Consider the following 277,749-nt stretch of genomic DNA (forward strand, 5'->3'; position numbering starts at 1 on the left):
TGAAGCCGGGACTGGCATGGGGCTGAAGCCGAGAGCCCCAGTGTTTCCCCCTCCCTGCCCTACGAAGTTGTGAGCTGTGCAGGACTGGACCCCTGAGCCCCGGCGTTCCCTGCAGGCAGAAGCCCTGAGTCCATGGCCAGAGTTGGGGGCCATAAGGGTGTTGCCCCCCCAAACTGCAGTGCCTTACCCAGAGCAGAGCAGTCCCCTCACTGTCCCCACACTGCCTCCTCTCCCTCATCCCCCCTCAGGCCATGCCCTCTGGTCAGGTTGTAGGTGGGAAGCCAGAGCCAGGCAGTGCGGGGCAGGTGGAGCCATGGAGTGGGCAGCTGTGGCATTCCCCCGTCTGCTGCTGGTGTCTGGGGTTGTGGCTGCTCCTCAGCTCCCAGCCCTCTTTGACTGCTCACACCCAGGTGGAGGGACCCCGCTCTGGGGCCAGCAGAGCCCTCAGGGAGCAACCTCCACAGCGGGAGCCCTCCTGGCACAGAGTCCCTAGCTTTGTTTTCCCTGCACCCTGAGCTCCCCCACCCCCCGCCTGTGCATTCCCTAGCTACACCCTCACTGCACCCTGAACTAGCCCCCTGCCTGCACACAGCCCCAGCTAGCCCCCACCCCCACACAACCCCCTAGCCACCCCTTGCCTGCACCCTTAGCTACCCCCCCGTCCACACACAGCCCCAGCTACCCCCTCGCTGCACCCTGAACTAGCCCCCCGCCTGCACACACAGCCCCTAGCTGCCCCCTCCCTGCACACTGAGCTACCCCCCACGCCCACACAGCCCCAGCTACCCACTCCCTGCACCACAAGCTACCCTGCCTCTTGCACACAGCCCCAGCTACCCACTCCCTGCACCTTTAGCTACCACCCTGCCCGCACACAGCCCCTAGCCACCCCCTGCCTGCACCCTTAGCTACCACCCTGCCCACACACAGCCCCTAGCACTCTCCTCCCTGAACCCTAAGCTACACCCCTCACTACACATAGTCCCTAGCAACACGCTGCCTGCACCCGGAGCGGTTTTCAAACTTTTTGAGCTGAGTCCCCCATTTGAGTTATATTTTTTTGATAGCACCCCTCCCCTCCCCCACCCCGGGAACCCAGACAGGCAGGTGAGGTGAGTCAGGAGGGTGGAAGTGGCACTCCCTCCTTGGATCCTGCTGTGTGGAGCTAGCCCTTGCCCTCCCAAAAATAGAAGTGAAATTGCCTATGCCCCCCTCTCCTGCTGGGCCCTGGAGTTTTTATAGCATGTCGAAAGGGGTCTCAGCAAGAAAAAGGTTGAAAACCTCTTGTCTATACCTCAGTATTCCCATATTTATAGTGGTATACTAATGCTTGCCAATGTTTTTAAAGAATTTGGAGAGCTACATCTGAAAAGTGCAGTATAACTGCTCAGTATTCATAATGTTACATTAAGGCAGAGGAAAAAATATAAAGATAGTTAAACTAGTTCTTAATGGAATAAACAGCGGGAATGCTGGGACCTAGACATCGTTATGATTCTTGATTTGTTAAAACGAAGCCTACCTAAAGTCAGCGTTCTTTATTCGTAATGTTTAGAAGTCAATGAAAATAATGAATGAAAAAAAATGAATTCGACTTCCGTCGAATCGTGGAAGTCAACGAATGGCTACGCAAGTGGTGTCGGAGAGAAGGCTTTGGATTCTTTGACCATGGGATGGTGTTCCATGAAGGAGGAGTGCTGGGCAGAGACGGGCTCCATCTTACGAAGAGAGGGAAGAGCATCTTTGCCAGCAGGCTGGCTAACCTAGTGAGGAGGGCTTTAAACTAGGTTCACCGGGGGAAGGAGACCAAAGCCCTGAGGTAAGTGGGAAAGCGGGATACCGGGAGGAAGCACAGGCAGGAATGTCTGTGAGGGGAGGGCTCCTGCCTCATACTGAGAATGAGGGGCGATCAGCAGGTTATCTCAAGTGCTTATATACGAATACACAAAGCCTTGGAAACAAGCAGGGAGAACTGGAGGTCCTGGTGATGTCAAGGAATTATGACGTGATTGGAATAACAGAGACTTGGTGGGATAACTCACATGACTGGAGTACTGTCATGGATGGTTATAAACTGTTCAGGAAGGACAGGCAGGGCAGAAAAGGTGGGGGAGTAGCACTGTATGTAAGGGAGCAGTATGACTGCTCAGAGCTCCGGTACGAAACTGCAGAAAAACCTGAGTGTCTCTGGATTAAGTTTAGAAGTGTGAGCAACAGGAGTGATGTAGTGGTGGGAGTCTGCTATAGACCACCGGACCAGGGGGATGAGGTGGATGAGGCTTTCTTCCGGCAGCTCGCGGAAGCTACTAGATCGCATGCCCTGGTTCTCATGGGTGACTTTAATTTTCCTGATATCTGCTGGGAGAGCAATACAGCGGTGCATAGACAATCCAGGAAGTATTTGGAAAGTGTAGGGGACAATTTCCTGGTGCAAGTGCTCGAGGAGCCAACTAGGGGGGGAGCTTTTCTTGACCTGCTGCTCACAAACCGGGAAGAATTAGTAGGGGAAGCAAAAGTGGATGGGAATCTGGGAGGCAGTGACCATGAGTTGGTTGAGTTCAGGATCCTGACACAGGGAAGAAAGGTAAGCAGCAGGATATGGACCCTGGACTTCAGGAAAGCAGACTTCGACTCCCTCAGGGAACGGATGAGTAGGATCCCCTGGGGGACTAACATGAAGGGGAAAGGAGTCCAGGAGAGCTGGCTGTATTTCAAGGAATCCCTGTTGAGGTTACAGGGACAAACCATCCCGATGTGTCGAAAGAATAGTAAATATGGCAGGTGACCAGCTTGGCTTAACGGTGAAATCCTAGCGGATCTTAAGCATAAAAAAGAAGCTTACAAGAAGTGGAAGGTTGGACATATGACCAGGGAAGAATATAAAAATATTGCTCGGGCATGTAGGAATGAAATTAGGAGGGCCAAATCGCACCTGGAGCTGCAGCTAGCGAGAGATGTTAAGAGTAACAAGAAGGGTTTCTTCAGGTATGTTGGCAACAAGAAGAAAGCCAAGGAAAGTGGGGGCCCCTTAATGAATGAGGGAGGCAACCTAGTGACAGAGGATGTGGAAAAAGCTAATGTACTCAATGCTTTTTTTGCCTCTGTCTTCACGAACAAGGTCAGCTCCCAGACTGCTGCGCTGGGCATCACAACATGGGGAATAGATGGCCAGCCCTCTGTGGAGAAAGAGGTGGTTAGGGACTATTTAGAAAAGCTGGACGTGCACAAGTCCATGGGGCCGGACGAGTTGCATCCGAGAGTGCTAAAGGAACTGGCGGCTGTGATTGCAGAGCCATTGGCCATTATCTTTGAAAACTCGTGGCGAACGGGGAAAGTCCCAGATGACTGGAAAAAGGCTAATGTAGTGCCAATCTTTAAAAAAGGGAAGAAGGAGGATCCTGGGAACTACAGGCCAGTCAGCCTCACTTCAGTCCCCGGAAAAATCATGGAGCAGGTCCTCAAAGAATCAATCCTGAAGCACTTACATGAGAGGAAAGTGATCAGGAACAGTCAGCATGGATTCACCAAGGGAAGGTCATGCCTGACTAATCTAATCGCCTTCTATGATGAGATTACTGGTTCTGTGGATGAAGGGAAAGCAGTGGATGTATTGTATCTTGACTTTAGCAAAGCTTTTGACACGGTCTCCCACAGTATTCTTGTCAGCAAGTTAAAGAAGTATGGGCTGGATGAATGCACTATATGGTGGGTAGAAAGTTGGCTAGATTGTCGGGCTCAACGGGTAGTGATCAATGGCTCCATGTCTAGTTGGCAGCCGGTATCAAGTGGAGTGCCCCAGGGGTCGGTCCTTGGGCCGGTTTTGTTCAATATCTTCATAAATGATCTGGAGGATGGTGTGGATTGCACCCTCAGCAAATTTGCGGATGATACTAAACTGGGAGGAGTGGTAGATATGCTGGAGGGCAGGGATAGGATACAGAGGGACCTAGACAAATTGGAGGATTGGGCCAAAAGAAATCTGATGAGGTTCAATAAGGATAAGTGCAGGGTCCTGCACTTAGGACGGAAGAACCCAATGCACAGCTACAGACTAGGGACTGAATGGCTAGGCAGCAGTTCTGCGGAAAAGGACCTAAGGGTGACAGTGGACGAGAAGCTGGATATGAGTCAGCAGTGTGCCCTTGTTGCCAAGAAGGCCAATGGCATTTTGGGATGTATAAGTAGGGGCATAGCGAGCAGATCGAGGGACGTGATCGTCCCCCTCTATTCGACATTGGTGAGGCCTCATCTGGAGTACTGTATCCAGTTTTGGGCCCCACACTACAAGAAGGATGTGGATAAATTGGAAAGAGTCCAGCGAAGGGCAACAAAAATGATTAGGGGTCTGGAACACATGACTTATGAGGAGAGGCTGAGGGAACTGGGATTGTTTAGTCTGCGGAAGAGAAGAATGAGGGGGGATTTGATAGCTGCTTTCAACTACCTGAGAGGTGGTTCCAGAGAGGATGGTTCTAGACTATTCTCAGTGGTGGAAGAGGACAGGACAAGGAGTAATGGTCTCAAGTTGCAGTGGGGGAGGTTTAGGTTGGATATTAGGAAAAACTTTTTCACTAGGAGGGTGGTGAAACACTGGAATGCGTTGCCTAGGGAGGTGGTGGAATCTCCTTCCTTAGAAGTTTTTAAGGTCAGGCTTGACAAAGCCCTGGCTGGGATGATTTAATTGGGGATAGGTCCTGCTTTTGAGCAGGGGGTTGGACTAGATGACCTCCTGAGGTCCCTTCCAACCCTGATATTCTATGATTCTATGAAGGTTCCCAATGCTTTCGTTTTGTGAGTTAACAAACAGTTTATTATGGGAAACATAAACTGAACACTCTTTTTGGTCGTACCAGTTTAGGTTTCTGTTAGTAAATTGCTCTTATCTTTGAAATTAAAATGAGAGAAAATTTTAATTAAATTTAAATTAAATTTAAAATAAATAAAATTAAATTTAAAATAAATTTTAATTTAGCGGCCCAGTCTTTCTAATGCTAAATGCCACACATCCTGATGAATTGAGTCGGAGCTCAAAAACCTGAGCACACGTACCTATGCTTTCACTTTCTGATACAAAGTGCTTGCAGTAGAGAACGGGAACAGGTTGACACAAACCAACAAAAACCAGGAACTTCAAGATTATGGCAGGAATTTTAACCTCAGCTCCACCTGCTGTGCAGCAAATAGTGAATGCCAAATGCCATATTGGTAATCAACCCTAAGAGGTAGCAAGTCCTGTTACGGTGAGAATTTTAGTTTCAATGGTGAATTGCCTGGCTTGTTGATTTTTTTGGCTTCTGTTGTCAGTTCAGTATTTCATGAAGTTTTTGGTCGTAACTTTCTAGTGACTGAATGGTGAGAGTATCACCTGTCATGAGAAAGTGAAAATACTTACAGTATAAATAGACGTATCACATAGGACCCTTTGTAAACTAACTTCTGGGTTAAAGACATGCACATTTAGAGCTAAGTACTGCATTGGAAGATTACATATCCCTTCAATGGATGTGTCGAGACAGTTAGAAAGACCAACACCATTTAATTTGTTCAGAAGATAAATGCCTCCAGATGGGTAACTCCCATGAGCTATTTAATAAAATGCTGCTTTCAGGACAAATCCTCCAAGGTGCTGATCCCTCTTGAAATATTGTGCACCTTCAGGTCATCTGGAATCAAATATTCGGATTCTAGGTGTAGTTTATGGCTATGTTCAGAAAGGAATGAGTTGAAACACATGCTACATGGCACTATAGACTCTGCCTTATAGAGTGATCACTCCCATTTGTGAGAGACTGGCACACAGGTGCTATCATACTGTGTCAGAACTGTGGTCCAGTTAGTCTAATCTACTGCTTACATAAGTTTTTTATGACCACCCCATTTTCATTGTGGTGTCCACAATGTTGCCCAAGTCTTTTCTCTTTAATGTTTACAGTCAATTTAAAACTCAGAAATCTGTATGCCTAGTTCAGATTATTCCTTTCCCATATGCATTACCTTGCATTTGTAAACATCAAGGGTCATCGCTCATCATGCTGCCGTTCACCAAGCTTTGTTTGAGCTCTCTGGAATTCCTCATTGTCTGCTCAAGACAATTGTTGGGGTTCTCAACCTTTTTCTTGCTGAGGACCCCCTCAACCTGCTATAAAAACTCCAGGGCTGAGGACGCCTGGTTGAGAACCGCTGTGCTATGTCACTGTTTACCCGCTTTTAATCACCACCAACCCCTAGTATGGCCGATCCAGTCGATACTACCATGTTGAAAATTAACAATTTATTTCTATTCTTTGTTTGGTCTCTTACTGCAAATTTCTAATCCATGACAGCACTTTAGCCTTGTGTGAGAGACATTATCAAAGGCTTTCTGAAAGCTCAAATAAATATTTACTTGTTTTTCCTTTATCTGCTACTTTGTTGACCGACGTAAATATAGCTATTAGATAGAAAAGGGTTGGTTTGCCTTTCAAGAAACTGTACCGTGTGTTGCCTATCATATCCTATTCAGCCAAGTTTTTAAGGTTCTGGCCAATTAACTGTACCAAAGTAAAATACACATACCAGTCTGTAATTCCCAGGAACCCTTCTAGCACTTTTCCCTCCAGATCTCTGGAACCATAGCTGATTTTAATGTGAGCTTGAATATTTTTTAATCAGTTCAGTCTCTTTATTCTTAAATTCCTTTCGAACACTTGGATGGACTTCATCCAGGCCTGGCAACTTGCCATTGTTTAATTTGTCAATTAATTCCAGCTCCTGCTTTTTCTCATCCCTGAATCTTTATCCATTCTATGTTTTTTAGTTGATGAAAAAGAGTAGGTATTTTCCCCCCATCATCTGTGCTGAAGACTATTACGAAGAAAGCTTCTTTGCAACAACCTTATCTCCTTTAACTGATCCCTCCGGAGGGCTGATGAACACACTGATTCTTTGGCATGTACTCCATTTACAACCTCTGTAAACAATGTGTTGGTATTTATTTTTATATCTTTGGCTAATTGCTCTTTCAATTCCCCATTTGCCAACCTAATTTCCAACTTAGATTTTGTAAGCCATAATTTCTGTTCTTTTCATTGACTTGTGTGCTTGTATTAATACCTGTTCCAGGAAACAATTGTTGAAGATGTCAAGAAATTGCTTCTCTCATATTATAGTTGACTGCTTTATATGCGGGTAGTTGAAGTTACCTACTATCAGTGCTATAGGCTCCTGTTCAGCAAGGTACGTAACCATGTAAATGGTCACACGGGGATAGAGCCTCAGTTGTATAATTTGTCATCGCAGCATTGTTGACTTCAAGGGGACCACCTGTGGAACTACTTAATTTACTTCAAAAGGACTACGCCTATGCTTAAAATTAACCATGTGCTTTAGTACCTTGTGGAACTGGAGTCTTTTAAGTTGCTTCTTTGATCATGCTTATCACTGTGTAATTGTTACCCCTTTCCTAAAATTTTGGCTTAGATATTTTAACATACCTGGTATTTCTTGTGTGCTATGGCACGTGCCTCATCTTCATCTAATACAACTGTGTCACAGACTGCCTTAGTCTATTTTATTTATTTATCAAAAAATACTGTGGCCTTTGCTCTTCATCTGCCAAAATTAAATAAGTTGTCAAAGGGAAACTATTTCACATTATGACAGGTTTCAGAGTAGCAGCCGTGTTAGTCTGTATTCGCAAAAAGAAAAGGAGTACTTGTTGCACCTTATAGTGACTAACAAATTTATTTGAGCATAAGGTTTCGTGAGCTACAGCTCACTTCGTTGGATGCATTCAGTGGAAAATACAGATTTATATACCTCCCCACTGTATTTTCCACTGAATGCATCCGATGAAGTGAGCTGTAGCTCACGAAAGCTTATGCTCAAATAAACTGGTTAGTCTCTAAGGTGCCACAAGTCCTCCTTTTCTTATTTCACATTAGTTCAGCAATGTTGTACTGTCAGGCATCTCTTCAAACAGAAGCCAGATGTTCTTTAAAGTTCAAAGTCCATAATTTATCATAATTAAAACATATCTGGGTTATGATGTGATCATCAGTCATAACTGCAAAACACATTTCCCAGCTGCTTTTCTACTCATCTGCTTACAGAATATGCTGCAAAAATAAATACGCATTTTACAACATGGTGAGATTTGCTATTGCACTGTTAGTGCAACAGGAAAGTTGTTAGGCAGATTCACTATGTTTGTGCAGAACTCTATGGCTTGGTGTGAAATAGGCTAAGCCCTGGTCTACGCTGGTGCGGGGAGGGGGGGGTGGAAATCGATCTAAGTTACACAACTTCAGCTATGTGAATAATGTAGCTGAAGTCGACGCACTTAGATCGACTTACCGTGGCGTCTTCACTGCGGTGAGTCGACTGCTGCCGCTCCCCTGTTGACTCTGCCTGTGCCTGTCGTGGCGCTGGAGTACGGGAGTCGAAGGGAGAGAGCTCAGGGGTCGATTTATCGCGTCTAGACTAGACGATCCCCACTGGATCGATCGCTGCCCGCCAATCTGGTGGGCAGTGAAGACATACCCTAAGTTTACTCAGCCCTTTTGTTCCCATAGGTATCCATGGAAAAGACACTCCAGCCAAATAATATTAGCAATTGACTATTTATATACAGCATTTAACCAAAGGCAGATTCAGAAGCAAGTGTCACAAGAAGACAGCCATTAGTAGTGCAGCTATGGAAACTTGTGAATTGAAATCACTTGGGGTTGCATACAAGTGCTGGCGAATCTGCCTGTATGGCATCAGAAGCTTTAGGAGACTGTAATCTGCAGAACATTAAAAAAGACTCCAGCATTATGTAGTGCTACTAACAATTTTATACCTATTTCCCTAGATTCAGATTACTTTTCATACATAGTTAGGAAGGAGTAAAAAGCCTGAGCATTTGCTCACCTTTATTGCTATTGTAATAAATAGAAACCATGGCGTTTATATGTAAAACCTCTAAGAACTGAATAGGCATAATAAAGTTTTATTGATCGGAAAATTAATACTTTGTCAACAATTAAAATGAATGTTTCATAGGAACAGAGTGAAAATAAGACCAAAAATAATTTCACATTTTTTCATTTCGTTCTTACTTGATAAGCAATAAATACACTGCTATAGTCCATTAATCTTATTTACATTGTACAATAGTTTGAATGTTGCCTGATTTCTAGCATAACCCTTTTAGGACATGAAATGGTAACATAGGAGGATGTGCTTTAGCATGTGTTCAGCCAAATACTCTAGCAGATCATTACCTTGAAAAATAATGAATGACAAAACAATTAGTAAATTAACATTTTAAAAAATGGAATCAACTGAGCAGCCAGCAGTGAGCATCACCTAACTTCTTTGTGGCATTTTATTAACTGACAGCAGTAGCATAAAAATAGACACTCTCTCTCTCATTTGAAGTAATATCCATAAACATATAAAACTAACATCTTAGTATTACAGATACCAAATACAAAATTAGATCCTAAACAAGACAGGTATTCCCCCAACCCTCTTTGAGACTTCAAATCCTCACCGAATAACATACTAACAGCAAACTACAGTTACTAAGAAATGCTGGCCTGGTAAAAAGAACTCTTAAAAAAGACCCCATAACTGTCTATATTCCTTCAGAGCACAGATAGTAACTACACCAGTGTTTGCTCCAAACACAGTACAAAGTATATATAAAAAAGACCCTGTGTGAAATCAGCGTAAGGATTTAATTCAAATTTATTCTGATAAAGGAGAATTTAGACCATGTTCTTGATTGCCTGTGTATGTGAGAGGGGTGTTGTAAGAAGAGGGTGTAGGGAACTTATTCTCTAATACAACAGCCATAGGCAAGAAGGTCTACCTCATGTTTAGGGACAAAATGTAGCTCTAACGCCATTTGGCACACCGTGGCCACATAGGATTTTTTCTTACCTCCCCTTGCTGGGGCTGCATCCTGTTTCTTTTCTAAGAGTGTACATGGCACTACCTTGGGCCTGTCACCGTGAGCTGTTAGGATGGCTCTTGTACCAGAAGCTGTGGACCTCATTCTAACCCCCTACCTTCCCAATCCACAGCTCCTTAATGGAGCTATGAGCAGCCAATACTCCCTTCCACTAGGAGGTAAAAACCCCAGTAAAATCAATAGAGTTGCATCATCTAATGGGAACATTAGGCCTCTAGAATTTAACTCACCAGCCAATAGAATTCAATCTAAATTCAATCACCAGCCAATAGAAGGTTTAAACATATACATAAAGTTGCAAACAGCTGTGATGAAGATAAAAACTATTCACATTCTTATGAAATCTCAAGCTGATAAGCCCTACGATGGCTGGCTAATCAGCTGTCTATTGAAGTCTGTTAGAAGACTAATGACATATCACCCTTAAAGGCCAAAACTGAATTATTCATATTCAACAATAAGCTTTTAAAACTGAGGTGTTCTGAGAAAGTATGTTTTAATCCTCTGGTGTTGGCTTTAATAAATCAGAAATACATTTGCATGGCAATATTCTACCATGCACAGTACTAGATTTTTCATCCATTTCTGTTTATTTCACTTTATTCAGCTTTAAAAAAAGACTTTTGAATAAGACTTTTTTATCATGTGCCCCCTTTTGATTTTTCTTCCTTTGTATTGAAAATACACGATTTCTTTAAAGCATAAAACATTTAAAAATACACAGAAAATGCTGTCTTTACAGACATATTTTTCTTAAGACCTTAACAGATTCAAGCCTTATACAATCAGTCACCACAAAATAATACTGAATTTCCCAAACAAGGCACTTCAGAAAGGCTCCAAAAGATTTTCATAAGATAGACTTGGTAAGTTTTCCAAAAACCACTGGAAAATGCCCCAAACCATCTTTTCTTATTACTCTAGGCTAGGCCAAAGAAGCTGGCTCTGAGATCATATTTATTGGCATGCCATCCAATCTTGCATGCCTTTCTCAGACAAAACTCCCACTGTATCAATGGGGTTCGTTTTGCCTGATTCATAAACTAAGGAGTCAGGTATCAGGCATGTGGCAAGGAAAATATTTTTCTTTACACGTATGCAATCTTGCTCCAAGTCAGCAATCCTGCCCGACTTCTACAAACAGCTTAAGCACTAGTTTAAGTTCCATCAAAGTCAAAGATAAAGATGGGCTTATCAACTTTTCCAGATCAGGACCTCACTGGTCCTGCTCCCATTAAAGTCAATAAGAAACTTCCATTTGCTTCATTTGTAGCAGGATCAGGCTGTCTGTCCACTAAAATAATTACAAACATCTTGTAAAATGTAACATTGAAGAATAGAAGCAGTGGGGGTTTCATGCCTCAGATTTCGGGCATTAGCATCTGGGTGCCTTTACAATATGCCTGGTTTAAAATAGTGGCAAAAAATGAGCTAGATACATATCAACATCTCAGACTTGATTATCTTCAACAATCTGTCTTTCCTGACAGAGTTCAATCTTAACCACTTATTTAGGTTGCGTACTGGATGAATTTAGCAAATATATTATGATTAAGACAGTATTTACAAGATGAGTTCTCGCAGGCAAATGATATGGTTTTCAATACAATACAGTCTTTACACAAACTTTCAAGAGAATAAGAAATCCTTCATTGATTCCCTGCATACAAAATAATTGCCAACTTGGTCTACACAGTAGAAACGGAAGAGGCAAAGTCTCATTCTTTATATATGTACTTATATCTATATATGAACATATATGTGTGCATACCATATACACCCACACATATGTGCATATGTATATACGCATGAGAAATACATTGTCTTAAGTTTGCATCATTCAGGAAAAACATGTCCCAAGTGAGGTAAAAATCTTCTGGCCACAAAGTCATTAACTCAAACTTCAAGTTCATGAGCTATGAGGACTAGAATGTGGGCAATACAGCATTTCTGCAGTCAACCATACAGCTTTTCAGATTTTAAAACAATATTCTCCATGTCATGGTAGCTTTTCCCATTTAAATGTTCACTCGTGAAATCGTGATTGAAGCTGTAGCCCTGAACATCACTGATGGATGATACCGTGTAGGAAGCTGTGCGCATAGCATCTGAGTGGCTGAAGCTGTGCTCAAATTGGATTTTGTACTGATTCCAGTGCCTTCTCAAAACAGCTTGGACCTATTCCGTGAAAGGAAGAGGGAAAAAATGTGTATAAATTACATGGACAGATGCTTATGTGCGGGCCTTAAAATTAGAATACAGCATCAAAATCATGAGCTATTATGAAAGAAATACAAATGGAATTAGGCTGTATTTTTGGTAAATCTAGACTAACATCATTATATTTAACATTTTAATACGTTCAAAGCTCGTGAAAGATTTTGGATTTATAGCTCCAGAGACTGGGCTATTCTATACCGTGGGCCCCAGAAGTACAAGTTTTCACACACTGCCTCAGCCCTAATGTGGTTATCCAAAGGTTATCTCTAGTCATGATTAATGTGGTCAGATCCTCAGCAACATCAGCTGATATAACTCCATTGAAGTCCGATTTACACCAGCTGAGGATCTGGCCCAACAAGTCTTCTCTTATTTGTGATCAAGCCTTCATAAAACTAATGGCAAGGTAGTTTCAGCACATGTTCTTACCCTGGTTAAAAATAAATTGTATAGAATAGCCGAAGACCACAGCGGCCTCAGTTTGTTTACATGCTTCATTGCAAGGATGTTATGTATTTCACTGGTTTCCTCTAATACAATATGGCAAAACACCTGGGCAACAGGAAGACTGGATTTACTGAAGTGCTGGGTTAATGAAATTCACATGTAATTAGTTTTTGAGGAAGGAGGCCAAGTTAGGAGTGATCAGAATGCTGGTACAGCTGCTTGTAAGAAAATCAAATTTATGGAAAAATCTTAATTTATGTTTTTGCTCAGATTTAAGCATCAGGGATTATGTATTAGTCCTACCACTTAACTATATTATAGACCAAAGTGAACATTCCTGTAACTGCCCTAAAGTCAGTGTCGTTACAGGAGAGATTGAATTGTGGCCCTATGGACCTGCATTCCTTCTCATCTACATCCTAGCTTCCTTTTTGCACAAGCAAAATACCAGGCGCCTACGTGCTAAATTGTGTCAGAGTTATTTGCAGCTGTTAACAATAGGTGCTAAAAGGGATACCACGTGTTCAAGATCTCGTCCTATCTGATTAGCATTTAATGTAATGTAATAGCTTAACTATTCATTTCCTTCTGGCCAAAATTTTCAGACTAATAATTATGGGTTCCTAATTTGTGATGAGCCTGATTTTCATAAAATATTGAGACGCAGTTGTCTTGACACTAACGTGTGTCTCAAGTTAGCACTCAAATCACCAGCCACATGGGAAAATCTTGCCCTTCATTTTTATGTTGTCAGATTTATTGATGTACATCCACTTGGAATATAAACTAACATTTGCAGATGGAACAGTGTCTGTTAACAAATTACTATTATGGGGCAACATCTTCCATTCAGCTTTCCTTATGTCTTGAGGTTTTTGTTTGTTTAGTTTACATTTTTCTAACAAAATGGCTTATTTTGTCTAATTTCTCTCCAGCTTTAATTATGATAAATAGGAATAGAACAGCATAGACACAACATTTAGACTTCTGTAGTCTGCTATCAAAACCTCAGTTAAAAAGAGTTTCATATTCCCCAGTATGCTGACAAATAAAATATACTTTGGGGAGAGGAGAATTATTTAAAGAGTTAAGAAGGAAGCTAGTATTTTTCTTCTCCCATCTGGGACACCATCTACTACCGTTGTAATCCATTTTAGTCACCTTGCTCTTGCTACACAAAAGATCATATATTCTTCTCAGTCTGTGTATGCAGTTCCAGTTCACGTCAAAGGGAATTCTGCACATGGCTTAAGGCTGGTGTGTGACCTTAATTTTTTAAAGTGGTTAACCCACTTCAATCATGTGGAGCCACGAGGCAGAAGAATGTTCTAAAACATCTCCCCTTCTGAGAGGGAAGCTTTAGAATGCATTTTATAATCTATTCAAAACTTAGCTGCTCAGAGCCATCACTCTGACCATGACACCCCACACTTTGAATATTTCTACTGGCTTCCTGTTTTCCACCAGGTATTATATTTACTTATAAATAAGAGAGAAAACCACAATGCTGGGTTGATTTGAAGCAACTTACTCACCTCCCTGAACTGTGCAGAATGCAGATGCAGACTAAGATGATGGGAAAGAGAAATTGTTATTATTCCCATTTACTAATAGGCACAGAGAAATTGAGTGACTTGCTCAAAGTCACCCAGGAATTCTATGGCAGAGCTAGGAATTGATTCAGAATGGATCATCTTAGTTCTGGACCAGTGTCATAATCACAAGACCATCAGTACCCTCATCCGCTTTTCCTTCCTTCCTGTTTGTCACACTTATTGAATCATCTCTTCAATTAGATTGTAAAATTTTGGGGGCAGGAACTAAGGTTGTAACGTCTTTGACACTATTGCAATATAAATCAATAATAATTTTTAAGAACAAAGCAGTCAAAGTAGTGTGATATATTGTCTGCAATTGTTGCTTATATTTGGTGCTTCAATATGGCTCTCTCACTTTCTCTTTTATCTTCTCCTCCCTCCCCACACCTCCAGGCTCCAACATATTCTCTGGTATTTCTTCCTACACTAAGCCAAGCCTTTTAAACCTCTCATGCAATAGCCCCTCTGTTACCATTGAATCAACATGCCACTACCAGTCTATTCTTGTAATTCACTGCAGTTTACCTATCCCTTATTTCTGGCTTTCCTGCAGTCTCATCTGACACGTCTAACCCAACACCTAGGAACTGCACAGCAAATTGCTAATCAATGCAGCAGCAAAGCTCTGCCCCGGATTACACTCCTTTAACAAAAGATACATCCAGAGTGGTCGAAGAACTTTATCATCCTTTTCTCAGCTTTGACCAATTCTAAATAGTTTTAGCAGACTGCGGGCTCACTCTCTTACATGAAAATAACACAGACAAAAAACATCCTAAAATAAGCTCATATTGCAAAGTATATATAGTCATGGCCATAGTTCCTGGTCACTAAGCCATGTGCCCTGTCTGGCTGTATGGTTCTTGCTTTTCTTCCTAGTTTAAAGATGTCCCTCTGTGCTGGCACTTCGGGCAGTGCTCCTGCCAGTCTCCTGTTCAACTGAATATGCCCTAACCAAACTATTGGTTTAATCCAAAGTTCACTGAAATCGATAGGGATTTTTCTACTGCCTTCAACGACGTCTGTATCAAGCCCACTGAAGCTTGGGCTGCTCCAAACACCCACTGTGATTGCAGACCATGCTACGCTCTACGTTAGAGCTTGTATCTGAGTGCCTGGTATAGCGGTTTCCTGCTGGTAAAGTTTCCTGCTCTTGTCCATAGCAGTTGGGAAACCCCAGCATATGGATAAAGAAAAGAGATTACTTTCCAACAATTCTTATACCTCAATCTTTGCTGTAAAGACTTTTCCATTGCCCAAAGGAATGGAAAACCCACCTGCCATTAATAATAAAGAAATTTGCAGCAGATGCAGATTCCTTATTCACTGTTATCCCATATAGCAACACAAACTGCACATGCATGTTGCCACTTCCCTAGGATGCCTAGTATTCTGTAAATTATAATGAGGTTTTGCTATGGCAAGTGATGTTAAAGGGACATATCATAGATAAGTCATATCAAGTTCAAAACTGCTATAACAGAGGCCCTTAAGGACAGAAGATTATGAGTTATGCCTGCTGAATGTCATGTCTGCAGCAGAATCTAGTAAGAGACCGAGAGAACACTTGTTGAGTACAGATTTTTGTATGATTTTTAACTTTATTGTCATTCCCCCCTTGAGCCATTATACCTTACTATACTATCATTTTTATAACAAGATATAATGAAATTATAGCCAGCTGAAAAAAAATTGAATAGTGCCACTGGAAGAGCTAAAGACGATAGGAGACAATGTTTAAAACACAAGATTCTGCGCAATGGCATGTAAATGGACAAAGATCAGCTAAGATTAAAGATTGTGGGCCAGATGTCAAGATGATTTATGGCCCTTTTATGTAATTCAGGTGATGCTAAATTGCTGTAATCTGTCCACAGATGCCCAGCAGAAAATTCCCTTGTTGGAGGGGAACTCCCTGCTAGTATGTCTGCTTGTAGAGGGCACAGCAGCGCTAAGCTTTGCTACACTGATCCTCCAGCATTGTAAGGCCCATTAAGGACCCTAAATTAGTGGTGTAACTGACAGCTACCCAACTCCCTGACACTGAACAAACCTCTGGCTCCGGAGAGAATATGGCCGAAGTATAGATTGTAAATTCATAATATTGGAACCCTAACAGAATAAATAATTGATTACTAATGCTAATAGAGCAAGTTTTAAATTTAAAACCACAGGTAGATTTGATTTTGTTCTGCAGTGGAATGGAAACGTTGTTAAGAGGTGCACATAAATTAAAAATAATTATAGCTGATCAAAGGACAGCAATTCCATTTTGCATCCATTTTGTTCGTTTCGCAGTAGAACAAAACTAAAACCATTCAAATGTTTGCACAAAAATTGAATTCTGTCAAATTATCCGTTTTCAGATCAAAACCTGAGCTTTTCAGTTGCGGAGGGCAGGGGAGGGGCAGTGATTAGGGCACAGTGATGTGGGCGGTGATCCAATCAGATTCAGAATCATCTGTGATGAAAAACTCTGCTCTGGAACAGGCAGAGGAGCAGGGACTTGAACTATGGTCTACCACATCCCAGGGCAGTGCATTAATGACAAGATTACCAACTATGAGCATGTCTTTCACTCCCCAACGGGGATTGCCTCAAAACTGTTTTCCGCAAAACTGATTTCCTCAAAATGTTTCAGATTCTGCAAAACAGCATATTTTGGCACAACGTAATTTGGTCAGAAATGTTCTGACCAGCTCCAAAAATAATGGAGAGAGAAACTTATCCAAACCATAGGAAAGTTGCAGTTCAGTTTTGGTTAGTTCAGATTTTGGGTGTGCACTTGAGTCAATTCTTCTCTATTAGTCAAATGATTTATCTGTTTCTCATACATTCTTAAATGCCTAATAAAAATATTAGGGCAGTCGATTAATCACAGTTAACTCATATGATTAACTAAAAAAAAATTAATCATGATTAAAAAAATTAATCGCAATTAATCACAGTTTAATCGCACTGTTAAACAATAGAATACCAGTTAAAATATATTAAATATTTTGGATGTTTTTCTACATTTTCATATATATTGTATTCAGTTGTAACTGAAATCAAAGTGTATATTATTTTTTATTACCAATATTTGCACTATAAAAATGATAAACAAAATAAATCATATTTTTCAATTCACCTCATACAAGTACTGAAGTGAAATCTCTTTGTCGTGAAAGTGCAACTAACAAATGTCGATTTTTTGATGTTACATAACTACACTCAAAAACAAAACAAAGTAAAATTTCAGCGCCTGCAAGTCCACTCAGTCCTACTTCTTGTTCAAGTTTGTTTACATTTACAGGACATAATGCTGCCCTCTTCTTATTTACAATGTCACCAGAAAGTGAGAATTGGCGTTTGCATGGCACTTTTGTAACCAGCATTGCAAGGTATTTACGTGCCAGATATGCTAAACATTTGTGTGCCTCTTCATGCTTTGGCCACCAGACCAGAGGACATGCTACCATGCTGATGACGATCGTTAAAAAAATAATGGGTTAATTAAATTTGTGACTGAACTTTTTAGGGGAGAATTGTATGTCCCCTGCTCTGTTTTACCCGCATTCTGCCATATATTTCATGTTATAGCAGTCTTGGATGATGACCCAGCACATTTTGTTCATTTTAAGAACACTTTCACAGCAGATTTGAGAAAACGCAAAGAAGGTACCAATGTGAGATTTCTAAAGATAGCTACAGCACTTGACCCAAGGTTTAAGAATCTGAAGTGCATTCCAAAATCTGAGAGGGATGAGGTGTGGAGCATGCTTTCAGAAGTCTTAAAAGAGCAACACTCTGATGCGGAAACTACAGAACCTGAACCGCCAAAAAACCTTCTGCTGGTGGCATCTCACTCAAGATAATGAAAATGAACATGTGTTGGTCTGCACTTCTTTGGATCGTTATCGAGCAGAACCCGTCATCAGCATGGATGTATGTCCACTGGAATGGTGGTTGAAACATGAAGGGACATATGAATCTTTAGTGCATCCAGCATGTAAATATCTTGCGACACTGGCTACAATAGTGCCACGAGAACACCTGTCCTCACTTTCAGGTGACATTGTAAACAAGAAGTGGGCAGCATTATCTCCTTCAGATGTAAACAAATTTCTTTGTCTGAGCAATTATCTGAACAAGAAATAGGACTGAGTGGACTTGTAGGCTCTAAAATTTTACATTGTTTTATTTTTTAATGCAATTTTTTGTACATAATTCTACATTTGTAAGTTCAACTTTCATGATAAAGAGATTACACTAGAGTATTTGTACACCCGACCCTTGCTAGAATGCAGGGTTCGGGATCCATGTGCAGTACCATGTTAATGCGGGGACCGCATTATAGCAGGGGCCACGTTACCATGGATCCCAATTTAAATATTTAAATTTGGGATCCAACGCTGCGACCGTGCTATATGTGAATCCACGCTCTAGCAAGGGTCCGCTGTATTAGGTGAATTGAAAACTACTATTTCTTTTGTTTTTTTACAGTGCAAATACTTGTAATCCAAAATAAATATAAAGTGAGAACTGTATACTTTGTGTTCTGTGTTGTAATTGAAATCAATCTATTTGAAAATATAGAAAACATCCAAAAATATTTAAATAAATGGTACTCTAATATTGTTTAACAGTGCGATTAATTGTGATTGATTTTTCTAATCTCTTGACAGCCCAAAAAATACCTAAAGGCTCAATCCTACAAACTCTTACTTCCACACGTCTGCTTACTCACATATACTGTAATTGAATTATGTGTGGGAATAAGCAGTTGTGTAGAAATAGGTGCCTGCTGGATCAGTAACTGTCTCCCTAATAGAACTATGGGAAAAGTACCAAATTGCTTTATTTTGCTAGTGAAAACAAAACTGGTGGCAAAGTTCCATTAACTTCTGTGATGCAGGGTCAGGGCCTTAGCCCACTGAAGATTTAGGGCATAGTCCTTTGACTTCAGAAGGAGCAAGTATGTGCCCTCAGTAGCACAGTTGCCAACTTTCATGCAGTAAATAGGTACCTCAACTTTCACAATAAGCCAAAAATCAAGCTAATCCCATTTCAAAACAAGACCCAAACAAGCCAATCCCTAAGAACCCACCACTCTATGTGACTAGATCCCCCGAAGTGTGCAGTCTGGGACAATGGTGGGCCTGCTGTGCACCCCTGACTCTCTCCCCCCCACACTTGCCCCTTGCCTCTGCTTGCCAGGAGCCGATCAAAAGAAAGAAGCAACAACCTACAACAAGCAACAAGCTACAAGCCAAACAAGCTACAAGCCAAAAACTAGCCAGAAGCAACTCACAAGCCAATTAAGCCAAAAACAAGCCCAATTTCTGTGGGTTTTTTGAGGGTTTGGCATGTCTGCTCAGTAGTCACCTGAAGGGCAGGATTGGACTCCCAGAAGAATGGAGGTCCAACTGAAGCAAGGAAAACTTTTTGATGGCCCAAATATAGAAAGTTTACAAAGCCTTGGCCTTGAATGTTTTTTCCACTTGTGCTGAAAAGGCTGTTTGCAAAAAATAAGCCCAAAGTTCTGCCCCCAAAATGAAAAATCTGAAACACCACCAAAAGAGATGATCTTTTACCTCCATTTCATACAGTAAAGTTAGTGTTCATGAAAGGTACCATTTCACAGTTCTACGGATGCAGACCTCAACCTAATTACAGAGCAGTAATTTCCTAGAAAGCAACAATTTTTCCAGTTCTGTCCCACAAGTGTGCCTCATTCCTGACCTTGAAGGACCAATTCAAGGCCTTGCTGGGGGTAAGGCTGACACAATGATGACAGTTTGGTAGTTTCTTGGATGAGAATACATGTCCACTAGGAATTTATGATTTTATTTGTCAGTACTGAAATTTTTTCCCACATAGCAGTGCTGTTATTGTTATATGGATACTAACCTGAAAAGTGCTGAGTGCCGTTAATTACTTCTGAAATCAAGAGAATTTTAGGCTGCTCAACACCTAATAGGTTTAAACCCTTACGAATTTCATGAAATATTTTAGAGGCAACACTCAAGCCTAAATTCAGGTCTTGCTAGGTAAGTTATTCGCAAATACTTTATCCCTAACATTTTTACTTATTTTAAAATGTAGAAGTGTAAATTTAAATTTCTATTTACAATTTTACATTTGTCATTGGGATCACAAATGGGGGTGGTGGATTTAAAAAAACAACAACAAAACAATTTCTTTTAACTCTAAACCAAAATTAAGGAAGTTAAATAAATTGAAATCAGTTACTGTACCTACCTCTCCATTAAAAAAGCAGAAAATTGTAGCCACCAACAGACCCTGCAAAATAAAAAGTTTTCTCTTGATTTTTTCAATACATACAGATTTATTGAAATACAAGAACACACACACACTAACACACCCCTAATAAAACGCAGATCTAGAGAGCAAAGAGGAAAAATGCATTTCAAATCTAAACTCAGTGAATTATTACTAATAATACAGATGGTCTATTGGACCAGCACACTAGCATGACATTTCATTCCTCCTAAAGGATTAATCTAAATGAAATGAGAAATATAAGGCTATTAATAAGCAGAAGTTTTTTTATAAAGATCTAAAAATGGTTTAGAAATTAATGAATTTCCCTTTGTCATTCATTTATTTGCAGTCATATTGCAAGTACTGTCTAGCTCAAGGGAACAAGTGCAACTTAAAGCTTCTTGCCTGATAATGCATAAGGATATGCATCACGTAGTCATATACTTCTTCAGCAATACGGCCTTCTGGTCGCCATGGAAACAGCACAAATTCAATGCCAAGAAGTGGCACTAGAATGAGTGTAGCTCTCACAGCTTTCATGTATAGACTGGATTCTGCCTGGTGTGTGACTTTGAGCTTGGTTATGAGAACTCGAACAATATTCAACAGGAAAAAAAGATTCACCTGTAAGAAAGGAAATTGCTTTTGTAATAGTCTGATAGAATAGACTACAATTATTTTGTACTGAATACTGAAAGCAACGGAAACATTTACATGTTAGAAAACTCAGACTATATGTTATGTCATTAGACATGTATTCATTATAACAAAATGGAGCATCTGAAACTTCTTCTGTCTGGATTGGATCTACACTTTGCACTTGGAGATTAATTCTTCTCATGACAACTTTCTCCTTGTGATTCTATATACATAATCACATATGCAATATATGCATAATTATTTAAAGCTTGTACCTGTATAACAAAACAGGAACTCACCCCCAAAGAGGCATGCAGTTTAGCAGTCTGATCCTACATTCCTTGCATATTCAAAATTCCCATTAACATCGGTGGGAGTTTTTGGTGCCAGGATCAGGATGTTAATCTGAATGGATGAAATCGTGGCCCTACTGAAGTGAATGGAAATTTTACTATTGACTTCAAAGGGGCCAGTATTTCACCCAAAGTTATTGGACCAATCTTGGATGCTGGATTATGAAGAGAGTAGACTATATCACGGTATGTAAAATAATAGCTACAGCAGCTTCCATGCAAGGTTTTCAAACCACTTCCTAGATATTAATAAATAAATCCTTACAACATGCTCATGCAACAGAAAAGAATTGTAATCCCTATTTTACTAATTGGGAATTTAGACACAGAGGGATTGATTTAATGTAAGGTCTTGATCCTGGGTCAGCTGAAGGTGATTGATTTAATCAGTTTCTAAAGGCTGTCTACATAGTGCGCTAGTGTACACCAGTGGGATGTAAATTCTAGTGCATAGTGGCATGTCATACACTCACTGGCCCACCTGGACCCTGTTGGCATGCCCTAGAAGTTCCCTAGTGTACAAGGTGCTTGTGCACACTAGAATTTATATCTCAGGTGGTACACACTAATTTATTTAGTATTTGCATATTCTCTGAGCCAAGCAATAGCTCAGAGCCCACCACTGAATTTGGTTGGTGGGCACACCTCAATAATGTGTGTCATTGTTAGATTTGCACCACAGCTGCATCTTGGATTGTCTCAAAGATCCCAGCAGTGCTGGGTGGCTGCACAGAAGCCTTGCCCAGTCTGGAATTGGTTAAGAAGGGCCCACTGATGACATGGCAGGTTGAAGCCAGGCAGGTGAGCAGAAGGTTCTCTGAAGAGGAACTTATTCGTGGTTGATATTAAGCACTTGTATTCCCACCACACAGACTCTGCTGTCACATTCTGGCATGGCAGCCTCGACCACAGTGGATGTTGTGATGGAAGACGTGGACAAAAAGGCAAGGGCAAATGTGGGTTGGCATGTACCTTCTCAAGCAGCTTGTCTACTGCAATCTCCCTCCTGATGTAAGGGAGCAATGTGGCTCAGAACTGGAAGCCATAGAAGATGAGTCAGTAAGAGAGTTCCTGCAATTATGCACATTGTTGAACTGAGTTGCACATCAACAAGTTTGGTGTGTGCCTCCTGAATCCATACTGGCACACAGTATTCTGCTCTTCAGTACGAGATGGCAAGGGCTGAGGTTCTTAGGGTTGGAGCATCCACTCCCCATGAAGAACCTGCCAGTTTGCTGAGAAGGTTTTTGCCTGTCTTGACCTTCACTGCTATCTTGCTCAGCCGGCTTTTATATGTTTGGTTGAGGGTCACGCCTAAGTAAACTGGGTATGCTTCATGCTTCAGCCTCTGGCCATTCATTGTGATGTTTAATTCCCTCTTAGTGTTGGCATGGTGGAGGTGGAATGTTCTAGAGACTGTCTTGCTGGTGCTAGGCTGAAGGCGCCATGTCTTGCAGTAGTTGGCCAGCTTTGCAGCTTCGTCGCTCAGGGTATTCTCCAACTTATAGAAAGTGGGAGCCTGTAGTCCACAGCAGATATTGTCTGCATAGATGACTGGGTTGGTGGCAGGTCACTGATGTATATATTGAACAAGGTGGGGGCTAGAACAGACCCTTGGGGTACCCTGCTCATCTGTTTTTATCAAAGCACTTGTTTTCTCACCAACATGCACCCTGAACCATCTGTCTTAGATGTAGCTGTTTGATGGCATCAGTAACCCATGGTTGGAGGACTCTTCATATTTTAACAAGTAGACCTGTGTGCCATGTATGCTGCGGTGAGGTCAAGGAAAATAGCACCTGTTTTCAGGTTTCTTTGAAAACCATTTTCAATTAATGTGGTTAGTATGTGTGCTTCGACCTTGTTGAAAGTCTGCTTGCTCGACATTAAAAATATTCTCAACCTCTGGTGTTATTCACTGTAAAATGAGGCACTCTAGAACCTTGAGACACACAGAAAGCAGTGATATCGGGTGGTAGCTTGATGCCTGGTTTGGGTCTTTACCAAGTTTTAGGAGGCAGATGACTTTTGAAATGCACCAGTTTTTCAGCAGTCTTCCTTCATTGTGACCTTTTTGAAGACTTGAGCCAGCCAAGAATGGGGGCATAGGCCAAGATGTTTCAGGAACTCTGGAAGGATGTTGTCTTAGCTGGCAGTGGTGTCAGACTTGATGTTATATAGCACTCTGTCCAGCCGTGGAACTATGAAAGGTTCAGGGCAAGCTCTGGATTTGTGTTGCCTTGGAAGATCCTCCACGCACTCTGGACTTGACTCTTAATTTCTTTTTCCAGAGGTGTCTTTCCCACGCAAAGCAGGTGATTGGTTATTGGTTAGTACTCAGAGAAATCAGCATGGTGTCAGTGGTTGCTGGGCTACTCTAACGTGACAAAGTAAACTCCAGCATTTCTGGCTGGACCATGTAAAGTCCAGGTTCTTGGTCTTTTCCTCCCCTCTGGCTCAGTGAGCACAGTTCAAAGTTTTGATTAAGTGTTTGGCCACGTCTGGGTCACCGGTTGACTCATACGGCTTGAGTAGAGCAGTGCACTCCTACACAGTTCAGCCCACATCCAGCATCATGCCGAGTCTTGCACAATTTTCCACACAGCCAGCACAGACCATCAGTGATCCATATTGATTTTCAGCTACCAACTGTCATGAGCACAAAGAAGAAGTAATGGAACATGTGCAGAGCAATCTGCACAGTAATGCACCATGTAGACCAGAGGTGGGCAAACTTTTTGGGCTGAGGGCCACATCTGGGTGGGGAAATTGTATGCAGGCCCGGGGCAGGGGGCTGGAGGGAGTGTGGGATGTGGGAGGGGGTGCGGTGTGCTGGAACGGGCTCAGAGGGAACTGGGGCAGAGGAGGGATGCGGGGTGTATGAGGGTGTATGAGGGGGCTCAGGGAAGGGGGTTGGGGTGCAGGAGGGGTGCGGACTGTGGGAGGGAGCTCAGGGTGTAGGAGGAGTGTGGGGTTTGCAGGGGGCTCAGGGCAGGGAGTTGGGGTGCACAGGGGTGCAGGGTGTGGCAGGGGCTCAGGGCAGGGGGTTGGGGTGCATGGGGTGCAGGGTGCAGCAGGGGGCTCAGAGCAGGGGGTTGGGGTGCATGCTGGTGCTGGCTACAGCAGGGGCCTCAGGGCAGGGGTTGGGGTGCAGGAGGAGTGCGGGGTGTGGCAGGGGGCTCAGGGCAGGGAGTTGGGGTACAGGAGGGGTGCGAGGTGCAGAGGTTGGGGAGCAGGGTGCAGGAGGGGTTCGGGCTCTGGCCCAGTGCCATTTACCTAAAGCAGTTCCGGGGTGGCAGTGGTGAGCACCGGGGCAAGGGCAGGCTCCCTGCCTGCCTGCCCTGGCCCCACGCCACGCCACTCCGGGAAGTGGCCGGAACCATATCCCTGCGCGGCCCCTGGGGGAGTTGTGGGGGCACAGGGCTCCGCATGCTGCCCTTGCCATGCCTTTGGGTACCTCTCCCAAAGCTCCCATTGGCCGCTGTTCCCCGTTCCTGGCCAATGGGAGCTGCGGGGGGCAGTGCCTGGAGGCAAGGGCAATGCACAGAGCCATCTGCTCCCTCCCCCGCAGGGCCCCAGGGACGTGGTGCTGGCCACTTCTGAGAGCGGTGCGGGGCCTGCGTTACCACGGGGGGCAATCTCATGGGCCGGATCCAAAGCCCTGAGGGGCTGGATCTGGCCCGCGGGCCATAGTTTGCCCACCCCTGATGTAGACAAACCCAGAATGAATTGCTCAAAGTTACATAGGAAGTCAGAGGCAGAGTTGGAAATAGAAACCCATAGCTCCTAATGCACAGTCCTGTGCCATAGCTACCAAATCATCCTGCCCCTCTAGATTTGTAGCAGAGTAAAGCCTGTGTAGGTGGATCTTCTACTTGTGTCTAAGTGTGGTTATCTAGAAAGGTGCCAACTTATTTCCAGATAAGGTCATATACTCTTTTTGCTTTACCCAAGTGAGTAGTGCTGTTAACCTCTACGGGACTGCTGACATGGGTAAAGTGAGCAGGATTTGACCTTCACTGTAGACAAGAGGTAAGAGTATAACGTAGACAACAAATTTTTCTATGGCAGCGGAAAAGACAAGTGAAATAAAAAGCTTTTTGAACATTTGTGAAAATAGAAAAATCACTGATGCAGCCGTTAGCCTGTCATTCTGAATGTGTACACTTTATGAGGCATTCATTGCTCTCAGAAATCAATCACAAAATACACAGCGATAGAAAAAAAGCTATAAAATTATTACTCACTTTTTTAGCATACAGATACATACAATTTTAAAATTTACATTTTCAATTTTCCCAGTGGTCAGCAGCCTTTTATTGTAGCAAAGTCAAAGGGGCAGGCTTTTGAGTCAATGGATTTTGTATTACAGTTTAACTAAAATTGCATCCCTGCTGTCTAGAGCTGATCAAAAGTCTTCGATCAAAACTTTTTTCAACATAAAATGTGTGGAAATTTTCAAGAAAAAAAAATCCATTTTCATCAAAAATGTTTCGGTTTTCACTGAGTACCCGCCCCCACAAAAAATGATTCCCCCCCCTCCAGTTTTCATCAATCAAAAAAGCCAAAAACTGGGAAAAAATTCTGTTGTCAGTTTTGATTTTTCAATGAGAATCCAAAACATTTGAAAGAGAAATTTGGACAAATGATTTTTTTAAATTTTAGTCAAAACTTTTTACAAGAAAAAAAAGTATTTCTTGACCATTTCTAAGTAGATCCATTGGATATGCTGTTATAACTTAAAGGCATAGACAAAGTGGCAAATACTCAGATTATTCAGTAGTATTGTAAATTAAATGACATTTCTATTAGCTACAATGGTGTGATGGTACTCTCCATGTTATTTTACCATATAGCACAAAGTGATAAGAGAATATTTCGGGAGTTTGGACCAGATTTTCAAAGGCATTTAGGTGCCTACCTCCCACTGATCTCCCATTGACCTTTGAGGATTTGGGCCTTTGTTTCATTGTTAAGGAGTGATCCCAAAAAGTAATGAGCAACCATACATTTTGCTGAGGTCAATGAGAATTTGGGGTCCTCTTTACCTCTCCCAGTAAAACCTTTTGTTGCTAATATTTCTATATGTTTCAAAAGTGAATGAACAAACAACTTGTGGTCTCGTTCACAAGCATGTCCCCTAAATCTAATAAAAAACAATGAGTGTGCAAACAAACCATTAGAAGATGCAAGTGTAACAAATATATAACTGTTAATTATTGTTGTTTATTTATTTGTGGCAGTATCACAGACATGCAAGATGAGATAGTTCCTTCCCTGAAGAGCTCACAGTATAAGCACAGCCAGGTAGACAAATAATCAAGGTCAGAGAAGAGGATAACATGGACAACATTGCATTGAATTTTCATGTATTATTGTATAATGGCAGCAGTTGTCTAATCTCAGACATGTTGTAAGGGGCAGAGATAATGACTCTCCTTCCTGGCTATGGGATAAGTCCCTTTAAAGACAGCAATACCTCTGGCTGAGGGCACTTGCCTCCAAACAGTAGCCTTATTGGCCAAACCATTGATTAACTTCCCTTGTATAAAGCTGTTTAGGGACAAAAGGAGCTTTCCAAACTTAGTTCTCTAAAGAAGCAGCATCAAGTTAATCACCACCCAGACTCATGGGGGAGGTCTGTATGGCAATCCCATCTCTCCGAACAAGAATGAGAGACTGACTGGTGCAGATAGCCATTACCAGTATAGGATCCCGTATTTAAGAACTTGGTCTAGATACAGTCTTTAACAGCGTGGGGAGATGAGGAAGATCTCCCAGCAGGTGTACCATGCAAGGAATAGGGGAAGGAGCCAGTACAAGGAAATGCTCTTCTTTCTACAACAAGCAGGACTTCCTCCTCTAGGATATAGATCTTTTTTGTCTCACTATAATAAAGTTGTGACCTGGTTAGCAACCTCAAACAACCCAGGCGTCAATGTGGTAGTGTTCTGTATACAACAGCATTACTGTTACGTAAATTATGAACTCATAATAAACAGCCGCTCATGGTTTCAGCAACATGGTATTAGGTGGATGTGCCATGTTATTTATATTCCACTTATGAGCTATTTAAATCAATTTAATAGGAAATTGCTTTACATAGGAAACTTCTGCATGAGTTTCTGCTGGAAACTAGCAACTACCTTTTAGCTTTGTTTAGGCAATCAAGGTCTTCTGATTCTTTCCCAAGAGATTTATTTAGGTTTCAGGCAGCCTACCATCCTCGTCTAACTTCCTATTGTACGTTCCAACAATATGTCCTTCCTTCATTGCTAATTTTAAGCTCTCTCACTTAGATCTATTACATTAATACACAGTGGTTCTCTGAACTTGTAGTTCACATACCTCTGAAGCTTTGGCAATTTGACTGAATTAGTACAAAATATTTTTAACACAGATCTTCAGCTTGAAGGTTAATTAAACACTAGACTAACAAAAGTTAAAGGTGAGTAGCTCATAACAGAACTATTTCATTCATAAAATCTTATTAGTGCTTGTACTTCATTTTTTAAAATAGAGCATGCCACTTTCCCACCATAAACACATTCACACAATTTGCAAGGCTAACTAGTGCAGATATTAAAATAAATGAATCAGATAAATGGGTTTAGTTTTGTGGCAAAGTAGAGTGCAGACCTGAGAAAAGGAGCAGCAGAAATATTCAGTAATCTCTTTTGCCAGTAATAGAGACTTTTTCCAAAATGCTAACGCAGAGAGATTTTGATGGCCTGATTTCTCACAAAATTAGCAAAGGCAGGCCCTGATTCAGGAAGTTACTTTAGCACATGCAAAACTTTAAGCACAGATAGTCCCATTGACAGCAATGGGACTACTCACATGTGTATGATCACTATATGTATTATGGTAATGACTACAAGACTCAACTGAGTTTGGAGTCCCATTGTGTGAGGTACAGTGCAAACTCATAGGAAAAAACAGTCCCTGCCTCACAGAGCTTACACAAGTCAAGTCAGACAAAGGTTGGGAGGGGCAAATAGATGTACACAGAAGGGAAATGACTTGCCCGAGGTCACACAGCAAGTCTGTGGCAAAGGTAGAAACATAAGGTTGGTTGGTTTGATGAGGTTCAGTCCAGTGCCTCATCCATTGGACCATACTGCCTCTCATGTTAAAGTTACATACCTCACTGATTTCAGAGTAGCAGCCGTGTTAGTCTGTATTCGCAAAAAGAAAAGGAGTACTTGTGGCACCTTAGAGACTAACAAATTAATTTGAGCATAAGCTTTCGTGAGCTACAGCTCACTTCATCGGATGCCTTGTCTTGTTAGCTATCTTGCCAAATTGTGGTCTTCAGCCTTATTTAAAGAACTGTCAAGGAAAAAATACACTAAACTATTGTAACATATTCTTATAAATGGTAGAAATAATTTTAAAATCTGTTCTTTTCAGTGGCAAAAATAAAAACTTTGGCATAGAAAAATTCATTTGTTAATATAGCTGAAGTCAAAACTGCTTTTACTTAAATTAAAAACCCCTGCTATTCTTTTTTTCCACTCTGATCAATGATTCTCGTCAGTTGGAGAAATGGACATCGGCCTCCATTTTCCCATTCTCCTGCTATTCCTTTATTCATGACTCTTTAGGCAAACATTTGCAACTCACTGGGCAACTAGAGACAACTCCAGTCAAGATACAAATTATAGCTGCTCCTTTCTTGGGCGTAGATTTGATCAATTACACAATAGCATGGCTTCTAAAAGCATTGTTGTTAACTTCATGGAGGGTGGGACTTTCAAAGCAGCCTAAGGGAGTTAGGAACCAATTCCCATTGGCTCCTGCTCTGAAAGTTCCAGCTGTGGTCTTTAAGATGTTGCTCCTACAAGGAGAAAAAACACTTTCCTATAGTTATCTTGTTAGCTTAATATTGTTGCTTACAGTTGTACTAAAGCAGGTCATGCTTAGTTAAGTGTGGACATTGGATTGGCAGTCAAACTGCTTCAGCCATGAGGGTTCTGCTTACACAGCCAAAGCAAATGCATTTACTCTTCCATCTTTATCCCTGACTTGTCTTTTTTTAATCAATGTATAACATCTAACTATTATCAGGATGGGAAATTACAGTAACCCTTTCAAAAAGGATCTCTTTTGTTTCGCACATGTCATGGGAAAGATTTACAACCCTGTTCAGTCTTCACCATCTCTACATCCATATTTTTTCCTGCCTCAGTGCCCAGAAAATTTATACTGAGAATAAGATCCACATTTTCAACCTACTTTTCATTAAACATTCATGCAGGAATATTAAAGTTGTACATATATTTAAATAAACAAACAACCAAATAAATAAATAAAAGCAGTTGGACATAGAGATTTACAAGCCTCAAACACATTTTGCGCCTGATATTGCTGTCATTGAAATCAAAGAGCATTTTTATTGTTGACTTTGATGGGAACAACACTGGGCAGTTTGGGCCTGACCCAGAGTCCACTGAAATCAATGGGATTCTTGCCATTGCTTTCAATAGGCTTCGGATCAGGTACTTTGTGCCCGTTTATCTTTGATATTGATTGGTTTGGGGGAGGAGGGGAGGGAGGAAGATATGAAATTTGGCAAATAAGGCCAGACCCTGTAAGGTGCTCTAGTTTTCATGAAATTCAGAGCTCAAAGGTATAAACTAAGGCAGATACAAATGACTTCTCAGCTTTAGAACTGACAGCATAGTTACGTACATGACATCTCCTTGACGAGACAGTTTTGGATTAAAGAAATAGTAGTATATTAGTATAAAATAGAGTGACATGCATTCTCTGGCTGCAATCTTGGCCCTACTGAAGTCAACGGCAAAATTCCTACTGATGTCAATTGAGCTGGGATTTCACTCTCTATATATGCTGGGGAGAGGAAAGGTTAGATGGATTTAGAACTGGTTTTCAGAGGAAATACTAAAGCCCTAGTACTTTCCAGCCACAACATCTACCTGGTATGGAAGACCTGATTGTCAGGGTAGAGGGAGGCAGGATACAGGGAATCTCTGCAGGGGTCCATGACCCACTGGTCATGGATCACAGTTCCAGAGGAACACATTGTGCTGCATTATGGAGAGGGTTTGGAATGGGACAAAGGCAAGTGATTCTCAACTACATTAATTCACTAGCTAATCAACCTGTAAAGAGGGCATGAGTACCCACAGCATCTATGTACCCCATGGACCTCCTCAGCAAACATTTCTCAACAGCTAAGATAATAGGCTGACCAGTGGGTTCAGTATTCTGTCCTAGGAGGGTGTGTGAGGGGGAGAAGAAATCCTATTTTCTTATTTTAGTTGGCAGAAAACTGAGATTAAAGGTAGACAGACCAGGTAACAATATCTAGAGGGCTTGATATAATTTCCATTGACTTTAGTGGTTATTGAATCAGGTCCAAGTTTGGATCCAGCCCCTGGTTAAAGTGGGACCAATGTTTCCATTCTAAGGGATAATTTTCAGTTGCTTATAATATTTTCAATCTTTTTTCCTTCCTGGCTGAAATCTGTCAGATTCGTTCTCAGTCTAGGAGAGAATGTTTTCTGGAATGTTGGAGTCAAAAAGGTTCAGTCATTTTCATGGAGAAAGTGACAAATTGCATTTTTCCCAGTATAATTTCTTTTGCAGCAGTCATTGAGAGCTGGGCTCATAATGCTGGATATTGAGTTTATGTCCTGTAGTAATTTCATGAAAGTAATTGTGATGTCATGCATTTGTGACACTCAAGAGGGAATTTAGAGTGGTTATAATATGAGAACAAATGGCTTCAAAGCAGGCATCAAAAGAAGGAGCGAGACAGTGAGGGTCTAGAACCTCCCTCTACTTTGTATAAATATCGTTGATGATGATCAAAAAAGAATAAATAAATAAAAACAGATGCATGAAAAGTAAATGGATTTAGAGGGTGGGATTTTCAGACATGCTCAGTGCCAGTCTAGTGAAATCAGTGGCAAAACTCCCCTAGACTTCAGTGGGAGCTAGGGTGACCAGACAGCAAGTGTGAAAAATCAGGACAGAGGGTGGGGGAATAATTCGAGCCTATATAAGAAAAAGCCCCAAATATCGGGACTATCCCTATAAAATCGGGACATCAGGTCACCCTAGTGGGAGCAGACTTACAAAAAGCACTCAGTATTGGCCTATTTAAATACGCCAGCTTTTTGTTTGTCTTCTCTGTATGAAAGTGTCTAAGTTACAAAATTTGAAAGGAAGTTGAACAAAGCCCCTTGCCAAACCAGCTAACAACAAAGCGAATAAACTGATCGTGATAAGTATTAAAGGTTCAGTCGCTGACACACTTCATGAACATTATGAGATATCACCAACTGGCTGGAGATAATCAGTGGCCCACACATTCTGTCTTCTGTACAAAGATGACATGCAAATCGAAACAATTTCAGCCTCAGGGGCAACTTTGAACTATTTACCAAAACATTGTTCAATTTATTAATTGTTAACAAAACTGCCTTGGGCAAATTGGAAAATGATATGAAAAATTAAAGTTGGTGTGTTTTCACATGCTAATTTTGCTGAGGTCAGCCAGTCCAGGTTTTCTGATTATCTTATACTAAAGGGAATTATTTTAATGTGTAGAGTCATTGACATGTTCAGGCTAATTTATAAAATGTTACTATCATTGGATAACAGTTTAGCAGAGTTTTATATGCATTTTTTATAGTTATTAATTGCCAAGATAGCTGTGCTTGTGTCTGTATATATAAAATAGAAATTTTTTCTTTAATCAGCCAGATATTTTCCCTTGAGTCATATTTTCCTTTGATTAGTGATATCACAAAGCCAAAATTCCATGGATTAAATTCAGCTCTGGTGTAGGTGGGTACAACATCTATTTACTTCAGTGGAGATGCAATTACTTACGCCACAGGTTAATTTGTGTTTGTGATTTAACAAACATTGAATTGTACACTCTAGTAGATAGACTTTACGCAGGCAAGTGAGGGTGGGAGGTAGAAGATAGAACAGAATCATATTCCCTCCTGCTGCAGTAGCCTCCAGAGGCAGAACACACACCCTTACACATCTTATGGAAAGGGGCTGGGTGATGGATTCACATACTCACAGGATTATTAGTCAGGGCCTGCCTCACCTGTTCTTTCCTCTGCTCCTGTTGCGGGGGTGGAGGCGAAGCCCCTTATCTATAGCTGGTTGGGAATTTTCTGGTGAAAAGTCTGTCAAACCTGAAATGCTTCATGGGAACATCATGGGTTCAACAAGGTTTTGTTGAATGACAGGCAGGGATCCATCAGAAACTTGCCTGGTTTCCTCGAAGGTTGCTGGGGGGTGAGGTTTCCAGGGTCCCCAGTCCCACTGTACAGACTGCACTGAGGCCAAGGATCCCAGGGCATCTAAGGTCAATGGCTTCAGGGCAGCCCCACTATACCGACTGACCCAGGGCTGGAGATCCAGGCTTCTAGTGTCTGAGACTTCAGGGTAGAGCAGCCATGTCAGGGCTCACAGGCTCCCTGCCATGGAACTGAGAGCCTGGTGACCCTGGAAGTCCTACCCCTAGTGAGGACATGGCTCCCACAGCAGGCAGCCTGGAAGCTCCAGATGGAGCCAGGGCTCTCATGGCTGCTAGGCTTCCTGCTTCACAGGTGTCCAGGCAGCCAGCCACTCAGTTTCCTTTGATAACAATTCAATTTTTTAAAACCATTGTTTGTGAAATTTCCTGTTAGTGGGAAATTTCAAAAATTCAAAACAAAGTTCTGAAATGGAACAAAAACCTATTTTGAAATATCAGAATTTCTACTAGAACAGAAATTCCAAGTTTCAACCAGTTGTACTCTTACCTAACTCTCTGCACTCCCCCTCCCTCTCTCTCTCTCACCATCCCCCATGGAACCACTTTCAGGTCGTTACGCAATACTTAATTTGGCCACAGGATTTTGACCTAATTGAAAATCTCATTTTATTTTTGTTTAGTGCCAATACTTTCTGGTCTTGGACATTTGGGGAAAATTTTCAGAAATGGTGATTTAGGAGTTGTTTTCAAAAGACACTGAAGTACCTAAGAGACTGAATCTCATTTTAAGTCAGTGGGACTTAGGCCTGGTTTTCAAAGGTATTTATGCACATAAATATGCAGATAGGCCCCAACTTGGATTTCATTGGGAGTTAGGTGCTTGCATAGTTAAAGTGCTTCTGAAAATTCATCTATCTGCATCTTTAGGCTCCAATTGCCCTTGGAAATCTGGCCGTTAAGTGCCTAAATCATTTTTGAAAATGGGACTGAGGCATTTTTGAAAATTTTGCCTTTTGACACTGTATCTTTGCCAGAGATACTATATATGGGAGAACTTCTGATGTGCCTCTGAGGCCTGGTCTACATGGGAAAGTTGCATTGGTTTAATTTAAATTGATTTTTAAACTGATATAGTTAAACTAATGCAATTTCTCCCCCCTCTCCCATGGACACTCTTATTTTGGTTTAAAAGTGCCTTATATTTTGTAAAAAGAAAAGGAGTACTTGTGGCACCTTAGAGACTAACAAATTTATTTGAGCATCTCACAAAAGCTTATGCTCAAATAAATTTGTTAGTCTCTAAGGTGCCCCAAGTACTCCTTTTCTTTTTGCGGATACAGACTAACACAGCTGCTACTCTGAAACCTTATATTTAGTGTAACTTAAACTTGTTCCCTGTCAATTTAGGCTAAATCAAGGAAAGATACTCTTATCCTGAAATAAGTATGTCCACACAGGGCTTTGTACCAATTTAACTATATCCGTTTCTGTCATAGGTTACACCAGAGAAACTCTCTCAGGTAGACAAGACCTAACTGTAATTAATTGTGATCCATGTTGATCAAACTAAGAATGGCAACCACAGTAAATAGACAAGAACTCTGTTTAGATTCAGAAGAGAGGTAACTTATCCATTATGTCAGCACGAGTACTATCAACAACCAGTATAGTAAAATATTTTCATTACCAGAAGCATAGAAAAAAGAAGAAAGGGAGATTTATTTCCAACTGTGAAGTCATTTTCTGGCAAACCTTAGCAAAACTTTGCCCAAGTTCATCATTGGCATAAATGCAACTGCACTGACTACAATGGAATTGAATCTGCTTACATGATGGTTGCCATCTTGGCTTACACACTGGTGATTGAACTAAGGGCCTCCAGAACTAAAAGCATGAGCTGAAAGCATGCAGCAGCTTGAAAACTCTGTAGCTGAGGGCTGTAACATACTCTATCCTCTGTTGATTGGACACAGAAGGGGACCCGTAACATACATTCACTGGTGTTTTGCACTTAAACCATTAGTGAATCTGTCCTCTTGTCTTCACAGTCACACCCTTTTTGTGGTGGGAGATATTGATCCTACCCATTCTGTAAAAAGACTAGGAACAATCAGGAAATTGACAAGAAAAAACAAATGATCATATGAAAAACGCCTACCACTAAAGCAGCACAAATAGGACCATGGATAATGTACAGCAGATGAGTTTCAGAACTGATCCAGCAGCTGTGGAGAAAATGGGAAGAATAAACATTTGGGCTTTTTATTAATTATCATCTCTCCTTGAAAGAAAATGGTACATTTTTAGAAACAAAAACTGAGATTTTACTTACTTGTCATTGAAATACAGACTTCTCGCTATAGCGTGTATGCAGGCAGGGATCAACGGGAATCCTGAGAACAGCAAATTTATAAATCAGCCTAATTCAAGGATTAATTCTGACTTCATCAAAAAAAGAATTGTTAAAGTGGCAGTGAGTAAATTTTAAACATAATGAATGAATACACATAATAAACCTGATTTCATCCTGCATGCCTCACTCAGGCACACAGATATAACTGATTTCAGGTACTTTTCGATTTGAATGAGACTTTTCCAGAGTAAGGCCTGATGTAGCAAGCATCTGTGTTGAAAAATCTAATCCTGAGTAACAGTGCAGCAAGTAAGGCTCCAATCCAGCAAAACATTTAAGCAAGTGAGTCGACCCATTGACTTTGTAAAATGAAGCACATGCTTAAAGCTCTGCTGGATGAGGGCCTCGAGTAGGAAGACAGATTGAAAATTTTAAATCAGATCAGGTAAGTTAATGTAACAACATTTTTAATCTCCTGTTTTCATTCTCACACTTGAAAATTAATGCTCATTTTTAGGCATGTTTCCGTATATCAGTGCAATTCTGTGTAGATGGCTAGACAAGCCCCCCTCTAATTCACCGGTGTTTTGCAGTATGAATAGCCATGCAATTTTACTGGTTATGTTTTGCTTGTTTTTTATGTGTTTTGTTGGTTTCTAGTACATGGAAAATAACTAGGAAGCAACTATTTGCATCAGCTGTGGGAATCTTATATTTTTTCACTTTGACCATGCTACGTACAAAACTATATAGCACTATACAGCAAAACATCATTTGATTTGCTCCAATGTATGTCCTGTCATACAGAAATGTAGTCCAATATATTGTGTTATTACGAAATTTGAATCTGTCTATATAAATAAATCTTAGGTCAAATTGTAAACAAAAAGGCATTTTAAAAAAGTACAACTCCAACTGTACTGACATTTTCCAGACTGCAAGCTGTATTAATTCTTAACAGGATATGAATAAAAGTTCACAGTCTCAACAGGGTTAATTAAAATGACTCTAGAATAATTTTTAGTGATCTATAGTACTTGAGTTGATAAAAATAAAACTACCAGAAAAGAGATTTAAAATACTTTATTGAATCCCTAATTACCTACATTTTGAACAGTGATTTTTGGTGCCCAATCTGAGACAACGTAAAAGGGCCTGATTTTCAGAAACTTCTGAACACCTATGCTCTCAAAATCAAGCCTCTTGAATGCGTCTCAAGATGAGCAACCAAAAGCTGAAGCACACAAAATCACTAGTCACTTCAGAAAATTTTGGCCTGAAAGCTTTGTGCAAATACAGCCAGAAGCCTGAGTCCTGCCTTTTGTGAAAGTGCTATCCCACACTGCCTTAATTTGTCATGTTCAGTTTGTGGTCTTTGGTGTTTTTTTTTACGTGAGCTCTTTACCTACAGTAGTTCTCTATTTGCTTTGTGAACAATACAGGTCAAGCGGAACCTCTGGAAAAATAAATGCTTGGCCTTCCCCAATTCAGTTTTGACCCTCCTCCACCCTAGGCCTGGTGAGACATCTCAGGAAACAAACATTCATTCCTGTATAAACATCTTCAAGATGAGAAACAATGAATAATTACTTCTTATTGTCTCTTCATAGTAAGAGGCGCTTTTCTGTATGCAAAGGAGGAGTCACTTCCTGACTTCTCCAGTACATAATCTGCCTTTTAGCAAAGACAGAAGTATGTGCAGAAAGCTTTGCTAAAACAGTAAGGACATATTTAATTTCAGAGAAACAAACTTGATCTGGTATACATTGTTGAAGTACATGCGTACATAGTATTAGTTTTATAGATTTAAATTAAAAATGATGGTCTCCCCAACCCCCCACCCCCACCCCCCAAAAAAAGAAAGAAATCTTGAGGCAGCAGTTGTTTGTTTTTTTCTTTTAAAGAGAACAACCTATGGAATTACATACCCCAGCCGAGAAGATAATACCACATCAGGTGTTGTTTCTCTGCAAAGACAGCCACCACAATGAGAGTATGCAGGTAAATGCCTTCACAGAGCATCCAGAAGTAATTGCAACCCATTAAATACAGGTAAATGAACTGATATACTTTGCAACTAACCTGTGGAAAAAACAAAGAATACAGCTTGAATAGTTAGTTTGTAATGGTTCCAAGAGATTTAATGGCAAGAGGGAAGCATTACTTATTGCATCACTCTGCTTTGCTGCAAAGTTTGCTTTGATATGTGTTATTCATAACGCAGTACTCAAAAGGTGACATCCGGATGACTCCACAAAAGAGACTGTAGTTTTATTAGCTGGCTTGATTTTTGGGATGAATGCTGAAGGCTTCCAACACCACGGAGAACATAATGGACCGAGGGAAATCTTTTAAAATGATAACGTTTTCCCCTCAGAGGTTCCTCATGTTGCCAACACTGATGTAAATTAATCAATGCAGGTAAATAAAGATTCCTCAAATCTTTGTGAAAAGTATCTGATGGTAAGTAATATCTTTGAGAAGAAGATCCTTTGATTAGGCCACATTATCCTCTCAGTTACCTCTCAGTATCCTCCAGTGGAAACAGTGCATGCACTCTCCTCAGTGAAAGAAGGAGATTCACCTCCGTAATAGCTTTTTAGACTTTTTGCCCCAGTCCTCTCTACAAAACTTAATCCTAAACTTTAGAACTAAACAAAGACAGTCTAATAGGGTCTAATTTTCCTCTCACACAGTTTTGCACTGGTCTACTTCTACTATGCTACACCAATGTGAATGCTATCAAAATCAGGCCCATACACATTTATCCTACTGTAACATTACACAGGCAAGTTCCCCCACACCAGTCTGAATCTGAATCATTCCACTGAAGATGTTGGAGTTGTACCAGTAGTGTGTGTCAGGAAAGCCAGTCACTATCGATGCATTTATTTTTATTTAGTTCTGGAGCATAATCTTAAATTCTTTTGAAATAGTCCAGGCAAAATTCTAAATGGCTTAGAAACCACTACCTCTCCTGTCCACTGGAGAAAACTCATCTAAGCTTGGATTCATGGGATTGCTCAGAATAATCATTCCCTTGATAAGCTAAGCAGACAGCAGCACATGACAGAGCTATTTTAATGTATAGCTAGCCTTAGAGTAAATACCAGAAATATTATATCTAAGACCACCCAGAAGAAAAAAGATATCTACTGTATGCTAACCAGTAAATTTTCTAGTTGTTACTGCTAAGGAGTGAAATGTAAGGTTAAACCATCAGGCACCTGACTGTATCTAAATTGAAGTATTTTTGAGTATTGAAAATGACCAGCACTTTTTATGTAAGTGTTCAGAAATGAACAAGGGCTATACAATCTACCCCTCACTACGTAAGCCTCGCTAGCTGCCCTGCACTCCCATGAGACAGTGAAGTGTCATTATCCAACTTTAAAGGGGGAGGAGGGGTGGGGGTGGAACAAAAGCCACAAAGAAAGCAAATAACAGAGGCAGGTTTAGAACTCAAGACTTCTTGACTGCCAACCCCAGGACAAATTCATCCCTGGTATAACTTCGTTTAAATCATTCTTCCAGATCATACTACTTTCCTGACATTGTTTTAGTATTGTGCAAGAATACAAGAGATCTAGCTGCATGACACACAATACCAAACTGAAATCAGAAATGTAGTCCAATACTATCTATTTAATAAAGATCCATGTGATTTTGAACTCCCTTGCCTTCACAAACCTTAGCTGGCCAAACTGACCAGACATCTGTTGCATTATTTAAAGAATGAATAAATTCTTACTGCAATTCAAAAATGTTAGCTTTGATAGACATGATGTCATGAACTAATGATATCTAATTTATTAATATTTTCCATCACTAAATGTCTTTCCACACAAATCAACAGTGCAGCCAAATCCACTTTCACTTACTGGATTAGTTGCAACTAACTGCTGGTTGTTGGCAACTGCCGCCAGCCAAATTATTGTAACGATGGAGTTGCAAACAAAAGAGAAAAACAGATTTTTATGTAGGGTGATCCTTTGGCAACTCAAGCTCCTAGAAAAGAGAGACAAGAGCAAATTAATACATATGAGTTCTCAGCCTCATATTAACTATTCTGCCAACTCATTTTAAAATAATAAATTTAATTTTGTGAAAGGTAAAGATTTTCTTTATCCTTGATTTTATTTTTATTTGGCTGTATAATGCAAACCATGTGCAACACGTTTTATTATGCTTATAAGAAAAGCACTTGCTTTGGAGCAATTAGCTAAAAAAGGTCTGGAAAAACATGTTTACTTACTATTGCAAGGTGATATTTTATTCCATGCCAAATTATTTTTTTAAAAGCGTACGCCCCACCAATTATTTTCATACACAGGAAAATAGCATTTACTAAACTATTGGTCCATCTAATCCAGTATCCTTGTTCAGAATCACACAGCAAGTCCATGTTGTGGCACAGACAGGAACAGAACCGAGGTCTCCTGACCGTCAGGCTCCCTCTCTCTAAGAGCCAGGGGCCTGTGTGAGTGTGAAAAGGGAGAGAATCACCACAATAAGAATCGCCACCTCTTGCACCCTCAGTGCAGGAGCTGAGCATAATGGGAGTCCAAGTACCACGGGAGCACAAAGACTCTATACGGGGTGAGCACCACTCCTAGCACTAGCCTCTGCAAAAGAGGTAGAGGAAGGGTTGCGGCCTTCGGGAAAAGTGTCACTGGAAGTCCAGGAAGCACTACAGTGGTCTAAAACTATGCCTACACTTACAGTGGCTTGTAGGGTACAGGTGCTACACCTGTAGCTACATGCGGCAGTGAAAGGTTCTAGCAGCAGGGAAAGGCTCTGGCAATGGGGTGGAATTGTGGCTACTGGAAATGTTGCAGTACAGCCCTACCCACCTACCTTCCTTTTTTGGGGGGGAGGACGGTAGCGTTAATTGACAGAGAGAAATTCTAATGGAAAAGGGAGAATCTATCACGTACAATTCCAATTACTGTTTACTGTTGTGGAGGCCAGACATCAATCAATTCACGTTAGTGAGTGCCACGTCTGAACGCATCAGGAAAGGGAGGAAAAACCGCAGCTGTCTAGTCTTTACAAACAGCACACCGAGAAAAACTAAAATCTGGACAAATATTGCTCAATATTTGAGCCAGGAAGATGATACAGATTAATATAATGTTTTCATAGCAATGTATTTACAGTATCTTTGCAAGAGTTGAGGTGCAGTGACTGGCAATCTGTTGAAGACATGCGAGACATAGGAAGAAAGGAAAAAGTTAAGTAGACAGTCACCAGTACGGTTAGATAGGTGTATTCTATGCCTGTTCAAGTCATACTGTAAAGATCTGCATTATAAAATTATGGTTATGCATTGTTCACAGTTTTTGCTCAGGCACCAGAAGGGAGTATGAAGCTTCCCACAGGTAAACAGAGCTGACCGTAGAGGAACCCGTGCCAGTAAAGGTTAAGTCTAATGTGTGGTGACACAATATTGACGCTGCAAGCCCAGCGAGCATGTGTATAAATAGCAGTGTAGACAGTGAGGCACAACTTAGGTGAGTAGAATGCCCTACGTGACTGAACCCGAGAGTATATACCCTACACGTCTCTCTATAGTGCCTCCATGTTCTATGCAGATATTTTTAGCAGTGTAGTGTCTTGATGCCAGAGCCTTTCACTACTGTAGTGAAAGGCTTTGGCAATAGGAAAAGGCTCTAGGAGGATAGAGGCGGCGGAGAATGGCTCTGGCATCTCCCTGCTGGAGCCTTTCACTACTGCATGTTGCTACACACCACAGTGGACATAGCCTGCCTTTCACTGTGGTGTGTAGCTGCATGCTATTGCAAGTGTAGACAAGGCCTAAATCATTAAGGACCAGATTGTGGAGCCCTTGTTCAAGCTGAGTACCACCTTACTCCACATGCAGTCTCAATGAAGTCAATGGGACCACACTTAAGGAGCAAGCAGCTAATTCACATGAGGAAGGATGTTAGAATCTGGTCCCAACAATTGGCAAAGGTTAATCTTCTGGAAAAAAAATTGATAGAAAAAGCACAAATCACACAATGCAGCTATGAATATGAATTAAGTTGTAAATTATATTCTATTAGGTCTTCTCTGGATATAATTTTGTTTTTGTCTTTGCGGTTTAATTTCTGAAGAACATGCAGGTTTGACTATGGATGTATATCGAAATTACTCCAGACTAGAACTAATAGTTATATGCAAAAATGAGTCATGAACAACTCTGGGACTCTGTGTCTGCTTATTGTCAAGACCTCAATGCACAGACAAGGAAAAACACATAAAACTTATGAGGATATCTGTCAGGGTCATCCAACAGCTGTTCCTGTTGAATATTCAGCACTCCCACCCCGCGCCCTCCCCCACCCATGCATGAAAGCAACATAGGACAAGAAAGCAAGACTGATGGTATTTTAAAAAGGAAGAAAACACTCTTTCAGCAATAAATAGCATTCCTTCCTAATCCTCTCCCCCTCCGCACCCCTTCTCCACACTGTTTTTGTTACTGATATAATGGTCTTTAATAATTCCTCCTCATAATTATGATCTAAGTGTCATTTAAGGGTCTACCATCAGGTTTACCTTCATGAAATAAAATTTGGTTTACATTTATCTATGGCACTCCATGAAACACATTTCTCTGATGTCTGTGGATAAGAACTACAGGGTAACATTTTCAAAAGTCCTTAAATGATGTAGGACCAGATTTTTAAAGGTATTTATGCCCCTAGAGAAGCAGACAAGTGTCTCTTGCAATTATTAAAAGCATTTAAATGAGTTGGGCCTTTGACTTTCAATGGCAATTAAGTGCCTAACTTTCTTAGGAGCTTTTTTAAAAATTCCAGTAGGAATCTGCCTTTTTAAGGTGCTAAAATACCCTTGTAAATCTGGCCCTTTGAAAGCCTAGGTTCCATTGATTTTCAATGGGATTTATGCTCCTAAATGCCTACAGCACTTTTCAAAATGGGATTTAAGCATTTTTGAAAGTTTTACCCAATAAGATATATACAAGATCAGGCAGTATCTCTGAAAATAGTCTTCCTGCCTTGTAACACAAGAACAAGGGGAAGTTCAGCGGAACTGAAAAGTGGCAACTTCAAAACTGACTTTTTTTTCTTTACACAATCATAATATGGCCCTGGAACTCACTGCCAAAAAATTAGCAAGAATCAAAAAGAGGTTGGGCATTTATATAGATAACAAGACTCTCCAGAGTTATAAGAGCTAATGCTGACATTTTTTGGGAAGGGATATAAAACCATCTGCTTTAGGATTTAAACCAATCTCTACCAGGGTTTGGCATGAGACCTTCATGAGGGACAGATTATCCAATGTCTGTCTACTATGAGGTTTCCTGCACCTTTCTTCTGAGGCATCTAGCGCTGGCCACTGTTGGAGATAGCACACTAGACAAGTCAGACCACAGGTCTGATCCAGTACAACAATGTCTCTGTTTCTAATTGATTTTCCCCCTTTCTTCCTCCAAACCCTTTCCCTCCCTCTCTGTGCCTGTTGTACTTGAAAACTGTCACTTGCCCCATCCTTTCTCCGCCCTCTCTTTATTTTAAATCTTTCTTAAGAGCTGGTTTAGCAGGTAGTTTATATGATACACAAGTAAGATGTGTGTGTGGTACTTCAATGTGGGGACACCCCCCCCCTGATTTTCTTTCACAGATCCCTTTCCAAAACGGCACCAGCTTTGTGCAGTTAGTTCACACAACACACAAGTCCAGTGTTTGTATGCTATCAGCTTAGAGCCATGGGAGAACCAGAAAGTTGAACCAGTACAAGAAGTTCTACTGGGCAGTCACAAATAGAACTTGAACCCCCCAAAGGGTCTGATTCTGTATTGAGAATCCAAAATATTTCAGTGGATTCTAAAGTCAATGAAGTGAGTTATCCAACAAAATTGTAGCTATGACAAAACTTTTCATACAGAAAATACAAAATCCGCATATCCATTGTTTCCCATCTGATATTAGCTGGCCTTCAGTTTATTCAAGTATTTTTAGTGCTGCTTGGAAAACACTTTTCTCTATGGAAAATAAAACATTTTGGTTTTTGACTGAATGAAAGCTTTTGCAGAAAGTCTACTTTCTCCAAAAGTTTTGATTTTTCAGCTGAAAATCAAAAAGTTTTAGGGTTTTGACAAAAAAGTTTAAATTTTCCGTGGAGAAAAGTATTTTCCAACCAGCATTAAAAATACTTTAATGAACTGCAGTCCAGCAGATATCATATGGGAAACAATGTTTTCACTAAAAGCATAAATACATTAGAAACACAAAATTCCAAATATGCTCCCACACAACAATAAAAAAGCACCATCTGTTAAAGCCATGAATTACCTTAACAAATATCAGCCAATACATAACACATCCTAGAATTAGGCTAGATCCTCAAACAGTTTTGTACTACTAAAAATACTATACAAGATCTGTGCATGTATCCCATCAGAACATCTTGTAGAGGCCTTTCCTCAGCTCCCTTTAAATTTTGTAATTTCCTTTTGTATCCCAGCATAACCACAGACTAGAAATTGTGGTTTGTGGGTCTGGATTTTTTCCATGTCATTCTCTAAGGATATCGGGTCTTTCTTCCAGAGAAACCATTGCCTTAGAGAATTAGACAAACATAACATTCTTACAATTTACTTCAAAAGTAGCAATGCTAACCACCTGGCTTTGCTGTAAACACTGATAGGGTTGTCACAAGCTGAGATGAAATTGACATGGATTTCTATTCCAAACAGTGAAAATCAAGCTTTAATATGACTGTCGTTTCAAATCACCTTGAAATTTGTTCAAAAATTCAATGCCCAAACATTTTTTTCACAGCATTTGATTTTCAATCTGTTAGAACGCTTTAGGAGTTTTAGACCAGCAGTAAAACCCTCTCTGTGCCAAGTGAGTGTTTGCACTCACAGGTTCTTCATCAGTCTATTTTATGCAACAGTGAGCAATTAACAAAAAAGTCTCCATAATATACATAGTTCTTACTGAAGAATTACAAGCCACACTCACGTACACACAAATTTACAATTTTCATGAGAAGCAGAATAACCTGAACATTGTGGTTTAAGGTTAAGATTTCCAGAAGTGTCTAGTGGTTTTGGGTGCCCAGCTTGAAACACCACATAAGGGCCTACATTTTCAGAAAATACTGAGCACCTATCTTCTGAAAATCATAACCCTTTATGGTGTCTCATTTGGGCTCTCAGATGTTGATGCACCAAAAATTGCTAGTGAGTTTTGAAAATCTTAGTCTAAATCTTGAAAAGCATGCACCTAAATTGGAGGTTCACTGTGTTCAGTTGGATATACCTAAAAGATGGTTTTGCATATAATTGCCAGTTGCATACTGCCCTTATTGGCCTAACCCAGACCAAACAAAGTGAATAGAAGTCTTTGGGTGAGATTTTGATTAGCCCCTCTGTTTCCAATGAACTATTAGGCTATTCAGGGATAAGATAAGATATATCAAAAACTGAAAGGATAAGAGAGAAAGAGAGATTATAACTTTCAATCAGCCTGCTGAAGGTTCATATTTATCATGAAAATAACAATTAATAGGTGTAGTGTTTACTATCCTAATTAGCCCTGTTGTCTTTGATGAGATTACTCACAGTGGGAAGTCTTGCAAGGTCTAGGAACAAATTTTGAAAGAGAAAGTGATTAAGGACACAGAGGTAAACAGTAATTGGGATAAAATACAACATGGTTTTACAAAAGGTAGGTTGTGCCAGACCAACCTTATCTCCTTCATGGAGAAGATAACTGATTTCTTAGACCAAGGAAATGCAGTAGATCTAATCTACCTGAATTTCAGTAAGGCATTTGATACAGTTCTCCATGGGAAATTATTAATTACATTGGAGAAGATGGGGATTAATATGAGAATTGAAAGGTGGATAAGCAACTGATTAAAGGGAAAACCACAACATGTCATACTGAAAGGTGAACTGTCAGGGTGGAGGAAGGTTACTAGTAGAGTTCCTCAAGGATCAATCTTGGGACCAATCTTATTTAGTATTTTTATTAATGACCTTGGCACAAAAAGTAGGAATGTGTTGATAAAATTTGTGGATGAGGAGGACCAGAATATATGGAGGAGGACCAGAATATCATACAAGAAGGTCTGATGACCTTGAAAACTGGAGTATTTGAAGTAGAATGAAATTTAATAGTGCAAGGTCGTGTACTTAGGGACTAACAACAAGAATTTTTGCTGTAAGATGTGGACTTATCAGTTGGAAGCCACAGAGGAGGAGAAAGAAATGGTGTATTGGTTGATCACAGGATGACTATGAACCACCAATGTGAAAAAGGCTAAAGCAATCCTAGAAGGTATCTGGAGAGGTATTTCCAGTAGAGACAGGGAAGTGTTAATACCATTATACAAGGCAGTGGTGAGACCGCATCTGAAATCCAGTGTACAATTCTTGTTTCCCATGTTTAAGAAAGATGAATTCAAACTGGAACAGGTGCAGAGAAGAGCTACTTGGATGATCAGAGGAATAGAAAACCTACCTTTTGAGAGGAGCCTCAAACAGCTTGGCTTGTTTAACCTAACCAAAAGAAGGCTGAGAAGAGATATGATTGTCTCTATAAATACGTCAGAGGGATAAACACCAACGAGGGAGAGGAGTTATTTAAGTGAAGCACCACCATGGACACAAGAACAAATAGATATAAACTGTCCATCAATAAGTTTAGGCTTGAAATTAGACAGTTTTCTAACCATCAGAGCATTGAAGTTCTGGAACAGCTTTCCAATAAGAGTAATGGGGACAAAAAACCTAACTAATTTCAAGAATGAGATTGATAAATTTATGGAGGGGATGGTATGATGCAACTGCCAACAATGGCATGTAGCCAATCTGCAATGGCTAGTAGCAAATATCTCCAATAGCCAGTGATGGGACATTTGTTGGGGAGGGCTCCAAGTTACTACAGAGAATTCTTTCCCAGGTGTCTGGCTTCTGCATCTCGCCATATTTGGGTCTGAGAAGGAATTTTCTCCTAGGTCAGAATATCAGAGACCCTGGGATTTTTTCGCCTTCCTTTGCAGCATGAGGCATTGGTCACTTTCAGGTTTAAACTAGGGTTGTCAATTAATCACAGTTAATGCCTGTGATTAACTGAAAACAAAATTAACACATTAATTTTTTAATATGTTAATTGCATACCTCTGGGCAGGGAGGGAGGAATCTGACAGTGTCTGGTCAGGCGCAGTAACCCAAGCCATTACCAGCGGGTGGGAAGAGAACAGAAGAAGAAAGAGGAAGTGGCTCCCATTCCAGCTCCAGCAGAGAGGTAGGGATCCTGACCCCACCGTGCCCCAAAGCCCCCAGTTGGCCCCTCGCTCTGGAGACTAACCCCTGTCCCCGTGTGCCATGCCTCTTGTTCCAGGGATCAACACATTGCCCCCCACACCATTCCCCAATGCCTTTGGTCAGCTGGCATCCCATAGAGAACAGGGGCCTGGTGAGCTCAGCCTCCCTGCACTAGTATCTCCTCCCTGCCCCATGTAGAGTCCCTAAGGTAAAATCCACCCTCCCTTGCAAACAAGGTCTCGCTCAGCTGAAGGGAGCCCATCTAGATCAGTAAAAGGAGATTAACAGGAGTTTATTTGCTCTGTTTAACAGAGCGATTAAAACTGAGATTCATCATGATTATTTTTTTATTGCTTGGGAGCCCTAGTTTAAACGGTTACTAAGCCCTAGCAAATGGTGGATTCTCTGTAACTTGAAGTCTTTACATTTCAGGACTTGAATAGCTCGGCAAGAGGTTATGGGTCTATTACAGGAATGGGTGGGAGCGGTTCTGTGGCCTACAATGTGCAGGAGGTCAGACTAGATGATCATGATGGTCCCTTCTGGGCTTAAAGTCTTCTAGTCTAACTGTCTGGAGGACTGAACTCTCAGTCTATATCAGAGAGGACCATCAGAGGTCTCACAAGGTTATCATCGCAAACTCTCTCTTATTAAGAAGCATCAAGAAAGAACAAAAAATTCCATTATCAGCCAAGATGGGTGAAATCCTAGCTCTTTTGAAGTCAAAGGAAGTTTTGATATTGACTTCAATGGAGCCTTGCTTAAACCTCATGTAGTTAATATACAGCCTTTGTCATGTTATGCATAACATTTCATATATGACGTATTTAAGCTTCCTGCTCTTCATCCTAGTTTTTATATTTTAAAAAACATATGCTATTTGCCATTAGTTCCCTGATGCTCGGTGACCACATGGCATTCTATAGCAAGCAAAGGAATCAGAGAAAAGTCTGGAGGAAGTGGGAGGAGAAGCATCAGTTTTCTTCATAAAACCATTCTCTTGACAAATAGAAACTCTGGGCTCTCCATACACTCACTATACCTCATAGCGAACAATTAATCTTTGTCATTCATCTTTTTACTTTGTTTCTTATTTCAGTTAATCAAGTGAATATGCTTTACAAATCCATGTCTTATAATAGTGATAATCAGTCTTTAAAAGTTTGGATTCTTCCAGACTTGGAAGTCAGCAGAGTTCACTCAAACAATAAGAAAAAATTATTGTCGAATGAAGACTCTTCTCTAAGTAGCCACTCTCCAGTTCCATGACCTCTGTGGCTTTCTAACAGTCCTGGTAGCTCCCTCTCTTATTTTCTTTTTCAGTGTTATCTTTGTGATTGGGAAAAGAGCCATTCAAAGCTTTTTAAAACCTACTAAGAATGTTTAAAACATTATGAGGAGAGAATCCTATCTCACCCTCTCCAGCCACAGGCCTAAGACACAGTGGAGCTGATACAATTTCATCATTCAAGATCTGAGGAAGTTGCATAGGGAGTCAATATCCCATGTGCCAGAAACCTTAGTTCTGCAGGTGCTTCTTGCATGACCTAAGCAGCTAAGTTTGAAGGCTAGAATAGAAGAGGAAGGATATAGGGGTAGATGGTGTAACAGTCCACAAATCCACTGGCCATTGTTCCTCCTGGAGGCAGCCACACCATCGTGGGTGCTATTGCAGCCTCAAACTAGCAGTAGAGACTCAAAAGCAACTTTGTTGCCTCTCTTTGTTTTGGGATGGAGGAGGAGACAAACCTGGCTGCTTGGGCTTGGTGTGGAGGACAGGGATTTATCCCAAAGTATCTTTATTATTTTGAGTATCTTGCTGTTCGGTACTCACCTTCCTTTAGCTGTCGGTCTAGGAATGTCCTCTGGTCCCTCTGAACAAGCCCATTAAATGCTTTAAGATGGAGCAGTCCCATAGTGTAATAGCTGTCAACTAGTGTTTATTAGTTCATTACACTAAAGGGTCAGTTCAGCAGTACCAGAGGAGAATTTCCCAGGCTCACACCTGAAAAAACCATTGGCCAGCCAGACACCATCTGAAACTTCAGGCCAATCAGGAATAGTCAGTGATGCTTCCTTACTGTAGCTCAGGATTGTAACAAAAGCTGGGATGGGTGACAGAGTACCTGACAGTAAACAAAAAATTCACCTGGCCAATTATTACTGATATATGGGTATCCATAATTTGGTGTATACATTCCTATAATCGATACCAAAAAAAAAGAATAGGTGAGAATGCAGAGAATGGAATATAAAGCCAGAGACAGGACAGTTACTCTAGATCATTCAAAAGAATGTCATCCTTAATTATTTTCTTAATTGTTCACCTTAATCAGGCATTAGTTCCAGAAGACAATAATAAACATGATTTATTTCTTCTCCCTGCTCATACCCTTTACCTTCTTAGGTTTCTGGGAAATAGGAGAATTTTCCTTCCTATTATGATATACCTTTGAATGCTAAGACATTCAATGATCCAAACCCATATATTCAATTTGGATCCTCCACTCAACCCTTATTAACATTTTAGGTACCAGGTATTTCAAATTGCCTGATTACCCAGGATTATTGTAGCCAAGGGAGGCTGGTGAAAGATGCAGAAACATTTTTAAATATACTTACTTAAAATAAAAGAATATGCCAAGAGAAATCAAAAGTGATGCAATTGAAAGACCATGCCCGATGATGGCCAGATAATACAAATTCAGGGCTGTCTGCAATAAAGTAACAAAATAAAAAACACATTATGAGCAAAACAAAAATACACTTGATAAAAGCACACCCCAGCAGACCTTTGTTACACATAGAACAACTGTAATAGATTAAGAAAATGAAAAATATTATAGATCAATAGTGAGTCAGCTCTAGAGGTCCTGTGATTAACTCTAAGAGGATCCTAAGCCATTGAAGATTCTTTCTCCATATGGCACGTAACATTAGTAGCAGTCATGTTTAATACCCATTGTATATCAGTTAATGCATCATTTTTTAATAGACACTCCTAAGTTTTTTCTGTGCATTTACGTAGTCCTAGCTATTTACGTTACTCTGCTAGGAACATTCATGGCTAAAGGTTGATTCATCCAATAATGCTGCTCCTCTGCAAAGCAGAAAATAATGGTTTGGAGTTGCATTTATGTAATCCTTTCACGTGGAACACTTGTAGGAGTGGGTTTTTCTAAGCATTTCTAAGCATTTGAAAGACATTTCCTTCCAAACAGGGCCTACATTTGCCATGTTAGAACTTCAGCTTTCAATCAGCATCCCAGGAAGAGCATGAAATAAATTAATGATAACTCAAAAATAGCTGCGATTAAACTTCTGTCTTAAATCTATCTTCAGCAAGCTAAATTAAAGAACTTTGAAAAATTAGGCAGTAAAGAAAACAAACACTTATAAAGAGCAGTTTAAGGAATAGTTGGCAACATATGATGTATCCTCATTAATAATCTGAAGTAAGCAGCACATTAAACACTACCGCCACTTTGAATTTACCTAATGTTTTCCAGGCAAGATTATCAATGTACAAACATCCAGTTATTGAATTTAGCCTCAGAAAAACACCTATGATGCAGTAAGTCTTCTTACCCCCATTTTGCGTAAATGGAAATGCAGGCATAGAGGGAAAAATCCTCTCCACCTGCATACAACCCAAATAACTGGGTTCTGTGTGAGGAATTGAGATGAGAAATCAACTCCCCCAACCAAGACTAGGGCATCGGACTATAGTACAGATTCTTGACTTCCACAGACTTAATTAAAACCTTTGGCCTAGAATATCCACATTGGGACAGTTGTGTAGGATGTTAAAGCTACAGGACCTATGTAAATAGATTCTGTGTGGTCTACTAACATCCCCATTGAACAAGACAAGGATGCATAGTCCTACATGATGACATTTCTTTATTTTTACTCTTTTTTAAAATAATGTAGGAAATTCAATTCAAAACAACATTAAAAGTATGTTATGGCTGCAAAATGAAGCACTCTGAAATTGGAAGTGTCAAAACTAAAGTTATCCATGCAACTTTAACTCTGGTGACAGCACTAAATTATATGATGGCATGCTGGTCTAAAAATGGTTAAGTCCGAATCCAGCCCTTTGAGTCTGCTTAGCCTGCTTTCCTCTCTTGTTGCCTCTCTTGTTGCTGTCCCCCCTTCTAAACACATTGTAAGAACACATATGGGAATTAAGTGGCTATGAAAAAACTAGTATATTAATGACTGACAATTTTGCTGCTATTTGAGGTTTCATCAAGACTGTTACAAACTTTTCAAATGAGCTTCCTATCCATGGTAACGTGCACTCCTTTCCTACCTTTACTTTTTCATGTGTACGGAGATTACACTGGGTGTAGTTTGTCCACGTTCTGTTGCTTTCGGGATGTCTAAACCAGTTTCCATTTTGATCACAAATCTTTGTCACTTTTTCTTTAGCCAGCCAAAATGGGGAAGAAAAAGCAAGCAAAAAAATAGTCAATACTCAATGTCTGTTTCTCCATCTCTAGTATTTCTTAGCCTATAAAAACTAGCAAAGTACAGACAGATTTATTAGTGTGAACAGAGAGCTTTCTTACATTAATATGAATTCTGAGAACCTCATAGCCATTGTATTTGCTTGGCAAGGGCAAGCAAATAAAAATATCCTCCCATCCTTCAATCTAGTTACTCTAAAACTATATCACACAAACTATTAGAGAACTAGATGGCATGATAAGAAGATGTAAAGGTCTTATCTGACAGTCAGGGATCCAAATTAAAATCTGACATTTCAGTCTAATAAATTAGAATTGGAGAGGAAAGAAAATGTCATGAGAGATATTGCTTATAATGTTGACAGTCACTGAAGGAATTGCTTTATCTGTGAACGCTTTACTGCCAACACCTAGCCAAATACTCCCAGGCATGAAATGGCACTGGGAGATCCCAAACGCAGCAGAATCACTCAGGTTGATGTCATTCTCATGACCACAGAGGGCATGTTTCAATTAAGAAAATAGGTCAAGGTTGACCATGGGGGAAAAGTAGTTAACTGTGACCAGCTGAATTGAGGTAAAAGGTATTAACATGTGTCTACACTAGGGAAACATTCTGGGTTAACTAACACATGTTAACAAACCTTGCGCTACCCTCAACTTATTTTTCTAACCTATACAGGCTCACAGGAGCAATTATCAGTGTGGTGGTGCAGTGGGGAGTGTCCTGCCAGTGGGTCTGTGTGGTCAGTGGACCTGGGCAAGGAGCGGGTGCATACAACCAGTAGGTGTGCAATAACATGGAACCTTTTGTAGTAGCAGCTGCCGAGGAGCTGAGCCACTGATCTGTGCTTGGTGGTTAGAGCAAGAAGAAGATTAAATCACCCCCACATACCATTTAGCCTAACAAACCTGGCATACAGGTCCATACACATTTACCTGATGGGTTAAAGTCCTGAAAGTAGTCAGGACAGCGTTGTACTGATACGGTTCCTGCTGCAACATCATTCCAACACAACCAACCATCCCATGTTCTATTACAGTAAGGACCTGCACAAATATAGAGAAATCAGATGATAAAGTCTGGATTCTGCATTCACAAAAGCCTTACAATAATTAGATGTAAAATCTGAAAGAAAGCATATAAACCAAATAATTTCTCTAACAGTTATCAGTTAATAAGATCTCTTATGTGTAGTTTTTAATTCTTCAACACAGAACATAAATATTTCAATCAAAAGCAACCTTCTTTTCTTGAATAAAAAGCTTTAAACAATGATTTGGAATGAGCTTTTAAAGGATGAAGTAAAATCTTAGCCAAAATATTTTAATTAAAACTCCATCTGATCCGATGATAAGAAGAGTACCTTTATTTGTATGTGCATTTCTTTCATTAAGATGTATTTAAAATGTGTCATCATTCACCATAATTGTGACTACAAAGGCCTAATCTGCACTTTATACTCAATGCCAGAGCTACGCAGTGTATTACATAGTCACAGTCCTGAGACACAAGTGACTGAACTAACCAGTTAAAATCAAAATAGTCTATGTTAGGATAAAGAACAAACTTGTAAAGACCATTTCCTTGCTCTTATTTACACAGCAGAGCTATACAATATGCCCATAGCCATGTGGAAGGCACAGATCTGTAAGAGTTATGTTTATTTTTAAACTGCATAAACATTTGTCTTGACCATAGATGATAATTTAATCAGGAGAAAAAAAATCAGTGTAAAATCTCTCTTCTCTCACCTTCTAAGATTCCAATATTTTTAAAAAAAGATTTAAAAAGGGAAAGTGAATAATTTCCTCTTCAATATTTTCATGAGTTTCTGTAAGCTTTTTGTGTCAAAAGTGGGTTACTATTTAAAAGGCAAAGAATATTTCTAGGACCCAGAAGTTAGAGGAAAGCAAGGATGGTCCAATATGTGAACATTTCCAGTTAAGTATTTACATCACCTATTTAACATGCAGATGCTTTCAGTTTTCATAGGCACATGAAACATCTGGTCCAGAGGGATGGAAGTACCTATAATAGCTATAGGTGGATAAACTTTCTTCATTTTTGTCTGGGTTGGAATTGAATATTTTAGTTATCCATATTTATAAATAAAGCATTAGGTCTGTAGGCAGTAGTGTTTTGGGGTAGCTAACATACTACAGGACCTTTCTCTACCAATTAAATATTCTTCCTCACTGCTAAGAAAAATCACATGCTTGTCTTCCTGAAAGTTACAGAAATGCAAGTCGTATTCTAGATAAAAGAAGTTACTAATAAGACAAGGAAGGAGGAGAACTTTAAAGTTCCTTAGTGAAACAATTCAAATCTACTGTCTTCTTCCTCTACGTACTGCTTCTTCGATTATAAGTTCTCTGGGGTAGGGGCCATCCATCCACCTTTCTTTCTTTCTTGTTCTGTGTTTGGATATCATCGAGCACAACAGGGCTCTAGTCCATTAGTCCTAGGCACTATGGTAACTCAAATAATAAATAATAAGAAAAACCATTTACCTTCTTTACTATGAATAGGATCTTGCGTAATTTTCTGATAGCATTCATACTGTGCTGTCATAATTTTATTCCTAGTCACACTCAGCTGAGTGGAGTCTTCTGTCACATTCTGATTCTTCTCATTTGGTATCGCAATGGCAAAAAACTAGGAAAAAAATTAGATTTAAAATATATATATTTTGGAATGTTATCATTGTTTTCACAGCACTTTTTTCTGTAACTGCTACAGTGGAACTTTTGGTTTTCAGGTTCGCATGCTGACATATAAGTAGCTTGCAATTATTATTATTCTTAGCACAATTTCACCAAAAAGTAGCCATTAGAGCTCTTTACAGACAAGCTGATTTTCCTCCTGTTCATTTGGTGAGTGTTCTTACTGTTAAATCAAAATAAAATGCCCCTGCCTGAGGGCAGAAGTGATGATCTGACATGATAAGACTTCAGTTGATAATGGAAGAGAATAAAATGTATTGACAAAATCAGAAGAAGATAAAGGGTTTTTTACAAAGCCCATTGTAGTAAATTGAAGGGTGAATACTGATTTTGAAGGAATTTGGATCAAGCCCCAAAGGATTTTCTATGAAACAAGACTTACTAATTGAAGTTATTGGGGCTTTTGATTTGTTTTAGGGCTGTTTGGTTTCCTCTATAATTTCATAAAGCATAAAACAAACCACACCACAACAGTGAGGTCAAAGGAAATGGGTGATTAATGTGTTACTTAGTCATATGGAGGACACATTATTCTGAGCTTATGAAAATAAGGAGAGTCAGACTGAAGACTGACAATGAAAAGTTTTTCACTGACCATTGCGTACTTATTGGCCTTAGAAATCTATCAGTCTGTCTGTCTATCATGAGTTCCATCTGCTCTAGTTGAACTCAATGGAAGTTTTCCCATTGACATGAATGGGTATAAGGCGACAAGGTCAGAACCCATCACTGCTGTAAAACCCATTGCTAGCAGAGAACACAACTGTGATCAATGGCAGGAAAGGATTTCAAACTTCTGTATGTCCCCTAGTTACTACACAGGCATTAAAAGCAGGATATACTGTTAAAGGGAATTGTCCTTTACTGGAGATTTACATTAGAGCAAGACAAGAATTTCTATTCTGTATTTCCATATTTGCCAGAGAAGTCAAGATCTGTGTCACACCTCTGAAAACTGAAAGTGGAATTACATGCTAAAAAAATGTTAAAACTCACCATGGTAACTGACAAGAGGAGCAGCAAATGAATGATCCAATTTGTCTCCATCATTAAGTCTGAATTTTTTTGTTATGCTACAGTTCAACAAGATCAAGCTGCAATGGAAAAGTTGTAAGCAAAATAGAAATAATTCATATAATTCAAAATCTACTGAAAACTGACAAAAACGGCTGCCATTTTTCTTTATAATTCACTACAATCAATATATCTAGAGCCCAGTTGTGACCCCATTTCCATGGCTACAACTCCTATCACTCAGGTGGTGCAAAGGGGCTGTAATCCACAGCAGATCAGCAGCAGACAATTCCCATGACATGGGGGAACTCCGTGCTAGTGTATCTGTGTTGCTATTTGGCCCCGCACCTCTGCCTCCACCTCCTCCCAACATAAGGGCTGTGTTGGGCTGGGGAAGAGGGCATGGCAGAGCTATGCTACACCAATCCTCCGCTGGGGAGATCTATTAAGGACCCTCCATCAATGGTGGAAATTAGATAAGCCTGATAGAGGTATCAGGACCAGAGCTGGTTCTCAAATTCAGGGAGCTGGAACTGGTGCTGGTTCCCCGAAGACTCTCTGTGGCTAAAAAGAGCTCTGGTGCAGGACAGAATCTGCCCCATTACACTATAGGTCATTAAACATGTAGTAAATTCTGGCTACACACCAGGGTTGAAGCCCATGTGTTAAGTAAAACCGCAGTTTAGTTTATATGAGCATTTAACTGGCATGTTTAGAAAGGAAATTCCACTCCTTCCTTCCTTTTACTTCTGTGACACTGATGGAAAAACTGATCCATAAGCAGCAACTTTAGGCTAATGCTATAGCTTCCCAGGGATGAGGGGAGTCAATGGAGGGATTAACAGTGAGCTGTAAAATAGCTTTCGTATCTGCCGATAGTTGGACATTCCTAAATATGGAAATATCAGATCTTTGTGGAACTCTTGTAACATCTCTCCCATAAACGTAACAATGTCTTTCCATTACCCAGCAAGAGAATAAATGAATAAATAATTAAATAAATGAAATTCTGTGTTTTGTTCCCTGTCAGTAGATGTATACAGTGTGGGAACAGGATACCACTTTACATGTAACAAATGCATTGCAAATGTATTTCTGAACACTTTAAAAAATAAGTTCAGCTATTCCAATGGCACCTTTCCACATTACAATGCAGATTGTTATATGAATGAATCTTTGGACATTGAGGTACAAATTCGTAAACACCCCCCAAAAGGCACAAAATCTCTTTCAAGCCACGTACATAGACATAATTGATCCTCCTGTGGGAAACCCTGTGGAAAGGGGTTTACCAGAGGAAATTTCTGAGAGGTTCCCCTTGCAATGATTTGCTCCTCATTGTTCCATTGTGGAGTTGGATTTGCTCCCCACAAATCAGACCACAGGGCTCAAACCCCCTTCCCCTCAGACTCTGTAGATATAGGGGATAAGTGGAAAGACAGGACCAACCACACAAAGACCTATACCTCCCAATAGGGTCCACAGCCCACACCTTTCCTGGTGCTCTAGTACGTGCTCTAATAACCTCTCTTAAGGAGGGAGCCCTACCAAGAAGATGATCCAGCAGAAAGATAATTCAGTCTGGGCCATATTACAGTATTTTAGGGAATAACATGCCCCCTCCCCCCCCCCCGACTCCAGATGTCTGTGTAGATCTCTGGACTTATGGAGCATCCTCAACAGAGTTCCCCTGAAGTGGGTGCTGCCTAGAGATGTCTAAGACCTTCCACCTCTTCTACATGGAAGGCATGATCCATGCACTGAGGGGACCTTCCAAATGTTGATCTGGGGGATATGATCAGGCCTGACTTTTCTAAATTAACATGTTTTACTATATTAGCATTCATTACCATTAATAGTAATAGTAATCCACAGTTCTGTAGGACTGAGCTTTAGGTTGTGGATGATACTACCAGAGCTACTCTATCATTACTTAAGCCACAAAAATCATATTCAAGATATTGCAGGTTTAACTGATGCTGAAGGAGGAGCACTGTTGTGAGCCAATTACTTACATGCAAAGATGTGTCCAGATTCCAACCACATTTTCGTTTGGGTCATACTCACTCTTGTCTCAGATATTTTCTTATCCTGTAGTCATATCCTACAAGAGATTGATTGGTGACAATAAGCAAACAATTGAGCGTACCTTGACCAACGGGGGTCATTTCACACAAAATCCATCAAACACAAAACATAAACTTATATACATAATGATGATGGTAAGCAAGAAGTCTGCCTGTCTTTTATATTTTGTACAATGCCTAGTACAGTGGGGGCCTTGACCACTTGGTACTATTGTAATACAAATAATTGCTAAAGATTCTTACTTTGTGGGATGTAGAGTTTGTTTAATTCTCAGGTTTTAACAAAGTCTGAAGGGGCCCATTTAGGCCTGGTATAAGGTTAAAGACACTTACAGTTGTGCCTGTTTATACCAGGCATGAATTTGGCCCAATATCTTTCTCTCTATCTTCTACTGTTAGTAGGTAACCCTCCTGAGGTCTCTTCCAACCCTAATCGTCTATGATTCTATGATTCTATTTAGAAATATGGTCACCCTTGTTAGTGTACTTGGAGTAGGAGGGCTCCCTAGCCAGAAGCTTTACCAGATTCTTCAAATATTAACCTGATCCTGAATAAGTAATAAGTAATGTAAGATGTAGTATGTTATCATTTTGTTGTAACTTTGCCTTAATAAAAAGTTCAAACATATTCTTGAAAGTGGGTCCTTGCAGAGACCATTATCTGATATACAGACTTGGAAGAAGTATTGTTGAGTTAGTTCCTAACCAGTCTGTTTGTAAAAGGAACATTTATCAGTACATGTGTATTGAGCAAAGCACGATATGATCCCAATGGTAATGGAGACTTTTGATTGTTAGACTTCAAGAGCCCATTGCCTCTCAGGTTACCCACATACAATCTTTGTGACCAGGGCACAGAGCTGAGAGAAAGCAGACAGCTTTGGGCTGTGAGGGAGGAAAGACTTTTCTGCACGACGATGTTCCAGGTATACAGCATATATTCTACTTTGTATTTGAGGGTAGTGCTAATCTAGAGAAAACACTATATTTGTATAGGCCAGTTTATTTTCAGTATCTCACATTATGATTTTTTTCTTTATTTATGCACAGCTACAAGTCAAATATTACGCTGGTGGGAATTTGAACCAGAAATCAACATTTGAAAAACATATGGACTATTGCCATAAATTGCAATAAATGTTCTTCACAATGAATTATTTGACCAGTTGTAGTTAAAAGAACCTAAACTGGAGCTGGAAAAATAAGCTGTTGTTTTGGACTGTCACATTCAGATAAAAAGAAAGGTCTCTGGACTCATAGAGAAGACAGATCAAGTAGTAATTAATTACCTGGGCACAAGCTCATAACACCGAAGGCTGTTGTCTTTTCCTCTCCAAACGATGACATATTAGTGGTAGGAAGCCCCATTTTGTTCTCAAGAACAGTGAGCCAAATGGGGTGCCAGGCACTGTTATATATTATAGGGCATGCAAGTCTAATTTAGGATTTTGTTTGCCTATTTACTGATGATATGCATGAATCTGAAATTTCAATAATTTTCTCTATAACAGTCCCTAAATAGTTTTCCAAAACATATTCTTGCTGACTGATAGATTTAGCATGTAGAGTCAAATAATGCAATCAGATATACCTGTGTACCTCCATTCACTTCAGAGAGGTTGTACAGTGTACATAAAGACAGAATTTGGCTGTTTTGATTCAGGGTGCAAGACTATTTACATTTAACAATATTGGCCACACACTAGCCCAGTTACTTAAATGAGGCACACCTTTTGTGGGTAATGGCTTTGTAAGCATCTCATATCAACTCTTCCAGGGGCATGCTCAAACTCTGAGTTCCTAATTCCTCTTAGTAGACAAGAGATGAGCTCATGTCTGCAATGCTGTGAGTGCTTCCTACACAGTGTCCCCAAAGTTGTTAATGTACATTCAAATTTATACCTAAGAAAAGAAAGTATCCTCTTAGAGATGACTGTAATTGCAAAATGTGTAGGTGAGGTTCATGTAGTATACATTTGGATTTCAGTAGAGCATTTCCTACATCATCTTATGAATTCATTAGTTCAAAATTTATTCTATTTGATTTGGATAAGAACTGCCATGTAGACTAAAAACTGGCTGTAGGACGAACAGCAGTTCATAGAATTAGAGTTGAGGTGGTTTTTGAGATATAGCTGATATAAATGTTGAACCCTATTTTAACAACCCTACCCTAGTTTAGTTATCTGAAAACCACAAATGGAATTCACAGATGATTCTAAGTTGGAAGGTGTTGAGAGCAAAAGTAAGGAAACAAACTACAAGAGTATCTGTGGAAAGAAGATTTAACTTGAGAAAGATTCAGGATAATACATTTAGGGGAATATAATCAGATACAAAAAGATATTTAATGGCAGAGAAATACAGAAAGCATTAACGCTGAAAGAAATCTAAGAATAACAGTGTAAAAAAATATTCCCACAGTGGAAGTCTTACTCTACAGTAAAACTGCAAGCAGTTAAAGATGTTCATAGAGGCAGTTATTTTGCAATGCAAATGTGGCTGTTTTGTGGGGGGGGAGGGAGAGAAGGTGTTTTGTTTTGGTTTTTAAATAGTGTCCTCTATCACTATCAGATCTAGGATAACAACATTCCAGTGATACTTACAAACTTTAAGAGATTTGAATGAGAATCGTTTTAAAATAAATTTAAAACAGTTTATTTCTAGATTCCCAGGCCGGAAGGGACCGTTGAGATAATCTAATCTAAAACTGGGTATAAATCTTCCCCAAAATAATTTCTGGAGCATATCTTTTACAAAAAACATGCAATCTTGACTTTAAAATGTTCAGTAATGGAGAATCCACCCCAACCTTTGTTACGTTGTTCCAATGATTAATTACACTCACTGTTAAAACATTTATGCCTTATTTCCGGTCTAAATATATCTAGCTTCAATTTTCAGCCATTGGATCACGTTATAACTTTCTCTGCTAGGCTGAAGAGTCCATTATTAAAAATTTGTTCCCCATGCAGATACTTATAGACTGTGCTGAAGTCACCCCTTAAACTTCTCTTTGTTAAGTTAAATAAAAGGCTCCCCAGCTGGACTTCATGTATGAAGTACGGCAGTCAGGCAACTGCCCGGATTCCCCACTTCCCTTCATCAAGATGGAATACTGAAATGCATCGTGTGAGACAAAGTCCAACCAGGGAGTCTGCAGATAAGAGGAGAATGGGGCATGAGATACCCAAACTACTTCTCCCATCTGTCTACTGGCTGTAACTGGCAACTCTGTAATGAGAGAAGATGAGTATTATTACACGGGTTCAGATTAACATGAGCTTTTAAAAAGTCCATCAAAAATGCAACTTGATAGAAACATGGTGGAAGCCCATTCACTGAGTCCCCAGCTCTTCCCTCACACCTCTATGTGCTGGTGACGGATTCAACAAGACAACCAATGGGTCATCAGTTTACACATTAGATATTGAAGGTAAGTGTGATTTAAGGTATTAATTGATACAAAGTAACAGTTCTTTCTGTCTTAAGTATTCTCTAAAATAAAGTCACTAGAACTAGCATAGGAAATTTCAACAGTAAATCAGTTCTTCAAATATCACACTTATATTTTACTTTTATTGCCTATTGTACAGAATACGGGATAACTTAACCATATGAACTGCATGTTTCTTCTGTTTACTACATTCCTCTTAGCCAAATTATTTCTATTTTTTCTATTATTTCCATTGCCTTTGTAGCATTTGTCATTGCCAGCAGTGACATCTACTGCAGAAGGCAGAGTTCCACAACTGTAGAATGAAGTGAGCCAAAAGAGTCACTCATAAAGCTTTAACAGATGTTTTTTCCCCCTTCCACTCCTGCTTTCTCCACAAAGCCATCCTGCCTGCACCAACAGCTGTTTCTGCTTTTACTCTTTTCCCTTCCTCTCAAGAGTAAATGCCCTCCTGACTGAACTCCAGAAAGGTACCATTTTAACACCAGAGCAAAGGGAGAATACAGCCAGAAATATCAGGGCTTGAACTTGTATCCTCTGCATAGCTAGCACAAAAGAGGAAACAGGCCTGGCACATCTCTCTCTCTCTCTCTCTCTCTCTCTCTCTCTCTCTCTCAGATTTTACAGAATGAATGATTTAAGCTTCATTTAGCGTTGGAGCCATCAGGAAAATCTGCAACACTGGATTTACAGCTGTATATGCAAACGTCTGTTTGAGAAATTGAAGTGGATGTTTTATACAACACTCTGTCATACAGAGGGAATACTTCCTGATTTTGATTGGTTGGAATTACCCTGAATAATCACTGTTCTCACAATATTTTGTTATCTCTCTTTCTGTTTAGAATCAGGGAGTGAGGAGGCATAGGACTCAAAACATTTTCAAATCTCAGGCAAGCTTTTAGTTTGGCTTTTAGGCAAAGGACCAAGCTGGAAATGATCCGAACTTTTTTCATGCATCCCTAATTCAGATGGCCTGCAAGGATCTTTTGACAGTTTGAGGAAGTCTCAGATCAAAATCATGTTCCAAATGGAACAGCACATAGGGCTCAATCCTGGCAGGTGCTAATTACCCTCATTTACTGTTGATTTCTGGAGCACTCTGCACCTTAGAGGAGGAGGTCCATAATAACTCCTAATTAAAAAGCTTGATTAGCAATGATACTAAATAAATTTCAGATTCATTGACAAAGTTGAAGGAGGACTGCAAAGTGTACAGGGCAGCTGCAGTTCAATTTGGAAATACTTTTAATCTGATAAATGACTTTTCAGTCTTTGCGGGATTGAAACCCCCTTTACAGAGTTTGAACGAGGGACATCAAGATCCATTGTCAATAACACTACCCTGACCACAGTTAGCAGTTTGTCAAACTGGGTTTTAGCCAGCCCTCTAACAATTAGAGGGAAACCCCATTATAGCTACCTGATTATTAACATGTTACATCTGAGCAGCATATTTTCAGGTCACTAGAATTCCCTTTTCAACACTGCTTTGAATTAAGTCACAGGTAACAGGACTCTGAGAGTCCCAAGACAAGTGAGGCAGCAATTCAGAAGTGTTTTGCCGGCATCATCGCACAGACATCCTTGCCAAACCCCTAGAACTGTTCTTACGGCACGTGTGCAGTGGCAATGAAGTGTTAACTTCCCATGAGCCTCCAAGGCTTCCTTGCAGCATGCTCCTTCTCTGCATAAAACAGGACATGTTACTTGGTGAGCTATATTGCATCTTTTTATAGTTCTTGGGTGAATTGATACTTTGCCTGAATAAGTCGGATTCTCGCGGTGTTATATTTCAGATAGTTCATGTAATAAACACAAAAACTAACCATAGCCTGACTTATTGTACTGGGTCAAATTAATCACTCGTGCACCTCAATTGTGATTTCAATGGGATTGTTGCATTCAGCGCACTCACTGTAGTTACCTTTTCCATTCTGCTACGTAACTATTATCTCCCAAGCCTGTACAAAGCAGAAAAGGAGGAATTAAACCAACTGGCACATATTCTTTTTTCAAATAATGCTCTTAAAGTCATTGGGTATAATTAGGGCTGGTTCTGAGTACATGTTTGTGGTGAGAAGTGGGATCACAGAGCTATTCCCAGCACACTGCAAAGGAGGCAGCCATATTTTGGTTGCAAAATGCTGTGGACCACAAGGGGAGAAGGCCAGAGGGCACCCTCGAAGAGTAGGATTTGGGTTCGGTGTGGGAGCCTTACACAGTACACCAGTTGGTAAATACAGAGCAGCACTGGGGAAAGCAGATGCAATACCTGCAGAATAGGTGCAGAATGCATTGCAGGGAATGACACTGATCCTACCTACCCTGGAAGTGGTGTTATCCCCGCTCCTGATTTCTGCAGGCATAATGCTTTCAGGGGTCTTCACACTGCTTAATTCCTTTTCCCTCTGACCATTGCTCAAATAATGCTCTTAAAGTCATTGGGTATAATTATGGCTGGTTCTGAGTACGTGCTAGTGGTGAGAAGTGGGATCACAGCGCTATTCCCTATTCATTGAGCCTTAGTCCAGACCTTTGTGAATTATTTTTGCCTGAAATAAAACCTCCTTGGAGCCCAGCACTGTAGCTGTTCTGCATGCAGACCCTTCAGCCAGGGTTCTACCCAGGAGGTGGCTTCAGCATGAAGGCCTGGAGCTCTTTGGGCATGGGGGTGAGAAAATAAATTAGTAAGTGGAGCGCAAATGGGGGGAAAGAGGAAGGGAGAGTATGACATTATAGTAGCTTCATTTTATTGTTGCTGGAAATTGTACATCAGCTTCTTCATGTACTAGCTGGAAATATAGACATTATGGTAAAGAGCTTTCTTGTACTTTCCCGTCTTTCCCTGAGTCATTCTTTAAGATAGATATGCTTGAAGGTCTCAGATGTGTTTCAAGTGAACTACAGCAGGCTAGTTCATGACATCACACATTGTTTATACTCTCTTTATGAGTGTGCAAATATTTTTTACCACTTAAAAGTAAAGTTGTTTGCCAGAGATCTTGTACAGATTACAGAACAGCCTGTGGATAAGATTACAACACACTGAATTACTCCTGTGCACTTTTCCCCATTAGTAGATTTTGGCTACCACCCCATTAAATTTAGTTTCCCATGTCCAACGGATACTATAAGCAGTAACCAGTAATGTTTGTGGCCGTTGGCAATAATACTTAAGATCTTAAAAGTGCGATCACAATATGTTGGCAGCACTAAATTTTCTGGAAAGTTCAAAGCCATTTTTTTCTCTTGGTAACAGCGTCCTTTGCATTCAGTTCTAAATGTTTGATGAGATTGTAAATTGTCCTTGGGAGAGCCAGTAGGACTGACACTTTAGGATGGGGATTAAGAGGAAGAAACCTGCACAAGTTTCTGCTTGTGGAACTTTCTCAACAGTTGCTGCATTAGGGGCAGGGTTATTCCTCTCACGCAGAATAGCCAACCGTGCCTACTCACAAAGGTTGCAGATCCTTCAGGATCAATGAGAGGCCAGGGCTATTCCTGTTCTCATGGTTATGGCTCACTGCATCCGATCTGAAGGGCTAAAGGTGGTTCTCCAATGTATGTATGGGAGGCAGAGGGAAGGAGGAATTGTGGAAGTATTATACAGTGTGAGGCAACTGGTGGTGGCAGTAAGGAGTTGGGGGGAGGGGGGAGATGATGCTTTCTCCCTGCCCTGACCCATCTGTGCCTCTCCTAGCCTACCCTCTGCCCTTCCTGTCCACTATGACACCAATACCTGTAGTGAGCCTTCCATAGACTTCGGAGAGAAGAGGGGGTCAGAGGTGTGGAACACTGCCTGTGAAATGGGGGCGGGGATCACTGTGCCAAGGATCTCCTGCGCACTGGGATCATGAAGGTATGTTTCTGCAAGAATACCTACTGGTGCTAGATAAATAAAAACCATAATAATCATAATCATACCTTTTTTCCCAGAAAGAGCATGTAAGTCATTCAGAGCAGAGACAAAATTATAGAATCACTTCACAACATTTTGTAGATTACAACATTTCCTGTCAACAGTGCTAGCTATTTTGCCTTCTAGAGGGAAGAAGCAATCACAGTCACATGGCATTATACCATCAAGCTCTCATTTCTAGCTCAAACAAAGTAACACAAGCTGGCAGCATTCATAAAACCACCTTCCCTGGGAGAACTGGAAACCGATTTTTGCCTATTTTGTACAAAAAAGGTTGATATCAATCTAGGTCTTATTTACACTTTAAAACAACTGCACCTTTTACTGCTCTTGTCTATAGATTAAAATTAATATAAAAATATTTCCCTTTTTGAAGTAGTTGTTAAATAAAGCCACTGGTGGGTTTGGCAATGCACACCTTTGTAAAGAGATTAATACTGCTGTAATTTGTTGCCATGCTAGATTCCTTGGTCTATTCACGAGGATATTATTGTGAGAGGTGAGATTTTAAGTTACTGTTAGTAACGCCTCTGGGTTACTTATCAAGTGCCATTTGTTTCTCGATTTGCTGAGGAACTTGTTCAACCCAGTGCTCACTCCTTAAAAGATGTTTCTATACTATATTTCAGAGAGCAACTCTCATTATTTATTTACTGCAGCTAACAAATCTGCTGGTTCAAACATTAAAAATGCATTTTCCTGTGCAAAAGAAATTGCACAGGCATAAACTCCTGACCGCTTTGTATGGTGCATAATTAAGAACTGCTACTTTAGGACATCACATTCCCTCTAAAAAAAGATGGCAAAGCTATTTAGTGATGCTAACATTTGCAGAGAGCTATTATCAACCTAACTGTGTTTTTTCCTGTTTTACGAACATGTTCTCAATGGACATTTAAAATAACTTTCTTTCCTGAAAAGTTTTTGTGCCAAGAGCTTTTTTTTTTTTTTTTTCTGGTTCTACCTACCATGTAAAACAAAGGTTTGTTAAAAAAAGAAATGCATGGTCACGCTTGACATATTTTAAGCAGCGTTAAAGAAAATCTCCCAAATAATCTGGTCTTTAAAGTTAACTTATTTTCACGAGCATTCAGAATAACAAAAGTAGCAGCTCTCCAAGTATTCACCATTTTGTCATCAGCCCCTCTTGTCAAAAGGGGCCTGTCCATTACAAAAATGGTCTGTTCCTAGCGAGAGACCAACTTTAAGAAAGCTTTAAAAAATGGAACTTGTGGTTATTTTTTTACTGAGGCATAATTTAAAAAAAGATTAAGTTACATTGTTAACAGCAAAACAAATAGTATCTTGCATTTCTACAGAATATCCCTTAGGAGATCTTAAAGGTCTTGACAAACACTAATCTGTGAAGCTTCAAAACATCCATGTGGGTAGGTTAGTTATGGATGGGTGAGCTGTTGCAATGAGAGGCTAAGTCATTTTTCTGAAAACAGAACAAGGATGTGGTACAGCCAGGAAAAGAAGAACCCAGGACTTTTGATTGTTTTAATGACAAGTCGTCTTCATTATTCACAATCCATTCAGGGCTTATCAGAAACGTACAATTTAATAGTATTATTTATGAGTATTGCAGGAGCACCTCGAGGTCCCAATTATAGACCAGGCTGTTCTGTGCTAGGAACTGTACAAACAGAACAAAAATGTTGTAAGCAAGTTGGGACAGGGACTGTGTAAATATAATATCTAACGATGTGGAATTCTTTGTCTTTCCTGTTTGAAAAAAAAATACGTTGTGAAACACCCTCCGCAAAATATGTACTGTCCAGCAGTTGGGGAAATGGAGGTCTTTGAAACAATTATGAACAATCTAGTTAGATGCCGTGATGCTGACTATGATTTAGCAGGCAATGTAGACCAGGACAAACCATGTTCAGCATCATGTCCACTAACCATGATTAAAGACTGGGACAGCTAGGTTTAATCATGCTTCTCTGACACGTTGCTGAACATAATTTACGTTGGTCTACACTGAGTGCTAAGTTGAGGTTAGCATCCTGGTGTCTAACTCAGTTGTTCACAGTCATGTTCAAACATGACTAGGTTCCAACCCAAACATAGAATAAATACTCTGCAATCAGAAACAGTGAATGGAAACTCACTACCTTTTTTAAAAAAATAACTACAGATGAAACAACTCCAGGCTGCTGCATACTTTCAAGTCTCTCTCTCTCCTTCTCTAGTGCAGTGGAGACACACACCTTTAATAAAAGTCTTTGAAAGAGAATATGACTTCTCTAATGGCTTCCAAAGAGAATCCTTTTTATTTAATCCTGCTCAGTACGAGAGGAACCGCAGGTTCAGACATTTGGTTTTATTTTATATTAACCCTAATTCTTAGGGCTCAGATACTCCTTTCTCTGCATGATTGTGCATAGGTGGGGGAGCTACCAGTGCCCTGTGCACTCCCTGGGAGCCCCAGGAACCATATACTGGGGACAGTCTCATCCAGAAATGTTCCTGGAGGTTCCCATTCCAGTGCTGCCCTTCTGCACCCCATGCCAGCATGTGCCATGCCTTTGAAAGCCATTTAGCTACAAAAGGCTGCAGTGGTCACTGTCAAATCTGATGCAAAGATGATGGATTAAGATAATAAAAACATTTAAACACTTAATAATGGAACCCTATCCTTTTACAGCAGCAGTCCTCACTGTGGTCAGTGGACTTGTGATCACAAGGTGCTGGCTCTCCTTGTTTCCAGCTGCTAAATTGCATTCAAAGAAGCAAAAAATATATTCAATAACTTTCTCAGTATTACTGTTCCTTGCTGGTTGGTAGGGGAATGGTTGCATGTGTTTATAAATGGGAAGGGATTGGCCATGACAATCTCCCTCTTAGGTGTAGTCCATTGCCATGAAAAACTTGGAGAACTCCTGTTTCACAGTTTTCTCATAAGATCTATTTTAATGCCTCATTACCACTCTTCTATCCTTATTAACCAACCACCTATTCAAGGGAATAAATCATCATTTAAATGAGAGCAAGACATCCATGAATGTTCACACCTTGCTGATATTGAGAAAACAGGCCAAAACCCAAAATTCAGAGGGATGCCAATTTTTCTTGGACATATTCCTGGAGGTTTCATCACATGACATAATCTTTAATTAAAGATTAATCTTTAATTCCTGGAGAGTCCAGGACAATCCTGGAGGGCTGACAACCCTACAGGGATGATTACTAATGTGACCACAAACCAGCCCCATTAGAGATTGGAGCAGAAACTACTGGGGCTCATAGTGTGTTATTGGATTTACTAGGTCCCCCTGCCTGTGACCAGCTTCTGTTGTTATTTCCCAGATGCATATTCAGAATACCGAATTGCAGTGGAACGCTTCAATTCTCTGGAAATCTCCTATCTCATTTTGTTCCTTCAAAAACAATATCCCATGTGCACTGTGCTCCAGGCTGCACTGCGGCCCTCCAGGTCACTTGGATTGCTGCCATAACATGGACAGGTTCAGAGGGCTGTGTAAATCATGTGGGGTGGGAGCACAGAGGAGTCCCAAGTCAAGAGGGGCCAAAGATGGCTTAAAGCCATCTTTCTCCCCCTCCTCCAAGCTGCAAATTCCATGCTGTGCCTCCTAGAGGGGTCACACAGAATCTCACCCAAGGACTTTAACTTTCCAACTTAATGCAACAAAAAAGAAAAATATTCTCCACCCCTCTGCTCATTTGTATATAAAATGCATAGGCTAGCATATCCAAAAAATAAAATTAATGAAGAACATGTTTCCCTTCACACTAAATCATTATTATGCTGAATTAAAACAACAGTTGGTATAAACTCATGGGTGCATGAAATAGACCACGTAGCACTTTCTATACACCCTTTCTGAAATGTTTGAAGTTTATTTTTTCCAGAGGCTTCATCCCAGGCTGCACAGAGAAAATTGTGCTTCTCTTTGTGTGCCTTCGCTGTTGTTTTTTATTTGAATGACTATTTGATGCTGTTTACTAAATAATGATTGAAAAAAGATCCAAGCGTTTCTCTGAGAAAATGTTGAGAGCATGAAGTCATTTTCTCTACTGGCCTAGTTTAAAAAGTTATCGGTTTTGTGTCATTGACATATGCTAATTTTACATGAACAATACGACTCGGGTACAAGACTTTTTCTCAGGGTCAGAGGCAAGGCAGTGGAACTGGGAGTCTTTGTTAACCAAAATGCATCAGTTCTTTCAGGACTTACTGCCTTTCAGACTTCTTTTCCAAGACTCTTAATGAGACTCTTTTTCCATTTGGCTTTTACTAGGAAGCTCAAAAGATTTAAATCAGAGTTTCTCCTAAATCAACATCACACTTTAGAAACGTGAACACTTAATAATAAAATGGTCACAAAAAAAGAATCTATCTTGGCTAACAATGAGCTGACCTCTTTGGATAAGGGAACAAACCCAAACAGCTTCATGTTTCAAAAAGTTTTAAGTAATGTCCCAGGCCTGGAAACACCAATGCCTAGGTCCTCAAAGGTATTTAGACACCTAATTTCCTCAGAAATCAAAGGCCTTTGGGCTTAACTCTCATATACACAAAGGCCAGTTTGGCAGTGTAAAAGGGCCTTAAAATTTGATTTAAGTTGTATTTATTATATGTACATTCATTTGAAGGTCTCTTTGCACTCTCAGACTGGTGTAGAGCAGTCTTAACGTACAGTGGCTGTGTTTGTCTTGTGGGGGGCAAAACTCAGTTCCAAAGCTCTTCTGGTGCACATGATGTCATGCTGTGTGGAGGCTGCCATTTTGAACCCTCAGCAGCACTGAGGAGGAGGGACTGGCTGATGCCCAGCAGGCTGGATCTGGCTGTCAGGGGGCCCCTCGCTACTTCGGGGGCCCCTGCGATTGCATGGGTTCCAGGTGCCTAATGCTGCCACTGAATGTAAATGAGAATCAGTCCTCTAATTAATGTTCTTAGTTTTACTCATTGACTTGATTGGCACTAGTCAAGAGAATAAAGATAAGCACATATGCAAATGTCTGCAGCATCAGTTTGTCTGTCGGTTTTAATTACACAGGTTTCTTCATTTCCTGCTTCCAAGTAAGAGTAGAGGCATAAGAATCAAAATACCCCCAGAGAAGCTATCCTTGAAACACTAGTATTTATGGAGTGACTGGAAATGGACTTCCAGAAATGATGGCAGTGATATCTGTTCTCATAAGAGATTTCTAACCTGATTTACTATTTCAAAGAAGTTCAAGTGAGTTCAGAGAAGCTTAAATAGGAGCAATTTTGATGCTTATTTGAACTGAACCACCAACTACTTCTGAGGTTTTCCCAGTTCTTTCTAAATAACCAAAATTAATCTAAATATTTCCTTTATAAATCTAAATAGTCACATCTCAGAAACATTATTTAGTAAAGCTGAAAAGGGATGATCCATTACATTTCACCCCTTTTGTATTAAGCTCAATTTAGTTAAAAATTCCTAAGTGTCAAAGCTACAAATCACAGCTACCTCAGCAGCCAAAATCAGCCATTGGAATCCAACCATTTCTGAAGCTAACTTGTTTCACTAAGAATGCATCACTTATAGCTGCCAGAATGGTGAGAAATCTTAGTTTGCTTGTTTCCTTCCTAGTGGAACATTCTACTTAGCAATCATCTATATGAACCAAAATAAATAAATAAAATAAAAATGCAGAGGAACTGCACAAAAAGACTTATAATGAAATTCTGGTTTAGAAGTATCCTCTCATTTCATGGTTGCTTGAATCTCGTCCTTTCATTCTGAGGTTCCCTCACCTATAGTACTCAGGAGACAATGCTCTGGCATCATATGAGCTATGCTGGGCAACATATTCATTTCTACTTATGGGCAACTTAGTCCATAACTGTCTCTTGCGAAGTTTCTTACACCTTTGAGTCATCTGGTACTGGTCACTGCTGGAAACAGAATATTGGACAAGATGGATCCTATGTCTGGTCCAATATGGAATTCCTATGACTCTATCTCATATGTTCGTGTATTTTAATGCAGATTACATTACAGTTCACATCATTAGGATGGAGCTGTATGGTCATTCTGAAAAGTGCTATTTGCAAAGATTGTAATCCCTGGGAACGGTGCTAAAAAGTGAGTGAACACAAAAGCTCTTGGGTGGATATCTGTCAAAATCTCCCATGCAGTCTGCAGGAAATAAACGTATTTACTGATGCAGGACCACATTGTGTTAGAGTTTCCATGGTTAACATTACAGGGCTGCCATCACAATCAAATTTCAATGTTATTTCGTAAGACATGGGATGTTGCATGTTTCAGACTTTTCCATTGCATTCTACCCATTTCATTTTGCCATGTAGAAACATATCAGTTCATGTTATCATATAAAATCCTCTGCTCTCTGCAGAGCACAGGAGATTTTACAGACAGCGCCAGCTGCCATCTGTAGGAAGCAGTCTGAGTGTTTCCATGAATTAATTAAAGATCATATGCTTAGGGTGTGGCCGTGGGAAAGCCTGGTGTATTTTACACTCAGCCCCTGAAGCCCAATTAGCACGCCTTTAAGTAGAAACAGACTTTTCCATATCCCTCTCCACTGCTCCACCCTGTTTTACCTGAATGTGAATCAACTTTAGCAATGCTTCAGATACATACAAAAATTCCACAGCCTCAATAATCTATGCTCTCATTTGGATAACGGGTACTTTAAATGGAAATATGATATATTAAACTACATGTGGCACAGTAAAACATTAAAAGCATTATATTAACTACAGTAAAAATCAGTGGTAGGCATGGTGATCCAAACACAGATTCCATTTATTTCTGACATAATACATGCATAAATACAATTTTTATTTTTGTGTGTAATACATATATTCCCTTCAAACTTAAAAATACCATCTAGGGTAGAGACAAGTACACTGGAAATTTTTAGGCTTGATGGTTAAAATTTGTTAAAGTTATAAGCCACTAAAAGGAGTTATAATGGGACGTGTTAAGCAATCTTAATATAGGTATTTTTACATATATATAGATACACACACACACACCCCTCCAGTATGTGTCTCCTAGATGGGCAATACTGCAGGATTATAATGGTGTGTTCCTTTGTTCTACTGCCTACAAAGCAAGTGATGTTAGTAGAATGTAATGGTAAATTTGGAAATGTGTAACAGCTACACAAGTGATGTTGGAATATAATCAGGGTAGCAATCCTTCAGAGTTAGCTCTGGGCCACTATCAATGAGCCAGGATCTCAGTAGATCTATAGTGCTTCTATTTGGCTAGGACGGATATTCTACATTTTCCATGATCTGGGACTTTCAGATCAGAAGCTCCACAAAATGTAGTGTGAGTGACCCCCTGACTTGGAGAAGCCCTAGAGTGTTCAGGTTTAAATAGAGTATCTGACCGAGAGTGCAGAACTGCTGTGGGCCTGACAGTCACCCTACAATGGGATACTCACTACCTGAAGGTTAGACCCCATGGGCTGAGGGGCAGAGTACAGATCCAAATAAATCTAAACAGTCAAATGGATTCCATTTGAGTTTGCTTCAGAGAAATAATTGAAAGATTCAAGATCCTTAAGAACCAGTTGACTGATCCCTTGGAACAACCTGTCTGAAGGTGTCTTTGCAGGATTCAATGACAGAGCATGAAACATTAGAAAATCCACTTCTTTGACCTGGTTCATAATGCATTAAAACAGTGAGACAAAACACCCAGAACAAACAAAGTCCCCTTCCTGCAGATTACAAGAAAAGAGACAGAGACAAGTGGAGGTTTGTGTACATTTTATCAGTTTGGGAGGCACTCCTAAAATGACTATGAGAGCCATACAGGAACCTACATGGACAGAAACTTTTGACATGGAGAAATTACATTTCCCTTCCCCATATTTACTGGTCTAATTTTGGTAACGAGCAAACAATGGGCAAGATTTTCAAATGTGATTTTGGTGTGACTCAGTTTTTGGACACCAACATGAGACACAGTACAAGGGTCTGGTTTGCAGAAGGTGCTGAGCTCCTATCCTTTGAAAATCAGGGCACTTTAAGGTGGGCCATTTTGGGCACCCAAAAACTGATGTACCAATATACTAGCCACTTGGCCCAGATTCTTCCCATTTTCCCTCTGCACATTAGACTTTACATGTCTATCTCTAAAACCTAAACCATAAAATACAACCATGTTAAAGCTCTATTTTGTTTTGAGGGTCTGGATCTGTGCCCTTCAACAGCCGATCTGCTGAAAGCTGTATTCGTGTATCCTGTTATCCAATGGAGCGTGTGAAACTTAAAATTCATTTTGCTGACAACTTTGTTCACAGCTGCTATCTTGGCAGGGATTTTTTCCTTCCTTCTTTCTTTTTTTTAAAATGAGACAATATTCCAAGTGGCGGGAGAAACTTTACAACAATTCTTTCATCATCATTGGCTTTGACATTACTAGAGCCAACAGAAACAACATCACCCAATTTTTATTCCATGGGAGTGAAACCTTTAAAAATCTCTCCCAAATGTATTTCTACCAGGGACATTATGCCAAACTTCCTTTGGTGAAGTGCAGATTTGCTTGCATTGGCTTCTTTGCACTGTTCATAGAACAGAATATTTAGCGAAGCACAGCAAGTGATGAATCTGATGTTTCTGAACTAATCAGCATATAAGTAGGGAGATGATATTGTTTTCCACAGAGACTGCAACAGTAGCTGTCTCAAAGATTCCTTCAGGTCTTTGTTTTTTCACTGGAACTACCAAGTTCTTTATCAGCAAAGCACATAACTGGGACAGTATCACACTGGGTCTGATTCACTATTCACACTGATGTGAAACTGGAAAGTAAGTGAATTACACCAGTGTAAAATTGGTTTAAATGCCACTTGCCCCACTAACCTCATGAAGGTACACTAAAATGGTTTACTCTTATGATTTCCTTTTGCATATTAATTCAGTGCTACAGATATTTGGGAAAAAATAGATTTTCCTCTCTAGCTATTGTTTTCTTTTTGCTGTGTCAACAGATTTTTGGTGCAGTTCTTACGGAACATGAACTTTTAGTGATGGTATAAATAATTCACAAAAGAAATTGTATATTAGGCCTGTGGCAGTAGGCAATTTGCAGAACATATTAAAAATATTCCACAGCAATCAGCCTTAAAATACTACACTAGCAGTTTTTAAAAGTAGAGACAAATTCTGCTTCTAGCCTCATCACTGTCCATCTGGAGTAAATCTATTGACATCAATGACTCTGAAGTCCCAAGGATGTAACTGTGAACAAAATTTGACTTATTGTGTTTTTGTAGAATACAATAGTGCTTTTTCATTAGAAAATTGTAGTATATTCTGAAGACGAAGTGTGTATTAATAGACACCACAATTATATTAGAATAATATAATTATTTATAAGGGCTGGCTACCAATACAATTATTAAATCACTTTGAAAATGTAATATAGTCATTTCATGAATTACTTTTTACACAGAAATAAATCTGAATGGTTATTGCTCCAGGTGTCAGATGTGTTAGACTGCTGCAGCCTGCATGTGCATTTCCTGGCTAGACTACCTGTTGCTACACTGGATAACATATTTATTTTGTCATTTCAACATGAGTATTCATATTACTGTTCAGGATATTATTATATAAAAAGTAATAAGCTGTCACATGCTATAGGTGCTCCGCTGTCATGATGAGCATAACCTAGAGAGAAAATAACATCAGTTATTTAAGAACTAATTTGATTACTTACAATGCATTTTCAATAATGAATTTCTTGAATGATCCTGTCTCCTAAGTGATTCCTCCAAGCTCAGGAAATTCTATCCTCTGCTGCTCATTCAGCACATCACAAACTGTTGCATAGTGCTTGCTCCATACCGTTGAACAGTTACTGCATGTCACCCCAGAGGTGGCTTCATTTTAAATATGGTTGAAGGGATTCCTCAATACCATACCATTTTGTAGACTAGGTTGCAAAGTACTTTGTGGTCCCCCTACCTGAAAGCTGTAATGTGTATTAGAGATAGGCTTAAATTCTGATCTGGATCCTATTTTTGAACTCTCCAGTACCTGGATGTGTCTGTTTTGTCCCATTAGAGAGACAGGGACTATGTACAAAATTTGAATTCAGAAACAAGATCAGATTTTGATAAACACCTCCTACTACAACCAGAACTCAGATAGGTTTGTTTCCAGCCTTACGATTTGGGGCCATCTGTATTGTCAGTGTACTGTAAGTCATTAGTGGTCATCCTTATAAGTTCCAGAACAACTACTTTTGGAGTCTATGGGACAGAAAGACCTACAACTTAGGTTACAAACAAACTTTCCACTGAAGCTGAACCAACCATTAGCTAGCGATTTGAACTCCACACCTTGTCTTGGCTTTTCACCTGTGAGGGTTACTGTGACAAAGATGCCCACTGGTGGTTCACTACTTGGTGTCAGCAACTTTTGTCATGCCTGACATACTCACTACACCTAACATGCACTTGTATAATCTGTATCTAAAAAAGGTGTCATGTAATATATCATACACAAACGGGTAACACGCTGGTCCCAAAAATCATTGCGTGGTGTATGTACAGGTTGCATACAAAGAATTATAAATATGAGATAGAGTTATGCTCTTAAAATGTGTTTGGCAAACAACACATAAACCCAGTCTACCCTAAACAAAAGGAATGGGTATTTGCTTGTCTGACCAGCCCGATCATCAGGCAGAGACAATAAAGTTAAATTTACATAAAAGGTAAACAAAGCCATCAACCCACCAAGTGGGGGAGATTGCCTCTTAACTATGATAACGGTAGGTGACAGGGCGAAGACTGCAAAAATCAACATGGTGGCTAAACAGCAAGCTGAGCCCCTAGGAAGGCTCCCTGTGGATAAGCAGCAAGCTGAGCCCCCAGGAGGGCTTCCTGCCTCCTGAAGCAAGGTCACTGAACTTTAGAAGATATAAGGAGGCCAGAAAGCCATTTTGGCATCCTTGAGGAGCTAACAGGGTCTTGAAATCACAGAACACTGGATCCTTCATCCATGGGAGCTGAAGTCTCTTGGAACTGAATATAGGTAAAAAACCTGCTTAGGCAAAAATTGTAACTTGCTGAAATTAAGTTTTAGTCTTAGAATCATATTTTTATTTTTGTTTGTAACCTTTTCTATCTATATTTTTTATACCTGGTATACCTAAACCTACAGCTTTTTGTTTTGTAAATTCATTTTACTTTTACTCTAAACCAATTAAGTGCTTTGATTAAAATAGAGTGATTGTTAACCCCCATTAAGATAATAAATTGCTGGTACTATCTCTTTACGGGAGCAATGAATTTAACTTCTGAAAGTGTTCAGCCTGAGTGCGGGACACCATAGGGCAGATGGTTTGGGGGAAAATTCATGAATGGGAGTGTGTTACATTCTCCCTACAAAAAGTAGTTGGGCAGTAGTAGCCAGGGTGTGACCTGAATGTATGTATGCAGCCTGTTACTGTCAGGGCTGTGAGCCACAGCAGCATAGCATTAAGGCACCAGAGTTTCAGGGTGGGCAATGACATTCCCTTTCTGGTCTGGCTTGAACCCCAAAGCATCACTGTCACGAATCACAATGAAAAGTGGCCCTAAAACATCTGTTGAAAATCATGCTACCAAGCTGATGGGAAATTCAAACTGATCCAAATGTAGAAGCCAAAAGAGCTACTGCAACTATGAAGTACGACAGTATGCAGAATGAGATTAAAGTGTCCCAAGACTGAGTGTTGGTGAAAATGAGTTCAATCCTAAATAAACACTTCAAAATGTTTTTTCTCTCTCTGTCACAGGTGAACAGGCTTGGTGCTCTTGAACAGCTCTGAATGAAGTTCAGACAGGACCTCCTGTAGAGTGACAACCCCTCCTGGCACACTTTCCCTAGGGCAAGTCTCCTTGACTTCAGTGTTTCCTGGGACTGACCTTGGAGCTTTCAGAATCCCTATTCCATGCCGTGCACTCCCCACAATGAGTCCACCTGAATGGGATACCTGGGGAAGCCTTACACACACCCCTAGAGGGGAAATGTACCCCAACGTCCGCAGTCAGCAGTGACTCCCAGCCAGTATTGTAAAACATAGGGTTTATTAGTCAAATTTTCCCCATATACAGGGAATTAGAGGAAGGAACACCTTCCATTAAGTCCCAAGAAAATGCATCAGTCCCCATGCCCTGGGAGTCAAAGGCCCTGGGACAAAGCAAAGAAGCTTCTAGAAATGAACTAATGTACTGTGGGCATCCCCAGAGATACCAAGGCTCAAAGAACATATCCTAAGAAAAACTCCATTCCCTATGGATTAGGGTCTGCTAAGTGAGACACCTGACCTCAATATTTTTCCATCTGGGATCTTTCTTGAGGAAAGAGGTACTCTTCAGCCCTTGCATATTGGTCTATGGCACAGCAATATATTGGTCACATCCTGCTACTCTACACAGCCAAATTTGCTTTCTTTGTCAACAACAAAGGGGTACGGGGCAAGACAAGACATAATTCACCAAAGCTCCTGCTCAGAACAAGCCCTGATGTTCAAGTGCTTTTCCAAACAATTTAAGGTATCTTTCTAGAAGCCCATGCATGGTTCTGAAGGCATACACATTGTTTTCAGTGACCTTTTATGACCAGCTATAAATACCTCTCTCTCTGAAAGATTATTCCTAGTTACCTGCTGGTACCCATTCTGAAGATTAACCCTAAATCCAGGAAAACTACATGAAAAACTTATATGTTATCTTGCAAATGTCCTAGAAGTACAGAATCTTTTATCACAGCCACCAAATTTATCACATATTCATATATCTGGTAAAGTTCACAAAATAGCACATACAGATCTATCAATAACTATTTGGTGCACAATAGTGGAAGAAAACTGCAAAAAACTACACAGCTAATTTTAAAAGAGTAACCAATACACATATGATTTAACAGTCGGTAATAATTACACTGACTTTTTTCCAGTCTATCCCCCAAAATTGTCTTTTTCTCCTCTCCCCCCACTTCTGCTTATCGAATGTCTGTATTACAAAAATATATATAAAGCAGACACAGATATAAAGGATCAGTAAAGCACAGACAGACTTAACTGAACATACATTCTAACATGGGTAACAGAAAGAAAACTAAATAAATCTGGCTTTGAAAGCTAAACAGAACATAATTATAGTCCAAAAAGACACTTTTAAGAACTTGCAAAGGCACTTATCGCTGTCCAAGAAAGCAGCCCAGATGCTAAAGAAATAAAAAAGGCTGTGGTCTGGCCAAAGTGTGTGTATAGAAAATTCTAAACTATATATTGAAAGCATAGAAGAAAAGCCATCATGTAACTCATGGAGCCAGCATACTCCCCTCTTCTTTACTCGGTGGCCAACATTTTTGAAAGTAGGTGCCCAAAGTCAATCACGTAAAGCCATCATTTAGGCATCTGAAAAGTAGGCTGAGGTTACCCGGCTTTAGGCCTCTTTGCGCAGTAGCATCGTGCAAAGCGCCATCGCTGCAACCTAGGATCTGTGCCTACTGCCTCAATGGCTCCTCTGACTAATCAAGCAGAAAGAGAAAGACAAAAGATGACAAAGCACACATAAGTTTGGTTTGTATTAGGGAAACTTGTTGTATTATATGTGATATGTGTGCAGGACAATAGAAGATGTAAGTGGGGAAGCATACGGAGATACTTTGAGTTGCCAGGAGAACCTTCAAGGCACAGCCCAATTCCATCAAATCCAACCGTTGAGTAATATCAGCCAGGATTAGATGATCTATGTATGACCCCTAGATTGAGCCCATGCTGGGCTATATCAGGAATTCCACTGGAATTTCATGCTATGCTAATTGGCCTCTGTGTGATTGTTTGCTAACCTCGAACCTACATTAGGCCACTTGGGAGAGACCTACTGAAATAATTTGAAGTGCTGTTGTGCAGTGAAGCAAAGATCAAATTTAGCAAGATAAAAGTGGGTGTAGGTACTGGGCCAATTCACCTGGTGATGGTCACAAAAAGAGAGCCAAGGAAGTCTGTTTCCTAGAATAATTTCTCTCATAGTTGGGCCTTGGAGGTCAATGATATAATGAAACTGAGGATTTGCATTAGTCCTCTCCAGCCAGTAACTATCTGCATGCATTACTAGTTTGTGCTGTGAATAAAGCTACACTTTGATTGTTCTCTTATTTGCGGCATCAGCAGCATCTACTGAGTTACATTATTTTGTATTCTTTATGTTTCTTTATTTCATTATTTCTGACACAGGTCAGAGAGAAACAGAAGACTCCTTGAGCCTAAGCAGGAGTTTCTTTATGTAAATGAGTTTCCTTATACACTCCTTTTATTATTTGAATTTTTCTTCCGGTATTTTAATTTATTTCTGACTGATGCCAGACAAATGAGATGTGTTGTACTTTCCCTCCTTAATAATATGTAGATATAAATATGTACAATTCAGCAATTAGATAGCTTTAATTCAGGGACTGTCAGCAGTAAATCTTTACCTGACTACTGTAAAGTATCAATCAACACTAAGTGCAACAACACTCTTAAGAAGGTACTGATACCAAACAAAATTAACCTATTAAAAACAAATATACTTCTTTCACATACCCTTCATGCAAAAGCCTGAATAAATTGAGGGGTTTTACACGATGTCCGGAAAATCAATAGGCTCAGCCTATGTCAGACCAAGGAGGGACGTGAATTCCAGAGCCAAGGGCCCCTGTTCTAAAGAAAGTACATTGCCACTGACCCCCAAATGTTCAAATCAATTGACCACAATTATTACTATAATGCATGTGGATTTTTAGATTTCTGGGACCCAAACTAGAAAGGACCTTAAAAGCAGTATCAGTGTTTTGAATTGTACCTAGAAGTAATTTAGAAGTCAGTTTTGTCAGCCAGTTTAATCACTGCATCCCTAGTGTATAGGGCTTCCTATAATCAGCCCTGCTAAACAAGTAGGGCTTCTCATTCTGCATCAACTGTAGCTTCCAGTTGGTATTCTAGGGTGGTCCCCCATTTGGTATAACACCTGTATAGTGACTGCAACATGCTGGAGTCCAGCAAACTGATCCAGCTACAATGATCTGCTATCAACCATGTTGCAAAATTCTTGTGATTTTGTCCTGATTCCCACAATATCTGTGGATTTATTAAAAGTCCCAGCTCTTGGAAACATACAATTGCATTAGAATCTCAGTTTTCATTTAAATAAATATGTCCAGTCCTTATGGCTACAGTGAAAAGTTTGATAATGGGATCCAAATGCCCTCTAAAGGTACAAACACAGAAGAAAATAAAGAGAACTCCAAATGTATTACTTTTTAAATATCTAATTGGTTTAAAACCAATCTCAAGTTATTTTTGAGTGATTTTTGAATGTTTTGGGCTGGGAATATTGGGTCAACTAGAATTAGAGCCATAATCTAAATAGATGCATTATCTCTAATTCACATAACAGCTGGATGTCTGTGTTACTCCAGGGAAGATACACAGATTATTCACTTGGAGATATGGACAACCAGTGACCATCCAATTCCAAATCCCTGCAGACTGCATTTTAAATCCTTCCTTTAGACTTTGAAGTATTCACTGAACCAATTTGTTCGCTTTAAAAAATACCCTTTATAGCTTTTCTGGTTAGGGTGAAGTGTTCTCAATGTCCCAGTGCACTGAGGGTTTGTTAAATCTTTGCAGCCAGAATAAAACAATAGCACTGAGAGAGGGGTGTTAACTTCAGAGCCTAATTATAGCTCTTTAAATGCCATTTCCAGCTTCACTGCCCAAACAATACACCAGAGATATCCACCAAAGGTGATAGTTCAATGGAAAAGGACCTACCTGGCATATACTGATAATTCTTTCATTTGAAAGCATTTTATTATAATAATAAACCTCCACTACGACACACGAGCATTTGAAAGCATTTAAAAACTAACTGTAAATCACATTTTGATTTTGAATGAAAGCTCTTGCAAAATAAAGAGTCACAGGTGGCAGCTGGGTTGATCCAAAGAAAGCAAGGCCCTGGTCTGTAAACACTTACACTTGAGTAACTTTATCTATGTGTCTTGTCAATGGGCTACTCACATGTATAAGTGTTTGTGTAATGCCGACAGACCCCGATTGTCAGCGGGCGTGATAGAACCTGGGACCTCTGGAGCTAAATGCATGAGCCTGCACTGCATGAGTTAAAAGCCATATGACTATTAGCTAAGGCTGTAGAGCAGACTCATTAATCTCTCTCTCTAAGTGGTCTTGGGGTCACTAAATGGGATAGAACACCATACCCAGAAGGTGTGTGGGTTACATTTGCAGGATCAGAGACTAAGTACCTGAATTTACAAACCCTTCCTGCAATGAGTGGTTCCATGAAACCATTTCAGTGAAGCACTAAGAAAGCCACGCTGGAGATGTTTGTTGAAATGAAATTTTTGATTAAGTAGAAAAAAATATTTCCACCAAATGTTTTGGTTTTACTAAAGGAAGACGAAGATCATGAAGTACACAGAGGAGAATTGGAATAATATGGAAGTGAAACAGAGACAAAAGGAACAAAAGAAGACCTCTCAGTAGATGGTTGAGTCAAAGAAAGGACCACATAAATTGGAACAGGGAACAGAGAAGGGACAGGGAAGCATGTGCAGATTTTCAGAGAAGCATCAAGGAGTGCCAGAAAAACATTATGAAAATCCTGAGCTTGAGCCCAGTAAAATGGCTGAAACAACATCTCTGGAGGGTTGTCAGAGCTCAGAAGACAGCTGGGAGAGCACTGGAAACTTAAGTCATGTAGTTTTCCAGCAACTGTAAGCTATTAAAACAATTGTTAGATCTGCATTTAATTTGTCCCATTTATAATCTTTTATGATCATACACAAAAGCCATTGTCGAATGCAAAAAGAATATAGATTTATTTTTGCAAGAAATAACAATTACTGCAGCTATGTAGTGTGTAAATGACCAATCAATCCAAATTGCCATCAACTACAGAAAAAAGGAAGAGGAGAGCATGGCATCCTTTTTCAACATACATTAGTTTTTTTGCCTGAAGTATCATCTTCCCTTGAGCTTCTTGCTTGCCTGTAGGATTGCAATTGACACTGCTTGGCTTTGGCAGACTGTCCTAAAAATAGCAGCTCTGAAAGTATAATCTTATAAATACAGCCCTCCCACACTCGTCTCACCCCCCACAAAAGCTTACAAAAGATATGCCTCCGTAGACACAAAATTGCACCTGCTATCAAACACCCCCCCCCCCAAAAAAAAACCCAGAAGGGAACACCAATATACTTAGTTGAACTAAGCAGAAAATCAGGGTGGAATTCCAGATTGGTGCCTACAGATTTCTGAGTGCAAAATGAAAGTCCTCTAAAATAAAATGTTCTGCATTAGATAAGAATTTAAAGTGAATGGGCCAAAGATAGACCCAATATAAAAGAATGCATTTGCATTGCTACACTAGGTCTGGCTCTGGCCCCAGGTCTCGTCTATGTACCTCTGGTGACTGTTCAAGCTGGATTTTTTGCCAGAGGTAAGGGATATCCTCAGAGTCCAGACCAACATTCCCTCTAACACTGCCTCTGATAACCAAGACTGTGAATTCTACTACAGAACAGCTGTGGAATGGCTGCTGAGTTTGCCTATGCAGTCTGCATTTCTTCTGTTTAATACGTTACTTTGCAAATACATTATCACTTCTCATAATTAAGGTAATCACAAAGTAACCTATATCAAACCAAAATATAGTTCTACTACATAAAACAGGATGTTGTATTTCTCTTTATTTTACTATACATTTACAGTAGTAAGAACAGGGAGGCATTGTGCCTTTCAAAACCTTACAGTGCTGAACCTACCTTGCTGAGTGCATTAAAAATAGAAAAATATGGAATATATTATAATGACGGTATGATCCTGATTCTCTTCTCACTTACACTGGTGTAAAACAGAAGCAAGTTTACTGAAGTCAATGGTGTCAATGTCAGACTGGTGTAAATGAGCAGAGACTCATGAATTGATTTCTACATTAAACCATGATATACCCCCAAATATTCCCCATGTACTACTTTTGTCCCTTCCCATAAGAAAGATGTTGCTAAGTCTGAAAAGGCCTGTCTGGTCAGAGATGGCCATGATTCACTTGATGATGAGAGGCTTCAAAAATGGGGATGATTTAACTGCAGAAAGGAGTGGGCAAATCTAGAAGGGTCTTGACTGAGGTTTTATATAAAATCTGAGAATGCCTTCCTGACTGTGCTAACCCCAAAGCAGGGATTCAATAAAATTAATGGCTGGTAAATTTAAACATTACTTTACATAGCATATCATATAGTCAGTCTCTGAGATTCACTACCACAGAAGGCCACCCAGACAAGTACTGGAGCTGCTTTTAAAAGGTCTGGATAATTTTATTGGCATTAGTCACCTTGGTAGCGACTCATGTTAAGATAAAGGTAATCAAATATCAGGCTTCAGGACACAAAGTAAATACCTGAAAGTGTCAGGTAGGAATTCTTCCCTCTCTTGTAAAGAACTGCATGAGTAGCTAAGCACATTTATGGGATTTATATTTTAAACACCTTCTGAGGAAGTATCATGTACAGGCCAGAGACAGAAGAATAACACTAGACTTGACCGATCAATGATCTGACACAGGATGGCAAATGCTGTGACACAGGGTAGAATCCTTTTAGATAACTAAAGGCATGAATTGCATTATGTATAATATTCACATTATATTCTGATGCCTGAAAACATCATGTCTCTGCTACCAAATCAGAAACATCTGTTTGCATGGATGAGATTAATTAGTTTCATGTAGCAATTTGTTCTGGATCCAAGCTACCAAAAAACAAAACAAAAACAAAAAAAACCTCCACAATTCCACACAATTGGGGGAGGGAAGAGGATGGGGTGCCAGCCTCTAGATGCATCAAAAAGTTTGCTTTGCTTTATTGGAAACTTGGGAAGTTTGGCCATTTTACAGATACACTATGTTAATATGGCATGACTGTTAGAATATATATATACACACAACTGCATGGTCCTATAATGGTACAAGCCATTGACAGGAGATTTCAGATGCTTAAAAAAAAAAAAGACAACAATATGAAGAATGTATATTCATTCCGTAAGGAATCGTTTTTCAAAGATAAAAATCGAATACATCAGATAATAAAAATTTAAACAGTAAACATTTATTTTGTCATTTCCCAATTCAGTTCTCATTTTTAGAATGTTTACATCAGTATTTTTCTTATTTTTGCACTTTACTTCTTGCTGCACAGTGCAAACAAAGGATGTTGCACTTACCTCTGCATGGTAAAAACCCATGGAGCAATGCAAGGGATCCGCAACCTGTATTCAGAGAACATGGGCTGCACAGCCACTATACAACATCTACCTGGTAGCCAGAATGAGGCCTACATCCCCAATCCTGTACTGTGATATCCACACTGGTGGATTACTGAACTCATGCAGATCACAATGAAGGATCAGAGCCTAAGAGGGAAACACATGATTAAGCCAATGTCTTTTCAGACATGGCGATACCCTACTTGTTTTTCAGCTGGAGGTCATGAAATTAAAATTGCAGGAGTGCAAGGAGTTGAAATTTATGTCCAACTCAGTGCGTAGGAGTACAGTTTGCTTGTGCCACATGCTTAGCCTCTGCTCACATTGCACGGGAGTGCAGAAACATTGTGCTTCTTGCTGCCCATGATGTCAGAATTTACAGGATTAAGACCCTTTTCTAAAATGGAGTTAATACTTAGGTTATGTCTACACTACATCATTTACAGTGCTGTAGCGCTTCTGGTGAAGATGCTCTAAGCCGATGGGAGAGAGCTCTCCCGTCAGCTTAATACAGTGGTGGGCAACCTGTGGCTCACAATCAGTTTACCCTGACGGACCGCATGTGGCCCGCAGGTTGCCCACCACTGGCTTAACTCCTGCCTCTGCAAGAGGTGGTAGGTATGTCAGCGGGAGAAGTTCTCCTGCTGACATAGCACTGTCCACACTAGCGCTTATGTCAGTATAACTTACATTGTTCAAGGGGGTGGATTATTTACACCCCTGAGCAATGTAAATTATCCAACGTAATTTGTAAGGTAGACATAGCCTTACTGTAGTATAGGAATTGGGTAGTAGCCCTTTAAATTGTTTGGGAGATCCTCTATTGGGCCTTCCTGTCTTCCATTGCTATGGTCATCAGAACCTTGCCAAAGCAGCAGTGTAAATAGAGAGCTAGGCCTTGAATATTGGTCCACAGTTAATAAATGCTATTATTTGGATTCCAACTATGGATGTGAAGGTTCTCCATATTATTAATGTGTAAAGACCAGGGACTCAACTGACAATGTGGATATTCTGGGAACTCACTGGAATATAGAGTGACTGCAGAGGCCTAAGGAAAGTAAAACTAAAACTGCAAACTGCACAGTGCTCATATGGGAGAAAAATATCTCATTAAGAAGTTACCAAGATAGTTCATGGAAACCTGGAATTATCATGTCACAGACTGGTCCACTGTCTCATCGGGTAGAAGTAGCACCCACTCAGTTTTTGAGCACCACCAGTTCAGCCAAAGGTTCTTCATCAGTGATGGCTGTTAAATGTATTGAGTCTACAATACAGCCTATCAATGACTAGTGATAGTACCAGCGAGTCTCATGTCCTTGTTTCTACTACAAGCAACCCTAACACTACAGAGCAAGAAGATGGTGTCCGATGCTGTAGTCATTAGAAAACCTCCCCAAGTAGCAGTGTACATAGGTAGGTAGGCAGGCCTTGTATATTTGTATGTACTTGATAAACAGTTATTTGGAATCCAACTATGAATTTATGGGTTCTCCATATTATTGTTGTGTACAGAGAAAGGACACAACACTTACCTCATGATAATGTTTGTGAAGCTAAGCTAATTGATATTTGTAAAGCATTTTAGAGGGAAGGTGCTATAAAAGGACTACTAATATTATGTACAAAATCTGGAAAGATGTACATATATTCTACTAAGGACATCAGAATACATTTTCAGTTCACAGTATGAATGTTACGCTCATAAATCTCATTATTTTATAAAGGAATTTGCAAACACTACCTCTGCACACAACTTCAGATATTAGCTTTTGCACAGTTGAAATGCTATAGAGGAATTATATTGTCCCTTGAAGAAGAGTGTGACTAAATTATGCTAAAATATGAAAAAAAAATTATTTGGAAGTATAGGTAGATTAGCTAATTTTTTTCTCTCTCTCCACACACATGGGTTTCCCCTCTAAAAATAATAATAATTAATCATAAATAATGATAATAATAAAAGTTAGGTTTGCTCATTCATTTGCCATCACAATTTTTTTTTATCCTGAAAACCTAAGAATAACATTTTACTAATGAGAGAGATTAAGTTACTCATTAAAAGCATGTGTATCTACAGTAGCACAATTAAGAGCTATATAGAAGCACTATGTAAAGGAATGGAAGGTGGGTGATGCGTAGAGGACCAGAGTGTGATCTAATTTACCCTGGTGTAAAACCAAAGTAATATGGTTCAAGTGAATGGATTTACAATGGTTTTACACTAGTGTGAATTGACAGTCAGGCCCTGCATGCTTAATCTTTATCCCACTGAAGTTAATGGCAAAGATCCTATTGACTTAGAGCAAGGTTCTATTTGAGCAAGATCATGCCCTTCGACCTCTCTTCTTTAGGTACTTATTAATGAACACTGACAAGATTGTGCTGGAAACCACATTTATTGTATTTATCACCACCATCTGTCTAGATTTTCATATCGCACTCATCATTATTTGATCAGCTTTTTTAAAATTCTCATTAATATACTGTACTTCTAGGATAATAATTTTTAACATAATAGATTGTTGAATGGATTTGAGTGAGGCATTCAGTAGCAACCAGAATTTGAAAGAGTAACATGGCACAGATTCATTATTATTATTTATCATTTGTATTACTGCAGCACCAAGTAAGAGCCTCACTCATGGACCAGAATACCATTGTGTCAGGCACTGTACAAACACAGAACAAAAAGAAGGCTCCGACCCCAAAGAACTTATAGTCCATTATAAATCAATCAGAAATTAACCAGAGAAAAAGAATAAATTCAATTAAGTCCCCTACCCTCTACTTGTATAAAATCAGGATTTATTCTTTCAAATTAGAGCCAGAAAACTATTCTTATGTTTCAGATAGGATGGTAAACATTCATTAACGATTTATTGTTGTTAACGGCGGCCCTGATCCTGCAATGAACTCTGTGCATGTGGCACTCAGAGCTCCCACAGAGCCCTGTTGAATTCAACACACTGTTCATTTTCTTAATGACATTGTTATGTCTACTGGAGGGGAGAAAAGATGGTCAATCACTTTACAAAACTAATGTGCATGAGGGGGAAAAGGCAGTGCATTTTCACATTTGTTCCGTTGAAAGAACAAGAGGCAGGAGCTAAGGAATATGAAAATGTAGAGTTTGTTCAAAATGTCTGATATGGAAAGAGGTCAGGAGAAAACTGAAATGTTTCATAGATTCTGCTGAGTTTGGATAAATATCTGTGTTTTTCAGAAGCTGTTCCAAGAAATTAGGGAATCTCACAAGAACAGGCTTTTTAGAGATTTTTCAGACACCTCCAGGTTATAAGTATGCCAGAAATAATGCAAGAGCTCCCTTTTTCCATGGTATTTTGGTACTTTGATTTCCAGTCCCTGTCTGAGAGTAGGAAGTGCAGAGGCATGTAAGCATTTAAAAAGGAAGATGAGTAAGTGAACTTTTTCCAGTTCTCAGCAAAGATTCTGTTTGAATTTTGGGTGAAGGAGAGAGCGGGTTCTGATTTTGTTCCAAACAGTTCACCCAATTCTACTTCAAATCCATTAATTAATGCTTTCTTAAAGGAAAACTTGGCAGGAGCAGCAGAGTTGCATTAGGCTTGTTACCAAATGGTTTTCTAACAACAGAGTCAAGCTCATTCTTTGTCACTGATTGGATCCTAAAACAAGGTGCAGGCAAAAACAAAACAAAACAAAAAGATTAATCTAGTTTTCAGGGTGAACAATAACAAAAGAATAGCTTCTTTGCCCAGCATTCCTTCCTTCTGCTTGGGAAAACAACACAATAACTTACCAAAACATTGACAAAGGGGCCCCTTTACCAAATGACGAACATAATAGGCTTGACTAATACACGTTTTGTTTTGAAGAAGACAGTTCCAATTTTTCATTTGTTGTCCCTCAGTACTGAACATGTAACAGAAGGTTCTATTCTTGAAGTTCATCGCAGAACCAATTTCTTCTTGAGAGTTACAGAGAAGTGGGAATTCAGCTCCTAAAGAGCCACTAGGGATATGAGGAGCTGTGGAAAGATGGTGACCCAGGTCCCATAGTCTGGAGGGAAACACAGACACAGATCCTCAGCAGGTGTAAATTGGATGCTCCATTGAAGTCATGCCAATTTACACCACCAAAGGATCTGGCCCACAGAATCAAGTAGAACATAAAGGATATGAGAATAGGTGAAAACGTGAGTTCTATAGTTTCTAGCCGAAAACACCAAGAGAAAATAAGGTCTAGGTACCAGCAGATACATTATAGTTGTACTGTTTTCCCTTCCCTGTCTGTGCATCTGACAACTGGGCAGGAAAGGCAGTCGAATCTCTTCAGCCAACACACAGCAGTTGCTTGATAACTCCATGACCTTCCTGTTAAGACGAAGGGGCCGCAAACACACATTAGAATCCCTATGACCTGTGACACCTTCAACACTGGAAGTTGTTGACCAACAGTCCAGTGTCAGGAAACAACTGTCTGCCTGTGACAAGCTGAATTTATCCCACCCTATGCCTATTTGTGCTCATTTATTAGGACACTGCTATCTACAGGGCTGTGCTTTAAATCAAATGCCCCCTGTTTTGTAAGTTAGCTGTGCTAGTAAACATACTAATCATTTTCGGATTATATATAGAGTCCTACTTCTCTTCCTGTTGATAATATGAAATTAGCCTCCAAAATTAGAACTGGATTGAAGAATGGCAGTTTCAGAAATCCTTTCAAACTTTCTTTGAAGTCTTAAAATTTAAAGTCTAATTCTCTGTGGATGTAAATTTTGCACATCTAAGTTGAACCCATCGAGCTCTACCAGTTTATGCCAGCGGATAAATTGTCCTGTTAGCAATATTTGAGCCATGAACAGAATAAGTTACATAAGCAAATTCTGTGAGCTCTTTTAGCTAGTTGCTTTCTAAGGAAACCTAGTTAATTTAAAACAATACACCCCCATGTTGCTGTAGGAAGCCCCGTGTTAGATCATATTTTGTTCCTAATTTTTCCAAATGCTCTTTTAGTCACTGAAAGGCCTTGGGCAAAACTGCTTTCTACAAAATACTCCTTGAGTTGTTTTTAAAGTTCAGAAAATAATTGCCTGCCTAGATGCATTTAAAGATTGGCATGGATATTCTAGAAGGAACACATAACAAGCATGCAATGACAGAAATGTTGTCGACGGCTATAAATTAGATGCTTTATTTTTAAAATTAAGCAACTTTCACACTCCTTTCTTCACCATGCTGTATTTCTGTATTCTTTACTAAATAGATACTAAGTAACTTCATGCTTAGTAAATAAAAACTAAATTACCCACATGACTCATCACTTGAAATGGACACACCACTGGCAAATGGACACGCTTTGTATTCCATACATGTATATTCTTCAATATTGGCTTTCTTTCTTCCTCATGTCACCACTAGCTCCTTTTTCCATCATCAAATTCCTCTGAATTGTTGATGATTTTGCAAACTTACTTCTGCATGTGTAGTGCTTACTCATGCAAGGAGTTGCACTGAAGAACATGGGATGACTTGTTTGAGTAAACTCTACTTTCATCTGGAGGGGTTGTGCAAGATCAGGCTCAAAGGTTGAATGCAGTGGATTTGGGAGATTTGGAGTGGGTGGGGGAAACATTGGCAGCACTGCCAGTTCCAACAAGAGGCCCATGGCAAACCTGACCATAGTTAACAATTTGGAAAAGGTTTCAATGTATGAAGTCAACTCAGAACTCTTCCACGGGCACTTGCCACTAGTTTAGATTTTAATTGTCTTACTGTATAAGACCCATCAAGAACGGAATCTGCATATCTGGATATTGTGTGTTGAATAAATTTAAAATCACTGGATTTTTCCCTTGTTCTTTCATGTGGAGGAATAGCAGCAGTGGGTTGAGCAAGTCATCCAGTAGGATAAGTAAATGTTAGATAAGCTTCTCCTCACTGCTCTGTTGACCTCACTTCTGACATGCAACACTCTTAATTTTCCAGTCCTTGCCATCTATTACACAAAGACTACCAAGAATTTCATATTAAGTTGTCTTTGTTATATAGATAAATTGCCCTCTAGGGACAAGAATGAGACCACCACATTTATTTTCACATATTACTTAAGAAGATAAAGCATTTGTGCATGCTGGGAAACACTTTCAGTTGTCACCAAGTTGCAAATTCTCACCTACATGGTAATTCCTGAAATTCACCCCATAGCGGAAGAGCCTGGGAATTCCCACACCAAGAACTACCAGAGGCCGCCTCACTTCCACAGCGTTGCCTGACTCCTTCATTTCCCATTAGCCCATAGTTAAACAGTTCTTGCAGGAGTCATGCTGCCCCAACCAGGACTGTCCTTGGATCTCTCTCAAGGAGAAGGAAGCTGCCCAATGCACTGAGCCCACATTTCAGATGGTAGAAGCAGCGTATGATTTCTACAGGCTGTGTAGTATTGGTGAGCTGATAGCCCCACTTCTCACCCACTGCCTTTCCATCCAGATCCTGACCTGATCCAGACCTGATCCTGCACCCCTTGACATCAGTGGAAAAACTCCCATAGACTTCAGTGATGTAGGATCTAGACTGTGTGGAGCTGACATCCTGTGGAGTCCCCAAGGGAAAAGGGAGAAGGATGCTACAAAGGTGGCAGTCCCTCTTTCTGTGTTCTCACACCAGCCTGGATCCATTAGGCTGACCAGACAGCAAGTGTGAAAAATTGGGACAGGGGGTGGGGGGGTAATAGGAGCCTATTAAGAAAAAGACCCAAAAATTGGGACTGTCCCTATAAAATCGGGACATCTGGTGACCCTAGGATCCATGGGTGTACAGATGATACCCTCCAGCCATGAAAGGAGAGGGGAGTTTAAGAGCCACTTTATTAAAACCTTAAGTTTCAATGACAATCTTCACTACAAATACTCATCTTTAACCTCTAAATACCCATCAGCTTGAATCTGGACCAGGCCACATAGCCAAAGTTGGTAGACAGTGAAAGCTACCAAATTTTTGTCAAGTTCATTACAAAGGTATTAAGACTTTAGCCTAAGTAGGAAAGAAAGAAGTTGATTACTAAAATCAGAGGTAGAGGAGCATGAAATCTGAATGATAAAATGTTACTCCTTCAAATTCCAAGTTTTTGACATTTTGTTACAAATTCAGAAAGGACCCATTTCTGCATACATTTTTCAAAGTTGTATGCATTTTTATTAGCAAACGTGGGCCCAAGTGCACTGGAAAATGGCTGAACTCCAGAAGGCCAAAGATACCTTCCACACTAAAACATTAAAGGGGACTAAACCTGAGAGAGAGACAGAAAAACTATTTTCTTGTGAAATTTCAAGAAATAGTTATTTTTGTACACATATGTTCAGAACTCCAAAGTCAACAGCCTGAGCTATTCTTGCTTATTTTCATTTTACTAATTACACTAGAACTAATTTACAGTTTGTAAGTTTTCCTACCCATCCCTTTATTACCTTAGCACATATTTACAGCTACCAGTGATGATACAAGTAAAAATATTGAACAGAATTTTTCTCCAGAATCTTTTAATACAATGTATTTTACCATTCAGTTAGAACTTGCCATAGAAGAACATTTATAGTAATAGTCTTACAGCATTATAATAGGCCACTGGCAATTGAAGGAAACAGGAAATGTAGTTGGTTTATAGTAAGATTGCACAAGAAAACAACACTGTCTTGGCTATCCTGTAGTAGCTCATAGTCCTATAGGAGAACAACCAATCAGCAGACTTTTATTGCAGCTAGAGGGCAGGAAAGGACCCCATGTAGTTTTGGGCTGCACACGCAGACATGTCACAAGACAGAGGTAACACCAGTTGCCCTTTGCATAAGACTGGTTCAACCACCCAATGAATACTGTGCTCAATTTTGCGACCTTTATTACCAAAAAATATTGACAAATGGAAAGGACCATCTAAACTGGTGTGGGCTAGGTGGGATGGGAAAAGATAAATATGCCTAACTTAGTTACAAGATGATTAAAGGTAGATATTATTACATCTCTCAAATATTTGTTAACACCAAAAGGAGTGAGAGGAATTATTTTGCATTTAAAGGCAGTATATGACTAGAAAGAATAGGGCCAAAAGGAAAACTCTAGACTAAATCTCAAGAAAAATGTAATGACAACTAAATGTATTACACACCCAAGAGATATCATGGAAACCTCATCACTTGGCATGTTTAAGACTAGCCTGATTGTACTAATAAATGTAAAATAGGGAGGAATTGTTCACTAGCATCGATATGAAATGTATCAGCTAACAGGTCTCTTCCATCTCTACATTATATGGTTCTATTATCTCCAGGAAGACAAAGATACCGAATAAACACTAAGTTCTTTTTGCTTCAGCCTTAACATATTAGAATCTATATGTAATTCAATAAAAAAGTCTCTGTAACAGACAGCTAAAATCTTGTAATAGCCTAGATAGAAGTTCACACACCTTCTCTCTGTTTGGACATACCTTGAGTCAACAGGAACACAGGATCCCCTGGTGTTCTAATTAACCATCTGCTAAACTCCAGAACTCATTCCAATTGTTTTGTTACTGGATTAAAATATTGTACAACGTACATGAGAAATATAACAAAACTACTGTGAGCTCATGCCATATACAACTGCATCATTTTATTCATGTGTGCATGTAAACAAGTGGCAGCAGCTTATGAAGGGTTGTGGAGTACTAGGTTCACCTTGGACAGATGGTCCTAAATATATGAGCAGAGCAGAGGGATCCTTCAAGGATTTAAACCTATGGTGGCCAGAGACCTTCCATTCAATTATTTTGTCCAGAAGGAACTTTCTACTCTTCTATGAAGACCGTATTTTGAGCGTACGGTCCATACGCGCCCCCATCACTGCAGTAGTCATTATTTCCCTCATTTGCTTTAATCTTCCCCATTTTCAATACTTTTATCAGATTTGGTGCTGCCGATCTCATGATTTTATTGTCTCATGATGGTCTCACATATTCAATGTTTTTATTAAAGCCCCAACTTCTATAGACACCTACTTGTGAGACTCTGAGCTTTCATATACACATACACACACAGAATGTTTATAGCCCATATAGTTGGGGAGAAAAGTTGAACAGATGAACCCTAAAGGCTCAAATCTAGGTTAAGTTTAAGAAAAAAATATTTTAAAAATTCATGATTTTTAGGATAATCTCATGATTTTGGGGCCCTGACTGAGGATTTTTGAAAAACACATGGGTTAGGGAGGGGAGGTGATGGTGGCTATCAATATGGCATTCTGTCCTGAGGAGGTAAGGTTATGAAAGAGGACTCACACTCTAGCAGCTGCCTATCACACTGCATCATCTTCCTGGGATGATAATTTTTCTCCCAGTAGGCTGAGAACATTAATCGGAAATGGGGCCTAAAATCTTTTCTGAATCTAGAACCTCTGGGTGCTGACTCCACAGGACCAGTATAAATTCAGTTGTATTGCTGGTACTCTTTCAAAATGTTCCAGTACCCCCCACACACTGGAGCACCTGCCAACCATGGAGACTACAGTCATTTTGCTCTCCATCGGACTGATCCTGAAGTACTGCCAAGTCCTTCACTGTGTTGTAATGTGACTCCTGGAAAAGCTTAGCATGCCAGCAGATTGGTGTTATCTCCATATCGCTAAATAAAATGTGCCCAGCTGAACTCTATAGGCCAAATTCTGCCCTTGAATGTGCACAAATAGCTCTCATTGAGCTCTTCTTGTGTATATTTATAGTGTCTGGGAAATAATTTAAGAAAAATAGAGGGTCAGGCAGCTGGCCCGGTGGCTAGTTCTACGAAGTGAGAGATTCAGGATGGCTCCCTGATCTAGCTAGAATCTAGCATTCAGCATCTGGGGGAGGGAAAGAACTCTCATAACATGCAGCCGTGGCCTCTCTAGCCAATACAGGAATGACACGGATGAGGTTTGAAGACAGCCCTAGACACTTTTCGGCCAGAAATTAAGTTGCTGCAATGGGAGAAAATAACTGACAGAGTCCTAAGGGAATCCTTGGACCCCGAAAGGCAATAAGACAGCATGAATAAATAAAAGGAGAGGCTGCTCCCAGGGCTTACTTGTTTGGCTTTCCAACCCCAACAGTTTTCTTCCTATTTCTATAGGCAGTTTTATTTCTTTAAAAAAAAATAGAATAGGGATGATCTAAGTCAGTTCTGCAGCATTTCTATTTTTTGCACTGACATCTAATTTTAATGTCAATATTAATCAGGCTGTTATGACTTAGTAGACTGGGTAACATGCTCATTATGATAAAAGAAACAGAACCTTTCAGATCTTCATTAGTAGTAATTGATGGATGAGCATGAGTTCTGCAACAACTGGGGAGAATCAGAGCACTCAAACTACATTAAGCATATGTTTTTTCTGATTGACATCAATAGGCCTTAAGCATTGGTGAGCTGTAGCTGGTTTACACCAGTTCACTAGAACCGGTTGTTAAATTTAGAAGCCCTTTTAGAACCGGTTGTTCCGCGAGGGACAACTGGTTCTAAAAGGGCTTCTAAATTTAACTGGCCAAAAGTGGCGCCTTAGGCACCGACTCCATGGGCGCTCCAGCACTCGAGCATCCAAGGGGAAAATTTGGTGGGTGCAGAGCACCCACCGGCAGCTCCCCGCCCCGCCCCTGGCCCCAGCTCACCTCCGCTCTGCCTCCTCCCCTGAACGCACTGCCCCAGTCTGCTTCTCCCCCGCCCCGGCTTCCCGCAAATCAGCTGTTCACACAGGAAGCTGGGGCGGGCTGAGAAGCAGGCGGTGGCTCCCCGCTCATGCCCAGGGAGGTGGAGGTGAGCTGAGGCGGGGAGGTCGCAAGGAGGGCCGCCCACGCCGCAGCAGGTAACCCGGCGGGGGGGGGCACGCAGGGGAACCGCTCCCCACCCCAGCTCACCTCCGCCACCCTCGGCCTGAGTGCGAAGCCGCCGCCTGCTTCTCAGCCCTCCCAGGCTTCCCACCGAACAGCTGATTCACGGGAAGCTGGGGGAGGGGGCAGAGAAGCAGAGCGGGGCAGCGCATTCAGCGGAGGAGGCGGGGTGGAGGTGAGGTGATCTGGGGCTGGGTGCGGGGTGGGGAGCTGCTGGTGGGTGCTCTCCAGCCCTAGAGCACCCAGGGAGTCAGTGCCTAAGGCACCACTTTTGATGTGATCAGTGGGGGAGCGGCCGCTCCCCATGCTCCCCACCTAGCCATGCTCCCCCAACCCTACGAGCCAGAGGGAGCTTCTTGGGAGCTGCCCCAGATAAGCACCGCCGGGACTCCCCACCTCGCCCCCCGGCAGGTCCCTCTGGCTCTTAGGGGTGGGGTGGAGTGGGCACCCAGTACGGTGGCCCACGAGACCCTCCTGCCTAGTTCTGGGGGCAGTTAGGGGACATGGGAGGCGGGTGAATGGGACAGAGGTTCTGGGGGGGTCATCAAAGAATGCGGGGGGTTGGATGGGGCAGGAGCCCCGGGGGGCGGGGGTGGGCAACGACCCTCTGGTGGGGTGAGGAGGGAACCCGTTGTTAAGATTTTGGCAGCTCATCACTGGCCTTAAGCATGTGCTTAAATGCAGTGCTGAACTAGGTCAGTAAAGAGTAATATGGTGCAATAAGGACCACATTTCACAGGAAAGAGAGAAATAGGAAATAGCCAAGTGGAACATACCAAAATAACATTGAAAGAGGAACCTTAGCTTTGATATCTCCTGAAATGATTTGTATTAAGCATTCAACCTTTAATAACACACTAACAGCTTCCCCATGAGTTAAAAAATCTCGTTTACCAAACGTGTCCAGTTTAGGGTTGCCAGGCATCCAGTTTTCGACTGGAACACCCGGTTTTTTACATTGCTGACTGGGCTGTTAAAAGTCCAGTTGGCAGCACAGTGGGGCTAAGGCAGGCTCCCTACCTACACAGCTACCGGAAGCGACTGGCGTGTCCCTGCGGCCCCGAGGTGCAGGTGCGATCAGGGAAGCTTCATGCGCTGCCCCCACTCCAGGCACCATCTCCGCAGCTTCCATTGGTCAGGAACTGCAGTCAATGGGAGCTGTGGGGGTGGTGCCTGCGGGCATGAGGACAATGCACAGAGCCTTCCTGGCCGCCCATGTACCTGGCGGCCACTTCATAGTAAGTGCCACCAAGACCCCATATCCCCTCTCGCACCCAAACTCCCTTCCAAAGCCCAACGCCCTGCCCCAGCCCTGAGCCCCCTCCTGCACCCCAAACCCCTCATCCCCGGCCCCACCCCAGAGCCCACACCCCCAGCTGAAGCAGTCCCGCACCGCAATCCCCTGCCCCAGCTCGTTGAAAGTGAGCGAGGGTAGGGGACAGAGAACGATGGAGCGAGCGGGGATGGAGCGAGTGGGGTGGGCGGGGCCTCAGAGAAGGGGCCAGGAAGGGGTGTCTGGTTTTGTGCAATTAGAAAGTTGGCAACCCTAGTCCAGTTACAATGGATAAGTCTGTTCTTCTCAAGAACGGCTTTTCAAGAAGGATGCAATGACTGGGAATTTCTCCTTTTCATCGTACAGTTATTTGCAGAAAGTGTTTCCAATCCCCAACAGCTAGATTTGTGTTAAGAGCAGATACTTATCTTTTATTTAAAGGAAGGATACAGCAGAGGTTAGTTTCATATATATGAGCCAATATAGGATAAGCTTTTGGCAGTGTTGTCAAGCTGTCCTGTAATTGCCTGGCAAAATGACTCACTGGACATCATCACAGGAAAGGAAATGGAACAGAATAAAAACGGAACAGGATGGGGGCTTAAAGAGGAAAAAGAGTAGGGAGAGAAAGGAAACAGGACTGTTTAACAAGGTTACAAATTCTGTACCAGTGTAAGATGAATGATATTTAACAGCCTGTGATGGTTCTGGGGGTACCCAGGATTGTGAGTCTTCTTGTCAACCCCTACTTCGAGTGAGAGGGGCCGTGCGATGGTGGCTAACACCACCAGCCCATTAAAAGAAAAGGAGGACTTGTGGCACCTTAGAGACTAACAAATTTATTTGAGCATAAGCTTTCCTGAGCTACAGCTCACTTCATTGGATACATTCAGTAGCCACTCAAGCACTCTCTTTCAGGCTAAGCCAGCCTGGTCTTTACCCTGCAGGGGAACAATAGACGCACCCCAGTTCCTGAATCTCTTTGAAGTATCACTCTGTGATATCCAGCCCCTGACGCTGGTTACGCACAGAAAGTCCAGCTCCCCTGCCCCCAAAGGTGCAGGATACCCCAGTTTACTAGTTTTACTTTAAACCACCACTTCTGTATAACACACAGCACTCACAATAGAAAAAGAAACAGAGTATTTCAGAAAAGGTGGCAATTCTGCTGGAAATGGTTACAATGCAAACTATCATCATAAAACACTCCCCTGGGCCTTAACTTATTAACCGTTACCTTTCCTATTTAAAAAAGTAGGTTTTCCCTCCAAAGTTCAGTCTGTTCCACAGCTGGCTGGCTTCGCAGAAATCAGGATACATTTTTCACAAGAACATCCCTTCTCCTCAGGATGTCTCCTCACTAAAAGGATATAGAGTGCCTGTACTGTCTTTATTCAAAGGTAGGGTGATTCCCTGGCAGTTGTAATGTTCCTTGTTTGCAGTTATGTCTGATAGTTTTCCATTGAAAGTCTTGGGATGAAGGAAGGCTAGGCAAATGTGCATTGCATTATACCACCAGCAAAGCTGGGTGGAGCGACAATTCCTTCCTGCTGGGATGGAGCATCGCCAAGACATATTAGCCCCTGGTCATTAACTTATTTTCATAAAGCATATTTTCAGGATAGTTATATTATTCCTTAAATATTACCCATACAGAAATCTCACAATGATTATGAATCTTGACGAGTTATGAACTCTCTGTAGATGCCTTACATGCTACTCTTTATGGATCAATACCCTGCCAGGCATGTGTTTGGTGTAGTGAATTTGTCAGGTCTGAGTTAAGAATTGTTCACAAAGAACAGCGGACTCTTTGCCAGGGGGCCCGTGTATGACAGCAACTTTGCAGTGAAGCTACAGACTTGTATTGGCAATTGTTCTTAGAACTTTTCAACTCCCAGCATAGTCTTGAGATTCATCAGTCTTTCCATTTATTTATATCATGTGTGCTCTGGTCTCACTTATAGGTAGACCAGGGCATCACAGAATTTGCTGAGCAGGTTTCCAGAGAAGGCTAGTAAGGTATTCCATTCAGTGTGTACCCCCTATACAGTCATATGGGCATAACTTCTCCATCTAAATTCATGGACTATAAACAACAATATCTGTAGCCTCCTCCATAAAGGAAACAAACAGCCACGAAGTGAAACTTCATCATTTAAATGAGGGGGGAATTGAAATGGTCTGGAAAATATACCTATACAGTATAGGAGAAGTAGACATAAAGGAATTATTTCTGGCAATGCACTGATTGAGAACAACTGTACTTCTGTCCATTGCAATATGAATCTATACATCCAACTTAAAACCCACCAGAACATAATGACCAGTCAGACACAGCCCTCAAACTATCTCAGCAGCACACTGACATGACTCTTTTGCTTGCAAAAGTATGGAGTTGACTTCTTGTTCTAATGATTTGGTAGAATGTGTAAAAGTTCCTCTACTCAAAATATTTTTACAATGAAAGAGCCATATCTATACAAGCTATTATGATACTTTGGGCAAGAATGAAATAGAAAACAACATATGGATTGTCTCAGTAAACACATGTTTATGATAACCTACTGCAAAGCATCTTCCTGGGCTCAGAGTAACTGCAAATGTGTCACTTGTGTGACCAACCTTCCCACTGACTAAAATGAGAATTTGGGTTTGCAAGGAAGACTTCTGGAACTTACTGTAAAATGAGTCCAAATAGTATATTCTCACAGAAGCTATTAGTAATATTAGAAACTAAGCTGGTTCCAATACCTTCCCTGACTCAAAACTGAGCTTTGGGGTTGAAATTTCTCATCCTGTACCAGATGCAGATCTACAGTTGTACTTTATCATGATTTCAAAATTCTGAAGGGATACCGAACACTGGTAAAATGGTATATAGCAAAACAAAATATCCTAAGATGCAAAATGGCATGCTTGAGAAATCATCTTGGAAAATGCCTGAGAAAGGGAACATTTTTCAATTGTACATTCTGCCCCCAAATCTCAGATTTATACTAGTTTCTAAAATATTTCTCACTTTTAGACCCCACAGTGACACCTGCTGGATTCAATTAACTGAAGGGTGGATGTCCCCATTATACAGAAGGCTGCACGATCATCCCTGAAAAGATATGTTTGTATAGTAAAATAAGGTTGTACAACAATTTCCTTTTCTGTGTATAGCAGGTATCCACTGAAATACACAATCCCATTCATGGCGAAGCAGGGTAAGGGGCTCACTCTGTTAAGATAGTCATTGAAATACATCAAAAGAGAATTATTGGATGTAAGATGTTGGAAACAAATTACATTTTTGCTGTCATCAGAAACAGACGGGAATAAATATTTTTTAAAATCTCAAAACAAATGAATATTGATACAAATCTAACTGCAAAGGAGATCCCAGCACAATATTTTAATTGGTATTAGGTTCTCCCCTCCACCCACCAAAGTATATTGATTAACCAATAGCTTAATGCACTCAAATCAGTTACTACCTACAATGTTTTTCTTAATGCACTCAAATCAGTTACTACAATGTTTTTCTATAACAGCCATCATCATTATACACACAAAAGAGACAAATAAGAATATAACGAGTTCCATTTTATGTAATTCCGTACTACTACAGTTCCTGCAGTTTTCAAATATGGAATTAGCATTAAAGAGCTCTTGATAATGTTGAAAGAAGGGTTTTAATTACTATGGTACCAATTAGACTATTAAGAGTAAATATAATTTACTAAACACTAAAGAGATCATTGCTTTAAAAATAAAAATGTCTATAGAATATTCTTTAGAAAAAAAGTTTAATCATCACTGTGTTTAATTCATAGTACTTGGTATTCCAGTTTGAGCCTGGCTAATACAAGCTATATTCTGCAGTCCTTACTCAGACAAAATTCTCCCTGAACTCAGGGGGAATTTGCTTGAGTAAGACCTGCAGGATCTAACCATGTATCAATTGACATCTTCTAACATTCCATTAGTTGTTTATTTGTCAGGTATGGTTTAACGATGTTCCAAGCAATCTGAACTTCTTGGAACAGATCCTCAGATGGTGTAAAATGGGACATTTCCTTTGAATTGAACAGAGATATGCTGATTTATACCATCTGAGGTACAGTAAACACATTACTTAGTTTAATTCAAGCCATTTTTCAAAAAAACTTAGTTCACTTTAGAAATAATGAATTTCAATTGTATCTTATCCTGGAAAAGCTGCTCTAAATAAATCACTCTAATCCTACTGGACAATACATACTGTAACAATGATTAAAAGTGTTTGCACAGAGGTAGGGCAGAAAAAAGAATAGCTTTGCTGGGAAAATGTAAACACCATAAACAAGCCAGAGGAACCAAAGGCAGATATGCATGAGAAATAGCTGAGAAAACAAGACTTTGATTGAAAATGCAAAAGTTAACTCTTCCAAGTCTGCCTCTGTTTCAAGAATAGAACAAAGAAAATGCTGCAAAAGCAAAGATACTCGATGAAAACTAATTTAATTCATGTTTATAATTCTGGAGCGTTTAGAGTTCTCTAAACAGAAATTAGATAAGGAATGGTCTAATTTCTGCTTCTCTCTGTGTAATGTATATATATTATACTGAAGATATCTCACTAAAAATAAGATACTGTAGAGTATTTTAATTGATGCTACGAAAATAAGTACAATTTAAAGAGAATGGGGTTTGACCATTAATGGGACAAATTCTCCATGTTTTATCTGGTTCACAAAAACCAAGAATGGCACTGAACTGTATTCAATTCCAAATATTGATCCTTGTGCCTTGTATTTTTTTTTTTCTGAAGAACACAGGAATTGAATGGACAAACCGGATTAGATCCAATTTGCATGACATCTTTTAAAAACAGAATTTCTCTGATTACGTCAGAAATCATTAATCAAATCATGAATGAAAAACAGCATGGTGCAGACAACAACAGAAACCTATCAGGGTTTTCTCATCTGAAAGCTATTTTCTTGACAAAAAAAATCAAGTGTACTCTGGTTGTAGAATTATTCACTTGTTCCTAAGCACAATGCTATGCTACAATAAATTCCAAAATTCTGGCACGTTATACATTAAAGGTTTAAACATTTCCCCTCCTAACTGAGAAACTAAGCCTAGAGAAGGTGTTTTCAATAAGCATACCTCTTAATCAAGTACACTTTTTGATCTAAAGTTGATGCAACACCAATGACAAGTTATTGTACATGCTTTTACAGCAGAGGTGAATCTGGGCTGTGAGTTTATTCCAGTATTCTGTATACATTCATAAATGACAGCTAAACAGTATGCATAGAAGGAATTTTACTACTAAAACCAAGAAAACAATAAACAAATGCACAGAAGAGAACAACTTCTTAAAGAAAGCTTAAATCAAGTAGCCTACAGAAATGTAGAAACTAACTTTTCATTGAAATTGCTCATCTTTAATATTTACTATAACATTTACTTAGAAATATATTTTTAATATCACTGCATATATTTTAATATTGGAAACAGACTGGGTTCAGTATTTTCTTAGAGGAAGTTACTGAAGTATTCAAATAAGTTTTCCTTTGTGATTTATGAAATCCTTGTGGGCCCAGTCCTACAGACGCCTCACACATGAGTAGTTCTACGGCAGTCAATGGAACTACTTGCATTTGCAAGAACTAAACTGAGTAAGTATTGGCAGGACAGGCCGGTTTTATTCTTTATTTCCTGCTATCTGGATTCAGACACCTTTACTCATGTCGAGTAGTAACTTACTCCATGAGCAGTCCTATTGAAATCAATGGAACCCTTCAGAGAATAAGGTAATGCTCACCAGGCAGAATCTGACCCCCACTGAATTTTGATTAAATAAGTTTACTCAGTACTTTCAGACTTAAAATGAATAATTAATATAATTTTTTTTTGAAATTACTAAAAAATGTCTATCAGCAGCCTGTCAATAAAAAAACAAAAAGGTGTAAGGGGAGACATCCTGAAATCTGTGATGCAGTTAATTCCTCAGCACAAAACTAAACCTAACTATAACATGCACACCTTAGGTGAAATGCTGGTCAGTGGAAAAAGACTCATGGACTTCAGTGGGGCTAGGACTTTACCTGTTGTACCAAATCAGAAAAAAAAGTTGTTTCGTTGGGACAAATCTTGCATTTTTGAAAATTGAGCAGAACTCCCACTGAAGTCAATTGCCTGCTGAGGCTCAGAGTGTATTTGCGTTGAATCACAGAGCACGATATCACTGAGCTTGAATAAGCCTGGGAGAATCTGAATGTTGAGTACCACAGAATTTGGTCCTGCCCCTGGTTTGTAGTCAGGTATACTTAATACCTTTCTTTTGTACATCAAATCATTTGAGCCAAACTGCTCAGCATCACTGGCTGGTTATCGCGTATAAAATATGCTAATCATTTTTGATTAGGGCCTTGCTCCTGCAAACCATTTACACACACGCTTAATGTTGCACGTTTGAGTAGTCCAATTGAAATCTCTGGTACTACTCACTTGAGCAAAGTTAAGCTTGTGAAAGATTGGAGCCTAAACCATTTAGCGGAAACAGTTGTTGTATCCAATTATTTCTAGTATTCAGTTAATTAAAACAACATTAGCACTGATTTCTGTATTTTTTTATTGTTTGATTTTATCAACTCTAAATGCCTTTTGCCCCACACCTATTGCGAGTTTAGGACTGATCCTGGGATCACTGACAGTTTGACCTCAGTGGAAACAGAATCATACAATTAAATACAGTAACTGGCTAAAACATGGTGCCTACAATAGATAGTATTACCATGTCTGAACTACTACATTAATCACACATGCAAAATATATGTGAAGTAATACACAACATACAGCTGAACACATCCTCCCTCATGCTGCCGATTTCTGTGTGTTCTTTGAAGCAGTGGTTTTCAACAGGGGTCTGCAGACTACGTCTAAGGGGTCTGCGAAAGACAAACTATATAAGCAGACAATAGATTTCCAAAGAGCTCTGTACCTCCAGTCAAAGTTTTCTAGGCGTCCACAAATAAAAAAAGGTTGAAAACCACAGCTTTAAAGAAAAGATGCAGCCAATAAAGCCGACTATCAGTCATGCTGATCTAGATTAGTGTAACTCCTTTGATTTCAATGGAATTACTCTAGATTTAGAGGCAGTGTAGCTGAGAGCATAACTGAGCCATTTATAAAGCATCATACTTAATTGTTAAAGCCCCCACAGTTGCAAATGAGTGACTAGGTTCCATGATATATGAAGATTACTCTCATTTGCAGCAGATTGAGCCTGGCCCCAGGTATTAAATGTGAATTTATTAAGGTAAGATAGTAACAACACAGACGCTTCTATGATTTACCCTCAAAATGTGAGTAGGGGCTAACTGAATTATTGCAGGACAATGTCTCATTTGTCTCTCATATGTACACGGTCACTGCTATTATTTCTCAACATAGATTTCCAGTACTAGCATACATTTTTACGGGGGTTTTGAGTCTAATGATCCATGATACCAGCGCCCCCCCCCCCCAGTCATACTTATACACACATGCAGCAATTGACTTACAAAGGTAACTGATCATAGGAATGTGGCTTCATGGATACAGACAGGAAATACTACTTCTAAATTAGAAAGTTTAATCCTCTCTAGGGCAAACAAGATAGATACCGAACTTTAGTGTCAGCTTAACCCTTTATACAAAAATGCACCCACTCCAATCATACATTTCCAGTTTTCCACATTGCAATGGTTTAATAAGTGGGGGAAAGGAGGAAACATTTTTTTAAACTGATCAACACCGAAGAAAAAACCAATCCCCTCCCCCCTCCCCCCCCACAAATAACACCCCAACCCTCCCTCTGCCACACAGGGAAAAGAAACCTTGAAAAAAAGAAGGGTGAAAAATACCCTCACCAAAAACTGACAAACACAAAGTTATTTTTTCCTTAAAAATGACAAAACCCTTTTAAATTCTGTTATAAAGCAGCAAGGAGTCATTCTGGTCTAACTCAGATGTAATCTCTTTCTCCTGTACAATAACAATGAAAATCCAGTAAAGAAAACTGCTCTGCTTTTATCACTTAATTCTTCCTCTCTTGCAAGAACCCCAGTTGTCCTGAATTAGTTTTAAGGACTATTTCCCAACCAGTAAAGCCCTAATCCTCTCCAGATGCAAATTCTGAAACCTGATCAGCTAATATTAGGGTTTGTGAAAAAATCCTTTAAGTGCTGACTTGGGTGTCTTGTTTGTATCATTCTTTTTACTAATCCAACTTTTGATAAATTTGTTAAATATTTTAACAATAATATCAGTTATAAAATCAGCTCAGCATTTGTTCAATAAAAAACATAAACAAAGACTTTTTTTCTTATAGCTCTACCTCTGCAGATTACCAATATGCTCAGGTTAAAAAACAAGCAGTTCCTCCTTATAATATTAATATCCATTTTGATAAGTACATTCAGATGCCACAGGGATGTCACTCTTATTTAATACAGTAAATCTGTTTTAATCTGTACTCACCAAACACAGTTCCTTTGAAAAAAAAATTCAAATAAATTCTTGGATCTCAATTTGATTTTTGCCTTTCAATTTATGAAACAGTGTGATTCTCCCCCTCCCCCCAGCAAGGTGGAGAATGATAAAATCATTTGATAAAATCACCTACAATCTGATCCTGCAAGCTGGGTATAAATCCAGTTTATCAGAGCCTGATGATCCGAATGTAAGAGGTTACTTCTGGTCTTCTGTGGAGAGAGGGGTTGCTCTGAGGAGAATTGGAAGGGTTGTCAGATTGTAAGTGATCAGCAGCAGAAGGGAAACATCAGAGCTTCCTGTTACATCACTCTGACCCCGCCTGCATTTAGTATTAAATTTCTTTCTTTCTCAAATAGCACACCCCCAGAAAGCAATGCTCCTCTAATATTCCCAGACAAGAACTGGAGACAGCCTGAACACTGACATGTTTCATGTGGTATCCAAATGTATTGTTCCTAGTGAAAGCTAGTTTACTTTCACCTTCACTGAGATCTGTTGAAACTTGCCATCCAGATAAACTAGTGCCTTGAAGTGAATCTGAAAATATTCATTCTGTTCCAAAAAGGGGGCTTAATTGCTTGTTTTTTCACATATCCACTCAGTGGAGCATGCCCAGTTTAAAACAAGATAAATAAACCAACCTAAATCTTTACTTATAAACAAAGAATGTAAGACAATAGCTGCATTATTCCTTACTACCTCAGTGACCTGACCGTCTCTGACGGAATCCTTTCTACAGATGACAGCACTGTATGTTGCTCTAGGCATTTGACTGTTAAGTGCTGAGAAGACATACCCAGAAATAGTTTAATATTTGAAGAATAAAATTATGTTAAAGATCAGAATCAAATCTCCACATGCAGACAAATATTAAATTAAAACTACCAGGCTGTTACTGTCTCACCCCCCCCCCTTTTTTTTTCAGTTGCAAAAAATAAAAAATAAAATAAAATAAAACTGAGATTGCATGAGTGCAAGAGAAAATATCAAGGTAAATTAAAATAAAATTTGCCATGTGAATCATTGCTGGACAGAATTCAGACCTACATTTTCCAAAGTGGCTAGTGATCTCAGAAATGTTAATTTTTGGTTGCCCCGCTTAAGAATTCTTGAGAACATGAGTTTAGAACTTGGGTCAAAGGTTAATGTAAATCTTTCCACTAACTTCAATAGATTTTGGAACAGGCATGTGACTTTCTGAGATGCTGATGACTTGTCCTCAAAATATCAAGCCTATTTAAGGTGTACTAAACTGCCACCCAAAACTGTAGGCTTCCCAAATCAATAGATATTTTGAAAACGTAAATGACATTGCTGTAATCCAAAACAAATGGGAGCTAAAGAAGTCTTAGACTCCAATCCTGCTAACTGTCACACACAAGTAGTGCCATTGAATTGAATGAAACCACACACCTGTGTAAAGATACTCATGAGATAAGTATTTGCAGGATTGGGACGGTCATGGGACGGTCATCTGACTCATTTGTGTCTATATGCTGCAGAGGTCTTAATGTGAGAATTGTTCGAGAATAAAGTACGATCAATGTATGTCTTTTTAAACAAAAACACACTCAGACTAAGAATTGATATATGCTAAATTATTGGCCAATGCAAGCAAAAATAAACAAGACGCTGGGTCTGATTCTGAACTCACACCTATGTAAATCAAGAGTAACTCCACTCAGGATAATGGCCTTACCCTAGTGTAAAACTGGCTTATAGTTTTAAAAGGAAGTGGTATCATGGAAATATGGAAGTGTCTAGACCCTGTTCTCTAGCAGCACTGTTGGGCTATAAAGAGCTAGAAAATAAGGAGAAGCAATCTGAACCTGAACATTGATGTGAAATTAGTTCTTGGTCATGATAAATATCTATGCAAAACACACCGGAAAATAATAATTAGTACTGTAGTTATGTAGATTGATCTTTTCATTCTTTCTTTTTGGGAAGCAATACTGCACACTAACCCAAGCAAGCAGAATTGTCCATGGACACAGAGTAGTAGACAAGTGAGTATTTTATTACCTGAACACCTCTAAAATTCACAATTTCTCTTTGGCAAATAATGTTCTTTCCTACCATTTTTTTAAATGAAATGCTCCAGCAATGTTTAGCTTACTGTAAATGTGGTAGGACCATCAAAATCTGTCAAGGGTCTCAGCCTTATGATTACACCCAAGACGTGATGATCCAGATTAACTTGATAGAAAGGAAAAATCTTGGATCATCAGGTCTGAGGTTTAAACATAAATCTGAGCAGCCAAAAGAGTTTTGTGACCCTACCGTTATATAGTAAGTGAAACAGAAAAGGTTTGTGCACCAAAGATTTGCTAATCCAGAGCTCTTCTGCCAAAACATATGGAGTAATAACACTATGTGAATCAACCAAGCATAAGAAACAAGATACAAGCAAGCTTTTATAGCATGTTAACAGCTATGAACTATACTGGAGAAAATCTTTTTAAACCGGAGCAGGGGAAACATTACTCTCTAGTAATGCAGTGTAAAGCTGCCATCTAGCGTTCAACATTCACCCATACATCATTTAAACATCAGTTTTCATTTCATAGTTTGAATGACTAAAACATAGCTGATGGAAGGGGCTGCACAGACCACTTCCGATAATATAAGAAATTATTCAACTTGTTAGGCCAAACACAATGTGAACATGAATGAGGTTTGAAAAAAGTTCAGGTAACTTTCTTCCCCACCCATTTTTAGGCATTTTCTGGTTCTAGTCATGAGCAGAAATACTAAGACCAAACACATGCTGTTCACATGTTATTTTCTTCCTGATTAAAACTATGAGCTACCTCTAGACCAATGAGAGACTATTTTTGATAGATTTCCAGATTTGTTTTGCAGACAAAATGCTCTGCTGTATGTTCAGAAAAGGTTATGGATGCAACATGGGTACTTTCGCAAAGAAACCTCCAAACTCTTTGAAGTTCACTGATCTCTAACGTACCCAGTTTTATAGAAACAAAACATGAGAATTTTCATTAATTATTTCCTGAGATCTATCTACATTTAATTTTATTTTTAAATTAACCCAATTTTAAAATGATAACACCTTAAGGAAATAGCTGTGAGGAACAAAATTGACTTGCAAGTTAATATGCAGGCTTCAGAGTAACAGCCGTGTTAGTAAAAAGAAAAGGAGTACTTGTGGCACCTTAGAGACTAACCAATTTATTTGAGCATAAGCTTTCGTGAGCTACAGCTCACTTCATCCGATGAAGTGAGCTGTAGCTCACGAAAGCTTATGCTCAAATAAATTGGTTAGTCTCTAAGTTAATATGCAGGAACACATTGAATCTGGAAGGGCAGACATCTTATTAAAATTTAAAGAAATGTACTGGTTCTTAAAGCAGGTGTGATGGAAGTGGAAAAAGGAATGGGTGGAACAGAGGGAAAAAGCTGGAGAGAGAAGAGAACTAAGAGAAAAATAAGTAGAATGGAGGAAAGAGAATACAGATTAGAAGAGTAGTAAACGTGATGGGGTGAGTATATTAAGAGATTAAGAAGTGAAAAGAAAATGAAAGTTCTGAACACAGTCTAAGTTTCCTTCAAAATAATCTGAATGGATTCTGGCTAAAGAAAGGAATCGATGAACTATATTCAATGCCAGGAATATGGTTATTGGTGTCACTAAGATATAGCATTCAGTTCTCTGATTTTTGTAACCTTGGCCTAGATCCCTTTATTCCTTCCATCCAACCAACTCTGTTATCCAATAAAGATTCATCCTTCACTTTTAATTGTCTTTGTTGAGCAAGTGTAACCTGTTGGTGTGCTCTGAAACAGCTCTGAATGAAGTCAGGCATGATTCTAGTGCAGTGTGTTTTCCCTCAGAGCACATTCTCACCAGGGCAAGAAGCCTGTTCCTGGGTCTGACCCTGGAGCATTCAGCACACCTGTCCACACTGTGAGCATCCTGCAGCGAGTCCCCCTGGATGGGACACCTGGGGAAGCCTTACACCCCCCAAAGGGCCATGCACCCCAATTCTGCAGTCAGAGGTGACTCTCAGCCAGCATTGGAAAACAGAAGAGTTTATTAGTTGATGGGAACACAGCACAGAACAGATCTTGTTAGTACAGAAAGCAGGAAGATTCAGAAAATTCCATCTTGGGGGAAACCCTGGGCTATCCCCTGAGTTCCAAACCAGGAGACTGACCAGCTTCCAGCAGCCAGCCTCAGTCACGAGCTGCTGCCCCGTCTCTTTACTTTATCTCTTTCCTGGGTAAACAGGTCACCTGACCTGCATGTCTCACTTTGTTTTCCATTTCTTCCAACTGGCTCTGTATCCTTGGCTATCAGTTACCAGGATACAGATACAGGATACCATTCTCTCTGTGCCCAGGCAGACAGTTGGCAGTCACACTTGCCCCTAGGGGTCTCTGCAATGATCACACACCCTTGTCCCACCACTTAGATACTTGAATAACACATAAGGGAAACTGAGGCACACACAGTATTCAGACAAAACAGTAAGAACATACCCACTTCATCACAGTTGATTACTCTGAGTTTAGTTGCTCTGAGGGTATCACAGTGAGCAGAGGAAGAGGCGCTGTGTGAATGAGAGAAAGGAAAATGAAAGGAAGCTCTGCTGTGGATTATATCAGGGGACAGACTGATCAGGCTGTAGTGGCTTTCCCTCAGAAGGATAAATAGCCAATAAGGGATTACTTTGTGGGAACATGAGTCTTTTCCTATGTTAAATGGGATGTGAAGAAAGATTTTTTAAAGATGAAATACTAGTTCTTACTGCTTAACGAAACAGGATAGGTGGAGGGGAACTGTAGTTACACTTCCCAGATGACTGGTGCATGCCCAAATCCTGCACATTCAAAGACAGATGGTTCATATTCTTCTCGGGTGAAATCCTGGTCCTATTGCAATTAAGGGGAGTTTTGCCATTGACTTCTATGAGGCCAGGATTTCACCCCAGCTGTGCAATACCTGTCTGTCTGATAATGCTCAACTCCTTTTTCAGGATGGAAACGCTGGATACTGCTGAGTCACTTAACATTATTGATCCTACTCTTCAATTCATTGCTCTTCTTTCCAATGGAGAATACTTAAGAGTCAAATTCTCCAGGCTGCTGTAATTTATGCCAACCATGGGAATCACCCTGGACTGTGGAAGAACACCACATTGAGCCTCATACCATCTCTGTACCCTCTCCTCCTGTGGTGCACAGTGTGGTCTTCACACACAGCCCTTATTTTGCTTACCTACTGCAATGTTCTCATAGATATGGTTTGTAAAGCAGCAAAGGATCCTCTTCAGGATGAAAGAAGCACAATAAATGTAATCTTATCATTAATACAATTCTAATAACAATGGGCCGGTCTCTGTAAACAGTGTGGCATGCACTGTTGATCTGCACATGGGGGGTTGGGGGAGCGTTGATATGGGAGCAAAAATCAGGCTGGAGAGAAGCAGGTGGACATCACCCCCCACCAACACTGCAGAGCTCCGGACATAAATGAAAGATAGCCCCAGGTTACAGTAGACTTTGACATTCCAAATGACCACCTTTCCCTCCCCTTCATCCTGTAGAGGGAATGTCCCTTTAAGCAGGGTTCTGTGGACAGACAGCAGCTGAGGAAACCTAATGTCAGGATTCCTTGGGGCAGAGAAGGGAGGAGAATGAAGTAATCTTGTTTCAAGCAGAGAGGCAGAGGCTTTATGGGTTCAACGCTTCAGAAAACAGGACCAGTTTTGTATATTTAAAATATTTCATCTTTTTAAAAAAGCTTGTTGCTATTTTTACCATAGACCAATCCTGCAAGTACTTACCGCTGCACGTAGTGTTTTCTATGACGTGGTGCATCACACAGGAAGTGGTGTTGGCTTTAACTCCCCATAGTGAGCACAACACTCCAATCCCCTGGGGGAATCAGTGGCAAGCCAAGGCCCAAGGGAAGAGGGGGTGTCAACAATACTTCATACCCACTCACTCCTTCCTTGGGCTGCCCTCTGTTAACTGCCCATCCTCTTACCTACAGGCTGATCCATGGTGATCCCTTCAGTGAGGCTACTCACAGTAATAAGCACCGTACAATCCAGGAGTGGATCCTTTATCTGGATTACTTTCCCAAGTGAATAGCCACTCTCCTTATTTGGGCAGAAGGGAAAAATAGATTTAAAATGTAAACAATTCCTGCATTGCCTTGTTAGTGGTGTGAACTAATCAAATCGATGTTCTGCCAAATTGAGCCATTTAATTATGAAGCTTTTAAGAGAATATTTCGCATTATAAGAAAACACCAACATAAATTTTTCCATTTATTACTATGCTACAAAATCCAGATTACCATACAGAAACAAATGCACGGATAAAAAGAGAACAATGTTTCATGAAACTCATGGTTATTACAGTAAAAGACAACAGGACTAATAACATTGCAAACAATATTTAGCAGATTTGCACTTTTATAAAAACCATACAGTAAAGACAGGGCTTTGCATAAAGTGAAAGTCCGATTTCAGCTTTCACTTTAGTAGCAATGTTTTGGATTGAAGAAGAAGCATACACAATTAATCCACTTGCAATAGGTTTTCTTAGTACATGAAGTAATAAGTGAAACCAATATTTGTCTGATTTACATACTACTGAAGGTCCCATTACTTTAAGCTCCTTTACAGTCTCAACATTGCAAATGGTGACACCCTGGGATTGCAATGGCAGCCATGGAGCAGACTTGATGAAAAAGAAAAGATTTTCCCTAAGAATGGATAATGCAAATCCATTTTAGAATTGTTGCTAGTTTGAGAACCGTACTCTTACTACTAAAGAATAGGGGCCTGATGCTCATTTACACTAGGGCCCCTTTATACTGTTCTGGCAGTGTAATGGTGCCTTAAAGGGAGTATAAATGATATTGCCAGAGTGCTATAATGGCCCATAGTGTAAGCGAGAACCAGGCCAATGGGAGTTTAGTCTGAGTAACCGTGCAAGATCAGGCCTTCTAACTGCACTTATCATTACTAACTTGCCCAGTTGTCTAATAAAGTTATCTGCTCCAATACAATGCACTTAATAATCTGCACAATTTATGTCTAAGCTTCCTTATATAATACTGAATATGTTTCTCATTCTAGGTTTGATTTAACATATTTTCATCTGATTTTCCGAGTATACGTTAAAATAAAAATTAACATTTTTACTGAATCTTTCATCCAAAGATCCTAACATGCTTCACTGGGACTGAGGAGTACAGTCATAATGTGACAGGTTTCAGAGTAACAGCCGTGTTAGTCTGGGGCAAGTTATGCTGTCAGTTACCCCAGTGTAGACTTTGAACTGCAGTAAGTGAGATCAGAATCAGACCCATTAGTACCATAAAACAAATTACACGTGGGGAGAAACGACACTATTGATCTTCACTAGTTATTGGAGTTATTCTGGATTTACACTGGTGAAGAAGAGCTCAATTTGGTCCAGTCAAGCAGTTATCACATTATGATTCTTTGCTCCTCATAGAGGTTTATATAAGATACAAGAATAAGGCATCATATTTTTCAGTGAATATTTCAGTCCTAGAAGTATTTTTCAAAGCAGGCTTAGTAGCACAAAATGTAGCGGAGGACAAATAATACAAAAAGTATAGGCTTCTGAAATCACTCAGACAACTCATACTAGACAGAAGGATGGTTCAGTGGCTGAGATACTATCCTTGTACATAGCAGATATAGGTTCAGTTCCTTTTTCTGCAACAATTTTCTGTGTGACTTGAACCAGTCAGTCACATAGAGTCAAGTATTTTGGTGCCTAAAAATGCAGATAGGTAGCTACTGGGATTTTTCAAAGTATCTATCTACATTTTTAGGCACCAAAATACCTTCAAAAATCTGGCCTTTAGTTTCTCTCTCTGTTTCAATTCCCTGTCTGTAAATCAGTGATAAGAGCAATTTCCTATGGCTCAAAGTATAGTGAGGAAAGATAGATACATTTAAGAGTGTGATGGGCTCACATATCATGGAAGTAGGGCCATATCAATTAAGATAAGTATTCTGAAAACCAGCTCATTTTTATATATGCCAAGCCTTTATTGCCATGTGGCACAAAGACATTGTATTCAAAGCAAAACATATGGAAATGATAAATACTCTTTTTAAAAAACAAAACAAACAAACAAAAAAAAACAGCCCAAACCTATCCAGCATCTATTATATTTTCAGAGGGACAGGACATGTCATGAGATCTTTAAAGTGACCAACTTGCTTACAATTTTTTGTTTTGTCTTTAAATAGACAAAGATAGACTTGCTTTACTGGGAACTATTATCTTGCCAGCTATGTCTCCATTGCCACAACAAGGTGAGACTTGATGACTTCAACTGTAGAGCTCTGTGTCCCTGATATACTTTGGGCTTTGTGAAGATCCACAGTGACATTTCTCCACCTGTTTATGACTTGAATATTCTCTTTGTGGTCTTAGTGGGATTAACTCTGATCTTACACCCCATTTACAGCAGTCTGGCTCCACAGACTCCAGCAGAGTTAAGACCTGGTTTACAGAATATATAATAAATGAGATCAGAATCTCCCAGTGTCTCTTTTTAGCAATAGCCCTTTATCTGTATTCAGGAATTAATTATTCATGCTCCTATATAAAAAACATTATACTTCCTTTCGAGAAGAAAGTTTCCAGAGGAAGACAAACAAGACAATAAAACAGAGTAGGTGAAGCCTGCCTGATCTCTGAATCATTGTGGCTCAGATATACACCCACAGTCTGTTTTGTCCTGCTTCAGCTCCATTAGCGAGTGTACATTGCCAAACTGCATTTTTAACTACGTTTATCCGAAAAAAAATTAAATGCTGATCGCTTAGCGCACATGAATGAGGAATACAAAACAAAATAGATAAGCCGCCCAATAATGCATAATCAAATGATCGGTACAGTAAGAAGTTTAAAAATGCTGTTGTTAATGCTTTCGTTCACAGATAAAAGATAATGGAGTAGTTCACATTTCTCTTTTAAAAAAGCGGAAGTTATATCCTTTCAATGATGATTTCATCTTCCGTCAGCTTCAACAGCTGTTTCTTTCTTTTTCGCTTGATTTTCATTAAGCCTCTTCGTCCTTGTTTTTTACTGAAATCTAATGGCAAACAAAAATTAATTTTACACACTGTACCAAATAAGACATCCATAGCATATGAAAATAAAGAAGGACCAGATTCTGCTTTCTGTTACACCTGTGTACTTCCATACTAGAGTTACTACAGATTTACACTGGTGTAGCTTAAAGCAGAATGTGTGCGATCAGCTGGGATCATGGGCCTGATTCAGCTCTTACATACACTGGTGTAACTCCATTGACTCTAAAAAGGAGTTAACTCTGATTTACAGCACTGTAAGTGGCCCTGATCCAAAGCCCACTATAGTCAATGGCAAGAGTCCCATTGCCTGTAATGAGAGCTGGATCAGTGACAGCAGAATTCGGCCTAATATTTCTTAATGACTCCAATTTTTTGGAAAAAAATATCTGCAATATTCTGCTGTAAGGTAGATGTTCTATGGAACAAATTCTGCTCTGAGAGCCACACATGAAACTTCTAATGAAGTCAATGGGTGAAATTCATCCCTGTACAGAGATTAACACGAGGCCCTGTGCCACATAAGTCTCACATTGATGCCCTATTTGGAGGGCTTCAGCGGTGCATAGGGTTTGCGCTCACTTGCTGTATAGGGCTGACTTTCACATGTATATCTGAATGCACAATTTGGCCCTTTGTGCACAGGCAGTAAAGTGGATGTCTTGTCCCGAAATCACATTGATTGGAGCATCCCCATTTTATTTGTTCCAGTGAAAATTGCTTTACCACCATTATTATTATGCTGATTGTGAACATCGGGAGCCATGTTACAATACGGGGGCAAGTATGCTCTCCTATTTACTTCAGTGTTCAGGAAGGGAAGACAAAGACAGAATAAACTTGTGTAAGAGTCTTGAGATTTCACATCAGCACTTCTTTCCCACAGTGACAAATGAGCAAACCCAAAAGCGAGTTCATTTTACAAAACTGATCCCTTGCTACCTGGTGCAGTTGGGGCTTGTTGGCACAGCATAGTATTAAATATGTCTGGATTTTATAACAGCTAGGCATTTAGAACCAGATTTTCAAAGGTATTTAGGTTCTTAAAGATGAGGATAGAGCTGTGGTTCTTAACCTTTACTGCAGCCTGCACACCTTGGGCTCTCAAAATATGTTCTCGCACCCCTTATCAAAAATCGTTGAAGTAGGTCAGTTCTTTAAACCTAGATATATTTTTGTTTGTATATTACAGTAATTATTAACATTATACATTTTTTAATGAACACCTAGGTTTGATGAAATAAAGTAGTTGTACTTATGTGCCTGTGCTTAATTTGTGTTTTCGATGATTTACCTTCTAAAAAAAAAATCTGGCATGTTTCATTCTGGCATGAAAGGGCATCTTGGACCCCCAGGGGGTGCATCCACCCTAGGTTAAGAACCACTGACCTAGAGGGATGTTTAAAAGTGGTTAAGCAAGTTAGCAATCAAGAGAAGTTAGTTACCTACTGGGACTTTCAGAAGCACCTATGTGGATTTTTAGGTGCCTAAACACCTTTGAAAATCTGGCCTTAAGACCCTGATTCAGTAAAGTGCTTTCATCATGTCAGTTTGTCCTATTAATTTCAATGGAACAGAACTACTTACAGGCTGAAAGCGAAGCACGTGCTTAAACGCTTTACTAAAAGAAGGCCGTATTCTCTTCTTGATGCACACATGTAATTCCAATTAACATTACAACATACTGTGCTGTGGAGATAATCGTTTGCTGAATTTAATGGATCGAGCAACTGCTTAAATGTTTGTTGTACTACAGGCGTATTTTATTTGAACAGTTATAAAACATCTAATACGCAATTCTTTGCTGGAATCATAGCACTTTTTTGTTATCTTTTCATTGTTATATTTCAGCATACCCACTTGCATGAAATGTTCAGGCTCTGGACAGCAGAATCTTAACCTCTTTGCTCTGTTGATTTCCCTACCTTTCTTACAGGTCCTCAGACATGAGTTTTTGGAAGTGAAATTATTTTCATTCCCACCACACCCACTGTAGCTAAATGGATGGCATTTTCCTGTTGAGTGATCATAGAAGAATCTTTTCTCATTGGCTTTGCAAAGGCCTCGATCCGCAGGGGTCAGGCAGAGAGAAGGGAGAGGAGGTGGTTCTAAGAACATTGAGGAAACAGGGTTAGATGCACCACTGAGTGTCTGGTACTGTTTCCTTATCTGTTATATTCAGTGTCACAAATTGCAGAGTTTAAACACATACCTAGGTATAATGTGAACAAGCCCCCCCTCAAATAAGTACATTAAGGCAATATTAGGTATGAGTTTTTAATTACTCAAAGCTCAGGAAATTCATAGGTAAATTTCACAGCGACTTTACTTCTGCCCCCTCGCATGTACAGTATGCATTACACTAGCATCTTTCATTACACGATCGCACAACATACTAGGACAAATTCTGTCCTCACATTTGAAGTCAAAAAAGCAGGACTTGCCCCACTGCATATGTAGTAATACAAAGTGCTTCATGTTTTCAGCTAACATTATAGAAAGAGGTGCCATTTAACATCACAGGTGAGAAGGTTTAATTGACACACCTTGCAAAAAAAGAGGAGTAATTTAAACATTGACGATATTAAAATAGTACCTCCAAAATGTTACTAAACCTAATGAAGTGACTGCTCCTCAGAGGGGCTGCACACCTTCATATCACTGAGGGCTGATGGTGTTCAGCACCTTGCAGGATTGGGCTCTGGCTGTGTAGATTTGGAGGGCTAAACCTAATGTCAGAGTAAAAACAACATTGCCCAATAAGAAAGTTCCCGACAGAGCAGACAGTGTGATTGGCAGTCTAACCAAGGAATGAAGGGCAAGAGAAGGCACAACAATCAATAGAGAAGCTACTGGAATCTGGTGTTAGTAGTATGGCAGTTACATTTTTAAGGTTCCAAGCAGAAAGGCTGCTGTCCTATTATTGCTCTTATTGTTTCTCTGTTACTGTGTCCAGAAGAACTGGAAGCTGAACCAAGTCCAGGGAGCTAACCCAAGGCTGGAAGAAGCACCAAAGCATGGAGAAGCAGGATGACCGATCACCCTAGATGGGCTCAGGCCTATTTCAGAAGCCAAAGTGAAAATTATGCATATAGCTTCTGAAGGCAAGAAGGCTGAAGTTTCAAGGGAATGGGAGCCATTATATCAGTTTGAGTGCTGAGATTCCTGGAGGACACAGTTGTCATTTAGGGAGCTAGCAGGGCTGCTCTCTACAAGATTTGAACAGATGAGAGGACGGTAAGAAGCCAGACAGAGATTCTTGAAGAAGCCACAAGGCTGGAGAGCTGTAAAAGCCAGTTCAGAGCACAGAAAGACTGGACGTTTTCAGGAGAGACTGCAGTATAACAGAGCCAAAGGCATCCTGAAGATATAGAACGACGAACCAGACAAGCCACTCAGCGAGCAACAGGCTACGAGGTGGCTACAAACGTCAAGAACTGCAGGCTGAAAAAGAAAGGAGAAAACTGAGTTACATTTTACATGTCTTACAAATGTTCTCATTACCAAAAATATTTGCAGATAAAGTATGATTAGCTAACAGGTTCCCTGGATGGCATTATGAAAAATAGTGTGAAATATTGCTGGGAAGGAAAAAATAGTAATTGTGGTGGGGAAGAAAATAACAGTAAAATGGAACTATACATTTTTAAGCAACATTAAGAACATTACAGTGTTGAACAAAAATTCTTTGAATGCAAAAACTGAGTAAAGAATTTTTAATTGCATTTTAAGGCAAATGTAGTCTTTTCAGGTTTCAGTACGGGAATAAATGTGTTATGTATGGGATGTAATCATGTAACTAAAAGGGTTCATTGATCATTTGGAGAAATGTTGAGAGAAGAGAGAAAAAGAAAGAATTAGTGACCTGGAGCATAAGGATTGTTATTCCAGAAAGGACAAATGCACCAGGGTTTTGAGTCTGACAGATCAACGACAAAGCTTCAGACGAAGATTAGAAAAATGCCAGCAATATGTTTCTTAGAGTTTGCCAACATAAGTTGCACTGGTTAATTAAAGTTGTGATTTTAAACTGATTAAGTTAAACCAGTGCTAACTCCTGTGTGGACACCTTATTTGGGATTAAACTAGGTTTATTTCAGTTTATTCTGAAATTAATCAGGAATAGGTTTAAATTAATTTTAAATAAGCCACCCAAAGCAAAACAAGAGACTGTCCAAATTGGGGTATGCACTGTTTTAAAACAGCTTTTAGTTTAATAAACTGGTGCAACTTTCTTGTGTACACCAGGGCTAACTGAACAAGTTTATGCTAAGAGTGAATTTCATCCTGACCTCAGCTGGAGATAAAGTTATGCCCTGAAACACAAAGATTGCTTCAGGAAGCAGTAAAGACCAACATACTTACCTATGCTAATCTGGGAACTTTTGAACCTGGAAAAAAACACAAAAGAAGGGCATATCAGTGACAACGGGTAGATGAGACTGGGATGTTATAATATTTCACAGAGTTTAAGTTGGGAATATAAATTACTTGCCTGGTTTGTTCATCTTCTAGAAAAAATCCTTGCCTCAGGGAATTGTCATGTTGCGAGCAAGTGTGTCCTGGGAATTAGTGCCATGGAGCTGGCCCTCTGGGAAAATACCATGAACATGCATGCAGGTGCCCCAAAAATATGGGTTCATCACAATGATTGGGAGACAGCTAACACTTTGTAAAGCCCATATTTCCTTTCCATAATGGACTTTCCCTCTGGAACTAGGGTTGCCAATTTTGGTTGGACAAAGATTTCATCACATGACATAATATTTAATTAAAGATTAATTTTTAATTTCTGGAGAGTCCAGGACAATCCTGGAGCGGTGGCAACCCTATGAACTTTCCAACTGCCAGCTCATGGACATTCCTACATAACTTTCCTCTTCCCATGAAGTAGTTTCAGCTGAGTAAGGACTGTCTAATCCAGGCATGTGTAATACACCCTTCGGAGTGATATCTGAATGCTATTCAGGATCCTTTCTAACTGTACTGTTTCTAAAAAACTACCCTGTACATTGTCCAAGGCATTCTGTAAAAAAATAAGAAGACTAATAGTTACCCAATCCCCATTGAAATGGATTGTCACAATCTTCAGGATGCCTGCATGTCCCCTGCATTTTGTGCAGCTTCATGGAAACAGCCAGCCTGTGAAAATCTGTACCCTTTATCTATGTACAACTCTGCATGAAGGCCGTAATTAAGAAAAAAATGTAATGATAAAAAGAAACAAGCTCTATTGTGGATTTCATGTCCCACAATTATACAGATGATTAACGGATTTTGATTTTAATATATTGACTACTGGGATAGTCTCCATCAATGGGAGATTGACACAATTTAAAAAAACATGTTAGAAGTATGTAACCACATTTGCACAGTGTGTGTGTGTGTGTCACTCCCCCCCTCCCAACCCCCCCCCCCCGACACTCCCCAGCAGTGGGTGGACCACAGAGAGGTCTGGACAGACTTTAAGCTAACCAGGCTAGGTCTTGTTGCACAGGCAGTAGACACTAATTGTTTTAAAAAATAGCAATTAAGCACATTCTTCAGCATGCTCTGTACAAGCCTGCCTAGGATCCTGGGTACGTACTTAGGCAGCTAGCCAACACTGAGGTCTGTGCTGCCACAACTTCACTGCCGTTGGTAGGCTGGCTAGCGTGCGTATGTCTACACACTCTGCAAGCATACCTCTGACTGCTCTAATTAGGTGTCATACATCTAATTTTTTTATGCTTGGAACTACAGCATTACTCTACTAGCACTTAAAACAACATTATGGGTTTGATGCAAAGCCCACTGAAGTCAAGGCAGTTTTTCCATTTGGGGTTTGTGTGCGGATGGCTGGGTGGTGGTGTTCTGTGATATACAGGGCATCAGACTAGATGATCTGGTGGTCCCTTCCGGCCTTGAGCTCTATGACCCTTAAAGATTTTTGGCTTTATCCTCTGTATTCTTGTTTTCCTGTTTTTCCAAACCCCTTAATTTATACAGGTTTTAGATCTCCAGTGACAATTTCAGAAACTTGGACTTCCTATGTTTATTATTTGCCAGATAAAATGTCCCATAGCTCAGCACCATGTGGTCATGAACAGGCAATGAAAGAATCCATTGTATTATATACATGCAAGGAATAGAACACAGGCTTCCCAGTAGAGATGGCAGAAAGTGTTCCAACAAAACAGCTTTCCATCAGAAACTGCTGATACAATGGAATAGAAATGTTCCATGGGAACATGTCGGTTCGGTTGAAGCTTTTGACAGAAGCCAGGCCTTGGCATCTGGGTTACCCAGCTCCCTGGCAACCTGGCAGTCTGCTTCCAGCCTCCCCAGAGCTACATGTGGTTTCCTGATGGGAAGCCAGAAGCTGGGAAGCTGGAGATCCTTGGGTACTCAGACTGGAAAGTTCTGAAATTTGTGGAAAAACAGGGAAGGAAAGAGGAACCACCACTGAACAGGGATTCTGTCCTGTACTTGAGGGCTGGGCACAGGCTGTTTGGACTCCTTTACAGGAAACAGCCAGCTCACTCATTCTCCCTCCATCCATGGATAGGCTCCAAGAGCCAAGTGTGACACAATGCACGTTTGCCGTATTATCTTTCATATATCTAATAGTTTCAGAGATATCACCGAACTGTTCCCCGAGCCCTACTTTACTGCAGTACCTAAACTTCAGTCTCAGCTTTCTGACTGTCAAGGAAGAGAAAACTGAACAATCTTCACATAAATTGCAGAACTGTTACAAAGATAACAGATGATCAGATCTTGCATCCAATAGACCAGATCTGTGAGTATAAATTGCTACAGGCATGTTAACAGGTAGAACAATGCCAATTTACCCCAGTAGAGGGTCAGGGCCATGTTTGGAGAGAATCTTTAGTAACAAGAATAGGAATTGACAACCTGCATAATTGCATACGGACTGTGCTGATAATGGGATTTCACTCCTATACCATTTTTAAATGGCACAGTGGAGTATTTGAATATCACAGGTCAGCTTCCCCTTTCTGTTCCATCAGAAAATGAAAGGTTTGATTCTTGGCTCACTTTCTCTGGTTTTCCAGAAGTGCAAAATGAAGTTACCTCTGTGATTTACACCCAGAGGGAGAATAAGACTAAATGATCTTTTCTGTCAGCAAGATGATCGTAGTGAGCAAGAAGTTTCAAATTTGCATTTAAAGAAGAAATATAGTTCCATCTAGAAATAGAAGATTTCAATTCTCTGTATAGCAATAGGTTTGTTGGTAGCTTATTTATTTGATGTTTCTGCAGCTTCTGATCTATCACCAACAATGCATTTCTTTCTTTGAAACAGAGATTAAATAAATTTTCAATGGCATATTAATATATTTCCTATAATGAGTGATTCCTTGGAGAGTATTATTTATTGGGTCAATAATGTGCCCATTTATTTAAAAATAGAAAATGCTTTAGAAAAAAAACCCCTATGATTGATTATGCTGTTTCATTTTCATATATTTATTTTGTGTGAGATTTTCAGACTCACATAATTAGTAAATATATCTCAAGGAATTCACATGCTATTATGACTCTGTATTTATGCTTTCTTGTTAGAAAAAGCTTCCACTCACGTAAGACTTTTTAGCAAAATAGTCATCCAAAATGCTGTCTTCTCTGCTAATAGCTTAGCTATTTCAGCAACTCTGAGTTGCTGTCTCAGCATCCAATGCTGCAGACTGGTACCCAAAACAGACAACGTCACAAAAGCTTATCCTCAACCCAACAGTGAATATCATCACAATGCATGCAGGAAATGTAACACAACACAAACGAATACATATCCAGAGTTTATTAGCAAAATCTCACTAGGCAAAGAGCACTGACACATTCCCCATCCATTATCTTATAGCCAATGTCAAACACTGAAGGCTCAGTGAATACATTAGCCATCACTCAATCTCAGGAAGTATATGTGAGTACAAGTGCAGAAGACCACCAGAAAGACTTGGTGAGAGTGATCAGTCTTTTCCCAGCTGTTCCGTGTTCCCTCTTGTACAACTGTGGATCACAAATTGACATGCCTCAACCACAATTACCTTTCAAACCTGGACAAATTCTCAATCTCTAATGCACAGTCCTCAGCTGTGGAAACTGGTCCAGAGCTAATGTCAGAGTTGAAGGGCCTGAGGCTTATTTACATACAGTTGATTCTACACCTCTCTGACAGCCTTGAAATGGATACAAATGTAATTTACACCTGTTACTTATACTTCCTTATCGGCGTAGTGTAAAATGGTCTTAGTGTACATGAGAATCAGGTCCGATAATTTTACTGGGCCAAATTCCAAAAACTGGTTATGGCCCCCATGGACCATCCAGGTGGCTGAAAGGGTCTGTAATACAGCTGCAAATCACCAGCAGAGAATTAATTTGGCAAAGGGGGAAAAAGCCAAGAAACTCTTGCTATGTATGGAAGGCAGACACCCTGGTCTCTATGTGGGAAAAAGTCAGGTAGGCTCAGACATGGCTCATATTTATTCACTTCCTTCTTCTCTGTTGCCACACAGTAACTGATTTTAACCTTTCCTATGGTAATTACGTGTCTCACAATTTTAGTGTCTCTTACATGTCAATGTTTACTCCAGGCCATAGAAGAAAACTGTTCAGTCTCTACCATACATATTATGTACAAATAATTTATGTTTTGCAGCCAAGTATTTCTTAATGTCTGTAGATCTATAGATAATTTTACCCCTTCACTTTCAGAGGAATGCTCATCTCCATTTGTTTTACCCAGACAAATTCAAAAGGAAATTCTTACCAAAAAGCCTTGGAAACTCACTGGGCTTTGCAACAGGAGAGCTATTGTTCATCATGATGGGGTGTTCGTCACGGTGGTCTAATTGCAGTGAATTTGCTGAAAGAAAAAAAGAGAGAAATAGTGGCTAAAGGGATATCTGGACAGCCTAGGCCTTGAAACTAACGTGACTAATATTGGTTTGACTGACTCCAAGTGTGGAATTAATAACATTAATAAAACCAACCTTCCTCCAACCCCCACTGGTATTTTTATCATATGGGATTGATACAAATGCTATCCTGGGACCACTTTTTCCCCCAAATAATTTAAGATCTGAACTGAAATTCATTATTCTAGTTGTTGCACTGCCAACATTCTAGTCACTGCACATATAATACTCCTTTCAAATATGTATTATTACTAACAATTCATATGACCCTTATCCAGATTCAGGCCAGAAACGAGGCATGATATAGATCTGTTGAAATCTGCGGAGCTAAACCAATATCTCCCACATGGCCCTGTATTTTTTCCATTAATTGTCTTTTGTATTATATAAAAATTTACTCTTATTTCATGCATGGGGCAATGGACTTTTGATCAATGAAATTTGCATATGCACTAGGGATGTGATATTAAACATATTAATTTTGATTTAAAAGATTTTTTTTTAAATTATAATATTCTAAATATTTTTAGGTACACTAGACAATGTTAATGAATATTTTACTGGAATTTCTAAGATGAAAATATGTACAGATATTTAACCGAAAGAATCAGGAATTCTGCACTATTTATTGGAACTAAGCAGTGCCAGATAACCAGCACTAGCTTTATGCTATTTAAAAACAAACAAACAAACAAACAAACAAACAAACAAACTCCTTAATTGCTCATGGCTAAATGTGTTAGCTCGATGCAGTGCTTATTGCAGAATCCAGGTCCTTTATTTGCATTATACCCTTTCCCCACAAATCCCTTAAAACAATCCATACTTCATTCAAAAATAAAAATAAAAATGAGAACAACAAGAAGAAAAACTTACAATTGTCCTGGCAGGCAATCTGGCATTCTTCCAAGGCCTTAAAGTTGTTCTGATTTCCCAGGCACCCACCATACTTGAACTTTTCACACTGCTGTGACTCCTTGTTATAGAAATATCTGGAAAAATACCCTCGGCAGATTCCAGGGTCTTGCTCCATAAAACAGAAGTCAGGTTTTTCTACTGAAAATAATGATTGAGGAGAAAAAAATAACCCGTGTTCTCTGTGATCAAAACTACAAAAGAATGAGAAGAACTTTATAAGAGAGGCCTATAACTTCAGACTAAGGAGTGAAAAAACTAGCAAAAATCCCACTGCAATACTGCATTGGAGCATGAGAGTAAAATAATTTTTGATTGCCTGCTCCTCACCTATCATACAGCAAAGCTCCAGCTACAGTGAATTATCTCTGTGACCTGAAACACAAGATTCGATGACCAATCAAATGACACATGTTCTTATTAAGAGAACTGACTCTTTGAATCAAAGAAAGAATTGTGTCTTGCTTACCTTATTTGAACCTTACTACATATTATTCACCACTTGATAAATGCATCAAGTCAGTATTAGTGGGAGTTATAGAAGCAGAGACAAGGAGGTATAAAGGACTAATGCTAAAATGGAAAGGACAAGGAGAATTAACTTAAAGGAACAGAAAAAATTCAGAGTGTATTTTGTCTCAGACGTTGAACTGCTGGACAATGGGACAGGAACCTGGAGTGAGGTTTAGCATCACTTGAATCTCAGGTCACAGTTAGTACTACATGATTACCTCACAAACCAAGAGATTATGGGAAAATCATACAATATTCATATAAGATTAATACAGAGATCTGAAGACCCATCATCTTGGGCTATGGCAGTAAAGGGAAAGGAAAACGATCCTTGATTTTATTAGCTTGTGACATAGCCATAAGGTTAGCCTTAAAGTGTAGGTTTCAGAGGAACAGCCGTGTTAGTCTGTATTCGCAAAAAGAAAAGGAGTACTTGTGGCACCTTAGAGACTAACCAATTTATTTGAGCATGAGCTTTCATGAGCTACAGCTAGCTGTAGCTCACGAAAGCTCATGCTCAAATAAATTGGTTAGTCTCTAAGGTGCCACAAGTACTCCTTTTCTTTTTCCTTAAAGTGTAGATATTCATTTTAATTAATTTTTCTCTAAATGAAGTTAAAAAAACAAAATCATGGCAGGAAATAAAACATAACTGTGATTTTGAGTCATTCTGAACTGTCAGGTACACATATTTTGAAATATGAATTATGTATCTGGTTGACCGACTAATTAGGTAAATGTACATTTAGGCAACCACACAAAACACTCATTATGTGTGAGACATAGAATAGTGAGAATGGATCTGTCTGAGCCACTGTGGCCTGCCAGTTGAATGTAAATGGTCAATTACAACAAGTAAATCTACAGTAATCTCACTGAAGTCAGTGAAGTTGCTTAGAATTAACTCTGGTATAAATGAAAGCAGACTCTGATCCATAATTTAAAAGGTGTCAGTTATCATATACACATTATACCAAAATAGCAAATTCAGAACCTTTGTGGAATATTGTATATTTAAATATTTAATTATAATTTGTTACATTCAAGTAATATTTATGAATTGTATTTAATATTAATAATAATACCTATTTTATAAAGGCACCCTATATTAGGAATGCATAATTTCAGTCTCTCTTAGAAATAGAATTGGCTGGAGAAACTTTGATGGAATCATCTTTCATTGGAATATGCAGGTCCATCAAAATCAAAACACATCATGAAATTAGGTCGATTACATCAGAACAGAAAAAAACATGAAAAAAGTTCTGGCAAGATCAAAATGTCCCAGTTCAACATTTTCAGAACAAAACATTTTGATTTTTCATTTTGAAATGATTTTCATTTCATTGTTTAAATATTTTCTATTATATTGTTATACTATTTTCATTTTGTCAAAATGAAACATTTCAAATGACCCAAATTTTAAACAAAGCCACCATTTCAAAATCTCGGAATGCTTTATGAAATGAAACTTCCATCCTTCACAAAGCTCTACTTAGAAATGCTATTGATGTCTTGTACTTAGCAAAACTTCTTGTGAAGCTTCGTCGAGATAATGAAGATATCATCATTAAAATTTAAACCAGACTATCTTAATATTTTATTTTAAGTAACCAAAATCAATAATATTCAAAAATTATTTCATTTTACATCTGGGCTGTTTGTAGTTGGATTGAAAAATTGCATCTTCTACCAGTAAATACATTTACAATACAATTAAAGTATAACACCATTTGGATTAGCATCATTCATACAAAATGCATTCCAAGCCACTTCACAGAGTTACAAAATGCACTTCACATAGGAAAATGGAAGTTGAGTGGTCTGGGAAGGGAGACACTATGCTTTCAACTGAGAATTTAAATGAGATAGATAGTTACTTAGATGGAATGGCACTAAAAGGCTATCTCAGACAATAGGACCAGCAGAGGGGAACGGTCTTTCACCAAATGCTATACAACTACTCCTGGGGCAATTCTGTGCCAAAATATTAAAAATTCTGTGCACAATACTTTAAAATTCTGCAAAATTCTGCCAAAACAACACAATATAATCACACTCCTGCTGACAGTGGGAGCCCCAGCTGTCTATGCCAGGCATTGACAGGAGTGCTGGGGGAAAAAAAATCACAAATTATGTGGGAAAAAATAAAATTCTGCAGGGAACATTAATTCTGTGCAAATTATGCATTGTTCAGTGGCACAGAATTCCAGCAAAAGTAACAACATAATGAAAGAACAAAGAAGGACCGTGTTAACTGAATTAAGAGACCTAGAGAAAGATTGGATAATAATTCATATTGCTTAAACAGCTGAATGGCTTGCTAGAAAACTTAAAGCTGATATTAAAATGTGCTCTTGTGATGAAATCTAGTACACTGAGTTTTAGCTCAGAGATCATTTGTACAGCTGTCATAAGCCTTTCAAGATTAGGTGTTAAGAAGGATAAGGTGATGCAACCTTGAATATAGTGACATACGCAAATGCTATTATTGTGCATCTGAGGAGTCCTGTCCTTCCCCGGAGACTTAATATCCAAGAGTGTATTACTACAGAAATAGTCAACATTTAATACTGTTGATGATTAGCTACAACAGCTGACTTTTGCAGGGCATTTGCTGTTCTGTCATGGAAAGCAGGGAAATGAGGGTTAGACCTTCAGGGAAATATTGCCAAACTTCTGCAGCATCTGTGGAAAGTCAACTTTAAGGACTCCATGGTATAAAATCAGGTCCCTTTTTCAAACTAGACTTTTTATATTAGTTGCTTAGATATTTTTGAAGAATAGTTGGTTTGAAAAATCCCAGAATATTAATTTACAAACATAAAAAATGAGAGTAGTTTCGTACATTTATACTTCTAAATGTGCCATATCTGTGTGGAGTAACATCCACTCCAAAACAGACCCACCTTCATCGGCAAGAAAAACGGTATGTGTATGCCCGTGCTTGAAAAAGGAGAAGAGGGAGAAGAGCTGGTAAGCAGAGGAAGAGAATTTACTAGCAACATAAGATACCGACTTCTATGAAGTTAGCAGGGTATTTGGCCATTTCAGACCATGAAAGGCCTCAGACTACAGTGGAATCTTTGAAGTCAAGTGGATAGGCAGCAATGAAAGGATAGAATCATAGAATATAAGGGTTGGAAGGGACCCCAGAAGGTCATCTGGTCCAACCCCCTGCTCGAAGCAGGACCAAATCCCAGTTAAATCATCAGGATAGCACAGTGCTGTGCTTCTTCTGATTACATTTGGGGTCTCCCTTTATCACAGATTAATGAGTATATTCACAATCGCAATGAAAAAAAAAATGTTACACTCCTGGGCAATGGCAGCAAATGTGGATGTTTTAGAAGCTCTGAGTTTTAATGGTGTTAGTCAACATAATTAACCTGTATTGTTAAGCCACTACTGTCTAATGTATATTTCTTACCTAAAAGCACAATGGTCTGAACATGCAAATACAAAATCCTTTTTATTCATGGCTATGCAAACAATACTCACAAGCATACGGGCTAAACAAACTATAATTGTCAGCTCACTAACTCCCTAGCAGAGGAAGTACTTGAATGGTAGAATCATTTTAGTGCCCTGGAAAAGGCAATAGCATCATGTCAGACTCCCCTCTGAATTTAATGTCCTCGTAACTCTTGAAGAATCAGTTAAAGTTCCCCTTTCCTCATTACTGACGGAATGGAAAGAAAAATGCTTAACATTTTGATTTTGGAGAGGAGGGATTGCTTGCTATTGGTTTGGTAATCAGTCATCCCAGATACTCTCAGTGAATACAGAGGAAGAAGAACAGTGAACTCTGACATCATTTAAGCCTGAAGTTGCTCAATATCAAAAGGCATTTTGGAGCACTGATCACTTTTAGATATGCAACAGGGGACCTACCATAAAAAGGTCATTCCCTATTGTCAAGTTATTCCCTTATTCCCAAATAAGACACTGCTAAGTAATTACAATATGAAAATTACCTTTTTTAAATCTTCCACGGGTTTTCTTCACCAGGACTTCTTCAATAGAAAGAAAAAGAAAAATATATTTTTTAAAAATGAATAGCAAGAGGTTCATCTCTAGAATGAGACCATGGCATTTAGCTAAAGTCCTACATTGGGGAGAACATAGAAAAACATTTCTATTGCACCATCCCTAGGTCTTGTCTACATTAGAAAAATATTGTAAATATATTACACTTTTGCTAACACTGGGTTCAGCTCTATTTACATGGAAAGGCCTGCTATAGCTGTGCTACTGTGACATGTTAAGTACATTGCGGTGGGAGGAGGAGAGGGGGAGAAATTCCTGGCCCCACTGAAGACAAAGGCAAAATTCCCACTGACTTCAATGGAGTGAGGATTTCACCCCATGTCATCTAATTCTGCACAGCACAGGTTCAATAGACAGAATGCTTTACATGTCATTGGCAGACAGTGGCTCATCTGTACCAGGCAACCAATACCCCACATACCAGAGGAGCTGGATCTGGGTTATCTATATAGACAAGAGAGAGATTGTGAGAGAGATTGAGAGATTTAGAGAGATTGTGGCAACTGCTCCCCTCTTCAGACAGCCCACTCCACCACCTTATATACTGACAGACTTTCGATGATACCTAGGATTCCAAGTCCATTCTCCAAAGTGACTTAGGCACTTATGCCCCTAAGTAACCAAGGCTCTTGAAAATTTTAACCGCCTGTCTACACTGAGATTTGAAAAAGCCATCACTGAGCACCTCTAAACACAGAATGGTGTTTAAACATTGCTAGGAGGGAAGTAACCATTTCCCTGGTCCACATACACTGAGCATAGCCCTCAAAAAACCTTTTTGGTAGTAATCTCATAAGGTCAGAATTTGTCTACTCTGAGATTTAAAACAGAATAATTTTTTTTTCTAGCAAGAGCCAGGTTTAGATATGGTTCTCCAAGAACGGTACTAACATGGATTCGAGTCTCCATGTACACGTGGTCCAATCACAGCAATTGTTCAGCTGTTGCAGCACAGCTGCGCATATTAGCAGGGCACCCAAGAACTTGGATTGTCTTTAGACCCTTTGTTGTGGTGCAAGGTGTTTGGGGAAGCTCCTTGTGCCCTCTCCCCTTTCCCCCATTCACACACATGCAGGGATGGGCACAATATATCTCAATATTTTCAAAGTGCTGATCCTATCCGTTCCACTGATATTACAAAATAAGCTCAATATTATTTGTTTTAAAAGTGCCCTTCCTTCAACCCATGGTTACATTTAAGAACTGGGATATTTGACATAAAAAATGAATTCTCACTTGACCCACTGGCATACTGTCTAGGAATTTGAAGTTCATTCATTTTAGAGTTGCATGAACTCCAAGGTATTTTCCATTTTGCTCCCATAATCAAATCCCAGTATTGGAGCCTGAGCCAAAGCCCATAGAAGTCGTCAATGGAAAGATTCTCAGTGGACAGATTTAATGTAGAATTGAATCCCCCTCTTTGAAATAGTCACTGGACTACAATGTGCTAAACATAGAACAATACACAGAGATCTGTTAAAATGAGACTACCTCAGCTGATTTAACGTTATGTTACAGTGTTGAAAAAAGCTTGCAAATCCTTCTGTTACATTAATATAAAACAAATTCTTGGATGCTAAATCCAAGGTCTGTAGTTTAAAATACTGAATTTGTCAACATTACTCATTAGAAAAAAATTCTAAATATACTTCATATTTCAATAGAAAAACATGATGCTAATATACGTCCAAGAAGCCTCCAGCCCTGGAAAGATTCTCCAGTTACAGTATGTGTTAAGTATTAGGTACATTCCATTCTTAGGACTATCAGCTTTGAAAAAAATATTTGCATCAAAGTAGTACATTTGAATTAGAGCTGGGTGAATTGTGGGAAGTATTCTTGAACATGTTCACTCAGTCCAAATTGTGACTTGAACTGACCATGTTTGTTCATCCATGAACATTCAAGCAAATCCCTTGTTTACATGAACACTACAGGGAGGAAACTTTCATTTGTAACCATGCACAAACATTCACCTCAGAATTACTCACTTTAGGTCATCTAATCAGGGATCAAAACCTGTGACTTTATGAAAAGTTTGTGAATGCATAGGCCCAAATCTATTTGTGCAAACTATTTGTCAGACAATTTTGAACAACAAATAAATCTGGAAAAACCACGATTAACCAATTCATAGGCAAAGTCTGAATGTAACAATCTCTGCCATGGTTATCAGCAAGAATTGAAGCTGAGATTGTCAAAAGCAAAGCACAGACCTCTACCACTAGATCTAGAGGTGTAACTATAACCAGGTAGCAGAAACAGGCTCTTATCCTGTGTGGGGACCAGCCACTTAAAAGGAGAAAGCATGTTACAAACTGAGAAAACAGGGAAAATCACTTCTCTTAATGTCCCCTTTATGTTCTTCTTCCAGGCCCATTTCCAACCTTCCTTCCACCTTCAGTTAACCACCTCCTTTCCTGTAAGTTCCTTCTTATAACCTATTCCTTCAAGGTTGCTTATAAGCTATGCTGCAATCAATTTAACCAATTTTAACTAAATAAAAGTTCATCTATCTGTATATACATGCTAGTTTCTTATGTGACCACATAACCCTACTGTGCTCAGACTCAGCTTGTCCCCATCCCCTGACATAGCAATTTTCTCCTGTTCTTCTTAACTGAAGCTTCACCTGCAATTCACTGCCTGCAGTGGGCTGCTTCATGGGGCTTTGCCAGGATGCAGCAGTTCATCTCAGGCAACAAATTGCAGAATAGGGGGCCTCAGTAAGGAAACTGTTCAGGAAGGGACTCAATCTTTATTTGCTCTGTGAAATCACCATATACACATTTAGTGCCATATAAACAATTCATCGAGCTCATTTCCATGTATCATAGTAGCAGGTTTCCAACTTACTTCTTACATTCTGTTTGGTATTTTTATATAAAAATTTAATAAGCTAAAAAAAGTCACTGATGCTAGAACAGGTGTAATTGACACATCCACTGTGCCTTTAGTGATGTGCATCCTGAAAGAGGGTAGACAGTGGCACAGCTGCTGCTCTTCATTGGAGATTACTGCCAAAAGGAAGCAGCATTAATTTACAAAGTTAAGGTGTCACAGGCCAATGATTCACATGCTTTATGAATCAGCACATTCCCCGGACACATCCCCACCCTAACTGCACTATTCTCTTTTTGCAAGATTCTAGCCTCCTTCAGATCACCAGTGGCAGAGGGCAGTTTACAGCTTCTTTCCACTGCTGCAGGTTTTAGGATGAATCTGACCCAATGTCTGACCCCGGCTAAGATAAATAAAAGGGAATCGAGAACACCCTATAAGAGAACACCATTGAAGTGTTGACTTCAGACATAATTTTAATAGTCTTTTTTTAGTTCCTCTTGAATATGATTAATAATAAACATTTCTATAGTATCATAACTTTCCATGGCTCTTCATTTATAGAGGTTCTCATAAGTACTTACCTTCTGGCACTGGTTTTTATTGCACTTCATCCTAACAGTAACTTCTCTTTCTGGGCAGTCTTTGACATATTTGTTCTTTTGAAAGCATCATGCCATAATTTCATTTTGGACTTTTAAAACTATCAGGACAGCAGAATCAATATGAAGTTCCACTGTGATGCATTCTCCTTCTTCCCCTGGGATAATCCAGGTGGCATCATTTTAAAAAATTATTCCTCAAAGACAACAAAAACACAGTGAAGTGGCTATCTTTCATTGAACATATTTCTGGCCCTTCCTGTTAGCAGAAGCTTGTGCCTTATTGTAGTGAGGCAGTGTGGTTCCCCGCCGCCCAGGAGAGGGATAAGCCCCTCCCACAACAGAGTGGGCGGAGCCAGTGAATCCTGCGTCTGTCCCCCAGAGGTCAAGGTGCAAGACAGACGTATAAAAGCCTGACCCCAGAACTCACTCAAGGAGCAGCTGCTGGAGAGGTCAGACGCCACCAGCCTAGCTCATGGTTGGGAGACCCTGACGATCTATGGCGGATCCGAGGACTGGCCTGACCTGCCAACACCCGAGGCTGACCAGAGCCCGGAAGAGCTGCCCAGCCTGCCCCTCGCCAGTTACCTAGAGGATTCCATGGTGTTTGACCCCCCTGGAGGAGACCATCTGGACTCAGGTACCACCAGAGGGGAAGTTCGGAAGTAGCCCGGGGGCAGCCGACCCTAGTCTGGCTGCAGCACCACCAGTGCCTATGTCAGTGTGTTGCGGCCAGGATCCCCACTGACTCAGCAGCAGGCCATCTGCCGCTACTAGGACCCCAGTCTGGGATACAGGGGAGTGGGTGGGCCTGCGGCCCCCCTGCCACCCAGCTTGTGGGTGTCAGTCTCCCCCTCTCCCAGGCCCTTCAGAGCCAAGAGCCTGGGCTTGTTGTTTACCTGTCTGGGCTCAGCACCTGCCTGAGGGCCTGAACCATTGATTCTTGTTTGCCCTGCCCTGACCCCGGGCCTCAGCCTGCTAATTACATAAACTGTTGCTTAGCTCCTTGACTCGCTATTGCCCGATGACCATGGACGGGGTGCGAATGACTGTCTGTGTTTGCCTCTATTGCTGCTGCGGCGAGAGACTACCGTGGACAGGCTAATTCCCCATCAGCAACTGGAAGAAAGTAGTGAGGCGGTGTGGTTTCCCACCGCCCTGGAAAGGGGCAAGCCCCGGCCAAACCCCCTCTACACTTATGTATAACCCACAACCTTTCTATTTTCTGGATGGTAACATCAGACTGTTTCACTACAGTCTACTTCCCCACATTGATTGCAAGTTTCATGCCAGAACATAAGAATGGCCCTACTGGGTCAGACCAAAGGTCCATCTAGCCCATTATCCTGTCTTCTGACCGTGACCAGTGCCAGGGGCCCCAGAAGGAATGAACAGAACAGGTAATCATCAAGTGATCCATCTCCTGTCACTCATTCCCAGCTTCTGGCAAACATTCCTGCCCATCTGGCTCATAGCCATTGATGGACCTATTCTCCATCAATTAATCTAGTTCTTTTTTTTTAACCCTGTTATGGTCTTGCCTTCACAACATCCTCTGGTAAGGAGTTTCACAGGTTTACTGTGCATTGTGTGAAAAAATACTTCCTTTTATTTGTTTTAAACCTGCTGCCTATTAATTTCATTTGGTGACCCCTAGTTCTTGTGTTATGAGAAGTAATAAACAACACTTCCTTATCTACTTTCTCTACTCCAGTCATGATTTTATAGATCTCAATCATATTTCCCCTTAGCCGTCTCTTTTCCAAGCTGAAAAGACCCAGCTTTATTAATCTCAACTCATATGGCAGCTGTTCTATACCCCTAATAATTTTTGTTGCCCTTTTCTGAACCTTTCTCAATTCCAATATATCTTTTTTGAGATTGGGCGACCACATCTGCACACAGTATTCAAGATGTGGGAGTACCATGGATTTATATAGAGGCAACATGATATTTTCTGTCCTATTATCTATCCCTTTCTTAATTATTCCTAGTATTCTGTTTGCTTTTTGGACTGCCGCTGCACATGGAGTGGATGTTTTCAGAGAACTATCCACAATGACTGCAAGAGCTCTTTCTTGAGTGTGAACAGCTAATTTAGACCCCATCATTTTATATGTGTAGTTGGGATTATGCTTCCCAATGTGCATTACTTTGCATTTATCAACATTAAATTTCATCTTCCATTTTGTTGCCCAGTTACCCGGTTTTGAGAGATCCTTTTGTAACTCTTCGAGGTCTGCCTGGGTCTTAACTATCTTTAGTAATTTTGTATCATCTGCAACTTTGCCACCTCACTGTTTACCCCTTTTTCCAGATCATTTATGAATATGTTGAATATGACTGGTCCCAGAACAGACCCCTGAGGGACACCACTATTTACCTCTCTCCACTCTGAAAACTGAACATTTATTCCTACCCTCTGTTTCCTATCTTTTAACCAGTTACCAATCCATGAGAGAACCTTTCCTCTTATCCTCTTATGACCGCTTACTTTGCTTAAGAGCCTTTGGTGAGGGACCTTGTCAAAAGCCTTCTGAAAATCTAAGTACACTATATCCACTGCATCCCCTTTGTTGACCCCTGCAAAGAATTCTAGTAGACCGGGAGTCATGATTTCCCTTTACTAAAACCATGTTGACTCTTCCTCAACAAATTATGTTCATCTATATGTCAGACAATATTGTTCTTTATTACAGTTTCAACCAGTTTGCCTAATACTGAAGTCAGGCTTACAGGCCTGTAATTGCCGGGATCACCTCTGGAGCCCTTTTTAAAAATTGGCTTCACATTAGCTATCCTCCAGTCATCTGGTACAGAAGCTGATTTAAATGATAGGTTACAGACTACAGTTAGTAGTTCTGCAATTTCACATTTGAGTTCCTTCAGAACTCTCGGCTGAATACCATCTGGTCCTGGTCACTTATTGCTGTTTAATTTATCAATTTGCTCCAAAACCTCCTCTAATGATACCTCAATCTGGGTCAGTTCCTCAGATCTGTCACAAAAAAAGAACGGCTCAGGTTTTGGAATCTCCCTCACATCCTCAGCCGTGAAGACCGATGCAAAGAATTCATTTAGTTTCTCCACAATGGCCTTATGGTCCTTGAGTGCTCCTTTAGTACCTTGATTGTCCAGTGGCTCCACTGGTTGTTTAGCAGGCTTCCTGCTTCTGATGTACTTAAAAAAATTGCTATTACTTTTTGAGTCTTTGGCTAACTGTTCCTCAAATTCTTTTTTGGATTTCCTAATTGTATTTTTATACTTCATTTGCCAGTGTTTATGCTCCTTTCTATTTTCCTCGCTAGGATTTAACTTCCATTTTTTAAAAGGATGCCTTTTTGCATCTCACTGCTTCTTTTACTTTGTTTAACAATGGTGGCTCTTTTTTGGTTCTCTTACTATGTTTTTAAATTTGGGAAATACATTTAAGCTGAGCCTCTGTTCTGGCGGAATCTTCAGTTTTTGGCATGTGATCTCTACTCTTCTGGCACAAAACAGGAAAGATTTATTGTGACTGTACAGCTCTGGACTTATTTCATTAACAGCCAGTTCAATAGTTTCTCTTGCTATTGGTTCTACCATATTACCCAAATATACTGCTGAGTTAATTTCTCCTGTGTAAGCTAACAACATTTCTGAGTAGCTTTGCTCTGCAATCAGGCACAGAATCATCCACCGTAGGTATTTTCCAATACAAGAAAAATGAGACAGCTTTTCTAAGATGGATATATAGGACACTGAACTGAGAATTAGGACCTGTGTGTAATTCTACTCATATCAGTACAAATTGAACAAACATGAAAATTGCCTTTAAAAGTAATTTACTTCTCTGCCAAGTTTGTATTTCCCTTTCTTTATCTCTCTGTTGCAGAGGTGGATTTAGAGTAAAACACAGGGTGCCCTGGCATGGGGTCCCCCAACGACAGGGGCCCCCAGGGCTGGGCAGCTGTGGAGGCAGAAGCTTGGTCCTGATGGCTCCTGGGGCTCCTGCTGCAGGCTCCGCACCCAGCGGCAGCCAAGCTCCCCTCACCCCCGCTTCTTATTTTGTTAGTAGTAAATGATTCCCTGGCTGTTCTCCCTCTTATCTTAGCTGGCTCAGAAATTTTGTATTCTTAGCCTACTGACCTATTTACTTCTATTTAGCACAAACCTTCCATTTTCAGCCTAATAATTAATTTACCTCCCTAATCCTATCTTCTAAGAAATAAGGCCTCCCTCATCTGCTTAATTACTTATGTCATGTCAGGCCTTTGTTCAGTGCTTGCTCCAAAGCATCTTTCATTTCTGGGGTTTATGTGAGAGGTCCATGGAAGATGCATGCACATCCCATTATTGCTGAAGTGCTGTGGCAGTGGACATTTCATGGGTATCTCTTAGGTGTTTATTTCTGATACATTTCTCTTTTAAACAAGCATTTCTCATTTTGCGAATTTTCTTTAATTCCTAAATTTAAAATATTAACAACAAACATTTGTTTGCAGCATAGATATATCTGTGTTGAAACACTGGCAACATTAAGATGTATTTAAGCAGTTAAAATAATGCTGAGATATTATAGTTGGAGCACCAGATTCAACAATAAGATTCAGTTCTACTGAATCATGCTGGAGAAACTAGATTAACTAGCCCGTTAACCTGGGTTTATGGTTAACTGGCACTGAAGGTGAATTTTGGCCATAAAGCCATTGTATCTGGCCCCTATACTACCTGTCACCTTCCTAGTTACTGGTGTAGAGAAGGCACAACAGATGCTCCTATGTTGTGCCCATCCCTGTCTGCAAATTCAGCCCCTTTGGTCCATTAGCATCTGCCACAGAGCTGCTGTTAGGTTACCTACTAGGTATCTTAAATAGGCCTGAGGCCAGACCTATACACAGGGGTCAGATTCTCAACTGGTTCCATTTCAGTCTATGAAACTATGCCAATTTACCCCAGCTGAGATTCTGGCATGGGGGGATTGGATCAGAAGACAGCAAAGATTAGTTTTATACCACCTTTAAAAGCTTTACCAGGATTTGCCCCAACACCTTTTGCCTTTGGAGTTTAGGGAGCTGCCCTCTTCTTCCTGCCTCAGACTGTCTCTAACAACCCAACTGCATTAGATTGAGGAGAAAAGAACCATGTGGTGAGATCGAGTTCCTCCCATGGAACCTTACTGATTACACATGCACATGACTCCTGTAAAATCTTCACCCTTGATTCATTATGTATCAACCTTTCTTTCCTTACTCGTATCTCCTCTATCATGCTGGACCATTCCAAGTGACCAGAGGGTTACATGTTGGCATGAGGTACATGCAAGAGACTTCCCTACCCTGGACCTGGTATCAGAAGAGGAGAGAGAAAATGCTTTGGTGTTCCAGCTGAATCCCAAGTCCTGATGACAACGGAAATGTGCCAAGTGTCAGTCTGGTGGAGAGAAAGCATGAGGCTAATCCTCACATTCCAAAATCATGACCTTTTTAGCATCAAAAACAAATCAAGAAAGGAGTTTTGTTTGCTATTCTGATATATGTGCTTTGTGTTTTTGAGTAGCACAAATCCCCATGACTACAAACATATTTTTCTAATCAAAAAGTTGTATGCCATTGTACAACTGATAAAGACTCCTTTAAACAAATGTTTTTCCCTTTGGATAATTTTGGTGGAGAATAAAGATTTTTTTTTAGGATAAATACTTACATGGCCTTTGATTTTCAATGGCTCCAATTATAACTGAGTTTGTATGGGTTTCTTTTATGAAAGCTTAATAAATATTGAAAATAATTTCTGGATTGGTTGCTTACAGGATAAATTAAATTAAACTCCTGACACAAATTTATGAATATGACCCTAAAGGAGGAATTTTGGTCTAGAAATCCCAATGGTTGTTAAATATACAAGATCTATGCCAAATAGGAATGATACACTTTGACTAATTTATATTTTTCTTTTTAAAATTTACATTTATATTACATAAGTTGTAATGAAAAATAGTATTAGTTATTTGTGATTCAAAGACACGTTTGTTACAGAAATATATGATGATAACCAATATGCGTTTACGGGGGCCAGGGACTCATCTGCTTTGTGGAGCACAAAATCTTTCACATAATCTTCACTTAGGTTTTGATGTATCTAAGCACTTACGCATGTGTTTGACTTTAGGCAGCAAAGTCATTCCATTGACTTTAAGCCTATGCTTTAGTGCTTTCCTGAATCAGACTTTTAGCAAATTAAAAAAAGAACTCCATAAATATTCCTCAGTGAACCCATAAGATTTAATTCTATGTAGGACAAATAGCTAAAGAGATTGACGGGGCAGTCTGGAGCAACCAAGAAAGGAAAGATAAGAAGTGGGAATGGACTTGGATGTGATTACTCATGCTGGCTTTGTGTACTGGATCAAGAGATTCCAGGTTTCATGTTCACCTGAGTTGAACTCCTGTCCTGGCTGGATTTCCTGCCAACAACAATCTCCCTCCTACATCTGGAAGTTTCTTAAAATGATTATTTTAAAAAACAAGGCTAAAAAAACATTTGAATTGTACAGTATTATTGTAGGCTAATGAACATCCAAATAGGTAGGGAAAAACCCCATAGAAATCTGTATTTAAAAGGAATAGAGGAAAAAAACAACTTTGTAAAGGCCTTTGATAAACTGTATTAACTTCTACAAAAAATAATTCTGGGCACATGGCTGCAAAGATACCAACTACTATCTGCACTGCAGGAAAAGGAAATTCAAAAGATGATGTAAAGGCTGTACACCCCTCCTCAACCCATTCAGAAGTGATTCTCCAGTGGGGTTACTGAGCTCAGTTAGAACTGGGGTAGATTGGCACAGCTTCATTGAGCTCAGTAGAATCACATTTGTTTGAATGTAGCTTTCAGTGTCTACAAGAAAAGCATCTTTCTGAATTTATTCAGCCTGTTCTTTCACACTCTGAAATGCTGATTAATGCTACCTTAATTGCTATAGAATCTTCGGTGGCTCCAGCATCATGGGTATCTCATCTGTCACATATTAGCATATCATTATTTTTGGTACATCATTTTTACATGCACTTGCTGCTGGCTGAACTTCAGTTTTTAATCTCAATGACACCAGGGTAAATACAGGGCAAACTACTCATCTGAAACCCCTAAGAACAGATTTAGGCTGCTTTCCGCTGTTGCAACTTCACTTTTAGAGGAATTTCTGCCTTGGAGGCTCAGTTCTGAGTCTGAGCAGAAGCCAATAAAACAGAGTCTTAAACTAGTCCATTGTCCAGAAAGCTACACTGAAAGATCTGCTGATGGAAGGGTTAGTAGTGACACAGTCATTATCATTGTCACAGATCATTGTTGAAATTTTGCAGTGAAATTTCTATGTCATCAGAGGTAGCTTAGTGTGCGACATGACAGCTTCAAAGCAGAATCCTCATAAAATAGAATATTTTTAAAAAATTATCATTAAACCCACATTGGTTCTAAAATTTGAAATTCAAACATTTGACCTGATAGGAAATCAGACAGTTTGCGGTGGGGTAGGGGATGTTCTAGTGGGCTAAGTGTAGAACTAAGTTCGATAATACAATAGACTGGTGCAGACTGATCAGAAAAAAGGTGTAAGTGGTTAATGATGTAAGCTGCACTGATTTGGCATTCAGTGAGTGTACAAAATGAGTACAACTGTCTGGGAGAATCCAAGGACGCAGTAGGTGGCAACGGAATTAGCAGGAGGGTGGTAAAATAACTTAATCTTCATGTGAGTTGCTTGTCTGTTAACTTCTGCCCCCTCAACATGTACATTGCCCACCCACTGAATGCAAAATTGGTGCAAGGTATACTATTGATATGTATATCTGTTAACATACTTCAGCACATATGTCATTCTTAAACTCAGGCTTCCATGAGAGTTCCTTCTTTTTAGTTGACCTTGCTTACTGAATTTAGCCCACTACTTCAGACCAGTTAGGCCTCAAACACCCCATTAGATAGGAATCCTCACCACCATATGACAGATGGGGAAACTAAATCAAAGAGCAGTTAAATGACTTCCCCATGGTCACACAGCAAATCATTGAAATAAAATCCAGGTTCTTAATCCTATGCCTACCCCCACTATTCATTAAGGAAGCAATATACCTTGTTACTTTTGAAACGACAATCCCTCATCTGTAATCCTGGCTTTGACCCAAATTCATTCTATGGAGGTGACTAAGTGTTAAACTCTCTACCTTTATTTCCCTACCTGTAATAAAGAGGTAACAGAATATTTATTTATGGTACCTAGTTCCTGGGAGGATTAGTTAATGTTCGCAAACTATGAGGAGAAGCACTATATACAGTAAGTGCTAAGTATCAGCAAGAAACATTTTAGCCCTTGAGGTGACCTGCACACCTGCTCTCTTATCTCTTCTCCCCTCTCATCATTCTACACTTAGAGGGAAAATAGGCACATTAAGAAGCTGTTTGGGATTGGGCTAGTGACATGGCTCTTAGCCAGGGTGGGCAAACTTTTTTGACTGAGGGCCACATCTGGGTATGGAAATAGTATGGCGAGCCATGAATGCTCACATAATTGGGGGTTGGGGTGTGGGAGGGTGTGAGGGCTCCGGCTGGGGGTGCGGGCTCTGTGGTGGGCTCAGAAATGAGGAGTTCAGTGTGCAGGAAGGGGCTCCGGGCTGGGGCACAGGGTTGGGGTCTGGGGGAGTAAGGGTTCCAGCTGGGGGTGTGGGCTCTGGGGATGAGGGTTTGGGGTGCAGAAGGGTGCTCTGGGCTGGGACCGAGGGGTTCAGATGGCAGGAGGGGGATCAGATCTGGGGCAGGAGGTTGGGGCGTGGGAGGGGGTCAGGGGTGCAGGCTCCGAGCGGCACTTACCTCAAGCAGCTCCCAGAAGCAGTGGCATGTCCAGCCTCCGGCTCCTAAACGGAGGCGCGGCCAGGCAGCTCCGCTCGCTGCCCCGCAACTCTGCTCGCTGCCCCATCCAGAGGCGCTGCTCCTGCAGCTCCCATTAGCCACGGTTCCCTGATCTCACTCCCCTACTGGAGCACCGGAGCGGGGCAAGCCCCGGACCCTACTCCCCAGCAGGTGCTTGAGGGCCGGAATAAAATATCTGAAGGGCCAGATGCAGCTCCCGGGCTATAGTTTGCCCACCCCTGCTCTTGGCAGTTTTTATATGGACACAGACACATTTAGGATGTCATCTAGGGCCCACAGAAATCAAGAGAAAGACTTCCATTGACTTCACTGGGCTTTGGGTCAGGCCTTAGTGACAGACTCCGAATTGATAGACATGACTGGTGATGGAGAAGAAAACAGATTGCCCTTTGCATCTAGCATGTAACACAGACACAGCACAATGCTGTAAACTGCGTCTTCTTAAAGCTGCAGCATCTCTGGGTCAGAACAGCAGAAAAGGGTCTTTTGAATTCTTATTGTGAACTAGTTTCTAAATGATTTTCCAGAATTAAGTATTTTTTTATGAGATAAATTTTTTTGCCAAGCATAAAGGTGACACATACTATTCCCAGGAGGTCAGTTTTTATCCTGCAATTCTGGCCTGATGCCTAGACTACATCAGCATATTTCCAGAGATATGAGGAGGCCTGTTACAGGGGCATGCTTTGAACATGGTGAGGACAAACAAAATGACACTTACTGACGTTTGCACAGAAACCTATCAGAAGGGCCCTCAGATTGTTTCACAAAAAGACAAGACAGCTTAGTTATGAATCTATCTCAAACGGTCTGTGCAGTTCTCAGCCTAGGAATGACTTAATCCCTTATGTCAGTGGGTTTCCTGGGCCCATTACTATTTAATGCCATATTTTGCAATTGGGCAACAGAAGGTTTGTGACTAAAAGTCGATTTCTGTTAAGGACACAGGATTAGATGAATCCTTTAATCTTAATGGATTCATACATCATTTGTATGAAACTGTAGTAGATCCTCCTTACACAATATTCAGTTTAGTATCAAGTTCAGACAAAGCGATACTTCCCAACCACAAATTGCTGACATCTATGAGAGATAAACAAGGAAATAGGGGATATACCACCATCACATCAAAATGACTTCTGTGATTGATATGAGATTTTAATATGCTGTATGAGGAGTTTTCCTAATTATGTTGAATTTAAGGTGTAATTTTTAAAGGTGTGGCACACCTACAGGCCCTTTGGAAGTGAGCAGGAGGTTTAGGTGTTCAGTTCTTACAAAAAAATTATCAAGCCATTCAATTTCCCACCCATTTCAATAGCAGAGTAAACACTACACACATTTCATCCAGAATGACAGCATAACTGCACATTTGGCATCTTAACAGTATATCTTGGTATGCACCCTATTACTTTGTTTCTACCAGTTAGCTGATGGAGCCTCATTCGGACTGTAAAACTGAGCAATTACAGGCATTACAGAGAAACAATGATTAAGGATATTACTAGTGAGCAGTATTAATGATTATTTCTGCCCCATTTGCCAAGCAGCTGTAGCAAATGTCTGAGGTCTTGCAGATTGTCTTCTCAGTGTAGGAGAAGCTGGGGATGTAAGTCTGGGTTATTTTAAGATTAACCTTATTTACACCGGTCCCGGAACAGAGGGGTTTATCAGCATGTAGACAATCCCTTCCTTCAGCAGCGTCTGCCTCAAGAATTGATTTTACACAGCTACCCTTACCCAGAACCTTGCATAAAAAACCTTCACACCATGTCTTCCCAAGACAGAAGATTTGCTCACACTAATTAGAGTGCGTCTACACTGTAATCACGGGGTAGAATTACAGCTTGACTAGGCCTACTTAAACTAGCTTTATTCGAGCTCTCTCCGGTCCCAGAGCAGTGCCATTGTGGCAGGGCGCACTATGTAGCAGTAGCATGTGGTGACCCCCACCAGTTATAACAGTATTATTGTGATTAGTATTATTATTGAGATAGCCCCGACAGGCAGGAGGCCCCATGGTTCTGGGAAACAAACAAGAGATGGTCTCTGCCCCTAAGAGCTCACAGTCTAGATATAAGACACCAGACGAATATAAAGAACGTGCAGGAGGACAGGAGAAAGGATACTGACCTGATACCACGCACATCTCCTGGCATTCTTCTAGTGTTATGAAGTTGTTCTCATTGCCATGGCATCCACCGTATTCAAACATCTCACATTGGCGGGTTTGAATGTTGAAGTAATACCTTGTATATATTGCTTTACATTCACCGCCATCCGCCTTCAAAGCACAGATTGAATTTCCTAGCTTGAGAGGTGGTAAAGCAGCACCTATGATGGTGGGGAGAAAGGTCATATGACACTCAATGTTGTGCAGTTAGTTTGGAAATTTAGGTATATCTTTAAGGGGTTTAGAGATTTAAACTCTGGCCCAGATTACAGATCTGACCCCAAGACCATTTTACCTTTACTCTGCCCCCTTGCCCTTGCACTCTTTGAAAGGCATGGCACAATGTTTAGCCCTTGATGTTTTGTACAGTTTTAATATGTGATTATAAAAAATAATGTATTGGAACCCCAGTTCTGGGAGTGGAACTCTGATTGCTGAAGGATTTCTATATCCTATCAAAACAGCTCAAATTTTAGAACATAAGAAGGGCCACACTGGGTCAGACCAATGGTTCATCTAGCTCAGCACCTGTCTTCTGACAGTGGCTAGTACAAGATATTTCAGAGGGAATGAATAGACCAGGGCAATTAGTGAGTCATCCATCTGCTGTCATCCCTCCTAGCTTCTGGCAAACAGAAGCTAGGGACGCTCAGAGCATGGGATTGCATCTCTGATCATCCCGGCTAATAACTATTGATGGACCTATCCTCCATGAATTTATCTAGTTCTTTTTTGAACCCCATTATAATTTTGGCCTTCATGACATCCCTAGCAATGAGTTCCACAGGTTGACTGTGGGTTGTGTGAATAAGTACTTCCTTTTGTTTGTTTTAAACCTGCTGCCTACTAATTTCATTGGATGATCCCTAGTTCTTGTGTTATAGTCTGCATACAGGTTTAAGACTAAACATCTACAACTAGACAGTTGAAAAACTGTCATCAAAACAGTTTTCGATCAAAACTTTTTTTTGATTGAACCAATTTTTTTTGTCAAATTATACAGATTTTGGTGAAATTCTCTTTTGAACACAACTTGAAAAGCTATTCTGAAAATGTCACAAAAGGTTGTTTCACTATTTTCTAAGTGGTAAGTTTCAATGGTGTTCCTTTGACTTTTTCTTTTGAAATTTACTTTATATTACACACTAAAGTAAAAAGAAAGAAAAATGATCAAAATAAAAAATTATTTCAATTGACCCAAAATTAAAATCATTTTGGAATTTTGTTTTGCATTTTTTTTTAATGTTGGTGTGTGTGGGGGGGTGTCTTTTAATTTCAATTGGAAAATAAATTAAAATCGTACCTTTTTTGTTCAGAATAGAAAATCCATTTTCTGACCCACTCTATTTAAACCACCTACTTCCCTTTAGATGACCCTTAGATTTAACAACCCTTTTTTTGCTCTAGGTAAAATAGAACTTCCTGCCATTTGAGTGAAAAAAATACCTGCCACTCAGAGAAGGTAGACATTTGGGGCTAGACTGGAGCTTAAAAAAGTGAGGGTTTTTTTTTTTACTGCACTGCAATGGGACTTAGCCAAAATTTCTCCTCAGCTACTGATGCAAAAGTGAAAGAGCAGCTGCTACACTGTGCACTTCTTGGGACCTGCAGGAAGAATTCTGGTTTCTGTGAAAGAGTGAAGTGTGTGCTTCGTTCAATGCCTGGTGAACTCAAATCTGCTCTCCAACCCTCCTTCCAGGTAACTAGCACTCACAGAGCACTAGCAGAGAGCAGTACCGAAGTCACCCAATGGACAGCAACCAGCCCTCGTGCAGAGGGTGCGAGGTAGGGAGAGGGCTCCTCCCATTCTCCCCCTCTTATCTTCCACCCAAAAAATATTGGGCACAGTTGAGCCTTTGTAGTTGTTTCTGTTTAGATCTCTTAGATGTTAATGCTATTAAATAATTAAGATGACGCCACACACCAGACAAATGCTGCTGGAAATGGGCTAGAATGAGTAGGAAACCCTGGCACTGAAATAGAAGGCAGCCTTTGAACAAACAAAACCAGAATGGTACTCCAGAGGGCAGCACCATTCTATTAAATAACACACACTACTAAGTCATAAACCTATTCATTGCAACTCATAGGACTGCACAAGCACTCCTATTTTTTAACTTTATTAAGAAGTAGATCTGTAAAATTATTAAGGTGTACACAACTTTAGAATATTTATATTAAAGTAAATTGACTTGAGTTGAAAAGCTGAAATCTATGTTTTAATATGCAATAGCTTGATAGTATTAACATATTGACATATTAACTATAGTAGACCTCTTGTCAGCTAGACTGTACTGCTGAGACTGTATGGGGATGTTAAGACAGCACTGTAGTTGAAGACCCAGTTAAGTACTCCTGTGGATGAAGCTCTTTCACTGTTTACATTATACTGTGCACCCTTTTTTCCCTCCTAGGGTTGTAAAAGTTTTAGAGGTGTATGCGTGTGTTTTTATCGAAAGCCAGATTGACAGCACTTCAAACTGAAGCCTTCTACTTACCCATAGAACAAACACAAAATAGAATATGGTAGTGAAAGATTTTCCTCACCAAAATTAGTCAGAGTCAGGGGGTAGGTTATTCTCCTTATGCCAATTAAAGCATTGAGCGCTCTTAAGACTGCCCACAAGGATTCCCATGCAATGGCCCAGGGACAAGGCGAGAGAGAAAGGGGACAAGAACCGACATCACATCACAACTGACACTAAGTGGAATCTGAGTACCCAGTCTCAGTTAAGAAGCTAATCCGGTCTGGTCCCTCCAAGACAGTGACCAGCTCCAAGCACTTCTGGTCCCTCCAAGTCAGGCTAAAGACACGATGGTAAAAACTCTGCATTGCTGTTGGCCAAACTGTGCCCATTCTCTGATATTTATTTTTTAATTTGCAAAAATAGCCTAATTACAAAAAAACCCCAAAGGCCAGATTTATGCTGATTTACACTACCCAAGACTCTATTCACTTAAATGGAACTATATAAATTGCAGGGAGAGGGCTAATTTCCACTACTACTACTATCATAACTTCATGGCCTTTAAATGAACCCTTTAACAATTAATGTCTTCTATTATGAGAACATGAGAGATTGTAAAGGACACAGTCAGATTTTATGTTCCTAAAACAGGTAGCTAGGCAACAAAATCTGGATCTAAGTGCCTAATTTTAGTCGCTTCCATTTGAAAATTGTTGCTAATGGTCTGTAGCTCAGTTTCCTCATCTATAAGATATTTACAGGTTTTTCCATCATAAAATGCTGATTCACTGAAATCTGCACCTTCCATAGGAATGATTCTGTCAAAATTCTGATGGAAACTAGGTAGGTTTTAAATGGAACCTTGCTTGTCAGGCAGATTTCTGATGCAAATATGTCTGGTTTGCTGCCAACTTGCCTGACCTCACAGGTCTGTGGCTCCTAGGCAGCTTGGTCTCCTAGGCTTCCCAGGTCCAAGCAGCAGGCCAGGGGGGCTGCTGAAGAGTCAGGGTTCCAGGGATTTCCAGGTCTCTGCCAGGTGGGCCACCTCACAGTCAGGGCTTCCAAACATCCTGGCTACGGGGCAGCCTAGAAGCCCAGAGAGCTCCAGTTCCTCATTCAGCTCTGTCATTTAGTCCTTTTGAAAAGGCAATTTTGGAATTCCCATGCCATAGGAAATGTCTCAGTTTCATTTTTGATTCTATTCTGCAACCAATTTTTTTGTTGTTGAAATTTTGGAACTTCCCACAAAATGGGATTCCCAGTTTCCATCCAGGTCCAGTTATTTACCTACCTCAAACGGGTGTTGTGGGGGTCAGTTCATACTGGTTATAATGTGTGCTGAGATCCTTAGATAGCGGGTATCATATCAAAGTGTTAGTGATCCTTTCTTCTCGGAATACACATGAAAATTCAAGCCTCTAAAATAAACTGGGTCACTGGCCCAAATCAATCTAGGTCAGTGGGGCATGAAAAGAGGCTATGAAAATCTTTTGTGCTTCCCAGCCTCAAGAAGTCCAGACACATAGCTAACATCAACACATTAGCATCCTACACATTGCCACATCTATGCCATATGATACTGTCTCCATCTTATTAAGCCAAATTATAAGGCAGAACGAGCATGTAAATTTAATCATAGAACCATACGATGAGGATGAAAAAATTACTACCTAAGAGGAGGTTTGCTGCTCAATGAATGAGAAGAATCATCTGTCTCAGCAACTAGCTATTTTCCAATCAAAGCCACAGAAACAAATTATTGCGTTACTTACTTCCCAAAGCCTTTCCTCTGTTTACAGTGGGAATGACACTGGAACCACTGTTGTAACGTTGTAGGACTGCAAATGTGCATATTGTATGTGCCAGGTTCTACACTGTCTCAAGGTGTGGACACATTTATTTTCTTAAGAATTGTAGTATCAATATACATCCTCAAGCAGAGACTCAAGAAAATGTGCACCATTGAAGCCACAAAAGGCCAAATTCTCCCTTTTTGTACAAAGGCCAAGTAAATAAACTGTATGAAAAAGGGTTTTCTGTGGGATTCAGAAGATTGGAACCATCCCACCAGTCTCTGGAGAATTAATAGAGCTGTTTCTCATTGCTTTAAACTTGGCAGCTCTCATCTCCTTTAGCTGATTTGGAATTAGCTTTATTTTCCTTGCAATAATGAAGAGTTCTAAAATGGATGAGAGTTTGGCTGGTGGATCTGTATAGGCACACTTACAGGAACAGGCATGTGCCTAGCACCGCTCTGTTGATTACTGGTGTTGCAGATCCGCCTCCATACACAGTCTTCTGTTCCCTTCACTGTGGAACTACACTGATTTTGCTGCATTTTGGTCCCTACATTCTGGTGGTGTACCTAGAATTCACACCTTAGTGAAGGCTGATGAAATTTCAAAAGAATCATCTTTCCCTGAGGACTAATTTTAGGAAGAAAATAAATTAGGCATCCATATAATATGCCAGCCCAATAGAGTTTCAGAAGGAAAGTCTGTAAAGTCATCCCAGAGGTATATATACCCACAACCCAGGAATATTCTGTTTGATACACTAGAGATCAGAATTTGATCCAATTTCTCAGAAACATTGTTTTAAGAATGCTTACAGCTGAGCTTTTGGGCATAGGGTCCATGTACAGTGGCTACCATTTAAAAAGTCTGTATTTATTAACAGTTTCATCAGAGTGGTATGTCAGAGGCCTAATATAACATCTATATAATTCTGTTAGTAGGTCATGTTGTAGCTTGTGGCATGTATAACCCAGGTTTATGTGAACAGACAGGAAATATTGACAATGCTTGGTCAACACAGTTGAAAACCGCACTTTTTTTTTCTGGGTAGACATATCCAAAGAGCCCAGCTTGACTTTTAGATCTTGAGTTGAATATTCAGGGCTAATGGTTCTAAAAAAATAAACAACCATCCTCTGCTTATCAAATTAATAGACTCAATACCGAAATCATGGAGACAATAAATATAGGATCCACAATGACATTGTTACAAACTCACTTTTCAGAACAGAACTACACTTTAACTCAGCTTTGAAAATAAAACTGAGGGATCCAGTCATCCACCATAGAAAGACTTTACACAGGAATATTTCAGAGCTTGTATGTGTAGTGCTTTCTCTTTTGTTTGCTGAGGTTACTTATTTCGCTCCACGCCATGCATCTTTTGTGAGTTATTCTTATTAGTAAAGATATGCTGTCGTCATTATAAGCTTTCTCATAAATGCCTTTTTTCTTTGATAGTATTATCAATACTAAGCAGCTTGTCATTGATGAAAAAGGGGTTTCTGTTTCACTCGCTCTGTCAGTTTCATTTGATGACTCGCCACCCACACACTGCTAAGAGCTTTTCCTACCAGTATATCTGAATCCTCAGACTGTCACATTAATTCTTGATAAACTTTCACATCATAATAAAAAGCACATTTGAGTAGTAGTGACTCATTCGTTTTAAACTTCAGATCAAATAAAGGGCAAGCAGCCACAAGTGGTATCATGGGACACTTTTCGCAATGTAGAAACAGTTATGTAACAGGTTGGCATTTTCTGTAACTTTTTGATACCCTTATTCTTGTAATTATTTATTATTTGAGCACTGACACTGTTCTTAGCACCATGCAGAACATATTGAAACACTCTCTATCCTGCTGAGCTTACAGTTTTCAAACTGCCGTAATTTAAACATGGAGGTTTTGATATAGGCTCTCTTATTCAAAAGGATCCCAGAGCATGATTTTACACATTCTTTGGGTTTAAGAACCACTTTATGCACCACAGAAATAGAACCTACGGTGGATTTCTGGAGTGACGTGGGAGCTGTTTAGCAGCATTCAGCACCACTCTACAACTGCTTAGGACAGGAAGTAAACACCATAAGTGAAATTCTGCCCTGAATGAAGTCAATAAGAGCTTTGCTATTGACTACAATGGGACCAAGATTTCACTCCACATCTAAAAAAAAATTGCAGGAGGAATTGTAGGTAGGAAAAACCTAATTACAGAATAGGAATTTGATGAGAACGTGAGACAACAGCCCTCCTTTTACTAAAAGTGCTATGGAGTCCTTAATAGATGCAAGAGGACTTGGTTTCATATCTCAAAGACTAACATTTGTTTGATTTGGAATCTTGATCCAAGATGTGGGAATTCGAGTTCACGACTGGTTCTCAAGTTATTGGTTGTGAAAGAATCACAGGCTTGAGAAGGGGTTTGAGTTTTCCTTTGTGCTTAAAAGCAAAAACAAGTAGTACTCTGTAAGCACTGTGCTTTGTTGTTCATGACTCCTGCCCCCTCCCCCATCCCCAAAAAGATTGTGAAGATTAGTCTGCTAGGCTTTTTAGTTTAATAACTGAACTAGAAATTGAAATGGTCTGTGCAACAATTTATCAAGGCTGTTGAAATTGTAACAAGAAACAAGAATTTCAGAAGTTACTAGGAAGCGATGAGTTTGTCAAAAGAAAATGTTTGTTCTGTACAGTATAGGAAGGATGCATGCTATGCAAGGTCATGTCAACTTTTGAAAAAAAGGGAGTTTATTTATGGGCATCAAGGCTGAGAGGTAAACGTAAGGGCAAATTGCTCCAGAATGATCCAACCTGATTATGAAAGGAGGAAATTTATTTGGTGCAGAGCTAGGATGTTATTTTCAAATTTGGTGACACTGAATGGAATAAAATCCTACTACACTGACTATATTTCTATTGTAGCTGATGACTATGCAGAATTAATATTTTTATCTCATGAACATTGGTGAGGGTGATGACTGTTCATCCTGGGCCAGATACTCCCTCCCTGATGCTACAGCTATGAAGCCCATCCCGAGTCTATAGAGTGCTAATCCTATTCTGATATCCTCCCAGTCACTCAGTGGCTGCCACCTCCTGTTCTAAGACTCCATTCCCACTAGTCTTTAGGGATATTATCTATGAGATACTGTGTACTAAATGTTTTCCCTGCTCTGTGGTTATGGACTGGGGACGGGGGGGAGAAGAGGCATTGGTGTCTCTGGTTGATACATACAAGCTTCCTTTAAACTGGACACCCTGTTGGAGGATTCTCTGCTCCTTGAAGTCTTTAAACCATGATTTGAGGACTTCAATAGCTCAGACACAGGTGAGAGGTTTTTCGCAGGAGTGGGTGGGTGAGATTCTGTGGCCTGTGTTGTGCAGGAGGTCAGACTGGATGATCATAATGGTCCCTTCTGACCTTAGTATCTATGAATCTCTCTAAATTTGAGCTGCCAGCTGAGTGAGGTATCAAGCCACCAGGGTAACTCGGAGAGAGGCAGAGAAAGCATTTATTAAGACCCCCATACGCTATGTTCTTTGAAGGACGCAACAATTTGAGGGTCAAGATCCTGCTTCTCTCTCTTCCCATGGAAGAGAGGCAGGATGCAAAGAGGCCCACCTGGATGGAAGTTCATTTAAGAGAGCTTCTAGTCCCCTAAACAGCCTTGAACCAACTGTCCGCTACTCTTTCCATCATTCTGGGTTGGCCCAACCTGTTGAGAATTAGGTCTGAATGCCTACTTACAGATGTGTGTATATGCCCATTACTGCCATGTCAGCATAGGCCAGTATTTGCCTTGTGTTGATGTTGTCATACTGTGTTCTGAATGGCTTAGAGAAAAAGACCTATTATGTTTTGAAAACTTCACCAAAATTTTTAAAGCGTGCCCTCTTACTTAGTTTTGCACATAAAGCTAATGTCACATGCAGTTAATACACTTGCCTGTGCACATGTAGTAACTGTGTATTGAAAATGGGCATGCCTGGAAAAAAAACGGGTGTGCCTGGGTAAGGGGCAGTCTTTAATTGCACCATCAGAGGAACAACTCTGGAAGAGAAGAGCGATTCCATGAGCTCCTGTTTTATGGAGGGAAGGAGAGTGGTGTATCCCCACCCACTACCAGACCCATCATAGTCCTTCCCCTGGTACATGTGGAGAGTACAGCTGATTCCACCTATTCCCCAAACACACAAGGAGCAATCCTTACTCCCTGCCCAATTTCATAGGACACATTCACATTATAGCTCTTACGGAGTGATGTTAGCAGCTGGCATGGGTTTTGTTTGGAATTGTAGGGTTTCAAAAGGGTTGGGAGACAGTCCAGAAGCCTTAGCTTGGAAAGAGCTTCATAACTGGTTTATACACACACACACACTACTTCATAAGATCTGTCCATTTTTATGCCAGTTTCTTAGTATCTCACTGCAAGGTCTACAGTTCAATACATTATTTAGGACTGTTCTTTGCTCAGATAAGGTCCAGTTCTGCTTACACTGAGTTCAATAGGAAAGCCCCACTGGATTTCAGTGGTGAAGGTTAAGGTCCAAGATTCTTGCTTCTTGCAATTTTCAGATAGCAAAAGGGTTAAACTTGTAAACTCTTACCTGGGATGTCCTGGTCTTCTTCTCCATTTTCTGAGTCTGCAGTCACATGCCATGGGACATAGCCCAACAACAGGAGTAAGGTAGTTACTAAGAAACAGCCTCTCTTCATTTCTTTCATCTTTCTGAGTAACATACAAATACAATAAATACTTAATAAAGTTTCCTGAGAAATAATGTTGTTCAAAATCTTATGAAAAAAATAAATCCTGATCCACAATATTTTGAACAGTATAATACACTTTTAAGTATATAACTAAGTACACTGTAGATCATGTGAGATATACATGTTAACAGAGAGAGATGTGTGTGCAAAGAAAACATAGGCCTAGATTCTCAGCTGTGCTCTGCAAGGGATCAGGTTGCAGCTCTCTGATTCTGAGATCCCATCCTCAGCGCAGATTAGAAACACAATTAAGAGTCACCAAGCAGTTATGTTTATTTTAAGCCACAATTTAAATCAGATCCCAGAGCATGGATTTCTTTAGATGCGGCATTTCAGTTTCCAAAGCCAACTTAAGGAGTTGAACTGAAAGAAGATTTTTGTTTGATCAACTAAATTGGACTGGTCTGCCTCCCAAGGCCTGTGAAAGTGAGGGATCTTTGTCCAGGATGGGTTGAAGATAATTGATGTTGCGTTGGAGAGGTTTTAGCTGAGGACTGTATGTGATGGCCAGTGGAGTTCTGTTGGTTTCTTTCTTGGGCTTGTCTTGTAGCAGGCGGCTTCTGGGTACAAGTCTGGCTCTGTTGATCTGTTTCCTTATTTCCTCATGTGGGTATCATAGTTTTGAGAATGTCTGGTGAAGACCTTGTAGGTGTTGGTCTCTGTCTCGCCCACAGACAATCCGCCAACCTGAAGCATATTCTCACCAGCAACTACACACCGCACCATAGTAACTCTAACTCAGGAAACAATCCATGCAACAAACCTCAGTGCCAACTCTGCCCACATATCCAGTGACACCATCACAGGACCTAACCAGATCAGCCACACCATCACCAGTTCATTCACCTGCATGTCCACCAATGTAATATACACCATCATGTGCCAGCAATGCCCCCCTGCTATGTACATCGGCCAAACTGGACAGTCCCTCCGTAAAAGGATAAATGGACACAAATCAGATATTAGGAAAGACAATATACAAAAACCTGTAGGAGAACACTTCAATCTCCCTGGACACATAATAGCAGATTTAAAGGTAGCCATCCTGCCGCAAAAAAACTTCAGGACCAGACTTCAAAGAGAAACTGCTGAGCTTCAGTTCATTTGCAAATTTGACACCATCAGCTCAGGATTAAACAAAGACTGTGAATGGCTCGCCAACTACAAAAGCAGTTTCTCCTCCCTTGGTGTTCACACCTCAACTGCCTCATCCTCCCTGACTGAACTAACCTCGTTATCCCTAGCCTGATTCTTCCTTGTATATTTATACCTGCCTCTGGAAATTTCCACTACATGCATCCGATGAAGTGGGTATTCACCCACGAAAGCTTATGCTCCAATACATCTGTTAGTCTATAAGGTGCCACAGGACTCTTTGACGCTTTAAGTGGACAATGAGATCACTGAGAAAAATTGTGCACCCATCAATTCCCCAATGCACAGGAGGATTATCCCCATTGCAACCCACCCTTTAGAAGAATGGATCATGTACTTTTCTTCATTGCAGGCAACTCTCAAATAAGTGCAAGGACTACATTTGCTCCTTGCCCCTCACCCAGAGATTATCTCACCTAATAGTACCTAGATACAGGTAGTCAACATCATTGTTGTGCTTTAGGGCTAGATACATAATGGGACTTAGGGGCCTAACTTCTGCTTTAGGTGCCTAGGTCCAACATATAGTCACCACTGAGATCTAGGGTTGCCAATTTTGGTTGGATGTATTCCTGGAGATTTAATTAAAGATTAATGTTTAATTCCTGGAGACTCCAGGCCAATCCTAGAGGGTTGGTAACCCTACTGATATCCTCAAAACACCTACTCAGATGCTGCCTAATCCTGTAGGTGCTTACATTCCCTACTTGCCTACATTTCTTCCAGGAAAGTCTCTTAGGCATCTAAGTTTTCTCTGATTGGCATGTGCAAAACCACCTATGTTCCAATGCTGCCAAGTTGCTCAGCTCCTTAACTTGCACCTAAGCCCCAGCAGGATTCTCACCCAACCTGACAATCTCTTCCCTGCCCCCCCCCCCCCCCCCCCGCTTCTTGTAAACTCAGACACAGAAGAAGAACAGGCCTATTACCTCAGTCCTGCCTGGCTGTGCCTGTTACATCAGAAACATGGGAGGTGTCATTTTCTTTGGCTATTTGAACATGGATTTATGAGAGGAATTCTGTCTGAGTCAGACTCTGGGCCAAACTTGAGTTCACTAGAAAAATGAAAGCATTACTAGCTCTAATCTACAATTATCATTTCTATCTGCCCAGGAAATTAGATGTTCTCATCACTATCATACCTAAGCAACCCACAAATATTAACAAAATTTATTCTCACAACAGCCTTTGGAAGCAGGGAATTATTATCCCCACTTTGCAGATGGGGAACAGAGGCCTATGAGCCCAGATCCCCAAAAGTTAGGAGCCTAAATACCTTTGAGGATCTGGGCCATAGAGATTAGTTGATTTGCCGTGGCCACACACAGCCAGAAACTGAACCCTGACATTCAGTCCCTGGTCAGTGCTTTAAAGAGAAGACTATCATTCCTCCCTTGATAATTTACAAGTGATATTTTTCCTTCTGTTTATTCAGTTTAATCCCAATCTGTGGCCTTTATATGTAAATGAAAGCAGAGATGAAATTCTGAAAACAAAAATCTAGTGAAAAAACAGAGCAAACAATGAGTATTAGAAGTAATTTGTAATGCATGAGTCATCCAAAATTCAATGTGGATCCAGTAGGGCTTTACAGTTTTTTTCCCACTGAAAGTTTATTTAATATTTCATGTGGCTAGTAATGCTGAGGTATATCATCATTCATGTTTTCTACAAGAAATGGGATTTTGGGTTTGAGGTAGTTATTTTAGCAGAAGAAAAACTACATTGTTAAAGTCTTTCATGGCTCCATTATATTTTTCTGCCAAACTAAACAAAGAAACACATTTGCCTTTCGGTTGTTTCATATGCTTCATTTCAGCTCTCAGCCCTGCCATTTAAAATAATCCATCCATATTATATTTTGGCAAGGTTTCAAGAAGTCAAAACCCATGTTGTGTTAGATAACATGATATTTTGTATTAAACCTCAGCATATGATTAGATTGTATTTCTAGAACCAGATTTGGAAAGGGTTAATTTCTGCTCGAGATATAATCATTGGTCTTTAGATGAGGCAAACTGATTTTAATTAATAAAATAATTCTTAAAAATTATACAAACAGCAATGAAACCAAAGTTCTCACCACATGTTGTCAAGAGAGATTCCATGGTACTTTTCACAAAGGTAGCGTTCTAGGTTTCCCTGCCCAGTTGTCACTCATGCAAGTAGTCACTTCAGCTTCCGTTGGCTCACCCATGGGGAAAGGGGATTTCAGGGTTGGACACTAAGTAAGAATATTATAACCTTCCCAAACTCCAACTGTTATTTTCATTAGATAAATATTATTCTTTCCTTCCTGTCCCTAAATAGTAGCATTGGTCAGTATATTCCATCCAGAGTTGAGTGATCCATAGGAAGTTCTCCCACTGCCTCCATGCTAGAGGAATTTCTTGTTAGCTACAAGAATCTCCTGCACTTTATCCAAAAAGAAATTCTGTGAATTTCACCAACAACTACTGACTGACTTTCTGATGCCAAATATTTTCAATTAATTAATTTTAATGCCACCAGCTGAATTTACTTGCATGTGTTACCTCACACTGTCATCTGCATTAATCTTTCTGACTTGCCTTTATAGACTTTAAGGCCAAAAGGGACTGTTACAATCATCTAGTCTAACCTTGTGCACATTGCAGGCCACAGAACCTCACCCACCCACTCCTGTAGTCATAGGCGCTGACTCCGTGGGTGCTCTGGGGCTGGAGCACCTATGGGGAAAAACTGGTGGGTGCTCTGCACCCACCGGTAGCTTCCCGCCCCGCCCCAGCTCACCTCCGCCTCCTCCCCTGAGCATACTGCTGCGTCCTGCTTCTCCCCCCTCCCTCCCAGCTGTTTCGCGGGGCAAACGCTGGGAGGGAGGGAGGGGGGAGGAGGAGGAACGTGGTGCGCTCGGAGAAGAGGCGGGGCCAGAGCAGGGATTTGGGGAGGGGTCCAATAGGGCAGGGAGGGGGCAGAGTTGGGGCTGGGGGGCACGAGCACCCACCAGCACCAAGGAAAGTTGGTGGCTGTGCCTGTAGTAGGCCCATAACCTCTGGTTGAGTTACTGAAATCCTCTAATCTTGATTTAAAGACTTCAAGTTACAGAGAATCCACCCTTTACTCTAGTTCAAGTAACCTGTGCAGAGGAAGGTGAAGAACCTCCCAGGGTCTCTGCTAATCTGGCCTGGGGGGAAATTCCTTCCTGACCCAAATATGGTCATCTAACTGACCCTAAGTCACCCAAATATGGTGATCTAACCCTAAGCATGTGGGCAAGACTCACCAGCCAGACGCCTGGGAAAGAATTCTCTGTAGTAACTCAGTGTCCTCCCTCTGTAGTGTCTCGCCTCCAGCTGTTCGAGATACTAGCTAATAGCAGTTGTGGATGGCCCACATAGCCCATTGTAAGCAATCTCATCGTACCATCCCCTCCATAAATTTATCAAGCCCAGTCTTAAAACAAGCTAGGTGTTTTGCCCCTTTACCCTTTGTATGTTACAAAGTCCTTCCTCTTGCCTTTGTCCGCTTCTGCTCTATCACTTCTCTTCATCCATCCTGTTTTACCAACTTCTCCAGTCTCACACCCTTCCTGCAGAGATTATGGAGAAGCAGCACACTGTGCTTCCAGTGAATGCAAGACTGTCTTTATTTCCTGTTTACACAGACCCTTACCTCCTGGTTATATGTCCCCTACTGAACACACTGAATAGTAGGTCTAATGTCATAACAAGCACTACGCTCCCATCTTCCTCCCTTCTTTACCTCAATTCAATTCTTTCAGATAAAAACTTGGTTTATGAAAATAAGGTATTTTTCAGAGTACATATATCTGTATGTAGATAGATACATGTATACACCCATATTATATTATATAATATTATGTATATATAATTGGACTGTTAAGACATTCAGTTAACAGATCTAAATAACCATGTGATCTTATGATTGTAACCTTTGTTCTCCATTCCGTTATTCTCACTGTTTGCTGCTCCAACTCATTGTATCATGTCTAAAATTAGACTAAGCACTTCGAGGCAACTGAAGTGCTTAGTCTGTCAGGCATCCAGAACATTTTTGGCCCTATATTGATAAAAGTAAACATTGAACACAAGAGGTGCTAGGATAAGGCCTATGGAACTCTGCAGCTATGGGCTGTTGGAGAGACTGATCGGTTGCCCAGCAATTCCCCTTTGTGCTCTCTCTCTGAAATAAAAAAGTGGAGACATTTCAAGATATTCCTTCCAGGTACTGTTATCAAGAAAGAAGCAGCTCATGATTCATGTTGCTGATATCAGCAGTTGATATCTGGCCTGTTTAGTGGCCTCAGGAAATCACTGATTAATGGCCACTTACACTGTGATGAATGCTGTTTCCATGCCACAGCCTGGCCTGGTTGATGATTAGAATTAAAAAAAAAAAAAAAAAAAAAGGCTGTTTATTAAGTGTTGCCTGGCCACTGCTTTCTCAGAATATTAAGTGAGACCGTTAGCTGAAATGCTTGCTGCCAGGCACCCTTGCCTTTTGAGATCTAGACCAGGACATATTTAAGAGTTGCCAGCAGCATGTGCTTCCTTTGGGAAGTATTTGTGTTCTCCTGTCACCGAAGGGCTTAGGCCAGGGGTGGGCAAACTATGGCCCGCGGGCAGGATCCGGCCCATCAGGGCTTTGGAGCCGGCCCGTGGGATTGCTCCCCGTGGTGCCGCAGGCCCTGTGCTGCTCTCAGAAGCGGCCGGCGCCACGTCCCTGCATGGCCCCTGGGGGAGGGAGAGCAGAGGTCTCCATGGGTTGCCCTTGCCTCCGGCACCGCCCCCACCCCAGCAGCTCCCATTGGCCATGAATGGGGAACCGCAGCCAATGGGAGGGGGGTACCTGGAGGCGTGGCAAGGGCAGCGCGCGGAGCCCTGTGCCCCCTCCTCCCCCAGGGGCCGTGCAGGGACATGGTTCTGGCCACTTCCCGGGGTGGCACCCCAATTCCCTGCCCTGAGCCCCCTACCTGCACCTTGCACCCCAACTCTCTGCCCTGTGCCCCCGCTGCACCCTCGTGCACCCCAACTCCCTTTCCGAGCCCCCTCATACACCCCGCACCCCTCCTCTGCCCCAATCCCTTGCCCTGAGCCCTTTCCTGCATACCACACCCCCTCCCACACCCCGCACTCCCTCCCGCACTCCAACCCCCTGCCCTACAATTTCCCCTCCCAGATGTGGCCCTCAGCCCAAAGAGTTTGTCCCACCCCCCCCCCCACTCCCCGGCTTAGGCAGTCTCCAGGTTCTAATCAGCCAAGAAGGGAAAAGGATCCATTTCCTTCTTGAGTGACATTCACACAGTGCATGAAAACCAAAAATAAAAACCAAACAGACTCTGAGGAGGAGTTTAGGAGAACTGCCCCAAATTTGCTTATGCTTCTCTGGGTGGATGTAATTCCCCATGTCATTCTATGAGATGCATAAGAATGATACATGTCCAAATAAAATAAAATAAAATGATTTTGTACGCAAATAATATAGCATCAAGATAGTGACACAAACCCACAAAATCAGTTAAATAAGAAATATAACCAACTGATTCCTTTTAGTACCTAACTCTAAAAGGTCTGGTTTGGGGTCAAATTCTGCCACCCTTACCCACAGTGACTACTATGATATGACTCAGCATAAGTAAGGGTGGCAAAATATGCCCTTTGAGGTTTCCCTACTGCATCCGTTGTCTTTAGGATGTGGATGCATCTTATGATGCACTTGTCTTACCAGTGTCTCTCTTTGCTTGTGTAAGTTTGTGGTCCAAGTTTAGAAGAAGGTATTTTTTATCTGAAGCTAGAGAAGCAGTTTTAGTGAATCACATTTATAATCCACTATTTGGTCAAAGGCCTACACCACATTGTTTAAATAAAGAGCTCTGTACAAGACATCCTGAACTGCTAGAAATATAATATTACATTCAGTATCTGAGTTAAGTCTGAAGTGCAGTTTGTGGTTTACGTCAGTACATTTTTTAAACCAGGAATATTATATGTAGAGCGAGACAGATTCTATGTCAGCAATTATTTCAAGAGTGAGTGGAGAATATATATTTGTCAGTGAACAAAGATAATGGCTGACCTGACATCATTTGGGTTGGGTAAAGAGGAAGTAAAATCAATATCCAAATCAACTGGATTTTAGAATTCCCCAGTCTTTCATAAGTTCATCAGAAGTAGATATTCAGAGACATTTTGTACCATGCCTTCACTTTTATGTTTTGAAGAGAATTTGAAATGAGAAAGATTTCTGAGTACTTTCAATCCCTGAAGAGCCCCTAAATTTTATTTAATGCGCCACTTTCCATGCTTATGGAGCCCTCCATAGGCCTAATCCAAAACTCAGCTGGACCTTGGATCAGTCCCAAGTTTGCACCTGAACCCTCCCTATATACTGAGACTTCTGGATTCCAATACCTCTGGTTAAAACCTAGAATTCTGGTTACCTATTCCAGGGACAGGAAATATATATCTTAAATTGCTAAACCAGTTTTTGCTCAATCCTTCAAAACCTCCCAAAAAGTTGGATCCTAGGCTGAGAACAAATATACTGTGTATTAAGCCAAAAAAGGAAACATTTGACCAAGTAATTAGCATTTGAAAATAAGCCTTTGTAATAGCAACTTGTGCAACCTTAACTATATAACAAGAAGAAGAGGAGTACTTGTGGCATCTTAGAGACTAACCAATTTATTTGAGCATAAGCTTTCGTGAGCTACAGCTCACTTCATCGCTGTAGCTGTATTTTGCGAATACAGACTAACATGGCTGTTACTCTGAAACCTGTCATTATATAACAAGATATTCAGTTGGGGGAGTCTAAGAATGAATTACTGCATTTGTACAAGGGACAAAAAATCTCAACGAGACAGCTGCAGTCCTGTTCCCATCCCCCCTAATCTCCTTGAAAAGAGTATTTTATTAAAAGTAGCCCTTACAAGATTGCCAATGTTTGGGTAGTTTCCCAAAAGGAAATTCATCTGCCTCATTCTAAAGAACAAGTCAATACAGAAAATCCATTATCTTCTTAGTAAATTTCCCTACGGTCACACATTCCTAGTATATTGTGTCATCTTGGGAGGAATGGGTGAAGGATCTAAAGCTTACTATCTGAGGCTGTTTTTGCAGTTTAGGAATTTCTCATATCAGATTAAAAGAAAAGCAAAATCCAATATAAAATTCAACTGCTGCTTAACAAAAAGTGACAGGTTTCAGAGTAACAGCCGTGTTAGTCTGTATTTGCAAAAAGAAAAGGAGTACTTGTGGCACCTTGGAGACTAACCAATTTATTTGAGCATAAGCTTTCGTGAGCTACAGCTCACTTCATCGGATGCATACTGTGGAAACTGCAGAAGACATTATATACACAGAGACCATGAAACAATACCTCCTCCCACCCCACTCTCCTGCTGGTAATAGCTTATCTAAAGTGATCACTCTCCTTACAATGTGTTTGATAATCAAGGTGGGCCATTTCCAGCACAAATCCAGGTTTTCTCACCCCCCTCCTTTTTTTTTTTAATCAAAAACCACACACACAAACTCACTCTCCTGCTGGTAATAGCTTATCCAAAGTGACCACTCTCCTTACAATGTGTATGAAAATCAAGGTGGGCCATTTCCAGCACAAATCTAGGTTTTCTCACCCCGCCCCCCCAAAACACACACACACACAAACTCATTCTCCTGCTGGTAAAAGCTTGATTATCATGCACATTGTAGGGAGAGTGGTCACTTTGGATAAGCTATTACCAGCAGGAGAGTGAGTTTGTGTGTGTGTGTGGGGGGGGGTGAGAAAACCTGGATTTGTGCTGAAAATGGCCCACCTTGATTTTCATACGCATTGTAAAGAGAGTGGTCACTTTGGATGGGCTATTACCAGCAGCAGAGTGAGTTTGTGTGTGTGTGTGTGGGGGGGGTGAGAAAACCTGGATTTGGGCTGAAAATGGCCCACCTTGATTTTCATACACATTGTAAGGAGAGTGATCACTTTAGATAAGCTATTACCAGCAGGAGAGTGGGGTGGGAGGAGGTATTGTTTCATGGTCTCTGTGTATATAATGTCTTCTGCAGTTTCCACAGTATGCATCCGATGAAGTGAGCTGTAGCTCACGAAAGCTTATGCTCAAATAAATTGGTTAGTCTCTAAGGTGCCACAAGTACTCCTTTTCTTTTAACAAAAAGTGTATCTCTACAAAACCAAAAGTTTTACAAATATTTGCTTAATGTTCAATGGAGGCCTTAAGATTTAAGATTCAAGTGGAATTATTATTTTTAAAGGTAGTATATACAATAAAGCACAATTCAAAATATATTGTGTGTGACCTTCTGCTCTGGGGGTCAGAAGCAGCTGGGCCATGTACAATTTTTGCCAATTGCATGCAGGAGACAGGAGGGGATGGAATGAGCATGAAGAGTGTGTGTTAGTGGTCTCTCCGTTTACTTCCCCCAACCCCTGATCATTCTTGGCCAGATTCAGGTATCCTCACTCCACCAGAGTAGCACCTTACTCCACATGTGGTCCCATTGACTTCATGATAGGAAAGATTCAGTCATGCATCAGTGACAGCTTTTCGTTACATCAGAATATCAGAAATTTAAACTCAGGCTTTTATTGGCCCAAAGAGTTAGAAACAGGAGCATTGTACTACTGGAGAAAGGAGACTTCAATTCTCCACTGGGACCATGCCCTCTAGTAAGTCCCAAGATGACTGACTTTAACAGAAGATAGGATAGGTTACTTCTAGAGCTCCTTCTGAGATCTGTATAATGGAACTAATGGTAACTGTTGACTTTACAGTTGGAGGGTTATAAACTGTAGTCCCAATAAACTTTAAAACTTTCTAGACCATTCCTAAAATGGGTTTTTCTGTGGCATATAAGGTTATCTGATGGTCTAGGGTGCTATACAGGCCTTTTCAAAACTGATTAGGGATAACCTACATAACATATACTTGTGAATAATACCTATACCTTGTCCAACACCCTCCCTTTCTGAAGGTGGGGGAAAGTGAGTGGTATAGGGGCAGCTGCAAGCCAAATGGGAACTTCCTTATGACAGAAATCCTAACTGTGAATTCCTTTATGATGGGAATCCCCAACTATCCCTATCGAGGAGCTGTAAGTCCTATAGCCAGAGTGGCACAAAGGAGACTTAACCTGGGATCTGTCCCCTTAAATCATTTTGATGGCTAGAATTAGCAGAAAACTTTCTCCACATTTGTAGGGATTTTGCTAAAAAAACCTTTGTGTTCTCTGACCACTTTTCAGGAATATATTTTTCACGACCTGCAGAATTAGACCTTTTGAATATACTTATTTTGCTTTGCAGCCTGTTCTGCACTAATTTCTACAGTAACTAGAGTTTAGTACCAAACTAAAGTCTTCTGTCTGACTAAATGGAAAGAAAAACAAAAGGTGGGTTCATATATTAGCAACTGACAGCATTAGAAAAAAGCATCAAGTTACATTTCAGTGACCATGAAAGTGACTTACTCAAACTGATAGCACAGGAAATGGAAGAGGTGAAAAATGCAAAAGATATGGTAAATTCAGTAACAGTAAGACATAAGACTACGCACAAAATTTCATAACCTAAGTTGTATTTAGTACAGTTTAAAATTAAGGAGAAAAGAATCTAACTAGATAAGATTATAGCAATTCTGACAATTTATTTCACTACTGCCTTTGGATAATTCACTGTGCTTAAAAATATATATCATCATTTCCCCCCATTTACTCTAATCAATAGGATCCCAAACTGGACTACGTCCCTAGTTCTCATCACTGAGCTAACCGAAGCAGGGTTTTGCCTTGTGGTAGAAAAGGTATTTTGATCCACGCAGTACTTTTTAACAAATGATAGCGCCATCTTTTTCTCATTGACACTGCTGTAAGGAAGAAGAAAACTAGGCCTATCATTTTTAATCTGACAGCATGCCTACCGGACAAATATTTACTGAATGTAGCTTGATTTGGAAAAGGTAGTAATAGACATTAGTGGTTTCTGTTTGCACTCAATTAATATTTGAATGTTGAAATGCTGTTTCTCACACATCTGTTTCTTCTCCCTCTAAAAAATAAAATGTGATTGAAACAAGGTAAGTCTAAAAAAATCATGACATATGTTTCAGAAAGCAGTCAGAAGTTTTGCTTTTGACACGATAATACCAACAACAATAAAAAAAAGCCCACATCTGAATCTGAAGTATGAGGGAAGAATATCTGCTGGATAAAATGTCTAATTTTTCTGTTCTGTGTTCACCTCAGAAGATTGATTGGTCTTCCTGTTTTGATATGAGGCAACAATTACTGGACTGTAAACTATGTGCCAAATATAAAATGTCCCCCAACATCTTACAGGCAGTAAACCAACTCCCGGCCTGTGGCATGTAGGTGCACTGCATGTGTTAAGGAGGAGAGCAACTGTAAAGAGTCTCTTCCTTCATGGTGTACCTAAACAGCACCGGGCAAGTATTAAGACCACTGCTAGGATCGAGACTCAGTGTTATGCCACAAGGCCAAGTCTTCAGCTGGCTAATCCTTGATTGCAGCTGACAACAGGGTTTTGTGGGTCTGAAGGAATCAATAGAAAATGATAATTTTTTCTGTTTTTGAACCATTCTATAAAATTTAACAGAAAATAATATGCCAACTGTCGAATGGTTCAAGGACCCATAGAATGGAGACCATTCTCAGTTCAACTATATTTGTGGAGGTTCCATTTGACCAGATCCTGCTATCAGGTTCTCCCCAACAAGCTGATGTTAAAGAGTGTGTGCATAGATGGGACAATTTTCATCTCCCTGTTGTCCTTGCCAGACTACCCACTACTTTTTAAGGACTTAGCATCTTTAAATGAAAGAACTTAATGTCTTTGGGGGTGATTGGAGGGGCTTCTGTTTTTGTTATTTTTTCCTAGATTTCTGCATGAATTTTCAATGGAGCAATGCTGAAAATCTGTTCCCAATTCCCCCTCCCCGCAGACTCCGCATTAGTAAACATAAAAGATTAATATAAATAGCTGCCAGATTTTCAAGATTGTGATAAGAACATTAGAACTTTTAGAATACTAGCAATATTTCAGAAACATAGGAGCTTGAGAGGGATATGCAAATTTACACTAACCAATTTAGGATCAGGCCATCTACATACTTTGATATGGTTTACAGAATTTCAATACAAAGTTTAAATGGAAGCTGCTGAAAGATACTGATTGCTTTAGATTATCAAATCTAAAGGATTTTAAAAAAATAATTCATTTTTGGCCAGGTTTGCTTTTCACATTTCATTCTAGGCAGGGGGCAGGCACCACCAATTTGGTTAACTTAATATAATCTCGCTACTCACATATATACATCATTTGAAAGCTTGTTGTGTCTACTTTAAGATGAAATATTATGTGGAACTGTCAAGTGGCGCCATTAGAGATAAACAAGGATCCTCCCCTTAACATGTTAATATGACTACTTTGAAATCTTTACATTTGTTTCTGTTAGTTTAATGACTCTAAGATATAAAATTCAGTTTTGTTGTAACCTCAAAGCAACACAACAACAATCTAAAGGGTAAAACAAACTCTAATAAATTTGTCCAGGTGTCATTGAAATGTAATAGCTCTAGTGACATTTCTAGTCAACACTATTATCATCATCTTGTTCATCATTACAATCTTTGTTGAGAGTGCATGAGTTGCCACAGTCTTCACCACCTTGGCATGTACACAATCTGTGCAGAGAAGATTGTTCTGACTACAGACACAATTGATCAAAGAAAAGGAGTATTTGTGGCACCTTAGAGACTAACCAATTTATTTGAGCATAAGCTTTCATGAGCTAAAGCTTATGCTCAAATAAATTTGTTAGTCTCTAAGGTGCCACAAGTACTCCTTTTCTTTTTGCGAATAGAGACTAACACGGCTGCTACTCTGAAACCTGTTGATTGTTCAGTGACCCCTACTAGTACAGGCACAAATAAGATGTTGTAGAAGCTCGGAAACCATTGAGTCTTTGAAGAATGCAGGGTATAGTTTGTCATCCACATTCTTCCATCCTTGTTTGCAATGGTGATCCAATATCTGGTTTACTTATGTGTGAAGACATCTAAATCTTTGTTTGCCACGATGCTCTTTTGACATGCTCTTCAAAACTGTCCTCACAAACCTGGGAGTTTGGCCAGTGACTTTTCCTTTTTGATGGCTAGATTGAGATGCAAGCAATTCAGGTCTCTGTGTATCTCCTTTTCTTTCTCGCTCTGGTCATACAGCACTCTCTTCCTACTTTGTGAAATGTGATGGGCCTGTGAATCTGGCCTAAGAAGTCTGCTTTGCTTAAAGCCAGCCGAAAAAGCAAGTTAGGATTCCCCTAGGGTATAGCAAGTTAGGGATTCCCCAGGGAAATGGGCATGGCTAGAATGTGCTGTGTTCCAGTAATCTCTAGAACATTAAGACTGCTGTAATTGTGTACACACACACACAGCTAAATAATCATATTGTGTTCACGTTCAGCTTAAACAATAGTTGAACCTGGCTTTTTATAGAAATTGAGATGGCAACATATATCTAGGAAACACTGTGAGCTCATCTTTCAGAAAAGTTCAAAAAAAAATTAACAGATATCTACAAACAACCCACCCATGCACACCAAAGCCCATTCTCAGCTTTGTTCCATAACATTATTAGGTGCTAGTTATTGGCAATTCAGAAAGCATGCCCTTATTGTTCCTATCTGACAGCTGAACTTCCTGCCTTTACGTCTGTCCATAAGATGTTCAGGAAGGATGGTTTATTTTACATTTTGCCTGGAGTGCTTTTATGACTAATTTAGAGAACTGAGTCACACTGACATTTTCCATATCTATGTCCCCCCGCCCCCCTCATTTTCTCCTTTGTCCATTTCTCCGCCACTGAACATTAGTGCTATGTATCCTTCTTCTCTTATATTCCTTATACCAAACCTAGTGAGTAGTTATTTAGATTTTGGCACTTGTTTTTAAATCCAGTTAAATATCATTGTGCTTTCATTACAGAGTTATCATAAAAGAAGCTCATGTTCATGCTGATCCTGAAGTAGAATTTTGCACAAGTCATTTTTTGTTGCTTGTTCTATTTTTTCATATTTCAGTATGACCTTGTTCATTGTTTAAATAATCTATGGACAAGACAGAGAAAATATTCTTTTGATTTTAATAATGAGTGAAAATGATTTATAGTTACATGAGATTTGTGTAATTCTGCTAAAGCAGACATAACATTCTGCTAATTCTTAAAACTGTAATTGCCTCTAAAGGCATGGGCTCATAGGATTTGAAAATAGTCTAGCAGACAGACCACAGAACACTGCCTGAATAAATCTGTCTCTCTCCCTGGAGCTTCCACTGTATTCAATTGACTCCAAGCATTGTTTGAAAAGCATGAGACATTTCATGACAAACTCTGGGTTACTGGTTAAAATTAGCATAAAATGTTTCACTGATGGTTTGGATCTAAACAGCCAATGCTATCCATGAGCTTGCCAAAATGCCCATATCCTGACATGTTCACTACCAGCAAATAGTTCCTATTGTAAGAGAACTGTTTCTTCAGTCTCTTTAGGAAACAAAAATCTACAGTTTTGCAATCCCTGATTACTAGACTTTGCTTCTGGACATCTGACGACAGTACCTAACACATGCTAAGGAAAAACCAACCAACTTTTGACATCCTCTGGGCAGAATTTCTTGCCTTCTTCCCCCAAAGAAAGTCTTTTGCAAAACAAAGACTTACAAAGTACTCACCAACCAAATTGCTGTGAGCAGTTCTTGAAAGAGAATTGGCGAATTCCTGAAGTGTGTTGAGCTTGCTTATCCACTATCAGTTCTTGTTAGGAGTGGTGGAGATATAATGGGAAAAATGCAATCTGATCCTGCTATAATGCAGCTGTAGCAGCCTGCTGATTACGCTGCCAGAGGTTGCTCCTCTGTTTGCTGTGAAGAGAGGCTTATTCTGGCCAAGATTCAATGAGATCCAAGGCAGGGGAAGCTTCCTGTTTAGAGTGTTGTGACCTCGCTTGCTTTTTAGGGTAACTTTTCTAAATAGCACCAACCAGGAAAGAAGCGTGCGAAACTGGATAAGGAGGAAGTCTAAATGCTAGCTCAGTTTACACTTCAGTACATTGATGACAGTCATAAAGCTGCTTCATTGTTTACTTCACAGAGATATGTTAAAACTTAGCATGTATTCTGCTTGCATCATATTCCCTTTATGTAATAAATGAAGTTCTGTTCAAGAGGGAAATGATTTATCCATTATATTATATAGATTCAACACAGGGTCTACATTGGCTTCTGCTGTATGGTGACTATAACTTTCCCTCTACTGAGGTGCCTTGTGAGCACCCAGTGCAGCCCCAAGAGCTGGGGGCACTGGATTGAAGAGGGGCATGGCGAAGGATGTGCAGATATAGCTCATCTCCTCAGCAGCATCTGCTGATCAGGGTTTCTATGGAGCCTCTGGTTAAAATTAAAAGCTGTCCCGTTGCTAGAAATATTGCCTGCCCTCCATTGTAGGCAATCCCCCAGCCCTACCTGAGTGACAGTAGTCCTTGCTCACACAGGAGGGACAGGTAGGAATTCTCTTCACCAGTTTATAACTTCAAAGGTGATGTCCCCAGAATGAGGTACTTTTACATAAGGCCAACATTTTCAAAAGCCACTAGTGAGTTTTGAGTGCCCAACTTTGGGGGCCCAACCTTAGAGGTGACCTGATTTTCAGATAATGCTGAACACTGACTCTCTGAAGATCTCAGCTTGAACACTCAAAAATTGAGACACCCAAAATCACCAATCCATTTCTGAATCTCTTGAGGTATATGTTTACAGTTTGGGTAAAAATACTGGATGAAAAACTGAATCACAAGCCATGCTGCCTGATACTATTTTTCTTAATCTGGTAACCCTTATTTACCAAATCATCATGAAAGATTCAGAATAGTCCCCAATCCATGCAAAAGTGTCCTGCTTTAGGAGTATTATAAACCCCAAACTCAGATAGGTTTTGGGGGAACTATGCCGAGTTTTAGGCACAGGGGAAAGGGTTTAATAGCTTTTTTATAGATCTTTTATGGAAGTTAGGCAAAATTTGCCAATTTCAGCTGAAATTAAAAACAAAATTGTCATCCCCTGCTATGTTCCAAATTTCTTGGAATTTCACTTAACTTTGAAATTCTAGCAGGTGGTTTCTATGGAAGGGATCAGCCAGACACAACAGCTCCCTTTTCATACATTGGGGCCTAGTTCTGTATACACTTACGCACAAGTAACTTTTATTGTGCATAGTTCCTTTGAAACTAATGGCATTTCTCACATCAATAAAGTTACATGTGTGAGAATACGTTTGTAGAGTCATGACATTGGTTCAGCATCTTCAGTGAAGATCCATAAACTTGAATGCTTTGGGGGGGAGAGGAGTGGGGAGGAGAAACCACATATAAACAATATTCTCAGGGACACAGGGAGAATGATGTGTCTATTTTCATTAAAAATTGGCTGATTTACAAGAACTTTGATAAGTAATGAAACCAAACCAGAGTTCAAATTTTTCACTGTAGATAGAAAGCACAAAATGAGAAGCCTAGCTCAAAGGACAGCATCTCTCATTTGAGGACGAGCCTGTTTTCCTTTAGATTTTGATGAGGTAGCTCCGGTTCTCCACTATACATTCAATCCTCACAATTTACCAAATGACAACTATTTATCTTTGGATTTCTTTGATTTATAATTAGGAGCTGACAGACTGTGACTGAAGTTGGGAACAGACTTTGAAGATGAAACCAGACTGATTTGAGCTTTCAGCATCACTAAATAAGGTCTGACATACAGTCTGATCCAAAGCCCACTGAAGTCAGTGGAAAGATTTGCAGTGCCTTTAACAGGCTGCTGCAATTTTTACAGGGTTTTTCTTCGTGTCTTTTGCTTTTATTCAGTAGATTCAGTGAGATGGAATTTGAGAGTTTTAAATCCCTAGAGTCATTAGAAAAGTGCTAGCATTGGATTATCATCTCAAGAAGACCGCAGTAATTTCTCAAAGTGTACAACAAACCAACAAAACAGAATGTTCACTGACTTAAAGTCTCCTCCTAAACTATCACCACTCTGTAAATATATCTGGAATAGTAATGCAGTGATATACTGTTCTAGGAACTCAAAGTTTAATTCTGGAATTTTCTAATTTTTCTGTGTGCAACTTTTCAATCTGCATGTTCTTTTATTGTATTTTTATGTAATATATGTGCATACACATCAATCTTCAGTACAAAGATTACAATTACAAATAGCCTTTGATAAGATTTAAGAGATCTGATTTCTGATGTGATTTAACACTGGACTCAGTGTATGGCCATACCACAAGCCACCAGAGAGGTGATCACTAGCTGCCACAGGAACTCAGTTAAATCGTGATGAAGAGACATGTATAAAACGGAAGTAGTCAAGAAAATAGACAAACAAACAAAAAGACTAAACATGAGCAAATTTGTTGTAGACGTGTGCTTTTTAAAACACTGCTCTCACTTGCTTCCCTTATCCAAATCTTAATCTTTCAATAAACTTCCCCTCTCTTATTCTTGACAATACTAAATGAGTTCTATACAGACAGGGTCCTTCACCCTCTATCTGGTGTCTGTAATGTAGCAGCCCAGACAGCATCAGCAAGAGCCCTTTATAACAAGCTGCAGGTGGCTCCCATGCTCAGCCAGGCAGATCCACTGGACAAAGTGGTGAACCTTCCCTGAATTTTTTTTTGTATCTTTAACCCTTTGTTTTCCCAATAGCCTGTTAAAGTGTGGGTATGGGCAGGCAGCTAGTGGGTATGAGCTCATAACAGGAATCTTTTCTGCTGTTGATAAATTTCCTCATGGAATTCAATGACATGGAAGCCCCACTGTGTCCCAGGACAATCACTGTAAATTAGCAATACTATTAAGGCTTTGCATTTTCACATTGACTTCCATCCAAGGAGCACAAAGCATTTTACAAATATTACCCACTTGCGAGATATTATTTGCAGTTTACGATGGGAAACTAAGGAAATGAGAAGTAAAGGATCAGCTTTACAGAAGTAGGTGTGTGCAAATTAACTTGCATGCCTATGATAAGTGTGCAAATAGCTAGGGAGTGCATGTGTAGCATATGTCATGCACATGTCTGTTGGGCGCATACCTTAGGCTTGCACAAACAGAAACAGGTGTTCAATTGTGCCACGTCTAATTCTGAAATTTGGCACTGTGAATGTTGCAGCTCTGACAGAGATTTGAGTTAGCCACCCGAGCTCAGATCTAGGGGGTCCGAGCAGCTGCCAAAGCTGTGATGTCCACACTGTTATTTTTAGCCTGCTAGCTCAAGCTGAGCCCAACCATCTACACTGCAATTTTACAGGCCCATAGCCTGAGCCCTGTAAGCCTCAATCAGCTGACATGGGCCAGCCATGGGCATTTAATTGCAGTGTAGATATAAATTAAGTGACCTAAAACCAACCCAAGACGCCTTTACTGAGGTGTGTTTTCTGATTAGCCTCGCCACTGGAGTTAGCACACTAAAAACAAAACAAGGAAAAAAACCCACTAAAAAAAAATCGAAAAAATCGACAAAAGCAAAGTCGCCAAAGCATGTCTACATTTGCTCCCCGTCAACAGATCATGTCCACATTTGGGGCATTGTTGTCGACAGCGAGAGCAATGGACTGTGGGTATGTATCCCACAGTGCCTGGTGACACCATCCATCACTGTGGGAATGTGGAAACGGAGCACGGTGCATCCTGGGATGTGCAAAATGTACCATCATGCACCACTTTGTGTCCCAGTCCTCCAATGGTTTCTGGCTTCCTTTCGCACTGTTTTTTCCAACTGTCAGTCTTTTGTAGTGCGCGCCAGCATCTGCAGCGAGAGAGGATGGATCCCACGCTTCTCTCCTATGCGCTGTTAGCTGTCATGACGACACAGTTACTTGCAGAGTTACTGACAGAGGATGAATCGCAGGCACTCGAGTGTGATATGGACAGCAGCAACTTATCAGTGCTTTGTGCATTCACAGAGCAGCTGCATACGGTAGAGCGTCGCTTTTGGCCTAGGGAAACAAGCACTGATTAGTGGGATCACATTGTCATGCACGTGTGGGATGAAGACCAGTGGGTACAGAACTTTAGGCTGCGTAAAGCAACCTTCCTGGAGCTGTGCTGAGCTGGCCCCCAACCTGCAGCTCAAGGACACCAGACTGAGAGCTGCCATTTTGGTAGAGAGGCATGTTGCAATCGCTGTGTGGAAGCTGGCGAATCCAGACTGCTGCCAGTCAGTTGCAAATCGGTTTGGAGTAGGGAAGTGCATTGTTGGGGCTGTATTACTCCAAGTGTGCAGGACAATAAATCGTATCCTTCCGCAGAGGACCGTGAGTCTGGGAAATGTGCATGCAAAATAGTGGATGGCTTTGCAGAGATGCATTTCCCTAACTGTGGCGGGGCAATTGATGGCACGCACATTCCAATTTTAGTGCCAGACCACCTTGCCTCTGAATACCTCAATAGGAAGGGATACTTCTCCATGGTGTTGCAGGCACTTGTGGATCACTGGGGGCATTTCACGGACATCAATGCAGGCAGGTCTGGAAAGGTGCATGATGCATGCATCTTCAGGAACAGTGGCCTGTACAGAAAGCTGTAGGTGGGGACTTTCTTTCCAGACCACAGGATCACAGTGGGGGATGTGGAAATGCCCATAGTAATCCTGGGAGACCTAGTTTATCCCTTACAGCCCTGGCTCATGAAACCTTACACAGGGCATCTGGACAGCAACAAGGAGCGTTATAACAACAGGCTGAGCAGGTGCTGCATGGTAGTCAAATGTGCCTTTGGCCTTTTGAAAGGTTGCTGGAGGTGTCTCAGTGGCAGGCTAGACCTTACCGAAGATAATATTCCCGTGGTCATAGCCGCGTGCTGCACTTTGAATAATCTGTGTGAATCTAAGGGTGACATATTTGCTCAGGTGTGGAGCACTGAGGCAGAGTGCTTGGCTGCACAATTTGGACAGCCAGATGCTAGGGCTGTCAGAGGAGCCCAGAGGGCTGCTATTAACGTCAGAGAGGCTTTGAGGAACCACATTGACAATGAGGAGCAGTAACATGTCTGCTTTGGAATTGCTTCCCTGGTGCATCCATGTACAATTTTGGGGCCCAAGATCCATGCAACAAAATGCTTTAGAAGCCTGTTCCTGAGATGGATTGATTGCTACATGCTTTTGTAGAACACAGAATAAAAACGCTGTACCATTAAATACAGTAGCCTTTATTTATTGTTAAAAAGGGTAAAACCTCACAACTGTGTGTAGCTCCAACTATCATTGTGCAAGCTGTGAGATGGGGTGGAGCCATGGGGAAACTCAGGAGTGCTCTGAAATGAAAAGGAATGTCTCCTTATCTGCCGAAGTCGGTCGGCAGTGGTGTGTGGGGTGTTCCTCAAGATCTGTGCTGAACAGATGAGGGATTGTTACATTCCAGCAAATGATTGAAACATTTTAGTAACAAGGGCCTTTTGCAAGTAGCAATCACTTTCCCTCTGAACTCTAGGCAGGCACCCAGGTCCGCGAGCACCCCAATCATGGTGAGCGTCAGGAGTCGGGGGAAGGCGGTTGTGCATAAGGACAAAACAGTCATGGCTTGTCGGGCAACTTTGCAGGGAACTCATTCTAAAATTATCCCATACTTTTTCACAGGTGGCCAACCTGCTGGCTGACATCTCGCTCCTGCGAGTAACCAGGGAAACCAGGGCACAACTACTGCATGCTTGTGGTTTTCACCCCAGTCTATAGGCAGCTCAACTATGTGCCACTTTGGTCCCAGCTCCACCGATTGCTAAATGGCATGGTACAGTTTCCTACAATGGGGGAACTAACAAAGCTGCAGTTCCTTGGAATCTGTGACAGAGGATTAACAAGTACCTCTTGGAAACTTTCCAGAGCCTCTCTCTGGAGGATTCCCTGCAGGTCTCAATGTCCATCAACACCCTGCTTGGCCATGCAGATTAGCTACACAGGACAACGTCCAGCTCACAGAAAACACAACCTGCCTCCCACTTTTTGATTCCCTACACAAGCCACAGCAACTTACCTGGCATCTCATCTGCTTCCTGCTACCCGTTGAGCACTTCTGGAGTGGAGAAAAGTTCCTGACTACCTGCCCCACTGGGTGACCCTGCTGGGAGCTGCGAATCCCCTTCTAGCTCGACTTCTTCATTCAGAATTTCAGCCTCCGGGTTATCCCCTCTTTCTGCTGCTTCCGAAGTGTCCAGGGGGCTATCGGTGATGGAGGTGGGGTCACCGAGGATAGCACTCAGCTCCCTATAGAAGTGGCAGGTGTTAGGGGCACCACCGGAGTGATGATTCGCCTCCCGCACCTTATAGGACGCCTGCCTCAGCTTCTTTATCTTCGCTCTGCACAGCTGCGTGTCCTGATCATAGCCCTTTTTGCACAAGCCTCAAGAAATTTGCCCATATGTGTCCTGATTCCTATGGGTCACTCGCAGCTGTGACTGAACAGACTCCTCTCCCCATATACTAATCAGATCCAACAACTCAGCAGTGGTCCAAGCGGGAGCGCATTTGGTGAGATAGCCAGCCATGCTCACCTGGGAAGCTCAACTGGGAAGCCAGCAAGCAGGAAATGAGATTTAAAATTCCTGGGGCTTGCAAGGGGGAGGGGCGGATTGGTTGCAGGGCAGTGGAGTTCAAACCGCTGACCAGAGCGGCAGCATGGGAATTGTGGGACATTTTCTAGAGGCCAATACAATTGAAAAAAAAGCTGTAGTATGTACACTGTTTGTCGACAACAAAGGGAAGGGAAAAGAAAAAAAAGTCTCTCACAGGGATGGAAGTTTTTTGTCAGCAAAACTGGGCGTATTTTTTTTTTTAAAGTCACATTGCAGTGTGTACGGTATCGCTGTTTTGTCGCCAAAAGGCGGTTTTTGGTGGCAAAACTTGCCAGTGCAGACAAGCCCTAAGACCTTGTAGTCTCACTGCCTACTATCTAAAAATAATCTTGCTTACCAAAAGAAATGCAAACTGAGTCATATCTTTCCCTCCCTTGTGTGTTCCTCTCTGAATGCTAAGAAATGCATGCAAACCTCGGAAAAGGAAATAATTCAAGAATATTCTGTCTTCTGCTGTTTCCTACTGAGCTAAAATAGAGACAAGTCAGACAACAGGGGAACATGGGACAGGTAAAAGAAAACAATTAAATGAAAACAATTGCATCATTAACAAGTTTGGGATATAATTTTCAGATGAGGGCCAGGTCTTATTTTTCTGAACTGGGCTGCCTCTCTAACCAATATGTATATTAAAGCCACTGCATGACAGCTTCTCTGACATTGCTCTGCAATGGAGTATAGATGTTTGTGATCTCTCATTGCCCTCTAGTGATTGCACTTCATATCACAGCTGTTCAGCTCATTTAACGGCATCATGAAAGTGCGGCTCCGTCCCAACCTCCCACAAATGAGCTCTAGGTTTATACCTGTAATACTCACAAAATGCAAGGATAAGAGTTAAATTACTTTAAATTTTTCCTCCATTCAGGTCAGTGACATTATGCATCACCCCCATTTCTTCCTCCACATTATGTCATCAACATGCTGATGACATCACAATTTCAAAATCTCACCCAAATTCAAGCTGATCTATAAAGGACGATATAGGGGACATTTTTTGAAATTTTTTCCACAGTTCTCCAATGTTTCCTGTTATTATATCACAGAATTTAAACTAATGTTTAAAAATGCAGGCAAAAATCAAAGTTCTACTGACTTCCAAGGGAGTGGGAGCAGAGGCCAAAAGGCCTTCAGCCTGATCTACTCAAGTGGTCACGATCCCAGCTGCAAGAGATAGCTCAAGGCAAGAAGCCAGTCTGTACTGGTAGCATGCTGATGGGTCAGGTCATAGTTGGTGAGCTGTGCTGAGTTAGAAGCCCAAAGGCCTGCTGAGGTTGAGATAGTGGAACAGGAGCAAGATGAGGGTCCAGGAATGGGGCAAGGTATCAGGAAATGCAGCAAGGTCTATTTGCAGCAGCAAGCAGGGGTCAGCCTAGTTACACAGACGGCCTCCTGGTGTTTCTCCCAGGCCTTAAATAACATGCTTGAGACAATGAGGGGACTCTGACACCACCAAACAGGGCCTCCATGGACAGGGTAGCCACAGAAGCCTGAGCCCACAGGGCTACTAAGCTGGTGTTCCCTGCTCTGCTGTCAAAGGGTGGCGTGGCCACAGCAGCTGCTTAGGAGCAAATAGCTGCAGGTTCTAGACCTGCAGATCCTCCCACCTGCTCTTCTTTCTCTAAACATCTTCCTTCTCTCCTGCCATCTCACTCCTCTTTATTTTAGCTGGGTTTTTTTAAAGAATTGAACACAATGGGGAAAGAGAATGGGGACCCCTGCTTGTGCTAAATATAAGAATGAGTCAGATCTTGATCCTACAAAAACACAGGCATTGCCACGCTAACAAATCAATGGCCCATCAAGGTCAACATCCTGGCTTCACCTGTGGCCATTACAGAGGAAGACAAAACCTCAGTGAAACATTTTTCAATACTAAACTCTGGGCCAAAAATGTCTACCTGACACCATTGGGTAATCTACCATGGAACATAAAGATTAAAAGTCCTTGAAATTGTAGCTTAGCCTAATCAATTCCAGTTTGGGATTGTTATGAATCATAGGACACTAGCTCTCAGAATTTGGTAGTGCATACTTATAGGTAAGTACTGTAGATACTTCAAATGCTAGATCGTGTATGCTGACGCCTGGTGGAGACCAATAGGCCACTTTCATATATGATGAGTAGAAAAGAATCTTAATAGGGCTGGAGTGGAAGGGATGTGCATAGCCAAGACACACTATTGTTAAATTTGATTAAGAATGTAGCCCACAGAGCTAGCTTAACCTTTATTATATTCAGCAATAATGCAAGGAATCTACCAGCTTGTATCCTGTAAGACGTTAGCTTAAGCAAGTTAGCATAAATATTGTCAAGCATAGTAGGCCTGTGACCCTTGGCATAGATAAATGGCCTTGAACCCAAGATATGAGTTCGAATTCATCTTCTCATGGACCACTTCTATTTCCTGCACTTCAAAAGCAAATTTCTAGTCCTATGCCTAGCCTATGCAGCTTGGCTAGGTTTTGCAGAATGCATGTAAGGAAAGAAAAGACTCCACCACAAAATCCACTGAATGGTTCCCTATGGTTGAAGTGACATGTTATTCCTTTTTGACCTGAGCGACTAGTCAAAGCTCAGGGTCCTAATTTGGAGTAGAAATTGATGATGGAGACTGGTATTTCCTTTGATAAAATCTTGTTTATTTACAAGGAATGTACAAAGTCCCATTTCTCTGAACATAGGAAAAACCAAAACTAGGGGGTTGGCTCTTTGCTTACAGCTCAAGCTTTCAGTCAGCAGCCCCAAACAAGAGCCTTCCTCTAGGCTTCTCCCAGGGTCACCACCATGCCTATAGGCTGCTTTTTGACTTGCTTGCTGCCTCTGAGTCTCTCCGTTTCTTGTCTGCCTCTTTCCCCTGTGATGCTTCTCAGGGGGACCCAGGGTTGTGAGGCACCTCACTACCATCTGCCATTAATGTAAGGAAACCTTGTCTGGGCCTGCCATGGGTCAGCTCCCCAGCTTTACAGGCCATGGTCAACACAAGCACTCCCTTCTAGGTCTATGCAGGGTCTACTTTCTCTCCTCAGGTGGCACACAGGTGCTGTCCCCAAGCAGGCCCCCTTGTGGCCCTACAGACCTGCTGCCCTCTACTCTCCCTCTTGGGTCTTACAATGATTTTACTCCCAGAGCAGGCTACTTAGACAAACATTCTCCATTTCTGGGGCTTATTTAATAACTCTAGTGCAATGAACAAAACTCTTTAGCCCCTCAACTCCACCCTTGTTCTGGGAGCCTCTGTGCTAATTCGGGCAGGCTCCTTTTCTATATTCAGGAGTCCCACAGCCCCTGCTGGACCGGTGTAATATTTCAGATAGTCTTACTCTACCTGTATTCAAAAGTTCTGCAGCCCTCCTAGTGCCTGGGTGCTATAAGCCTGGCAGGTTTCTTCCCCTAGGATCAGCCTCTTTCTGAGTCTGTGCTAACTGAAACCAACTGCAGCCTTAAACCAGCTTCTCCCAGTTAGCTCCTTTTACAGTTCAGTCCTACCGCCCTGCAGTGGGAAAGCTCACTGCTAGTTATGAGAGAAGCAGCCGCACATATGTTGTCCTTTCCCAGGGCTTGTCCTGGTTGGCTGGGATAGAGGCAAGTCTTGCCCTATACTGCACTGCAAGGCTCCTGCTCCAAAGCCCTTAAAGTAACAGTAGCATGGGTTTTTCCAAACACGAATCATCAGGACCACTCCGTCCCTCTCAGTATCTGCTTCTGCTATTTCCTAGGCCTTCATGTACCTCCACATTCCTGAAACTTTAAAGGGTCATGCCACAGAACTGGGGCTGACTGATACCTAGTCCCTACTGCCCTCAGAGGGAACAGATTGCCCCGTTATAACCATATTTTCCTATTTGAAGTTCATTGCTTCATGGGAGTTGTAGTTCAGACCCTCATTCTCTCCTATCAGCTGGGCTCCTGGAGGTACTACATCTCCTACGATGCAACACAAATTTCTCCCTGATCAAGCTGAATGGGACATCAATGAGTATTATGAGGGATGAACTGTAACTGGTGTCATCTTCACACACCTCTAATGTACTCTAAGTACACATATGCAGTCTCCTGCTAGCGTTCCTAATTTTGCTTTTAGTTTCATACCTCTGTTCCTGGAATTTGTTTGTATTCCCTTTAACAACTAGAAGTGAGGCACTCTAGGTTATATTTTTAACTCTGTCATGGCTCATTGAGTGAGCTGACCCACTTTTGTACCTCAGTTTCCACAACAGCAAAATGGTGGAAATGATATTTACCCACTGCTTTCAGATCTACTGCTGAAAAGTCTAGGCATTATTATTACTATCATCCTCCTCAATCAAAATCCTGGGAGATGAGGTCTTGGTGCAGTGTTCCTAACATCATCAGAAAGTATTGGAAATCTTGTAAGAGATTGTTTTTACATTTCAGGACTAATGACATTTGGATAAAGAACAAATGACCACACAATTAATTGCATAAAATACCAGGTACAGGCATTTACCAGAAGCTAGTAATCTTTTAGGGCCAGATGGTGTACTCATTGAATTAGGAAAAAACCTTCCATTTATTTCAATGAACTCAGAATCAGGTAGAAGAGGAGAAAGTATTAAACAGCATAAGTTTCTCTAATTTAAACCTTAATTGTCTCTTACTCATATATGAAGTAAGAGACAATTTTTATTTTATGTACTCAATGCAGTTGTTAGAACCCACAGTCAAACATGTTTTTATTTTTAAGATGGCTCTTTATGGAACAAAAAATGTGTATTAATATAGTTAGTTTCATTTGAATTCTACCTTTAAATAGAAGAAATAGTAAACAGTACAGTATAACCCCTTTAAAAAGATTGCATCATTTCACAAAATAACTATTTTAAAATTATGTATTTCTTTAATGGATATTTAAGATACCTGCATTACAGACAGCCTAATTCTGGCGCAGAATAAGCACTAATTATATTAAATACAATAACATTAAATAAACACATTTATATTTTAGCTCAGCCCTTCATTGTGGTTTGCATTGTGGTGCAATGAGAATCTGCAATCTAGTGCCGCACTAGACATTCCTGTAAATGAACTTTACTTTTGGTGCACCTCCTGGAGCACCCATTCCAAATGCATTTCAGACCTAGAATTAATCTGATTAGTCACTGGATGTCACTGTTGCTGCACTAAGAGTGCAGCTATTGTATCTGGAAGTGAAATAGAAATGTGCAGAAATATTTTTCCCTTCAAATTAAAAAAAAAAAATCTATTGTATACTTTAGGTAGTGACTGAATCTTGCTCCCAGGTAATCAATGTGAGTTTTGCCATTTACTTTAATAAGAGCAGGATCAGGCCTTAGGATAAATACAGCTAGAAAGATATGCCTTTCCTCCTCAAAATCTATTAATAAGACTGATTTATTTAAAACGCATGCAATCTTAATAGATTTTTTTCCTAATTAAAGGTTATATTTCAGTTAAAACCCTAGTCTTTTCTTTATTCTTTCATATTTTTCTTGCTGCTTCCATGGCCCGTTTTTTTTTTAGAATATCTATTTACTTATGTGTATAAATTACACATATATATGAGACTTACAAATGGTGTTCTAAAAAGCTGTGCATTTAAAGAAGGGGCTAATTAAATTTTGCCTTTTAGGGATTAATAAATCTGAGGAAAAGTAAAACAAAAGATATCCCAAATAATAAGCACTTAAGCCCTGCTCCAGGAAATAGTTAAGCACATAAGCTTGTGAGTAATCCCATTGTCTTAATTTGGACATAAATTAAATATGTGTCTAAGTAGCTTGCTGGATCAGGACTTTGGATGTAGGGCCTGATTCAAAGCCCAGGGAAGTACATTTGGATAAGGTCCATGGTACTCAACATCTCTGAAGTGCTACCACAATTAACCTCTTAATCTGCACCATAACTATATTGACACAAGGAAACAAGTATTATCATCCCCACTATACTGAGAACGTGGACAAAATCTGAAGTCCTTGCTCAAGCAAAATTCCCACTGGCTTCTGTGAGAGTTTTGCTTAAATAAGGGCTTTAGGGTTTTTTTCCACACCAGAAGTAGGCCTACATTTTCAGGAGTGGCACTAATTTTGGGTATCCAATGTGAGACACCTAGGTCCTGATCAAAGTATTGAACATCCACAACTCAAACAGAAGTCTACTGCAAAAGCCAAGGGTAGTGCCAATGAATAACACGCACACACACACACACTCTTCCTTATGCAAATGCTCCTGATATTCAGACATGCAGCTGCCCTGTACAGTCATAAAAAGAAATTAATGAGAAATATTTTTGCATACAGTATTTAAATTCCTAACTGTTTCCAGGGCCCTACTTGCTCTGAGGTAACTGAAGCAGTAGATCTGTACTTTGAACAATCATGATGGTGTTCTCATCCAGTCTCTTGGTTAAGGATAAGGGCCCAGGCAGGGATATGTGCATCCTGGAAATAAATACATGGCTGCACAGGTGGTACCGTTTGGAGTGCTTTGGCTTCCTTAACCATGGGATGCTGTCAGGGATATGAGGACTGCTAGGAAGAGATGCAGTCCACTTGACCAAGCAGGTGAAGATCATCTTTGCCTATGGACTTGAAAACCTAGTGAGGAGGGCTTTAAACTAAGTTTAAAGAGGGCAGATGACAAAAGCCCACAGGTAGGTATAAAAAGGGGTAACCTTAACAAAGGGCTAAATACTGGGGGAGGATAGGAAGATGAAAAATTACAATAGGGTTATAGGAGCAACAAGAGGGATTACAGTGGGGAAATCTGCTCGGCATCTTAGATGTTGATACAGAAATGAAAAGAGAATGGGGAATAAACAGGAAGAACTGGAAGTAATAGTACGTAAGGTAAATTGTGACTGAACTGATGTCACAGAGACGTGGCTAAATCTCATGACTGGAATATTAGCATACAGAGGTATAGCTTGTTTGGGAAGGACAGGCAAGGGAAAAGGGAGGTGGTGTTGCATTATACATCAAGAATATATACACATGTTCTGATCTGTTGTGACTCCCTAAGGAGTCAGAGGCAGATCATCTGAAGATAAAAAGGGAAAAAATAGAGGCAATGTCATGGTTGGGGTGTACTATAGACTACCAAATCAGGAAGAGGAGGTGCACATGGCATTTCTAGAACAAACAAACAGAAATAGCCAAGAAACAAGTCCAGGTAGAAATGGGGGACTTTACTCAGACATCTGTTAGAAATGTAATATGGAAAAACCCAACATTTCTCCTAGGTTCTTAGGATGCATTGGGGATAGCTTTTTGTTTCAGAAGGTGGAGGAAATAACCAGGAGGACAGCCATTTTAGACTTGATTCAAAAAAAAAAAAAGGGAGGAATTTTTTGCAAATCTGAAGGATGAAAGCAATCTGGGTGAAAGTGATCATAAAATGATGATTTCATGATTCTAAGCAAAGGAAGGCATGACAGCAGCAGAATGACAATGTATTTCAAAAGAGCAAATGTTAGCCAACTCAAAGAATGGGTAGGTAGGAGTTCAATGAAAAGGAAATTTAAGGAAAAGGAGTTCAGAACAGCAGGCATTTTCTCAAAGGGCCAGTGTTAAAGGCACAACTGCAAACTATTCTGATGCGAAGGAAAGAAAGGAAGAATAGTAAGATGCCAATATGGTTCCATCTGGAGCTTTTTAATGATCTGAAAAAATCAGAAGAAATCCTACAAAAAAGTGGAAACATGGACAAATTGCCAAGGATGAGTGCATAAGAATAGCACAGACATGTAGGCACAAAATCAGAACTGCTAAGGCACAAAATGATTTACACCTAGCAAGGGACATAAAAGAAGAGGTTCTACAAATACACTGGAATCAAGACAAAGATAAAGGAAAGTGTACATCCTCTATTTAGCTGGAAAGGAGAGCTAACAACATATGACATCAAGAAGTATGAGGTATTTAATGCCTATTTTGCTTCAGTTTTCACTAAAAAGGTTAATTGTGACTAGAATAATTAACACAAGTAATATTAACAAGGGGTAAAGTATGTAAGCCATAATAGGGAAAGAACATGTTAAAGAATATTTAGATGTATTCAAGTTGACAGGGCCTGATCAAATTTATCCTAGGATACATAAAGAACTAGCTGAACAATCTTGGAACTAATAGCAATTATTAGGGCTCCGTGTCTGTCACGGAAGTCACCGGTGCCACCCCACAGCAGTGGCCCCTTGAATCCCTCCCAGAGGCAGCCCCCCCATGCCTCCCCCAGTGCCTCCCCTCCCCAAGATTTAATCATCACAGATATTTTTAGTGTAAGTAATGGACAGGTCATGGGCCGTGAATTTTTGTTTATTGCCCAGGACCTGTCCATTACTTTTACTAAAAATACCCATGACTAAATCGTAGCCTTATCAATTATCTCTGAGAACTCCTGGAGGACAGGTGAGGTCCCAGAGTACTGGAGAAAGGCAAACATATTACATATATCTTTAAAAAGGAACACAGAGGACCCAGGGCACCACCAACCAGTCAGCCTAACTTTTATACTTGGAAAGATAGAACAAAGGACGAAGTATTAAACAGTCAATTTGTAAGGACTCAGAGGATAATAGGATAAGTAATAGCCAACATGGATTTGTCAAGAACAAATCATGCCAAACCAATCCAATTTCCTTATTTGACAGGGTTACTAGCCTAGTGGATATGGGGGAATCTGTCGACGTGATCTATCTTGATTTTAGTAAAGGTTTTGACACAGTCCCACATGACATTCTCATAAGCAAATTAGGAAAATGTGACCTAAATGAAATTATAAGGTGTGCGCAAAACTGCTTGAAAGACGATACTCAAAAAGAGTAGTTATTAAATGATTTTCTGTCAAAATGGGGGGATATATCTAGTTCGGTCCTGCAAGGGTCTGTCATGGGTCTAGTACTGTTCAATATGTTCATTAAATACTTGGGTAAGGAAGTGGGGAGTATGCCTATAACATTTGTCAATGAAAGCGATCTGGGAGCACTTTGAGAGCTAGGATTAGAATTTAAAATGACCAGACCAATCCAATTTGTCGAGAAGTCAACAAGAGGAAATTCAATAAAGATAAGTACAAAGTATTAAATTTGGGAAGGAAAACCCAAATGCACAATTATAAAACGGGGAATACCTGGCTAGGCAGTAGTACTGCAGAAAAGGATGTGGGGGTATAGTGGATCACAAATTGAAAGAGTTAATGTTATGCAGTTGTGAAAAAAGTTAATATTCTAGGATTTATTAACAGGATTGCCATATGTAACGCATGGGAGGTTAATTGTCCCGCTCTACTTGGCACTGATGAGGCCTCAGCTGGAGTACTATGTCCAGTTCTGGTCACCACACTTTCAGACAGCTGTGGACAAATTGGGAAGAATCCAAAGGAGAACAAAAATGATAAAAAGTTTAGAAAACCTGACCAAAAGGAAAGGTTTAAAAACCTGGACATGTTTAGTCCTGAGAAAAGGCAACTAAGGAGTAACCTGATAATAGTCTTCAGCTAGGTTATGGGCTGTTACAGAGGACAGTGATCAATATTTCTCCAGGTCACTAAAAGTAGGACAAGGATTAAAAACTTAATCTGCAGCAAGGGGAATTTAGGTTAGATATTAGGAAAAAAAGAAATGTGTCTTAACTATAAGGTTAGTTAAGCTCCGGAATAGGCTTTTAAGGTAGAAACCCCATCGCTGGAGGTTTTAAGAACAGGTTAGACAAATACCTGTCTGCAATGTATGGGCAGATGACTCTGAGGTCCCTTCCAGCTCAACATGATTCCATTCTGTTGCTGGGCTCGTGAAATCAATCTATCAGAACTATGAGGGTAAAAGTCCGAGTCAACAGACTGAAGCTTGTGCTACCGCACTAACCGTAGCTGTACGGACAAAGCAGCTCGGGATGGAGCTCAGGTGCTGAGGCCCAGGGAAGGGGGTAGGCATCAAAGCTGAGCCACAACTTCAAAGCATGAGCTACACGGATATGTTTAGCTCAATGGCGCAAGCCCAAGTCTGACAATCCAGTCTGAGAGGCTTGCTGCTGTGGGCTGTGTAAACACACCTTGAGTGCTGCTTGCCCACTACGGCTTCCACTATCCAAAAAGGATACCTCTATATCTATGACGGTTCTGTAGTGCTCTGATTACATACAGAGATTCCACAGAGATTTGTTATTGTTAATTTTTTATTGGCCATCAACCCTTCTACTGCTGTGCTCACATATTTGCCAGAAAACAGATAATTGGCTACCAGCTACTGTACAGTGCTCACGATCCCTAGATTGCAGAGGACAATTGGCTGCCTGTGGCCATGTTCCTGCTCTCCAGGAAGCAAAGGACAATACCCTGAATGTTTCCTGCATGACAGAGAACAACAGCCTACCTTGTGCCCGGAAGCCAGGTGAGAAGCTCATTCTTCAAACCAAGTTTTAGCCCACCAATAGGCAACAAATATGAGTCTGTCACATCAGGGTAATAAGCCTGAGCACCAGCATGGGTGCACACCAGGGGCGTCCAGGAAGGGCAAAGGAGTTGGAACAAAGCAGTCTCCAGAACCCCGGCTAGTCTGTGTGTGTTGGCAGGAAAAGGAGCAAGTACAGCTATGAGTCATGTTAGTAACAGAACGCAACTCAAGCAAAACTTTTCTGGCTCTGGATTTTGATATAAACTAAAAACAGACCAGGTTCAGCAAAAGTTTCCCCATTTCACAAACTGGACCAGCTAGTGGCTTTGCATTATCATCATCCATTTTCACAGTTTTGTATGGTTTCACCATGCAGCCAGTTGAAACTCAGCAGCTTAGACTGATTTTTGCATCTGAATTCTTTAGAACCTGAAACTCAAATACAGGGCAGGGGCATAGGGACCCATATGGATCAAAACCAGAGAAAAAAATCTGCACACACCTCTATGAACTGAACTCATATTGCTCACAGCTGTAGTTATATGCAATTCACTAGCCAAAAGTCAGAGAAAATGAGGTGTTTTCAGTGGGCCTCAGACATGAACAAGCTGCTTAGACTGTAAACAGTTTGGGGCGGGGAATTGTATTTGTACAGTGGCCTAGCACAATGTGGTCTTGGTCCATGCCTGTACCTTTTAGGCACGGCAATGCAAAGAAATAATAATAAATGTCAAGCTCCAATACCTATTACTTCTCAAACAGCCACTACACCGAGTGTGGCCCATGTATCTCATCACCGTACTATTCCGAAATATGACAGGAAAGCAGTGATCTCTCTGGTAGGAGCATTGTGCCTCTGTGTAAGGGTATGTCTACAGTGCAATGACACCCAAGATTAGTGGAACTTGAGTCAATGGACCCTAGGTTTGAGAACCCAGGGCTTGAGCATCTGCACTGATTGCTGACCCTAGGTTGAGAATTTTTGAAGCTGGGCCTCAACCTGGGGTTCCAGTATCTACACCACAGTATGCAGGCCTGTGTCCAAGCATATCCTAGCTTTCCTAGCACACTCCTGAAATGTGGTTGCTTTAGCTCATTGTCCACAGTGCGATGTGGGAAAACTTGGCTGTCCACCCAGATACATCAGAGGAAGTTTGAGCAATCCACCAACAGATCCTTCTGAGCCCTCATTTTGGCCTGCACACTCCCAGCAATTGGAATGAGCAACATGGAGTCACCACCATTTTAAGAACATCTCTTAATTGTGCTTTCACTCTTAAGGAAATGGGCAGAACTTCCATGACATGCTGGTGGCATTTTCAGTGGCATTTTCAGACCTACCAAAAGCACCTGACAGAGCTAATGATGGAGGAGAAGGACAGACCTGGCAGACTCAAACAGGCTGATGCTGCTCATTCCACTTGGTATAGCTGCTGATGCTCTCTACATAGCTGGCACATCTAGAGCAGGGCCACAAGCACAGACTGATGGGACCATATTGTTATGCAGACCTGGGATGAACAGCTGTGGGGCCAGAAATTTTGCATGAGGAAAGCTACATTTCTGGAGCTTTGTGGGCACCTTGCCCTGACCCTTCAGTGTCAAGACAGATGCACGAGGGTGGCCATGCTGATCAAGCAGCCGGTTACTATAATCATCTGGAAGGTGGCTACCGGAGACTGCTACAGAACATTGCCAGCCAGGTTGGTGTTGGAAAGTAGATTGTGGGTAAAGTGGTCATGGAGGTTTCTGAGGCAATAAGGAATGCAATTTACCACAAAGTGGCAGGCATAAAAGATAGCCCTGAAGTAACTGCTGCCTTTGAGAGAATGGGTTTCCAAACTGCATCAGGGCCTTGATGGGACTCGTGCTCATAGTTAGCCTTCCTCAAGGAGTATGACTACATAAACTGAAAAGGGTACTTTCACAGTTATGCAGGCTCCTGAGGACCACAGAGGCCAATTTATGATCAACATGGGCTGCACTGGAACAGTTTATGATGCCAGGGTTTTCAGCTGAGCAGGGGTTGACATTCAAGGACAGGCTGGAATGCTATTCCCACTAAATGACATTGTCCTAAATGGAGTTACTGTCATTCTGGGGGACGCTGAATAGCTTCTTTTGCCTTGGCTTATGAAACCATATCCTGATCTCAGAGTCCCTGGCAAATGAAGGTTTAATTACACTCTCAGCAGGTGTAGAACGATGGTTGAATGTGCATTTGGCAGATTGAAATCTCTCTGCCACTGTCTATAGTTCCATTTCGATTCCAATGTCACCAAAGCTGTCTGCATTACTATGGTTTGCTGTGCTTTTCACAATCAGTCACAGGAGAAGGTTCGTTGTGTTTGCAGCTCAGCGAGCGGAATAAAATGGAGAGGTTAAACACTGAGCTGTACTTGAACAAAAGGGCTGCCTCCACGTCCTGAGAGTCAAAGTGCTGACTCACAGCATAGAGAGGACAATACACCAGCACATGGGATCGTGGGATAGCATTGGCAGACTGCCAGGGCTGGAGTCTTGCATGGCTTCATCCCCATTGCAAAATGATAGGGCTTGAACCCAGGGTCCTGGCTGGACTCTGGCTCGCACCCTCCCTCCCCCGTAGGATTCGAGGAGCCTGGGTTCAAGTTCGAGCTCATTAGGAGTATGTAAATGGAAGGGGGGTTAAGACTTAAGCCTGAATCTGAGCCTGGGCTTACATTGCATTGTAGACATATCTTACATTTTAATTCACTGCTGTTAATGAGTTTATTTTTCTGATAAGTTACGCTATTAGAAAAGGGAAAGTTTCTATGCTTCAAGCTGAACCAGAGAAAGGGAAGCACCAGTCTGCAATTGCACAGAGGAAAGCAGATCCCAGGACTGGTATCAAACATCTTCAGAGCCTCTCTCTCAAGGGAAGAATATGTCAAAAATTCAATATTTTGTGTTAGAATGGCTATGAAACCCAGATAGGAAAGCTACTGACACACAACTTACGGCTATTAATTTAGTAATGGAAAACCCCACACAGATTTAGCAGATGTGATCTGTCTGGATGACTGCTATTCAAATTATACATAATTAAAATCTCTTACGCCTTTCTTAAATATGGAAATGACATCAGCCACTGTGCAGATTTCCAATACTTAAATGAATCAATCTTTTTCTGGGGAAGCCTCAGGCTTATAGTCTTTTTGCCACAAGACAGAAAAACAAGAAATAGATCCCTTGTTAGACCACATGACTCAGCGGTTTGGGAAACGGGAGACAATGTGTATCACATGAAAAGTGCATTTTAAGAGCTCAGGCCTGCAAGGGGCTGATTATGTGCCCAAACCAGCAAAGCAATTAAGCATGTGCTTCACTTTAAACACATGGGTAAGCCCATGGAAATCGTCAAATCACTTTGAAATGGAGAAAAATTACTTAATACAATGCTACATACAATTCTACTTTCTGCTGCATTCTTGTCAGACCTCACAAGTAACGTTAGGCCTGATCAGTAGTTAGATGGAAGTCCTCTAATTAAACAAGACAAACTTCACCGGTACTCTATGGACCTTTGGAACAAATAAAATCTGGATTAGTATAACTCAAATAGCAATGTTAGTCTTATACTGAGTTACTGTGTCATAGTAATAAGAATGAAACATGAGTAAAATAAAAAGTAATTTCAGCTAAAGTTGATGACCATCTGAAAATCAGATACTAGTGTGATGCTGTATGATTAAAGATGACCACTTACATAATTGATATTACCAGTGTCATACAATTGCAACAAAACATGCACAAAAAGTGTATCCTGTATAGTGTCAGCAGAAAATTACACTCTATTGAATATAATTATCCTGATTAGATTCAAAGATGATGCGTGGATCTAAAATTATGAATATTGGCCATGTATTTGTATCTCCAACATGTGTTTTGTTCCTGGGTGACACCCTCCAAGTAGACTTACATCAGGGCTAGCCAGCTATGAGTTGATGGCCCATTAAGGACACTTCACTCATAATGAGCCATTAAAGAAAAGCATGCCACCCAGTGAGCCTTTCCTGTTGATGCCTCAGAGAGAATATGGGCAATGGCTGCTCTGTGAGTCAGCAAAACATGAACAACATATGATAAGAATGTGTAATGCTAGACTCCATCGTGGATCAATAACTTTCCATGAACCTGGTCTGTGGGCTTTGTTTGGGACAGTAAATTTCCATGCACATGGCAATGGATATATATTATAAACTTCCATTTTGCCTATTTCCTGCTCTACTTCTCGGGACTGTGGATTTACAACTAAAAGGAGCATCTTCAACTACGGATTGAGAATATTCCAATCTTTTGGAAGTTACCAGAGAGACATTTACAAGCCAGCAGTCTATTATATCTCTGCTACAAACCTCATATAAGGACTTTGCAATCATTTGTATGTATATGATCTATTAACTATTTTGTAACTCTTTTCTTTTCTAGTTAGTTTAATAAGGATTGGCTGCGGGTGTGATATTTGGGTAAGATCTGAGATACATATTGACCTGGGGATAAGTGTCTGATCCTTTGGGATTAGTAAGAACCTCATATATGGTGAAATGGGTTTGTAATAACCTCTCATTTTTTTACACTTGGTTGTCTGGATGGGAGCTAAAGGCTGGAATGCCAAAAGTGCCCTGTGTTTGGCTTGTGGTTAACCAGTGTGGTACTGCAGAAGTCTTTTGATACGGGCTTGGTGAATCTCATTATAGAATCAACCACCAGCTTTGAGAATTGTCAGTCCTATTTCTTGTAGTCTGCACTGAGTGTGGCATTCTCAGTGTGATCCATCCCAGGCACCCAGTTACAACTAGAAGCAAAACACATGATTATGACTTAGGCTAGTCAGAGGAGTCCCATGAACTATGCTTTTGATACCTCTGTTCTAATCTGATCTTAATCATGGTGAAGATTCAAAAATAAGGAATATTTCTGCGTGGAGCACTGGAAGTAATTGTAGATAGAATACATTGCATCTGAATGAACAAAGAACTAGGATATAAATAAAACAAATAGAGTTTTGCCAGTTAGTTTAAATTATTTGGGGAGAACCAAGGGAGAAGAGCTTAGAAGAAAGAAAATATATGGCAAGATGTATGGTTAGGGGGGAAAGTGAAAACAGACAAAAAGCAATGGAAAGGATCTAAATAATAAATTGAATTTAGGATTTGTGGGCATGGATGTGAGGGAACGTGAGCTCAAAACCAAGGTTATTACAGTTTTCTTATGTAAAAATGCAATAAGCTTACCAAAGGAAATAGGAGAGCTGGAGGCCTATGCACATATAACAAATGGAAGTGTAGCTGGCAGATGACAATAAATAGGGGCATTAATATTAAAGGCTCTGGTTTTTAAAAGGGACAGAAAGATGTAAACGATGGGTTAGCTTTTTGATACAGGATTAGTCAGTCTTCAGGAGCGGAGATCTGGAAGAAACTAAACAACACAAAAAAGGCATTCATGGACTGAGACCGGGGAAGTTTGAGGGAATACGCAAGTTATAGGAATGTACTAGTAGGGACCATCTGGGATATTGTGTTCATTTCTGGTCACAATTGTTTTTTTAAAAAAAGATATAAATGAGATGAAACGGTCCAGAGACAAACAACAAAAGTGATTACAGTCATGGAGAATCTTTTGACATAAAAAGATAGGGCGGGGGTTAGTTTAAAGAGGAGACAAATAAGAGTGTACATAATAGAAGTGTACAAAATAAATAATGGTGTAGAAAAGGTAAAGCAAGTGCTCCTATTTACCTATTCTGATCATACAATAACAAAAAGGGACAGCCAATGAAAATGAAAGGCAACAGCTTTAAAACTAATACAAATAAATCGTGTTTACACATTAGTCAGTTAACCCGTGGAACTCATTGCTACATTATAGCATTAAGGCTAAGATTTTAGCAGGATTCAGGAAAGTATTAGACATTTTTGCATCATTTATGAAGATATTAGAAAAACTAATCTGCAGTCTCTCCTAAAGATACCACAGGGGAAGCAGTACTATCAATTGTACCATAAAGACAATAGAAGGGATAGCATGGATGAATGGACAATTTAATTAAAAAGGATAACTTTTCTATAGGTTCTTGAGTCATCCTCTTGAATTTAATAGGGACTTGTATCCTGGCTACGGGATGGTTCAAAACTCTCATAAAAAGGATAAAATTATCTGCTTTTCAACTATAGGATTTAATATAATTTTTATAGAAAAAACCCTGTTTAATTGCTATAGATCGCTACTGGTGTACCTAAGTCTCATTGAAACTCAATTGGGGTCTTTGAAAATTTCCCTTGTAATTGCTATTCAATACTATCAGGCTTTTCCATAAAGGATGCTTGTGAATGGAAGGGTTACAAGGTTGGGTAAGGGCCCTCCGTGGGTTCAGATAACGTTTAGATAAACAACCACACTTTTGAATGTTTTTCTGAACCAAACCTAGTTGAGATGCATCCCCCAATGTTGTTATATGGCAGTATTTTTTTTTTAATGTCGATACTGGTTTTGGGCCTGGTTCTCTCACATGTTTTTTAAGGTTGCATCCTTTTGATTAAACTTCAACACATAATTGTAAATCATTGTGAAGCATTATTATGGAGTAAAGTTTTTAGCTTCTATCTTCAGGATTAAACCCTTTAAAAAGAAAAATGGGAGGGGGAGGAGAAAGGAAGAGGAGGATTTTTAATAGAGCTTGGTGGTTGGGTGGGGAAAGAGGATTAAGAATTACTCTATACTTTTGTTTGATCTTGTACAATCTCCTTCCAATACCACACAAACCTCCTTCTAGCTTCTGGGAGAAACTTGACAGTTTCTCCTGCTTCCTTACAACGTGTGAGATAACAAGGAGTCTTTCTTATGCCTTCTTAGGTTACAGAACAAGACCACAAAAGCTGCCTAGATAGAGCTCAGTTACCAGTATACATACAGTACTATAATATAGTGCACATCCACTTTTCAAATGCAAACATTAATTTCCATTCATAGTATAACCCCCAAACCTTAATTATACCATCAGCAAGGTTAACAAATATTTTTGGGGTTGACATATAAGTACAAGTTAAGTATGTGGTGTGGTGTGTTTTTCTGAGGGCATGAGGCCATAGTTAAGGTTGTGCATTAGATGGTTTGGAGGATTAATGTTTTGTGGATAAATGTTTCTAATATTTCCTTGACACCCTAACTTGAGCATAGCTGGAGATTGTTAGCCTGCTTACAGTGGGTTTTTTGCATTTGCTTATGTCTGAATTATTTTATGGTATGTGTTTGTGTAAGGCTTTTATAGTAAGATTTTTTAAAAAGAAACCTCCCTGAAATTTAAAAAAAAACTTAACAGTGAATGATTGTTCACCATTTCTGATTCAGAATATTATATTACCCAGTTAGCAAAACACTTGTAGTATAACACTACTACCTCATGACTATAATAACCAGCAACATAATCTCCATTCCCTGTAGCTGCAATAGCTAAAGAGGATGTTTTTCACACACATCCCTCTTCACTTTAAATGACACTGCACGGTTTACACAGTAGCTACAGTTTATTCACACTGTCTGCCATTATTGTGTGGGTGTCTTGCTATAAAGCAGGGTTTCTCAAACTTCATTGCACCGTGACCCCCTTCTAACAACAAAAATCACTACATGACCCCAAGATGGGAGACCGAAGCATGAGCCTGCCCAAGCTCCACCGCCCTGAGGGTGGGGGGCCAAAGCCCAAAGACTTCAGGTTACGGGCTCCCTGTCTGGGGCTGAACTTCACCACCCAGAGCTGAAGTCCTGGGGCTTCTGCTTCAGCCCTGGGCAGTAGGGCTCAGGCTTCAGCCCTGGGTCCCAGCAAGTCTAAGGCAGCCCCAATGACCCCATTAAAATGGGGTTGCAACCCACTCTGGGGTCCTGACCCACAGTTTGAGAACCGCTGCTATAAAAACATGTTCTACATTATTGGTTGACAGAGTAGCAGCCATGTTAGTCTGTATTCGTAAAAGGAAAAGGAGTACTTGTGGCACCTTAGAGACTAACCAATTTTTTTATGCAGGAGGTCAGAATGGATTACCATAGTGGTCCTGTCTAGCCTTTTAATCTGTGAGTACATAGCCTTATCCTTACAGTATGAAGCTCACCTTAAATTTTGGCCCCTTCAACAAGCAATACTAATAGGTAAGACTAATTTCTGTTGATCTGTTAACCAGATGATTAACTGCAATCTGTCTATTACATGTTCAAATGTAGAGAACATTACAAATGGAGAGATTCTTCGTATTTGGGAAGGCATACATTATTTCAGGTTGGCTATCCTCAGAATAAGCTGTGCCTTCACTAAAAGCAGAGTTCTGAGCTCCAGGATCACAGTCATGGCCAAAGCTACACTGATAGTGAGCTGGTTGCTAGAGCTTGCAACAGCGAAGACCTAGGGCTCAGTTCTGTAAGGTGCTGAGCAGTCTGGGTACAGCTAAACACTTAAACATGAACCTAACTTTACAGGCGTGAGAAGTTACATTAAAGTAATGGAACCAGGCACCTCAGGTTGCAGGATGAAACCACTAATTCCTAAAAACTTCAACAATGTTTCCCAATTAAGCCTTTCTTTTTTATCCACCACTAAAAGTGAAAAGTGGACCTTAAAACAAAAACCAGAAAAAATTCTGCCTCTTAAAACATTTCATGTCTCCTTCATTCTGGTCTGTTCCAGAGGTCAATGTGCCCACCCCCCAACATAAATTAAAGCCCCTGAGGCTGTTCAAATTTACAGCTGCATCCCCACATCTGCCCATGGGCTGCTTCATGTACTTTGGCTCTACACTGCTTGGAATCTACACTGACCCAAGGGCAGTTCTGGTCCCCTTTATCTTCTTTCCCCTTTTACTAGTTAGTGCTGATGAGATAGTACTTGAGCCAAATGCCAGGGAATAGTTGTATAATTAATAGTTGGCCCCATAGAAGCCCTTAAGTCCTTTAACCGTCTTCAATGAGTGACAATGGGCTAAATGGACAGAAACATTTTTCAAAAATTCTTATTTTCTATGTAGCTTGCATGTTCTTTTTCCTTCCACTCCCTCCCTCCCTCCCTGAGTAGGTTATGACATTTTCCCATTGTATGGATGAGGAATAATAAGGAATGCAGTGAAGTAATATCAAAGAGCAATGTTTTGGCATTTCTACCAGTAACATTGAACAGCTACAAATCCTTCCCCATTCATCCGCAGACAGAGTAGAGCCAGTGAACTTAGATACAACAGGGATTGGCACCCTATAAACACTATAAATAGATTTGGTTGAAGAAATATAGAGTGACTAGCTGGATTTAAGGAGGTCACACAGGTTGTGTAGGTGGCTGGGGGTGGAGCAGTGGAGGACAGATGTTTCCATTGCTACATGGATTTACCAGCTGCTGCACCTAAAGATGGGGAGCACAGAAATCATGCTTTCTGAACAACATTATATGAAATAGGAAGATTTTGTTGCCACACACAGAATGTCTTCTCTCAAGACTACAGCATAGGTACTCTGGTGCCCCGCAGTGCAAAAGGGATATAGGAAAGCCAGGACTGAGAATTATTGCTTTAATGAAATGCTGGTAATCAAATGCTCAGTGACTGGAAACTTCATTATATGTTACTGGATGGATTTGAGGAACAGTGAACAAATTCAACCCATGAGAGGTCCAGTTTCAGTGTGGTGTATGACAAATGTATCCATTTTTATAATGAAAAATGACCATCTGAGGAAAACCATCATTCTCCATACACTGAAATGGGAGCCCCGAAATGATCAATTTGTTGAGTAGGTGTAGTGTGATGAATATGGGCATGCTCCGAAGTCTACTGGAGCCAATAGAAAGATCCCGTTTGATTTAGTAGGCTTTTGATTAGGCTCTCTATATATCTTTTTTATTTATTTTATTAAAATAGGAATTACATAATCTCTTGAACACAATGCTGGATATTTACACCTGAATGGTTTTGTTGTACTTACTCTAAGTCAGGTCTGCATTGCTGAAAAGTATGCCTCCTTTTATCAGGGGTATTGTAATACTTTTTTTTTTTTTTTTTATAAAGAATCCCCAGAAATCTTTACATCTGACTATGTCAATTAAGAGGTTAATACAGTAATCTGTTTCATCAGAAAGATTGCTTTTTTTCCACTAGCAACAGTCACTTGCTGAGATTTCTCTATGACCCTACTACAACAAATAAAATTTCTTTAAAAAAAATGTTAGGATATGTAATAGTTGTTTTTTCTCCTCTGTCTTTGGGGGAATAACATCTGAAATTGCCATGTACTTCTGATGCTGTACAATCTTTTTTTCCATGCATTATTTACCACAAGTTCTTTGTGTTCCAACACATGACTTGTGCACATTACCTTTCTTTATGATTCTCTACTCACATGTGAGACACTAATTGGTTGTAGAGAAATAAATTGTTAGTTGTGGGAACAACTGGGATGGAGGCACACAACGGAGTCTCTGAAGTGGCCCTTCATGATGTCTCGAAATTAAAGTGACAATCTATCAAATAACTGGCATATTTATAAAATATGAAGCTTTTAAGAAAGTGTTTGTTTTTCCATTCCTTTAAAAAAAACCCCAAAATATACTTCACTGTGATCATATAAAAACAATAGCAGCCATTACACAAAAGATAGAATAAAGAAGAAATCAGTCGAAAAATTATTTCCTATGCATTCTGAAGAGCATGAACACCTCAGTCAGATGACATATGCAAAAGAGGAGGTGTCACTGTTAGGACTGGGAAATCTTATAGGAAGACCCATTCTCACTAGATTTCCGGACTAATTTTGCAGACCACAGAGTTCTGAATAGTTCAGATAAGCTTTAAATAGATACCTACCCCCTTTGAGTGGTAGGAAGCTGCTGACAATTGCTTATTACACTAATTATAACCATTATTTTGCACTTTTCCATTCATTTGTTGTATCTACCTCATATTGCAAAGGCATGTGCTTAACTTTACACATTGCAAGCAGTCCCATTATGGGACTTCTCACTGTGTGTAAAGTTAAGCAAATATGTAAGTCTTTGCAAGACTGGGGCTTTAGATTGTAAGGTCTTTAGGCGGTGACTTTTGGGGGGGGAGGGTTATGTGTGTATGTACACATGGTCAATGACTAGGGCCTCTAGGTGCTACTGAAGAACAAATAAGTTATAAATACCCAAACCAAAGTCAGAATCCTAAAACTCTGGTGATTTGCTCATCACTATTTTAAATACACTTTAGGTAAGCCAGAAATGACAATGTCACAATGGGCAAATACAAATGCAGAGAACAATTTTCCGATAGAGATGTAATTCTACTGTATTTTAAAGCTATCCATTGAATAACAGTCATTGGTCAATACACATGCCTTATAGGCCTAAGTATAAGTCACTGCAGCAGGAGACCTAGATTCTGTCCCTAACGCTGCCAATGATTTACTGTGTGGCCCAGAGCATGCCACTGAAACTTCCCTTTGAATGTTAGAGAGAAAATGAGGCAGATAGTGATATTTACTTTGCTTTGAAATCCCCGAACAACAGTGTCAAGAATTTATTAATTAAAAAAAAAAATTTCAGTAAGTATCATCATGAGACTAATTAAAATCACCTTAGAAAGAGGGCATGAGGGAGTGGTTGTAGCAAGAGGCTTTAATGGTGCATTAAAAATTTAAGATGAAAATGTGTCCTTCAGGAATAAATATATTTAGCAAAAATGATTAAAAGGTTAACTGTTTTGCAGACAAACATTTGCTATAGATGTGTGTATGCTGGAATGTGAGAACATAGCAGTTGCTAAGCCATAAAGTGAGGTGTATTCAGGTACCAATGTCTCTAAAGCAACCTTTTGCTTCATTTTCTGCAAATGGATTTCAGAGTATAAAGGATGAGGTCAAATTTAATGAGAAAACAAATCTGAATGGTCTCCAGAGGAATCTGTCATGCGTGAGAAAGAAATACTTGTAAAATATGCTTAAGACAAGCCATTAACTTTTTAATTAGTTTTCCCCAGACTTTTCCCTCCCCATGTATGATTTCGATTTATTGCCAGAATCCATTGGTCCTGGCAATGCCATTGATCAGGATGACAATCCCTAGGAGGTTGAATTTTCACTAAAATTCCAATAGTGAAAAAGTACAGGCATTGTCTATTGTAACTGCTTTTTAAATAAAAAAACCCTCAAAGCCTATACGTTTTTAAACTGTGCCTTTTTGAAAGAAATTGTAAGGAGGTGGACAGACCAGATGGAAAGCAAAACCAGAGTGGTTGCCTTGGCCTAATGCAGCAGAAGCAAATACATCTGAAGATGAATTTTTGAGGAATGATGGATTCTTTGTAAATATATTTGGAAGAAAAATATCATGCAAAGAGGGGTCTCCCTCAAGAAAGAAAATATGCTTTATATTGTAAATAATTCTCTCCATTACTTTTAACTAAGCTAAGGTGAGTTACATCAACTGATTGTCTGGCCTTTTGTTTAGTTTTAAATGGAAAATAGTCTAGTGGATAGGGTACTGGACTGGGGTTCAGGATTCCTGGGTTTAATTCCTGGCTCTGCAGCTGCTTTGTTGTGTGACCCTGGGCAAGTCACTTCCCTCCTGGTGCCTCAGTTTCCCCATCTGTAGAATGATGATGGCATTCTTTGTTAAACTTTTTGAGGTCTGCAGATGAAAAATGGTATAACAAAAAGGTATTACTATTATTTAATTTTCTCAGTGACATCTTATGCCCCCACTGATATACAAGGGCTTCCTTAGACAATATAATAGAAAATGGTCAGAGACGTAAAAATCTGTTTGAATAATCAGCTTCCAGTCTTTCCTGCTTATCAAAGTAAAAGGCCACAGAATAATCGATTAATGGCTTTCCAGAGATCTGCCACATCCAATGGCATCTGCATCACACTTTGCATCTGCAACCAGTTTTCTTTATTGTTTATTGCTGCTCTTGGGGAAAAGAAAAATAGAATTTTATTGCTTCTGCCCCCCAAAAATATTGTTTATTTGTTATAATGCTGTAGGAGGCATTCTGGAAATAGACAGTGGAATTTCTACAGAGAGGGTGATTAAGCCTGTTTCTTCGTCCACTGGTGCATGTTATTCTATATTATGACTCTGGGATCAAAGCAAGCAACAGCGGGGCTGTGAACAATGAACATGGCTGGACAAAGAGTTGGAACAACATGAAGCTTTTCCTTGTGCTATGAGAGGATCTTCGCATCTGTTAGAAATTGTGGAAATGTTAGCATGAAACTCGGTTCTTTTAATCCAAAATGTACTTGGACACAGATCGTGCAGCTTTACTATCAGACAGATCACTCAGCTACTAATACACACATCTAAGCTGTATCCAGGGACCAGTCCTGAAGGAGTCCAAAAGCACCTTGTGGATTTTTTGTTTAAACAGTGAAACAGAGTCCTCTCTGGAGGGACAGCAGAGTCAGTTGGAAAATGGTGAACATTTTCCTCTGAAAAACATGGATATTTTAAATTTTCCCAAAAATGTTGACCAACTCTAAATGGTAGATGACAATCATTCTGCACATGCACATTACACAGTGGTTTTGAAAGGGAAGTGAGGGGAACTCTTCCAAATGAAATATGAGGACTTTTTCAAGTATACAGAATACAATAATGCAAGTTGGACATAGACAAGAAAAATGGGATTAAAATAGCTACTCACGAACACATGCCTTCTCCTCAGGAATAAGTAGAAGAAAATAAAGCAAGAGTTAAGAATGCTTACCAGACGCAAGAGAGAGAAACAGCAGAAGGCAGTTGCAAAATGGACCCTTTAGACCTCCATTTGCTTGGCTCTGTCAGATTTAAAGGGGAAGCCCTCAGAAAGTCATGTCAGGAAGTAGTTCCTATAAGAAGGCATCCTACACTGGCGTGGACTGGTGGAGACCAGGCATTCACGGAGAAAGATGTTTCTGGGGATAGGGCTGCTTCTGAGTATCACCCTATCGCACAGAATCACCAATACTATGACCTGAAGCATCCAGCTTTTCCCTGATCTGATTATAGTATACATTCTTTGAGTTATGCTCAGATGTGAAATAAGGATCAGGAAGATGTTCCACTGTTAGAGACAATGGGTTTGATTATGTGCAGGCCTTTTCAGATACTCGGACTAATCATCCTGGAGAAAAATGTCTAATTACAAAGTTCCTGGAGTCCTCAGGTCCTAAGTATGTAAATAGTCTCTGACCAGCATTCAGAGCATAATCCTAAAACATCTTGATGGAATGGCACAAATAAGTACTCCTTGATAAGTATTTTTCTTTTATATAATTAAGACATTTGAATGTTCAACATGTCATCAAAATCAAACATTAAAACCTATCCTATTAAATCACCTAGAGGTCTGATTGCTAACCTATGAATATTTTATTATTGTTTATTACTCAGCTTGCTGTAGACCAAAATGTGCTACATGCTTTCCAAAACAGTATTTTAAAAAGCTAGATTTTTAAAAAACAGAAGACTTGATTTGTTGCATATATGAAGAGAGTTGCTGTCTTCACACAGTTCTATAAAGATATAGTTTGGTTGCTAAGACCAGACTATTATAGTAAATAAAATCTCTGTCTCTCACTCTCCTTAGCCTACCTTGACAGTATTATTAGATCTACCCTCAGAAAGCACCACAAATACTTCTGATTTCAAAAGAGTTGATCTTTGCAGCTGTTAAAGGAGACTTACAGGTGTTACAAGAGTTACAGGTGACCACAAACCTAGCTCAAAAAATATAATTCCTGGCTCCTAAAAGCCCAGATGGAACAGACATTGCCCCCTCCAGATCAAGACCCAAAGGAGCCCCTCAGCATGAGCACCTTCTCCTTCCTGTGCAGAACCTTCTGCAGCACCATTCTCCACCACCCTACTGGTAATACAGTTCCAACAAAACCATACGGACAGGGACGGGGACAGGGACAGGGAGATGTTGGGGGCCAGGCAAGCTATGGAGGCACATGTCTTCCATGCAGACAACCCTGGTCTCTCATAAGCCCCCTGCCATCTTCGGTGTTTCTGAGCAAGCCCTGCAACTTATTCCAAGGCAGGAGTGGAGTGAGGAGAACTCTGCCAACCAGATGGAATGGAACTCTGCCAACCAGGAATATGAATAGAAAGGGAATTGATTTTGCAAACATTTCCTGCCCAAGAATGTTCTGTGGAAGGGGATATTTAATCATTCTTTATTCTATATTGACAATCAGATTTTTTAATATTGTTTTGATGGATAATATCCATGTTTATTTTTAAACATATGTAAAGATTTTTATCTATTTAAATTTTCACTTTTGTACAAAATGATGGGGTTTTTAAACTAATTTTCTATTTTTATCAATTTAACTTTTCACAGTTGTGGGAAAATATGAGGGGGTGTCAGACAATAATTATTTAATAGCAGTAGACACTGATATTCAAAAGGTTTAAGATTTAACGATTAAAGCACAAATTGTCAACTTCACATGGCAAAATATACAACATAAATATCCTTAAACTTCGCTTTCTCAAGCAGCATTTTTCTTATTTTACAGATCTGTGAATTCTGATCATCATCAATGAAGGTATTTTTTGTTGGTCTGTGTGTGCACTGAAATTGACTTTTAGTGATAAAAATCTAATCTGTTCAAGCCTATTTGCTTGTTTTGTCCCATCAGAGGAACAATCTTCAGATGGGTAAATTCTTCCTCCAAGGTAAGGATGATTATACCTCATTTAAATTTCAGCCCAACAGAGCACAGACAATAGAAAGTTCTAGAAGAAATGCCAGAACTGAAGACTGAGGTCAATGGTTTGCCTTTTTATGTCTGAGGATCAGGTCCTTGGTTGTTACTTTGTCCTCATTTACCGTTCCTCTATGATAGAGAGGAAATATTGTTTCAATTGAAAATGACACCTTTCTTTTCAGAAGAATGATTTCTGGTAAGGGTTATTGACAGTTGTTTTATATCTGAAACTTGAACTGTAGCTGAAGAGAGGGAATGATTTTATGTGTGTGTGTTGCTTCTTGCTTATCTGTGGTTGATGCATCATAGATACTGCCAGTCTCTGCCCAGAAACAAATTATTCTCTTCAGACAAAGAGTGAATACACTGCAGATTTCAATGTATTTTTATCATAAAAATCTCCATATGTCTTTTACAGTATATTCTAATAAGTGAGAATAGGTGATTAAATAATGGATTTTTCTGACTTCCCCCCCAAATTTTACACATAGCAATTTATTACTCATTTTAAAATATTATATATATTAGTATTCCTTTAAAAGTGTCCTAGTCACTGCAAAGGAAACCAATAAGATCTCTTAATAGTAGAAGAAAATCCGAGTTTTCATAGTAAATTACCATAATGGAGGTGGAGGTTTAGACCACTTTTGACAACTATGAGTAACAAAAAGGAAGAAAAAAAATCAATCATTATAATTCAGAAGGGAAGGCAGATATGCAGCATTATCATCTTAAGGAAAACCTGGTAAAGAATATAATGAGATTAAATTTCATTTAGATGAACTGATTTTGCTTATTTTAAAATAAACTTCTCAAGTGCACAATTCACACCAACCTTAATGTCTTGCAAGGCATTTCAATTATTTTAGGAACTGTGTACCACTTCAGGGCTTTGGCGTATCCCAAATATTATGATTACTTTAACCAACGTACAGTACTTTAACAGCTGAAATAGTCTACCCTAGCTGATAAAATTCAGTGTTTATGATACAAATAAATTAGACTTTGGATAAACAAAGAAAGATAATTCTAAAGTGTAACACATGAGGAATAAGACGTTAATCATTGAATACTATTTGATTCTGCTAAACTACAGCTTAGAGTCACGTTTGAAAGGAAGTACTGCACATAGGCTTTCAATGAGCCTGTAATATGCAAAATAATGCAGTTAGCAGGCAATTTTATTTACAGACAAAAATCCGATATAAAGGGAAGTAGCCTTAATAGTATCCACGCAATGGGACAGAGCTTATGCATTGCTGCGTGGATACTGAATGAGGGATGATGTGTTTGCTGACCAAAAGAACAGGGTGACTTGGGAACATGATGCCCTAGACCCGCTAGGCCAGATGAGAAAGGGATTCAAACTGTCAGAGGCTCGGAATTGCAGTAAAGATTTATGAACTGATTCTCCACTCCACTGCACATCAGTTATACACTAGTGCATCTCTCCATTGACATCAGTGGAGTTACACCTGTGTAAAAACAGTGTAGCAGAGCAGAGAATCAGGCCTATACTCTCCACTTTCTTGTACGGAGGATATTTTGATCTATGCTCCTTTGAATGGTAAGTTAGGTTCTGCACTCACACTGCCAGTTGATTTTAAAGATCCATCTTCTTGATGTTTAACCAAGCTAGTGGTCATTTCTATATTCTCTCCCTGAAGCTATTTTACCCTCTGCTAGAGCACGTGTATTGCAACCTTCGAATAAACATCTTGTTGGATAGGCAACCTTTCACCTATCAAGTTGTTTTAAATCACTACATATTTAATAACTCCCCAATTGTCAAATGATAAACAAAATGCATTTCTTGTCCTGTCCTGCAGGAAGCTACATTTAGGCCAAGGGAGTGAAAGGTGTGGAGTGTTCCAACATAGGCTGATAGCAAGCACATTCCAGGTGATCTTAAAGTGCTGATTAGCCCTAACACTTACCTTTATAGGAATCTGAGGCCAGGGTGACTAAGACTCCCAAATACCCCCATTTTAAAATATTCAGAGTGGGTTTTACGGCCCCACAAGAGCTCAGACATTATAGCAGGATGAGAGGGGCAGCCCAGTTGTTGAAGAGCAGTGGAGAGCAGCACATGGGCTTATTGTCAGCGATGGACCAAGGGCCAAGCACTCCACTTCCTCAGAATCTGGGATCACAAAGATTCAGTGAACAGGATGTAGACCAGTATTGTCACACACACAAACCCTAAAACAAGGGAAGGGACAAGGCCTGATGCACACACCTATACCCCTCCCTGATATAGGCATCAAGCAGTTGTTTTTTGTTGACAAGTATCACAGATTTTGGGTGGTGGTTTTAACCCACTCCTCCTCTGTATTTCAGATGAGGGAGTGAATGGTTACCCAAAATCATTTAAGTACTCTGTCATCATCATGACCTTAGCTAGAATATTTTAAGTGAGGGCAATTGTATCTGTGTCAGAGTTCTATACTAATCTGTAAGAAAATCTACAAAGATTTCTAGTTCCTCTTTCAGTGTTTTGGGACTACTTTGGCAGGCTATTTTTACTGCTGTTCCTTCCCTTTCTTCAATACCTTCTCTAGACACTTCTACACCTGGCTGACAGGAGATCAGATGACGACACACACAGCTGAGACTTGTCCAGAGCACAAATAGCTAACAGCAATAAGAGTGGGACAGAAGCAGGAGTTAAAGTTCCTTTAATGTAATTAAAATTCTCTGTTCTTATACATCACTGTACTGACACTTAGTACTTGAGTATAAATTCTGGTTATTATTAATACATCAAGCAACGAAAGCAATGTTTCAGCAGCAGAATATGGATCCTGGACTTCAGAAAAGCAGACTTTGACAACCTCAGGGAACTGATGGGCAGGATCCCCTGGAAGAATAACATGAGGGGAAAGGAGGCCAGGAGAGCTGGCTGTATTTTAAAGAATCCTTATTGAGGTTACAGAAGCAAACCATCCCGATGTGTAGAAAGAATAGTAAATATGGCAGGCGACCAGCTTGGCTTCACAGTGAAATTCTTGCTGATCTTAAACACAAAAAAGCAGCTTACAAGAAGTGGAAGATTGGACAAATGACCAGGGAAGAGTATAAAAGCATTGCTCGGGGATGCAGGAGTGAAATCAGGAAGGCCAAATCACACCTGGAGTTGCAGCTAGCAAGAGATGTTAAGAGTAACAAGAAGGGTTTCTTCAAGTATGTTAGCAACAAGAAGAAAGTCAAGGAAAGTGTGGGCCCCTTACTGAATGAGGGAGGCAACCTAGTGACAGAGAATGTAGAAAAAGCTAATGTACTCAATGCTTTTTTTGCCTCTGTATTCACGAACAAGGTCAGCTCCCAGACTACCGCAGTGGGCAGCACAGCATGGGGAGGAGGTGACCAGCCCTTTGTGGAGAAAGAAGTGGTTCGGGATTATTTAGAAAAGCTGGATGAGCACAAGTCCACGGGGCTGGATGCGCTGCATCCAAGAGTGCTAAAGGAGTTGGCAGATGTGATTGCAGCGCCATTGGCCATTATCTTTGAAAACTCATGGCGATCGGGGGAGGTCCCGGATGACTGGAAAAAGGCTAATGTAGTGCCCATCTCTAAAAAAGGGAAGGACGATCCTGGAAACTACAGGCCAGTCAGCCTCAGCTCAGTCCCTGGAAAAACCATGGAGCAGGTCCTCAAGGAATCAATTCTGAAGCACTTAGAGGAGAGAAAAGTGATCAGGAACAGTCAGCATGGATTCGCCAAGGGAAAGTCATGTCTGACTAATCTAATTGCCTTCTGTGATGAGATAACTGGCTCTGTGGATGAGGGGAAAGCAGTGGACGTGTTGTTCCTTGACTTTAGGAAAGCTTTTGACACGGTCTCCCACTCTATTCTTGCCAGTAAGTTAAAGAAGTATGGGCTGGATGAATAGACTAAGGTGGATAGACTAAGGTGGATAGAAAGCTGGCTAGATTGTCGGGCTCAACGGGTATTGATCAATGGCTCCATGTCTAGTTGGCAGCTGGTATCAAGTGGAGTGCCACAAGGGTCAGTCCTCAGGCCGGTTTTGTTCAATATCTTCATAAATGATCTGGAGGATGGTGTGGATTGCACCCTTAGCAAGTTTGCAGATGACACTAAACTGGGAGGAGAGGTAGATATGCTGGAGGGTAGGGATAGGATACAGAGGGCCCTAGACAAATTAGAGGACTGGGCCAAATGAAATCTGATGAGGTTCAACAAGGACAAGTGCAGAGTCCTGCACTTAGGATGGAAGAATCCCATGCACCGCTACAGCCTACGGACCGAATGGCTCGGCAGCAGTTCTGCAGAAAAGGACGTAGGGGTTACAGCGGACGAGAAGCTGGATATGAGTCAACAGTGTGTCGTCGTTGCCAAGAAGGCCAATGGCATTTTGGGATGTATACATAGGGGCATTGCCAGCAGATTGAGGGACATGATCGTTCCCCTCTATTTGACATTGGTGAGGCCTCATCTGGAGTACTGTGTCCAGTTTTGGGCCCCAAACTACAAGAAGGATGTGGAAAAATTGGAAAACGTCCAGCGGAGGGCAACAAAAATGATTAGGGGACTGGAACACATGATTTATGAGAAGAGGCTGAGGGAACTGGGATTGTTTAGTCTGCGGAAGAGAAGAATGAGGAGGGATTTGATAGCTGCTTTCAGCAACCTGAAAGGGGGTTCCAAAGAGGATGGCTCTAGACTGTTCTCAGTGGTAGCAGATGACAGAACAAGGAGTAATGGTCTCAAGTTGCAGTGGGGGAGGTTTAGGTTGGATATTAGGAAAAACTTTTTCACTAGGAGGGTGGTGAAACACTGGAATGGGTTACCTAGGGAGGTGGTGGAATCTCCTTCCTAAGGTACTTTTTAAGGTCAGGCTTGACAAAGCCCTGGCTGGGATGATTTAGTTGGGGATTGGTCCTGCTTTGAGCAGGGGTTTGGACTAGATGACCTCCTGAGGTCCCTTCCAACCCTGATATTCTATGATTCTATATTTACCAGCCTTGTAGTTTGTAAAAGGCTGAGCAAAATTCTGGCAATTCCCAATTACTGGACATGTTTCTGTGAGTGAACAAAAATAGGATTTTAAAATATATACAATTTTTTTTTGTCCATGCTAAGAAAATAAGCTGTTTTCCCCTTTCCTTTTAATAAAATGAGCAAAACATCAGGAAAACTTATCCCACATGTTTGAACACATGCCAGTGGAAAAAAAACAAACAAATTGTTTAGCATCTAGAGGCCCATAACAGGCCTGCAGTAACAAAAGTAAAGTGGAAAGAACCAACTCTTCATTAAATGTAATGACTGCACAGTAGTTACAATAGTGGGTTTGTTTTTTCATGATCCTTCTTTGGACAGAGGCTTATTTTAAGAGACTTTCTGGGTATTTATACATATTATTTGACAACAGTAATTCTCTCAAAGTTAATAATTTCACATTAAACTGTCAAAAAGCCACTGAAATTAACACATGAAAATCCAAGCAAAGAATAAGTTTAGAAGACCTTCAGAAAATTAAATCCAGATATTTTCAACTGCCATAAATATAGCACTTTGTAAAACAAAGAATATGGCAGAAACACAAATAATTTCTTGTGGATCATGCCCACAGGATAACTTTTTGGGTTGCTTGTTCTTGTCTCATTATTTTTTGAGAGTACAGCTGAAAATTTTTAGCTTGCAGCATTTTAATCTGTGTTTCAGTATGTGTGCCTAGAATCGAATTTTCTTACTAAAATTCAACACGTTGCAAGTAGGGACTTTGACTACAATATCATTTGGCTTTGAAAATAATGTTGAAGTTGAAACACTTATGAACTCCTTGCGTGCATGGGAATAGTAATGAACTCCTGGCCAGGTTTTCAAACAGTGGCCTCTAATTTTGTGTCCATAGATCACAGTTCAATTCAGGACTTCTCTAAATGACAATAGCTTGACTTGACTTCTCTAAATGACAATAGCAATTAATTACTAATACTAACCTTTTTTTTTTTTTTTTTTTTTTTTTTAAGCACAAGAATGAAGGCTAGGATTTTAAAGCAATGCTTAAAATCTGGCCTATACATCTCAAAATTTCAGAACCTAGGCAGCCAACATATGGAAGAGAAAGTCATTGAAAACCAACAACACTATCAGATATTTTTGTTGCACTCTCAGGCCTCATCTACACTGAAATGTTATATTGACATAGCTATGTCAGTCAGGGTATGAAAAACCCCCATACCCTTGAGCACTGTAGCTATGCCAATCTAACACCCAGTGTCGATGTAGCTAGGTCAATAGAAGAATTCAGAGGCAATGCATGGGGGAGGCATATGGGGTCATGTTCCCTCCCCTCAGGTTTGCTGTGTGGATTGTACTGAGCATGCTGAAGCTGGCTACTCTCACTTGCTCTCCTCCCCCCCCCCCGCCCTTGGCAAGCATGGATCATCTCTGGAAGAATGCTTCCATTGACCTAGTTACTGGTAGTCAGGGAGGTGCTGAAAAAAACACTTTCAGTGGTTGTAGGCTCTGCCTAATCTATGAGGTTATACTGGCATAGCTATGGTGCTGTAGCTATGCCACTATAGTTCCCCTAGTATAGACACACCCTTAAACGTCATCCAGGGAGGTGGTGTTCCTACACTGAGAGAAGGGGTTTTTCTCTATCAGCATAGCCTGTGCCTATACTATGGGGCTATGCCAACAATACTATGCCAGTATAGTCTCCAAAGACATACCCTCAGTCCAAATTTAGTGCCAAGTCTTGAAGAAAAGAAAATTAACCATCAGTCCCAGAAGATGAATCAGAGGTCAGAGTGCAAGTCAAATGGTAGAAGTGCATTAAAATGCAATGCATTATTTGGCTCTGCATCTTATCATAAAACTATCACCTACATATTTGATTATATATATCATATTACATATGCACACATGCATGTTGAATACATACATAGAGAAAACACATGTAAGAGTGAGTGGTATCACTCTGCATTTGGAAAGCCTCCATTTCCCCAAATTTGTAGCTAAGCCACAAATCAATTATGCAAGTCATTTGAAAAGAGTGCTGCTAAAATCTTCGTACTATAATCAACTTGTGCCAGGTAGTCTGTAGATGACACATTTTACAGAAAAAAAACCAACAACTTTAGAAATGTTTCAGAAAGCTTTAAAAATGTTGTTAGGTATATTTCTCATTTCCTTCCATCTGAAATTCCAGGACTCTTAATTACCATGAATCTAACTATAAAGGGCTGAGGGAGAGAGATGAAAAAATAAAATTAAATTATGCATTGAAAGCTAAGTTAGGTCATTTTAGAGGTTTAAAAAATATATTCGTGAAAATGTTTCCTCTCCCTTTGAGTCTAGTGGGACTGAGGGTATCTAAAGAATTTGGTGAAGGGGAAAAAGAGAAATGGTTCTAATGAAATTTTAAACTCCCTAAAACATTTTTACAAGAATATTCAATAAAATATTTGACATAGGCCCTGATCCAAAGCTCTCTGAAGTCAGTGTGAAGACGCCTATTAACTTCATGGGCTTTGGCTCAGATCCAGTACTAAGTACTGTTATGATAATTGGGCCTAAAAATTTAGCCTGACTGTGAGCTCAGCTGTGAAAGCTGAGTAAGTTCATAAGCTGTCACAACCTATCAAAACAAATGTTGACAGGAAAAGGTGAAAAGATGAGGCAAAGATTGAATTAGTCCAAACAAAAAGGCTTTCAGCTATAACTCAAGGACTGCGTTAAGATCATTCCTGGTAAACAAAAAAAAGTTTGGGATTGGAAATCAACCAAAACTGGTGTGTCAGAAACTAGACCTAATAGGTTGACAAAATAATGAGGGAATGGACTCTTCCACCCATCACTACCTTTTGGGGCCCTCAAAAAGAGACCTTGGGGGGAAAAGCTGGCTGACAAAGGTGAAAGAAGCAGAAGCTGCAGTGAGCTTTTTCATCATAGCTGACACGGTCTCTTGGGATCCCAGACCTTCTTTGTCCTATTCCTGAGAGATGTCCTGACCAGAGAGGGAGAGATCCAGATGACAGTGCTACCTCCTTCAGCTCTGGCTCCATCCCAAACACCACTTGGGATGTGACACTTTGTTCCCCTTTCCCCCTGCCATATGTCCTTTTTTCTTCCCTACCTTATTTCTTCTCTTTTCTGTCTCTTTCTTATTAAAGAGAAAGCAAAAGAAACCTGGTTTAGCTGGCCAACACTGTATATTTTGCAACACTAAGTCTGAGACAAGAAAGGCAGTTAAATGCAATGCCCTAAACAGCTCAATGTTGGTACAAGTTTGCTGGTTCAAGTTGTCTGTTAAGACTCTCCTGTGCCTGTGTTTTTCAGCAGTGGGATTGCAAGTGAAAGTTGACACCAGAGACAGGAGTTGCATTTTCTATCGTTGTTCTTTTCTCTCCCCTTTTGTGTGTTTGTCTAGTTTTGTTTTCTAGACAACAGGACTGGACTTTCGCAACAGCAGCAGCAACAACAGTTGAGATGGGTTAGAGATGGGCTAGAGCTAACTTCATGTTTCCCCCAAAGGACAGTTTGATTACCTAAGAGACTGTCAGACAAGATTTTGTATTTCCTTTAAACTATCTACTGACAAAGGGAAAGGAAACAAGGAATGCTGTTAAAATGAATGCTGTATTTAATACTTTGCATTTCAAATGTTTTAACTGCTTTTTTTCCTTTTCTGCATCTTTAATAAAAAGGTAAAAGGATGTTTAAAGGTGTATTTCCCATGGTAATAAGGAGGATGAGGTCTCTATATACCAAAATCCTAAACCTTACTTTAAAAAGCAGTTTAATATTGGACAGTAACTGGGTCTCATGTTAACTCCTGTGACTCTTTGGGCTCTTTACTCCATCTTAATTACTACCACAGTGCATGTCATAAATATAAAGGGAAGGGTAAACACCTTTAAAATCCCTCCTGGCCAGAGGAAAAATCCTTTCACCTGTAAAGGGTTAAGAAGCTAGGATAATCTCGCTGGCACCTGACCAAAATGACCAATGAGGAGACAAGATACTTTCAAAGCTGGAGGGGGGGGGGAGAAACAAAGGTTCTCTCTGTCTGTGTGTTGTTTTTTGCCAGGAACAGAAAAGGAATGGAGTCTTAGAACTTGGTAAGTAATCTAGTTAGATATGCGTTAGATTCTGTTTTGTTTAAATGGCTGATAAAATAAGCTGTGCCGAATGGAATGTATATTCCTGTTTTTGTGTCTTTTTGTAACTTGAGGTTTTGCCTAGAGGGATTCTCTATGTTTTGAATCTGATTACCCTGTAAGGTAGTTACCATCCTGATTTTACAGAGGCGATTCTTTTACTTTTTCTTCAATTAAAATTCTTCTTTTAAGAACCTGATTGCTTTTTCCTTGTTCTTAAGATCCAAGGGTTTGGGTCTGTGTTCACCTATGCAAATTGGTGAGGATTTTTATCAAGCCTTCCCCAGGAAAGGGGGTGTAAGGTTTGGGGAGGATTTTGGGGGGAAAGACGTTTCCAATCAGGCTCTTTCCCTGTCATATATTTGTTAGACGCTTGGTGGTGGCAGCAATAAAGTCCAAGGGCAAAAGGTAAAATAGTTTGTACCTTGGGGAAGTTTTAACCTAAGCTGGTAAAAATAAGCTTAGGGAGTTTTCATGCAGGTCCCCACATCTGTACCCTAGAGTTCAGAGTGGGGAAGGAACCTTGACAGTGCATAATGGTGCATGGTGACAAAAGTAACAGAAGAAAAGCTAAGGTTTTTCATTAGCCTAATAAAAGCCATAACTTTAATTCCTGGGATTTATACTGGTAGTGGTCAATCTTTTCCATACCATGGCTTCAGGATACAACAGGAAAGAGTTTCCCCTTCCCATTGAGCCATAAAGAAAGGGAAAGTGGTCACAACCTCCTAAAACCTGTCTGTCAGGGAAGTGGGGGGGAGAGGGGGCAGTTGTGACCCTCAGGTTGAGAACCTGTGATTTATAAACTCATTTTGTAGCTGTTTATATAATCTCAGCAGAAAGCTTACTGAACATTTATTATGAAGCCTTCCAAGGGTCTTGGAAATCTTACAAAGCCAAGCCTTTTTTCTGGTAAACATGACACTTTCGCATCAAGAGAAATATTTTGTTAGAGCTGTAATAAATGAGGTCTGCTTGGAAACAGGATCACGGCAAGATTTAGTATGATGACCACATGGGGTAATGAATTCCATAACCTAATTAAAGTATAAGGAAAGAATAGCTCAAAGCAACCAGAGGAAGAATAATGAAACATTAGCTGAATATTGAAAAATCCACTTTGTATATTAAAGAAATATGGTGCTGGAAGAATAGTTTCCCTGCAAAGACTCTCACGTTTGACTTTTATTGAAAATTCAAAGTCTAACACCAGAACATCTGCAATCCAAAATAACCAGCTGACATATCATAGTGCCAATAAATGGACAAGAAAAAACCCCAGAACAAATAATAGAGGCAATTTAGCTAGAAATGAACAGTTTAAGTGAAAAATAAACTGTTCCAAATAATATTTGAAAACTGGAACCCCTCCAAATCCAGACCTTATTTTATTATTTTTACATGTTTGTGCAACTTTATGCTTGATAGTTTCAGCAAGGACCAGAAGTGACAATACAAATATTGTGCCAACAACTTTGTGAACCCAGTATCTGCAGTTCTGATGAACTAGGAATTTGACACTGGTTCAGCACAGACCCTAAGCATATGTCTAATTTTATTGGGTCCTATACTCATGGAGGTTTAGTGTAGCAGAGCTCCATCTCAGCCCCCTCCTGCCCATGAAAGATTCCTATACTGGTGGTGCTGGGAGGAGGCAGGGGGTGTGCATGGGACCTAAAAGTACAGAGCTTGGCAACAGCAAAGATGTGCCAGCAGGGAGTTCCCGTGCTCTGGAGGAATTATCAGATGGATTATGGTCGCTTTATACCCTGAATGGCACAAAGGAGTCATAACTGGGCTTGAGAATCAAGCCCTAATTTTCCTCAGAGAAATGTTAACTCATCAACATTGCGCAGCCAATACACCACTTGTCCAAGGTATACATTTAATACACAGCTACTGGATTGTATTAGGTTTTGTGTACCATGTTACTAGAAATATAAAAGAAACTCAACATAAATCATCTCTCCCCTTCCTTAATACATTGTACACTGCTATGTCCTCCCACTTCACCGTTGCTTAGTCAAACTGTATGCATAGTCAGACTTTTTAATCTTTCTTCCAGGCTCTATAGCTCTATATGATTTTTGTCGCTCTTCTGAACTCTGTCCATCTTGACAACCTATTAACAAGGTGTAATCACAGAGAATTGGAGAGAGGAACTATTAGCTCTCTGTCCCATGATATGATGTTCCTGTGTAAGAAGACCAAAACTGGCTTTTTTGGTGCTGCCATAGCACGTTGTAAATCCTAAGTCTCCAATCACCCCTTCAGGACTTTTGGGGTCATTATTGCTTTCCAGCTGTCTCCCTCCCACCGAGTATATTTTTTTATAATAGGGCTAACGTTATGACAAGGGGTCTCATCCTCCTCCATATAAGAGCCGAGAAAAAATACTGTATTTCACATGCAAAAACCCTCAATATCTATAAAGGGGAGATTCCAGAATTGTAAATCCTACCAGATAAAAACCCTCATGCATCAGTTCTTTGAACTGAGTGCTATGCAGCATCTCAAAATGCTAAGCAGGACACAGTAATACTTGAAAAGGCATCACTCAGCAATTCCAAATCAGAGTACTTTAGTTCTTGCGCTTCAGAACTCTTCTGCATTAAGTGTTGCCCAAAATAACAATGCCAATTGGAATAACAAACTCTGTAGAAAAAAAAAAGGGAGACTCAGAACACAAAAATAGTCAAAAAGAAGAAAGGTCAAAATGTAAATACAAAATGCTAGTACTGGCTTCATATTTAATCTCCAATTCATCTTTCATGTCAGCAGTATTCCACTTCGGTGTTTGCTTCACATCCGGTATCCATGATTCAACAGTATTAGCTGACAAAGTGGAATAATCAAAAAGGGAAAGCAACTTGCTACTCAGACATGAAGGGACTGCATTAGATCTAACAGTTATTTAAGGCATGAATTAGGCCATCCGAGGATCTCCATAGGGAAAAGTGCATGAAGATGCCAGTGATCATAACACCACAAGTATAATGTTTGGAGTATTGGGATACAATGTAGACTGAAAACGTCTTTAAAAGGATCAGAAATAGAATGGTTCCCTGATGCAGTTTCTTACTCTCTCTCTTTCCTGTGGATAATATCAATAGCACATATTTTGGGCCAGATCCTTAACACCATGAACCCCCCTTTGCCTTACTCCATCAATGAAAAGGGGCCGTAAATCAGATTACATAAGGATTTACCCTTTGCAGAGGGAATCTCCAGGTGGTGCAGTTATTTGATACTGCCTCCACTCACCGCACTTGCAGAGGAGACATGAGGCCAGAGTGCAGCAGCACACTGGTAATTTCTGCTGGGGAAATGGCCCCTTGAAGCCATATGCAGTTGGGTCCAATAGAGAGCAACTCTGATGCCACTCTTAGTCATGTCAGGGTCCAAACCAGCCTGCAGTCATCTCCAGGATCAGGGAGCTACAAAGCAAGGATAAAGCATTCTTTGCCCCACCACATTTATCCCACACCATTGAAGCCAATAGGACTTTTGCCATAGATTTCAACAAAAGCAAGATCAATAGCAAAGTACACATTCACAAACTAAACACAGATTTTTGGATGTGAACCATACTCTCTCTTATGCCCTCCTACTGTTTACTGATCTTATGAGCATTTCTTTTCTCTTGTACATTCAAAAAACTTGACTACTTAAATTTTGAACAGTGCACTTTTTAAGCTTTATAGTTAAAGCACACTCTGTAGCTTCAGCCCTTTCTTCCATCACAGCAGAATGACCTCCGGGGAGAAAATAGTTCTTTCACAGGATACATAGATTATAAGACTAAAAATAACCATTTTGGCCATCTAGTCTGACTTCTGCACAACACAGGTCAGAGTTTCATCCAGTAATTCCTCATCAAGCCCATAACATCTGGGTGCATATTTTCTAGAAACACATCCAATTTGGATTTAAAAACTACGAATGACAGAGAATCCACTACCATTCTTGGTAAATTGTTCCAATAGTTAGTTACCCTTACTCTTAAGGATTTGCACTTTATTTCTAATTTGAATTTTGTCTTCCAGCCACTGGATCTTGTTCGGACTTTGTCCGCTATCTTAAAAAGCCCTTTTCTAGCAGAAATAGTCTTCCAATGCACGTATGTATGGCCCATGATCAAGTCACCTTCCCAGGTGTTGTGGTTTGATTTTTATCATGGCACTGTGACTTTTGTCCCATATCATCTTTTTCCTCCCCCACCAATCATCGTAACTGGAAAAAGCAACTAGAACTCTCATTTGAGCTACTACCTAGATTCACACCAGAATCCTCAGTCATGCTGACATTTTCAGGCTTAATCTCTTCTAGCCAAAGCAACAGCAGAGTATAGAACATCGTATCCATATATAACTAGAACCATTAGGGCTTTAGTCCATGCTCCTTACTCACTGCTACTCAGGAAAAACTCCTACTGTTGTCAAGGGCAACTAGTAGAGCTGTCTTAACCATGAATTCGGGGTGATTCAGTTCCCCACCCTGCTCCAAAGTGTGTCCACACAAAAACTATTTAGTTGGCTTTATGATAGATGGAAGGTAAATTTAACTTTTTATGCATATCAGTGAAATACTGATGGAACCTGTCACAGTTCAGGGCAACTGCACCTATATTTCCTCTCAGTGGTCCAGGAAGGGAACCCACTCTCAGGCTTCCAGCTCCCCAGCCATTGCCTTTTTGGGTGGCTACCAGTATCTCACCCCATCTAACCCGTATATTTCCATGCTGCACAGTTCCCTGCATTCCCAGCACAGAGTGCCCAAGTACACCTGCTTGCTTTCTCTTCAGAGAGGTTAACAGTGTGACTTCCCACAGTTACAGATATCATCTAGCTCTTTTGATGGAAGCCTATTTTATTCTTAAATTAAAAGCTATACAGAGAAAGCACAATAAAGAAACCTACACACATGCTAATAAGCTTACCAAACAACACCCCAACCCTAACATGGGCTCTGGCAGGAACAGTCCTTGAAAATCCCACAGAGGGGTTCCCTTTATGGTCCCAAGTTCATAACAGCCTCAGCTCAGACCTAGCACCCAGTCTTATGGGCCTCAGTAGGCCAAGTCCTTCCAACCCTTCTCTAAGGATTAGGGCCCTCCATGGGCTTGCGGTTCTGTCCATATGCTGGATCAGGTAGAAGGCCCTGAGCCAATTTAAACACCAGGTTATTTAACTCCAAACCCCTTTTTTGTCTGTTGGTCCCTGGAGTATCCAGTTTGAACTAGTATACGTGCAGCTCTCCAGGAGGAGTGGTTTCAGTAAGGTTTAACTTAACTTTAAATGATCTTCAATTCCATTAGGTTTGCCCATAATATTGTCAGTCTGTCACAAATCCGCCACAATAGCGCAGGTGCACTACTACCAGTATTTTGGCAAACATTTTCCCTAGGATGGAGTGTAGTCTCTGAGTTGGGCTGGACTTTAAAATCTGCCCCTAAAACAGACTGAAGGGGACCAGTAGGTAGAGTACAATAACTGAAGTATCTTGTTGATATACTTGTTTTATACTGGAAAAATCTGCTTATCATATTATAAGATGCTAATTTTCTTATTAATCTCTTCTTCGGTCATCACGTTTACTTTAGCCTCAAATTTTGCTGCATGCTTTTATGAGTAAATAGAGCTAAAGGCATTGCCACAAAAAAGGATATATGTGACTGTTAACAGGAAAAGTTTACAAAAGAAGCTTTCACATCCTGCTCTCAAGTATCAAGATAAAATCTGTCTTCTTGTTAATTTTGATCTTGAGAAATGCATCCCCAGTTCAAAATAATTATTTTGCAAGGTTATTAAATTCATTTTTAAATATGGCTGCTGCTCGTTGTAGCATGTGATCCAGAAAATCCTTTACTTATTTCAAAGCATATTTTCTTTATCTGAATTATGCTGATACTCCAAAATGAGGTGTTCTAGGTGCTCCTCTTTATAAGGCTACTTCAGATGTGTGATGGATACTCCCACATAGCTGTAATTTCTAATGGGGTCTATTTGTTAATGAAGAGTTAGATACTGTCAGGTGTGTATGAGAGAATTGCTATACCCAACCTTGGGCTAGAAGGATATTTCAATACTCTAAACACTACCTTTCCACGGGGGAACACGTGATTTTCTGATGCTGCAATACAAATGTCCCAGTGCAGGATTTCTCTGCCTGTTACACTTATATAGCAGCACCAGGAGAATTGGTTGGGTGTCTATTGCTGTTGCAAATGCCTTATCCCAGATTACTTCTTTGTTTGCCGTATAACCTTGCCTCTGCCCCATCCCATCATTTCTGATACTCACTGTGTGTCCCATATTTATTCCCCCCAATCCTATGCCCCCCTTTACCAGGTCCAGGGCCCTCAGGATGGGCAAGGGCACTCTTTACACGGTTATTCTGATTTAGCAAGCAACAGGTCAACAGATGCATGACCCCTGCTGGCTCCAGTCTGTAGACGCAGCAGCAACAGACATCAGCCAATCCGACTGCTTCTACGGTACAGGTGCACAGCTCAGCAGACAGCTGTGCTGAAGCCCTTCCACTGCTCTATCAAGTCTAAGGCCAGGTCTACACTAAAAAGTTACGTTTACCCAGCTACAGTGCTCAGGGGTGTGAAACGTAGCTAAGGAGACCTAACCCCCAGTGTAAACAGCACTAAATTGATGGGGGGAAATGCTTCCGTCAATCTAGCTACCACCGCTCAGGGAGGTGGATTAACTATACCAATGAAAGAACCCTTCCATCACTGTAGTGAGTGTCTACACTGAAGTGCTATGGCAGCACAAATGTAAACAAGCCCTAAGTCTGAGAAACTGCTCCACTGTTGCCTCTTTGCCAACATCTCTGCCTAAAGTATAAAGGCATAGAGTATGAACCTAAATCCCTGCAACAAACCCCATTGCCAACTCTGTCCGCATATCTATTCAAGGGACACCATCATAGGACCTAACCACATCAGCCACAGCATAAGAGGCTCGTTCATCTACACATCTACCAATGTGATATATGCCATCATGTGCCAGCAATGCCCCTCTGCCATGTACATTGGCCAAACCGGACAGTCTCTGTGCAAAAGAATAAATGGACACAAATCAGACATCAAGAACTATAACATTCAAAAACCAGGTAGAAAACACTTCAACCTCCCTGGACAACAGACTTAAAAGTGGCAACTCTTCAACAAAAATACTTCAAAACCAGACTCCAACGAGAAACTGCAGAACTGGAATTAATTTGCAAACTGGACATAATCAAATTAGGCCTGAATAAAGACTGGAAGTAGATGGGTCACTACAAAAACTAATTTCTCTCTGCTGACACTCACACCTTCTTGTCAAATGTTTGAAATGGGCCACCTTGATTGCATTGGCCTCATTAGCACTACAAAAGTGATTTTCCCTCCCTTGTCAACTGTTGCGAATAGGCCACTTCCACCTTAATTGAATTGGCTCATTAGCACTGACCCCCCCACTTGGTAAGGCAACTCTCATCTTTTCATGTGCTGTGTATTTAAAACTGCCTACTGTATTTTCCACTCCATGCATCTGATGAAGTGGGGTTTAGCCCACAAAACTTATGCCCAAATAAACGTGTTAGTCTCTAAGGTGGCACAAGGACTCCTTGTTGTTTATGCTGTGACTGTGGCTAGTATTCTTGCTATTCATGTAAATACTGAATCCTTCTTTGAACCATATGGAGTTGTTGCTGTCAATTACATTTTGTAGCCGTAAGTTCCACAGGCATTTAAAATGTTTCTTTAGGTCAGTTTTAAACTAGTCATTTTTAAAATTTCATGGGACATCCTCTTGTTCATCTTCTACATGGAAGGGTAAGTAGAATACCCTCATGATCTTCTCTCTACTGTTCACTACCGTTGCCATGCTATCTCCTATTCATCATCTTTTTAAAATAAGCAATTGTCTTTTCTCTCTATCCTTCTTTGGATGTCTTGCTATGCCTAATTATATTGATTGCCCTTTTATAGTTTTACTATATCCTTTCTGAGAGGGTGTGATCAAACTGGGCACTGTATTCATGCTGAGGGTGTATCACTGATTTACATAATGACATTTTAATTCAGTTTTATCCCCTTTCTTCCTTATACAGCCTACAGTCTTCCCGGCTTTTGACATTTTATTTATTTAATAAAGACTTATTAAAACATAACTCATCACTGATCATCACTGATCATAAGCTTTTCACTTCACAGCACACGCTTCCACTCCCTTGTTTATACAAAAAGCCCTTAGCTTCACAGAACAACCTTGGAGAATTATTGCTGATGGGGCCAAGTGACAACATATAACCAGTAATCTCTGCATGAATATATTTAGCATGTATTTGTTAAGATGTACTTAAGCCTTCACATGCTCTGCAAATTGTTTTAGCAAAACGACAAAGCAAACCAAAATTTCTCAATTAGATTTTGAAACCCCATTCGATTTGGAATAGCTCAAAAGGGCATGAGATGTTCCAACAAAGTCAATTATATGCTGACAGTATGGTCAGGTAAATGAAGGGGTGACCTTCAGGAAAGTTCTATGGGCTGTTTCATACAGGAAGTCAGACTAGACATTCACAATGGTCTCTTCTGGCCTTGGAATCTATGACTTAGTGAAACACTGTTTTCCTTAACCTGAAACAATGCACACTATTAATAATCAGTAATGCTTGCCATATGAGCAAAATTACATTGGCTTTGCTAATATAAAAAGTGAATCTATTAATTCATAACTGTTTATTAAGTAAATATAATCCCTGTGCAGCAGAAGGTAATTGCAATTTACTCACAGTGGGGAAAGGTGACATTTCCTCCCTCCCATCAGGAATCAATCTGTAACCTGAGTGACTGCGTAACACTGGAGACAGTTGGGCTCATTGCAGGGTCATGGTTGGAGAATTGCAGGCTGGAGTTATTTTCAGTCATCTGGGGGTTATTTATTTTACAGAAAACATGAATTCAAACAAACATTCCTGGGAGAACAGGAAATCAAACTATCTGCCAGTGTGTGTGTGTGTGTGTGTGTGTGTGTGTGTGTGTGTGTGAGAAACACTTTAAAGACATGGACATAACCCTGGGATCCATCTCACCGTGGCAGGGAGGAGCGTGCAGGAGACAGGTGGGGTTCTGGCCTGCTCTTGGGCTCTCTCAAGCTAATCCAACAGGCCAGACAACAGAGAGCAGTTGAAGAAAAAAGGAAAAAGAAATACAAGAGAGTTTAGGAAGAGAGGACCCAACTCTCCTAAAGAAAACAGCGATTCAGATACTTGGCTGCTCTATGTTGGTCGACTCCAGTGGCGCTCTGCCAGCTTCCACCAGCTGTGGATCTGGCCCACTTCCTTTACTCCTCAGTGCTTCCCTGGTATCCTCAGTGTACTGGACAGGCTTCATCTGCCTGAGTGGATTAAAACATTCAGACGTGGGAGGGAGGAAACAAATCCAATAACTCAGTTGAAAGGGGACATAAGCCTCTCTCCAGCTCCAACCCTCTAAAGAAAACAGTTTTTGGAAAAGGCTTTTTTCTCTTCTAAATTCTTTTTGCCCTTTCCTTCCCCAACTCCCTCTCAATAGTGTAATCTCACCCAGGGCAGGCACACCCTAGCTGTTATGCTTATGAGAGAGGAGCTGCTTCTGTAGATAAGCTTGACAGACTTTAAAGCAAGAGAGTTACCATAAAAACACAAAAAGAAAAGGAGTACTTGTGGCACCTTAAAGACTAACGAATTTGAGCATAAGCTTTCGTGAGCTGTAGCTCACGAAAGCTTATGCTCAAATAAATTGGTTAGTCTCTAAGGTGCCACAAGTACTCCTTTTCTTTTTGTGGATACAGACTAACACGGCTGCTACTCTGAAACCTGTCATAAAAACACAGGGTAAAATGCTGAGACAAAGAGTCTGAATTAATAATCTTTTTGCGAAATTCTATCTCTGAAGCACAGAAGCTAAATATTTCATGTGTCTGGTGCTGTTCTGTTTTGGCACTGTGTGAAATATCCCAGCTGATCATAAAAGAAATGCTATATCATTACCCGGAAGCTTCATCTCATAGTGAGAACAATTTGTTTATGCTACAAGCTGCTATATGGAAAGGGTTCTCTGGCAAAAGCACAATAACAAATCGCAAGGAAAAAAAGCTATTACCAGCAGGAGAGTGGGGTGGGGGGAGGTATTTTTTCATGCTTTGTGTGTATAAAAGATCTTCTACACTTTCCACAGTATGCATCCGATGAAGTGAGCTGTAGCTCACGAAAGCTTATGCTCAAATAAATTGGTTAGTCTCTAAGGTGCCACAAGTACTCCTTTTCTTTTTAAGAAAAAAAGGCTTCACTAAATGATTTTACATCTGTTAATATAAAGGGCAAAGACCATCTCTTTTCTCATGCTTTTAGGTAGTGAGGGGTGCGCTGAAGTCTATGATATATGCATAGAGGGTTGTGATCTCAAAAGGTAGGGCAGGTTTTGTTTTTTTGTTTTTTTTTTTTAAAAGGGATAGGGGGAAGTTGCTCACAGCAACATTTAACTTCAAAACGGGGACCTACACAAAAATGAGGAAGCTAGTTAAACAGAAATTAAAAGAAAGGCTCACTAGAATGAAATGCCTGCATGCAGCACAGAAACTAGTTAAAAACATAACAGAGGCTAAAACTAAATGTAGACCCGAAATTAAAAAAAAAGAAGAAGAAAAAAAGAGGCCGAAAAAATGCCTCCTTGGCTAAACAGAAGAGTGAAAGAGGCAGTTAGAGTCTGTGACTGCAGTTCCAGGGGAGCAGCACTGAGGTCATTCAATTAGGGTGAGAAGCAAAGAATGGGGCACACAATCCCCAGAGCTGGTGGATATTCCAATGCTTAGATTTACCAAACCAGCACAAAGCAGCTTCTATAATACCTTACTGGTTATAATACCTTACTGGTTAGCCAGAAGTCCACAACACAGTTCCCTCAAAGCAACCCAGCCTCAGGCCTCCACCCAGACACCCTAGTCAAATATGACGAGAATTTATGAAAAATCTTATAATCATATAAGAAAGTTCTACCAGTCCCAAAGGATGGGACACATTACCTCTCAGGTTAAGGAATATTTCAGATCTTACTCAAATTCACACATACAGCCAATTCTTATTAACTAAACTAAAATTTGTTTAAAAAGAAAAGAGTTTTGGTTAAAAGATCAGTATACATACAGACATGAATACAGTTCTGAGATCAGATTCATAATAGAGATGATGAGCTTTGTAGTTGCAAAGAGTTTTTTCAGAAATAGACCATATGTTATAGTCCAGTATTCATATTCAGGGCAGAAAAGGTGGGGGAGTAGCATTGTATGTAAGGGAGCAGTATGACTGCTCAGAGCTCCGGTACGAAACTGCAGAAAAACCTGAGTGTCTCTGGATTAAGTTTAGAAGTGTGAGCAACAAGAGTGATGTAGTGGTGGGAGTCTGCTATAGACCACCGGACCAGGGAGATGAGGTGGATGAGGCTTTCTTCCGGCAGCTCGCAGAAGCCACTAGATCGCACGCCCTGGTTCTCATGGGTGACTTTAATTTTCCTGATATCTGCTGGGAGAGCAATACAACGGTGCATAGACAATCCAGGAAGTTTTTGGAAAGCGTAGGGGGCAATTTCCTGGTACAAGTGCTAGAGGAGCCAACTGAGGGGGAGCTTTTCTTGACCTGCTGCTCACAAACCGGGAAGAATTAGTAGGGGAAGCAAAAGTGGATGGGAATCTGGGAGGCAGTGACCATGAGTTGGTGGAATTCAGGATCCTGACACAGGGAAGAAAGGTAAGCAGCAGGATACCGACCCTGGATTTTAGGAAAGCAGACTTCGACTCCCTCAGGGAACGGATGGGTAGGATCCCCTGGGGGACTAACATGAAGGGGAAAGGAGGCCAGGAGAGCTGGCTGTATTTCAAGGAATCCCTGTTGAGGTTACAGGGACAAACCATCCTGATGTGTCGAAAGAATAGTAAATATGGCAGGCGATCAGCTTGGCTTAATGGTGAAATCCTAGCGGATCTTAAGCATAAAAAAGAAGCTTACAAGAAGTGGAAGGTTGGACATATGACCAGGGAAGAGTATAAAAATATTACTCGGGCATGTAGGAATGAAATCAGGAGGGCCAAATCGCACCTGGAGCTGCAGCTAGTGAGAGATGTCAAGAGTAACAAGAAGGGTTTCTTCAGGTATGTTGGCAACAAGAAGAAAGCCAAGGAAAGTGTGGGCCCCTTACTGAATGAGGGAGGCAACCTAGTGACAGAGGATGTGGAAAAAGCTAATGTACTCAATGCTTTTTTTGCCTCTGTATTCACTAACAAGGTCAGCTCCCAGACTGCTGCGCTGGGCATCACAACATGGGGAATAGATGGCCAGCCCTCTGTGGAGAAAGAGGTGGTTAGGGACTATTTAGAAAAGCTGGACGTGCACAAGTCCATGGGGCCGGACGAGTTGCATCCGAGAGTGCTAAAGGAATTGGCGGCTGTGATTGCAGAGCCATTGGCCATTATCTTTGAAAACTCGTGGCGAACGGGGAAAGTCCCGGATGACTGGAAAAAGGCTAATGTAGTGCCAATCTTTAAAAAAGGGAAGAAGGAGGATCCTGGGAACTACAGGCCAGTCAGCCTCACTTCAGTCCCCGGAAAAATCATGGAGCAGGTCCTCAAAGAATCAATCCTGAAGCACTTACATGAGAGGAAAGTGATCAGGAACAATAAGCATGGATTCACGAAGGGAAGGTCATGCTTGACTAATCTAATCTATGATGAGATTACTGGTTCTGTGGATGAAGGGAAAGCAGTGGATGTATTGTTTCTTGACTTTAGCAAAGCTTTTGACACAGTCTCCCACAGTATTCTTGTCAGCAAGTTAAAGAAGTATGGGCTGGATGAATGCACTATATGGTGGGTAGAAAGTTGGCTAGATTGTCGGGCTCAACAGGTAGTGATCAATGGCTCCATGTCTAGTTGGCAGCCGGTGTCAAGTGGAGTGCCCCAGGGGTCGGTCCTGGGGCCGGTTTTGTTCAATATCTTCATAAACGATCTGGAGGATGGTGTGGATTGCACCCTCAGCAAATTTGCGGATGATACTAAACTGAGAGGAGTGGTAGATACGCTGGAGGGCAGGGATAGGATACAGAGGGACCTAGACAAATTGGAGGATTGGGCCAAAAGAAATCTGATGAGGTTCAATAAGGATAAGTGCAGGGTCCTGCACTTAGGACGGAAGAACCCAATGCACAGCTACAGACTAGGGACCGAATGGCTAGGCAGCAGTTCTGCGGAAAAGGACCTAGGGGTGACAGTGGACGAGAAGCTGGATATGAGTCAGCAGTGTGCCCTTGTTGCCAAGAAGGCCAATGGCATTTTGGGATGTATAAGTAGGGGCATAGCGAGCAGATCGAGGGACGTGATCGTCCCCCTCTATTCGACATTGGTGAGGCCTCATCTGGAGTACTGTGTCCAGTTTTGGGCCCCACACTACAAGAAGGATGTGGATAAATTGGAGAGAGTCCAGCGAAGGGCAACAAAAATGATTAGGGGTCTGGAACACATGACTTATGAGGAGAGGCTGAGGGAACTGGGATTGTTTAGTCTGCGGAAGAGAAGAATGAGGGGGGATTTGATAGCTGCTTTCAACTACCTGAGAGGTGGTTCCAGAGAGGATGGTTCTAGACTATTCTCAGTGGTGGAAGAGGACAGGACAAGGAGTAATGGTCTCAAGTTGCAATGGGGGAGGTTTAGGCTGGATATTAGGAAAAACTTTTTCACTAGGAGGGTGGTGAAACACTGGAATGCGTTGCCTAGGGAGGTGGTGGAATCTCCTTCCTTAGAAGTTTTTAAGGTCAGGCTTGACAAAACCCTGGCTAGGATGATTTAATTGGGGATTGGTCCTGCTTGAGCAGGGGGTTGGACTAGATGACCTCCTGAGGTCCCTTCCAACCCTGATATTCTATGGTTCTATGATTGATACCTCAAGACACAAAAACAAAGAGCAATTTTTCTTAAATGCATCAGAAGCAGGAAGTCTGCCAAACAGTCAGTGGGGCCACTGGATGACAGAGGTGCAAAAGGAGCAATTAAAGGCGACAAGGCTGTTGTGGAGAAGCTAAATGAATTCTTTGTATGGGGTCTCCATTGCAAAAGATGTAGGGGAGGTCCCCACACCTGAACCATTCTTTTTATGTGACAGATCAGAGGAACTGGCCTGGATTGAGATGTCAATAGAGGAAGTTTTAGAACAAGTTGATAAATTAAACAGTAAAAAGTCACTAGGACCAGGAACTCAAATATGAATTGCAGAACTACTAACTGTGGTGTGTAACCCATTGCTTAAATCAGCCTCTCTACCAGATGACTGGAGGGTAACTAATAGAACACTGATTTTTAAAAAAATTCTCAAGTGGCGGATCCTGGCAATTATAGGCTGGTAAATCGAACTTCAGTACCAGGCAAATTGATTGAAACTATAGTGAACAATTTTGCATAATAACTATATGTTGGGGTTAAGTCCACACAGCTTTTATAAAGGGAAATCATACCTCACCCATCTATTAGAAGTTTTTGAGGGAGTCAACAAATATGGACAAGAGTGCTCCAGTCCATGTAGTATGCTTGCACTTTCAGAAAGCCTTTGACAAGGTTCTTCACCAAAGTCTCTTAAATGAAGTAAGCAGTCCTGGGTAAAGAAGGAAGGTCCTCTCATGGATCGGTAACTGGTTAAAAGATAGGAAACAAGGGGTAGGAATAAGTAATCAGTTTTTACCAGTGGAGAGAGGTATAAAGTGGGGTCTCCCAAGGATATGTCCTGGGAGCTATAGTGTTCAACATATTTATAAAATAATCTGTAAAAGGGGGTGAACAGGGTGGTGGCAAAATTTAGTTAAGTCCAAAGCTGACAAGAAAGAGTTGCAAAGGGAATCTCACAAATCTGGGCAATAAAATGGCAGATGAAATTCAAATGTTAATAAGTGCAGTGTAATGCACATTGGAAAAAAATCATTCCAACTATATATATTATATGATGGGGTCTAAATTAGCTGTTACCGCTCAAAGAGGAGATCTTAGGGTAATTGTGGATAGTTTTCTGAAAACATTCACTTAGCTTTTTTGACTGCCACTGAACACTAACAGAACGTTAGGAACCATTAGCAAAAAGATAATGAAACAGAACCTATCATAATGCCACTATATAAATCCCTTGTACACCTACACCACATAAACACTGCATGCAGCTCTGGTCACCCATCTCAAAACCAGATATATTAGAAATGAGAAAGGCACAGAGAAGGGCAACAAAAACGATTAGGGGTATGGAACAGCTTCCATATGAGGAGGGATTTAAAAGACTGAGATTGTTCAGCTTAGAAAAGAGATGACTAAGGGACAATATGATAGAGGCCTAGAAAACCATGAATGGTATTAGGAAAACGAATAGTGAATTGTCATTTACCCCTTCACGTAACACAAGAGCTAGGGGTCACCCAGTGAAATTAATAGGCAGCAGGTTTAAAATAAAAGGATGTACTACTTCACAAAATGCACTGTCAATCTGTGCTGGGGGATGTTGTGAAGGCCAAAAGTAAAACTGGGTTTAAAAAAAAAGGAATTAGATAAATTCATGGAGGGTAGGTCCATCAATGGCTATTAGCCAAGATGATTAGGGATGGAACCCCATGATCTGGGTGTCCCTAAACCAGCAACTGCTAGAAGTAGGGACTGAATGACAAAGGATGGATCGGTCAAAATTGCCTGATTCTGTTCATTCCCTCTGAAGCTTCTGTCACTTGCCACTGTCAGAGGACAGGATACTGGGCTAGAGGGACCATTGGTCTGACCCAGTGTGGCCTCTCTTATGTTGCTGCATTTGTTTGTTTTTATTAGCTGACATTTTAAATATATGGCAAAGGCACATACACTGGCTTCTTTTAATGTTTAATTTAAACTGAAATAGATAATGTAAAACTCTGCCTAAACCAAATCTAAAACCAATATATTATAGTCTGCATAATGAATAACCCCCCTAAAGCTTTGTTTAGAATGTTGTGAAGGTTCAGAAGTAACTAGACATATCTACCAGTGCCGTGATGCCTACAAATCATTACCATCTAGCACAGGTTAGACTGATAGCCCTTTTGAATGCTAGGATCACTGATACTACTTGCTCATGTGAATGTACCCTCCTGTATTGTTACCATCCTCTCCCCCACGCCCCTCTCTCTGCTTTTTTTTTTTTTTTTAAACTACCTGTCACATCTTGTCAAACTGAAGACTGGGATCTCTTGAGGAAAGGGAATGGCCTATTTTCACTCACCTATATAGAGCCTAACACCTGTTTATAAAGCTCATTTTTATTTAAATCAAATGACTAGAGGAAAACATTTTATTACAGGAAAGAAGAAAGTTTCCTACTTGTTCTGAAAAAAAAGTGTCATCTGTCTTTTATCATATAAATGAATTTTAGTGTAAAGTGAAAGCTATGTACAGTGGTCAGGTACTGCTCATACGATTATATGCTACCTTATTGATATTTTATGTACTTTTGAGAAATTGCATGCCCAATACACAGTATGACCCACTTTGTTGTATCATTTAAGATAGAATGCAGATGTCTTTTGAAAAGGAGGGAGGGGGACATGATAAGCCCATTGAGTAGCAAGCCTTAAAAAAACAAAGTACAGAAAGTACAGCTTCTTTGATGTAGCTCATTTCCATATTTCCAGTTTCAGATACATTTTTGGTTAAAGATCTCAGTGTTTTGCTAATGGGCAGCCTAATTCCCTTTCCATCATTTGCTTTAACATGTATAATTTGAGAGAATTGAAAGGATTTCAGTCAAATGGTCATCAAATCAATACTTAGTTCTTGACAAGTGAACTTATTAAGTAATCAGGGAACAATGGAAGACGTTGGTTTGCTGGTTACAAGGATCACAAAAATATGAGAGAGAGAGAGTTCCAGTTTTATTAAAAACATAAGTATTTTCATTTTTTCTGGAAAATTAAGTGCCTGTAAATCCAGCTATACCCACTTATGATTTGGAAATGAGCCACCATAGTTTTTGATTTTTTTATGCAAACACAAAGTGCAGCAAAAGTCTACTGTTGAAATTAAAGCTCTCCTTTAGCTTTAGAGTACTAGATAAAGAAATGTATTCAATCAGCAGGAAAACCCTGGCTCCTCCGGTATGGTGCCCCAGAAGACAGATAGATAATGCATGGAAGCATTTTATGTTGGGGTGTGCCAATTTTGCAGTAATGACTACAGTGACAGCTTGCCCAGGGCACAAGACTTTTTACGTTTTATGAGGGTTTTATCCTCAGCTGTGGCAGGCTCCAAGCCACCTTTCCACCTACAAAATCCTTGCTCCAGAAGCACAAGTTAGAGAAGCATAAAGAGGCCCCTACCCTGCATTGTCTTGAAACAGCCCCTTTGCTTTTTTGGTGAAAACTACTGAAGTACACTCTGCTCCAGCCAAATACACCCCACACATCCCCCTAAGCCAGGGGTTCTAGCATATGCTTGTGGCAACAATGGCTTCAAGCGACCTGAAGATTCCCCCATGGTAGGACAATCTGCAACTGTCCAATTAGGAACTTTAGCAGGAGACCAGAGAAACATGAAGATAATGCTCTGCACCTGCTGGCTGAGATGAGATTCTGAGGTTACTGTGAGGAAAACATTCTTATTCAATAACAAACAACAGTTACCTCACACCCATCTCACTGGCCCATCAAAGTAGAAGAGAACAGTCATATAGCAGTTCTTTAATATCATTAGTGGCTTTTCAAATTTCACTGCGTGGGTGACATGAAAACAATCACAGTGTTAACAGTAAATATTTGCTAAGCACCAACAGCAGGCTCAGTTTTGTACAAGGCATGAAGACAGACAGCACCTGCTCATTGGAGGGTTATATAACCAGACGCAGAACAGAAGAATGCACTGAAAGACTTAGAAGATGCTTAACTGAAGAAAATTAGTTTTATCCTGGGTGAGCATCCATAGTGAAGAAAATGAGTTTTCAGCAAGAACATGAATTATTGTTGAATTACGTTGGACATGATACTACTGCCGTAATCCTATGCAACATAATGTTTACAAAGCTCTGACAAAACATGTTTGCAATACTTGATGGATTTCCCAGCTTTCCACTTCACTTGTCTTTTATGCAAGAGCTAAATAAGCTGGACCCTATGTTCAGAGGAAGACAGCAGGAATCCCAGGCTCCCCAATGTGTCAAGAATCTTGTTTAGTTTTTCCACTTCTTGTAAGCAGACTTACCCTTGTACTGAGCTGCCTGATCACTTTGGTTATCCTCATAACAGTTTTCTTATCACCATGTAATATAAATATATTGCTAGGCAAAAAACCCCTCAACATTAGTCACAGGCAAATCTATTGCTGCATTGAAAAATTTCTGAAGAAAAAAGGTAGTTTCACCAAAAGAAGACCACAAAAGTTACAAAATCTGAAAATTCAACAATGTAATCCCAATTGAAAAACAAAATAAAAACAAAGAACATCCCCAAATGGTCAAAGTAATATAAACTCACTGCTATTAATACTGTTTTTTGGGACAGGTGTTATTGACTAGACTTATGTGTGGACAAAAGCAGACAATGGGAACACATGATCCAGAAGACAGTAGACAGTGACACAGAGGTGGCTGAGCCATGAATCTATCTGAAAAAAATCTGGCCAATAATATTTTCCCCACTTGGAAATAGAAAATCGAATTAGACGGCCAGTGCTACAGTCAAAAGTCACCTCTGCTGTGTTTATGCTTAGTCCAAATAGGCAGGGACCCCGTACTGCAAGTTAAATGATACTTTTTGTTTACAGATGGAATTTGTATAATACAGATACAGAGAGAAACTTTTCAGACATACTGAGAAGCTGCTGCGTTGTTGGGGGTGATCTTGAGGCCTGAAAGGCACAATAAGTAAATATATTTTTCAGGTATGGGCAGACTACTTACTACTAGTTGATATTTTACTGAAGACAAAAGAAAAAGAAATATTCTTCCTCCAGCCTGGCATCACTAACAAATAGGCAGCATTCTTGTATCCCGCTCCACCCACTTTACATTGTGCCAGCAGTGCAGAATAGGAAGAAAGCTGGATTAACTGGCTGATGACGATGCCCCGGCATAGGGCAATCCCCAAGTGATATAGAGCTGGTGTAACTGAGGTGTAGCTGGTGTCTTGCTGTGCAGCAATGATCCCTGGCTGGAAGAATGACCTCTTGGTGCCATTACCAGCCAGCCTAATTTAGAGAAGTCCTGAGGTTGCTGTAAGTGTAGCTACAAGCCAGATTCTCCTCCTACCCCTTCAACCTTGTAATTTTCACCTTTACAATATTTGCTTTTGGAAAGTTACCTTACTAGGCTCAACTAAACACAATGACACCTGTGAAGAAAAAGAAGCCACTACATCCATCTTATACTGTTACCATCTATTGTAACAAAAACAGTTCAAACCTCAGCGAAGCAGCAAAACCCTCACTAGGTCTTAAACCCTGGGCTCCAGTCCAAGCCTGAATGTTACACTGCTATTTTTAGCCCTGCAGCATGAACCCCATGAGCCCGAGTCAGTTAATTGATTCTAAGACTTGCTGCCATGGGTTTTTTTCCTGTCTAGATGTATCCTTGGAGTCTAGAAATTCATCCAAAAAAGCAAAAATGCTGTCTATACTTTCAATGAAGTGTTCTCAGATCCTGGATAAATTAGAACTGAAGCCTAATCGATTCCATGTTTATCTTAAAACCAATTACATTTCATATGGTTTCAGGTTTTGCTGCAAACATTTTGCACAGCTTGTCTGAGATATCAATTTGACCTAAAACAATAATGAACTTGCATACCATAAGTATCTATTTCAATCACGCTGCACAAGATTTTCCTTAAAATAGTAGAGTGAAATTCTTTTACTAGCTGTTGTAGGAACATATTCCTTATGCAATGAACTAATTATTTTTATTAGCTACTTTTTCCTCACAGACTTTAAGCAACCTGAGCTCTCTCATCCCGCTTATTGAAAAGGCCAGTAATTGCATAGCTATTGCAGAATTTCAATATGGGGCATCATCCAATATGAATATGAAAGGCTGAATCAAATTCATATTAGATTCATAAAGCTTCCAGCTATGTCTGCAAAGGTTTCTAGCAGGTAAATATGGATTTTGTATTTTTATCAGTAAAGGCACATTTACAAAAATGTAGCTTCTTTCTCCACTCACTAAAAAGGAAATTTCCCTTGTGGAATATCTTATGTTTTCTGCCAATAATCTGTGATCTATTCAAAGGCTAGAAGTGTATGATGCTTTTATGCTATTTTCAAAATTGCACTTTATTCAAAAACAGTGCAATTTGTTCATAGCCCAATTTATTCCTGTGGGAGGGGTGTATATAATGGGAACTGGGCAATTTAGGGAGTGAAAAGACAATTTAAAATAAACATTTTGCAGCAGCAACTAACAGGAGTCACAACATGTAGTCTAGATTTTCATGTAACAAGAACCCATTTTATAATACTATTCGCAGGTTTTATTATATTTCCCTTAAATCCCTATAGGTGGTGCTCAAACACAAGTATAGAACTATTGAAACAAAAACCACAAACTTAGATGTAACTTTATGCTTATGTGGTTTCTGGAAAAGCTAACGATAAGGATAGTTCTCTGTGTAATCACCTTCACTATGAATAACATTTAATTTTATCAGGATGTGGAAGAGCACATTCAAATCACTTGTGTTCTTTCCTGTTGTCCCCAAGTACTTATTACAGTGAATTTTCTCAGATAACTATTGCTAGTATCTTCGTTTCCAAGTTTTAAGGGCCAGGGTACTAGTTTCCTCTGTAATTATTAAGAATTACTAAGTAATGAGGAGTATTGTGTAATAGTATCTGTGAAAATTACCATGGAAAAAGGATAATAAGCATAGTTTTGCAAGAATATGTCTTGGCAGATCATCCTGCTGGTTATAACTTCTGCCATCAATATGGATTATGATGGCAACTATCAATGGCAAGCTCTCACTAGCACCTTCAGTTGAACTGGAACAGGACTGACTGGCTTCAACACAAAATACATTATAGAAGAGGATGAAATCTTTGATAGTCATAATCAACATCTGGCAACAGCCAAATCAACACTGGGTGCATTCACAGAGTCTCCAGAATGAAATTTACTTCATATTAGTGACTATTTATGGGAAGACACACGTAATTATAATTATGTATACATTATATAGTAAAAGTCATAAGAAACCATGCTGAGCAATTCCTGGAATGCCAAGACTTTACAATTAGTTTCAGATCTTTCTACAGACTTTTCAAATTCTGTGGCATTAATGGTTGGTTGGGTTTTTTTTTTTAAAATTATATATATATATATATATAAAAAAACCCACAAAAACAAAATAAACATCTTTCCAGCATCTGATGGATTAACCATTGTTCTGGTAAAATCTATTTTTTTATAAAATATAATATAGAGATTATAATTTTATTTGTGTCAAAAGAAAATCAGATAAGCATAACACAACGTTAAATGTTCTGTAGAATTTTTCTTGGTGCTAATAAAGTGGTCTCATGTCCGTCCACCCATCCGTCTTATTTATTCCAGCTTTTCTTCAAGTACAAAAGTTAATAAACTCCTTTTAAAGAAGAAGGATGGATGGGGAGGAAAGGCGACGTCACACAGAAAAAAAAAATTGTGTACTGGAGCCCTTCACATAACCATGCAAGTCACTCTTTGACACAACAAGGAAGTTCTCAGAGGGTTTTCTGGTTTTGGGTGTTTTTTTTTTAAAAAAGAACCACAGCTTTTTTTCCCCTGTTCCATCCCAGATGTTAATCACCTCCTCATTAGCTAAATTTAGGAATTTAATATTGAATGCAATATTTCCGGTTAACTAAGTTGCAGTAAGGCAGCATGCACAGGTTTGTTTAGAAAGGAATAAGAATTCTATGGGAGATTCTCTAACTGCTTCTGAAAGTTCTTGCTGTAAATAGGAAGTTACACCTCTTCAGGCCTTGTCTTATGAGTTGGAGAGCTAAATTATGTCATTATGTTTGGCAAGGTCAACGCATTGAAAAAAAAAGCTAGAGGCACGAATAGTACTAACCATCCAGCTGTTTCTCTTTTTGCAATTCTCAAACTATTTTTGTTCAGCTATCTTAATATATGTCTACCGAAAAAGGAGGCATGTTTACCGCTCACTCCCCTCCCTCCCTCCGGCACCAAATCACTACATATAAAAGTGAACTCAAAGCATTTTATTGTGGGGTCTCTTTCACATGGCATCTATAGTGCACATTGCTGCTGTGGCTCTTATTACAGCAGACTAGTCTGTCAAAGCGCCTTCCCTGAGAAGCTGTGGGGCATAAGGACTGGTAGGAAAAATGGTAATGAAAAAATGACCCTTTTTATTTCTCTCTCTCATCTAACCCTCTGTTGCAAAATGTTGTTCTGAGACCAATGCCAAAGAATTCAAACAGTTCAGCAGCAGAAAGAAGATACACACACAGCAGTAGAGGATACACAGTGTTTCTTGTGATATAGAAATACTGGGGGAGGGTGGAAAAGACAGACACTGCGACAGCATATGCTATACTATAGAATGCATCCTTTTGTCAATCCACATCATTAATTCGCAGATACTATCATGTTGCAGATCTCCTCCTCCCATAAGTTTGATTACCCACTTCACATAATCATCCTGTCTAAATCCTTTCAACATGCTTTATTCATAGCCACATCTAATAGTGACAACAGGTAGGAGACACCATTGCCTCCTTCCCATCAGTACATTTCATTAATGTCAACCATTTAGCTTTCATTCTGCAGACTCAGACTTCCCTTAATAGGAGCAAACTTCCCAGAGAATATTCCCTTAGGTTACCAAATTGCAATTTTCTATCTGGAACACAAACGGTCTCCAGAGCACCATTGACTCTGCATTCTAATCTTCTATTTTGTTGCCATATTATGCCTGCCTTAGATTCTGATGGGTAAGAATTGTTGCACCAAGATACAGCAGTGGCTCTCAACTAGGGGTACACATACCCCTAAGGGTACGCAGAGGTCTTGCAGGGGGTATCAACTCATCTATATCAGTGTTTTTTCAATCCAGGAGTTGTGAGGATAGGTTTGGGGGTGGGGGTCGCAAGTGCAGGGCTAGTATTAGAGGGTGGCAAGCAGGGTAATTGCCCAGGGCCTCTGCCCCAGGAGGCCCCATAAAGCTAAGTTGCATGTTTCAGCCCTGGGCAGTGGGGTTCCAGCTTCAGACAAGGCTCACAAGTGAAAAAGTAGGTTCAAGTATCAGAGAAATGTAAGTACAATATCTATATTCCAATCAATTTTATAATTATATGATAAAAATGAGGAAATTAAGCAATTTTTCAGCACTAGTGTGCTGTAACACTATTTTGTAATTTTATGTCTGATTTTGTAAGCAAGTAGTTTAAGTAAAGTGAAACTTGGGGTATGCAAGACAAATCAGACTCCTGAAAGGGGTACAGTAGTCTGAAAAGGTTGAGAACCACTGAGATACAGTACAGAGAGACCCAGGGGTGATCCATATAGGTGAACTAGGTGGTCGCCTAGGATGCCAAGTTAAATAGGGTGCCAAATTAGAGAGAAAAAAAATCAAATAAAAAATGGAAAAAAAGAAAAAATACAAATGAAATAATGGAGATGTCGTTATTTCAATTCCCATGCGTGTATGGAGGGAATATGAATTATAATTCATTTCTCTACATTTCTGAGAATTTATTAATATGTCAAATCTTTTATTTACTGCAAAAATAAGTAAATATTTTACTGAATTTCTTCTTCAATTTGCTATGTAGAGTCAAGATGACCCACTGCACAATTTTGATAAGCAATAACTCAGCCACAGTGAAACACATCCACCAGAGGCAAGAGCTGCCATCAAGGTAGCATAGCTGTAAATTCATGTAGAGCAGAGATATCATGAGTTGATACATGTCCAATGGTCATTTTAACACACGTTGCAGGTAGATGGTTAAGAATCAAGCAAATACTGTGGAAAATTGTGTTTCTTGGTGCCAAAGAATAACGTCTGTCAGCATTATAAATCCAAAATGTGAGCATCTTTAAGCGTTCTTAAACCTAAGCATTATTATCGGGCTGTATAATTATGAACTTTTCTTTGTTATAACTGGTTCACATGTAATAAACAAGGTCCATAAAAGAAAAGTAACAGTGTTAACGCTTAATAGACTACGGAAGTGATGACATCACACTCCAAGTGGGTAACCGTGAGGAAGGGGATTACTTTCCAAACAACTGGTGTCGGGTTATAACATCAAAAAACATCATTTTGTTTCAGAGTAAACGCTGTAACTAACTTTTAATAGGTGAGTGTATGTTACTAATCTTTGAACCTTTAAGCAGTGAAAAGACATGTTGGAATGGCTGCAATGTGGTTTAAAATCGCCAACCATGTGGTGTGTCAGCCATCCTTAACACTATAATGCTTGCAGTCAGGAGCACAGTACATAATATTCAAATGCCCCGTGGCAGAAAGAGGAAAAAGAAAACCCTTCGGAGCTGAGTGTCGTAAACGAAAGGCTGAAAAGGAAAAGGACCAAGCAAAACAGCAGAGATTCTTCCTGAAATATCTTCTCTAATCCAAATAAAGATGGAAGCAGTTCACAGCATCCAGATGAAGGAATTTTACTTGGAGAGGAGGTTAGCTCACATCCGCATGGAAGTGGTCTGGAATATCAAGATGAAGGTAAATTACTTCGAGATGAGAGTAACTCACATCCACAAAACAAAGTTTGGAAACTCCAGATGATAACTTACTCCTAGATGAAGGCAGCTCACAGCATCAGACTGATATGGAAGTGAAGAAAATGTATTCACCTTCAGAGACACATGCAGAAATTGAAGTAAATGAAGTAGAAGGAAGAAAGGATGAGGAAGTTACAAACAAGTTACAGTATGGGGACCCAGTTTCATGTCCCAGATGTGATGACAATGTGCAGCAAATTCTCGTGGAACATGGACCCAAACAAGTTCATGAATTTCCCTTTCCTAAGGATGGAAACAAAAGAAAATTCTCTGCTCAGCATTACAAGAGGAAACTCATTAATGGGGAAGAAATTCATCAAAACTGGTTACAATATTCAGTGTCAAAGGACTCTGTGCATTGCTTTTGCTGCAAGTTGTTTAGAAATCAAGCAATTGGTACATCACTTACTGAAAATGGTTTGAAGGACGGGAAAAACATCTTCAATTCTCTCTTCACATGAAAGTACAGAACATTTGAAATGTTTTCAAATTGGAAAGAACTCTAATTACAATTGAAAAACGGAAAACTATCAAAGAAAATTTACATGTGATCAAGGAAAAAGAAGAAGATTAGCAACAAATATTAGAGTGTCTGATTGCTTTAGAGAGTGTTCTCAGTGGGCAAGATTTAGCCTTCTGCAGCCATGGTAGACATGAAAAATTATACATTCCAGGTAATGGAATCGTTTTAAAATTTATTGAATACCTAGCTTTGTTTTATCCAGTCATGAAGGAGCATCTAGGTAAAATAACTGGTTTCAGAGTAACAGCCGTGTTAGTCTGTATTCGCAAAAAGAAAAGGAGTACTTGTGACACCTTAGAGACTAACCAATTTGAGCATAAGCTTTCGTGAGCTACAGCTCACTTCATCGGATGCATACTGTGGAAAGTGTAGAAGATCTTTTTATATACACACAAAGCATGAAAAAATACCTCCTCCCACCCTACTCTCCTGCTGGTAATAGCTTATCTAAAGTGACCACTCTCCTTACAATGTGTATGATAATCAAGGTGGGCCATTTCCAGCACAAATCCAGGGTTTAACAAGAACGTCTGAGGAGAGGAGGGGGTAGGAAAAAACAAGGGGAAATAGGCTTGAATAGAGACTGGGAGTGGCTAAGTCATTATGCAAGGTAACCTATTTCCCCTTGTTTTTTCCTACCCCCTCCTCTCCTCAGACGTTCTTGTTAAACCCTGGATTTGTGCTGGAAATGGCCCACCTTGATTATCATACACATTGTAAAGGAGAGTGGTCACTTTAGATAAGCTATTACCAGCAGGAGAGTAGGGTGGGAGGAGGTATTTTTTCATGCTTTGTGTGTATATAAAAAGATCTTCTACACTTTCCACAGTATGCATCCGATGAAGTGAGCTGTAGCTCACGAAAGCTTATGCTCAAATAAATTGGTTAGTCTCTAAGGTGCCACAAGTACTCCTTTTCTTTTTTGGTAAAATAACTGATCATGAAACACAGGTTCATTACCTAGGAAAAAATATGCAGAATGAACTGATTCAAATCCTAGCAAATGCCATTAAAAAGAAAATTGTAGAAACTGCCCATTGTGCAAAATACTTTTCAATAATACTGGACTGTACACCAGATGTGAGTCATGTTGAACAAATGACTATGGTTATTCGTTTTGTGGATATGGAAAAGTCTGCAGATGAAGATAATGTTGAAGCGCTCATAAAGGAACATTTTTTGTGTTTCATACCACTGAAGGAGACGACTGGAGCATTTATGACTGAAAGTATTCTACAAGAGCTTGAAACAATGTCATTATCTGTTGAAAAAACTTATGTGGCCAAGGTTACAATAATGAGAGTAATATGAAGGGTAAAGACAATGGTGTGCAAAGGAGAATGATGGAAATCAATCCTAGGCCTTTTTTGTTCCTTGCAGTGCATATTCTCTAAATTTGGTTGTCAATGATGCTGCTAGATGCTGTTTGGAGGCAAGCAGTTTCTTTGACCTAGTGCAACGTGTTTGTGTGTTTTTCTCAGGCTCAGCATGCCATTGGGACATTCTGACTCACCATGTGAACTCCCTAACCATGAAACCACTTAGACAAGATGCGAGAGTCGCATTGATGCTTTGAAGCCTCTTCGCTGTGAACTTGGAAACAGTTAAGATGCCCTAATTGAAATTTATGATACTACCACTTTTACTGGATCATCTGGCAATGTGACACGTTCAGATGCAGAAGTTCTTGCAGATGGCCTTTCCAAGTTTAAATTTGAGACTTCACTCATTTTGTGGTATAATATCCTTTTCGAGATTAACCTCGCTAGTAAGCAGTTTCAGGAAAAGAACTTGAACATACATTCTGCTATTCAAAAACTGCAGCAAACTAAAAATATTCTGGAGGAATTCAGAAGTGATGAAGGGTTTAAAAGAACACTGGTAGATTCTCTCGAGCTTGCTGAAGAAATAGACTTTCCGGCAGAATTTGAACCGGAGCCAGTTCACATTCAGCAAAAGAAACAGCAGTTTTTGTATGAAGGATGAAACACACATTCAGAACCCAAAACAAAGGTTCAAAGTGAATTTCTGCTTCAGTCCTCGATACTGCTATTCACTCAGTTGACGAAAGATTTCAACAGATGCAGCAGCTAGAGTCAGTATTTGGCTTTGTATAGGATATCCACAGCTTGCAAAAGAAAACAGATAAGAGAATTTATATAAAACTGGAATCGGCATTGACTCATGAAAATTCAAAAGACATTGATGCTACAGATTTGTGTAGTGAGCTTCAGCCTTTTTCAAGATGACTTAAGAAACATTCCACTCTTGAAGAAGTACTGAAGTTCGCTTGTGAAAATAAACTCAGACAGTTTTCCAAACATTTTTAAAGCTCTATGCATTCTTTTAACTTTGCCAGTTTCCATAGCTAGTGGGGAACATAGCTTCTCAAAGTTAAAATTGATAAAAACATATCTGCATTCAACAATGGTGCAAGAGAACTTGTTGGACTTGCCACGGTGTCAATAGAGCATGAAATAGCTGGAAAACTGGATCTAAAAGAACTAGTGACAGAATTTTCAAAGCTTAAAGCAAGAAAAGTCATGTTTTAAGAGCACAGAGTGTTTTGTAAAAACAGGTTAAAGTGCATTGAAGAGTTTTCTTATTTCTTTCTCTGTTGGATGTGGTGGTAATGGCAGTTAAAACAGGACAGCGTAATGGATGATTTTGGATTTTTAATCATTAAAATTATAATTAACATTTTTAATGCATTTTTATTTGAAATCGGACTGAAATATCATCTAGCTGTCATGTACAAATCTATTCTGAAAATTTCGTGTCTCCATTTTATCTTATCTCAGAAATATAGGTTGGACAGACGGATGGACAAACCGAATGATTAAGCCTCTGTTTAAAAAAAAAAAAAAACACCCACTTAAAAAACATTAAAAGGAAAAAAGGGGCAAAATGTTCCCAGTTTACCAAAAACCTCAGCCTAGATCTGCCCTTGGGGCTTGGGGGCGCTGATTGCATGGGTCGCCCAGGGAGCCAGTTCCTGGCAGCTAGTCTTGGGCCACCCCTGAAGAGACCCACATATATTTTCTAATTATCTTGAATGGCAAAGTACAAGGCCACTGTAAACACTTTTAAATGCTTGGTAAACATCCACAATAAGCCCAATAGTGAGCTTTAACTTGACATATATTTATAAATAGCTATTAAAAAGGGGATGCCTAGTAGTCAAAATGATTACCAGTACAGGATGCTTCATACCCTCTGATGAGTGTACTGCTCTTGGAGGAGTTGTCCTGAAAGGGTCTTTGTTTTGTGTCACAATAGTAACTTCAATGCAAGCAGACAATGTCTGAAATAGTATTTGTGTTTGAAGTTCTACCATTGATAAAGTTTAATTGGCTACTGTAATAGATCTGCTATGACTCAGACAGTTAGCCTTTCTCAGAGTAGTAAAAACTAAGTAATACAAACCTTCTAACTACTTTTTAAAGAGCTCAGTTCATTAAAAAGACATCAGGGAGCTCTTTATTACCCCTAAAATAGTTTCTCTCTGCAGGGAGAGAAAAGACACACAACAGTTTTCAAGAGGAACACTAATACAGGGCTGAGTACAATATTGCATCTGCCTTGCCTTCTTTCTTTGTGTTGATGAAGTATATAATGTAACTCTGTCTTCAGCCAAATGATATGCTGCAGTGACCAACGCAGATCAGGTACTTTATAGCTAACAGAGATAAGGTGGGTGAGGTGATCTCTTACGGGAAAAGCTTGGCTTTCTTACCGACAGAAGTTGGTCCAAAAAAAGATATTACCTCACCCACCTTTCTCTGATATCCTGGGACCAACATGGCTACAACACTGCATACATTACATTAAATATGATTATAATAATGTATAAGCTAATTTTAATGAGTTATAATCTTGATAATGAAGGTGTATGTGGCAACATTTACAACAGATTTGCAATTGGCTATTATAACAAAGCATCTTAAAAAAATCAGTGTTCCAGAGAACATACAGCTAGCTGTCAAGGGCTCCTGACTACTATTACATGACTGACCACTTGTTACATTATGCAATGGGTCAGAAAGACAAACCAAGAGCAAAAATGAAGACATTTGCAATTATGTATTTATGTTTGTTATTTATTTAATTTTATAACGTACCTACCCTTTGCTATATACTCTATTTGGCTCAGGTCACAGAAACATCAATTCCAAAAATCAAATTAAGACTGGATCCTCCACTGACTCAATAAAAGCAATGAGCACAGGGACATTACTTTAAATTATAATGGGCAATACCCCAGCAGATTGGTCATCTCTTGTCCGCAGGAATTCCTGTCTGAAATATACCAGATTTTAATGTATTGCTATTGCTATCCATTGAAAAGTACCACGTACATAAGGGAGAAATTGGAAATGTGGATGATTTTCTGAAATTGTGAAAGTCTTCTGTTTTAGTTTTACTGTGGGCTTTGTTAGGCAGCAAAATAACAATTCAGGGTATGACTGAGAATGACAAACTTACTTCACTTTTGATGTTTCAAAATATTCCCATAAGTGTAGGGCTAAAGAATTCTCTACACCACCATGCCCCTACCTGAGTTGTATACCTTCCTACCAAAAGTACATAAAGATAACAGTGAATCACTCAAAAAAAAAAAATCAGGAAATACCAAAGTTTTGGTTGCTTGGGCAACCTTAACTTTGCCTCCCATGAAATTATTCATTAGAATATAGTATTTTATTACATCAACTCATTCTGTTTCACATTATAATACACCAGCTGGCATAAATCAGTTCCATTCCTTTGAAATCACTGATTCACATTAGCGGAGGATCTGGCCCATTAATGTATGAGGAGTAGGCATATGCTGTACTTTTTTCCCCTGAACTGGCAATCATGCTCAAAACATGCCTTAATGTTGGCCATATAAAGATGCAATACTTGCAAATAGAGCCAGGTTAGACTATTTAAATGGCCAAGACAAATATCATGCAGTAGAATGGCTGTGGTAACTTGGCCCACCTACATCTCTCCTAGGACTCAAAGGCATCTTGGGAGCTGTAATGGAAGTCATGTTAGCCCCATAAGTGTCTTGTTTAACTTGGCTGTTTAAACATGATCCTTTGTCTGATTTAGCTGTCCTTTCGCATATCATACCTTACAAGGCTGACCTTCCTGCCACCCTCTCATTTGTCCCATTTTATGCCAACTAAATGGATCGGATACCATATCTTTGCATTCATTTATTTAGAAAAAAGTTAACTAACGCTGGATGATATGTAGTCATTCATCCAATCAACACTTGGAAGAAACAAGAACACCAACTCTTATGGGATTTGAGCCTTCAGCACTGCAGTCAGAAACCTTATCTAAACAGCCTACTGGTTTTAATTTAGAAAAATACAGTAACTGCAATTTTCATTTGTTAAATTCATCAACAGGGAACTCACATAAGCCCATGAGTGCAGTACATGATATCTCATTTGACAAAAAAAGTAAAATGTTGTTTGTGACTTTTACTGCTCTTTTGTAAAGTCCCCTGGAGATAGTGCCTGGCACAGAGGAGAGCTGAGCTGTTGGAAGGAGGTGTCCTCTCACCATGGCTCAATGCAGAGTGTCTGTTCTCCACCATTCCAGTTTTCCTGAACAGCCATGAACAACACCCCACCCAAAAACTCATTCTTTACACAAGCCTAACTCTCTCGGGGCTCCTGCACATCCCTGCTCCATGAAGTCACCACTCACTCTGCTTGCCCCTCAGACACCAGATCATCTCCATGGCATCCTCCACACCTACTGCTTGCTTTTCCACCTCCTACTGTCAAACTCATGGCCTACCCCTGAATCCTGCCGTATCCCTAGTTCCACAAGGGCACTATAAAGGAGTCTAACTGTTCAGTCCAGGAAGCTGGGTGATAGGAAATGGAAACAGAGAGAACATGACCGTTCCATTGGCTATTCAATAATGGGGCAGCTCAGTGAGGTTATCTGTATTAAAGTGGGGGAAATGGTGTGTTTATTTCAAAATTGGCCTATGATCAAGATGTTATCACAGTGCACGTGAGTGAAATTTGGAGATTTCAGGGACAATGGCTATTTAGCCAAGAGAACAAGCCAAGAAATGTGAAGAAAGTAGGGCACACTTGAGAGTTTTAAAATGCTTCCTCTTCAAAAGTGAAATATTTTACTAATAAAGATACAAAGAAAATTCAAATAGTTTGCTAAAAAGTTATTTTGCCAAAACATAGATCCTAAATTCAATAATTAAAGAGTGAAACAGAGAATTTAGTCCAAATTGTGAATCTCAGCCTTAACTATGAAGTCATTTCCAATACCTTCTTAATCTCCCCAAATAGCATATCTATTCATTGTTAAGTAATTGTCATAACTGTCATGGCTGTGTCCTAAACTACTCATAAAATTCTATCCTGGAATTGTAATACAGCTCTTTTACTTGGCTACAGTCACCTCCGGCAGTGTCAGAAGGTAAATAAGCTTTTCTGTTGCTCATGAGTCCCGCTCATTACAAGCTCGTGGAAATGCCACCAAGAGAATGAAAAGCTGAGCCTGAACAGGCACAGAACCTAGTTTGATAGATGAGTACATTCAGCTATTTTAAAAAAAAAAAAGTCACACTGATTTTGCCTTGTGATTTTCAGAGCTTTGAAGAACATCAGCCATGTCACCAAATTTGCAGTCCAGGGCATGGTTCAAGTTACTAAAAAGGAAGAACCAATATTTTAAGATCGAGGCTAATCCACCCCCCTCAGTGGACGGTAAATATGAAAACCCAGCATGCCTGTGTGTGCATGTGTTTTTATGGTGGAAGAAAGAGTGAGCTCCACCTATGTGACTTTGTTTTCCTCTTCCCCTTTCCCCATGACCAGGACAGGCAGTGAGAGACAAAGGAATGGACACACTGTGGTATTATATCCCCATCAACCCTATGAGAAAAAATTCATCTGAACTCTGTTCCACCAGCATCAGATGGAGGGGCTCTGGACAGTAGTCCATTGGAACCATGTTGCCATAAGGTTACAGAGGACCAAGGAGTCCAGGAGGACTTTGTTGGATTCCTGGGATCCATTCGACTAAGGAATCAAATTCACATTGTCCCATGGAAAGGCAAATCCTGGCCCCTGCAGGAACAATAAGTGGACATTCTGGGATGGTCTCGGAGTTCCTTGCTTCTCCATGTAGGAGGGGATTGAGCCCCTGAAAAACAAATAAGCCAAATATGGGCAATTGTGGAAAAAATATATTAGGGTATGTCTACACTACAAAATTAGGTTGATTTTATAGAAGTCGATCTTTAAAAAGTAATTTTATACAGTCAATTGTGTATGTCCCCACTAAGTGCAGTAGGTCGGCAGAGTGAGTCCTCAATACCGTGGCTAGCATTGACTCACGGAGTGGTGCACTGTGGGTAGCTATCACACAGTCCAGAATTCCAATGGGCAGCAGGGATTAAGCTCCCATGCCTGATGGGACAAAAACATTGTCGCTGGTGGTTTTGGGTACATGTCGTCAGTCTCCACTCCGTCCCTCCCTCCCTCCTTGAAAGCAACGGCAAACAATAATTTCATGCCTTTTTTCCTGGGTTACTCGTACACACGCCACAGCACAGCAAGCATGGAGCCCGCTCAGCTCAGCGCTGCTGTGGTGAGCATTGTAAACACTTTTTCCTGTGTACCTGGCTAGTGCATCAGAGTTAAAGTGTTGTCCAGAGCAGTCACATTGGAGCATTCTGGGATAGCTCCTGGAGGCCAGTACCATCAAATTGCACAATGCTGTGTCTGCACTAACCCAAATTCGACCCAAGAAGGTTGATTTTAGCGCTCCTCCCCTTGTCAGGAACTAGTACAGCAGTCAATTTTAAGAGACCTTTAGGTCGACGGAACAGGGTTGGTTGTGTAGCCGCATTGCTTATAAAAATCAAACTCACGTGGCTAAATTCAACCTAACCTAGTAGTGTAGACCAGGGCTTACTATTATTAACTGTTCCATCTCCCGTGTAGAAAGACTGAATCTTCAATCCTGTTGAATGCACCTACTGTTGAATGCCTTAATGTTTCAAGGCTACATACGGAAATCTCCCCAGACTATACATCTGCCATTCAACATTGCACCGCAGGAGATGACTGACTGTGTCATGCACATCACCAGAGCAAACCTCCCTTTGGAAACAAAGCAAGTTCAGAACACTATCCTGGAGCTCTGTCACTAGAGCACTGTGCTCTTTACATTCCAACAGCTCCACCATCCTCAGACTTAAAGCCGTTAAAATGGGTAGGTGCTTCGTTGTCACAATTTTCAGTAGGATTTTTCTAAAAACTTAAACCTAAAAAGGTGTTTTCATGCTCAAAGTGGACACAGTGGGAGAAAACAACATTTATCATATTGAGTTTTGAATTCATATCATAACATGGTAATATCAAGAGAGGTAGACAGCAGAGTTGTCTGACCATTATCACTACTGCTTCACAGATTCCAGTTTCACTAATCAAAAGGCAGTTGGTGATGATAGTGGCTACATTTTGCTTGGGTTCATTAAATGTTCGACAAAAAAGTTAATTCCTAAGGTGCAAAGCAGAACGATGGGACACATTTCTCTATAATCACTGCACAGAAAACATATTCCCACCAATATACAATTTTACCCTCCCAACAGCCCATTTTGCATGTCCCACTGTCTATATTACCTAGACATCTGGTTAATTATTGCCCTGATCCAATGACCAGGTAACTGACACACCCCATTATAATGAAGGTCATAATAAATTTGATCCTCGCCATATGACAGTCAATAAAGAAGAATATTTTTCAGTAACTACTACTTTGCTCGTGAGTTCTCCAGCATTTTAGAATTCCTTGTGTTTGCACAAAAACCTGACATGACACTCAGTGCACACGCAGCAGCTACTGCAGTTTCCTTCTGCCCACCAGATGCAGCTGTTTCAGCATTTCAAACTGGTGCCCGTTCCTGAACCCTTGACAGGCCAAGTGATGTGTAGCACTGCTGTTCACAGAGCAGGGTTATTTTCTGGCAGAGATTTATGACCCATTCATACATATAGCGTCTCCTAGTCAGCAGCAGGTGTGCAGGTAAAGTACTGCCTTTCCAACATGAGAGCAAAAAGTTGATCATACAGCTGCGTTACTGGTAGAGCACCATTAGCTTGCCACACTCCCAGTATACTACATGGCATGTTTTTCTTCCCAACATACTTCTCATGTCTGTCTCCTACACAGGAATACCATGGACTTGCCTCTGATACAAGGATGCCATCTTCTCAGGCCTTCAGCAGACCTGGGCAGATGAGATTGGAGCTTCCACAGGAATCCAGTACACCTGAGCAACTCATATAAATGAATGAAAGCAATGCTTACAGTGTAAAGAGACCAATAAACACACAGGAGGTAGGCAGGCTATCCTGAATGTCTTCATTTAAACTGACAAAAGAGCAGTAAAACTGAAAAATAGGTACAATAAGACTGAATATGCTAACACAATGCAAAACAAGCAGATTATAAAATCCTCTCCCCAAGCACCCTCATCAACCCAAGGGTTAACTCCTCACACACAGTATGGACTAGCCAAGAATGCTGAGAACTCAGCTAGCAAAACTCCTTCAACCTCAAATGCAAAAACATTGGCTGGATTGTACTGACTGGCACCGTGGCTGTGGATGAGGGAGAGTTCAGTGATAGGGCACCTGAAAAGGATGGGAGGTCATTCTCTGTCACGTTTATGCTCCTGATTTTCAAAAGTGCTGAGCATCCATAACGCCAAATGACATGAAGGGGTGCTCAACATCACTGGCAAGAAGTTACTCTTGATTTTACCTGAAAAGGACACAAGAATCTGATAAAAAGTGCTTATGCAGCATTTTGAAGGACACCTTTTTAGGTCAGTTTGGCTGGATGTGACAGAGTTGTTTTCTCCTGAAGTTCAGAAAGCTTCCAGAGCTAAGATCATCTCACATGACTGTAAAATCAGTCTTCAGTGCATCAGAATAGCGTGATCCTGAACCTGCAATAAGGACAAACTACCTATGACAAATATATTTTCAATGACACAATGAAACACAGTTTACTATTGCACTCAAAATTATGATTTGCTGAGCTCAGTTACACACACACACACAGAATTGGAATTCACAGAACTAAGTCAAATCCATGCACTTCTAACTTGTCTGATTACTTCAGTAGTTTCAGTAGCTTTAGAACACACAGGGTTGCACTGACAAGTGTTAGTACTGAAAAGGTTTTGAACATTAACAATAGTTTTTGATCTATATATTATTGTGCAACTCTGCCAGGTGTCAGCAGCAGATGTAAAGGCCAGGGTCAATGCTATCTAGGAGTTTTATTTCGTATTATTGAAGGAAAGGAAGGAAGGAAGGAAGGCTCAAGCCAATCTAACAATTTATCCACACCCTGCTTTTAGAAACTTAACTTTTAACACCCCACTACCCCCAAGCATTTTTAATGTTGTTTCTGCCAAAAAAGCTAACAAGCATTAATACATTGTATTTGTGAAAAACCCAGACAGTGTATGAAGGATATGGCTGACCCCACTGTCCCAGTTATTAGTTGCCTAGCACACTGAAGCAAAGCCCAGAACTATTAGTCAGAAAAAACAAACAAACAATCTCCACTCACTCAGATTCAGGCATGGTCAACAGGGATCTAGGAAGTGGCCCTCCCCAGCCAGCCTGCTCATCCCATGAAAAATATAGTACTATGCCCCACTCTGACTTGCTACCACCAGCTCCTTGTTCACAGAAGGCATTTCCACCATCATGCCCTGCTCTGCAAAGACAGCTCCATCAGCTTAGCTGGTGCTAGGACCACCAAATGAGCTCCAGATGGGATCTGGAATTTCTTGATAGAAAACCCAGATTAAAGCATGACCGTTGGACAGAGGTCCTGCTTTCTCCAACAGAGTCTGAGACAGCACTCTCTTTTGTTGAATTTGGTCTTATTACCCAATCTGTCAGCCACTCTCCTCAGCTATACCTTTCGCAATTTCTCCTCTGCTTTCACAGATGTTTGCATAAACCATTTAATAACATTTCCAAAAACAGAACACTAACTTCATACAATATAACATAAAACATACAGAATTGCACAGGGGCAAAATTATAATTTAAGCAAAATAAGCCTGCTAGAGCTAGCGTTTAGGGTTTCTCCTTTAAGCCTTCTAACTCTGGGGCTTAGATCAGCTGAAGTGGAGCTCTACAAGTTTGTGATTGCCATACGTTAAAATAATTCTAATGGCTTTTTATCCTATTAAATTTCCTGCTTTGAAATTATATGTAGCATCTGCTATCTTACTGGATATTGCAAACATGGTTAAGGAGTATGCTCCCCATTAGTATTACCAGGTGTAGGGTATAATGTAACATCTCACGACAACATGCATAGCACTGGTTGGAAAGAACACCTGCATGACGTGACCCTAGTAATAGTTGTTTTTTAAGCAAGAATAATGATTAATTCCAAGAAATATGCTTTAGCTTTTCAGGACACAAGATACTTTTAGGAAAGGTGTCAACAAAATCTAATATTTCAAGAGATTAAATATTTTATGGAAGCATTCCAAAGTAAAAAAATAAATAATTTTTTTAAAAAAACCAAAACCAACAACCCAAGAGGTAAGATTCCTGTAAGATTAGTAAAATATTATGAGCAGTTCATTTCTAATTTTGTTAAAACTGATGATTCCTTAATTGACCTAACCCAAAAGAAGAATAATAAAATTGACTGGCTTTAAGATTATAACCACTCTTTGAAAAAACTAAGAATAATTGAGTGCAGCACCTATTTTAAGCAGTCCAGGTTTTTCAGTGTTACAAGAGTTTATATTTATAGCACTGCATATAATGGTGGCATTCCAACAAAAAAATGCAGAGTATTGGGGTTCATATCTATGAGGAAAGGCAGGCTCCCCCTAGGTTAGTAGAATATTGCCCTTTAAAGAATTTCAGAGACTATGTTATTCTTTATTTGTAGATACAATGTGGGCCAAGGTACTTGTTTTCTATTGCCTTTGAGTGATTTTGCAGAGAGAGAAGAAAACTGAATTTACTGTGGATAGGAGTGGTATACAAGTACTTCTTTGCGAGCAAGGCATGATAGGCTCACAAACTGTAGATCAGTTTGATGCATGGTCTGGTGAAGGAAAGATTTAATAGATACATTATAATGAAGGGATGCAAAAGCCTAGTTAGGGGGTAATATTTGGATGTGTTGTCATTATAGATTCATAGATAATAAGGTCAGAAGGGACCATTATGATCATCTAGTCCAACCTCCTGCACAACGCAGGCCACAGAATCTCACCCACCCACTCCTGAGAAAAACCTCTCACCTATGTCTGAGCTATTGAAGTCCTCAAATCATGGTTTAAAGACTTCAAGGAGCAGAAAATCCTCCAGCAAGTGACCTGTGCCCCATGCTACAGAAGAAGGCGAAAAACCTCCAGGGCCTCTTCCAATCTGCCCCGGAGGAAAATTCCTTCCCAACCCCAAATATGGTGATCAGCTAAACCCTGAGCATATGGGCAAGATTCACCAGCCAGATACCCAGAAAAGAATTTTCTCTAATAACTCAGATCCCAACCCATCTAACATCCCATCACAGGCCATTGGGCCTATTTACCATGAATAGTTAAAGATCATGTTATCCCATCATACCATCTCCTCCATAAACTTATCGAGTTTAATCTTGCAGCCAGATAGGTCTTTTGCCCCCACTGCTTCCCTTGGAAGGCTATTCCAAAACTTCACTCTTCTGATGGTTAGAAACCTTAGTCTAATTTCAAGTCTAAACTTCCAATGACCAGTTTATATCCATTTGTTCTTGTGTCCACATTGATACTGAGCTTAAATAATTCCTCTCCCTCTCTGGTATTTATCCCTCTGATATATTTATAGAGAGGGATCATATCTCCCCTCAACCTTCTTTTAGTTAGGCTAAACAAGCCAAGCTCCTTGAGTCTCCTTTCATAAGACAGGTTTTCCATTCCTCAGATCATCCTAGTAGCCCTTCTCTGTACCTGTTCCAGTTTGAATTCACCCTTCTTAAACATGGGAGACCAGAATGGCACACAGTATTCCAGGTGAGGTCTCAGCAGTGCCTTGTATAACGGTACTAAAACCTCCTTATCTCTACTGGAAATACCTCGCCTGATGCATCCCGACACCGCATTAGCTTTTTTCACGGTCATATCACATTGGCGGCTCATAGTCATCCTGTGATCAACCAATACTCCGAGGTCCTTCTCCTCCTCCGTTACTTCTAATTGATGCGTCCCCACTTCTAACTAAAATCCTTGTTATTAGTCCCTAAATACATGACCTTGCACTTCTCACTATTAAATTTCATCCTATTACTCCAGTTTACAAGATCATCCAAATCTTCCTGTAGGATATCCCGGTCTCTCTCTAAATTGGCAATGCCTCCCAGCTTTGTATCGTCCGCAAACGTTATTAGCACACTCCCACTTTTTGTGCCAAGGTGAGTAATAAAAAGATTAAATAAGATTGGTCCCAAAACTGATCCCTGAGGAGCTCCACTGGTAACCTCCCTCCAGCTTGACAGTTCACCTTTCAGTAGGACCTGCTGTAGTCTCCTCTTTAACCAATTCCTTATCCACCTTTCAATTTTCATACTGATCCCCATCTTTTCCAATTTAACTAATAATTCCCCATGTGGCACCGTATCAAAAGCCTTACTGAAATCTAGGTAAATCAGATCCACTGTGTTTCCTTTGTCTAAAAAATCTGTTACTTTCTCAAAGAAGGAGATCAGGTTGGTTTGGCATGATCTACCTTTTGTAAAACTACGCTGTATTTTGTCCCATTTACCATTGACCTCAATGTCCTTAACTACTTTCTCCTTCAAATTTTTTTCCAAGACCTTGCATACTACAGATATCAAACTAACAGGCCTGTAGTTACCCGGATCACTTTTTTTTTTTCTTCCCTTTCTTAAAAATAGGAACTATGTTAGCAATTCTCCAGTCATACGGTATAACCCTTGAGTTTACAGATTCATTAAAAATTCTTGCTAATGGGCTTGCAATTTTATGTGCCAATTCCTTTAATATTCTTGGATGAAGATTATCTGGGCCCCTGATTTAGTCCCATTAAGCTGTTTGAGTTTCGCTTCTACCTCAGATATGGTAATATCTACCTCCATATCCTCATTCTCATTTGTCATGCTACCATTATCCCTAAGATCCTCTTTAGCCTTATTAAAGGCTGAGGCAAAGTATTTGTTTAGATATTGGGTCATGCCTAGATTATCCTTGACCTCCACTCCATCCTCAGTGTTTAGCGGTCCCACTTCTTTCCTTGTCTTCTTATTTATAGGACTATAGAACCTTTTACTATTGGTTTTAATTCCCTTTGCAAGGTCCAACTCTACTTGACTTTTAGTATGTCTCACTTTACCCCTACATGTTCTGACCTCAATAAAGTAACTTTCCTTGCTGATTCCTCCCATCTTCCACTCCCTGTATGCTTTATGCTTTTTCTTAATCACCTCTCTGAGATGCTTGCTCATCTGCTTGGTCTACAACTCCTGCCTATGAATTTTTTCCCCTTTCTTGGGATGCAGGCTTCCGATAGCTTCTGCAACTTTGATTTAAAGTAATCTCAGGCCTCCTCTGCCTTTAGATCCATAAGTTTTTCAGTCCAATCCACTTCCCTAACTAATTTCCTTAATTTTTGAACGTCAGCCCTTTTGAAATCAAAAACCCTAGTTGCAGATTTTTTATTAATCCTTCTGTTCAGTTTGAACTGAATTAGCTCATGATCACTTGAACTAAGATTGTCCCCTACAACCATTTCTTCTATGAGGTCCTCACTACTCACCAAAACCAAATCTAAAATGGCATCCCCTCTTGTTGGTTCAGCAACTACTTGATGAAGGAATCCATCAGCTATTGCATCTAGGAAAATCTGAGCCCTATTATTATTACTAGCACTCATCCTTCCGTCTATTATCTGGGAAGTTAAAGTCTCCCATGATCATGCAGTTTCCATTAGTATTTACTTCATTAAAACATTAAAGAGGGCTCTATCCATATCCAAATTAGATCCCGGTGGTCTACAGCACACCCCAAGCACTATCCCAGGGGAGGCTCTAGTAGTTTTCTTCCCCAATGTAATTTTTGCCCAGACGGACTCTGTCTTATCCATTCCATAGCTTCTTATTGCTATACATTCTACCTCATCATTGATATACAATGCTACTCCACCACCTTTATTTCTGTCTTTCCTAAACAGCACATACCCTTCAACACCTGTAGTCCAGTCATGACTACTATTCCACCATGTTTCTGTTGTCCCTATAATATCTGGTTTCACTTCCTGCACCAGTAGCTCTAGTTCCTCCATTTTGTTACCTAGGCTCCTCGCATTGGTGTACAAACATCTTAATTTTTGCTGTTTGGCCTCGCTCACATTCTGTACCCTATTAGGCACGGTCGTTCTACAGCCAGTATAACCTATTAGACTGGTATCCACACTGCCCTTCCTCCTTATATACATTCTCCAACCCACAGCTGTATCCTTTCTTACTTCCTTTTCTTTCCTCTCAATGCTAAAATCCAGTGTGGAGATTACCTGGACATCTCTCAACCATCTCCCCCAAATTCCTAGTTTAAAGCTCTCTTAATCAGTTGTGCCAGCCTCCATCCTAGAATTCTATTTCCTTCCCTAATCAGATGAAGTCCATCCCGAGAGAACTGTCCTCTGTCCATGAATGCTTCCCAGTGACCATACATCCCAAAGCCCTCCTTATAGCAACACTGCTAAGCCATCTGTTGATAGTCATAATCTTGTCACATCTTTGTTGCCCTTCTCTAGGAACAGGCAGAATCCCACTAAAGATCACCTGAGCCTTGATTTCCTTAAGCGTCTTCCCCAGCCTAGCATAGTCTCCCTTAATACTTTCCAGCGAGAATCTAGCCGTATCATTTGATCCCACATGAAGGATAATTAGGGGATTCTTTCCCGCTCCCTTTAGGATCCTTTTCTACCTGAGGTCTACATCCCATATCTTAGCACCTGGAAGACAGCACACCCTTCTATTCTCTGGATCAGCTCTGGTTACAGGCCTGTCTATTTTCTCAGTAAAGAGTCCCCGATCACACAGACCTGCCTTTTCCTGGTGACGGTGCTATTCTCCAGTCTATCCCCTGTTCCCTCTGGCTGCAAGTTCTTTCCATTCCTATTCTCCTTTGTAATCCTCTTCAACCCATCCTGTATCCTCCTGGGGCTCATATTTGGTGTAGTTTCCATTGACTCTTCCCCTTTTTCTATAGGGCTAGCCGCTCTTCTCTTCTTCCTTGCCCTTCCACCTTCAGTGACTACCTGCTGAGCCCCTTCTTCATTTTCCAACTCTGCAAACCTGTTCTTGAGCTCTATTTCTCCTTCACTAGCCCGTCTTTTCCTCTGTCTGGTTCTTTTAGTCACATGCTTCCACTGACCACTTTCCTCACCCAGTATCCCCTCAGAATTCCTCAGTCCTGCTTCCATCTGCAAGTTTGAGCTTTTCCCTTCAGCTACTTCATGTCTTTGCTCCATAATCTGCTCGAACCCCTTTCTAAACTCAACCAGACTTTCCACCTGCATCTCCAAACCTTGGATCTTTTCCTCCATCAGCTCTATCAGACGGCACTTCATGCAGACAAAACTCTTACCAGGTACCCCATCCAAGATCATGTACAAACCGCAGCTTCCACATCCAGTCATCTTCATTGTGTCTTCCACTACATAGGTCACTCCCACTGCTGCCTCTGTATCTGTCATTGCCTTCCCACCTAAATCCTGTTAATCTGGGAAACACAAACCACACCAAAACACCACCCTCCACAGCAAAAACAAACCCCAAACAAGCACCGCAACACAAACTCCCACTCAAACGCCTCTGTTCACAGCTCTGTTTGCTCGCTCCTGTACCACTACAGCTGTCTGTGCTGCTGCCTGACTGGCTGGCTACCTTTATAGGACCCCGAGTCAGAGAAGCCTCGCCCCCTAACCAGGGCGAGGCTTCTCTCCCAGCACAAAGCCCCTACAAGCCTCTACACATAAAAATAATACAAATACAAAACCAAATACAAATACCTTCTCTGTATTTATTATCTGTATTTGTTATTTGTTTTATTTTGTTTTTCTAGTGCTTGGTTTTGTTATTAATTATCTGAGATTTAGTTTTGCACAGCTTTAGTCTTTACAGTTTTATACTCTGAGCTCAGGGATCTTTATGACCCCAAATCCTAAGAACACTTTATCCTCCACAGATTTGTTTCAGACTCCAGCCCCAAAATGTCATTGATTCATCTACTGACAATGTGGCTGTTATTTTCTTTGCACAGTCTATATTCTAGAATTTAACATTTGCATTTGAAGTTATCTATTCGGATTTCCTCCTTCTGAATACAACAACAATGGTTGTCTTTGCTATTCGAAAGCTGATCCGTTTGTAATTTGAATTTATTATTCCCCAGGAACCATATTTATTTCAAAGCCTGAACATGGTTTTATAATATTCTCATTATGTGCATGTTTATGTAAAGACCTCTAAATGTTACATGCACATTTAGAATAATTTATTCTCCATTTTCTATAGCACTAGAATTTTTATTTTATTGACAATGCATTCCAGGCTGATAAGATTTGGAAATATGATTATATCTTTATTGTTGTAAAGATCCATAAAGTATCATCCACTTGGAAAACTATTCCTTTTTTGGCATTATTTAGCTGATGGGATAGTGCCCAATTTAGACTCATGAATTAGGAAGTTTGCACTGAACTCTTAACTATGAGCATAATCCTGCCATCAGGGCACACAGACATGATCTATATAGATCAGAAAAAGACCAAAATGTTATTATAACAATCATAATGCAGATTTGAAACACATTTCCTAATACAGATGGGATTAAAATATAATAAAACAAATATTTAGATATCTAGTTTGGAAAACATTTAAGGTGCCAAATGACTGTAAGAAGGCTAATTAAAATGTTTGGAATAGATGTGTGGTGTAGCACAGATCCTTGTAGGGACCACTAAGCACATAATCCTGTGAAGTGCTTAGTACCACCCTCTCCTATGGGCTTCAGGGCACTCAAGACCACACAGGAGGTGCTCAGCATCTGGCACTGCTAGGTCTCAGGAGCTGATAAATACACAGATTAATTAGAGCATTCTATACTTTTAAGAGTTGAACAAGAAGAATCTTAATCAGCAATAGAAATTGACAGGTTTCACAGAAACCACCCCCAATCTTTCTGTTAAAATATGATGATGTTGATGAAAGTTTTTGCATGTTTAAGCATTGGGTTAGAAAGAAACAAGAAATGTAAGATTTGGCTCAGTTGAATGCACAGATATCCACATATCCATATGAACGGTATAGCTGATACTATATTTGTTCTTTGTATATTTTGTTTAGCATGATTTATTTTTAATTCCTTAATTTTCCTTCTACCTGTGTCCAGAGTTCTCAGTGTGTTATTTACACTTTAAAATATATCTACCCAAAAGAAAAAAGTGGCATCAATCAAATGACTCCATGGTCCCCTGCTAGGGTCCTCAAACACGTCAGCATTACTACATGATCAGTATTGTTGAAGGTAATTGTTATATCTTAAAGGACCAGTGCAGACACCTGAGGCCTGATTCTCCTCCCACTTACACTGGAGCAATAGAATGGGAAGAGAATCAGTGGGAGGACTTTGGCAGAAACTAGACTGTATAAAGCGAGACCAGAATCAGGCCAAATCCATCAACTGGGAAATCTTCAGCCAATGCCTCCAGTATAGTTTCCAGGCTATATTAAGGCCTATAACCAAGCTAATTTGGGTCAGAGAACTGAAGGATTCAGAATTATGATGGTGTTCTTTTGCCACAACTTTCTCAATAATCTTCCCACAGATCTGGACATTCAAGATGTGGAGACAAGTTGTCTGAGGCCAGAGATGGTCTCTTCTGCATTATTTAATGATTGCTTCTTTATGAAAAGCTAGCACATTCTACTCTCTGAGGGAAGAACTGATGATCTACCACAAAAGTAACCCTATCACCATCCCAATGGCTTCCACAATAGAATGGACATGGATCGAATTCACAGGTCCATAAACCTTTTAGTGACTCTGGAGTGTCGGCAACTAAAATACAAGCAATAAACACACTGCATTCATGCTCTCAAGAATGGATTTTGCCACACACAAGTAGAGAACTTGATCTGAATCAAAGTGTTTTTTGCAAAATAATCTGAGAACTCCAAGTGAAAACACTTATTTTTGTCAATGCTGCACACATGCCCAGTTTGACCAGGTTGTTAACTGCACAGAAGTTTTCTTGATCAAGAATTTGTGGATGCTGTAGTGGAGGCCAACCATCTTTTATTCGCCTCCTTCATAGTCATGGTGCAAGATTTTAAAATACTTTGTTACACTTAGACCATTATTTGTCATCTGCTTTCTAGTAACTCTCTTTCCCACTTCCATCATAGACCATCTGATTACCAAAATAAGCTGTGAGGAGAAAGCTAAGGAAGAGGGCAATTAGGATATGCTATAGCAATAACCAAGGACAACAGTTCATTATAATACCCAATCTAACCATGGACAGCGATGTTCATTGGCAAGGAAATATTTTTCCTCCAAGTCCTTTGAAAACTTATGTAAAAATGTGAGTAAATAATCACTAAGAGATGTTATCATCATTAGTTCATTTTCCTTACTGATGCTTCACTACAAATGTGTTTAAAAATATAACATCATATGCTCATGTTGGAGAGGAAAAGGAGACTTTGCATTGCCCTCATCATGGAGATCGCTGACGGCCATTTTGTTTGGCCTGATTTATTTGCCAATTGGCCATTCCTTGAGTCTTTGCTTGTATTAAACAGCAAGATAATTTATACTGGAATCTATAATAAAAATACCACAAATTTTGCATACAACAGTGTCTATAAACTATCTCCTACACAAACCAAACACTGATTTTTTAACTTAAGCTTTTGGTGGAGACTGACCAAAAAGAAAGAGCTGTCTTCTGTGCATTCAAAAACAGCATTGAAAGGAAAAATAATTTGTTACTTTAACAAATATATACATTTTGCAAACTTTTCTCTTGCTATAATTCATTTTCTGTTACAAATTTGTTTCTGTACTTTAACCTATGACAGGCTGCAAGGCAGGAAGTGTAAAACTATTTTTGTAATTTAAAATGTGAAATGCTCATATTTATGGTAGCATTGTCAACCCTCCAGGATTGGCCTGGCGTCTCCAGGAATTAAAGATTAATCTTTCAGTAAAGATTAAGTCATGTGATGAAATCTCTAGGAATATATGCAACCAAAACTGGCAACCCTAATTTATGGTAAGATGCACTTATGTTGTACTTCTTTGGTCCAGTCTTTGGCTCTGGCCAAGGAGTGCCTCATACCAGGTATGGGTCTGAGCCAATTTGCCTGTTTTCCCTTCTTGGGCTTCCCAATAACTGCACTCAAACTTTCATTTGAGACAAATGAAACCCTTCTTGAGAATGCTTTATTAAAACATTCATGTGTCAACTTAAACCAATACAAGTCTTGCCCTCACTCCACAATTGGATCAGGTAGAGGCATTTAGGGCCAGATTTTAAAGACATTTAGGTCTCTAAAGATACAGAGATGTCTAACGCGATTTTCAAAAGTGCCCAGATCCACAAAGGGATTTAGGCATCCTAATCCCAGATTTAAGACCCACTGCCATCCACAAATTCCCTGCTTGGATGCTGCCTAACCCTATAGGCACCTACATTGCAGGTATAAGAGTTCTCTGGGCACCATGGTTTCTGACTCTGGTCAGGCACATTGCTGCTTCAGGCAGGTGCCCAGATGCCTATTTCCCACCTAATTAGTAGTTCAATTCTCAAACCAGGTGGAGATAGCCTAAGAGCATTCTTAACTCCACACAAAATGGCCAGGATGGAGGCAGTGGTGGCAGCCTCCCCTTTAGACCAGTGGTTAAGGAACTCACCTGGGATGTAGGAGACTTCATTAATTTCCCTGCTCTGCCTGATGAGAAGGAATTTGAACAGGGGTTTCCCACCTCAAGTGACTGGTAACCACTGTACTAAGGGATATTCTGCTATGGGTCTCTCTTGTTGAAGCCATTCTACTGTTTATTACATAATTATCAACTGGACCACATGGTATCAGAATAACTCTATAGAGATGGATGCCTTGGCCCTGCTGTTCCGGTGCTCCTGCTGCTACCGTTCATCCAAAAAACAGCTTAGGCATCTAACTCAATGAGAGGGTTCTTGGGTGTGGATTGCAAAGCAGAGATAGGTGCATAATTCCATGAAAGGGGAGGGGCTTAGGACACACCCTCTCTCAGCATCTCCCATAAATTAGGTCTACACTTCAAACTGAGGCTATAATTCCCAGGTTGAGGAGGCAAATCCTCACTAGTTCTATAAGAGCTAGCACATTAAGAACAGACTATAGATGAACAGATTCCAAGGCCAGAAGGGACCATTGTGATCATCTACTTTGACCTCCAGTATAACCAAATCATAGAACTTCCCCAAGATAATTACTGGAGCATATATTTTAGAAAAACATCCAATCTTGATTTTAAAAAGTTGTCAATGATAGAGAATTCACCATAACCCTTGGTAAATTTTTCCAGTAGTTAATTACTCTCAAAGTTAAAAGTTTATGCCATATTTCCAATCTGAATTTGTCTAGCTTCAACTTCCAGACACTGGATAGTGTTTTGCCTTGATCTTCTAAAAAGAGCGTAGCTTATTATTAAGTATATATTCCCCACGTATGTACTTAGAAAGTGTAATCAGGTCAATCCTTAAGTTTAATTTAAAAAAGGCTCCAGAGGCAATCCTAGCATGTATAGGCCAGTAACCAGTACCAGGCAAATTGGTTGAAATTTTAATAAAAAACAGAATTATCAGACACATAGATGAACACAATATGATGGAGAACAGTCAACATGGCTTTTGTAAAGGAAAATCATGCCTCACCAATCTATTAGAATTCTTTGAGGTTTTCAACAAGCATGTGGACAAAGATGATCTAGTTGATGTAGTGTACTTTGCCTTTTGGAAAGCCTTAGAGAAGGTCGAAAGGCTCTTAATTAAAGTAAGCGGTCATGGGATAAGAGAGAAGGTGTCTCATGGATTAGTAACTGGTTAAAAAGATAGGAAACAAATGGTAAGAATAAATTATCAGTTTTCACAGTAGAGAGAGGTAAACAGTGGGGTCCCTCAAGGATCTATAAGATCAGTGCTGTTCAACATATTCATGAATGATCTAAAAAATGGCATAAAACAGCAATGTGGCAAAGTTTGCAAACGATAAAAAATTACACAGAACAGATAAATCAAAAGTAGACAGCAAAGAGTTACAAAGGGATTTCACAAAACTGGGTGGCGGTCAACAAAACAGCAGATGAAATTAAGTGTTGATAAGTGCAAAGTAATGCACCTTGGGAAACATAATCCCAGCTATACATACAAAATGAAGGGGTCTAAGCGGTTACAACTCTGAGATTCTTGAATCATTCTGCATAGTTCTCTGGAAACATTCAGTTCCCTGCCACTGCGCATTAAGAAAGCTAACAATCATAGAATATCAGGGTCGGAAGGGACCTCAGGAGGTCATCTAGTCCAACCCCCTGCTCAAAGCAGGACCGATCCCCAGTTAAATCATCCCAGCCAGGGCTTTGTCAAGCCTGACCTTAAAAACTTCTAAGGAAGGAGATTCCACCACCTCCCTAGGTAACCCATTCCAGTGTTTCACCACCCTCCTAGTGAAAAAGTTTTTCCTAATATCCAACCTAAACCTCCCCCACTGCAACTTGAGACCATTACTCCTTGTTCTGTCATCTGCTACCACTGAGAACAGTCTAGAGCCATCCTCTTTGGAACCCCCTTTCAGGTAGTTGAAAGCAGCTATCAAATCCCCCCTCATTCTTCTCTTCCGTAGACTAAACATGTTAGGAAGCATTAGGAAAAGGATAGATAATGAAACAGAAAACATAATGCCACTATATAAATCCATGGTATGCCCACACCTTGAATAGTGTGTGCAATTCTGGTGGCCCCATCTGAAAAAGAGACATTAGAATTGGAAAAGGTGCAGAGAGAAGGGCAACAAAAATGATTATGGGGTATAGAACAGCTTCCATATGGGAAGAGATTTAAAAAAACTGGGACTGTTCATCTTAGAAAAGGGACAACTAAGGGAGTATATGATAAAGGTCTGTAAAAATCCATGAACAGTATGGAGAAAGTGAACAAGGAAGTGTTCTGTACCCCTTCGCATAACACAAAGGGTCACACAATTAAATAGGTAGCAGGTTTAAAAAACAAACAAAATGAAGTATTTTTTCCACATAATCCACAGACAACCTGTGGAATTCATTGCCAGGGAATGTTGTGAAGGCCAAAAGTATAACTAGGTTCAAAAAAATAATTAGATGAATTAATGAAGGATAGGTCCATCAATAGCTTTTAGCCAAGATAGTAAAGGATGTAATCCCTATGCTCTAGGTGTCCCTAAACCACTGACTGACAGAAGCTGGGAATGGATGATTGGGGATGGATCACTAAATAATCGCCCTGTTCTGTTCAGTCCCTCTGAAGCATCTGGCACTGTTCACAGTCAGTCAGAAGACAGGACACTGGGCTAGAGGGACGGACCATTGGTCTGACCCAACATGGCCATTCTCGTGTTCTGTAAAATAGCATGTAGCAATGGTGGCTGATGTGTCGGGCTGGGCTAACTGCCTCAATTACATATCCATCCAAGACACTAGGCATGCACTTGGTTTAGCTAGCCCATACTGCCATGGCTACTCTATTGAGTAACATAGGTATGTCTCCTCAAGTTGGGGATTACACCTTTAATTCAAAGTGTAGGCATACCATTACATGACTCTCTGTTTAGTGATCTTTTGTGGATCACGTTCTCAGGTGCCTAACTTTCCCCACACATTGTGTAGGGAACCTCTGCACCCAACCCAAAGTTGTGGATTCCAGTGATTTTCTAGGTGCCTAACAGTTAGGTGTGGCAACGCAGATAATAGCAATGCCTAAATCCCTTTGTGGATTTGGGCTCTATACACCTATATGCTTCTTTAGGCATCTAATTACCTTTAAAAGTCTGGCCCTTAGTGTACAATGAACACAGCATTATTAATTATTATTAATTGTAGAATTTCAAATTGTTTTGTATGGCAAGGGATCTAAAAACACAAGAACGGGATCCTTCATAATCTAACTCATATACCCTTTCATTTGAACAATTTACTACCATTATAATCAATCACATTAATTCTAGGACAAACCCAAAGAGAAGGGGGAAAAAAACAAAAAGCAAAAGAAAGAAAGCAGGAACAATTATATGGTCTCCATCTCTGGTGGGGCACCAACTGCTTCATTTTATAACCTTCTCCTCTTCACCCTAGCCAGCCTGATAGGCAGGGGCTCTCATGGAGATTGGGCCTGACAATTTTATTAGTTAGCTGCTCAGGTCCATTGATGTCCAGTGATTGACATTTTTTAAATTTGTAAAGTTATTTGGTGCATAATGAGTTGGAGTCTTGAATGGAAAGACTGGACTTCACTTAAGTCCAATACAAGCACCTAGTTAAAACTTGTTTCAGATTCCTGGTGATAAGAGAATGCTGTAAAGATTACAGATTATCAGCCTGGTTTATTTGATAAGAATTATAAAATAGTAAAATGTAGAAAATAACCTGAGTCAAGAAACAAAACAAAACAAGAGAAGACAAGACAAAAGACAGACAAGAATAGATCAAAGGCATGTGAAACCAGCTTTAATAGTTATCTAATTTTAGTTATTTAAAGGTATAGCCTTAAAATTTAGTAAATTAGGACAAAAGCCCTTTCCGAGGAAAATCTCCTCTCTTATTTAATATAGATTTAACATGACTGCTATTTCATCACAGCATGGTACCCTGTCCCACCCTGTTTGGAGACCTGAGTGTTGCCCTCTTGAGTGCTTGGTATGATGTCAGATGTACCACTAGTTCAAGGTAACTCCTGAAGGCACTTAAGTCTGTACCTGCTTGAGATTTTGGCACCTGTTGGGTTTCCTATAATGCACTCACATGTCTAGTAGAAGAATGGTAAGCCTGGCAGAAATAAGATAGTACACACATCTTAACTTCATAGGAATTACATAGACATTGAACTTCTGGATTCCAAGAACAATCCAATAAGAGGATACAAGGTTAATCTTCCCTCAGGATTTCGCAGGCCTGGAATTGGGGCACCTAGGCTTGGTATACACTTAAAATTTAGTTTGACATCCCTGAGTACTACAGCTATAATGACCTAAAATCCAGTATCCAGCTATAGATGCAGTATAGATGGAAGAACACTTCCTTTGACCTAGTTACTTCCTATAGCTAGTTCCTATAGTGACAGAAACCCCCCTTTTGTCACTGTAGGCTGCATCTACATTACAGGGTTATGGCAGAATAGCTATGAAGCCATAGGCCCTGTAATGTAGGCATGTGGTTCTACTCTATCACTGTTTTCACTTCGGAGTAACAGTGTCAGTGGGCTCACAGATCTGAACACCAGGAATTATTCTGTAGGGGCAACAGGCACATGCGTTTCTCAGCCTCTGACTCTGATAAGACATACCTTGTACACTGCATTCTAGAGTCCTTGTAGGCCTCATCTGCTTTTAGATCATTGCTCCTTCAAAAAAAAAAAGTCCTACTGCTTGGTGTTACTGTACCAACCCTCTCCATGATTTATATCCAGTTTCCGGAGCCTCAGCACCTATTTAAAGGGAGCGTGGTAGTACTGATTGCATCTCAACTTGCAGGAGCTCTTCCCTTTTCTATGGTATTGCATTTAACCTCTTGCTTTATCCCACTGGCAATCTTCTCTGTCTCTTAGCCAACAGATATGAGCTCTCAGTCCCACTTCCTCAATCTACACTAGACCAGTGGTTTCTAGAAACCTTGACCTGTCCTGGCTGCCTCTAGTCCTGTAGATCTCTATGTGCAAAATCAAAGATAAAATGAGGAGCTGTGATAAGCCTCCAACCTGTCCTAATTGGGTTACAAGAGGGAGAGAGAATGGGTTTAGCGACAGACATTTTTCCAGGATGCCTGTTCACTTGATTCCATCTCTGGTCAGGTAAGAAGTTCACTTGGCCAGAGAAGTGTGGGTCAGTTGGGAACTATAGGCTGATGGGCATGTGCTGTCTGAATAACAAAAAAATAGCATGTTGCAAGTAGAAAACACTTTACAGCTGGGCACTGTAGAACTGATCAATGAAATTGTTTTTAATTGTGCACTTTATTAATATAATTTCATAAGCAAAGTTTTATGAATGAAACATTCATTCATAAAACTGGTTACCTCAATAACTGGCTAATTGAGTTTCACTTTCAATCCAATTGCTGCTTAAATCGCTGAAACTCGCACTGTTTCAACATTGTAACTTCTGCTCACTGTTTGTCATATATTATACTTGTCTATATTGGAACTTCTGTTCCCTGTTTGCTATTCCTTACATTTGTCCATATTGTAACTCAAACTCCTTTTTAACTTGTCCCAAACTCCATTTTAAAATGCTCACTCCATTTTGTAAAAACTTGCTGCAACCTTCATTTTTGCAAAACCCTGCTGTAATCTTATTAGTTTAGTTTAGATGTGTGAATGAGGTCTGTATGGATGATGGAATCAACCTTCAGTCCCAGCCTGTCCTGATGAAATAAAGTGTAAACACCAAGGGCTGAAGATGCAGACAACAGCCCTGACAAAGCAAGAAAAGAGTCCACCCTAAAAAGAAAAGAACAAAAGTACAATTGAAGAAACATCAAAGCCAGGTCCTAGGCTGAAAGTCATGTCTGCAATTGATGGGTGATCAATCACACCGAACCCAGAAGCAGCGTGACACAGCAAGACCTATAGACTCGGGATTTAAACTAAAGCCTACAAAAAGGATGGGGGAGATGGAAGACTTTGGAGTGTAACATTCTGCTGCCAACATGAAAGGGCATCGGTGCATGCCCGACATCCACCCAGCCCTTCCTTGTGCCCGGCTTTCCTGGCCAGTTAGCCACCAGAAGCTATGGACCCAAGCCACGAACTCAAGCTATATTCAGGACTGGAGAACATTTGGTGTGTGTGTACACACATAAGTATTAGATAGTAGTTATTGGTCTTAAATCGAATTGTGTTATAACAGACGTGACATCTTGGGGGGGGGGGAGAAAACCTTTTGTAGTGATAATCAAGGTGGGCCATTTCCAGCAGTTAACAAGAACGTCTGAGGAACAGTGGGGGGGGGGATGGAGAGGGGGAGGAGAGGAATAAAAAAGTTGTGTGTGTATATAAATCTCCTTACTGTATTTTCCACTGAATGCATCCGATGAAGTGAGCTGTACCTCACGAAAGCCTATGCTCAAATAAATTGGTTAGTCTCTAAGGTGCCACAAGTACTCCTTTTCTTTTTTCAAATACAGACTAACACAGCTGCTACTCTGATACATGTGTAGTTTTATCTGTATAACAGCACAACACAGCTGTTTTAGTAGATCAGAAAAAAAGATCAGGTTTATAAGGAGTTCCCCATTTGTCTTTTTCATTTGCTACCCACCTTCAGCTCCAACAGAGATCTTGATCAATAATACTATCTCAGTTCGAAGCAATACAAATCCCCCAATAAGGAAATACATTTATAAACTAGAATTTGGTTACAGGACCATTCTAGAGATGTAAGCAAACCAGTGTCCCACACTCTATAAAACTGTATTCCATGTCAAGCTATTTGTGAGTCTTTCATTCAGGTTACCACCGGAATTCAGACGATCTATTACAAGAATGCGGTATAAAATTTGTCAAATCTTATCAGACACTCCCAATCAAATATTACAGCAAAATATAAGTACAGTAACAGAAAGGTTATACTTGGCCATGCAGACTGCATATTCTAGCCTTGAGAGTTCAATTCATTTTTTCAGCTAATGTTATTCACTGTATGCTCGGTCTTTCTCTGGCAGCATTTGTGAGACCTTGAAGCATTGCGACTTTGCCAGGAGAAAAGTAGAAAGGGCAGCCAGCACAGTAGCTCAATTAGCTAGTGGCAAAATTTAAAGATTTTCACATTGGTCCTCTGTTTACCGAAAATTATGTTTCCAACCTGTTTCTAGAGCCAACAGCAGACTACTGTCTAGTAGGAGTGTTATTATACTGAGGTTTTTGCAAAGTTTAGTGTGCATCCTATAGAGTTTATAGAAACAAACAACAGCTGAGACATTAACACTGCCTTTCTTCCTGGGCTAGTTTTCCTTCCCATCTTCTTAATATGCTCACTTCTACCCCCAAAGAACAAGTAGCTGTCACAGCTTGAGTGCTGCATAATCAATCCTTGCATGCTGTAAAATGCATTAAGATTAGATATATTAGTTTCCAGTGTTTTGAGCCAGAACCTGGGCAACAGTTGTGAGCCCTGCTTTCTAATGAAAATGGAACAACAGACACATCTTGTTAAAAAAAAAATGTAAGCTCAAACTGCACACTAAGATATTACCCCAAAGGCTGAAAATCTTTGCTGCTTTGTGCTGAGGAAATGTCTCTTCCTGTTAATTTCTCTGTAGATAAAGTAATGAAATAAAGCCAAAGGAAGCTGCTGAGGGACCCAAAGTGGTGCCAAAACATAAAGGTTATTGAGCTGCTAGTATAATATTAATAATGCCAATATAATAACGCCAAGGAACACACAGAGTACATTTTAGTCTTGCTACATATTTATCCATTCCTTGCCCCAATAAGCTTTAGGGTCATCACTTCAAAGATTTGTATTGATTAGAGGTTATGTAGCTTCCTACTCCTCCTTATTAGAACTTCCTAATAATACTGAGCTCATACTTAGCTGGCCAGGTTATTTACTATGATTATTCTGATTGATTTCATCTAAGAAAAAAAGACCCAGCACACAACATGTAGCTCTTTATATTCTTCTAGAAAGGTATTTTCATCGCTGTCATGCACAACCAACTGTGGGAAATATAAGTTACCACACTACCTAGAGAGTTGCTGAATATAAGCCATAGCTACAGGACTCTGATTTTAAGCTAGACACGGACAATAAAACACAATCTACAGTAACTGTGGAGAGTGAAGAAAGTACATTTTATTTATTTTAAAATAGCATTGAAATGGATGGATTTAGAATATTGGATTGACCGCCTTGGAGAGTAAATGCCTTCTACCCACAGAGCAGGTACAGTCTGGGTAGCAAAAGTGTTTCTTTATTACATCCTATGCACATGCCTCAGACCAGATCAAGAGGGAGCATATCTAGGGTAAATTCATGGTTTAGTCCCAAAGGTGCTAACGCAATTTAAATGAGAGAGGACGGGATTTTGTGATACCTACATCATCCCCCTAGGATCTAGTCTGAGACTATCAATCCATTTCACACAAGATACCAGCAGCTGTTCAATCACTAATCAGCCCATGCTCTATTCAGAGGCCTAGGATAAAAGGTTAATGTCCTTTGACCAACCTCCTAAACCATCCATAGCCTCAAAAATCAGTTTTTCAAAGTACTAGTTCCTTGATAATAATTTGTTTACTTTGTTCCCTAAATCTTTTTCAGAAGTCTTTTTTTAAAACCTCTTTGGCCTGGGAGGTGACAGAAGTGTGGTGCACTAGCTTAGTTTGTCTGATCACATATGCCTCCAATGGCTGGTCCAAGTGACCAACCTCTTCGTATTGTCTCCTAGAGAACTCCTAAGCAAGCTGTTCTCTAGCTCAAGGGATAGCAGTCTGTGGTTTTGGTGCTAAGGTTCTGTGTTTTATGCTCATTGGTGAAGGAGGTGTTTCTATGTACGCAGCCAGTTGGTTAAACACGAATCCTGTGGCACACAATAGGGTTCATTTTGCAACAAATGCAGAAGGCCTGCAAGAGGTCCCTAGGGCTTAAGCTTCACATCTAGGGCTTAAGTGAAGTTTAAAATGGCGTATACGGCCTCGTGTAGTACTGTCATGAAACACATATTGTATATATTCCCCGGTGAATAAACTACCATCTAACCCGGACAGTCCTCTTTAAGACATGAGACCGACAATATTAGTGTATTGAATAAGAGAAGACAGGCTTTTAGGCAGGTTCTTAGTCTCTTGTGGGGGACTATTCATTCATGATAAAATTAACATACACAGGAGCAAGGGGTGAAGCTGACATGGTAACGTTGTCTGCCACATTGCAAACAGTCAGTCGTCCAGTCTAAACACAGCAGCTTACCCACCTCTTTCTGTGCTGCTGCCTGGTCACCAGTGATGCCATTTCTTTTCTTCCTCTTGTAAGACCATGGGCAACAAATCATGACTCAGAACAGCTGATAAGGCAACTTGTCAAGAGTCATGGCACAAACCCATCCTCATGTCATTTGTCAGGACTCCAGTGGACACGGGAGATATTTCTAGGGCTTGAATTAAAAACGTTAAATTGACACTGTAGTCTGCCTTTTCAGCAACTTATGTAGCACAGCTACTGTATTACTCCAAATGTCCTAATTACTGTTCTGTAATGAGCATAAAGCATCTACTAAAAGAGCTGTACATTTGGCTTTCCTGGTAGGAAAAAATACTCCAGGGAAAATTCAGTTGGGAACATTACTGAAAGTAATTATTGGTTGCTGATAGCTTTTTGTTTCACTTAGAGTGGCTATGAGCAAGCAAGTTAACTGAAATAGGAGAAAATAGCTATGCTCAAACTGTTAGGCTATATAGCCTATACCCATGCTTTGTGTAGATTGTGCTAATAGTCATTTTATGCTTCATCTCTGTGCTTTACGAAAGATATTATCATTATACTAGAAATCCTGCCACTTGCAAAAGGATTTACATTAATAGGTAGAAAGCAAACATACTAGCAATCTATTCCAGCATTGCATGGCAGTGCATTTGGGTATCCACTCTAACACGTAGCTCATGTAAAGCTGCATGAAAACGACATCCACAGGGAAATTCTGGAGTTTTCATTTGCTACAGTTGCATAAGAAGGCAAAAAGCATCTCTGCAGGCCTGATCCAGAGCCAATTCATGTCAATGGAAAGACTCTCTTTGTGTCTGACACAATTCTTCTTACTAGTCCATTTAAAACAAAAAATAATGAACACTTGTTCTTTCCTTCCTCTTGAAAGAGAAAGGATTGTTCAATGTACAAAATGCGAACCTGGGACTCAGGATACCTCCCACAGACTTAGTGTGTGACCTAGGCCAAGTCACTTAGTCTCTCTGTGCCTCAGTTTCCCCTATGAGAATAGTACTTCCCTACCTCACATTAGGGATAGTGAGGTACTCAGATACTACAGTTATGGGGGTTATAAGTACCTCAGATAGATACATTTTCCAATCTTCCCAGAAATTAGATTATAAATTCTCTGGACATGGACTGCACTTAAGACATTAGAAGGGAAATAAAGAAATTTTACCCAATTTTTCATAACCGTGAAAATTTCTCTCCTGTCACAAGATATCGTGATTAATTCCAGACGTTAAAAAGTTGGTAGAGTAAATAAGGACACAAAAACTTTAGATACTTATCCAAATCTCATTTGAACTATTCAGATCAGTTTTGCCATGATTGCATGAGTAGTTAAGTAGAAAGTGAAGAACATATTGAGAGAACAATAAAAAGGAGCAACTCTGGGAGACACAGAGAAAAAAAATGATATAGGACTTCCACTAGTGGCAGCCTGGCTCATGAGACAGAGAGTTTTTGTATCCCTGGTACATAACACAGGGCTACTTTTAGTTATAATTAAAAAACAAACAAATCCTGAATCTTCTTTTTAAAAAAAGCATAGATGTAAAGTATGAGGATTTAAGTAGTTTCGCAAACACACACACAGCTGGAGTGATTTTAAATTGTGGTCAAATTAAAAAGAAAAAATTGAAACAATGACTTTGAGATGAACCACAGAGCTGATCTCAAGTTTGATCTGTGAAAGAGATAATGATTTCTTTCCAGTACAAGGAGATTACAAAAGTGAGTCATCCTCTCTTGTGTTAGCTTGCTCAGAGCAGCTATGAGCCAATTGTGGTGAATGTGAAATATCTGCTTCATATCTGATGTATCATAGCTCTTACAGCAGTCGCATAACAACATACATCCATATGGCACTTCTCATCCTAAATCTCTTTGTAAACTATTTATGTGTTTAGGATCAAAGGATATTAAGGATTCATGAGATACAGAAGCATAGTAAAAGTTTTCCATTTTGTCGGGGAGAAGGCAAAGTTTAAGCTGTGTCGCTGTGATGACCTGTCATGGGAAAAAAAATGAATATCCTAACTGAATTCTGAATAGGTATTGTGGGTCATGCAGCTTCAGAAACATTTGTGGGTTGGAGGTGTGGGAGGGTGAGCTACACAATAAAGTAGCTCAGATGTCAACACTCCAGTTTTGTTAACATTAAACTTGTGGTTTCTCACTGTCTTCTTCACTGTATAAAGATCTATGCATATTTCACAAGATTTTTTCATTTTTAAATATTTAACCTCCTTCCAGGGCAAGTTATCTCATGGGTTCCTTGATTATACTAGCCATGATGGATCCAGAAGATAGAAAGAGTAAAGAGACCTAAGGTCTTCCACTCACAGTTCAATCCTTTCCCCTCTCTTCCCAGGCATAGGAACCAAGACAGAATCATAAAATCAGCAGCTCAAACTATAGAAGTAACTCATACACAATCCCCCTCACCCCCCGCCGTCTCTCCATCCCTTTTCTCTCTCCAGGAGCTCTTCAAATTAATACAGCACTAATGAACCACTATCCTTTTTCTGACTGTCTCCTGGTGTCAGAAATCAACCCTGTGGTTTTTTTTTAAAACCTAAAAGGATATGCAACTCTTGCTGGAGCTCTGCTTATCCCTGTTAGAATGTATTTGAAGATCAAATGTATGCTATCCTACTACACAGCAAGTCATTTTGCTAATGGAGCTTTTTATTCCCAATGTTGATGTTCAGCCACTTCAGTCAACCCTTTGGTCATGTCAGCCAAATAATAACAAAAGATACTCAAGCACAGGAAAACAAATTCTTGTTCAGAAAATTGCTGGTACCAAACAAACAAACAAACAAACCCCAAACCAAACCCTGCTTTAACTGTATTCAGTATAAAAAAAAATCAACAGCTGATTGTTTTTAATTGCTACATACAGTTAACATTTGTTAAAGGAATACTTTAATGTTTTATTGTAATGGGATTGGCTGGGGGCACTCACTGTTCCTGTCTTCTTTGCCTCACACAGTCTGCTCGGAGACCTTCTCTCCCATAGATACCACCATGCAATTTATTCACAGTGTTTCACTCCACCACCTTCAACATATTACTGCAGTCACAGTATTTACAATGGCCTCCAATTTTACTACCCCTTCTCTAAAGGTAGGGGGAGAAAAGGTGTCTTCTCCAAAAGAACTCCCTCTTGTCAAGGCCTACTAAGGCCTACCCCTCCCTACTTCCTTATGGTGGTCTTTTATCCATTCTTCTTGTTAATGGACTAATTAACTCATCAGCTACTCAGCCCTAACCTGGTCTGGTAATCAGGAACTCCACTGCTTAATCAGCCCCCCCTTGGTTAAACAGTGACCAGAGTGTGGGTTCTGTCGCTAATTCCCAGCACTCTGTCACATGGAGATAAATAATAACATGGGATTTACTACTTGAGATATTAAGAACTGACTCAAAATATTCAAAACACACCTTGTACATTATCTGTTTTCATCAGAGACCAGAGGCAGAAATGCCAGAATTCTGTGAGAACAGACTTTTAATGACATTTTCAGTCAGATTGAACCCAGAGGTTCAGCTAGCTTGGAAAAAAAGCATGATAAGCCTCCAGGTTTCTGGCTGATTATCCAAACTCAGCCACTGAACCTGCAGAGATTATTCATCTCTAACAAACAGCTACTTCAAGTCATCACCAGAATATTTTTATATATTTTCTATAGTAAAAAAATCGCAATCTTGTTTTATTGCTGGGGATGCTCTAACTTCTTAGTGGTGCTGATGATTCTCCATTCTTACTTCACCTTGCAATGCCTATCAGTAACCCTCCTCACATCAAGACCTCCAGTGACATTTCCAATACTCATTATCTCAAACCCACCATTGTTTTGCCCTCCACTGAGCTCTGAAGAAGATATGCTGAAAGCAGCTGTGGAGCTGGTTTCTACAACTTCTAAAAGTGGAGCTGAATGGAATTATAATGTTTTGCTTTTACAAAACAAAACATTTTGAAACAGATCAGTTGAAATGAAACATTTTTACTCGAGTGAAAAACAATTAGTCAAAAATAAATTTGCCTAGCTCTCCTTTTTTCCTTTCATAGAGTTTCTCTTTCCCTTTCGGACCCTCAACCCAAGGAATGAGAACACACAACTATTCTCTTCACTCACAAAGCCCCATATCTGCTCATAGTAACATCTGCAGAATCATTTAGCATTACAGACCATTCATCTCTGTAAATTATCATACCTGTTGCAATTACTCCACAGGTACTGTATTTCAAGGCTTATCGCATAAGCATGCTGGCAGTTGAGCTAAAGAAATAGTTTGAGCTATTTTATGCTTTACCCATGGCTGCTAGTCCCTAGGCATTACCAATGATCTCACAGTACCTAATGCTCTGTTAAAAGATTAATCAAAGATCAAATTGATCATCACTAATGCTTCTTCAGTGCATTTGGAACTGGAAGCTGCTGGAGGTGGTTACTTGAATAAAACACACACAAATCTGTAGTAGTTTTGCAAAAGTAATGGCATAAAGATTATATCATGACATGAAAGAACAAAGAAATAAACTTGGGTCACACAAAGGAGCAGCAATTCAGAACTCACTGTAACATCAGAACAACAAAAAGGATAGTTATGTGAATTATTTTCTTCCTTTCATCTTTCTGTCTCTGATTCCTCATTAAATGGGACTGTTCTTCTCCCCGCCCCTGCCCCCGCCCTCCTTGACATATCCCTTTGTATTACATGATGGCAATAAATTTGACTGTGATCACTAGAACTAGCAACTTTAACTATCAAAAACTCTGTGTAATAAAGTGTCATGACATTGTGTTATATAGATACCTACACTTCTCTCCAGATTAGTGCATACTAAATGCATTTCCTTTAGTGTTAAGAGTTTCAGTATCTTCCCTTGATACTGCATCATTAATTTCTTGAGAGCTGAAATGCTCACAAAAACATTACCAAAATTAATAGCCATGTACCCCAAAGGTATCACAAAGAGCAAATATACAGAATATTACACAAATCCAAACTCAAAGCACTTCATAATGCTACTGCTATACCCTTTGCTCTTCTCTGTCATCTAGCCCTAACGCGTGAAAGGTTGGTGCTATGGGAAGAGTATAATTACTTAGACTGTATAGTAATTACGGTGGGAAATAGCAATGCTTTTGACAGTTTAGCACTACAGGCAGTAAAAGTTAAATATTTTTTTTCCTAATTTAAGATCATTTTAAAATAATACCTCCAGGTTCAGTGACTTCTTTCATAAACAACTGTCTTGGCAAAAAATTAAAGAACACAGGAGTTCTTTCATTGTTTTCAGTGAGCTTTGTATCAATTCTTGAATGTACAAAAAGTGTTTTAGTGTCTATCACGATTATATTTCAAGTTTAACACATTTCAGTTGGTTTAACTGTCTCTAGGAAAGATGGTATCTTTTTTAACAAACTATTTATTAGTAAAGGGTTGCATGATTGGGGGGTGTTTAAAGTATCACAGAGAATGTTTTGATCTTTACTAAAAAACAAAATAAAACCCTTAATCAGTTCAGAGGCAGTATGGTCTAGTGAATGGAGCATTGGTCAGGGAGTTGAGAAAGGGCATTGTATTCCCAACTCTACCACCTTGGGCAAGTTGCTTTAGCTCTCTGTGCCTCTGTTTTTCCAATTATAAAATAAGGATAATACTTCTTTTTTCGCACCGTTTGTTTGTCTTGCCTATTCAGACTGCAAGCTTTTTGTAGCAGACACTGGCCCCTAGATGCTATCAGAATACAAATAGTAAGTCATAATAATTCAGCAACTAACACATTTATGTTACAATGCTGGGATTTTACGTTTACAGTACTCTTAATGCAGTAATCATGGAAATTTGAGGCACAGGTAGGTTTATATTCAGATAATCAGTGCGTTTATACGTAGCTAAGTCTGACTTCTCAATTCATCTTTTTTATCATCTGCATTGAGCAGAGGGTGAGACTATTAAAACATCAACATTCTAAGTAGCTGAACCTGAAGGAAAACACAACGTCAGCAGCAAGGATATTCAGGGTGTGAAAAGCTTCCCTAAGTGCTGTAAAAGACCGTAAAGGGGAACTGAATTAAAAATAAACAGAGCGTGAGTAGTAGATGCAAACCTAATGCCAACAATCTTTCTACTCACAGTCATTAAAGATCCCACAGCACTCTTCACCAAAGCAGGGGTGCTACCTCCAGCGGCCTGGCCAAACTCCAGCGTGGATTACTGTGCATTCTGCCCTGTGGTTGCATTTGGACAAAGCATTCTTCATTTCCTCTCCTAAGCGTATGTATTGGGCTATTATGCTGTATAGGGCTATTAAATAGTTGTCAGCCACCTCAGAGATTCATTTCAGTTATGGATGAAACATTCTGGTACTTACAAACATGATAAAGATGTTTTCTTGGTTAGTTCTCCAAATAAGTCAGGGACAACCACCTGGATTTGATGGGGGGGTTGGGTTTGTTTTTGTACCTTGGAAGGGAAAAAAGGGCAACAAGGAGAGGGGGTTGCTTCACATTCTCTGGTCTGTTGCCATTGGTTCTCTGATGGCTCTCTTTGTCCCATTTGTCCCTTTCCCATCATTCCTTCCAACTTGCCTGTCCTCGTCCAACACCAATACTCCACAGGACTTCCCGACTTGCTCTCTTTCTCCTTGTTGCTCTCTGCCTGCAGGCAGGGTTGTCTCAACTGCTCAGTGGCCCTTTCCTGGGCCCTGGGCCAAAAAAAGTCAATAGGAGTCTTTCCTTTGGCTTAAAAGACTTTGGATAGGGCTTTTGGTTCCTGACAGCTGCCTCTTTCAGCTCAGCTGGTGGATGGCTGTTTGCAGATGGGAAAGGCAATGCTAAGGCTAGGGTTAAGGGTCACTGAACATTTAGACAAGGAGCACTTCACTTAAAAAATAATGGCCTCCCACACCTATTGCTGCATATCCCTAGAACACTGACTGGGGCATAACATCTGTGGGATGAGATTTTAAACCTGTGACAATCTTGGCCAAATAGGGACTGCTGACAGGTAGGGCAAAGTGATTCCTGTATTTATAAAGGACCAAATTTTACTTGCTGTACTATTGATTTCAGTGGGACTCTCTGGGAAAGTGAGACAAGCAGGATTTGAGCCAAAGCTTGTAAAGCTTTGGCTTGTAAAGCTTGTTTATTTGTACATCATACTAGCTGAAGGTTCTCAGTGAGGCCAGGACTAGCCAGGAAACAGAGGGCTTCAACAAATTTGCATGAATATTTACATTTATTGACATGAATTTTGTGGCAGTTTGCATTCCCTACATGATATATTTAAGAATAAGTTAAAATGTATTCATACAAGTAAATAGCATATATTCTGCCAGCTGTAAAGCTGAATGTTTGCTGGATTTTTCTTCCCTTTTTCCATTTCTTGATTCTCTTTTCTATCTGTCCCACTGCTGTTCTCTCTTTTATTAAATTTTCTCTCCTTGTTTTCCTCAAGATTTTCTTTTTTGCCTCAGACCTCATGCAAGAATATTAATGATCAGTGAGTTATTGGCTTTCAAATGATACCTCACAAGTCAGATTTTGTAGAAAGATTATTACAATTGTGTGTAGGATGTGAATACAAGGGTGCGTTGTGTCACACCTCTCTCTTATTTGTCTCAGTTGTATCACTCTAGGGTACACCAGTACCCTACACCTCCACACCAGTGCCTCTGTTCTATTATTCAAGTTGCCTCTTGACAATCCCCTCCCTGCCCCCAGCTCCTTTCCCATACCCCACAGTTATATACAGTAGGGAATGAACTTCATTTCTCAGCTATGGCTGGCTTGAGTGGAGAGCCGCTGCTGGGGGCCAAGCTGGGGACAGATGAGAAAAAGACAGCTCCAACTTCATATTTCCGTTAAAATAGCTCACCAAATAGCATTCTTACAAATGGGCAACTTGCCAGCACATTAGCCATCCGATCAGCAGCTTGCACATCTTTGAATGAGAACATAAATGCGTTATTATAGTAATTCAATATTAAAGTGGGGACTCTGGACCAATGTTGCAAATTTGTAGTGTGCAAACAATATCGTAGCTGGTAAGTCATTTCAAGCCCTTTTACCATGTATCTCATTCATTCTTCACCCCTTAAAATGTTCATGCTTCTTTAGTCATAAACAAACAATAGGGTGGCTAGTTATTGCTTATGTACAAGTGATAATAACTACTGATATATACGGAACTTCCCTAGGATGATCAGTAAACTAGAGAGAGACCCCGATAGCTTCACTAAACCTTCCCAACCCTGTTCTCCAAGAGTGACAGAACAGGAAATCAAACCATAACTGTCTAGGTTAGCTGATATTTGGATTAGGTATCTATGCATCCTAGAATAGCTGACAATGAATGAAAATAGAGATGAGCCCAAGCATAAGTAGTATGGGTCTGATTCAGTGACCAAAGAATTAAGTGGCAGTCTTCCTATTGACTTCAGGGGGCTTTAGATCAGGCCCTAATTGTGTTCGTATCTCTGTTTCACTTTCTAAGTAACAGATTTTTTTCTTGATCTTGAAACAGTACTTTACATTTAACTCTCAATTGCTTGAATGCTATTGGTTTAAGCTAGACGTTTCATATTTTGGGACAAAATAGCTTTCTTGTATTTATCAGCTAATGGTAGAGTACAGTCTTGCTTAATGTGCAATGTCTTTGGGAGATAGGTTTAATACCTGTGCTCTATAATTCTTTAGTATCCATTTACGTAAACCATCAAGATGATGATGTAAGCTTTTATTCCTGGTAAAAGGGACAAATAAATGAATCAGTTTTCATTACTCATTACACTGGTAACTCCTGAGTAATCATTTGCATAATGGCTATAAATGATCATTCTAGAAAGGAGACAAAGGAACGAGAACAAAGTTTTGAAAAAAATACAATTAAGTTGGACAGTCCATAGTCACAGAATCAAATTATCTCAGGAATAGGTGCTTAAATTAACTTCTCGGCTGTGACGGCGTGGACTGGCCCCGCACTAGAGCAGAACGGGTTAAAGCAGCACTCTTAGCAGCTGAAGCCATGCCCCCTTGACCCCGCTGGGCATGCTCTAACTGCTGCTGCAGTATAAGAGGGTAGCAGCATAGTTCAATCTGGGCTGATTGCCAGTGAGGAAGAGGTAGAGCTGCCAGCCCAGGAGCCATTACAGCCCTTATCTATAGGAGCCGAAGAGCCCAAGACCTGGACCAGAGGCCTGCTGCTATCGGAACCCCAGGGAGCATCTGACACCAAGAAGCCTGGAGGCCCTGATACCCTATGGACCACTGCTGCAGGAAAGCTGGTAGGAAGTGACCCAGGGAGGATGAGGGAGTAGTACCTCCCACCCTTGTTAGGTCAATGTTTCGGTGGGATTCCCTGCTGACCCAGTGGCAGATCATTTTGCTGCTTTTTGGGCCCTGGGTTGGGGCCTGGTGTAGTTGGGTGGGCCTGGGCCCCCCTACTGGGGCTGCCACACCCCTCCCCCCTCCAGTGACAGCATCCAGGTACTCGCCGATGGGCCGCGGTCCCCTGCAGGCGAGGGTGGTTGTATTTACTCTGGCTGCTGGGCCGCACTCCCCTGCAGGTGACGGTGATTGTATTGACTCTGGACATTGGACTACACAGCCGAGTGGCTGAGCACAACCATATTGACTTAACTGCCAGGCTACCATGCCTGTACCCCACCCCAGAGTGATGGAAGGGAGGGGTACTGGCCCCATGACATATGCATATATTGTTAATACTCATTTTACATGCCTAAATGCTCATACTATATTCATTCTATCAACCCTTAGGAGACTGTATAATTTCCAAGGTTTGGGGGAAGCCACTAGGTTGCACTGTACCTGAGAGAACAGAGGCAAGGCCAAGTCAGGATTCCTGTTGATATCAAATCCTCCCCTTTTCCCCAGCCTGGCTTTCTATTTAAGATATCAACCCTGTAGCCTTGTCTTACTCTACCATTTCAGATAGGTAACCATCAGGGACTGGGCAAGTAGGAGTAGGAGAAATTCCTGGCAGAAAGTCTAGAAGAGCTGGTTACCAGTTAGGTATAGATGGATGAGATGCAGAGGAAGCAGGCTAGCAAGGTGGCTGAGGGTTCACTATAGAAATAATGGAGATTTGCAGGTTGGGCCTTGTGTTGGAGATGTATGGGGGCTTCAGGTACCCGGAATGAGTAAAATCAGTAAATCAGAATAATTTACTGATTATGAGCATGTTAATCCTCAAATTCCTAAGGGTTAAGGTTCCCATGCTTGGAGTTGTGCCTGTGGTCTAATTTGAAAGTGTGACATGTAGAAAATGATGATCTCAGAAAATATTTTAGAGATGGACAAACTTTTACTTTAACATGTTAGAATGATTTATCACTAGTTAAGAACAGAGATCTGAGTTATTAAGAATTTGAATCTGATTTCCAGGTATTCTGTGTACATTGTGGGAAGATGTATATCAGAAGTGACAAGTAATTTGTTTTGGAGATATGAGTGGTTAGGAATGCTGCTCTTGACTAGTTTTGGGGGAATTAACAGAGGAATGATTTAGGTATTTACAACTCTTTTCATGTTCATAATAAAGGCTGCATGGCTGACAAGTGCATTATAGTGTCTGCATGGCTCACTATCGACTAATTAGAAGTCAGTATGTTTAAAGCCCAATAAAAAGACTTTTAAAAATCATAAAGGGGAGTACTCATACACATTCAAGTTAGATAAAAATACATTAAGTATAATTAAGTAAAATTAAGTATATGTGTACTATGCCTTTTCCAGATAGGCAATCGCAGTAGTTAGCACAGCGATGTTTCTGAAAGGCAAACAGGAGTGGAGGTTCCATAGCAAATGAGGCAAAATGGTCCACAGAAGATGCACTCCATTAAGATATAAAGCTTGAGAACACATGGCTGATACTTCAAAGATTAGGATTTATGTACCCTAGTGTAATTTACCTTATTCTTGAGGTTACTGATGAAACGAGTGTTATCACGTGGTTGAAATTGTCTTGCGCTGAGTGGTGTTCTGAGGGTAGTAGTACTGGGGTAGATCTATGTGTAGACTTTAATGGAGTATTTGATTTGATTCTTGCCTATGAATTTCTAGGCTCTCCAATTTAGAAGACCAATTCTCTGATGGTCTGAAGAGGCAAAATTCCATTCAGGTTCACTGAGTTCTGTCCATATGTGTCAGTAGAGAATTTGCACAGGAGTGTTTTGCCTTGTGGTGTTTGATACTTTTTCTCTATAATGTGTTAAGGCAATTTTCAGTAAAGGTTAGTATTTCTTGTAAGCTTAGTGTCAACGTAACTATTTTTGGTTTGGTTTTGCCTGGTAAGATATCATATATATCTTTCTTTCTGTATAGCAATTACTGTTTAATGCAAAATCTGAGGTCAGTAAGGTTACACAAAAGTTATGTAAAACCCCTTAATCAATGTCTTCTGAACTAAAAGTTTGCTGTCTCAAGAGTGGCTGGGCTGTTCAGTTTTAATAGATGAACATCAATAATGTATTTACCTCTAGGTTACTAAACTAACTTCTGTGCTGCTCTTCATACACAAATTCATCAGCTACAGGGATTTCTAAGAGCAGAGCAGATCAACTTTCTCCCACTGCTGAACTCAGCTGTCAGCTAAAGACAAACAAACAACAAGTTGTATTGGAAAATAATAAGGCTATTTGACTTATACCCAGTGGGGATCAAAAGTCAATTGTTTTTAGCCGTTACAACTATGGCCAGTGAAAAAAGAAATCTGGCATTTACAAATTACATTTTTATTACACACCAGAAGTAAATAGCCTTGCCACCCTAGAAGCAGTGCTTTGTTGAAGAAAGACTCTGTTAAAGAGTTTTGTGTAGCTTTCAGGTGGTAACTATAGTCTAATTTTTTGCATAGTAGTTACTTTGATTTTTACAAGACATTAGTTCATAGAACACTGGGATGGCCACGTAAGGGTGGGACATATTAAAGTTCAGTAAGAGTGAAATGTGGTTGTGGTCAGTATGTAATGTCAGAACAAAAATGTAAACCCAAAGGACGGGTAGAAATGACTTAAGATGGGCCACGGGGATATTACTAGGAACAGTGAGATAAAACAGAACAAAGGAAACATTTAAGCTGAATATCAGGAACATTTTCCTAACACTGAGATCTGTTAAATTGCAGAAAAGTCTCCATAGAGAGGCGACTGCAGCTTGACTTAAATTGATTTGAAGATCCAAGATCTTTTTTTGTAAAAAAACCCAACTCTAATAGCTGGGAAAAAAAGGAAAAGAATACCTCCACAATGGTCTCATTTTTCAAACTGCGTGTCTGCAACAATAGGAACACATCAGGTTACTTGCAAGATTTTGCATTTATGCACACAAATTGGGTGGTTGTGCTCCCCAGGTGCACATGTAAAATACACAATTTCCACACATAAATGTAGGTTTTGCAAATAACCCAATGAATGCTTTATTTTTGTAAATGTGGATTTCAATTACAAAGAGTGCAGTCTGCGTCATCTCAATATCTACCTGTCTCGTACACCATAAAACAATCAAAAATACAATGGGAATATGAGACTGGGCAGAATTTGCCCTGACATATTTTGGAAACTTTGTTTAGGAACCACTTGAAATGAATGACTCTAAAGACTACTATATTAGATATGTTACAGTATTGCATATATTCACAAGCCTTCCCTTGAGATGTGCCCACAGCTCCCATTAAGTTAATATGGACTTTATACTATCCAGCATTCTTGCTGTTCTAATTTCTATGGTGGTGATATTTTCATAAAAAAATAAATGCCAAACTAGTGAAGCAGGGGCTTCAGTAAAATCTTTCTAAAGGAACTTTTATTGTACAGTAGGTGTGCTTTACCGAAGAAATTTAAAAAGGCCATAAACTGCATGCTAGGTCCAAATGTTCCCTGTAAGAAAATGAGTTGTACTGTATTCTTTCCCTAGTTAAGGTTCAAGAACATTATAGGAATGAAAAAGTAACTTCAAGTAAAATTGCTAATTTTGTTGGAAAAATAAGCTAGCATGACATTAGTATCCTCAAGGGATGAGAGCCCTCCAACATGAGCAGGGCCGGCTCTCGGGTTTTTGCCACCCCAAGCTTCAAAAGCGCAACTGCCCAAGCAAAAACACAACAACAACAAAACGGGGGCCGGAACGCCGCCCCAGAGTTGTGCTGCCCCAAACACATGCTTGCTTTGCTGGTGCCTGGAGCCGGTCCTGGCCATGAATCATTTTACTTTGGCTGAGTTACTTTGACCCTAAGGGACAGTTTTCTTCTAATTGCATATAATGAACTGGTTCCCTCACTTTCACACAAATTATCTCTTGTGGAAATAGAAATCTGAAGTTGGGGGGATTATATATAAACCAGCTCCTATTTTAAACTATCTGTTGTACATCTACTGAGATACCAGAAAAACAGCATTTTCATTTTGGAAAGGTTTACATTGTAGGAGAGGCTTGCTATTTTTACACTATACAGGTAACTAATTGAATAATGCCTGGATGTGCACTAAGAATGGGGAAGAAAGGACATAAATGCCCTGATATACCTAGGTAGGAAAGATGGTTTATATGGCCCCTGATACTACAATATCTGAGTATTGCAGACATTCATGGATTTTATTCAACATCCCTGTGAAGTTATGGGGAGTATTTTTATCTCTGCCTTGCAAAAGTGATACTAAGACAAACAACCATATCCTCAGCTGGTGCAAATTTGTTTTGCTCTATTGGAGCCAATGGCTCTAGTTTGATTCGCATCAGCTGAGGCTCTGTCCCAGAAGGATTAAGGGCCAGATCCATACGAAAGACTCCCATTGATTTCAATGGGCT

The 277,749-nt window shown here is 40.2% G+C and overlaps 2 protein-coding genes and 1 long non-coding RNA gene across 10 annotated transcripts; all 3 read right to left on the reverse strand.

The window, feature by feature from the left end:
- Nucleotides 1-8,955: 8,955 nt before the first annotated feature.
- Nucleotides 8,956-104,369, reverse strand: CALCRL (calcitonin receptor like receptor). Of its 3 annotated transcripts, none has more exons than XM_048869842.2 (14): nucleotides 104,179-104,369; nucleotides 56,614-56,702; nucleotides 54,581-54,678; nucleotides 53,372-53,516; nucleotides 51,797-51,907; nucleotides 50,701-50,813; nucleotides 49,005-49,096; nucleotides 38,950-39,076; nucleotides 36,997-37,150; nucleotides 35,048-35,108; nucleotides 34,874-34,940; nucleotides 20,878-21,096; nucleotides 20,449-20,490; nucleotides 8,956-12,118 (listed from the first exon to the last, which is right to left on the reverse strand). In XM_048869842.2, the coding sequence occupies exons 3-14, from the start codon at nucleotides 54,632-54,634 to the stop codon at nucleotides 11,897-11,899; spliced, it is 1,407 nt and encodes a 468-aa protein (XP_048725799.1). In that variant the 5' UTR covers nucleotides 54,635-54,678; nucleotides 56,614-56,702; nucleotides 104,179-104,369; the 3' UTR covers nucleotides 8,956-11,896. The 3 variants fall into 3 exon arrangements, with proteins under 3 accessions (XP_048725799.1, XP_048725801.1, XP_074974109.1); XM_048869844.2 differs by lacking the exon at nucleotides 104,179-104,369 and adding an exon at nucleotides 104,034-104,145; XM_075118008.1 differs by lacking the exon at nucleotides 104,179-104,369 and adding an exon at nucleotides 102,369-102,387.
- Nucleotides 104,370-110,334: 5,965 nt separating this feature from the next.
- Nucleotides 110,335-217,085, reverse strand: TFPI (tissue factor pathway inhibitor). 6 transcript variants are annotated; one of them, XM_048869338.2, is made up of 8 exons: nucleotides 217,039-217,085; nucleotides 150,967-151,088; nucleotides 142,053-142,253; nucleotides 127,494-127,532; nucleotides 122,965-123,141; nucleotides 121,941-122,036; nucleotides 115,090-115,272; nucleotides 110,335-113,166 (listed from the first exon to the last, which is right to left on the reverse strand). In XM_048869338.2, the coding sequence occupies exons 1-8, from the start codon at nucleotides 217,068-217,070 to the stop codon at nucleotides 113,060-113,062; spliced, it is 957 nt and encodes a 318-aa protein (XP_048725295.1). In that variant the 5' UTR covers nucleotides 217,071-217,085; the 3' UTR covers nucleotides 110,335-113,059. The 6 variants fall into 6 exon arrangements, with proteins under 6 accessions (XP_048725295.1, XP_048725294.1, XP_048725300.1 ...); XM_048869337.2 differs by having other exon boundaries at nucleotides 122,965-123,144; XM_048869343.2 differs by lacking the exon at nucleotides 217,039-217,085 and adding an exon at nucleotides 166,040-166,302 and having other exon boundaries at nucleotides 122,965-123,144.
- On the reverse strand, nucleotides 115,428-118,556 carry LOC142068563 (uncharacterized). The gene is made up of 2 exons (XR_012664400.1): nucleotides 117,530-118,556; nucleotides 115,428-116,608 (listed from the first exon to the last, which is right to left on the reverse strand). It is a non-coding gene; the product is annotated as an uncharacterized LOC142068563 (long non-coding RNA).
- Nucleotides 217,086-277,749: the final 60,664 nt, after the last annotated feature.

Source organism: Caretta caretta, chromosome 11 (genome assembly GCF_965140235.1).
Source record: "Caretta caretta isolate rCarCar2 chromosome 11, rCarCar1.hap1, whole genome shotgun sequence".
Taxonomy (NCBI): domain Eukaryota; kingdom Metazoa; phylum Chordata; order Testudines; family Cheloniidae; genus Caretta; species Caretta caretta.

What these genes read in the sequence shown, in the direction of transcription:
- TFPI (XM_048869337.2), bottom strand. Translation starts at nt 217,070, where the DNA reads ATGGGAGGGAGGAAATGTCACCTTTCCCCACT. An exon ending in GGAGATGTGCGTGGTATCAG is followed by an intron (nt 127,533 to 142,052) that starts GTCAGTATCCTT and finishes TTTCTATTGAAG; the next exon opens with AAGTCCTGGTGAAGAAAACC. An exon ending in TCTGAGGACCTGTAAGAAAG is followed by an intron (nt 113,167 to 115,089) that starts GTAGGGAAATCA and finishes GTTTGCCATTAG; the next exon opens with ATTTCAGTAAAAAACAAGGA.
- CALCRL (XM_048869842.2), bottom strand. Translation starts at nt 54,634, where the DNA reads ATGATGGAGACAAATTGGATCATTCATTTGCTGCTCCTCTTGTCAGTT. An exon ending in TCCTATTCATAGTAAAGAAG is followed by an intron (nt 51,908 to 53,371) that starts GTAAATGGTTTT and finishes ATATTTGTGCAG; the next exon opens with GTCCTTACTGTAATAGAACA. An exon ending in ATATCCTTATGCATTATCAG is followed by an intron (nt 20,491 to 20,877) that starts GCAAGAAGCTTT and finishes TTTATTTTGCAG; the next exon opens with GGTCTGTTGGTGGCTACAAT.